The sequence below is a fragment of the Pleurodeles waltl genome, chromosome 12 (assembly GCF_031143425.1).
Source record: "Pleurodeles waltl isolate 20211129_DDA chromosome 12, aPleWal1.hap1.20221129, whole genome shotgun sequence".
NCBI lineage: Eukaryota > Metazoa > Chordata > Amphibia > Caudata > Salamandridae > Pleurodeles > Pleurodeles waltl.
Genome location: NC_090451.1, coordinates 644,428,501 through 644,716,858, shown reverse-complemented (window position 1 = coordinate 644,716,858; position 288,358 = coordinate 644,428,501). Strand labels below are relative to the sequence as shown.

At 46.5% G+C, this 288,358-nt stretch overlaps 1 protein-coding gene across 5 annotated transcripts; it reads left to right on the top strand.

Moving 5' to 3' along the window:
• The first annotated feature begins 46,221 nt into the window (after positions 1-46,221).
• On the top strand, positions 46,222-286,417 carry ADAR (adenosine deaminase RNA specific). 5 transcript variants are annotated; one of them, XM_069218214.1, is made up of 15 exons: positions 46,222-46,391; positions 71,773-73,295; positions 74,819-74,999; positions 81,290-81,420; positions 101,260-101,398; positions 101,693-101,922; positions 149,010-149,163; positions 197,157-197,328; positions 214,076-214,169; positions 226,304-226,420; positions 231,772-231,905; positions 232,591-232,773; positions 273,448-273,560; positions 283,070-283,197; positions 283,383-286,417. In XM_069218214.1, the coding sequence occupies exons 2-15, from the start codon at positions 72,628-72,630 to the stop codon at positions 283,615-283,617; spliced, it is 2,679 nt and encodes an 892-aa protein (XP_069074315.1). In that variant the 5' UTR covers positions 46,222-46,391; positions 71,773-72,627; the 3' UTR covers positions 283,618-286,417. The 5 variants fall into 5 exon arrangements, with proteins under 5 accessions (XP_069074315.1, XP_069074313.1, XP_069074310.1 ...); XM_069218212.1 differs by having other exon boundaries at positions 197,154-197,328; XM_069218209.1 differs by lacking the exon at positions 46,222-46,391 and adding an exon at positions 55,510-56,884 and having other exon boundaries at positions 197,154-197,328.
• The last annotated feature ends 1,941 nt before the right edge of the window (positions 286,418-288,358 follow it).

Sequence of the window (288,358 nt, the reverse complement as noted above, 5' to 3'; positions counted from 1 at the left end):
ATGTTAAATTAGATCCAAGATTATTTTGTCCACTCTTAAGGGATGAGGAGAGTAAGGGGATCAGCTGCTCCAAGTTACTTAATATAGCAACCAGCGAAGAACATATTACTGAGCTAGAACAAGGACTAGATGTGTTGTGAGAAACAACATCTCAATGCTTAAACTTAGAAATATTCTTTTTTTAAATACAAAACAAGGAAACAAGATGTAAACCTGCCACAGCAAACCCCTTCTAAGATTACCTACATGTTTATTGTCATAAGTCTCAAAGGGAATTCACCATTGAGGCAGGAAACAGATGGACCTGCTGCAAACAAGAAGACGACTTCCAGTCTTACCTTCTGGGAACTTTGTATGAGACTAATAGGCTTAAAAGGGTTTAGTGACATTTTTTGTTTAAAAAATGACTGTTTGTAGTAGCCAGTTGGCTGGCTTGAAAGGGAGAGTGAACAATGTCCAAGTGTGCATATTCATTAAGTTTGTCTAACTTTTTCCCATTGTCTGTCACTACATTTCCACCCTATTATGTTGTGTTTTTATTAATTTATCTACGTTTTCTCTTTTGTTTCATTTTGACTTTTTTTTGCAAATTTGTTTTCATTGACTGTTTTCTTCTGTAATGTTGCAATTTCCTACAGGAGCCGCTTTTGTAGTTTTCGTCTCTCATGCAAGCCTGCCTGGTGGGGATATGCATTCCCTATTGCATCACGGTAAAACTCTCATGTTCCGCCCTGTTGATGGCAGGAAACACACGTTTGATTATTGCGCTAGGATCTACATTTACCATTCCCAAAGACTGAACTCCATGTGGCTGCTGACCTCATCAAGGGATATAGAACATTTTACCAAGTAACCCCATTTTCTCTTCATTTGTTGTACTCTCAGTTGGCATCATTTTAAAACATACTATATAACAAGAAAAGAACAAAACGAAGACATAATGAGCAGGAAAGAAAAAATTAAGTACGAATGAATGTGGGAAGGAAGGAAATAAAGACAAAATTCTTGATAAGTACTGGAAGAACACAGACCCCCGGAACTGTTACAGCACAAATGAAAAACACTAATGACTACTGATTTTTTCCAGTTAAAAGATCACTGGAAAAAACTTACCAGAATTCAAACAAATCACAACTGAAAACAGAAAAGCCTGCACTTTATCAACACTACTAAATAGTATGCAATAAATACTTAACATCTGGTATCGAGGCATACGTAGGGCCACATTTACTAAAAAGTGGCGCAGCACCAAAATTTGCAGTGCTGTGCTGCGTCACTTTAGAGATGCAGAGATGCGCCATATTTACTAAAATACAGCGTAGCCCCATTTCACCATGCGCCGGCGCTAAATTTATCTGCCAGCGCCAACTTCTGCATCCTTGCTCCATAGTGAAGGGTGTTTGTGTTGAGGGTATTGACTGTTCATGTCCTGGAAGGTTCCCTTCCTGCACATAAACAATCTACAATGGCAATTTCGCACTTCTATATGCGCTGCAGAATTCAGCACACATAGAAGTAACAAATTGTCATTTTTTGAATGATTGTTTATGTGCAGGAAGGAAGCACATAAACAATCATTCATGGCTTTTTGCTCTTTTTATTTGTGCTGCAGATGGAAAAATCAAAAACGAGGAGGAATAAAAGTATTCCTCCTTGTTGTGCCATGCTAACTACTCCCTTGGGGTGGCATTAGTTTTTGGCGCCGCCACCGATTTCAGGCTTGTTGTAAATCTGGGGCAGCGGCAAAAGCGATGGGTGCTGCGGTGGAACGCCCACAGCAACACCCATTGCACACCCTCTGATGCTGAAAACTATGTTGGAGGGATCCATATTTACAAGATGGCGTTAAGCCACAAAAAGTGGCTTGGCGCCACCTCGTAAATGTGGCGCACTGCACAGCGCCACCAGAGCATCACAAAAAGGGACACTCTGGTGAAGCAAATGCCTTGTGGGTCTGTCCCTGTAGTCCTCAGATTCCAAAGGAAGCTCTGCAGATATTGACACTATTTATCACCTTTACTCGATCTCGCGTTTACCGGACAGCTCACCACTACGCTACTACTCGGTCATTTTATAGGCTTATCAGGGCCTTCTCATATCTTCGATTTCATGCAAGCCTTTTACACACGCACCTGCAGCTGCCTGGCGCAGCCATACCTATTTCAGTTCTTTACCATTTACTCAGCCTTGATAAAGTCACTTGTGTGACGAAACACGTGTTGGCTGTATCTCCATGATGACTTAATGCTTTCTAAGCACCTACGAATAAAGACACCATCTGCAAACAGGATTTGAGACTCGTTTCAACTTTATACTTCCCTCAACTCTCGGAACCACACCAGGAATATCTTTTTCTGCCTTACTGTTGGACATTACTCTCTGTGTGCTGTGGCCAATGTTTTCCCACTATTTATCACCTATTGCTCTTCAATAGTCTGAGGCAGGGTTCTGCAAAGTCGGTCCTGGAGAGCTGGGTCCATGCCAGGTTTTTAGCATATCCACATTTAGAGAAATGTAGATTTCTGAAACATCTTTTTTCTAAATGTGGATATGCTAAAAACCTGGCATGGACCCGGCTCTCCAGGACCGACTTTGCAGAACCTTGGTCTGAGGCATTCAGTGGGTATCCATATAAAATGGCTATTTTTGTTTTCCTGCTCCTTACAAATCCATACCCATCAGATCAAACTGAGTTTACTCTTTTCTAGATGTACCTAGATCACATATGTAGTCTCAAGTTTCTGCATTATCACCAACACTGTTCAACATCTGCTTGATCCCACTAATCAAGCTCCAAGGTTACTACAAAATAGAATACTGCATGTTATCAGATGTTACATGGCTCCATCTTAAGTTTCAAGGCAACACTGGCAATCATAGAAAGTATCACACTGTCTATCCCAATCTCCCAGCTGGAAGCAGAAAACCCTACTTCTAAAGGTGTTCAATCCTGTTTACCTGCCTTTTTCCTTCCAGATCCGTGCCCCATCATCAGTTGTAAAAGTAGGTAACTTGGGTGTGATGTTCAATAGTGTTCATTCTTTCAGTCCCCTGAAAAAACAGTGTCTGCAAATTCACTTGCAACCATTTGTCATTGCTAAGATCTGTCGTTCCACTACTTACCCACTCGCAGAAAATTTTAAAAATCCATGCAGTGATGTTCTTTCGCTGTGATTACTGCAACACCCTTGATATTGGCTTCCACAACAAATCGATCTCCAAACTCCCAAGATCCAAGAATCATGCCGCTCATCTTCTGCTTGGCCTTAATGGTTTTCTTGTCATGTCTGTTCTGAAGACCCTTCACTGACTCCCAGCTAAGAAAAGAGCCAACTTCCAATACTTCTGTCTCATCTTTAAAGAGGTGCAACTTATTGTCCATTCTGCCATTTAGCTACAAGCAATGAGGAGTAAGGACCTTATAATTGAAAGGATCTGATTCACTGATTCCTTGCAGTGCATCTTAGAACTTAAACTGACCCTCTCTAATTCAAAAGATTGCTAAAACCCTATCTGTTCAAGCAGTTTTTTGGTGAACCATTCCGGGATGCTTCTCAACTCCTGCTCCTATAATTCAAGCCTACTGTTTAGGCGCTTAAAACATGCCTCTGGGCAAACACAATATCCAGCTCAGGGAAGATATTCCAGTTGAGAATCTCCAAACTCCTACACAGACTCCAGACCATCCACAATACTGCTGCAAAACTCACCCTGCAGCCCTGGCAAACGCCACGCATCTTGAGTTAAAATAACGCATATCCAACCATTTTCCTGCATTATGGCAATGCCTGAGATTGTCATGCAAAAGAACCATGTCCTAAAGTGAGGTAAAACCTTCTTGTTCCAGTTTCTCACTTTGCTGGGTAATCTCAGAGTAGTGCTTATCAAAAGCCACAAGGTGGTACTGGTGTACAAGGGAGGTATAGGATTCTCGCTATATTATGATATTTCTGTGGTTCCCTTGTCTTCCTCGCTTGATTTTGCTTGCGAGAAAGTGTCACTCATAATTACACTGAAATTATGAAAGTGTCACACATAGCAATCTGAACCCTTGGCAGCTATGACCCCGGACCTCCCAGCCGCACCCACCTCATACCGCACCTCAGAAACCTTTACTGACTCCCCAGCCACAACCGCAACCAATTCAAACTTCTCACTTATTTAAAAGAGTCAGAACAGATGGACAAACCCAAAACGGCTGATGTTCTTGGTGCCTAATCAAAGTCTGAAAACATTCTGCACTTGAAATTAATGCACGTTAAACACTTGCCTGTGCTCTGCTATTTATTTAGAATGTATTTATTTAGCAGGCGGCAAAAGTACTGGACGTTAACGCTTCCGAACTTTTTCTGGGACTTTCTGTGTTCCTTTACTGTCTCAGGGGCTGGTGACTATTTTAAATAGGCAAACACAAGTTTGTGTATAACAGATTAGCTTTAAGGCAGTGGTTCCCAATCTGTGCGCCGTGGCACCCAGGTGCGCCATCTAAAGTAGCCAGGGGCGCCATGCACCAAGCACACAGTTTGGGAACGAAATGAGGAATAGCTATAAATATCTGCTGTCACTACTTGCCCTGGCCTCCTGCTAACTGCAGTGTTAATGGATGACACTGAAACATAAAACCATCTCTCAACTCAGAGTTATTTAACAGGTCTTGACCCTGAGCTAAACAGTTCAGAAGTGTTGCTGGAGTGAATTTTAGAAATCCCTTCATGCAATTTAACAAAACCTTTTGTGCAGTATAATTAAAACATACATGCTAATTCTTATAACCTCGACCTAGGTAAGGAGACAAGGAAGACTGCTTATAAAGGTCATTAAGGGTGAATGCGAATAACATTAATTTAATACACAAGCTCCAAAAATAAAATAAACGGTAAAGAAATATGCAGTAAAGCACTGTAAAGGGCAATTCTTCTGCTCAGCAAATAATGCATACTCAGGCCTTCATGGAAGACCTGCTGTCACATACAACTAACTCTGTCCCTTCAAGGATAGGTCACAGACACTTTACTCAGAATAAGCCACCCTAAGACAAACACTTTTGAAAAATGTGTGCAGTACAGATGCATTGTCTTTATGTAGGTACCTTTATTGTCTTGTGCACTTTGATTTTCTTGTCAGCAGGGCCCTACAGATAGGCAGTTTATTACACAGCTAACATTTGTCTATAAGACGAAGATCATAGGATACTCAGCCTAGCGACTGCAGTCAGACCTTGGCTGGATGCCTGCTAATGCACCACAGCCCACCTTCCACTGCACTCTTCTTCCATACAAGGTATGTTACAGAGACAGGTATAGCTGTAAACTATTGTACAGATAGACATTGTACCTTAGTGAGCCAGTGAAACAGCAATAATGTGCTTATAAATGCCAGGTAGTGCATATCAGCAGTGTCTGATCACCTTAAAACGTGTAAATATTACCTATTTCAGCTGCGTGCATGTGATATTTAACCAACTGAAGCAAGCTGCAATAGTGCTTCATTGAAGTCCCTTACTTCAATGTGATCTGTGCATGAAACGGAAAGCACATCCAGCTTTACTAGCACAGATTCTTTGATAAGAGTAAATGAAAGGATTTGTTCTCTTATCATCTTTATCTCATTCTGTCATTCTTACTTTCATCACTTTACTAGCAACAAAGCTTCTGCTTACTCCAAATAATATTCCTTCTTACTCTTGCAGCTATTCGCTGTCTGTTACTCTGCTAAATATTCCTACTCTTAACTCTACTTCCTCCTTCTTACTCTGAATACTCCTATTCTTACTCCTACTGAGTCCCTCCCACCTGCAGCAGCAGTTCCTGCTCTAACCTGCATTTCAGCAAAGAGAGAGATGGGTGCCTCAACTGCTACAGTTTTGCATGTGTGAGAAATGCAATGATGAGCGCAGGGTTTGGATAGCCATCTTAAAGGGTGCTCAGAGGTTCGTGCTGCCCTTCTTTTCCTTTAAGGAAACCAGTGACCTGCCTGCTGCTGGAGGAAGGTTGGCTTCCTCAGCATCAGGTTCATGTCTGAGGGTATATCACCTTCTTAGTGTACTGGCACTGAGATAGTTTGAATAGGAAGTTACTCCCATTGCATTTCAGTTACAGCTCAGCTATATATGGCATTCGGATGCCATCTGCAACAGACTTTTCTATTGAAGGTCCTTCTGCAAATGTAGCCAACACTGCCCTTTTCAGATTGCTGATGTTAATGCCAGAATTCCCAAGAAAATAAATGTTTACATTGGCTGCTAAGTGGTTGTGTCATATTTGTTGCTAAGGATTGTCAGAGATATGTATTCTATTTAGTTCTGTGACATGCAGAATATGATGCAAGCTGCTGCCACTGAAGAAGATGCTTTCATGGCAGGAACGTGTGGTTTAAGGCTTCAAGGCCTGGAGTAAAAAGGAGAGGTGGTAAAGTGAGTATTTGTTGCTGATAAAGTGCTTTATTACAGCATCAGTTCAGTGACAAAGTAGATCACAACTACGATTATAATACCTTCACAGCAATTAATTTTAGGGAGGAAAATGGAAGTACCCCCGATGCCGGGCTTACATCCTCCCACCTGCCAAAAAAAGTAACGTAATGGCAAGCCACGGCCAACTGCCAATAGGTCAAGGGAGCCGTGGGTCGAAAAAGTTTGGGAACCACTGCCTTTAAGGGGATAGATTTGATGGTCTGGTTAAGAAAGGAGTATGTGACAGGAGTGTAAAAGACTTTTAATCCTTGTGTATTTTTTTATGTCCTTGCAAAGATTGCCACCGTTTGGTGCAAGCTAGTACTGCGACTTTATACATTTCCGAGGATAATCCATGTATCACTGTCTCGCTCCAGAATCAAGATTCGTGATGCTTTGGAAGTTTAGATATTTCGCTGGAAAATACACGTTGGTTTGCTTTATTAGTTCGAAGTAACATTTAATTCGTATCACTAGCTTAGGAAGGATGCCATGGTTCCTGGTGCGAGCAAAGAAAATGCCCTCTTTGACTGCTGTTGAGTTGGTAAAATACAGCAATTATCAGGGTTCAATTGGCCCTTCAAGCCGTGGGCCCCAGTGCCACTGCTCCTGCTGCACCAATCGCCCGTGATTTACACGGACAGTCTGTAATGTCGGACTCCTGGCTGGAGTCCATAATGCCTTCTTCCACGGACGCAGTCTGTCCTTCATTTTTGTACAATGGAGAACAGCCAACGCTGTGATTGGATTTCACCTCCGAGGACTGTGGCTACAGCACGTGACATTACCTGGATCGGCCAATCCTAGGACTCTTAAACCCCCACCATCGGACTATCTTCATTGCCCATGTTGCTATGGCCTGGGGTTACTTTAGAGTGTGCAGAGCACACCTCTGCTCCTTAGCTTCCCCAGTTCGTGCAGGTGAGTGGGCCTGTTGTTGTCGTGCTGGAGTTTGCGACCTCCCAGCACGCAGTTCACACGGTGTATAAAGCGACTCGAAGGCTACTGTTGGCGTTCGGGTGTAGCGCCTAACTGCCTGCGCATTTGCGCCATACTCCTTTTATTTAGACATGCCCAGCATGCGTAAGACAAACCATTCTCCTGACATCTGCGGGGGTGTTTAAACACCCCTCATCCGTCACATGGATGAACAACATTACATTCCTCCTCAACTTTAATTAAAATAGTACGTATGCACAAATTACAATACAGCAAGATTGCAAAACATTTTCTTAGGGTGGCATTAAGCCCAGCCAGGGTTTTCATACCAGATAGTTCTTCAAATGGGCGGATGGTGCTGGATTACTTCGCAGACAGTACCCCGTGTCGTACATCGACCTTCGGAATCCTGGGGAGATGAGACCCTAACCTGGCTGCACTCCGGAGCTCTGCACCGCGTGCCTGGGTTGGGCCTGCCAGGCTGGGGGCGTCAGGGTTCTCAGCCAGGGCTGGTGCGGAGGAGATGAGAGTCAGGGGCAGTTGGATGTAGGGCGAGAGCATCCATCACTACAGTCCTGCCCACTTCAAAAATGAGATGTTGCTCGTGATTCCCTCCTCCTGCCTTCTGGCTGTAATCACAGTGCCCCTTCATTGGGTCACCACCCAGGCATGGCGCTAAAAAAGGCAGTCTAAATTTACTTCCAGGATGCCTATATCTCATGAGCACTAAATCACCAGGGCGAACGCTGGGCTGACGTGCTCTCCTATCAATACTTGTATGAGGATTGTGCTCTTCCTTCTCTGAAATGTTCTGGCGTTACCAGTGGGGTCTGCCGTCCATTCTGGGCGATGTGGCACTGTGTCGGTGACAACCCCACCAAGCAGGCATGTCCTATGGCTTGCCCTGTGGTGCAACGGGGAGTCAGTCTATACTTGCTGAAGAACTCATGGATGGCTTGTTGCATAGATTAGTGGTTCGCGTAGGCAATGCATATTACTTTGTACAGGGAGTGCATAACATGCCCCACCTCTCCATTGACTTGGGCCAGCGGGGAGTTATTGCAGTAGTGGATGCCCCAAGATTAGAAGTAGTCTGCAAACTCTTGGCTTTGAACTAGTGGCCTATTGTCAGTTCTGATCTCTTTAATTATATGATGTGTGGCTATCATCTTCTCTAATCTCTGGTTTAACCTCATTGGCCAGTTGAGACCCCCCAACTCTACCTCCAGGTACCTGGTATAGTCATCTATTGAAACTAGGGTGTACCTACCATCAGGGACACACCCTAGATCCAAACTAGCACACTACCAAAGCTGCTGGTAGCTGGCTCTGTAAGCACAGGTACTGGCACATCTGGAGGGCCTGCCACTTGGCACCATTGACATCACCTCACAGTAGCTTCCAGCATTTTGTCCATCTCCAGGAACCAGACTTTCATCCTGAGCCTGTTCTTGGTTTTCACTATCCCTTGTTGACCATGGTGTGTCAGATGTACAACTTGATCCATCAGGCTCATTAGGATTACCAGACAGAGCCCTCTTAGCAACAGTCGCTGCTGGCAACTAGGAAAAAGTGGCGGGCGGTGGCAAGGAGGAATAAAACAACAAAAATAAATTGAATAAACTTACCTGAACCTCGCTGCCACCGCACCGCCTCTCTCCGCCGCACTCCAGGCTCCCAGCCTGCCCTGCTGCCAATCATGACACTGTTCAAAGCAGTGTTATAATTGGCAGGAGTGCCCTGGCTGGGTACTCCAACGCAGACTGGGAGCCTGGGCTTGCTCTCTCTAACCCGGCAACACAGTGCCAGGATGGAGAGAGTCCTTGTGCGCATGTGTGTTTGGCTGGCCCGAGACGGCTGACCAAACATACATGCACACTGAGGGGAGTGTTCTCTGCACTCCCCTCACTGCTTGTCACCCCCATGGCCACACCACTTTAGAAATAAAACGATTATAAACATAGTTTAATATTGTTTGATTTTTAAAGGAATTGCAGCTCCTGCTGCTGGCAGTGGGTGAGGAGGGGAGGGTGATTCTCCTTCGCCATAGCGGAGGTGCCACCCCTGCTTAGCAAGCATACATGGCATCTGTCAGGAGCTCGTGACATAAATTGAATAGTGAGCCTAGAATTGTCTTCACTTCTGGGGTTTTGTGAGATAGGTGTTCTTGGGTGAGTGGCACTTCTTTGATTGGTTTGCCAAAATGGCTAGTTGCAAACACTTGTCTGTTTCAGTGGCACTCCAAATGGCATAGAGAGAGAGGAAGTGGCCTGGATCTTTCCATGACATATCAGACATATTCTTCCATTTCTTCTGTGTCCTTCGTCTCCCGTCGGGTGGCTGCATGAGAGTGCCGGGACAGATAATCCACTGGATTGTTGACACCCAGTCTATACTCGTATTGACAGTCAAACTCCTGCAATTGGAGCATCCACTTTTCCACGTGCGGTGGGGGGTTTGGATGCTGAGCCTTGGAAAAAGGGTATGAGGTGTTTGTGGTCCATGAAGACTAGAAATGGGTGACCATAAATGTAGAGATAAAAGTGCCGGCAGGCCCAGTGCCTGGCAACGACCTCCCTTTCTATCTGCGAGTACCTGTGTTCCATGGCAGTGAGTGACCTTCTGACATACGGTGCTGGGGTCCAGGCTCCTTGAGGTTGTTGTTGGGTGAGAACTGAGTCCAGGCCTTTTGTGCTGGCATCAACGAATATGGTGGCCAGTTTTGCTGGGTCAAAGTTTGGCAGAGTGGTGTCTGTCGATAGGGCTCCCTTTATCTATTGGGAAGCTTCTTCCTTCGCTGCACCTCATGTCCATGGTGTTGTGGCCTTAGCGAGCTCTCGGAGGGACTAGGTGAGGCCAGTGAGGTCTGTTATTAACCACCCACAGTTCCCCAAATGCTAGAACACTGTGTATGAAGTTCAGATTTGGCATCTTGTCCCTGTTTTCCTTTACAAGCAATTGGGATAGGTTATGCTCTGTGTTCCCAAATTGTCAATTTTGCTTGACTATTGCAGAATCTGAAGATCACTTCCTGTTTGTTCAACCTATGTTATTCCTAGGAGGAGCTGGATTATTCTTCCATGTAGGTCATTAGGCTTAATTTGTTTAGAGGCAGCAGGGAGAATTTTAAAATATGAAACTAGTGAATATGTTGTTAATGCTGTCTGCAGGTATCTTGAGTGTACATTGAGGATTTGGAAAAATAAGCTGGCAGGGTAAGGAGACGTTGAGTGACAGTTCTTTTATCTGGACAGTTGTATTGTTTTGGGTAATTATAGTATATCTATTTCTTTTATTTATTTAATGTTTTTATTGATTACGTAAATATGGCTTTTATGGTTTCGGAAAACTGAAATAAAGTATTAATTATAACCGCCCACAGTAGTTCACCTTCCCCAGAAAGCTCCTTACTTCCGATACACTGGTTGGAGCAGGGGCCTCTTGGACATTGCACACCTTCTTTGGATCAGGAGCCACTCCATCTGCCTAGAAAGTGTAGGCAAAGAACGTAATCTGGTGTGTTAGGAATTCACACTTCTGTTTGTGAAGCGTGAGTCCAGAGACACAGGTTCTCTGAAGAACTCCTCGCAAGGAGACATGGTGCTCTCTCAGGGACTTGGCAAATGTCAGGATATCTTCGCTGATGTTGATGACTCCTGGCAAGCCATAGAGCATTTCTCGGATGGTATTTTGAAATACTTCAGCAGTGCTCGATATTCCAAAATTGAGTCTGTAGTATCGACGGAGGGCCCCAATGCTATGGAATATGCTTTTAAATTATGCCAGTATGTTTGATAGCTCTTCAACCTGCATGCCAAATGCAAAGGAGATTTTCCTAACTCTTGGAGTATGGCCTCTCTTAAGTTGGATGACGCACAGCCTTGAATTATGTGGCCTTTGATTTTTTCTTGTTCATCATGGAAGCTGTATGAACTCACTAATTTGTTGAGTCTGCCATGAAATGCATCGAGTGTTTCTTCTGGTTCTTGGTGGGGTTGTCTGAACACAAACCTTTCCTAATCTCGGTTCGCCATTGGTTCAAAATGCACATTAAGGGCTGCAACCAGTGTGGCATATGTCTTGGACGTTGCCTTCATGAGCATTTTGTATATTTTGTGGATTTCTTTGCCTCCTATGTGTAACAGGAGGGTGTGGCATCGGTCCGCCGCTATGTCAGCACCTTCAAAGTAGAACTGGAGGCATTCTACCCATCTCTGCATTTGGGTGCTTGTGACGAGGGCGTGCCGTCAATGATGGATGGTTCTATAGCAGGGACAGTGGGCATGTTTCAGTGGCGTCAGATGCATGCCGCTGTGTGGGTGGCATTTGTGGGCCTTCTTTCAGGATATTGAGACCTCTCGCAGCACAAGCACTGTTCAGGCTGGGATGTGACAAAACAGAAGCCTGGCCAAGAGATGACGTGTGATATATGTCGCTCCCCCAGGTTTCACCTGTGTCTTGGGTTGGTGAGGCACCCTCTTTCAGTAATAAATGGGACCCCTCCCGGGACGTGTGTAATAGGGCCGCACTGCCACCTGCTGTGGTGAGAGGCCAATGCTTGTGAGGCGCTCTTTTGCTGAGCTCAGTGCTCAGTGATGGCTTCTCCTGCTTCCTTCTGCTGGGCTAGGCTATTTTTGGTGATGGATCCCCCCCACCTCCCCCACTTCCGCCACAGGGGAAACGATGCTGCTTGTAAAGCATCATGACTAGGACTGAGCGGGATGGGGCCACCAGGCTGGGTTGTCCCACCAACTTCCTTGCTTCAGCAAAGGGTGCGGGCTGACCTGGGTACTGCGGTTGTGTCATTATGGCGCGCAGCGGGAGGGGCAAGATTCACCGAGGGCTTTCGGCAAGCTCCGGCCTCGCTGCAACGTCACGCTGGAGTTTGCGACCTCTTAGCACGCAGGTCACACAGTGTGTAAAAATACTCGGAGGGTCCTGTTGGCGTGTGGCTGTAGTGCGTAACTTCCTGCATAGCTGCGTCATACCCCTTTAATTGATATACGCTCTTTGCGCGTAAGACAAACAATTATGCTTACATTGGCAGGGGTGTTGTTTAAACACCACCCATCTCACACACGGATTAACATTACAGTTGTATCCTGCTTTGCGCATTGATGTATGGAACATTATTTGTCCGGGCCAAGTTCGTTTTCATATCTTTTCATGGTTTCTATCTCTCCTGTCTCCCTGTTGCATTCTATCGTTCTCTTTTCTTCTCCTTCTTTCTGGATCACTCTAACTAGCTTTCTTGAATCCTACTCTCATAGCCCTCCTCTCCTTCTCAGTGTGCCTTGAGGCACTCACTGTCCCCGCTGGAATAATGTTTGGCCTTACTTCATGTCAAGTGACGAATTTACAAACACAGCTGCACAATCAGAGGTGGGAGCAGTACTGAAATCACAAGCCGGATATTACTTGACCAAATTGTGTGAAGTCAGGCAAATATTTTCATAGAAAGAGCCTCCTTCATCAGTGTGGTATTTTAGCAGCGGGAAAGCCAACAAATTAGAGACAGCAGAGCCAGGGGTCTGGCTTGGGTCTAAGACCCATGCACTAGCTGAGCACTGAAAATGTTTAGCATGTAAGCAACAAACATCACATCATATGTGATAAAGTCTCTTCAAAATTAAAACATGTGTATTTCCTTAACATGCAGAAGCTTTGACCTCAATACATCACATTCTGTCACTCCACTGAAAGGTACTTATTAAAAGTTTTTAACATGAACTTGGGAGCATTTCTGGCTGCGTCTGCGCCCTGGAGACAATGGCATTAGTAACCGAAGAGACAAATCTGTTTTTGTGTGCACCCTGTTAGAATAGAAAGGGCCATCAAATCAACACAATAGGTTTTTTGTACAGCTCATATTCTGAACTCACATATTTGAAGGTTAAGCAGGAAGCTGGGATTAATCTCCGGTTTTCTGGATTCACTTTGTGCAAATCAGTCACTTAATGGGTATCTATGTACTTCTTCTTACATCAAATGATACTGCTTCGATTTTAACTTTTTGTCTGTAGGGGTAGAGTGTGGGCGGCAGGCAGAAACCGTTTGAAAGCGCGGCTTGTTTTGGGGTTGAGGTTATACAAGGTCCTCTAGCTGAGCCAGAGCCAGGCATCTGGCTTGAGCCTAGACTAGCCCACTTCATGGTACATGAGAGCACCTAACGCATGTGGATTTCTGTATTTGCTAAGATGAAGTCCTACTTTTCCAGAAAGTGCCTACCGGATACAACATTTATAATCCTGGTATTGTAGAGCTTCCTGAAAAAAACACTTTATACTTAAGAGACTTAAAGTATATCACAAAAAAGTTGGCAAAGGAAGATGTGCATTGGGAATGCAAGTTTTAGTTACCTTTATATTAGGAAAGGATCATGAGGTGAAGGGATGGAAGATGCCAAGGAGGGCTTACAATCTACAGTGCCCCCCAGATGAGGTGCAACTTAGCTTTCTAAGACTGTTAAAGGTATTCTTTGGTTTGAGAATTAATATTTGATTTATGACTAGCTGTAATGTTTAGTCTAAGAAAATAATTGTATTTTTTGTTTGTGCTTCCAGAGGAGGAACCCAGCTATCACCTATCATCAAAGTGCTGTCACTCACATATAACGCAACTCTCAGCTTCCAAAATTCCTTCAATGGTCCCTACTGCTCTCCAAAACTCAGCAAACCCTTAACTATCAGTTCCATAACTGTTTGGAAAATATCACTGTGTTCCCCGACTGCCTTCCATTCTTCAGGACCCGTAGCGTTGCCTCGAATCCACAGCACTATTGCAGGAAAATGCTCACATCCAAATTTCTCCATCTGTAACCGCAAAAGCAATCAGCCACTTAATGCATGATGCTAGACATCTATTCTACATGATACTTAAAGTCATACAGTACCACCATCCATCTTACTGTCCTGGAGGTGACCCTCCCACACCTATACTAGTAAAAATGTTCATGTTGATGATCAGTTCTCACAGTGAGAGGAAAACCTGAAAGGAAAAATCTGAAATGTTAAATAGTCCGTACACAGGTCAGGGGCTTGCACTCAATTACTCAGTAGCACTTGCAGTAATCAAGGAGTAGTTAGTAGTTTCACTTAGAAAAAGATGATTTCCAGGAGTTCCACCACAAGGCCCTGCAGGCTAAACCGCCACAGCAGGAACATCCTGAAGTTCCACAGAACAGGACATTTCCATTCTGAACCCTGTGATACACATATAACAGAAATGGGAATTACAACACACCTTCCCCCTAAGTATTATTTAGAAAACCAATTAGGTACACATATAAATGAATGATAGGAAAATAGAATATTTTCATGGTAATCAAATATTAATAAGAGTAATGAGCAGCCGCTGATTACTGTTATTTCTATTTGGTTCACACTGGCGGAGTGGACCCCCCCCCCCTTCCCATCTCCCCCGACAAGAAGAGTGTCTGTCAGGCTGAACAAAGGTTAGCCTGCCAGACACTCTTTTTGTTCAGGTTAGGCAGCCAGAAGCTAGACACATGCTAAATGTGCAGGCTGAACTGAACATTGCCACGCTGAGGACTTCACAGCAGTGTGAGCTTGAGTGCCTCGAGGCACTTCACCTTGTGATGAGGGGAAGCGTCACTGAAAGCCTTGGACCTGGGTGGTTCAGTTTTAAGCCCTAGTGTCAATCATTGACACCTTGTTACAGAGTGGGGAGGGGTCAGCAGTCTCACAGATACCATCTCACTCTGTGACGAGTGAGGGACTGCTGCTTTCTCTCATTGGCTGACCTAAGGTGTGCCAATGAGGGAGGGGAGCAGTCCCAACCCTCCTGGGACCTCCGAGGCTTCCCTCCCAGAGAGCTGCACTGAAGGTAAGTTTTATGTTTTTTTATGTTTGGTGCGTGTGTTTAGGAAGATATGTATTTATGTGTATTTGTGAGCGAGTGTAGTGAATGGGTTTGCATGTGCAAGTGTGTCAATGCATGAGTGTGAGTGAGCGTGTATGTGTGTGGCCCCTTACCCTTCTCCCTGCTAAAATTACTGGCTGCCACTGGTAAAGAGATGCAATTGCACAGGGAGGACATTAAACGTTGGGACACAGTAACAGAGTTAAAAACAACATTAAGAAACTAATGACAAGGAATTCAAATCCATTGTGCTTTGCATAAATGGTTTTGGATCCCATTCTTGTTGTCAATGTAATAACCAAACGGTATCCAGTAGCTTCACGGAAAAGAAGATTTGATCCAGGAGGTACACTATCCAAGCTCTGCAGGCTTCTCAGGGTCAACTTCCAAAGCTGGAACATCCTGGAATTCCACAGAACTGGAAGTTCCAATTCTAAACACTTGTGTAGTATGAAAATAACAAGAAAGGCATTTAAAACAGTGCTCCTCCACTCCAATTAAGGAGCACAACAGGAACACTACTGGTCTGGCTTCACGATTCGCAACCTTGAACAACTCTGCTCCTAAACCCTTCAAACTTGCATCAGTGGTGAGAATTGTTTTCCCGTACATATTGTAGTACCCAACGGTGGAAGTCTTGCTTATTTTTTCTTTCACAGTCTGGTATTTCATATCACAATTCACTGACTGCTCAAAACGAACAATTTTCAACAAAAGACTCAATGGTTGAACAGAGCTAGCAAAGGTATTTTTTACTTGCTGACAAAGTTACTCGTAAACTGAGAATAGTATTCTCCTAGCCTCAGGAATTACATAATTTGCCTTCCATCCAACACTTTTGTTGTGTACTATAATTAGCTTTTACAACATGGCACAGAAGGCTTGCTTCTGCTTTCAGCCGGTTCTAACGTGGGACTGATTCCATCCCCTGAAATTGTATGTCTCAGAAACACAACGCTATGCCGCCCCCAAGACCTAGCTCTTCTCCCTTTTAAAGAGGAGGCCACGACATTCCAACCTTTCCACATTTCCCTGAAAGACTACTCATTATATTTGCTGTCCTTCCCAAACACAAGGGTATCATCTTGGAAGTACAAACAAAGTGCCACTCCTTCAAGGACTCCTCTTTGGAAGCGTACCACAGTGAATGCAGCTCCCAAGTGTAGACTGACAAACCTCTGTGCCCCATGGGAGTAACGAGCGATGTCAAATGCTTTTAATCCCCATGTAGCAAAATCTGATGGTGCATGGAGAATATGTCCATAATATTGAACACTCTTGCCTATCCCATAATTAGTAAGATCTCAGAGATATTGAATAACAGTTCCCTGTCTGCCCAGAGGTGACGTTTTAGATTAAGGAGGTTGTCACAAATTCTTAACTTCTTCCCATCATCTTCACACCAAAACCTTAGGCCCCTGCCATTCAGTCACTTCTCTTCCTGTACAAGGCATTTCTGCCAAACAGCTCTTATTATTGGGTAAATGGCCAATGTTGGTACACCTAAAACCTCCTTGCAAACCCAACCATCCTAGCATTACCTCTCACTCCCTGAATTCCAGTTAACTCCTCATCACTTCCTCCTTTAGAGGCAGCCAATTCATGTATCACTCATTCACACTCACCAATGCTCGCAGTGTCCCCTTCACCCCATCTGTAGTGTTCTGTATCCCTTCCGCTATTGCTACTGCATCTTTGAGATACATATTTTTTGCTAACAGCTTCCCTTGTTCCCCGGTGTGTTTACTGTACCTTACTAACTGGTCTCTTATCAAAGAACACACAAGCTTACCAAATTCACGAGAGCACACTCCCTTCCCGATACACGCCATATAGTTCTACACCTTTTCAGTTTTTGGTGTTATCCTGTTAAGCAATTACAACTAGATTATGGGATCTGATGAGATAGACCAGAGGGGCAACGTGGAGGAGAGGTGCATTCTAGTGCCAGCCTCTATGATGTAGACACCAACTGACTGTAACATGTTTTCGTAAGGCAGTTTAGGTATTTCTCTTTGAGAGCAATTGCAGTGCTAGCATGGTGTTGCACATTTTACCATGTCTCAGTTTCAGTTTATTTACTATCACTTCTGAAATCCATAACTATTTAATATACTTGTGTATTTTGCCAGCAATACACAAATCCATGACTGTACAAAGTGGTATAATGACTTCTCTAATTATTTTACAAATTAAAAACAATGTGTAGAGGATCAGGTGTCAATTAAATCTTTATCACTAAACTAGGGAATGAAAACGTGAAATCATTTTAGGAGAGTCTTGCCCTACTTCTATATTTGTTTGCAGGACATACAAGAGCCATTTTAAACGGACTAAGGCTGTGGCAAGGAAAATGAATGTAATACTGTTTGTCAACAGCACGGTGCCAATGCTGCTAAATTATGTGAGCTTAAAACTAAAATCTCATCATTTACATACTGTAACTTCGTTGGCTTAAATATATTGATGTCACAGAGGAGCTTCTTTCAGAAATTAAATTAAACAAAGCCAAATTAGAATAAAGTTGGCCAGCAATGTTAGTTAATATATGTTCATGGGCTCCCCAAATATGTGATGTTTATAGAGCCAAGGAATGTGCGAGTGCAGCAACTGGTTGCGTCACAAAGTGCACAGCTAAGTCATAAAGCTTTCTCTAAATGTGCGTATTTGCTGATGTAACAGAAGCACTACTGTAAAGCATTCCGGGTATCCACAGCAACCAGGATGAAAGTTGGCCGAGTAAGTTAGAAAGGAGCAAGGACTGGACCAGCAAAAGAGAAGGAAAAGGACACGTAAAGGCACAAAGAAACCAGGTCAGGAAATTTGGGAGGGGAGTATCACAGGAGAAGGTTTTGCACATTCCACATCTTGGAGTCATGTATTTCAACATCTTTTTGTTTGTGATAATGAAGAAAAAAAGGGAAAGTGGAACAAGACAATCGCCCAGGATCACACAATTTGATCAAGTGTGGAAGCTGGGATTAATTCTGGTTTGAAGCTGTTATGTGTTTCCCTTCCAGTACACTCACTTTCTGGCACCACTCCCTGGAACTTTCTCCTCATGAGTGCCACATTGCTGGCATCAATGCGGCCCTTGTCACATCATAGACAAAAAATGTTGGGCACCGGGAAAATGTTTGTGGGTACCCATGGTCTAGCATATACTTAGTTGATTCTAACATAGTGAATCCAGTCAGATGGAACTGTGCCCCCTATGTTTCATAAGACCGCAGAGATGGTGCTTTTTTAGGGAGTCAGAAGAAAAAACAGACATGTGAAACATAGTCCAATGGCATAATGCTCAAATCCCCAAATACAGGAGACCCTGGTTTAAAAAAACAGTATTACTAAAACTCTATTCTGAAAAAAACATAATCCCATTGTCAGTTTTCCAACTAGTGGTCCCAGACTCAGGTTCATAAGGCAAAGTGCCCGAGAAAGGATATCAGATTTGTTCGTATCCCAGGAATATGTGATCAGTATTCGATGCAATAGCTAAATCAACATAAGGGGGAAGTCTATGAAAAAATTAAAGTCCATTAAGAAGCGTGTAGTTCTGTAGAGAGGACAAATGATAATTAGAACAAGCATTTTCAATGCAACGGGTCTCGCATTTGCTTGAGTTAGAGCTATTAGCGCTGTAAAGAAAAAAAATGCAGCGCAATCTCACTATGTAAAATGCAGCGCGATTGCGTTGCGTGGAAAATAAACAGATAAAGTAGTCCGGACTCCAGGCTGAAAACATCGAGCCTCGTATGTTTTTAGTAGTTTACCGGTGCTGTGTGGGTGGGCTAAACACCGGAAAAGGCATGACGTATGCATGCCTTTCACAAATGAAAGCAAGCAAATTTTAAAACACAAGCCCACGAACCAACCTAAGTGACTGACATGACATAGGCGTGGTTTGAAGCCCAAAAAGAGATTACAGAATGGACGGAGCGCTTAGCGCTCGCCCATATAAAGCATATATCTAATAAAATGTTTAAAAAACATATTAAATAAAGTTCTTCTGCTATAACACTGACTACTTAAAGAAACAGGGATCAACATCATAAGATGTCACTATTTCCTGCATTTTTCCTCTTTTTGAGAAAACCCCTTCTAAATACATCTAATGTATTTCAATTGTGATTCTTTATTCCTCTGATTGAGAATGATAACTAGTACAAACCTGAGAACTTATTTGTAAAGTACCTGGAGTCTAGAACTGAATCGGAGTTCACATTATTTCCTCTCATGTTGAATAATTAATGCATACACAGAATGCTTTCATGCCACCAAATGTACTATAATACTTGAACTAGTCAGGCAAGCAATCAGGGCATATTTGTAGTAAGAACTACTTATGTGAAAAGAGAGATTCTGAATACCTGTGTTGAGAGGCTGGCCGACACACGGAAACAAAAGTGGATTTCCTTGATTTTTGTTATTGCTTAAAATCTATGAGAAGTATCAGATGTGGGCGGGTTGGATGATAGGTAGGACAGTACCCATGGGGAAACATTTCTGTTACAATGTGCATTTACCTGGATTGTGTGTGTAGTATTAACATTACAGGTCAGTATATAGTAATTGCTCTTCCATGTTATCATGTAAGACTCAATTGTTGCATTTAAATACCAATATCAAGATTTGGGGAACAAATCTATGAAAAGTAATGTGTTCTAAAGTATTATGAGAATAAAGCCAATGGTGTTTGTTATTGGGTGTATTCTGGTCCCTATCTTGCTTTCGGAGAAAGGGGATTTGAATTTAGCAATGAACTAAAGAAGAATGGAGCAGATAAAATGAGGAAGAGCAGGTGAGAAAATAAGAAGATGATGTTACAGGTGAGTACCCAAGTTCTGAGGTTATGTCCTCTATATCTCTGAAGGTCTTGACACTTCAAAAGACCACTGTGAGATATATGGCTAGTAAGACAAAACCAGTTTAGAAGTGAATGCACACAATCCCTTGTTCTTAAGCTCACTGCAATTTCTCATCACAAGTTGCTGGTCTTTGATTCTGGGTCGTATCAAAGGCTAATCTGAAAGAGCAAGGACAAAGGCAAAATTGGAACTGAACCCACATGCAAAACAATGCTTTCCAGAGTGAAGGAGATGGAGACAATGTCAGTTTTCTCTCAAGTAAGTGCAAAATGTCTCAGCTTTTGAGTCTGAAAGTTTTAGTTCTAGTAAGGACATAGAGGTGAAGATTATGGTTTATTTTTGTTTGATATACAGCAGCTCATCACCATTAAAAATAAGTAAAACACAAACTACAATGAACTAGAAAATATATGACCAACTTGACCCAATTAGCAGTCTCCCTGTCCATAAGATTCTGCAGCTGCCATCATCCCATCTTTCTTGCTGCGAGGTATTATAAATAATTTCTAATTAATCCTGTTTCAAGCCTTTCCCTAAAAGAATAAAGCAAAAAAGAACCAACTATGAACATCCCAATTATCAATTTTTACAACGATGGGAAGGGGAGAATTTCAAGCAGGACCATGATCATGGCATACAAGTGTAACATGGAATCAATCTAATAAGTACAGTAAATAATAGCAGGTCTATTATTATGACTGGGTAGACATAAGCCTTACCTCTGTGTCCTTAAAAAAGTTAAACATTTGAATCTGAAAGCTAGAATATTTAGCATTCTATGTTAAGATTGTAGGTGAGAATTACTCAAGTTCAAAGCTTAGATGCCCCCTGTAAAGCCTTGGGAAGAGTGGGTGTAAAGTATTACTTCTTAAATGTTGATTTATTTGACCAATCTGCAGCCTACATAGTAACTTCCAGCTGCACACCTGCTGAAATTATCTTGGTACCCATGGTTCCACTGACTAAGTGATCTGAAAATGTTTGTATGCCATGTCCTGTTTGTGACATCACCTATTCAACCCAATGCACCAAAGTAGCCGTTGAAACCAATGCAAAGGGTTTCACAAAGGAACTTAGAAGTTAGGAAGTCGAAAGCTCTCATAGGTGTAATATCTCTCATCACGACTTCATGTTCTTTGAGACATTCAATAGAATATAATTTGGATATGGAAAGGAGTTGCATAGCTGTTTTAATACAAAAAGTTTCAGAAAGAGTATTAAGAGTTGAGGTGCTCTTCTAGGTCTGAAGTTTGTCACCCTCTCTTCCTATTCTCTTCGACATTGGTCAACACGTAATTTGGGGTGGATAAGAAATAGATTATGTAGCTGCTTTAGTGCACCTAGAGATCACAAAGATCACCCCATCAAGATTGAGAGGTCTACTGCCTGGTTCGCCAGCTTTTACATCATATACTCTGTTGTAGAATATAAACAGAGTAGCATAGGCTAATTGGCTGGTAATTAACCATATAGTAGGCTGAGCCAGAACATGCTTGCTCCCAAGGAAATTTATGATTTTGACTATATATCTGTCCTGAAGGGATTGAGATCTTGTTCATAACACAAACTAAACCATTTAGACTATATGGTTTGTCATGTTTCTTGGTGCTACTGGCCCAGGATTGCAAGATGAGCTCAGAAGATTCTCTTGAAAGACTTTTGACTTAACAATTTGATGGAATCTGAATATGCCATAAGATGAAGAATTTGAGTCTTTGGAGGGCTCTGTAGTGTAGTGGTTCCTGGGTAAATCACCTGGATGGGCGACAATAGCTGCCCTAGGATCTTTGCTAGTTGTTTTAGGAAAGGGTGTCCCTGAAGAGAACCAATCTTAATAACTTCTTTATGATGGTAAATGAAGTATCTAATTTCAGGTACTTATCTGAAAACCCAAGAATTCCATCTGCTGGTTGGCAAACTCAAATCTTGTGACTCGATTATCATAAATTATCACATGTTTTCCACGGGTCCTGAGGAGCTAAATCATAGGTCTCATTACCTTGTTATACACCATCATACAGATGACAGGTCAAATCAGGTTTTCCACTTGAATTACAGAAATCTTTGATGAGGAGAAAATAGTCAGATGGTGAAGTGAGAATATTTCAACTCCGGACACATGATACAGTCCACTTCCCTTGGGATATCCTTCAAGAGATTATTGCCCTCCATCTTGTAATAAAGGCTCAGAATAAAGACATTGAGTTCCCTCAAATTTATAACCAGGTGAAATTCTTTCATTTTTTCCTCCATTAGGAGCACATTACTGATAAATCCACTTGGCTGACAGAAGCACGCAGTAAACACCTTTTTCTGCAGTAGCATCTGAATTTCTGCCTTAAACAGAGAACAACTACTGGAAGAGAAAAATGAAAGACTGGGAATGCATGCTCGCACATGGAAAGGTACAACACTACATGAAAAGTTTGTACAGTGCTTAATACCCTTGCAGCTGACAGCCAAGGCCAGTTGTGGAAGAAATGCCTCATGTTCTCTACTACAACTGGCCCATCCAAAAAACCCTAATTAAATATTTTCTTCAGGATTGGGTTTTGTCTACTAGAGGAACATGGTTACAAATCTGATCAGTACCTTGACTAAAGGGTTATGAAATAGCAAGCCTTCCGTCCCTGGCCCTGCATATGTAGGGGCTAAGTCTCTCAGCTTAGGTTCAAGGTAGATCAGCATAGAATGAACCTTTCCCCTGAGATGGTGTAGTTCATGTTCATTCAATAAAATATGGCTCTATGCGCCCAACCAGCCAATATGTCAGTCAATGTCAATCTCTTGTCCTTGGCAGTTAAGGCAAGATCTTGAATCTAGACTGAGTAGATCCAGGAGCTTATCCTGGCACCCTCTCTAATTACTGTCCAGACATGGAAAGGTGACCATATTTGGTTGCACCCCTGGTCTGTGGCAGCATAGTCTACTCATAAGTTGCCACTTGAATCAATGGAGTGCAGTTTTACGAACGTGGGTGCACAATGTAATTTGGAAAAAAGTCATCTATCCTGTGTTCCCAGGAATATGTATATCCTCCTTAGAGTCATCTTGGACCCAGTCTCTATCCCTTTTACCTGAAAGGTAAGGTGAAATGAGCTTAAGCCGCAAATCTTATAAATCTTATGACTCGCCTGACAAAATTATTAACAGAATTATGAAAGTTGTCCTCCCAACACTGAGGCGATTAATCTGGCTCTTCAATTTGTTTGGACTGGAACAGACTAAAGCGTGATTTAGCACTGTACTTGTGGGTTTGTGATAAAAAAAGGCTTCCTTGAGTTTCTCAAATGTATCATTTTGAGACATCCTGTTCATTTTGCCCTTTGTCTTCTTGCAGCCGTCCTCGCTATCCATGACCATGATGTAACCATTTCTCATGGTCTTTAATGTCACCCTCTGGATAGGGACAGAGAGGTTTCGAAGTGGGCACTGAATTGGTTTTAGTGCTTTGCTCAGTGCCTGATCAAGGGCCAGATTTAGAGTTTGGCAGACAAGGTACTAAGTCACAAAAGAGATGCCAATCTCTTTGTTCGCTCACTCAATTAAGAGTTGAGCGGACCATCACTTATCGGACTGGCTTCACCATTACAAAATGTACTCCACTTACTCCAGTGGCCCAATGGAGAAGGGGCTTTCTGATTAAGGGCATCAGACCATTTGCCTAATGGGTGGGTCTGATGTCTTTTTGTCTGTCAGTTTCATCCACTTTGGGAGTTTGTTTCTGAAAAATAAAAATATTTGGTGCAAGGCTGCCTAAATGAAGTAGCGTACCAGCCAAACCTTCAGTGTTGTCACAGGATCTGCTGTGAAGACACACAGATCACTGCCGGGCTGTCAGTGATCTCTTACTTTGCCAGGCAGCGGTCCAGCCAGGTAGCAGAAGAGATAACCTCTGCCAACCCGACAGACGGTGGGACGTCTGCCAGTGTAAATCATGCCTCTACTCTCGCTCCCAATGTGGAATTTATAGTGTGACATGAGTTATCCCCTATTATAAACACAGCCACATGCTCTTCCTCTGGGGAAGGTAACTATTACCTGGCAGCCATGGCACAGCCATGTGTTGGACAAAAGGTCAACCAGCATCACACCCTGCGAAATCTCTTTGCCTTAACCCCTTCGCTGCCAGGCCTTTTCCCCCTCCTGTGCCGAGCCTTTTTTTGGCTATTTGGAGCAGTTCGCGCTTAGGCCCTCATAACTTTTTGTTCACATAAGCTACCCATGCCAAATTTGCGTCCTTTTTTTCCAACATCCTAGGGATTCTAGAGGTACCCAGACTTTGTGGGTTCCCCAGAAGGAGGCCAAGAAATTAGCCAAAAAACAGTGAAAATTTCATTTTTTTAAAAAAATTTGGAAAAATGGGCTGCAGAAGAAGGCTTGTGGTTTTTTCCCTGAAAAGGGCATCAACAAAGGGTTTGCGGTGATAAAATCACCAGCTTCCCAGCTTTCAGGAACAGGCAGACTTGAATCAGAAAACCCAATTTTTCAACCCAATTTTGGCATTTTACTGGGACATACCCCATTTTTACGATTTTTTGTGCTTTCAGCCTCCTTCCAGTCAGTGACAGAAATGGGCATGAAACCAACGCTGGATCCCATAAACCGCAACATTTCTGAAAAGTAGACAAAATTCTGAATTCAGCAAGGGGTAATTTGTGTAGATCCTACAAGGGTTTCCTACAGAAAATAGCAACTGAAAAAGAAAAATATTGAAATTGAGGTGAAAAAAACATCAATTTTTCTCTAAGTTTTACTCTGTAACTTTTTCCTGCAATGTCAGATTTTCGAAAGCAATATACCGTTACGTCTGCTGGACTCTTCTGGTTGCGGGGATATATAGGGCTTGTAGGTTCATCAAGAACTCTAGGTACCCAGAGCCAATAAATGACCTGCACCCTGCAGTGGGTTTTCATTCTATGCCGGGTATACAGCAATTCATTTGCTGAAATATAAAGAGTAAAAAATAGCTATCAAGAAAACCTTTGTATTTCCAAAATGGGCACAAGATAAGGTGTTGAGAAGCAGTGGTTATTTGCACATCTCTGAATTCCGGGGTGCCCATACTAGCATGTGAATTACAGGGCATTTCTCAAATAGACGTCTTTTTTACACACTGTCTTACATTTGGAAGGGAAAAATGTAGAGAAAGACAAGGGGCAATAACACTTGTTTTGCTATTCTATGTTCCCCCAAGTCTCCCGATAAAAATGATACCTCACTTGTGTGGGTAGGCCTAGCGCCCGCGACAGGAAACGCACCAAAGCGCAACGTGGACACATCACAGAAAACAGACCTGTTTTTAGCAAAGTGCCTACCTGTAGATTTTGGCCTCTAGCTCAGCCGCCACCTAGGGAAACCTACCAAACCTGTGCATTTCTGAAAACTAGAGACCTAGGGGAATCCAAGATGGGGTGATTTGTGTGGCTCGGACCAGGTTCTGTTACCCAGAATCCTTTGCAAACCTCAAAATTTGGCTAAAAAAACACATGTTCCTCACATTTCTGTGGCAGAAAGTTCTGGAATCTGAGAGGAGCCACAAACTTCCTTCCACCCAGCGTTCCCCCACGTCTCCCGATAAAAATGATACCTCACTTGTGTGGGTAGGCCTAGCGCCCGCGACAGGAAACACCCCAAAGCGCAATGTGGACACATCACAGAAAACAGACCTGTTTTTAGCAAAGAGCCTACCTGTAGATTTTGGCCTCTAGCTCAGCCGCCACCTAGGGAAACCTACCAAACCTGTGCATTTCTGAAAACTAGAGACCTAGGGGAATCCAAGATGGGGTGATTTGTGTGGCTCGGACCAGGTTCTGTTACCCAGAATCCTTTGCAAAGCTCAAAAATTGGCTAAAAAAACACATGTTCCTCACATTTCTGTGGCAGAAAGTGCTGGAATCTGAGAGGAGCCACAAATGTCCTTCCACCCAGCGTTCCCCCACGTCTCCCGATAAAAATGATACCTCACTTGTGTGGGTAGGCCTAGCGCCCGCGACAGGAAACGCCCCAAAGCGCAACGTGGACACATCACAGAAAACAGACCTGTTTTTAGCAAAGTGCCTACCTGTAGATTTTGGCCTCTAGCTCAGCCGCCACCTAGGGAAACCTACCAAACCTGTGCATTTCTGAAAACTAGAGACCTAGGGGAATCCAAGATGGGGTGATTTGTGTGGCTCGGACCAGGTTCTGTTACCCAGAATCCTTTGCAAACCTCAAAATTTGGCTAAAAAAACACATGTTCCTCACATTTCTGTGGCAGAAAGTTCTGGAATCTGAGAGGAGCCACAAATTTCCTTCCACCCAGCGTTCCCCCACGTCTCCCGATAAAAATGATACCTCACTTGTGTGGGTAGGCCTAGCGCCCGCGACAGGAAACACCCCAAAGCGCAATGTGGACACATCACAGAAAACAGACCTGTTTTTAGCAAAGTGCCTACCTGTAGATTTTGGCCTCTAGCTCAGCCGCCACCTAGGGAAACCTACCAAACCTGTGCATTTCTGAAAACTAGAGACCTAGGGGAATCCAAGATGGGGTGTTTTGTGTGGCTCGGACCAGGTTCTGTTACCCAGAATCCTTTGCAAACCTCAAAATTTGGCTAAAAAAACACATGTTCCTCACATTTCTGTGGCAGAAAGTTCTGGAATCTGAGAGGAGCCACAAATTTCCTTCCACCCAGCGTTCCCCCACGTCTCCCGATAAAAATGATACCTCACTTGTGTGGGTAGGCCTAGCGCCCGCGACAGGAAACACCCCAAAGCGCAATGTGGACACATCACAGAAAACAGACCTGTTTTTAGCAAAGTGCCTACCTGTAGATTTTGGCCTCTAGCTCAGCCGCCACCTAGGGAAACCTACCAAACCTGTGCATTTATGAAAACTAGAGACCTAGGGGAATCCAAGATGGGGTGATTTGTGTGGCTCGGACCAGGTTCTGTTACCCAGAATCCTTTGCAAACCTCAAAATTTGGCTAAAAAAACACATGTGCCTCACATTTCTGTGGCAGAAAGTTCTGGAATCTGAGAGGAGCCACAAATTTCCTTCCACCCAGCGTTCCCCCACGTATCCCGATAAAAATGATACCTCACTTGTGTGGGTAGGCCTAGCGCCCGCGACAGGAAACACCTCAAAGCGCAATGTGGACACATCACAGAAAACAGACCTGTTTTTAGCAAAGTGCCTACCTGTAGATTTTGGCCTCTAGCTCAGCCGCCACCTAGGGAAACCTACCAAACCTGTGCATTTCTGAAAACTAGAGACCTAGGGGAATCCAAGATGGGGTGATTTGTGTGGCTCGGACCAGGTTCTGTTACCCAGAATCCTTTGCAAAGCTCAAAAATTGGCTAAAAAAACACATGTTCGTCACATTTCTGTGGCAGAAAGTTCTGGAATCTGAGAGGAGCCACAAATTTCCTTCCACCCAGCGTTCCCCCACGTCTCCCGATAAAAATGATACCTCACTTGTGTGGGTAGGCCTAGCGCCCGCGACAGGAAACGCCCCAAAGCGCAACGTGGACACCACCAAAATTTTGGAAGAAAACAGAGGTGTTTTTTGCGAAGTGACTACCTGTAGATTTTGGCCTCTAGCTCAGCCGCCACCTAGGGAAACCTACCAAACCTGTACATTTCTGAAAACTAGAGACCTAGGGGAATCCAAGGAGGGGTGACTGGCGGGGCTCGGACCAGGTTCTGTTACCCAGAATCCTTTGCAAAGCTCAAAAATTGGCTAAAAAAACACATGTTCCTCACATTTCTGTGGCAGAAAGTTCTGGAATCTGGGAGGAGCCACAAATTTCCTTCCACCCAGCGTTCCCCCAAGTCTCCCGATAAAAATGATACCTCACTTGCGTGGGTAGGCCTAGCGCCCGCGACAGGAAACGCCCCAAAGCGCAACGTGGACACCACCAAAATTTTGGAAGAAAACAGAGGTGTTTTTTGCGAAGTGACTACCTGTAGATTTTGGCCTCTAGCTCAGCCGGCACCTAGGGAAACCTACCAAACCTGTACATTTCTGAAAACTAGAGACCTAGGGGAATCCAAGGAGGGGTGACTGGCGGGGCTCGGACCAGGTTCTGTTACCCAGAATCCTTTGCAAAGCTCAAAAATTGGCTAAAAAAACACATGTTCCTCACATTTCTGTGGCAGAAAGTTCTGGAATCCGAGAGGAGCCACAAATTTCCTTCCACCCAGCGTTCCCCACGTCTCCCGATAAAAATGATACCTCACTTGTGTGGGTAGGCCTAGCGCCCGCGACAGGAAACGCCCCAAAGCGCAACGTGGACACATCACAGAAAACAGACCTGTTTTTAGCAAAGTGCCTACCTGTAGATTTTGGCCTCTAGCTCAGCCGCCACCTAGGGAAACCTACCAAACCTGTGCATTTCTGAAAACTAGAGACCTAGGGGAATCCAAGGAGGGGTGACTGGCGGGGCTCGGACCAGGTTCTGTTACCCAGAATCCTTTGCAAACCTCATATTTTGGCAAAAAAAACGCATTTTCCTCACATTTGAGTGACAGAAAGTTCTGGAATCTGGGAGGAGCCACAAATTTCCTTCCACCCAGCGTTCCCCCAAGTCTCCCGATAAAAATGATACCTCACTTGCGTGGGTAGGCCTAGCGCCCGCGACAGGAAACGCCCCAAAGCGCAACGTGGACACCACCAAAATTTTGGAAGAAAACAGACCTGTTTTTAGCGAAGTGCCTACCTGTAGATTTTGGCCTGTAGCTCAGCCGCCACCTAGGGAAACCTACCAAACCTGTGCATTTCTGAAAACTAGAGACCTAGGGGAATCCAAGGAGGGGTGACTGGCGGGGCTCGGACCAGGTTCTGTTACCCAGAATCCTTTGCAAAGCTCAAAAATTGGCTAAAAAAACACATGTTCCTCACATTTCTGTGGCAGAAAGTTCTGGAATCTGGGAGGAGCCACAAATTTCCTTCCACCCAGCGTTCCCCCAAGTCTCCCGATAAAAATGATACCTCACTTGCGTGGGTAGGCCTAGCGCCCGCGACAGGAAACGCCCCAAAGCGCAACGTGGACACCACCAAAATTTTGGAAGAAAACAGACCTGTTTTTAGCGAAGTGCCTACCTGTAGATTTTGGCCTGTAGCTCAGCCGCCACCTAGGGAAACCTACCAAACCTGTGCATTTCTGAAAACTAGAGACCTAGGGGAATCCAAGGAGGGGTGACTGGCGGGGCTCGGACCAGGTTCTGTTACCCAGAATCCTTTGCAAAGCTCAAAAATTGGCTAAAAAAACACATGTTCCTCACATTTCTGTGGCAGAAAGTTCTGGAATCTGGGAGGAGCCACAAATTTCCTTCCACCCAGCGTTCCCCCAAGTCTCCCGATAAAAATGATACCTCACTTGCGTGGGTAGGCCTAGCGCCCGCGACAGGAAACGCCCCAAAGCGCAACGTGGACACCACCAAAATTTTGGAAGAAAACAGACCTGTTTTTAGCGAAGTGCCTACCTGTAGATTTTGGCCTGTAGCTCAGCCGCCACCTAGGGAAACCTACCAAACCTGTGCATTTCTGAAAACTAGAGACCTAGGGGAATCCAAGGAGGGGTGACTGGCGGGGCTCGGACCAGGTTCTGTTACCCAGAATCCTTTGCAAAGCTCAAAAATTGGCTAAAAAAACACATGTTCCTCACATTTCTGTGGCAGAAAGTTCTGGAATCTGAGAGGAGCCACAAATTTCCTTCCACCCAGCGTTCCCCCACGTCTCCCGATAAAAATGATACCTCACTTGTGTGGGTAGGCCTAGCGCCCGCGACAGGAAACGCCCCAAAGCGCAACGTGGACACATCACAGAAAACAGACCTGTTTTTAGCAAAGTGCCTACCTGTAGATTTTGGCCTGTAGCTCAGCCGCCACCTAGGGAAACTACCAAACCTGTGTATTTCTGAAAACTAGAGACCTAGGGGAATCCAAGGAGGGGTGACTGGCGGGGCTCGGACCAGGTTCTGTTACCCAGAATCCATTGCAAAGCTCAAAAATTGGCTAACAAAAACACATGTTCCTCACATTTCTGTGGCAGAAAGTTCTGGAATCTGGGAGGAGCCACAAATTTCCTTCCACCCAGCGTTCCCCCAAGTCTCCCGATAAAAATGATACCTCACTTGCGTGGGTAGGCCTAGCGCCCGCGACAGGAAACGCCCCAAAGCGCAACGTGGACACCACCAAAATTTTGGAAGAAAACAGAGGTGTTTTTTGCGAAGTGACTACCTGTAGATTTTGGCCTCTAGCTCAGCCGGCACCTAGGGAAACCTACCAAACCTGTACATTTCTGAAAACTAGAGACCTAGGGGAATCCAAGGAGGGGTGACTGGCGGGGCTCGGACCAGGTTCTGTTACCCAGAATCCTTTGCAAAGCTCAAAAATTGGCTAAAAAAACACATGTTCCTCACATTTCTGTGGCAGAAAGTTCTGGAATCTGAGAGGAGCCACAAATTTCCTTCCACCCAGCGTTCCTCCACGTCTCCCGATAAAAATGATACCTCACTTGTGTGGGTAGGCCTAGCGCCCGCGACAGGAAACGCCCCAAAGCGCAACGTGGACACATCACAGAAAACAGACCTGTTTTTAGCAAAGTGCCTACCTGTAGATTTTGGCCTGTAGCTCAGCCACCACCTAGGGAAACCTACCAAACCTGTGCATTTCTGAAAACTAGAGACCTAGGGGAATCCAAGATGGGGTGATTTGTGTGGCTCGGACCAGGTTCTGTTACCCAGAATCCTTTGCAAACCTCAAAATTTGGCTAAAAAAACACATGTTCCTCACATTTCTGTGGCAGAAAGTTCTGGAATCTGAGAGGGGCCACAAATTTCCTTCCACCCAGCGTTCCCCCACGTCTCCCGATAAAAATGATACCTCACTTGTGTGGGTAGGCCTAGCGCCCGCGACAGGAAACGCCCCAAAGCGCAGCGTGGACACATCACATTTTTTCATTGAAAACAGTGCCTACCTGTAGTTTTTGGCCTGTAGCTCAGCCAGCACCTAGGGAAACCTACCAAACCTGTGCATTTCTGAAAACTAGAGACCTAGGGGAATCCAAGATGGGGTGACTTGAGGGGCTCTGACCAGGTTCTGTTACCCAGAATCCTTTCCAAACCTCAAATATTGGCTAAAAAAACGCATTTTTCACACATTTCGGTGACAGAAAGTTCTGGAATCTGAGTGGAGCCACAAATTTCCTTCCACCCAGCGTTCCCCCAAGTCTCCCGATAAAAATGATACCTCAGTTGTGTGGGTGGGCCAGGTGCCTCCAACAGAATAAGGCCCAAAACTTGTAGAGATACAGGGGATAGTACTGCGAGTTTATAAGGACATATTCTTTTATACATCTTTAGACTGACTCTGCTTTGGGGACCCACATACGTGAGGTGTCATTTTATTTGGGAGACTGAGGGGAACACTGGGGAGTAGGAATTTTGTGCTGGAGTGGTGATCGTACGAAGAAAAGTCAGGAAAATATGCTTTTTTTAAGCACATTTTGAGGTTTACAGAGGAGTCTGGGTAAGAAAATGTTGGGGGATCCACGCAAGCCACTCCTCCCTAGACTCCTTGGGGTGTCTAGTTTTAAAAAATGTCTGGGTTTGGTAGGTTTCCCTAGATGAAGGCCGCACACAGGACCAAAAACATAGGTGCCCTCTCCCCCCCCAAACACAGGTAGTTTTGTAATATATCGTTTTGATGTGCCCACATACGTCCGTGATGTGCCAAACACTAAAATTTTGAAAAGAAACACACTTAGGTTATGTGAAAAAGACCCCTCACCCACCAACCAAGTTGGTGGCATGCTTCATCATCGGGGTCCCACCTGAGGCACCTAGCGTGTCATAGGTGTGCTGCGACGCCTGATTACAGCGGAGCAGGTTTGGTCATTTTTACCACACATACTGGTTGGATTTGGCACGAGGGTGAGTGATGGTTCAGTGGATCAAATTTTACTAACAAGAGCTTTCACAAAAATGAAAAGCACTGTTAGTAACTGAAAGGCAAAAAACTGAACCAATGACTCACAGCTCGTGAGCTGTAAAGCCGCGACAAGGCACCAACCGCTTTACAGTCCATTCACACAACTTTCATACATGACACACACAAGGCCATTCACACCGCCAGCCACGGGCCCAGCACATTACAACACTCACATCGACAGACAGCGCCACTCAAGGGCCCATCACTTACATACGCCCACATGCCTGATACAACAATCACACCAGCTGATGGGAGTGTGTGGACTGGTGTTTGGCTTGCAGTGTGTTGCAGTAGCCAACATCAAGTCAATATGTACAGTCTCAGCCAAGCCCCACTCCACACACAATGGCATCATATTTTTTTTTTTTTTTTAACAGAGGAACCCCTAACTAAGTAGAAAGAATTACAAAACAACAAACACAAAAGCTCTAACTAACAACATGACAGAAATGCTAACCATGAAACTAAACACATGAAAATACAAAACAGACATGAGTTTACACTCATGGTTGTTCCCAGAAATTCTTCTGGGTGTGGTAATTCTTAAAACAAGCACCGACACACAGCCCAGGCTTTGAAGGACAATCTGGGCAGTACATTCGAGTCTCCCTCCGGATACCTCTTCGAAAACACACTCTACATTTCTTAGCTGGAAAGTCTTTTTTGGGTGTGGGAGGAATGTGCTCAGCAAAGTGGCGATCTTTCAATCTAGCCACATCCTCCACCACTGCTTCTCTAGGAACTCTGGCCTGTTCCACCACAATAAGGCTCTCTATCACTGACTCCTGAAATTTCACAAATGTCATCTTTGAGTCTGGAGACCTATCCCTAAACACAATAAAAGCATTGAAGGTTGCTAAGTGGAAGAGGTGAAGTGCTAACTTCTTATACCAAACATAAGACTTACGAATAGCAGTATAAGGTTCCAACCTCTGGTCAACTCTATCTACACCTCCATGTGCTTATTATAATCTAAAATGCACACAGGTTTGCGCACTTCAGCAACCTGGCCCCAAACAGTCACAGGGGAAGTACTCTCATCATGGATGGTACTTAGCATGTAGACATCCCTCTTGTCTGAAAATTTCAAAGCTAGCAGCTCCTCGTTCCGCAAGGCACAGCACTGTCCCCTCTCAAGTTTTTTACAGACAAGCTCCCTTGGATAGCCTTTCCGGTTAGAACGGATTGTGCCACAAGCAACTGTGTCCACTCTAAACAATTCCTTGAACAACTGCACACCAGTGTAGAAGTTATCTACATACAAATGGTGACCTTTGTTGAACAGTCGTCTACCAAGATCCCACACTATTTTCTCAGTAACTCCAAAAGTGGGAGGACAACCAGGGGGGTCAATATTGGAATCCCTACCAGTGTACACACGGAAACTATACACATATCCTGTCCTACTTTCAGACAGCATATACAATTTAATTCCATATCGTGCCCTTTTGCTAGGAATGTACTGCCTAAAAACCAAACGACCCTTGAAGAGGACCAAAGACTCGTCCACACTTATCTCTTTGCCTGGAACATAGACCTCCGAAAACCGATCTACAAAATGATCAAGGACAGGCCTAATCTTAAAAAGACGGTCAGAATCTGGGTGATCTCGTGGCAAGGCTAATGCATTGTCAACAAAATGCAGCATCCTAAGAAGAAGCAAATACCGATTACGACTCATGGTAGCTGGAAATATAGCTGTTGCCATCAAGGGACTAGTAGACCAATAAGAAGCCAGTGACGGCTTCCTTATCAACCCCATCAAAAAAGTCAAACCCAAAAACTTTTTTAGCTCCTCCAAATTTGTGGGAATCCACTGGGCAGCTCTAGAGTGTGGCCTAAGTCTAGCAGCGTTGTCCCTCAAATGCTGCTCCGCATACAAATTAGTCTGCTCAACAATCTCTTCCAAAAACACATCATCCATGAATAACTCAAAGAAATTGATAGGCATAAAGTTCTCTGTATTGGCGTTACACCCCGGGAGACCAGTAAAGGCAGGCAACTCTGGCTGCTCCATGTTTGGGGCAACCCAGACATCAGGTCTTCTAACGGGAAACCTTTCAGCCCCAGGTTGCTGCACTATTGGCACATCAATGTCCTCCTCTAAAACAGAACCTTCATCTGCACTGAGTGTGGCTTCATCATCAGAAGATTCCCCTCCAACAGAAACATCACTGCCAGAATCTCTGACTTCCCCCTCTGCCTCAGATGCAGAGTCCGTCTCATAGTCATGATCAGACTGTGACTCAAAAAGCATACCAACCACCTGCTGAGCGGTCATCCTGCGGCTAGCCATGATCTCTCCTGCTAAAATTAACTGGACAAATTCACCACCAACAACCAGCACTGTGTAAGACAAGTAACAAAGTGTAGCTTTGTTAGTAAGAGTTACAAACTCAAAAACTATACCGCTCACTTGCCTGAAAAAGCTTGATTCACCAGCAACTACACAGCAATCACCAATGATATCCCACTAAAAAGAAAGAAAGAAAGGCAAATTAGAAATAAGACAAAACAAATATCATTGTGCACAAACCTAAGGACAATTTCACACACAATCCTGCATTTAGTACACCCCCTACAAACATGTCATTCATGCATGGCAACAATACTCCTTTGGAGTAAATTGTTTTTACTTACCTAAAACATGCAACTGTGCAAACTGCAGGTCAACCACCGCCAAAACCGCAAGGAGCCACAGCAAATAAAGCAAAAGCTTTGAACTAGAACAAAAAGGAGGAAATTTTTTTTTATCACAAATGCAAAGACTTCTTCAGTTGACAAACACCCAACCATCAAACATTTTAGAAATTGGTGCCTAAGTGGATTCTGTCATAGGGGCAGATGGGCCTACTAAAAAAATAGGCCTGTCTGCCCCAAGGAAGCCAGAAAATACCTTTAGTACTGTGTCCCCATGGAGAGCGACCCTTGCCAAAGGGGACAGCCCTCAAACAAAAAAAAACAAAAAAAACACACACAACACTATCCCTGGTGCCTAAGTGGCTTCTGCCCCCTTGGGGGCAGGTGGGCCTAAGAAAATAGGCCCATCTGCCCCCAGGGGGTGTAGAAATGGCCAACAGGTCAATGCCCCCCTTGGGGGGGCGCCCCGTGACCAAGGGGACGCCCCCCCACAAAAATAAACAAATACAAAAAAATCCCTGGCGTTCTAGTGGTTTCTGCCCCCCTTGGGGGCAGATCAGCCTAAAAATAATAGGCTGATCTGTCTCCAAGGGGTGCAGAAATGGCCTGGGTACATGTGCCCCCAAAGTGGGGGGCGACCCTTGCCCAAGCCCCCCCCCCATCCACTAACACACACACACACTATCCCTGGTGTCTACGTGGCTTCTGCCCCCATTGGGGGCAGGTGGGTCTAGAAAAATAGGCCCATCTGCCCCCAGGGGGGGCAGAAATGGCCAACAGGTCAATGCCCCCCTTGGGGGGGCGCCCCGTGCCCAAGGGGACGCCCCCCCACAAAAATAAACACATAAAAAAAAATCCCTGGCGTTCTAGTGGTTTCTGCCCCCCTTGGGGGCAGATCAGCCTAAAGATAATAGGCTGATCTGTCTCCAAGGGGTGCAGAAATGGCCTGGGTACATGTGCCCCCAAAGTGGGGGGCGACCCTTGCCCAAGCCCCCCCCCATCCACTAACACACACACACACACACTATCCCTGGTGTCTACGTGGCTTCTGCCCCCCTTGGGGGCAGGTGGGTCTAGAAAAATAGGCCCATCTGCCCCCAGGGGGGGCAGAAATGGCCAACAGGTCAATGCCCCCCTTGGGGGGGCGCCCCGTGCCCGAGGGGACGCCCCCCCACAAAAATAAACACATAAAAAAAAATCCCTGGCGTTCTAGTGGTTTCTGCCCCCCTTGGGGGCAGATCAGCCTAAAAATAATAGGCTGATCTGTCTCCAAGGGGTGCAGAAATGGCCTGGGTACATGTGCCCCCAAAGTGGGGGGCGACCCTTGCCCAAGCCCCCCCCATCCACTAACACACACACACACACACACACTATCCCTGGTGTCTACGTGGCTTCTGCCCCCCTTGGGGGCAGGTGGGTCTAGAAAAATAGGCCCATCTGCCCCCAGGGGGGGCAGAAATGGCCAACAGGTCAATGCCCCCCTTGGGGGGGCGCCCCGTGCCCAAGGGGACGCCCCCCCACAAAAATAAACACATAAAAAAAAAACCCTGGCGTTCTAGTGGTTTCTGCCCCCCTTGGGGGCAGATCAGCCTAAAAATAATAGGCTGATCTGTCTCCAAGGGGTGCAGAAATGGCCTGGGTACATGTGCCCCCAAAGTGGGGGGCCACCCTTGCCCAAGCCCCCCCCCCATCCACTAACACACACACACACACACACTATCCCTGGTGTCTACGTGGCTTCTGCCCCCCTTGGGGGCAGGTGGGTCTAGAAAAATAGGCCCATCTGCCCCCAGGGGGGGCAGAAATGGCCAACAGGTCAATGCCCCCCTTGGGGGGGCGCCCCGTGCCCAAGGGGACACCCCCCCCCACAAAAATAAACACATAAAAAAAAATCCCTGGCGTTCTAGTGGTTTCTGCCCCCCTTGGGGGCAGATCAGCCTAAAAATAATAGGCTGATCTGTCTCCAAGGGGTGCAGAAATGGCCTGGGTACATGTGCCCCCAAAGTGGGGGGCGACCCTTGCCCAAGCCCCCCCCCATCCACTAACACACACACACACACACACTATCCCTGGTGTCTACGTGGCTTCTGCCCCCCTTGGGGGCAGGTGGGTCTAGAAAAATAGGCCCATCTGCCCCCAGGGGGGGCAGAAATGGCCAACAGGTCAATGCCCCCCTTGGGGGGGCGCCCCGTGCCCAAGGGGACGCCCCCCCACAAAAATAAACACATAAAAAAACATCCCTGGCGTTCTAGTGGTTTCTGCCCCCCTTGGGGCAGATCAACCTAAAAATAATAGGCTGATCTGCCCTCAAGGGGGGCAGAAATGGCCCTAAAAGACATGCCCCCCAAAGGGGAGCGACCCTTGCCCAAGGGGGCGCCCCCCCATCCACTACACACACAATCCCTGGTGCCTAAGTGGCTTCTGCCCCCCTTGGGGGCAGATGGACCTAAAAAAAATAGGCCGATCTGCCCCCAAGGGGGGCAGAAATGGCCAACAGTTCTCTGCCCCCTTGGGGGGGGCGCCCCTTGCCCAAGGGGGCACCCCCTCCCAACATACCTGCACAGAAAATATAAATCCCTGGTGATCCAGTGGTTTCTGCCCCCCTTGGGGGCAGATCCGCCTAAAAAGTAGGCCAATCTGCCCCCAAGGGGGGCAGAAATGGCCGTAACTAATTGCCCCCACAAGGGGAGCGACCCTTGCCCAAGGGGCCGCTCCCCGCCAGCAAGAAACACGAGCAAACAACAAAAAAAACAAATCCCTGGTGTCTAGTGGGCATTCCTGCTGCCCGATCGCAATGCGATCGGGCAGCAGGAATGCTCAAAGAGACACCGGGGGAAAGGAAAAGCCTTTCCTTTCCCCCGGTGCCTCTTTAGCCCAAACCCCCCACCCACCGGGAAGAGGAACTCACCTCTTTCCTCGTCGCCGCACAGGAAGCAAATGGCTTCCTGTGCGGCGAAATCCCCATAATGAAGTCAGCGCGCGATCGCGCGCTGACGTCATTATGGGGGGGAGGGGGGGTCGGGGGTGGAAGGGGAAGGGCTTCCCCTTCCATCCCTGACTTTGGGGGGGTGGGGGGAAGCACACAGAGGGAGCGAGAGCGCTCCCTCTGGGCTGTGTGCCGAGGACGTAGTGGTTACGTCCTCGGCACAGCAGCACTGTGCCGCGGGACGTAACCACTACGTCCGCGGCACAGAAGGGGTTAAAACTCAACACTGGTTTGGACGGGGCCTCCCAACTAAACCTACACTACCATTGACTATAGTAGATAAGAGGGAAAGGAATGTAACAGGGACCCCTGGTGGAGCGATATTGGTCGGTTTCCAAATGGCATTGCTGTTTCAGTAAATTTTACTACCCTCAGACGTGCTGGCAACACACATGATAAACAATCAAGGTATATGTTCTTGTTAGGATGAGCTGATCTTAGTGCAGCTCCACTGGCAGTAGTCACAAGGCAATACCAGAGAATATGCAGCTCTGTAATAAAGTGCAAGAGGGACCTATCCCTTCCCTGCAGAATTTGTGGCCAGCAGAAGTCAGGCCGGATGTCAAGGACAAGATTAGTCAGGTACTGTTGCACCAGTTCTAATTAGTGCTGAATTAGTACTGAATGAAGAGGATAAAATTACTATTGTGTGCTGCCAAGCAGCAAAAGAATAACGGGAAAATGGCAGCTGCCCTGGAATTTTTTGGACTTGAAGACTGTTGTTTAGAGAAATGCTCTGTAGTTTAATACTGATGGTTGTTTCAGTTTGTATGCTTACTTTCTTAATGGGCTACTATGTAATAAAAGCAATGGAATGTAAAGCATAATTGTGACTTCTGTTCTTGGCATCCAATTACTTAGTTATCTCAGTTTACAATTCTATTTCAGGACCAGAGGCTCCAGAATATGCTTCTCTTTCATTTTACTGCAAACACAGCACTCAATAGCAAAGTGAAAAAGTAAACACTACATTACCCATGATGCATGAACACCCTCTAAATGATCCACCAATCAAAACCCATCAGTTCTTATAAAGTCCACAAATCAGACAGCCCCCACTCTTTCTTTGCTATTTACACAGCCAGATATAAGGGCCATTCCTTCATATTATAGTGATACCTTTTGTTTTATATGTGATTTGCAGGCGGTGGTGTTTATTATGTTCTGTAACATTGCCTATGTTGATTTACTTACATTACTCCATGCCTTCAGGCACCCTTGTTTGGTTCTGTAAGTGTATCTTGCCCTTGCACCCGTTATCGCATGCCGGAAGGCTCAATTACCCCCTCGGGAAGCAGCATGAGCATTGTGGTTTGATTCGGGATTGCACACCCGCTTTGATAATTAACTTATTTACTGATGTGGAGGGGGAGCAGGGCATATATTGAGCATTGCTGAGTGAGGAACAGTCCTCTTTCCCTCTCGGTGATCGCGCATCTGCACGGCCTCCTAATTCCTTTTGGCTGTGTGCGTGCGATCCTTGCTACTAGGAAATGTATTGGCTGGAGGCTTTTGTGCTGCACATCCGGTTTTCCCCTCTTACGCCTAACGAGGCTGAAATAATACTGGAAAGCCTGCTCTAGGGGATTATTGTGGGTGCCGGTTGGAGCAATTTGTGCTCCCTTTTTCACCTGGGGTTCCCTCTCACCTTCTCAACACTTTTACCCCTACAGATTTACCTCAGCTCAAGAACTCTGCCTGAGAAATATGGCTCATCAATATCCAGAGGATGATCAATATGGGGAATAATAATCTGAGGGGTCCTATGACCAACAAATGGAAGAGAGCCTAGTGGAAGCCTTAGGCTTCCATGTGCAAGGGTCGGTTAATGGGGCATTGGTAAGAGCTCTTCGCCACTTTGCTCAGCACATTTTCAATTTTGGCATAAGGAAGTTTGACGCAGGCTCTGGGTCTCCAGCCCCTGTAGAGGTTAATACATCAGAGCCTGGCCCATCTCATAGGGATCCCTTTGAGAAAACTATTGAGTCTGTTCTTCTTGATCATGGATACGGATCTTCCATGAACCAGGAAGCTTTTACATCTGATCAAGACCCTCAGAATACTACAGACTATTCAACTTCATCTGACTCTGATGGAGATTAATTACTACACAAGCTAGTGGCAAACAAAAAGTGAAAATCTCACAACACTGGGGTGTCCCCCCTCAGCGTAAGAATTTGCATTTCAACCCTGATAATATTGTGCATTCTATATCTTCAGAATGGACCCCTTGCAAAGAGGTGGCCAACTATGTCCAGACACGACTCCGAAAAGGATTTGAAAAAGAGGCACACAATTCTATGCGATCTGAATGGCCTCAACCTTCACTGCCTGGGAAGGTAGCTGATACCCCAGAACTGGATCCTAGCATGGCCACTTTTCTTTAAAAGTATGCTAGAGACCCAAAAAAGTTATTAGGTCCTCTGACTATAATCCTTGATTTAGCAGTCCAGGAGAAAGAATCTCATGCAGCGATAAATCCTGATGGTCTCCTGGAGTGGTCTCAATGGGCTATATACCTGCTGGGGAATACCAACTGCACCGTTTCCATAGAACTTATTTGGATTGATCCCAAATTGGCCAAACTAGCTTTTCCTAACGGTGGGCAATCTGATAATGGTCTCTTGTTTGGAGACAAATTTGTCAAGGACTTAGCCAAATACGTGGCCACTTTTTCTGCTCTAGTCAAGGCCCGGACATCGATCAAAAAAAGTCTTTAACAGTAGTCTTTTTACCAGGGCCTGATGCTTTAGAGGTCAAGCGTCAGGCCGAGGTATTCTCCAGAACTCTAGGCCCTATTACCTCGGAAGGGGAGTTTCCAACTATTCTGGCTCCACCAGTTTCTACCCCTCTCACAATTAAGGGGACAGGGCTGTGCTTACAGAGGCTTCTCCAGGGAGGACAATGCAGCCAAGACACCTCTTATTTAGATAACAATTATTCCCTCTTTTGTATTGGTTTGGGAGGCAGAGTGGGTTTTTTTCTGCACACAATTAGCATCAAATTATGCAAGACATGTGGGTTGTGGGAACAGTAAGTGGATATCATCTGGAGTTTTACACAACTCCTCTCCAGACCTCTCATTCTCCTCTGCTCATTTTTTCCTGACAAGAGAGTATCTTTATAGCTCAAGAGATAACATATCTTCTTCTAAAGAGGGCGATTGTCTAATCCATGGGTACTCACAAACTTTTTCTCGGGGGCCAAAATTGCAGTATGGTTGGCGGCCGAGGGCCGCACTGAAGTGACAGCGGGGGGCGGGGCTTAGAGGGGGCGGGGCTTAGAGGGGGAACAACCACCCCACCCCCTTTTTCAAAACAATGCCCCTACCCCAGTAACACACACAGCGCGCACACATACAGCGCCATCTGCTCTCACCCCTACCCCAGTAACACACACAGCGCGCACACACACAGCGCCATCTGCTCCCACCCCTACCCCAGTAACACACACAGCGCCATCTGCTCTCACCCCTACCCCAGTAACACACACTGCGCCATCTGCACACAGCGCCATCTGCTCTCACCCCTACCCCAGTAACACACACAGCGCCATCTGCTCTCACCCCTACCCCAGTAACACACACTGCGCCATCTGCACACAGCGCCATCTGCTCCCACCCCTACCCCAGTAACACACACAGTGCCATCTGCTCTTACCCCTACCCCAGTAACACACACTGCGCCATCTGCACACAGCGCCATCTGCTCTCACCCCTACCCCAGTAACACACACTGCGCCATCTGCACACAGCGCCATCTGCTCTCACCCCTACCCCAGTAACACACACAGCGCCATCTGCTCTCACCCCTACCCCAGTAACACACACTGCGCCATCTGCACACAGCGCCATCTGCTCCCACCCCTACCCCAGTAACACACACAGCGCCATCTGCACACAGCGCCATCTGCTCTCACCCCTACCCCAGTAACACACACTGCGCCATCTGCACACAGCGCCATCTGCTCCCACCCCTACCCCTGTAACACACACAGCGCCATCTGCTCTCACCCCTACCCCAATAACACACACTGCGCCATCTGCACACAGCGCCATCTGCTCTCACCCCACCCCGGTAACACACACACACAGCGCACACACACAGCGCCATCTGCTCTCACCCCTACCCCAGTAACACACACAGCGCGCACACACAGCGCCATCTGCTCTCACCCCTACCCCAGTAACACACACAGCGCGCACACATACAGCGCCATCTGCTCTCACCCCTACCCCAGTAACACACACAGCGCGCACACACACAGCGCCATCTGCTCTCACCCCTACCCCAGTAACACACACACACAGCGCAATCTGCTCTCACGCCTACCCCAGTAACACACACAGCGCGCACACACACAGCGCCATCTGCTCTCACCCCTACCCCAGTAACACACACAGCGCGCACACATACAGCGCCATCTGCTCTCACCCCTACCCCAGTAACACACACAGCGCGCACACACACAGCGCCATCTGCTCTCACCCCTACCCCAGTAACACACACACACAGCGCAATCTGCTCTCACGCCTACCCCAGTAACACACACAGCGCGCACACACACAGCGCCATCTGCTCTCACCCCTACCCCAGTAACACACACAGCGCGCACACATACAGCGCCATCTGCTCTCACCCCTACCCCAGTAACACACACAGCGCGCACACACACAGCGCCATCTGCTCTCACCCCTACCCCAGTAACACACACACACAGCGCAATCTGCTCACGCCTACCCCAGTAACACACACTACATTAAAAACAAATAAATAACCAAAGAGCCTTACCTGACTCAAAGCACTGTAAAGATGCCACAAATGTGGAACAGCAGGCAGGCAGGCGGGCAGCAGACGACCAAAGCCCCATAAAAGTTAGCTGCAAGCGCTGACTTTTATGGGGCTTTGGCTTCCAGGATCGTCAGGGCAACGCCATAAACAATGGCCGCCGTATGTAAACATAGAGGAGGGCCGCGGGAGCATGCTCCCGCGGCCCTCTTCTATGTTTACATACTGCTGCCATTATGATGTGGCGTTTGGTGTGCGTCTCGCGGGCCGCCAAGCTAGGTCCGTGGGGCCGCTGGCGGCCCGCGGGCCGTACTTTGAGTACCGTTGGTCTAATCTATACAATATTTCTAGTTCAGAAGAAAGGCGGGGGCTCTTGCCTAGTACTCAATCTGCATCACTTCAATTCTTGGATAGTTTACAGACATTTCAAGATGGAGGGCATTCACCTCGTAAGAGATCTATTGCCAGAAGGAGATTAGATGTTGCATCCAGATCTCAAAGTCGCTTACCTGACAATCCCTATTTTTTCCCCTCGTCGCAGATTCCTTCAATTCTTCTGGCTTGGCCAGTGCTACAAATTTTTCCCTCTGCTGTTCGGTCTATGCTTCACCCCTTGGTTTTTCACCAAGGTTATGCATCCAGTACTCCAATGGCTCAGGGAGAAAGGAGTTCATCTGATTGTTTATCTGGACAGCATACTCATCATGGCCCAACAAAAAAACAGATAGTTCTTCTCCATCTTTCTTGGACAATTCAGCTCCTTCAGCATTAGGATTTGCATAAACAGTGAAAAATCTCATCTGATTCCTATCCAAAACATAGATTTTCATTGCTTTCAGATACATTCTGTTTCAGCTAACTCAACTCCTGTTGACAAAGAGACTAGCCATCTAGAAGGAGTCGAAGAAAGCATTGTCTGTTCCTTCGATTTCATTGAGGGTACTTGCCCATCAGGTAGGCCTCCTAGCTTCTTCCATTCAGGCCATATTTCCGGGCCCCTTACATTATCAGGCCCTACAATGTCTGAAAATTCTTCATCTTCACAGGGGTCTATCTTATTTGGAACAGATTTGTCTGTCTCAGGAGGCCAGAGTGGAAATCTATTGGTGGTTGACTCATATGGATGCTTGGAACGGGAGTGTGATTTTTGCCTCGGTTCCTGAGCTGATCATAGAGTCGCACGCTAGCAGATGTGGCTGGGGTACGAGATGTGGACAGGTGGAGACAGGGTGGCAGATGATCCTCAGAGGAACTAGAATATCATAGCAGTTGCCTGGAACTTCTGGCTGGTTTGTTTACAGTGAAAACACTTTCTCCTCACAGGGTGAAATGCTGATTTCTTTTGAAGATAGACAACATTTCTGCAGTGAGATATATCAAAAAGTTGGGTGGTACCCATTCACGACTTTTGGCAGAGATAGCCAAGGATTTCTGGCTTTTCTGCCTCAGCCTGATTTCCGTACAGCAGAATATGTTCTGGACAAGGAAACTATTGTGGCGGATTGGAACTTGTGATTTCTTCGAGATTCCAGCAACTGGAGAATTCACCCTCGTGTTTTTCAGTTTCTGAATCATCTCTGGGGTCCCTGCTTAATGGACCTCTTTGCATCACGTCTGAACAGTAATCTTCTGCAGTTTTACAGCTGGAGACCAGACCCCCTGGCGGTGAGCTCAGATGCTTTTCTGCAGTCCTGGATGGGAGATCAGAAGTATGCATTGCCCCCATTTTTATTGATTCACAGAGTTATTTCCCAAGTTTGCCAACAGTCAGCAGATATTATCATAGTAACCCCACATTCGAAGGCACAATCATGGTTCCCTGTAGTGATAGCTCTGTGTTGTGCCCCTCCGATTCACATCATATCATCCCCAGACCTTCTGTTAGATCCGATGGGGTTCCCTCATCCACTAATTCAGAAGGGACAGTTGTCCCTCATGGCATGGAGACTCTCAGGGGATTTGAACAAGTCTCGGATCTTTCGGACCACACTAGGCTCCTTCTCTCTCAATCCTTGGCCCCTAGTACGCATAAATGATATGCCTCAGTCTGGAAACGATGGATTGATTGCTGCAATCAATCATGTGTGGATCCCATGAGGAACCACAGTGCAAATAATAACCAATTTTCTATCCCACTTAGCCTCTCAAGGTTTAGCATATAGAACGGTTACTATCTTACGCTCTGCCATATCAGCAGAACATCTTAAGATAAGTGGTAAACCAGTGGGTGAACCCCCCATGATATGTAAACTTTTATGGGGTGTACACATGGTAAGACCTCCTCTTCCCAAATACTCCACCCTTTGGGATGTTAATGTGGTACTAACATTTTTGCAATCTTGGCCTGCTAATGAAGATCTTTCCAGAAAGCAATTACCGGCAAACTGACACTCCTTTGTTTAATTTCTTGTCGAAGGGTGTCTGTTGTAAGGCTCTAGATATTGCAGGTAGAGTATTTACTTCCACTAGAGTCTCTTTCCATCTTCCAAACTTACAAAATCAAATTCAAAATGTATCAGTTAGCTAAATTTGGTTGATAATTCAAAATGTGTGTTGTTAATTGTATTAGAGTTTATGAAGAATTAACTTGTGAGTTTCATAGAAAGCAAGCTGGTCAACTGTTGATTTTGCTGCAAAAGCCTTGTGGTCCTTTTTTTTCTGCTACTTTAGCGCGTTGGGTCATATGGACTTTGGGAGAGCCTGGCATCAATACTTCTGTTTGTAGGGCTCACATCGGGCACTAATTAGGTTGAATCAATCAATCAATCAATGCTTGGTCCCTGCTCCACACAGAGGAACAAAAATGATGCCATGCCTGCCTTGACAAATTAAGAGGTTCTAAATAAGAGTGCCATGCAAACCAACAAATGGTGAGCGACAGGTGGAATCCAAGCCCTTTACTGTACACAAGAGTCCTGCAAGCGATACGCATGCGCTAGCGCATGCACTCGCAGGTTTGACCCTAAAAACACACACCCGTACGCACACAAATGTTTCTCACTTCCGTGGGTGAGAAGCTCATCCTGTCAACAATTTAAATTAGCATTCTGAAATGTAAACGTCTTGTTTATTCAATTATAAATTTAGGAATAAAAGAACTACTCGGTGGATGACCTCGGAAATGTGAGAGCTCTACGTTCGGTGCCCCCTAGGTACAGAAATTGAGACTTTAATATGCAAACTAGAAAGGCCCCGTAGAAACACAATAAACAAACTAGCTACTCCATCCATATTTTGCAGGTGTGCGACTAATCTCAGGGAAGCACGACGATAAATGAATTGAACGATGAAATAATTCCCTATGTAAAATGGCTGCCAAATTAGACTAAGCGGTACAACGTCCATTTGTTTTAAGCAACCATGCCGGCGTGTTTAAAGTCGGACTGCTTACTTGCAACGATAAACTTGGAAATCGTAACTTAAACGTCTCAAATTAGAAAACGTTATTGAATAATACTAGTAAATTAAATAAATTATTTAAATATATTTCAACTTGACGAGCTATAGTAGACTTTTAAAATATATGACATTGATTCATTTATTATATTTAAATAACTATATAAAGGAGCCTAGTTTCGTATAACTTCTGTTAAGCAGAAGGGCAAGGTTTGCATTGTACATGTGTCATATCTTTTAACTGCTAATGTGCAACTCCTACGGTGCGTCTTTTATTTCCATGTCCACTTCCGGCACGGCTAGTGCGTCGCCCGCGCCGCACCGGATCTTTGCTCTGTAGCGTGTGTGAGATTGTCCCTAGCAAAACCTTATTGCCGGCAGTTGAAGCGGGGAAACGGACAAAGAGAAGCCGCCGGTTTCAGCTCGGCCACGGAGAGAGGAGGGAGAAGCGGCGCCGCGAACTGGGTGAGGAGAGAAAGAGGGGGCAGGGGGAGGCGGAATGCGCGTGTGCGAAAAGACCATGGCAGATTGGACTCATCAGTATTCTAAAGAAATGTGTGTAGGTGAATATGGAGCGAAAGCCCCGTGTCGTAATCTCCAATCCCCAGTATTGTTATGGGTCCGCTCCTTCTCGCCCTAGATGTAACCGCTAAACTATGACTCACGAACGCCCTACCCACGACTGTGTTGCTCAGATCGTCACAACCGTCGTATTGTGACAAGCTTAACCACGACCTTTACTTCAAACCGACTTAAAAAGCACATTTAGGTAATCTGGATTGAGTGTATGGTGCTTTAAGAAGATAGTCTGTGGCATCAAATCACTGCATGGATGGGACGAAAAGAGGGTGAGAAGGCAGGACAAGGAGGAGAGGTGAACACTGCAATGGGATCGAGTAAGGAGTTTCGGGAACTGAATTAACCCACCCCCTCCCCCCCACCACCACCAAAATGGCCGCATCGTGCAGGTTGTTGCATTGAGTTCCTTTCCATGAGATGCGACTTGGGCAGCAGAGGTTTTGCACCCATAATAGGTACCATGCTAACTTCAGTTCTGGAATTTTCGGGAGAAATGCACCTTCACCCTTTCGGATGAAGACGTATTTACTATTCTAACCCCAGTCCAGGTGTAGTGTGATAAAATATGTTCACGTGCTTAACTAAAGATTAGTACCACTCCCTGCTCTGTTTCATTTTTAAATTCCCTATGCATCGCCCTATCTGATATCTTTGCCTTAGGGTCAACAAACACAGGGAAGAGTTGTATGGGACTGGACTTTGTTTCATGGTCTCGATTATTTCCCTCTAGGCCCAGGCTTTCTGAATGATACATATGTGAAAGTTTGAGGAAGAAACGTCTTCAAGGGTGCAGATGACCAGTCCTTGGCACTCATCAAGTTTGAGGTTCTCTGGAGGATGTACTTATATATATGATAGATTTCACTGACGAGTAAATAATTCAGACTATCATTCCTTGGGCAAGGTGCTAGGCTGAATTACCTTTTTGCCACTTTCAAATCTGAGAACAAAATATACGACCGAAGAGTTTTAGGACCCATACAGTGAAAGCTGAGAATGTCTGCAGTTTTCAGAACACGTTGGGAGCAGTACTGCTGGCAGTGGTAAGACAAATACATCTGGATTCATGGTCTTAGATGCCGAAAGCTTTTTCTTTCTTTCTTTTGACCAGAGATATCCAAGGTTGGCTTACCTGTCAGCCATACTGGCTCCTTATACCTGTGAATGTTTGATTCAAACCCTGTCGAGCAACCTGCAAATTTTCTGAACAGTGCAGGCATCACCAGGAGGTCCTCAGTGGGTGAACTCAAGGTGGGCCTCGTCCCTGGAGGGCCTGGGAACCATGCTGACACCGTTGACCCACTTCAGTTTGGGCTAGGAGGCACAGGTGCAGCAGTGCTATCTGCTGTTGAGTTCTGGCAGTCTGGGGTCCTCTTGGTTCTTCTTGGGATGCTGCGAGATGCAGGAGAGTAGCTAGCTTCACTGTTCCACTTGAGTTCCTGGTTCTGGGGTGAAGACTGCCTGTCAACCAGGCTTTTGGAGTAAAAAGCGGCTGTAGACAAGGCATTTTAGGCATGATTATCGAACTCAGAAGGCAGGCTTGCAGGATTGGCGCAGAGGCTGGTCTTCAGCTCTCGATTTTGCAGCTCTTCGTTGTTCTTCTTTCAGGTCAACATGATATGATTTTCTGGTGCCAGGTGCTCCAGTAACTACTGAATTTAGGTGTTTTAGGAGAGTGTAGGGTAGTAACCAATAGGTTACTTACCCCAGGGGGGGTCACTACGCCTACATATATGATCACATCCTCTGGGAAGTGGGCATACCCTGCACCAGATTTCCTAGTTGTGCCATCACCATGATGGCATACTTTTACATTTTGTGTCCATATTGGGCAGCTCTCCTTAGGGGTGAAACACCACCTAGGGAGGGACATGCCTGTCTGACTGCTACACATTTTTCCACCTGTCCAGATGCCAAATGGTCCGTGGATCAGGGAATTCAGCATCTCCTTTGAGGGAATCCAGATATGCATAACAAGGGTGGTGGGTTCTTTAAAGCCCCTACCTTGAAATTTAGATGTGCATATCATCCTATTGTGAGGGGTGCGTTAACACCCCTGCCTAAGCAGGCTTGGGGGTTAGAAACGTGTTAGTAGGTGGCAGACTGGTTTAGACTAGTCGGCCAGTACACTGGCAGTTGGTAGGTTTTCAGAGGGGAACCTCTAAGGTGCCCTCTAAGTGCATGTATTAATAAATCAATCACTGAAATCAGCTAGAGTTTATTAATACAAGATGTTTGATACTAAACCATCCCTAGTTTCAATGAAGCCATCATTTAGCTGGGGAGCTCATACTGACCTGTGTCCAGCACGCATACTTAAAATTGCTTTCCTGGTCACTGTATCTAGGAATTGACAGACATAGCCGGGGCACATCTGCTCTTGTAGATATGTCCACACATGCAATATAATGCACCCTGCCTTAGGGATGGAGGGCCTGCTGGGGTGACTTCCATGTATTGCATGGAGTGTTCGGGCGTGGTACACAGGCTCAATGTCACGTTGTGTTTTCACTTTTAGCTGCACCAAGACACACAGTCTGCAATGGCAGTCTGCGCAAGCCAGGTGAGGGGTCCCTGAGGATGGCATAATACATGCTGTAGCCCTGGGGGAACCCTCTTTGGTACTCAGGCCCTAGGTATCTGGAGTATCATTTACTGGAGACTCACAGGGGTGCCCAAGATATTGCCAATTGGGGAGCAATTTTACAGTTTTAGGGAGAGACCTCTAGCACTAGGTACCTTGTTAGCAGGAACCCAGTGCACTTTTTGTCAAAATAGCATTGCATAGCAGGCAAAAAGTAGGGGTGGCCATGTCAAAAAGGGACATTTTACTACATCCATGTATAATGCCATGGGTGATTGTCATATATAAGACTCTTAGGTTTGCCAAGGATTCATGCACAAATTATTTCATCTAGTGCCAAGCTCTCCGTAGGCTAGTTGGCGTTTGGGGCTCTACTACTGTCCTTGGTATATTAGAGGAGGGTCATGTGCTTGGTTTCCACATCATGCCTCATTTTGTATCCCTTGCCCTTTTCCAATTTCTGTGTTTGCTTGTGGCGTTTCATGATAAAGACCGGGCACCTTTTGTGTGTGCACATGCCATAGTACCTCTGAATCTAGACAGTGAAGTTTGCACTCTTTTCCTCTGCGCATTTTGCTGTGATGGCAAATCGCTGAATCAGTACTTCTCCACTTACACTTTACTCCCTTGTCATTTGAAGTACATTGAAAAAGCCGCGCAGTTGATCAAAGCAACCAGCGTTTCAGTATAGAATAAAGGCTGGCAGGTGTGATTTGAGGCTTGAAGTATCAAGCGTTGGTGGTAGGGATATTCAGTATGCTAGATTGTGGGAACGAGAAGATCATCGACAACAACTGACCCGCTTCCTGGAGGATAACAACATGCTGGATATCTCCCAATCCGGATTCTGTAGGAAACAAAGCACCGAGACCGCCCTCATCACCGCAACCAACGACATCAGGACCATGCTCGACAAAGGTGAAACCGCTGCCCTCGTCCTTCTGGACCTCTTGGCTGCCTTCCACACCGTTTGCCACCTCACCCTCCACACTCGCCTCTACGACGCAGAGATCTGCCACAAGGCCCTGGACTGGATCACATCCTTCCTCTCTGGCAGAACTCCGAGAGTCCGCCTCCCTCCCTTCCTGAAGCCACCAAGACCATCTGTGGCGTTCCCCAAGGATCCTCTCTCAGCCCAACCCTTTTTAACATCTACATGGCACCGCTCGCCAACATTGTCTGATCCCACACCCTGACAACACCCAGCTGATCCTCTCACTCACCAAGGACACCGCCACCGCCAAAACTAACCTCCACGACGGACTGCATGCCATCACCAACTGGATGGAGACGAGTCACATTTTGGGAAATCACCCCCCCATCAACTCATGGACACTTGGTGACTAAATATTTATTTATCTGCAGAATAAGTTAACATATGGAATAGACTATTATTATTTATTTATAACGATTTCGAGTCTTTTTTTTTTTTTTTTTTTTTTTTTTTTGCTTAATCGTATAGACATCAATTTGTCTATGCACATTTATACCTTTATCATGTAAAGGTGTGATTATAGTTACAACTTAATTTGTCATGATCCAAAAAATAAATGCATGTAAACAGGTAAGAAAAAAGGTGAATACAGTCTTGCGAACTTCATGACAGGAGTACCTTACTCCTCTACAGTGGATATTTAAAGAGTTTCTTGTGGCCTGCTAGTCGAAGGGTGGAAAAAATGAATTGAAGGTATGTGAAAGAATTAGTTATTTAGGGCCATGGTATTTGATACGTTGTGAACTACATTTGGAGATGGTCTTAGGTGTTCTACATTTTAATTCTTTCATTTTTCAGTGCTTTACTATTTCCTGACTGGTGATAGTGGCAGTCACAATTGACGTGCTCAAAGCAAAACCCTGCACCCAATGAAAGATTTTCCTGAATTCACGTTGCATTCTTAATTACATTACTACACATTCACTGTTAAAACTGCAATAATTTAGCACAGTGAGGAAGTTCTAGATTGGTATGAGCCTTATGTAACTAATAGCCTCTTCTGTTGGTTTTAAAATTGAGACCATGAATATACTTGCAATGTAACACAGGCGTAAATGCATGCTGTTAGGTTGAGCACCATTGGGTGTTATGCTTAAACTCACGTCTTGGTGTACAAAAAGGGTTGCTTAATGTTGTGAAATGCAAATCTGAGTACACAGTTAGTGCAGATGTGAGTCAAAAGTATACAGTTAAATTGTAGGCTCCATGTATAAGCAATCTCAAAGACATCGACTATGCTAAATATGTGTCACCTATGCTGATTAAGCTCCTCTGTAATTGGTGAATGTATACAAACCCAGTACTAGAGGTTGTGGTGGGCATTCTTTGTCTCACCATTTTGTTGCAGAGCTCCCACAACCATGTCTCTGTGGTGATCCTTCGCTTTCTTTTCAAGGCATGGAGACTCATATGAAGCTTGTGGTATGTAGGAGTTAGAACCTGGATAATGCAACCTAGAGTGCAGTACTCGTTTTACAATCCGCGGTCCACTAGCTGTATGCCTCACATTTCTTTGTGGCACTAAGGTACACAGCACATAGCTTCACCATACCAGTTGTGTTGCTGCAAAATTCCTGAGAAAAACATCTTGCAAATGAATGTTCTTTATTTATATGGGGATTTTAAAAAAAATGTGTATTACGTAGCAGCGATCTGCACTAGGTAGTTATAGTTAGGACCATGGTTCTATAGAAAACAATTTTTGACTTGCCTATATCTTTGGCACCGCCTGACGAATTTCCAGAAAATATTCACACAAAAATTGTTCAGGTGATTCTTGTTGTACATGGAAAGTTTCATGGTGATCTGTCAAGCGAGGCCTGAGAAAAGGGGTGAGGGTGAAAAAAAGTTGTGTTCCCCATGTTAATTCCCATAGGACCCTTGAGTCATGTCCACAGCCTGGTCCACCGGGTGGGATTACATCAGATTTGGCAGAAATCTATCTTTCAGTACGCAGATTATACTTTTGGTTATTTGGAGTACACATGTTAAGTAGTTTTTGAGAAATTTAAGGAAATCCAAAATTGTATATCTTTGGTCATGACAACTTTGCGAATAATGACGAGCTTGTGCAGGGAAACTTGCAGCTCTGGTTGGCTGCCAACACTCCAGGAAGTGTTGGCAGCCATCTTGGGACTCCAGAGGAAAACAAATTAAGAAAAGGGGGGGGGGGGGCAGGATATAGACACCCTGGCCACTTAGCTCTGCCCTCCCCCACTAAAAAGCGCTTTTCCCTCATTATAATTTTTTTTTGCCACGATTAGCAGCAGATCCACAAATCAGGGGGGGGGGGGGGGCACAGGATCCTGTGCTCTTTTTTTTTTTTTTTTTTTTTTTTTTACTTTTTTAAAATATAAATAGAGCCCCTGAGTGGGCCAGGTCCCAGGGACATTAATTTATATATGATGGGGGGGTGCCTGCAGCCCCTAGCACCCCCTGTTATTCCCCCCTGGACAACTATTTTCCTGGGGCTTTGAAAACATGAAATGCAGGGGGCTAGTCCTGTGCCTCCCCCTGCAACCCTGCGGACCACCACCTTCCTGTGGAATATAAAAAAAATGGGGTGGGGGTCCGTATCAGACCCCCTGTGGACCACCACCTCCCCGGGGCAGATGTGGAGGGGGAAAAAAGTCAAACACCTCTCCCTTCATCAGAGCGGAGATGTAGGCAGACAGAGGAAACATCTTTTGAGTTACTATATCTCGTGCCCTAAGGACACTGTAACTCATGCCCTCACCATGAACTGCTAATTACCCCAGATATTACAGCACACATGACAACTTCTACAATGTCATTAAAAATATAAAGGAAACATTAACAGTCAGATTATTCAGTAAAAAAAAATAAAGTATGCATGGTGAGGGTGCACGTTATAGTTACTTTAATGATCTCTAACTGTAACTGTAACTGCTGAATTTCGACGTGTTTGTACGAGTACATTCAGAACTTAGCTATAACGTCACTAACTATGGAACTTCACCTGAGAATAGAAGCTTCTAAGTAAGGGTTAAGGGAATAAAAACCCAATTTTGGCAGGGTGCCCCTTTGGTTAGGTTTTCCCAGGAAATATTGCTTATGTTCCCCATTGATGAGTGATGCCTGTTCTCCACCCCCCTTTTTTTTTTTTTAAGCGCTCTCTGATGGTTAGCAGTAGTTTGCCCTCAGTTTGGTCAGAACCTAGACATTAATATTTGCAGGAGGATGCATGCATGATTCTTCATGTCTGTTTTTACAGCCCCAAGGAGACCTGGGTGAAAACCATGAGGTCTCGCTAATTGAATAGAGTAGAAAAATTATGACATCCTATTAACTGTTTTGTGCATTAAAAGTCAAGTGGTAAGTTCCATATTACAGATGTGCAGAAATCCCCCAGTTTTGCGATAATGCAGCATTCAAATATGTTAATGTGTCAGTGACGTTTGCTCTGTAGCAGGGGTGGAAGGCTTCTGTATGGCTATACACTTGATTGTATGCATTTAGCTTTAATTCATGGTCGAAAGGAGGTGGCTGGCAAGGTTTTCCTTTTGTGCCCTATTAGATGCTGTATCAATGTAGGGGCCGCTTTGCTTTGGATCAAAATAGGAATCTATCCTTTTGTTTGATTGATTCAATGGAAAGAGATCAGGCTGGTAATGGCAAGACATTAGCTATGTACGTGGAAGTCTAGCGTGCTGGCGTTGTGCGTGGAACCCATGGGAAGCCGTCACCTCCAAGTACGTTTTGAGGTTATGTTGGGAAAAAAGATCCTATGGTGTGTAATATGAGCATCTCTCTGGAACAAAGAGTGCACTTGTTTTTCACCGCACAAGAAATAGAATAGTTTTAAACCTGTTCAGCGATGGCTGTCTGCATTATTTGAACTTATTTTTTATGTTGAGAAAACAGTTTAAAACCAAAGGAATTGCCCTATTTCACAAGTAGCTGGACATATTGTTAGGTAAGCACAATTGTTTAATCAGCCAAACCAATCAGTTATCCGATTCATACTGTCGAAAAGTTCTGGAAACATCCACTTGGTGTTCTCTGGTCTTTTTTTTCGAATGATGAATCTGCCATTTCGGTTTCCGATCTCTTAGCCATTAATTTACAACGCATATGGATTTCGAATATTTCTCTTTGTACTTCAAGTACGCAGTCTTTTTTCCTTGGCAAAATTAATTGCCAGTGGTGAAATCTTAAAGTGGAAACCTGGGTCTGCTCTATCAGGAATTAATAGAGAAAGAGAGAAAAAATCAAATAACTTTCTGTAGTCACTGTCGAGGGTCAGCAGTCCAGCTTAGTGGAGCCAGGGGGTCATTGGCATTTGGAGTTTGCTATGCAGACAGGGAGCAGTCACTTGAGCCATAAGTCTGTGATTTTAAAGGTAGCTACGTAATGTATTTTTATGTAGTGCTCAACTGCAATTAATAGGGCCTTTACCACGTTTCTTTGCAGTCAAGAGTTTGCCCAGGTATGTTCAACAAGGGGGGCTGTCTGCTGATACCCCCTGCCTAAGTGTGTTGTATTGCAATGGGGTATGAATCATTTGACTCTCGGACTACCTGGTGGCTTTCAATTGTTCCATCCGCGTGGCGTCTCGGTGGACAGGGTGTGATTGTATATAAAATAAACTTTTGTGTTAATTCATTGAAATCATTACAGGTAAACTTAGGAGTGGCCTTAAGGTTACCATACATACAAAGTCTTAGTGTAGTGTCTGTGCGCATGAGCGTCTGAGGTTGATGGCATTCATGTGAGTGTTTACATTCATTCTAAAAACAACAAGCAGTTTGGTTGGTGATCTCTGTAATTAGAATACCGGTTTTAAGTTGTTGGCTAGGTGATCTGTGGCCTTTGTTCAAGGCGGGCCTATCCTGCTCAAGTACCTCCTTACATTTTCACATCTCTCTCAATGCCTGTACCGGTATCTAGTTATCCAGTTATCCTTCTCAGGAACACGTCGGTTTCCTAAAATAAAGGTGAGATTTCGTAAGGCCTTTTGGCAGACAGTCGGTTTTTGTGGGCAAACTCTGGTCTGTGATTGTGTTGTCTTGAAGCTGGATCAGAGAGGTGGGGGGGGGAGTAAAGCACTGGTCAACTATAAGTGAACAAATGGCCTTGTGCTCCTGTCTGCGGGTTACTGTCTTGGTGCAAGTTTGTTCTCAGACCTCTGTCCTGGCTGAACTGCAGGGACTGGACTGCTTTCAGACTCCCGAATGGTGATTTATGTTGCAGGCACAGGGGTATTTGTTGCCTCATCGTACCAGTGAATACATTTTTCTTTGGAATCTCGATTTATATTTTTTAGAGCCTGGACATGTAGGCTGAGTGCCAGCTGCCTATCCCTCTGTGGCGTGGGGGTTCTGGAAAAATATGGATATGGGGGTCTTTAGATACGTGACAATGATAGGCTGGGAAGAGATGAACCCTAGCAGCCATCTTGTCTCACTCGTAGCGTAAGCTTCAAGTGAGTCCAAAGAGACAGGTTTGAGCGCAGCGGCTAAATCTGCATACGTCTCACTGCCTCCACCTATACTCTTCTTATGCTCCCTCTCCCCGCGTTGGTGAATCTTGGCATATGTTCACTACAGAAAAACCCACAGGTTTGTTTTTGGGGCCTGTTCGAATTTTATTTTGGGCCTTACCCTCATTTGTTCGCGAGGAAGCTATTGGGTACAGTTTTTAAATCTTGAGGCTAGCACTTCCCAACATGCTGTTGCCCTCCCTCTCTCTCCGATAAGCGCCAACTTTTCGCTGCTAAGCTGAAGTGAAACATGGGTACTACATCTACTGTTGTATTGGGGCAGCGACTTCGTAGTAAGGCTGTTGTGCTTTCAAGGCTGGTGTGCCGGTACTTATTTTAGGGTGCTGTTCTATTATCGTGGCGGTCGCTGTTCTCGTCCGTAGACTCCTATATTTTTAATCCGAATACCGCCGCTTCTGGGTAGTCTTGTGTGCAGTTTTACACAGCGAGAACTCTGCCCAAGATCGGGTGATTTATTTATTAGGCTCCGTGAGATTGAGTGATTAGTCCAGAATCAAAGGATACGGAGCTGTGGTCGGGACTCGAACCCGGTTCCTCAGGTCCGAAGGCGGCAGAGCTGGTATCGGTTCTTGGGCAGCTCCGGACCCTCTGGAGTAGTTAGCTACCCTGTTTCGGCACTGACGGGCCATGCTCCAGCTGGAGAGGTGTCGGGCGCCCTTTACATGTGTGCATTCACGTCACTCGCAGAACACACAGCCACCTGCACGCGGCATGGATCCGGAGCCCGTCCGTGTGCCTCCCCGCTCTTTCCACATTACGCGGAGCGATGCTCCCCCCTCGGAACCGAGACTGCCGCGTGAAACCCCCACTCAAGATGGCCGCCGCCCGTCACTGTAGCTCCGCCCTGCGCCCGAGTCCCGACGAGGAAACGAGAGCAAAGCTGTGAATGGAAACCGAAAGTGAGCGGGGGCTGAGCGGGTGCCCGGGCCTCTTGCCGTGCCGTACTCCATGCAGCCGGGCAGGCGCCTGCACTTGGCCTAAGACGTCTCCCGGGCCAGGCACCGCCACCCGATGACTCCCACAGCGCGAACATCTGTGCACCGGACCCCCGCCGCCCCACGGAAGCCGTGGCCCAGCACCAGCCTCCCGCCGACCCACCCGGCCAAGGTGCGTGGCTGACATCCGCTCGGGGGAACCGGGGACCGAGCGCAGCTTGGCGTTGGCCAGGACAAGCCCCAACTCAGAAGCAGAGAGGAACACCGGGGCTTAGATTCCAGCGCCCAGAGGCGCCACCCCCGACTCTCATGACGCCGCCCCTCATTGTAAGAACTCAGCAGGTAACAGCCGCGAGGCATTGGGGTGGGCGGGAAGTAAAGTACGAATACAGAAGGTAAAATATGTCTTAATAAAATAACGACAGTAAATATATCCTATATTCAGTGCTTGGTTTTTTGCTGGGTCTTCAGTCCTCACCCCGGGAACCTTCGTTATGCTGGTATCTTAAGTTTAGCTTAACCCTCCATCCCCACATGACCCGCAATATTCATCCCTCAGTCTACAGCCGCGGTTCTTCACCTTTTGACTGCTGTGGGTCCCCACTTGGTCACTATTGGAAGCCCCGGCCTCCAGCCAAAGCATTTTCTTATGATTCAACCTTAAATACTCGAAACCACAAAAACAAGTATATACCAAGCAGATACACAAGTTTTACACTATTTTCTATAATTCACACAAAAAATACAAACATCGAAACTGTAATCGGTTTGTAGGAGCCCATCTTTTTTTTTTTTTTAATGTCAGAAAAACAAATCAATACCTTTTGTCTCCTACTAACCATTTTTATTTTTTTTATTTTATTTTTTTACCTCCTTGTGCAGCCTCACTTTTTGTTGTTATAAATTGTCTAAACAGGCACAGACACTCTGAGATGAAGTCGGGGATCCCTGTGTTCTGCAAATCATGGGTTAAGAACCATCCTGCTGCCACTTCTGCTGGTATTTTAGCTACATTGCAGGCATTTGGCAATCTGAATTGAAAGTATCAGCTTACCCTTCTCGCAGTTTGTGACCCGGGGCATGATACATTTTCTCCTCTTTTCACTCCCTATTTTTTACACACCACTTTGCTGCCTAAATTGGATGCCCATATAAACACATGAATCTAACTTTTAAGGGTTGTATAAAAATACACAAAATAGGAATGAATGCTTTAATGAATATCAGCCTCTAGTAATCACTCGTGCTACATTCCAGACTATTTTTTTCAGTTCACTTTGATACTCTATACTAAGAACCTGCTATATGCAAATCAATTTTGGACCTGCTACAATAGGAACAGTTCAGCCCTGTAGGAAGTTGGCTCTGTATGTACTATTTCAAAGTAAGCAGTGAGAAGCACCTCCATCCAGTACAGGCTTTGTTACTAGCCACAGAGTGACAAAGGCACTTCCCCCATGTAGCCAGCAACATGTCTTGTTTGTGGCAGGCTGGCAAAACTAGTTAGCCCACACTGGAAGTCGGGTATGCTTTCAGGGGGTCTCTAAGATGCCCTCTGGGTGTATTTCACAATAAAGTGTACACTGGCATCAGTGTGCATTTATTGTGCTGAGAAGTTTGATACCAGACTTCCCAGTTTTCAGTGGCTACCCTGCACTTACAATGCCTAAGGTTTTGCTTAGACACTGTAGGGGCATAGTGCTCATGCACCTATGCCCTCACATATGGTATAGTGCACCCTGCCTTAGGGCTGTAAGGCCTGCTAGAGGGGTGACTTATCTATGCCATAGGCAGTGTGAGGTTGGCATGGCACCCTGAGGGGAGTGCCATGTTGACTGTCATTTTCTCCCCACCAGCACACACAAGCTTGCAAGCAGTGTGTGCTGAGTGAGGGGTCCCCAGGGTGGCATAAGACATGCTGCAGCCCTTAGAGACCTTCCCTGGCATCAGGGCCCTTGGTACCAGGGGTACCAGTTACAAAGGAACTTACCTGGATGCCAGAGTGTGCCAATTGTGAAAACAAAGGTACAGTTTTAGGGAAAGAACACTGGTGCTGGGGCCTGGTTAGCAGGCCTTAGCACACTTTCAAATCATAACTTGGCATCAGCAAAGGCAAAAAGTCAGGGGGTAACCATGCCAAGGAGGCATTTCCTTACAAGCCTGAACTGCCAGGGTAGGCCCCCATTAGACAGGGAGACCACCAACCAGAGATGAGTTTCTGGAGTAGGCCGCACCTGGCATTTTGGGGCGTACTGTTCCCATGATGAGCAAAAGTCAGTTCCGATTTGCATAAAGTAGGGGTGCCTCCGTAGTGGCAGAATGGCCGAAAAACTTAGATTTAGGTTACCTAGAATGGTTAGAATATTTGCGAGCATTCCTTCCAACAATGTTAGTGCGTTTAATGTAAAATAACCACAAACATTCTCCGTTATATTGGTTCCTTTCAATTTTTCAAATCTTTACTTTATCACACTAAGCATTGTGGCCTGACCAGATTTACATTCAGCCACATTGATTTTCATATACCACCATGTCTGTCCTATCATCTGGATTGCCTTGGGAAATACCTTTGTTTAATTGTCTTTTGTATGGCGGTTTAACATTTCATCCTAATATAATACACTTTCTTGTATGCCCATATAATACAGTTTATTTGTAAAGCACCAACTCTGGGCAAAAAAAAAAACCTTTTTCAACGCACTGATCAAAAGTGTGTTTTGAGATCAGTTAGTCAGGGTTGTTAATTTTGGTTTATTACATTGCTCTTCAACTTACCATGAGGTGATGGATCAAACATAGTTTTGAAAAGCACTGAAAACAAATTTGTGTGGACCACAAGTGTCTTCATCAGATTGTGTGAGAGGCAAGGGGTTGTATATGTATGTGTCGGGAAAGGAGCACAAACTTTTTTTTTGGTCTGGCTTAACAGGCGAAGCTGTCCCTAGACAGTTATGTGAGCACCACTAGAGAGTAGCTTTGCATCAGCCCACTTGCTGGGAGCAAGGGATATGTTTGGTTGGGCAGAGGTCGTGTGCTTCGTCAAAAAAGTGCTTGCCTTCCACACCGCTGTTATTTTGTTTTATTTATCCATTAGTCTAGCATGAACGTTTAGGGGCATACACATGACATTGGAACGCTAGTAGCATGTCTTGGATAGCTAGATAACTTATGTTGTTCTTCTCAGGCAGCAGCACAGATGGGAGGAGGGTAGCCATTAACCTACATGGATTTTTAGGTCTGGCTTGACGGGGCATTTTTTTACTCAACCTTATAACCTACACCCATTTTATTCTACATTTCTTTGCTTCCACACACATAAATATGCTCTTTACTTGTAATGCTTCACATTACCATACAACATTCCTTCGAAGCCGGTGTTCAGTACCTTGGGTTTGAATTTTGTAGAATAGTTTTTTCCTCCCACCTGTATGTGGTTCTAGAACACGTGGTTGTGAGATCAGAATAATCGAGTGGTCTTCTCTATAAGATAGGACTTTGTTCCACGCAGAAGGAGGTAAAATCAATGTGAATCGCTTTTTAAGAGTGTGGAGGGTACATTCATGAAAGTAATTAAAACCAGCAGTTGCAATAGGTTTCACGTTTTACAGGATTGTTTTAGATTTTAACTGTTTCCTGCCTTACTGCTTTCTTACAAATGTACTTGCTTACAAGTCGCATGCATTGCCCCTCTTACATTGGGGGCATGTTCACTCTCCTGGTCATGGTTGCAGCTCCTTTCGCGCATTACAGCCCGAGAAGAGTAGGAGAAGAACAGGGACTTTAATGTGATATCCCTACAATTGACAAGCCTCAAATTGAGCAGAGATTCCTGGAATGGAATATTGACCCTTAGGAACGAGAAAGAGAACAAAAAAAAAATACAAAACAAGCTTCTAAACACTGTAAGTAAATTCCGTCGTAAAATCACATTATTCCACGTACATCAGTAATGGCATTTGAAACAGAATTTGATTAAAAACCTGAATACTCGATGGGGTGTGTGACACATTTACTTCGTTGGGTCTTCTAAAGATGAAATCCAAAGAAAGAGATACAGTTTAAATCTGTCACACGCTTAATCGCTGCTCAATGGGTTGCTTTGCTATGAGCTCGTTGGAGTGAAAGATGTGTGATTGGTGTCGAAGATGTATCTCCGCTCTAGTGGTTTGCTTTACTATGAGCAAAGGGCCAGGGTGAAACGTTTCTTGCTTTACTTTCTACACTGCTGCAATAAGGTTGGGAATGAGGGGATGCCGCTTGCTCTGTCAGTGTGAAAGAGGCCATGGTGCACTCGAGATGCTTTTTATGTTCGGAACAAAGGCATTTGTCAGTTACTGTTCTCTTTTTTTCTGAAGCACAGGTAAGTCATCAAAATGCCATGACTGACGTTATCACCAAATTGTTTTCCTGTTGGCTAATACTGAATGAGGTTGATCCTCTCTACATAGCTAGTGTGTGAAGAGTGCAGCCACACAGCCCACTGTAAATATGCTATTTGAATGGCATTCCAGCAGAAAAATTAATGAACGAGGCTGACTGAAAACCACCTGCATGTAGTAAAACTGGAATGTGATGTATTTATTTTTGAGATAACATGTGTGGCGACACAGCTAAAGTGGTCTCTACTCCAGGCCTAAAAAGAGCTTCTGAGACACATGGGCAATCTTGTACAGTTTATTTTTATCTGTCTTTTTTTTTTTTCTCATATAGAACCTTGTACCTGGTCAGGTATTTAAGTGCTTTACAGAAAACCAAACCACTTCTGTGAGCACACTGGGATGGAGAAAGAAATGGGGTATATGGAGTGGGGCGGAGATAGTGGAGCTGGAACAAAGGCATCAACAGTAGCAAAACAGCTGAATCGATGTAACATGAATGGGGTTGGAGACGTTCGCTAGATGAGCAAGGCCAGCGAAAATGGGGACTGTTCTATGTGGAATGCTCTGGAGTTTTGTTACTCTTTGTTGATGTCTAGGGGCTTAGTTCAAAAGCTGGATGCTGCTCCTGAGGAGGATTGCTTAGGCAGTAAAGAGGACTGGAGGGGGTTTCTAGTGTTAAGGGCTTGTTTCCTGGGAGATGCTTCCAGATAGTATTAGAAGATAAGTGGGCTTTAAAATTTGTAGTTGGTGCATACTATCTTGAACTTGATCTAGGCTTCCAGTGGGAGCCAGTGGAGGTCTATAGTGACATTATGGCCATTTGTTTCCCCTCTTTGTGGAGTAAAAGATGGCTTCAAGCAGGGCTAATATTGATGTGGGAATGCCTGTTAGAAGGGGGTGCCCTGTGTCTGCTTGAAATGATCAGGCCGTGGACTTCAAATCTTAATTGATTGGAGGATATTGGGTATTTAGTTTTCTTATGTTGGAGGAGGTACAAGTTTCCACATTGTGCCATTTTGTTCAGTGAAAAAGAAGTCCAGAGTAGAGCCAAGGGATTTGACTATTTTGCTCTGTGCTGGGTTGAGCCCCAACATGGTTAGTTCAGTGACTAGGGTTGGACCAGTTTTGGTGTGGGCCTTCTCCCCTCCAGGACCCTGTAGTTTCCCTTCCTACCCCTGCACTGGCAAGGAAACTTCTGTTGGCTCATGCTTGGTGGGAGCATTTTTAGGTCGAGTGCAAGCGCTTTGACCCGTTGTAAGTATTGTGGGCTTTTAACTACACCCATCGCTTTCACTCGTTTGTGGGCTTGCTTTTCAAAAATCCCTTGATGTAATTGGTAATTGCTTTACGTTTGTCCCGCCGTGGGGCAGTTATGTTAACGCCTTGCAGACTGACTCTGTTGCATGGATAATTGCATGATTGCTGATATACTTCAGCGTGGGTGAACTTTTTTTTCTTTTTTTTTTCTTTCGTCTCTCCTCTTGGTGCTTCATGGCAGCCATGGCCCTCACTGCGCGAAAAGTGCAAACTCCATCTGCGGTATTTGAGCGCTAGTCACATTGTTCATCCTGTTACCTAATCAGTAATTTCTTTTGGCTCTCCCCTTCCCGCTCCATATCTTTCACAAAAACACTTATTATTGATAAACGCTTCACTTAAAAACAAAAAAACGAAACGGGCTCTCCCGGCACAGCAGTAGAGCCAATACTACAATATTCACTGCGCTCGAGAAAAGTCTCCCCATAATGCTTTGCAGGGCATTCTTCTCCAAAACATTTCTCAAGTCCTAACTCAGTGTGGTCCTAAGACAATGGGGCCACAACCAAAACAGTCAATATGACACACACTTTCTGTTTAGGTTAGTGGCGACCCCGAAATAATAACCCCTCCTACCATTCAGTCCATTTTTAAGCTCTGTTATGGCTGGAACTTATATTTTACAGCTTGAAGTAGTTTGTTCTCTAAGGGCTGTAGTATTGCAGTACGCCTGCTAGGGCTGAAAATGTATAAGGCATTACGCCCTCTAGGGGCTAAATATGTGGATGCACTACCTTACTTTGTGCCAATCTATTTTTATGTGGTTATGCACTCTAGGGGCTAATTATATAGTTACATGATCATGTTTCTTACAAATGCTATTTTTATTGTGGTGTCCTCTAGGGGCTGCTCTGAGCATTACAGTCCGCATACTACAATATTTGCTTCACTTGGTTGTCCCATAATGCTTTGGAGGGAATTCTTTTACAAAACCTCTTTTCTCATAACTCAGCCTGTGGTGGTCCCAAGCCAGTGGGGCCACCACCAAAATGTTCAGCATGAGACATTCTTTCTGTTGAGGTCATCTTTGGATCCCACACTAGGTTATTGGGGACCCCAAAATAATAACCTCTCCCCATTGTGTCGTTTATTTTTTAATTTTTTTAACCTCTCGTTGCTGGAACTTTTGTTTTACAGCTGAGAGTAGTTTGTGTTTTTAGGGTCTTGTTTGTAATTAATTGCAGTAGGCCTGCTGGCCCTGAAAATGTGCAATACACTACGCCCCCTGAGGCCTAAATATATGGTTATATTGCAGTGCTTTGTCATTTTCTTTTCACATGGTTATGCCCTTTAGTGGCTAACTATATGCTAACATGACCATGTTTCTTACGAATGCTGTTTTCATTGTGGTGTTCTCTAGGGGCTGTTCTGAGCATTATAGTCTAATGCCGTACGTTTATTTGTGAGAAAGGTGTTTATTGGGTTTATAAGATGATTGTATATGTTTTATTAATCTCTCCTAATTGCAGTTATGACCATGATTCAGGCCAAATTATCATCCATATTACACTGTGACTGTTAGAAAACTATTGATATGTTTGGGTGACCCTTGTAGTTTATTTCTCTTTTTACTTCTTCATGGCTGTCTTGTTTTGGGAATTGTGTTAGCTGGCCAGAAACTATGGTGGGGTAGTGAAAGTGGTATTCTGTTGGAATGAGCATGGCAAATTTAAATTAGGATGTTAAACTAACATTTTAATTTTTGGTTGCAGATAGAGGAAGAAAGTAAATGGAAAAGACTTAGTTATATACAGGACCACTGGAGTTATGTGTCAGGAAAAGACCAAATTATGAGGCAGGGTTGACCTATTGATGTGGCAAGAAAAGTCCAGTTACGAATTTACAATGCCAGTAGCTCTAACCCAAGCAAATGGGAGACCCATTGCATTGCAAATGCTTGCTTAATCTCTCCCCAGATGGGACAAAAGGCAATTTCTGCGCCAAGCTGGCGGGAGCTTTAAAAAAAGCAGTGCTGGCTCCCGTAGCATGAGCGGGGGCCCCGGGTAATGGGGTCCCCAGGGTCAAAATAGGACTGTGGTGCGGGGGCCACAGGGCACTCTCCCCTTTAGAGGGGAAAAAAAAAACAGCCCTGGGGAATGTGTCCCCCATGGCCTAATTAGGCTTGGGTGGGGGACGCAGCCCCCCCCCCCCCCCCCTTAAAAAATAAATTTGGCCTTGAGGGATAGGGTCCTCAGGGCCTAATGAGGCTTCGGTAAAAAGGGGCTGTGGGCACCACTGACCCCCTCCCTTTAAACAAAAAAAGCCCAGGGGGTTGGGGTTCCCAAGGCTCAGCAAAGGAGGGGGAAATGAGGCTGAGAGTGGGGGTACACAGCTTCTCACCCCTTTTATTAAAGCAGAAAAAAAGTTCAGGGGGATGTGGTCCCTAAGGTCTTAAGAAACTTGGGGATGGGCACGCAGCCCCTCCCCTTTAAAATAGATATGCCCCTATCGAGATGTGGTTCCCGGGGCCTGAACAGGCTCAGGGAGGGGGCCACAAAGCCCCTCTCCCTCTTTTTAGTGTTGTTGTTGTTATTACTATTATTATTATTATTATTATTACTATTATTATATTTGGCACTGGGGGATGGGATCCATAGGGCCTAATAAGGCTCTGAGATAAGGTATGGCCCCAGGGGATGCGGTCCCCCAGGGCCTATAAAGGCTCAGGGTGGGGACCCGCACACCCACTTCCCTTTCATTTATATTTTGGGCCCAGGGAATGGTTCGGGAGTGGGGGCAACACGTCCCCTTCACTGCTGGGCTGTATTTGGCCCGAGGGAGGGGGCATCCTCACCATCAACAATGATAACAAATAGAATATTACATTGTATTCCCGCATTTATTTATTCCATGTTTCTTTTTTCTTTAAGGTGCATTAGTCATAATCAAAGGCATTTAATGGTTACTAGATCACAGGGCGTTAATTCAGCCCTCACAAACAAAATCAGAAATCTTAGCCGTGTGTGTATAACCCCAGTTGTCTTCTTTTGTAAAGCGATCTAGAATGTAATCTTAGACAATCAGCATTGTTTTCGCAAATTAGTTAAAGCTGCAATGTGATAATATGATTCTTACACTGTAGTAAATGTTTTCATGCCATGGCTCTAAAAATAATGTTGTCCAAAACGCAATGTTTAGAGCACTTGCACCAATAAAAACATTTACACATCTATTACTATAGTGCAATGATCAAATTTGAGTCTATTCCCACAGTGTTGTACGAGAGACATGAGAAAATACTTCTCATTGCCCCTCAAATTGATGTAACAGTTACTTTGCACAGGGAAACAACTCTCCTAGTAGTCGCCTGTCTCTTAAGTGTTATTTTTTTTTATCACTCCTGCACAAGTATAACTCCTTGCATCCTGACTTTGGTAAAATATATTTGTGAGAATAAATATATATTGGAAAATTAAACCATATGTGCAGAAGAGCTGAGTATGATTTTGTCTTTAATATCTTTTTGTTGAGCGAGTGAGGCAAGGGTCATCAAGCCTCATTAGAAGACTGCACCCCTAGTGAATCATGGCTTCCAACAATGGGAAAAAATGGCATTTTACACTCTTCACATCTGCATATATACTATAGTGAGGTAGCTTAGAGTAAAAAAAACACCAGTATTGTGCATAATGTGATACTAATATGGCACAATGTTAGGTAGTCATATGAACATTGATTTTTGCTATAGACCCCAAAAATCTGAGCCCCCCCTCCTTTTAGGCGTGTGATGTCATAGTACAAAATGGCCACTGCAAGAGCCAGTAAATGATCCTAAATGTAATATTACTGTTCACATAATTGTAATGTTTTCTTAGCCAAGGATTTAAAAAAAGTTCCAATTTAATTAGCTCACATTACACTACGATAAGTATGTACGCATAACTTGCTCACCCCTCCTTACCTTTTCAATATCTAAAGATAGAAATTTCAAACAAAAATCATGGTTCATCAAAAAATGTCTAGTTTATGTTAGTATTTTAGGCGCCCTTGGGCCCCTTATACAGGGTGTACCAAAAGTCTGTTAGAAAATTTTAAATGATACCCTGCATAGTTTTGCTATATTTTTTGTTATAATATAGCAGTACATTTTGTAACATTAAAACTTTTTTTTTAATAATTGAAAAAAGAATGAAGATACAAACGGTATTATTAGTGTTTGTAATTATTAGTCAATGTATTTTTTTTTTTTAAGGGTACAATTTGGTCAGTCAACTAAAACGTGTCCTCCCGATTGCATTGTCCATCACAAACACAGACTAGTACATGGAAGAGACAATTGTTTACATTTAGAAGCATATGTACTAATTGTTTTACGTCCACACTTAACAAGTTCCTTTCAGTATTTTGAAGCATCAGGCAGAAGTGACCACAGAGGTTCATAACCAGAATCCTCCATTTGCCATCCCCCCCCCTCAGATGGAACAAGTATAAGAGAGGATACACATTGCACACTGAGTCCGCACATAGCTCACTCTCTTGCCGCTGCTCTCTTTCTGTGCTGTAAAAGAGCAGCTTAGCTTGATTGTACATTGATCTTCATTTTGTAGAAAAGTCGCCTGTGTTTTTTTTTTTTTTTTGGTATCTTTTTTGGTATCTTTGTTAAACCCTTTCCACAATAGCGTAAACCAACACCTCGGCTATTTTTACTTTCTTTTTCAGAGACCCTTCTATGTAATGGTCAAATACTATTCCAACTTGTTTTGATTTGTTAAGTATGTTCATTACATAAGGCTGGAATATATATATATATATATATATATATGTGCTGTAGTCTTAAATAGTGTACATTGTCTGTTTTTAAGAAATGGATTATTGCCAATCCATCCATGATAACACAACTTGCAGTGTCTGGAACATTATTCATGTTATCTACAGCACCATTAAGCTTTTCCAAACAAGAGATGCCAGACTTTGTCCCTTTTCTCAGCAATACTCCCTCAGAAAGTGAAGGGGGATAATCAAGATATTCATGGGCAAAAAAAAATCCTTTAAACTGTCTTCTCTATCTTGGCAAGCACTCATACACTCTAGTGAAAAGTGAGCCGTCCCTTTTTAGGATGGATACTTTGAGGTTCACTGATTTTGGGACTATCTTATGAAATAAACATAGCTTGTTTCTAGGAATAGGTTCAAAAATAGATGTTTCGCAGCATATCGGGCGTTCTCAAACAAACATTCCATATTGAGTTCTTTCCATGTCATCAGCAATGCACACAGATTTATTTGCATTATCACTCATGTTTAAGTTGGATGCAACATTCATAAGATTTTTGCCAATACCACAGACATAATGATTTCGGTTATGCGAAAACATGTGTAAGTTCCTTAACGTCACTTAAAAACAGTTTTGCGAGAGACACTGTCTTCATGGTGAGCACAGTTATTTTCGTTTTCACTGAATCCCATGTCTTCATTGAATTGTCCCAGTTAGTTGGCAACTATAGGTCCAGACACCATCCATTTCATCAATGCACTAGGATTATTAAGAATGCCAACTGCCTCACCATCTGATTTGTATAGCCTTGTTACACTGCTCATGCATCTGTTATGAGATATGCAGGGATACGGTTTACCACTTTTACAAACAATAAAATATCCTTTCGAAAATTCTTCATAAACATCTGCAATTCTTGTTTTTAGCTCGACAAACGTTTTAGTGAACACTGGCATAGAGAGTGTGGTCCATAGCAAACATCCCAGGGCAGGTCATTTGCAGGGTTACAATAAACTTCTCAAAATTTGCTGATTGAATGGTATCCAGAAATAGGAATGCCAGTAATTTGAGCTGAAGTGTAATATACCAATATTTGAAGTGTACAGAATCTGCAACTCTTCGTGTAATCCATTCTTTAGTGGATATTTGACCATCAGTAGATCCATCATAACCCTTCAAAAGTATATACAGTGAAGCAACACTAAGTATATGCAGCGGGATCGTTTTACATGAGACCCTTTTAGACATTGTCCAACTTTACCTTCACTGGTAACATAGGCTTCAACTAAAATATCGGCACAGCCACTACCTTCAAGCCAGTCTCCTAAAACTGCAAAGAATGGCATTTCAATGTGTAATGCTCCAGTCATGACTACCATTTTGTCTTTCCCCATACAATTCATGTAAGTAACCACTGTAATTGTTTAGCTGTTGCATAGACTAGCTGATCACGTCACCACAGGAGTCTAATTAGGATTAATTTGTGGCCAGTGTACGCTTTAGTATATCAAGCAGTGGCGTACCGTAGAAGGAAAATTTGACTCATTAAATAAAGATAGCAATACACTACGGATTTTTGTGACAGAACCACTTCTGTTGGATTGGAGAGCAGCCCAACAGTTGTGGCTTGAATTGGTTACATTATGGAGATCAAGAGTGAATCATCGTCAGCCATTCGCCTGTCTTAGGTTCATTATGAATAGGAGGAGGCTGAAAGACATTGATATTACTTACAGGTACATTTGGCTGTTTTTTTGTTGTTGTACATGGTAACTGCAAATACCACTCTGTTAGGGATGAGGTACATTGGTCCTCTCATTTTCTTTAATTTTTAAGAAAGGTGATATACACTGCAAATGTGATTTCCTCTGTATGAGCGATATGGCTGTTCCGTGGAATAACTGAGTGGATGAAGATGACGAGTAATTGTGTTCAATATTCTCTATTACTACACAAGTGAAAATAGAGAGTTGAAGGCCTGTTGGACACACAACCCTGTCATTGCAGAATTGCTTACTTTGTTTGTTCGTTATTGTTGCTGATACTTCTCAAATACGCTCATATGACCGGCATACGCCCAATTTGTGCAGTTTGTCAACTGATTCCTGTTTTCGAGTTTTAGCATGCACCATCACTCCAATAAAAAGAGGTAGTGGAGTTTCATTATCTTTTTTTCTGGCATATGTTTTCTTTAGTATTTGCCTTACTGGTATGATAAGAACAAGTTGTGAGACTGAAAAAGCTGCACTCCTTCTCATTTACTGTGCTGTCACATAATCATTAGTATTTGATTTAGCTAGCAGTCCCAACTTCTTCTGACTTTTCTTAGCGATTTTGCTCATACTGTCCTCTTAATACATCTACTTCAAGTGGAACCATTCCTTTTCAAATAATAGCAACTGCATTGGCCAAGCAGACCCCATCCTGAAGAGCATTTTGTTTACAGATACTATATATATATTGTCTCCCATAAAGTATTTTGCGCATTAGAAGAAGTTCAGCTATCAGTTCTGATGTGAATGCAGGAATCTTTTCTTTTAATTGGGTACATGTTTCTTACAAATTATATTTTTATTGTTGTGTCCTTTAGGGGCTGGTCTGAGCATCAGTCAGCATACTACAATATGTGCAGCACTCAGTCGTCCCATAATGCTTTGCAGGGCATTCTTTTACCAACATTTTTGCTTAAACTCAGCCTGTGGTGGTTCTAGTGTTAGATAAAGTAAAGACTGGCGATACTTAAGAATTTTTAAGTATGTCTTTGAGAGAGTTTATAATTTCGCCTAATACCATGCCATAGATTGTCAATTTGTTACCTTTGTTTTTTTTCTTTGTTCTGTATTCTCTGCAGCCAGTTATAAAAACTAACCAGACTTTGTGGTGCTTCGGTCACAAAAATATCACCACCTCTTAACTAGGGGAGTACTTTTGAGTCACTTAATGCAACTGCAGCATCTCAAACTCGATTACTCAATTGTGTGTGCACAGTTATAAGCGCTGCATCTGACTGTCACAGAAGAAACACATATCTTTCAATTCACCAACTATAAATGAAGCACATGTACACCTTGAAGTGCTCTTTTGAAAACTGCCTTGAACTAGGTTAGGTTTCTTTGATAACCTTGCAAGTTAGTTTGTCAAACTTATTTCTGCATGTTTTATGGAATTTTCCACAGTTTTCATTTAACTGTTGTTTAACTACATCATGACTTTTTAACAACTTTGTCTTGATTGATAAGAAGTCCTTTTATTTCGTCAAAAGCTAGCAGAGCCTCAAGCAAACGTTTTTACCCACTTTATCAGAACGTTTACTATTAGCTGGACACACTAAAACTTGTGGTAAATATTGTTGCCACAATACACACGGATCCCAATCAATCTCAGGTCTAACATTTTGTGTACTAGATATAAGCTCTTAATATTTACAAATTCACATCTTCTTTTGATAGACCTTTTCACTCATTGACAGTGAGTAATCTTTTCACAATTTCGGAAACCTGAAACAAAAAATAATTTAGTTTACAAAGGCAGTACAACATACTTTTTTATTTACATCCTAAGGTATTTACTTACTCGATCCATTAAAAATTTCTCGTATTTTGCCCGGGGTCAACTAAGATGCAGAATTTGTTCCACTTCTGGGATTCCTGACCAGAAAAACGTGTGAAATGATGTGATGGATGCCTAACATTAGATTCATAATTGCAATACAAATAATAGCGGCGGCCATTTGCTTTTGTGACGTTATGCAGGCAAAGTACACATACAGTTTTGGGGGTTTATACCATCAATTTCTTTTTTTTTTTTTTTTTTTTACCGTATTAAGCCCAGTGCAAAGTTTCATGTTGGTATCACATTTTGCACAATTCTAACACTAAACTACCTCACTACAATGAATCCAAGTTTATTAGTACACTTGTTTTAAATAACATGATTTTTGGGCACCTCTATTTTGACAGACATAGCTGAAATATATACTATTTTTTCAGTCAGAGTTTTAACTAAAGATAACACTCACTACCCACCCTCCTGGCACAATGCGTTTTTTTGGGTGGGGAGGGGATTTTCTGACCTGAACACCCATGTATACTTATTTGTTGGACCTAATGGTGGCCTAGTCACTGTGACTCACTTGGTGTAATTGGTAGCTATTACACCCCTGAGCTTATTACCATACCAGTTAACATTTTTCTTTGAGAAATCTCTGCCTGGTGCAGAATACAGTTCAAAACAAGGCAGTAGAAATAACAATTAAATTCATGTGCACAACCTCCTAGTATTTCACTTCTGTTTTAAACAGGGTTTTGTAAGGGTGGCGGCAGAAGCTGACTGCTCCATCCAGTTGTAGTTTACTCTGAACCACCTATGGGCTTGTCACTTCACTCGAAGCTTCTGTACATATCTTTAATCCACTGTTTTGGACTATGTGTGGGCTGTCATTTCTTAGTGTTAGATGACACGTGACGGTACTTGTGTTGAAAGTGTCTGTAGAGGGCACTGGAGTGTGTAGTACATGCTGTAACTAGACTGAAATGGGCACAGCTTAATAGTGTTGCAAGTAGTTTGATTGTCCTTGTGAAGATGTAACACTTAGAGATTGTGATGGGCAGCTCTTTGCATTCTTCATTATTCTGTAGCCAGCCTCTGCAGCAATGTTGAATTGTGAGCTTGTTACACACACATGTATGGTAACAATTGTATTCTAGCTCATTTATTGTCTGCACTATGAACAAGGATTGTGGTAGAGTCTTGTAGCAGCTGTGCAAAAATGTTTTCCAGCTCGATTTGTAATCCTCAGTTTTCTTTCTCTTGTTCCATAGGGGTTAAATTCTGAAACATTTAAAGCACAACAAAGAGCTTTCCTGACAGGACAAAATATAGGCTTCCCTACTAATCAAGCCGGAGTTTCAAAGCATGTAGCTTTGTGTAACGAGAGAGGTATCAGACACCCAGCGTCAATTAATGTAGGAAGAACTCGGGCCACTGATTCCAGGAGTACTGCAATCTTCAACAACCCTCAGGGCTATTACAGTGGAGCCACATCATATAGGAATCAACCTGCTTTTTACCAGGGTGCAACTTCTTACAGCAGTCCACATACCAGCTTTGGAGACCCAAGAACCTACAACAGGCACTGGCCACAAACTCAATACTCTGTGTGTAGACCACAACGCAACCAGTGGTGTTCTGAAGAAGCATTTGAAAACATTTCACTTGATTTTCAAAACCTTTCTCTAAAGAGCGATCGTGAGAAAGAGATCTTGAACATTTTGCAACGACTTGGCCAAGGTCAATTCCTTTCCGCTCGTGATATTGCACACAAACTTCACATACAGAAGAAGGAAGCTAACCATTATATCTACAAGCTGAAGGAAGAAGGGAAGCTTCAGAAAATAGGTGATTCCCCTCCAGGTTGGTGTATTGCAGTCTCTTCTCCTCGACAGTCACGAGAAATTTATAGCGATATTAGAGGGCAGAACTCAAAGATAAGCACTGAGGCAGGCTCCTCTCAATACAGGGGGAAATCTAAAAAACATTATCCAGAAACCTTAACAACTTTCCATCAGGTGCAGAAGACTACAGAGGTCCGAAACCAAAGTGAATCCACATACGAAGAAAGTTCAACTGACGAAGGAAGTTCTTCTGTAAAATCTGAAGAACTTGATTCTCCCACCATGGTTGTGAACAAAGAACAGATCTGTGAATATCTCTTTGGCGTTGAGCAATCAACTGCTGTGAACATTGCAAAAAATATTGGACTTACAAAAGCCAAAGATGTGAACATCACACTTTATCAACTGGAGAAACAAGGTGACATTTGCAGGGAGGCCACAACTCCACCAAAGTGGTCCCTCACTGAGAAGAAGCGTGACAGGATGCAGCTGAAGAGGAAGGCTCATGAGGTACTGGTAGCTGAGTCAGTGAATGAAGTTGAGGATTTGGATGCATCTTCTGATGCATTTGCAGATGAAGAGAGTGAGAACGTAGGCTCAGCTTTTGGTTCTGACGATATGAATGGAGGAGAAAAAGTGGTTAAAGCAGAAGCATTGAATGACTACGCTCTTGATCTTGATGGATCTTCTGGTGAGCCGCCGAAGAAGCGAATGAAGGATGAGACACTGAATGGCAGTTTTGCCACAGATGATGTCACAGAGTTTGGCGATATGGTGGGAACACCACTGAATTTTGCAGAACCCCCTGTTGAGCGTATGCCACCACTAGAGAAGCTGCTACAGTGTATTGAGAAAAATCCAGTGAGTGGATTGCTTGAGTACACCCAATTTTTGAATCAGAAGTGCGATTTCATCCTCTTGCAGCAGACTGGACCATCACACGACCCAAGGTAAATTGAATTCATGGCAGCCTTCCACTTTGGACTGGATGGGTGAGTTCAGCACTGTCATTTTCTTTTGTTTTGATAAAGCAGACGATGAGGTCAGCATGATGGCACTAGCTTGTATGACTACCTGGGTTTGTATTCTGCTTAGCTTGGCTTTAGGCATTGCTATGAAGGGGGGGAGCATTTTGAAATAGGATACTTAGTGGATGGTACAGTTGGTGGTGATACAATCACATAGCAGTGAAAGTGAAATTGTGTGTCTAACATGGTTTGCTTATACACGGCCAGTCAGTTAAGTGATGATGTTTCATTTTAATCGTATAGATTTGTTTTTCTGTTCACTGCTTGAAAAGTTAACATAACAGAATAATATCAAATACGAAGTTTGACATAGTCACCTGGAATAGGTGTTTGAAGACGGTTTTAGTGTTTAGTATCTGGATTCAAAGGCCTGGCTCTGTTTTTGCCACTTTTGTTTGTGATATATGTTAGACACATGTAAGGCTTCTGTAAGTGTAAACCATGCCTTTTTCTGGTTGCTTGGTTAACTGGCCTGTCTGAACCAAATCAAATGGAATGTGTTGATTTCTTATCCAGTGTTTGAAGTGTTCCGTGAGCGGGTTTTAAAGTTGATGTTCATTCATACTTTTTGTCTCGATGGGTGGAAAATAGGGACTGGGGCACAGTATCATGGACAGAAATGTTTGCATGCCTGTACTCATGGTGCCTAGTATGGTTTGGATGTTGAATGTTTGTATAGATGGCCATAGTGCAATTTGCCTGAAATCTTTTTCCAATTAGGAATGAGAAGCACTAAGTGCTACAACTTACATATATGTTGCTCTTTGCTACTTTCATAGTTATAGTTATTGGATGTCAAAACTGGCAAGATACACTAGCCATTGATGCTAGGTACACTGGTTTCTACCTGTGCAGTACTACATTGGACTTTGAATATTGCCAACCTTTTTAGATCAATGTGTTTTGGTTGTGCTGGATTGTATGACGTTTCTGTCATACAAGTTGTGTTTGCTGTCTCCACATACACTGATTGCTTCTTTGGGTCAGATTGGTGTTTTGTTACTGTTAGATTTGAAATAACAATTTTAATTACAGCTCAAGTTGTGTCTGAGACCTGGCATTGCTCAAGAAGGATAAGAGAATTTGTTTTCTAACTTGGAAAGGGTGAAGCTAAGATATGGTTAATGAAAGACCCGCACTGTTTGGAAAATATTGAATTCTTGTAGACTGATACTTAGTGCCGGGGCACACACAGTGTTGGAGTGTATTTGGGTTGTGGACCATGACCACATAGTTAGGGCTTGGATATTTAGTCATTTGAAACAATTGTAATGGAATATTAATACCTAGGCCTTACTCGAATAATCAGACTTAGCTTTGTTCTGTTCTTGTTAGTGTGGTTTTTAGTGGGAGGATAGTGGGTTTTGTGTGTTTGAATCTGAAGTGCATGCTGCTTTTCATCCCCTTTCTTTGTATTTTTTTTCGATTACTTAAATACTTTGAAGATTTAAAATTCAGGCAGTTATTGATGGCCGCCAGTTTCCAGCGGTTGTAGCTGCTAGCAAAAAGTTAGCAAGGAAAGATGCAGCTGCCTGCACTTTGAAGATCCTGCTGCGGGAGGCGCGAGGCGAAGAGGAAACAAAGGAGAGTCCACCGCCAGAAACTGAGAAAGCGACAGTGAAAACCGTAAGTACAGAAGTTTAATTTCCAAAATATTGTCCCTCTGAAGTTAATTTTTTTTGTAATTCTTCAGTGAGTGACACTCTTCTATTTAACACTTTCTACAATTATTCAATTAATAAAGTAGGAAGCATCTCGCCTGTTTATTTTTAGGCTTTCAGGGTGATGTAGGATTTGATTTACTCGTAGCATTCGTAGCACACTGCACTTTACATTCACATACTGTGCATTCCTATCTTGCTTTTTTTTTCTTCTGTTTTTGAGGCCATCAATGCCTGGTCTCCTATGATCAAAAAACACAGAGGTGGAAACATCTGCCTTTAAGTTTGCGAGGTAACTGGTTATCTTACAACCAGTGTCCATAAAATACTTAAAAAATCTCTTTTTGGGTAGGGGGGCGTGGCCTGGCCTGCTGGCAAGATGGCCATCACCTTGTGAGGCTCTGCTTGGCTTAGGGCATTTCTGGCTGGTTCCTGGCCTCGGCTGCCTGGGGGACGTCGCCAGCTAGATCGGGCCAGAGGAGGAGGCAGCCTGCTTACTGGAGGGGGTGAGGCACTGCCTGGCCTCACTTCAGTGAATGCCGGGGCACCTGGAAAAGGAGGATAGGCGCTCCAGAGCTTGGCCCTGAGCTGGGGTGCCTGAGTTTCAGTCCACAACTGGAGGTGTCCTGGTACTGGACTTCGGAGCTGGCCCCTGCGGTGGCTGCTGGTGGCGGCTGGCGCTTTCTGAATTGGCCTGCAGGGTGTGCCTGAGTGACTGGTTGGAGGCCTGCATCTGCCCAGCCGGGCCTGTGAGGTGAGGCTTCTGAGGTTTGGGGAGAGGCCCCTTGAGGCGAAGATCCCCGGGGCTGGCTGCCTCCTATTTTTTCCTGCTGGCGTTGGCGCTGGTTGGCAACAGTGGTCGTGGATCATGGGCAAGGCGGAACAGCAACAGGCTAAGGTTATCTTTGATGGAGGAAAGAAGAGAGGTGGATCTTCTGCCTCTATATCTGGCTGTGACAGGGTCAAGGAGGGGAAGCACGGATGCCTCAGTGAAGTCCATGTTTCTGGAACTCAAGAGCAGCCTGGCCGGTATTGATGCGAAGCTGGATCATGCGACCGAGCAGTTGGATCGAATAAAGGCTCGGGTGGATGATCATGATTCCAGATTTGAGTTACTGGAGTGTCGTGGGCATCGGAGCTGGAGGATCACCGCAGAGGCGATAGAGAACAACTTCTATAAATGGAGCGAGTCCTGGATGTTATCTGGAATAAGAATGAGGATTTAGTGAGTTTACGGCAAAACAATATTCGCATAATTGGGCTGCTGGAGACTACTGACATTTGTCGTATTGAGGAATTTCTGGAGGGCATGCTGTCTGATCTGTTTGCTGGTGAGCTCTCCCGACTGTTGGTGGTTGAGAGGGCCCATAGATGGGACCTCACCCCCCCCCCCCCCCTCCCCCCAGCCTGGCACTCCTCCGTGTCCCATAATTGCCCGCCTGTTGAACTATTGAACTATTGAGACAGGGATACTATCCTTCGGCTGGCCCAGGGGCGGAGACCGGTGGTGTACAAGAACTCTGAACGTAACTTTTTCCCGGACTATACTCCTGGTGTGCAGGCGGCACAGCGTGCCTTTTTGCCGACCAAGCGCATGTTGAACCAGGCGGGCGTAAGATTTGCTTTGCTGTATCCTGCTAAGCTGAGGGTGCGACATGAGGGAAAGTTGCTGTTTTTTACTGACCCAAAGCTGGCTGCCAAATTCGCCAAAAGGATACCTAAGCGGTTGGAGGTTGCGGGCCCGGGCGGTTCCGGACCTGAGCAGGCTGCCTTGAGTGATAATGACTAATTGGCGAGATGCTCGGACTGGAGCGGCTTACCGGGGCTACTGGAGATCTAAATGTTCTACTTCTATGTCTGGGGTTGCTCTGCTGTTAGATTTGCTGTTTGGCCCTTCTGCCCTTCTCCCGCAGTCCTGAATGGGTGGCGGGATGAATTGCCTGGCTTTCGCCGTCTGGATGAGTCCTGATCTTAGTTCACTTGTTATGAATGGGAGGTGTGGTGCTTTGGGGGGGGCTTCTGCTATGGCCCAATTGGGGGGGGGGGGGTCTGCGTGGGGGGTTTGGGATTGTCTCAGTTCCGCTTTGCCTTTTTTGTCTTCTATACCCTCTTTTCTGTCTGTTTGCTTGTTTTTGGCTGGCTGGGTGGGGCTCTGCGGAGGTGCCTAGTGCTTGTGAGGAGGCTGAGATCGGAGCGAGAAGCATGACAACGGTGTGTTGTCTGACTTGGAATGTGCGTGGGCAGAACGATAGGTGGAAGGCGAGTCTTGTGTCTGCGTATGTTAAACGCCATGAAATTGACATTTGTATGTTGCAGGAGACTCATTTGGTAACTTCTGCGGTGGGCAGGCTGAAGGCCGGCTGGGTTGGTGAATATCACTGCTCGGTGTTTTCGCGTTATGCTCGCGGTGTGGCGATTTTGCTGCGTAAAGGGTTACAGTGGCGTACTCAGAAGATTATTGCTGATCCGAATGGCAGATATGCTATGTTGAGTGGTATGCTGTTGGACGGAGCCTGTCGGCCGGTTTCCGTCTATGGTCCTAACACTAACGACCCTGAGTTTTTTCGGGAGCTGTGGCGCCTGGTGGAGTTGTTAGGAACTGGTGTGGTGATCTGGGGTGGTGACTTCAACGTCATTCTGGATCCGAGGATGGACCGCAAAAGTGTGGCCAGGGTGCAGCATGCTGCAGTGGCGAGAGCTTTGGCGTCGGTGATGAAGGAGGGCGCTTAGGTGGATCTGTGGAGGCTGCAGCATGGCGCCGCTAGAGAGGGTACATGCGTTAACTAAACCCATAGTAGCTGGTCCCGCATCGATCGCTGGTTGGGTACAAGAGATGTGGAGTTATGGATGCGTTCCGTGGATCATCTGCCTCACACGTTGTCGGATCATTCGTCGGTTCAGTTAGTGTTGGAGGTGCCCTGTGGGCTGGAGCGCATATTCTTGTGGCAGCTCCCTCATAGAGTTCCGCGAGGAGGTTCGTGAGGCCATCGTACTGTTCTTTGCTGAAAATTGCGGTTCTGAGTTCGGCCTGCACTTTGTGGGAGGCATTTAAGGTGGTTATTCGGGGTGTGTGCCTCTAGAAGCAGCATGGGATGTTGAAGGCACACTTCCAGAAGGTGGCAGATCTGGAGGGGAGGATTGGGGAGCTGGTGCGGCGTTTGGTGGTGGACTGGTCTCTAGGAGGGAGGTGATGGCGGAACTGCAGAGTGGTGTCCTTGTATGAGGAGGCCTCCCTCTGAGAGTTTTTTTTTTTGTGGAGGACCGCTCTGGCGCGTCGCTATGGTGAGGGGGCGAGGGCCGGACGCACGCTTGCAGGCATGCTGCGTACGCCATGGGCTGGTAATTATGTCACTGAGATTGATGGTGCTGGGGGTGAGCGTGTGGCTGGACGGGTGGAGTTATGCAGAATTTTACCCAAATTTTGGCGAATCTATATACGGATCCGACTGGGGTGGACGCTGATGCGGCGCAGGCTTACTTCTCTGAGATTGTGTTGTTGTGGTTTGACGACGCCCACCGCTCTTACTTTGACGCTCCATTTTCTGTGGAGGAGGTCGCTGTGGTGATTCGTAGCCTGTCTAGCGATAAGTCTCCTGGTATAGATGGGTTGACTCCTGCGTTTTACAAGGAGTACGCGGATATTCTTTCTCCTCCTCTTTTGGAGGTATAAGCGGAGTCCTTGGAGGCCGGGGTTTTTCCTGCCTCACTCCAGGAGGCCCGGATTGTCACGATCCTCAAGCCGGGTAAGGATCCGTGATGTTGTGATTCGTATCGCCCTCTCTCTATGATCAACATTGACAATAACATTTTGGCTAAAGTGATTGCGGCGCGCTTGCAGCCGCTGCTTCCTAAGTTGGTATTGCCGTATCAGTCCGGATTTGTGCCAGGGAGATCCACATCTCACAATTTGCTTAAATTTTTTGCGGTCGCCGTTTCGATGGAGGCTGATAAGAATGCGGCGGCGGTATTTTTAGATGCTACCAAGGCTTTCGATTCTCTGGCATGGGAGTACATGTTTGTGTTACTTGCTTGAGAGGGGGCTGAGTGCTCGATTTGTGAAACTGATCAGATTACTGTATACGCTCCCCACTGCTAGACTGCGTTTGAATGGTAATGTCTTGGCTCCTTTTCCGGTCGTCCGTGGGACTCGTCAGGGATGCCCTTTGTCCCCGTTACTTTTTGCGGTTTGCGATGGAGCCCCTTGCAGTGCGGCTGAGACAGTGGCATAACGATAGGGGTCTGCCGTTTCGACAGCGGCCAATTCTGATTTCTATTTATGCGGATGACATTGCGCTGTATGTACGTGATCCGTGTACGAGTCTAAACATTCTGCTGGATGAGATTGTGCATTTTGGCACTTTTTCCGGGATCGTGATTAATTGGTCTAGGTCAGTGGTGTTGCCTCTGTCTCCAGGTGTGGCGGAGTTTTCTTCCCGGTATCCCATTGAGTGGGCGAACGGCCCGGTTCGTTATCTGGGAGTCTGGTTGAGTTGTGATACAGAGACTCTCTGGATGCCCAATTATGGTACGGTGATCTTGTGGTTGGAGGAGAAGGTTGAGGTATGGCGCTCATTACCGCTTTTGCTGATTGGGCGTATTGCTATTGTGAAGATGGTGGTGCTCCCCAACTTTTTGTATCTATTTGTGAATCTTCCGCTCATACTCCCGAAGAGTTTTTTTGAGGCGTCTTCGCTCTGCACTGATTTGCTTTGTCTGGGCGGGCGGACAACCTCGTATCGCTTGGGAGAAGCTGACGCTGCCTTTCGAGTTGGGTGGCCCTGCCGCCCCTGACCTGGAGCTTTATTATCATTGCGCTTAGGTGCACTTTGCATATTATTGGCTGCGTCCGATTCTTTATCTGCCCCATCTGGCGCCTGAAAGTGATGCGGTTTGGCCAGATGACTTGGCCCGTGTCCTTGAAAATCCATCCCGGCCTCGTTCGCAGGGTGTTGACACACTGGCGTATACTGCAAAGGCCTGGACGGTGCTGTTGCGCTGCTCTGGAGTTAATATACCCTTTGCCCCTCATTACCCGTTCTTGCTGTTGCTGATGTTCGGATGTTCCGCGATGCAGGGTTGTGTGATTTTCTTCAGGATTCTAACTTGCCTGAGTTCGGCGATTGGTTTGTAGATGGTCGTTTGATCCCTCCTAGAGATGCGCTTGGGGATGAATGCGCCACTACGCTACCGCGGATGTATGTGCTGCGTTTATGTGCTATGCTGCATGCTCGGTTCCCTGGCATTCCCAGGACTGACGCTGGATTCTTACATCTTGCGTGGGAATGTGCTGAGGTCTATGCTTTTTGGGTGGAGGTAATGCGTATGATTAATGAGATCACTGGGTCGGAGCTGCCTATATCCCCCAAACTCACGCTGCTTGGGTGTGTGGACGAGGTTCGCCGGACACATAGGAGGCTGGTGGGCCTGCTTCTTTTGATGGCTAAGCGCAGAGTTGCCATGTGCTGGGGCAGGGGGTGGGCTCCTCATGGGTTTGACTGGCAACATGATGCCTCTTTTTGTCAGGAACAGCTGATGATCTTTTGGGGATTGACTCCGGAGGGTTCCCGACCAAAGGATATCTGGGCTCCGCTGCGAGCTTTCTTGGAGGCCTCCGGCGGGGATGTAAGTGCTGTGTGGCTGCTCGCGTCTTAGGTGACTATCTCCCACAGTCGTCCTCTTACGCTGTGCATTGTGTGTTGATGTTTGTGGTTGGGCGCCTCTGTGCACGAACTCTGCCTGCCTTCTTTTTCCTTTCTTTCCATATGTTTCTTCTTTCTGCTGTTAGTCCTTTGCCCTATGGTGTTTGGCGAAAGGCCCCGCGCCTGGACTATGTGCTTGGAACGTACTATTGGCGGAGGCTGGGTGAACTCTGCCGATATTATGGGATTTACATATGATGCACCCACACGGAGTAAAGTTTGTGCCATTCCCTATAGATTGTATCCCGGTGTCAGGATGGGGATGAACTTCACCACAGCCTGTATTCATGCTTCGTGGGCTAGTCTGTGTTGTTCTGTTGTATATGTAATAATAAATACAAAAAAATAAAAAACATCTCTTTTTGGGTAGACAACAGGCAGACAACAGATATAGACTAACTAGAGACCCTTGGGAAGTAGGACACAGGGAGAAGGTGGGTGAGTAGAAGAACTGTTGACTGAAAGTGATGAAAGCCTCTATGGTGGCATGACACTTTTTATTCAGGTTCTTGTTTCAGGCCTACCGATTTAACTAGACTGTATTTTATTCCAACAGCCACCACAAACATTACCATCTTTAGCACCTGGAAAGAATCCAGTCAGTATTTTAATGGAGACTGCTCAAAAGATGGGCGAAACCTGTGTGTTCCAGTTTCTATCCCATGACGGACCAGCGCATGACCCCAGGTTTGTTTTTGCTGTATTTTGTTAATGTGTGCTACCTTAACAGATGTTCAGTTAATTTGCCTTTTATTACCACTATAGTGATACAGAACTAGTCTGTCACGGTGTAAGGAATCTGCTTTGCTGAGGACAGCCTCCTCGAATGGTAAGAGGAGACATTTTCTACAAACGTAGTTTATCGTCCACAAATTGCTGTAGAATGTGATCTTCCCCCAGGTTTGTACTCTTCGGATAATGCCACAGAAACTCGTTAAGAGTATACATCCTTACCAATGTTTAAAAAAAATAACAAACTAAAACCCTTAAAGCGCACACAAGTAAGGTTGGTCTAGACTTCAAATTTCTTTGTTTGATCATTTACGCTTACATTGGCGCAGGGAGTTTGGCATCAAGAAAATCATTGTAGTTTCTGTTTCCCTCCTATCTCAAAGCAGGCCTTAGCATACTATCTAGTGGTTCATGCAGTGATCTATACTTCTTGGAGGATTATTTCAATCTTTTGTCACATGCAATTACTCTGCAGTGCAGTGATGACGATGAGCATTCTAGATGTTCTTACTGTAGGAAAGTGCCCCCTTTGACATGGTCATCCCCACTTTTTGCCCTAGTTTTGAATGCTTTTTGACTGAAAGTGCACTGTCCCTGCTAACCAGGCCCCCAGTGCCAGTGCCCTTTTCCTAAAACGAGGTAATACTCAGTTGTAACCCAGTTGGCAAGGACTTCAGCACCCTTGTAAATCCCTGGTACCCAGAGCATGGGTACTAACGAGGGTTCATCAGGGCTGCAGCATATATTATGTAACCCACAAATTGCACGCAGACTGCCATTTCAGAATGTGGGAAATGATGCAAACCATTTTAAAAACATGACATTGCACACACCATGTGTGCAATGCCCACAACCACTGCATGTAATGTATATAAGTAGCCCCTACAGCAGGCCTTAGAGCTCCAAGGCTGGGTGCATTATGTTACATGTGAGGGCACGTGCATGCGCAGAAGTACCCTTCTGATGTCTAGTTCCATTGCTAGACATTGCAAGTATTCGGGCAGCCCTGTTAAGGACATGTACTGGGCACTGTTACCCAGCTACATGATGGCGGCCTTGAAAATACTGGTGTTTGGTATCAAACACCTCAACTTAAACTAAATAAATCCATACCGATGCCAGTATCAGATTTATTATGATGTGCACCCAGAGGGCCCCTTAGCCATGCCCCCTGCGATCCTACTAGTCCATTGAGTGTGTTAGTTGGCTGGTATCGACCATCCTGCCACTGCAGACTCATTTCTGACCCCACTGTCCAAAATTGGGCAAAACCTTGGGTGAATCCTGCAAAAAGTCTATTTTCTTAACACAACAATGTCCTAGAAGCAATACCCAGCTTAGTGAGCAATTGACGCACTATTAATACTCTACTTGTACCTGAAGCACGCTCTGTTTAATACAGCTCTGTCTTCCACACTAAGTATGATACAAAGGTGTTATCACCTCCTCCAGCAGGCTGACTAGCAATTTAGCATATCTGGACTGGAAGCTTCAAAGCCTTTTCTACCCATTGATGTAGGACCCTGGCTTCCCCCGAACCCTGGGGAAATAACCCCCCCTCCTTTTTTTACCCTGTGGTCCATTTGGCACAAGAGCAGGAGGTGTGTTTCACTTCTAGGCTAGTCACACCCCTAGGGTGGGCTAACTGAAGTGAATACTCGAGGAAGGGTTCCGCCATCGTGATTGAGTGGATCTAGGAATTCTGTCAGGAAAATGCCTATTCTTCCCAGGAAGTGGTAATCTAGGGTGTGTAGTTAAACCAGAAGCAAGTAGCCTATAGTATTTAGGGAGGTCCTCCTGTCACCAGGACTTCAGATTCAACCACTGGGGACCAAAAGATACAAGAAGAGCAGTCACAGCAAAAACGTATGACTTCACCAAAACTTGGTGCCACAGTCTGCTCTGGTGTTCGAACCTCAACAATTGTACTGACCCAGCTCGTCCAAAAGTAGTACATTCTCCTCAACCTGGAAACACTCCAGCTCCATGGACTCAGTTCCCTTAGGGGATAGAACATCTTCCTGGGAAGAGAGGTTCTGTTTCTTTTGCTGTGTAGAAGCTGGTTCCCCAGTCTTCTTTCCTTTTCTCTTTGAATGTTGTCCCATTATTCCAGACTCCAACACTTCTTTTTCACCCTGTGCCCTGCTCTTTGCCCTTGTATTGACAGCGATACCCAGCATGTCTGCATGGATCTTGAGCTCTACCTCAGCCCATGCTGAGGACTCCAGCTCATTCCCTAGTAGACATTTACTGGAATTGCAGAGGAGACTACCACCTGCTTCAGGCCAGTGACCTCTCCCCATTCTAAAGTTACCATTGCCATGAGATGGACTTTAGTTTGATCGTCCGCATTAGTGACTGGATAGGTCTGTCCAGCCAGGTACTGTCCTGGGGAAACCAGTTTGTCTGTCACCATTGTGACACTGGCACCTGTATCCCTCAGGACTTATACTCTAGTCCCATTTACCAAGAGCTGCTGCCTGTATTTTTGCATGTTAGGCGGCCAGGCATCAAGTGTGGCTAAATCCACCCCACCCTCTGAGACAAATGTAGCTTCAGTGTGGACCCTGATTCGCTCTGGGCACACTGTTGATCCCACCTGGAGGCTGGCTATTCCAGAACTAAATGGAGTAGTATTTGTTGTGAGACTTTTCTTTGGACAGGCCTGGTCTCCAGTTTGGTGTCTATGCTGTCTACAGTTTTGACACCAGGCCTTCTTGGGATCAAAGTTTTTATCCTAATACCCATGTGTGGACTGTGAAGAGGCTTGGGGCCCACCCTCCTGAGCATAGTTTGGGGCCCTTTAGAAGACTCTTTTGCCCTTGGATGTCTCACCACCCTTCCATTGGGGAGGCTTTGTGACCCCTTTCTTTTGGTCACCCTAGTATTGACCCAGTGGTCTGCCTTTCCCAATTCTTGGGGAGAAATTGGACCTAGGTCTACCAGATGTTGATGCAGTTTGTCATTGAAGCAATTACTTAATAGATGTTCTTTCATAAACAAGCTATACAGCCCATTGTAATCACTTACACCACTGCCAGTTACCTAACCATCTAGTGTTTTGACTGAGAAGTCAACAAAATCATCCCAGGTCTGGCTCGACGATTTCTGAGCCCCCCCCCCCCCTCCCCCGAACCTAATCCTGTAGCCTTCATAAGGTCATAAGATTATGCATCTTTACCAGAGAGTGTGAGGAGTGTATCCCTAATTTTCCAGTGAACATTTCCCAAAGGATAGCTCTCCAGTGAGATCTGCTTACTTTTCTGGTTGCACAAGCCCTCTCAAAAGCTGTGAAACAATTGGTGATGTCATTACCATCCTCATATTTAATTATAATCCCTTTGGGGATTTTTAGGATTTAGGTATTCTCTTTGACCCTATTTAAGTTGCTGCCACCATTGATGGGACTTAAACCCTTCTCTTTCCCTTTCTATGGCTAGGAGCTGTTTCTCAGAAGCCATTCTCTTGGCCATCCTGGCTAACAGGAGGTCCTCTTCATTGATGCTTTCCTCAATGCTCACAGAGGCACTGGACTCACCTGTGGAAGAACCAGGCGCTCTGACTATGATTTTGAAGTCGGGGTTCTGGGAACCCTATCTAACCTACTTAGGACAGGAGGGGGTAGTTCTTCCTCCTGTTCACTAATTTCCCCATCTGAAGGAGCATCCTCCACATCAGAGGGGTAGTCCCTTGTGAACTCTGCCAAGAGCTTCAGGAGCTTTGCCTTGGTAGGGTTGGACCCAGTCTTTATCGTTTGTCTTACAGAGAGACCTTAACTCTGACATCCCTAGATGCAGATAAGATGAGGTTGAGTTCCATCATGGTCTCATCTGTGTGACTCATTTTCACTCTAAAAGTTGGGATTACATTTTAAGAATCTAAAAACTACTTCTAGAACTTAAATCCAAACTTTTACTGACTTTTAAACTCTAAAAGAAATGGTAACAAGGACTTACACAAGGCCCTAGCAGGACTTAAAAAAATTTAGACATGTCAATTTTTGGAATTTTGTCGTGTGATCCGGTATTGGCTGAGTAGTCCAGCAAATGCAAAGTCTTAGATCTCACCGCTGCCACCAATGTAGGAAGTTGGCTCTGCATATACTATCTCAAAGTGAGAGATGGTGTGCACATAGTCCAAGGGTTCCTCTTAGAGGTTGATAGTGACAAAATCAGATAATACTAATGCTCTATTTTGTGGTAGTGTGGTCAAGCAGTAGGCTTATCAGAGGGTAGCGTAAAGCATTTGTTTTACATACACAGGCAATAAATGAGGAACACACACTCAAAGACTCACTCCAGGCCAATAGGTTTTTGTAAAGAAATGGCTCCCTGTTGCAGTTACCCCCCACTTTTTGCCTAATACTGATGCTGACTTGACTGAGAAGTGTGCTGGGACCCTGCTAACCAGGCCCCAGCACCAGTGTTCTTTCACCTAAAATGTACCATTGTTTCCACAATTGGCACACCCCTGGCACACAGATAAGTCCCTTGTAAAAGGTACCAGTGGTACCAAGGGCCCTGTGTCCAGGGAAGGTCCCTAAGGGCTGCAGCATATGTTGTGCCACCCTAAGGGACCCCTCAACGAACATATGCACACTGCCATTGCAGATTGTGTGTGTTGGTGGGAAGAAAAAAGCAAAGTCGAGAAGGCATACCCCTCAGGATGCCATGCACACACAAATACTGCCTGTGGCCTAGGTAAGTCACCCCTCTAGCAGGCCTTACAGCCCTAAGGCAGGGTGCACTATACCACAGGTGAGGGCATAGCTGCATGAGCAATATGCCCCTACAGTGTCTAAGTCTATTCTTAGACATTGTAAGTACAGTTGTGGCCATATTAAGTATATGGTCTGAGAGTTTGTCAAAAACGAACTCCACAGCTCCTTAATGGCTACACTGAATACTGGGAAGTTTGATATCAAACTTCTCAGAATAATAAACCCACACTGATGCCAGTGTTGGATTTATTAAAAAATGCACACAGAGGGAATCTTAGAGATACCCCCTGTATTTTACCTCAAAAACGAACTCCACAGCTCCTTAATGGCTACACTGAATACTGGGAAGTTTGATATCAAACTTCTCAGAATAATAAACCCACACTGATGCCAGTGTTGGATTTATTAAAAAATGCACACAGAGGGAATCTTAGAGATACCCCCTGTATTTTACCCAATTGTTCAGTGCAGGACTGACTGGTCTGTGCCAGTCTGCTGCTGAGAGACGAGTTTCTGACCCCATGTGGTGAGGGTCTTTGTGCTCTCTGAGGACAGAAACAAAAGCCTGCTTTGGATGGAGGTGCCTCACACCTCCCCCTGCAGGAACTGTAACACCTAGCAGAGAGCCTCAAAGGCTCAGGCTTCGTGTTACAATGCCCCAGGGCACTCCAGCTAGTGGAGATGCCCGCCCCCTGGACACAGCCCCCACTTTTGGCGGCAAGTCCAGGGGAGATAATGAGAATAACAAGGAGGAGTCACCCACCAGTCAGGACAGTCCCTAAGGTGTCCTGAGCTGAGGTGACCCCTGCCTTTAGAAATCCTCCATCTTGATTTTGGAGGATTCCCCCAATAGGATTAGGGATGTGTCCCCCTCTCCACAGGGAGGAGGCACAAAGAGTGTAGCCACCCTCAAGGACAGTAGCTATTGGCTGCTGCCCTCCCAGACCTAAACACACCCCTAAAGTCAGTATTTAGGGGAGACCCTGAACCCAGGAAATCAGATTCCTGCGACCTACAACAATAAGGACTGCTGACCTGAAAGCCTTGCAAAAAACGGCGGAGACACCAACTGACTTGGCCCTAGCCCTACCGGCCTGGTTGTGGCCGGCTGGCAGAAACTGGTCAGCCTAACACTAGGAATTGGACTGGCATTCAGGGGGCATCTCTAAGATGCCCCCTGTGTGCATTTTTAAATAAATACCACATTTATTGTGCAGAGAAGATTTCACTGTAGCCATTATGGAACTGTGGAGTTCGTATTTGACAGACTCCCAGACCATATACTCTTTATGGTTACCCTGCACTTTCAATGGCTTAGACACCGTAGGGGCATAGTGCTCATGCGACTATGCCCTCACCTGTGGTATAGTGCACCCTGTCTTAGGGCTGAAAGGCCTGCTAGTGGGGTGACTAACCTGTGCCACAGGTAGTGGGTTAAGGGCATGGCACTCTGAGGGGAGTGCCATGTCGACTTGGTCATTTTGTCCCCACCAGCACACACAAGCTGGCAAGCAGTGTGCATGTGCTGAGTGAGGGGTCCCCAGGGTGGCATGTGACATGCTGCAGCCCTTAGAGACCTTCCCTGGTATCAGGGCCCTTGGTACCAGGGGTACCAGTTACAAGGGACTTACCTGGATGCCAGGGTGTGCCAATTGTGGAGACAAAGGTACGGGTTAGGGAAAGAATACTGGTGCTGGGGCCTGGTTAGCAGGCCTCAGCACACTTTCAAATCATAACTTGGCATCAGCAAAGGCAATAAGTCAGGGGGTAACCATGCCAAGGAGGCATTTCCTTACAAATACACTAAATATACACACTAGTAATCAAATAGGCATAGAAAAGGTCAGCAAACAGTGCAAATAGCACCCAATGGTAACCTTAGCTGGGAGCACAAACCATATACTAAAAAAATGGAATGTGAAGACTGGACCCCACCTAGGTAAGTGGAATGTGTAAAGGGGAGCTGGGAGTACTAGAAAACCACAGAGGTAAGTAACAGAGTACCTCTCAGCGACCAGGAAAGCAGGAGTAAATCACTGGAAGTTCCACAAACCACCCAAAAGGAGGAAAAAGAAGACCGCCCAACCAGACTGCAAGAAACCAGTGGTGGAGTCCTGAAGAAAGAAGACCTGTGGAGAGAGGGGACCAAGTCCAAGAGTCACAATGGAGTCCAGGAGGAGTAGAGTTACTACCCACCCAGCTGTACTTGCAGGAGTTGGTCGACCATGAGGAAGAACAGGTCAGTACTGCAGCCCTGGAGCTGGAGATTGCAGATGGGTGTTGGTGCAGGAATTCCACCAACAAGCCTTGATCAAGGCAACCTCACGGTTAGTGGAAAAGCAGTGCTGCTGGGTACCAGGAAGGCCCAGGAGGACTCAACCCAGAAGGGGGAGTCACAGGGGACCCTTAGCGTCGCAAGAGTCTACAGGAGCGGAGGCAGCACCCCCCAGGAGTCCCACAGGTTGGGGACAAAGGAGTTGCAGAAAGGACCTACGCAGCACTACAAAAGAGGATCCTATGCCGCCGGAGCCTTGGCAGCTGCAAAAGACCTGGTGCACAGGGGTACTGTCCTGGGTGGGAAGGCAAAGGCTTACTTCCACCAAAGTTAGACAGCTGGCAGAGTGGACCAAGAGGACTACTCCAGACCACCACCTGTGATGCAGGATCCACGCAGCTCAAGGTGAGGGGAGATCTGCACAGCCAGTCATCATTTGCTGTAGGTGCCTGCAGTTGCAGGGGAATTACTCCTTCACTCCAAGAGAGATTCCTCCTTCTTCCTCTTGTGCATGGTGAAGAGTTGCTGTCTTCTGACGATGCACGGCTGGGGAAACGTTGCAAAGCTGGTCGGAGTTGTGGAAACAATGTTGCAGAAGAGGCTTCTTCGTTGATCGCAGCATTGTCGGTTCCTGGAGGGTCAAGTCACAGTTCCAGGGGCCGGAAGTTGAAGTAGAGGTTGCAGAGGAATCCTGTTGGAGTTGTGCAAGCCGAATCTGAGGACCCACCCAAGAGGGAGACCCTCAATAGACCTGAAAGAGGGATTGGTCACCTAGCCAGGTAACCACTTATCAGGAGGGGGCTCTGACGTCACCTGCCTGGTCTGGCCACTCAGATGCTTCCAGAGTTCCCTGCCAGCCTTGGAAACAACATGGCAGAACCCAGGGACCCTCTGCAGTAACTCTGAGCACTACCCCTGGGATGGTGATGGACTAGAGAGTGGTCATTCCTCTTTCCATTGTCCATTTTCGTGCCAGTGCAGGGACAGGAGGTCCCTGAGCCAGTATGGACTGATTTATGCACGGAGGGCACCAAATGTGGCCTTCAAAGCATACCATTGGCTTTGGGATACTACCCCTCCCAAGCCATGTCACACCTATTTCCAAAGGGAGAGGGTGTTACCTCCCTTTCCCAAAGGAAATCCTTTGTTCTGCCTTCCTGGGCTTGATCAGATCAAGCAGCAGGAGAACAGAAACCTGTCTGAGGGGTGGCGGCAACTTGGGCTGCCCGGAAAACCCTGTAAGACAGGTGGTAGCAATGCTGGGGTCCTCTAAGGAGCCCCCAGAGTGCATGGAATCATACTTCCATTACTTGCAACAGTATTGGGGTATGATTCCGACATGTTTGATACCAAACATGCCCAGGTTCGGAGTTATCATTATGTAGCTGGACATGCGTGTCAAGTACACGTGTAAAATGGTGTCCCTGTGCTCATAAAGTTCAAGAAAATGGATCTGGAGTTTGTGGGGTCACTTTTTCTAGTGCATGGGTGCCCTCACACACAGTCACCTGTACCCTGCCCTCTGGGCTGAGAGGGCCTACCATAGGGGTGACTTATAGTGACCTGTGGTGAAAACGGGTGCCTGCACCCGTTTCACGCAGACTGCAATGGCAGGCCTGCAGAACCCTTTGTATGTGCTCCCCTGGTACCCCAGTGCACTGTGTACCTAGGTACCATGTGCTATGGACTTACATGCGGGGACCAGTATGCCAATTGTGGGGAGAAAAAGGTACAGTTACCAATTTAGAAGGGAGAGAACATAGTTACCGGGTCCTGGTTAGCAGGATCCTTGTGAACACAGTCAAACACACTGACAACAGGCAGAAAATGGGGGTAACCATACCAAGAAAGAGGACACTTTCCTGCAATTGGTACACCACATAAAAAGCCGGCTTCCTACACTTAATCTCAAATGTCCAACAAAGAACTTTGAGGTCTGGATCTGTGCCATATTGCTAGGATAAACAGGACAAATGTATTTACATACACCAAAGTTAATTAGAAATATGACTGTTATTTTGAAAAGCTTGGAGTATTTTTTACAGGGAGATTACTACTGAACTTTTCATTCATTGTAGCTCTGCTTCTCCAGCACCAATGTCTCACCTTGATGAAGTAAATTATAAACTGCACATCTTTGAAAATGAGTTCTGCAACTCTGGTGCTTTAATATTAGGTGCAGTCACTCCAGTGTGGCTACAACAGAGTTGGGAAACAAATTGAAATTCGTTAAGACCACTAACCATTTCGGGCAGACACAGGTTTGTTTAGGTTTCGCAGACAAGCACCATCTTCTAATGTGGCTGATAAATGAGGATCATTGACTGGGGCAGATATCCTAAAATGTCTCAATACCCTTTCAGGTTTTGAGTGCTGAATAAATTATTCAGAGCGGGTAGCATGGAACTCTATATAATTCCCAGATTTAGATGTAGAACATCTCCTTTGAATGGAGCACCCTGCAGTACCAGCTGATGATCAGGCACCATCCACACTGAGCTGAAAAATGACATATCTTTTACCATTCCAGGCACCGAATTACAGCTTTGAATTGGTAGCCAGAGTTCCTTTCTTCCTGTTTTGCATAATTTATTCAACATTCTAAGCTTGAAACAATATTGTTTTGACCTATACTGGGTGCTCTCTTGTGTCTGGACAACGCTGTACCTCTCTGATGTGCTCTTACTAGGGCAAAACACATTTTGGAGGGGGGGGGGTTGCTTTTATTCATTGTTTGGCTTGAATGGGATTTTACCAATCCAAAGCTGTAAATACGGTGCTTGGATTGTTAAAAGGCTTTTGTCATTTTTATGGTTGAGCCTGCGAGTGCCTGTGCTAGCGCATGCGTCCCACTTGCGAGATACTGTTGTGCTCATTACAGGGCTTGGTGCCCACCTGTCATTCACCATTTGTTTTTTTGCCTGGCACTCTTCTTTACAGCCTTGTAATTCGTCAAGGCACGCCTGACATCACTTCCGTTTCTTTGTTTGGAGCAGAGGTCAAGCCTTAATTGATGCAACTTAATTAGTGCCCGTCCACTGCTCCTGACATGATTGAGGTACTATTTGTTGTTTTTAACTTCGAATGACCCTCAAACAGAAGGCTTGTGACTGGCAAAAACGTGCCCAGCAGTCACAAAATTGCAAAGTTTAGTATTTTTTAAAGCTAACTTTATTTTGCTTCTTTTCTCAGTTTCTTCTCATATTTTTTGTTTTTGCTTGTGGGGGCGGTTGTCAAAAGATGACAATTTGTTCAAAATATGCGTAAAATAGTGCATTCCATATGTTTGTTCCGCTCGGTGTGGATAGCACTGTGCTAATCCTATGGTTAAAAATGTTGCTGTAATACTGGCAAAAGGCTTTGTCTCTGTCTAGTTGAGCAGAGCGCTTATAGCACTGTGCTAACCCTGTACCTCAAATTGTGCTACAAATTCATTTGAGGTAAACAGATTCAGAGTATTGCTAGTGTTGGAGGGTGCTCCATAAAAGGAGTTACTCTGAACCTAAACTTATTTCCTATAGTTCCTTGCTTTTTTCCTTGCATAAGTTAATAAAATGTTTGTCACTCTAAGCCTGCAAGTTTATGTATGATCTTGAGATATCTTAATACATTGAATGTTTTGCTTTTCTTTTGGGTTGGGGGTGGGGCACCGGGGGACCCTAACCCACCCTTTTTCAATTCCCACCTAACCGTACTTTACCATTTCTCAGTGCTAAACCCTAACACTTCCTTCACCTCCCCTAAACCCTGAAATTACAGTAACTACCCTTGTACACTACCTAGAAATACCCATACCACCTTTTACCACCACCAACCCCTCAATCCTAAAATAATATTTACTAACCCATAACCCTAAAATATGTATATATTACCCAGTGGCAGTTGCCCCATGGTAGTTAGGTTTGCTTATCCATAGACAAGGTGTTTTCTTTGGTTTGCTATTAACTTTTGAGCTGTTCAAATCTTCATCAAAGTTTAAAAAAAAAAAAAGAAGCTAATTCACTTCGTCTTTTTCCTGGAAAGTTTTGGTGTGATCCGTCAAGTGGAGGCCGAGATCATATTTCCCCATGAGTTTTCCATAGACTTTTAGGCAGCGCTACAGAAAAAATCTCCTGAATGGAATTGCACCTAATTTGGCAGGGAGATAGATCTTACCCGCATGTTGTGCTTTTGGTGATTTGGTTTAAATTCGTGCAGTAAATCCTGAGAAATTAGGATTAAAAAATAATTGTATATCTGGACGATTGGGTCCAAAAAAACTTGAGGGTCCCCCAAACAAAATAAAAAAATAAAAAAAAAATATAAATAAAACATTCCAATTGGCCAGTGGAGCGTTTTCCCCCTTAAGCCGATTCACGTCTACGGGAGCGAATGTTTTCAGCATGAGAAAAATGGAGTGTTCCAAATTGTTTTTCTTTGAAGAAGCTTTTTTCGAGACACAGGATCAAGTGACTCCTCCTCTCGATGATAGTGCGCATGGGCATCGACTCTTTTGTTAGATTGTTTTCTTTCTGCTGTCTGGTATGGACGTGTTCCCTCTCGCTCCGGTACTTTCAGTTCGGTACTATCTGAAGTTTTCTACCTTTTATCTTAAAGTCGGTATAGTTGTAGAGCGCAGTTTCTGACCACACTCGATCTGATTGTAACGTCTTGGTCAATTAAACGCCCTTTCGGGCCTACTGTGTCGCAGGCTCCTGGATCGGACTCCAGTCTGATTCTGTCCTCTGTGCCATCTCCACACCTCTGCCTTTCTCCAGACCACCAAGAAGAGACCTGCGAGGCGTGTCAGTCCTTTCCATAGAAGAAGACCGTACGAGATCAAAGAGCAAGGTGGTTGGAGATGGCTTCAGTCCACAGAGCAGACGCATGACGTCTTTGGTGAGGAACAGGCACAGACAGCAGTCTCCATTCGTGACTCTTACTGAGATTCACAGGAGGACAGCCAAGTACTCCCTGCGGCACAGTACGTGAGTACACCAGCCCCTTATCAACAAACACAAAAATCACAGAAGGCCTTGGGTGTTCCACTGCTTGCTAGCCATGGTTCGGCCCGAAAACATCAAATCGTCGACCGACCCTCGGGTTCGCCGCCACAAAAGGCAAAGACTCACTCCCAACAACAGACTGCCACGCCTGTTTCGGTGTTGAGTCGAAAGATGGAGGCTTCCACTTCGGAACCGAGTCTGCTTCATACATCATCGGAGCCGAAACATCCACACTCTTTTTCAGAGCCGAAACATTGAAGCCTATCTTCGGAGCTGAAAACACTTTCCCCTACTGCTCAGTCCACCTTTTCAGCCCGTATGGAGTATAGTGCCACCAAAATTTCGGAGCATTCATTAGGTGGCAGAAAACAGGCTTCATCTTTAGAAGGGAGGGAGATGAGACAGACATTAGACCCCTTCTTGAGGTCATGGAACAAAAACAGAGGAGGATTCAAATCCAGAAAGAGACTGGAAAGATTGCCTCTCCTCCTCCAATTACAAAGTGGAAATTAGCATTCCAGGAGAGTTTGGATGCTGGCCATTCACCGGCGAAAATATTTAAACGTAAAGAAAAGCCAAAGACTATTCAGCTTTCTCCACCACATTCCCCTTATCTTTACTCTTCTCCACTACCTCCAGCTTCACCCACATAATCTCCTGCTTCTTCACATGGGGACTATATGGGTGATAGTATTTATAATATGGATCCATGGGACATGTACCATCCAATGATCCTGATTTGTATCCTACAAGACCATCTCCACCTTAAAGATACCACAGCCTATAATCGGGTCATTTCCAGAGCAGCCGCTTATCAGTGTTCAGATGCACTTAGCCATTAGAAGAAGATTTTCTATTTAATACTCTTTCCTCAACATACAAACAATACCAGTGTTTGCCAATGCTACCTGGTATGCTGAAACGTGCAGATGAGATTTTTAAAGAACCAGTGAAACCAGGGTGTTAACTCCTAGAATAGATAAAAAATATAAAGCGGCACCAACTGATCCAGTTTTAATTTCAATGCAGTTACCACCAGATTCAACTGTAGTCAGTGCAACTAGAAAATTTGCAGATAGCCAGTCCACAGGGGATGCTCCTCCCTAAAGAAAGACGCAAATTCGATGCAGCAGGCAAAAGGGTGGCAACTCAGGCTGCAAATCAGTGGGGCTTTGCTAATTCCCAAGCCCTTTTAGCTAGGTACGACAGGGCACATTGGGATGAGATGCCGAAGTTCCTGCAATACCTCCGAAAGGAATTCCAGAAAAGGGCACAGCAGGTAGTAGAGGAGGGACAAGCCATTGCAAATAATCAGATCAGATCAGCACTGGATGCAGTTGATACCACAGCTAGAGGAATAAACACAAGCATCACAATTAAAAGACATGCTTGGTTGAGGTCCTCAGGCTTTAAGCCTGAAATAGAACAAGCGGTCCTTAATATGCCCTTTAATAAGCAGCAACTCTTTGGACCAGACACAACCATTGATAAATTAAAAAAGGACTCTGAGACAGCAAAGGCCATGGGAGCCCTTTATACAACACCTTCTCAGGGCTCATTTCGCAAACCTCAATTTAGAGGAGGTTTTAAACCACGAATTTCAGAGGTGTCTACTTCACAGCAAAAACAGGGACAGCAATATTATCCTAGGGGTTCTTTCAGGGGCTCTTATAGAGCACAGAATTTCAGATCCAGAGGTAAATCCCCTGCTGCAAGAGGTGCCTCCCCCTCATCAAAGCAGTGACCTCCCTTGCACTCCCAAGCAGCATACATCTCCTGTGGGAGGAAGACTGCAATATTTCCATCTTCACTGGCAGCACATTACAATGGATCAATGAGTGTTCTCAATTATCCGCAATGCTTATTGCCCAGATTTCATCTCCACTCCACCAAACTTCCCACTCCGTTCACACAGGCTTTCTCTTGAAAACATTGCCCTGTTTAAACAAGAGGTAGAATCTCTTCTACTCAAGGATTCAATAGAAATGGTTCCCATCAGTCAGCAAGGCACAGGAGTATATTCTCTATACTTCCTCATACCAAAAAAGGATGGCACTCTCAGATCAATTCTCTATCTCAGACCTCTTAATCAATATATCCTGTCAGAGCATTTCCTCATGGTCACTTTACAGTATGCCATTCCTTTATTACAAAAACAAGATTACAGGACAGCATTAGACATAAGAGATGCTTACTTCTGGATTCCTATACATCCAGCACACAGCAAGTATTTAAGGTTTGTGATGGCAGGCAAGCACTATCAATTCAAGGTACTACCCTTTGGAGTAACAACAGCGCCACGGGTATTCATAAAATGTCTAGCAGTAGTTGCAGCATACCTCAGAAGACAGCACATACATGTCTTCCCTTATCTAGACAACTGGTTAATAAAAGCAGGCACAATTCGAAACTGTCAGCTATACACACAATACGCATTAGATACCCTACACAAATTAGGGTTCACAATAAATTACCAGAAATCTGACCTGCAGCCAGCGCTAATTCAGCCTTATCTGAGGGCAATTCTGAACACTCTGTCAGCATTAGTGTAGGAAGTTGGCTCTGTATACACTATTTCAAAGTAAGGAATAGTATGCACAGAGTCCAAGGGTTCCCCTTAGAGGTAAGATAGTGGCAAAAAGAGATAATACTAATGCTCTGTTTTGTGGTAGTGTGGTCGTGCAGTAGGCTTATCAAAGGAGTAGTGTCAAGCATTTGTTGTACACACACAGGGAATAAATGAGGAACACACACTCTGAGACCATTCCAGGCCAATAGGTTTTTGTATAGAAAAATATATTTTCTTAGTTTATTTTAAGAACCACGGGTTCAAGATTTACATGTAATACTTCAAATGAAAGGTATTGCAGGTAGGTACTTTAGGAACTTTGAATTAGCAAAATAGCATATACACTTTTCACATAAATCACATATAGCTATTTTTAAATTAGCCACCACCTGGGCAAGGGAGAGGGCCTCCTGGGGGTCACTCCTGCACTGGAGTTCGGATCCTTCAGGTCCTGGGGGCTGCGGGTGCAGGGTCTTTTCCAGCCGTCGGGATTTTAGAGTCAGGCAGTCGCGGTCAGGGGGAGCCTCGGGATTCCCTCTGCAGTCGTCGCTGTGGGGGCTCAGGGGGGACAACTTTGGTTACTCACGGTCTCTGAGTCGCCGTAGGGTCCTCCCTGAGGTGTTGGTTCTCCACCAGTCGAGTCGGGGTCGCCGGGTGCAGTGTTGCAAGTCTCACGCTTCTTGCGGGGATTTGCAGGGGTCTTTAAATCTGCTCCTCTGTAACAAAGTTGCAGTCTTTTTGGAGCAGTGCCTCTGTCCTCGGGAGTTTCTTGTCTTTCTTGAAGCAGGGCAGTCCTCTGAGAATTCAGAGGTCGCTGGTCCTTTGGAAAGCGTCGCTGGAGGAGGTTTCTTTAGAAGGCAGGAGACAGGCCGGTAGGTCTGGGGCCAAAGCAGTTGGTGTCTTCTTTTCTTCTTCTGCAGGGGTCTTTCAGCTCAGCAGTCCTCTTCTTGTAGTTGCAGGAATCTAAATTCTTAGGTTCTGGGGAGCCCTTAAATACTAAATTTAAGGGCGTGTTTAGGTCTGGGGGGTTAGTAGCCTATGGCTACTAGCCCTGAGGGTGGGTACACCCTCTTTGTGCCTCCTCCCAAGGGGAGGGGGTCACATCCCTATTCCTATTGGGGGAATCCTCCTTCTACAAGATGGAGGATTTCTAAAAGTGCACATCCCTCCATCTAGTGTTGGGCTCGGAGTGTTACAAGTTGTTTTTCTTCGAAGAAGTCTTTTCGAGTCACGAGATCGAGGGACTCCTCCCCTTTCGGCTCCATTGCGCATGGGCGTCGACTCCATCTTAGATTGTTTTCTTTCCACCATCGGGTTCGGACGTGTTCCTCTTCGCTCCGTGTTTCGGTTTGGAAAGTTAGTTAAATCTCGGAAAATTGGACGGTATTGTTTGCGTTCGGTATCGGGTTAGTTAACGCAGATCGACACCGAATTTTGAAGAGCTCCGGTGGCCATTCAGGGTTTCGATTCCCCGGCGGGGTCTGGTCGGCCCGACCACGTGCGTCTTCAAGGCTAATGGAACGGACCCCATTCCGCTTCGGCCCCGAATGCCACAACAAGTATCCTTACACAGATCAACATCTGGTCTGTAATTTGTGTTTGTCCTCCGAACACAAAGAGGATACCTGCGAGGCCTGTCTGGCGTTTCGATCGAAGAAAACGCTAAGAGACCGGAGAGCAAGAAGACTCCAAATGGCGTCGGCACCGTCAGGACACCAAGACTTGGAGGAAGAAGAAACCTTCTCCATCGCGGATTCGGACTCGAACGAGGTCGAAACCGAACAGACGCCGAAAACCGTGAGTAAGACGCCCCTGCCCAAGACTCACTGAAAATTCACTAAAGCCCAGGGGATGCCACAGCCAACAGGCCATGGCTTAACCTGAAAATTACGTGACCGGCCATCGGCACCGAAAAAGGGCACACATGTGTCGAAGTCATCAGACTCCTGTCGAGATACCGGCACAGAACAGACTCGACACCGGGTCAGAGCAATCTCGACATCGAGAGAGCGGCACCGAAACGAGTTGGCACCGAGATATCTGAACACTGAAAGGCAAAAAAGTGTCTTCGGAGCTGAAAAAAAACGGTCAAAAAGGTTTCGATACCGAAACATCCGGCCTCGGAGCCGAAACCAAGTTCCTACACCGAGGAACAGGGCCTGTCCTCACAGATGCAAGGACACAGATTCGGACAGGAGCTAGAGGCAGGGGAGCCAGATTACACTCAAAGAAGGCTCAACATTCAGAAGGACACAGAAAAAATCAGTACTCTCCCTCCAATCCGAATTAAAACTGGAGGTCCAAGCGTAGTTGCAAAAAGATGCAATAGAACTAGTACCAAATCATCAGAAAGGAACCGGGGTTTACTCTCTGTACTTTCTCATACCCAAAAAAGACAAAACTCTGAAGACCCATTTTAGATCTCAGAACACTAAACCTTTACATCAAATCAGATCACTTTCACATGGTAACACTTCAGGACGTAATCCCCTTGCTCAAACAACAAGACTACATGACAACATTAGTCCTCAAGGATGCGTATTTCCATATACCTATACATCCTACACACAGAAGATACTTAAGGTTTGTAATCCAAGGGGTACATTACCAGTTCAAAGTGTTGCCATTTGGAATAACAACAGCACCAAGAGTCTTTACAAAATGCCTTGCCGTAGTGGCAGCCCATTTCAGAAGACAGCAAATACATGTGTTCCCGTATCTAGACAACTGGTTAATCAAAACCATTACGCAAGAACGGTGCTCACAACACACAAAATACGTTATAGAAACCTTTCAAAAGTTAGGGTTCTCACTCAACTACCAAAAATCACACCTACAGCCGTGTCAAATACAACAGTATCTGGGAGCAACAATCAACACAAAGGGGATTGCCACTCCAAGTCCACAAATGGTACAGGCATTCCAAAACTTAATACAGACCATGCACCCAAACCAAAGGTTTCAGGTAAAATTTGTAATGAAACTGCTAGGCATGATGTCCTCATGCATAGCCATTGTCCCAAACGCAAGATTACACATGCGGCCTTTACAACAGAGCCTAGCATCACAATGGTCACAAGCACAGGGTCAACTTCAAGATCTAGTGTTGATAGACCGCCAAACATACACCTTGCTTCAATGGTGGAATACTATAAATTTAAACCAAGGGCGGCCTTTCCAAGACCCAGTGCTTCAATACGTGATCACAACAGATGCCTCCATGGTAGGGTGGGGAGCACACCTTAACCAATACAGCATCCAGGGACAATGGGACACTCAACAGAGACAACTTCATATCACTTAGAACTACTAGCAGTTTCTAGCGTTGAAAGCATTTCAACCACTAATAACCCACAAACACATTCTTGTCAAAACAGACATGACAACAATGTATTATCTGAACAAACAAGGAGGGACACACTCAACACAATTGTGTCTCTTAGCTCAAAAGATATGGCATTGGGTGATTCACAACCACATTCGCCTAATAGCGCAGTTCATACCAGGAATCCAAAACCAATTAGCCGACAATCTCTCGGGATCACCAACAGATCCACGAATGGGAAATTCATCCCCAGATACTACTAACTTACTTCCAAAGGTGGGGAACACCGCAAATAGACCTATTTGCCACAAAAGAAAACGCAAAATGCCAAAACTTTGCATCCAGGTAGCCACAAGCTTAATCTCAAGGCAATGCGTTATGGATGAGTTGGTCAGGGATATTTGCATACGCTTTTCCCCCTCTCCCACTCCTTCCGTATCTAGTAAACAAATTGAGTCAAAACAAACTCAAACTAATATTGATAGCACCAACTTGGGCCCGACAACCTTAGTACACAACACTACTAGACCTACTAGTAGTACCTCATATCAAACTGCCAAACAGACCAGATCTGTTAATTCAACACAAACAACAGATCAGACACCCGAATCCAGCATCGCTCAATCTAGCAATTTGGCTCCTGAAATCTTAGAATTCTGACATCTAGACCTTACACAAGAATGCATGGAGGTCATAAAACAAGCTAGGAAACCAACCACAAGACATTGCTACGCAAATAAGTGGAAAAGATTTGTTTATTACTGCCATAATAATCACATTCAACCATTACACTCATCTGCAAAAAACATTGTAAGCTATCTACTACACTTACAAAAGTCTAAGTTCGCTTTTTCATCCATAAAAATACATCTGACCGCAATTTCGGCGTATTTGCAAATTACGCATTCAACTTCATTATTCAGAATCCCAGTTATAAAAGCATTTATGGAGGGTCTGAAAAGGATTATTCCACCAAGAACACCACCAGTTCCTTCGTGGAACCTCAACATCGTATTAACACGACTCGTGGGTCCACCATTTGAACCCATGCATTCATGTGAAATACAGTACTTAACATGGAAAGTAGCGTTTCTAATAGCTATCACATCTCTCAGAAGAGTAAGTGAGATACAAGCCTTTACTATACAAGAACCCTTTATACAAATACACAAACATAAAGTAGTTCTACGCATAAATCCTAAATTCTTACCTAAGGTCATATCACCGTTCCACTTAAATCAAACAGTGGAACTCCCAGTGTTCTTTCCAGAACCAGACTCTGTAGCTGAAAGAGCATTACTTACATTAGACATCAAAAGGGCACTAATGTACTACATTGATAGAACCAAACAAATTCACAAAACAATTGAGGCACGTGTCGAGGAAAATCATTGGGATCAGGCTTTGCAGCTAATTGTACATTTATTTTGCAAACGCTAAATCGCTAAAAGATGTCGAACCTCTCTAGTAATGGCCACTGGGGAAACTCCACTTTTTCCGTCTAACTCATCAACGCCCAAGAGTCTCTGTATGTTTCACTTTTCTTAAATAGTTGGATAATTAACTGAGTTAGGGTTTGCAAGTTAAGTCAGGCCATAGAAAATAATGTTATATGAATGGACCTGGTGGCCATTTATGTGAACGTGATTACTGGGATAATTACTCCTCTATTTTCTAGAGAAGAATCTTGTCTAGGTGTATCAGTCTACCAGAAATAATGCCAAAGAGGCTGATGTTCCAATGAATTAACTTTGTCTCCTATGCCCTGATAAACTTTCTAGGTAGCGACTCCATGAATTGTTGTGGTTTAATTCCTACCCTTCTTCAATTTGCTCTGTTATTTTCCTGCTTTTTTGTTTAGCTTTTCTACTACTTTGATGTCTTTCCTTTCTTATATACTTCTCTCTGTACATTTGACAGGTTCACCTTCAGTGTTATATTGGGTGAAAAGACCTTTCCAGCAGTTACAGCTAATAGCAAAAAACTAGCAAAACAGCGTGCGGCTGAAGTTGCTGTAAAGAAACTCTCTGAAGAGGGCAAATTAATAGTTTCAGAAAAGGTATGTCCCATGTCTTTTTTCCTGTGCTGCTATTAGAAGTCATATGATATTCACTGTGTTTTGATGTTTTTTTTTTTTTTTTTTTTTTTTTTTGGTCAGTCTCCTTATTCTCATTGATATCTTACAATTCTTGGCCTGGTTTTCCCACAAGTATACAACAATGCCCACCAACTATTATATGTTAGTAATCTTCTACAATGGCTCTTGAAGCCAGTGGTGGCCTGAACACTAATAGCTTACACTGTAACATGCACATGATGGTGGTGACATAATACTTGTTCACTGTGTCTTTAGATGACGGAGCCAAAGCCGCAGTCGGAGAACAACAGTTCAACAGAGGTAGCATCTGATGTGCCCACACTTACCCCTGAAGAGCTTAATGCTGCTAAGTCAGCTCATGTTGGTGATCTGATCAAATACCTTAATGCGAATCCTATCAGTGGACTGCTTGAGTATTCCCGCGCCAATGGTTTTGCTGCTGAATTCAAACTAGTGGACCAGTCGGGACCACCCCATGATCCAAAGTAAGTCCTAATTGCAAGCAGCGTTATGTAATGTTCTGCAGTGCCACAGGATGGCTGTATGAGGAGGCGGCTGGATTCACATTGACTTGTGCATTTTGAAATGCTATTGTTGTCAGTAGCCTCAAATGGCTTCAGTTCTGATTTTTGTCTAAGTCTAAATCCAAAATCTTTGTTTTTATCATTGTATGCATGTTTTATATGCCTTTCAGACCACATAAACTTAAACAAAGCATTGCCCCTTCTCCTAGCAATAGAGCTGTCCAAAAAAACTAAATCTAAAGGCTGTAAAGTTTTATCGATCCATTTTAAGTAATTTCATTGCAAGAAAGTGATCCCTAGCCACTTGTCAATTTTGTGTTCTAATATCTGTGACCATAACCCGGTAACCATTTGTGTTTCTTTCTCTTTATTGAACCACCTGTCCCTGCCTGCCCTGCAGATTTAAATTGTAGCAAAAACTACGGGATATGCATGAAGTGGAAAAATATGAATCTGGATAAGTTCTTTGCCGATCTTGTAAATGATAGGAGAGAGGATTTGTTGAGAATAAGCCCTCCAACCCTTCTGACTCAGGTTTCCCTAATATGCCTCTTATCAGTGTTATACCTCCCTCCCCAATGACACACACCCCACCCCCCTGACTCTTTTGAGCCTGGTAATAATTCCTTTTCGTCTAGCATTGAGGTGAATAACTTAACCTGTGTGTAAAGAAATGGCTCCCTGTTGCAGTTACCCCCCACTTTTTGCCTGATACTGATGCTGACTTGACTGAGAAGTGTGCTGGGACCCTGCTAACCAGGCCCCAGCACCAGTGTTCTTTCACCTAAAATTTACCATTGTTTCCACAATTGGCACAACCCTGGCACCTAGGTAAGTCCCTTGTAACTGGTACCAAGGGCCCTGATGCCAGGGAAGGTCTCTAAGGGCTGCAGCATGTCTTATGCCACCCTAGGGACCCCTCACTCAGCACAGACACACTGCTTGCCAGCTTGTGTGTGCTGATGGGGAGAAAATGACTAAGTCGACATGGCACTCCCCTCAGGGTGCCATGCCAACCTCCCACTGCCTGTGGCATAGGTAAGTCACCCCTCTAGTAGGCCTTACAGCCCTAAGGCAGGGTGCACTATACCACAGGTGAGGGCATATGTGCATGAGCACTATGCCCCTACAGTGTCTAAGCAAAACCTTAGACATTGTAAGTGCAGGGTAGCCATAAGAGTATATGGGCTGGGAGTCTGTCAAAAACGAACTCCACAGCTCCATAATGGCTACACTGAATACTGGGAAGTTTAGTATCAAACTTCTCAGAATAATAAACCCACACTGATGCCAGTGTTGGATTTATAAAAAAATGCACACAGAGGGCATCTTAGAGATACCCCCTGTATTTTACCCAATTGTTCAGTGCAGGACTGACTGGTCTGTGCCAGCCTGCTGCTGAGAGACGAGTGTCTGACCTCATGCGGTGAGAGCCTTTGTGCTCTCTGAGGACAGAAACAAAGCCTGCTCTGGGTGGAGGTGCTTCACACCTCCCCCCTGCAGGAACTGTAACACCTAGCAGTGAGCTTCAAAGGCTCAAGCTTCGTGTTACAATGCCCCAGGGCACTCCAGCTAGTGGAGATGCCCGCCTCCTGGACCCAGCCCCCACTTTTGGCGGCAAGTCCAGGAGATAATATGAGAAAAACAAGGAGGAGTCACTGGCCAGTCAGGACAGCCCCTAAGGTGTCCTGAGCTGAGGTGACTCTGACTTTTAGAAATCCTCCATCTTGTAGAAGGAGGATTCCCCCAATAGGGATAGGAATGTGACCCCCTCCCCTTGGGAGGAGGCACAAAGAGGGTGTACTCACCCTCAGGGCTAGTAGCCATTGGCTACTAACCCCCCAGACCTAAACACGCCCTTAAATTTAGTATTTAAGGGCTCTCCCTGAACCTAGAAACTAGATTCCTGCAACAACAAGAAGAAGGACTGCCTAGCTGAAAACCCCTGCAGAGGAAGACCAGAAGACAACAACTGCCTTGGCTCCAGAAACTCACCGGCCTGTCTCCTGCCTTCCAAAGAACTCTGCTCCAGCGACGCCTTCCAAAGGGACCAGCGACCTCTGAATCCTCTGAGGACTGCCCTGCTTCGACGACGACAAGAAACTCCCGAGGACAGCGGACCTGCTCCAAAAAGACTGCAACTTTATCCAAAGGAGCAGCTTTAAAGAACCCTGCAATCTCCCCGCAAGAAGCGTGAGACTTGCAACACTGCACCCGGCGACCCCGACTCGGCTGGTGGAGAACCAACACCTCAGGGAGGACCCCCGGACTACTCTACAACTGTGAGTACCAAAACCTGTCCCCCCTGAGCCCCCACAGCGCCGCCTGCAGAGGGAATCCCGAGGCTTCCCCTGACCGCGACTCTCTGAAACCTAAGTCCCGACGCCTGGAAAAGACCCTGCACCCGCAGCCCCCAGGACCTGAAGGACCGGACTTTCACTGCAGAAGTGACCCCCAGGAGTCCCTCTCCCTTGCCCAAGTGGAGGTTTCCCCGAGGAAGCCCCCCCTTGCCTGCCTGCAGCGCTGAAGAGATCCCTTGATCTCTCATTGACTTCCATTGCGAACCCGACGCTTGTTCTAACACTGCACCCGGCCGCCCCCGCGCCGCTGAGGGTGAAATTTCTGTGTGGGCTTGTGTCCCCCCCCCGGTGCCCTACAAAACCCCCCTGGTCTGCCCTCCGAAGACGCGGGTACTTACCTGCTGGCAGACTGGAACCGGGGCACCCCCTTCTCTCCATTGAAGCCTATGCGTTTTGGGCACCACTTTGAACTCTGCACCTGACCGGCCCTGAGCTGCTGGTGTGGTAACTTTGGGGTTGCTCTGAACCCCCAACGGTGGGCTACCTTGGACCAAGAACTGAACCCTGTAAGTGTCTTACTTACCTGGTAAAACTAACAAAAACTTACCTCCCCCAGGAACTGAAAATTGCACTGTCCACTTTTAAAATAGCTATTTGTGAATAACTTGAAAAGTATACATGCAATTGAAATGATTCAAAGTTCCTAATGTACTTACCTGCAATACCTTTCAAACAAGATATTACATGTTAAATTTGAACCTGTGGTTCTTAAAATAAACTAAGAAAATATATGTTCGATGGCATCTGTCGCTGTAGATACGCATGTTCTGCAATAGCTCGCCATCTGGTGTTGGGCCGGAGTGTTACAAGTTGTTTTTCTTCGAAGAAGTCTTTCGAGTCACGGGACCGAGTGACTCCTCCTTTTGTCTCCATTGCGCATGGGCGTCGACTCCATCTTCGATTGTTTTTTTTCCGCCATCGGGTTCGGACGTGTTCCTGTCGCTCCGAGTTTCGGAACAGAAAAAATAGTTAATTTCGGAAGATTTTCGTCGGTATTGTTGCGCTCGGGATCGGCGTACTTACATTCAACACCGCATCGAAGATCGAAGAGCTCCGGTGCCCTTCGGGGTAGTTTTTCGATCCTCCGTCGGGGCCTGGTCGGCCCGACCGCGTGCTGAGGAACGCCGATGGAACGGACCCCTTTCCGTTTCTGCCCCAAATGCCACAATAAATACCCCTACACAGACCAACACTTGGTCTGCAACCTGTGCCTGTCACCTGAGCACAGCGAAGACACCTGCGAGGCCTGTCGTGCGTTCCGGTCCCGAAAAACACTCCGAGACCGTCGAGCCAGAAGACTTCAAATGGCGTCCGCACCGACAGCCCGACGGGAGTTCGAGGAACAGGAAGAGGAAGGTACCTTCTCGATCCAAGACTCAGACTCCGAAGGATTCGACGATACACAAACCGTGAGTAAGACGTCGAAAACCACACAAAGAAACATTTACAAGGCCCAAGGGACGCCACTGCCACCAGGCCATGGCTCAACCCATAAAATCGGTGACCGACCGTCGGCACCGAAAAAGGCCCAAACGGTGCCGAGATCGTCCGACTCCGGTCGAGACACCGGCACGCAGCCTTCTCGGGACCGAGAAAGTGCTGGAGACAAGCCTCGACACCGAGATGCCGGTGTGGACACGGCTCGACGCCGAGACAGCGGCACCGAAACAGATCGACGCCGAGAGGTTTCGGCCCCGAAAAGAAAAAGTCACCTCGGAGCCGAAAAAACACGCAGACAAAGTTTCCACGCCGAAACAAACTGCAAGCGACCCAGCTTCAGGCTCTTATACAGAAGAGCACTCGCTAACCTCCCAAATGCAGAAGCATAGGTTTGAGGAAGAGCTACAAGCAACTGATGCGGACCATACGCAAAAGCGTATCTTCATTCAGCAGGGGACAGGAAAAATAAGCACCCTTCCCCCCATTAGGAGAAAGAGAAGGTTGGAGTTCCAGACGGAACAAGCACCACAACCAAAAGTGGTGAAAAGAGTTACACCACCACCCTCTCCTCCGCCCGTGATTAACGTTTCACCAGCACAAACGCCATCACACTCCCCAGCTCACACCACCATGAGCCAGGGTGACCAAGACCAGGACGCATGGGACCTATACGACGCCCCAGTGTCAGATAACAGCCCAGAGGCATACCCTACAAAACCATCTCCACCAGAAGACAGCACCGCGTACTCTCAGGTGGTGGCTAGAGCAGCACAATTTCACAACGTAAGCCTCCACTCAGAACAGGTCGAGGATGATTTCTTGTTCAACACACTCTCCTCCACCCACAGCTCCTACCAAAGCCTGCCTATGCTCCCTGGTATGCTCCGGCACGCAAAAGACATATTTAAGGACCCGGTCAAAAGTAGGGCAATCACACCAAGGGTGGAAAAAAAGTATAAGCCGCCTCCTACGGACCCGGCTTTCATCACAACACAGCTGCCACCAGACTCTGTTGTTGTAGGAGCAGCTAGGAAAAGGGCCAACTCTCACACATCTGGAGATGCACCACCCCCAGATAAAGAAAGCCGCAAGTTTGATGCAGCTGGTAAACGAGTCGCAGCACAAGCTGCAAACCAGTGGCGCATCGCGAACTCCCAGGCACTACTTGCGCGCTATGACAGAGCCCACTGGGACGAGATGCAACATCTCATTGAACATCTGCCCAAAGACTTCCAAAATAGGGCAAAACAAGTGGTTGAGGAGGGACAGGCCATCTCCAACAACCAGATCCGCTCCTCCATGGACGCTGCAGATACAGCTGCACGGACAATTAATACATCTGTAACTATCAGAAGGCATGCATGGCTCCGAACGTCTGGATTTAAACCAGAGATTCAACAAGCAGTTCTCAATATGCCTTTTAATGAAAAAGAACTGTTCGGTCCAGAAGTGGACACAGCGATTGAGAAACTCAAAAAAGATACGGACACTGCCAAAGCCATGGGCGCACTCTACTCCCCGCAGAGCAGAGGGAATTACAGCTCATTCCGTAAAACGCCCTTTCGAGGGGGGTTTCGGGGTCAAAGCACACAAGCCAGCACCTCACAAGCCACACCGTCCAGTTACCAAGGACAGTATAGAGGAGGTTTTCGGGGACAATATAGAGGAGGGCAATTCCCTAGAAATAGAGGAAGATTCCAAAGCCCCAAAACCCCTACTACTAAACAGTGACTCACATGTCACTCACCCCCTCCACACAACACCAGTGGGGGGACGAATAGGTCATTATTACACAGCATGGGAAAAAATCACTACAGACACTTGGGTTCTAGCAATTATCCAACATGGTTACTGCATAGAATTTCTACAGTTCCCTCCAAACATACCACCAAAAGCACAAAATTTAACAACACATGTAGGAAGTTGGCTCTGTATGTGCTATTTCAAAGTAAGGAATAGCATGCACAGAGTCCAAGGGTTCCCCTTAGAGGTAAAATAGTGGTAAAAAGAGATAATACTAATGCTCTATTTTGTGGTAGTGTGGTCGAGCAGTAGGCTTATCCAAGGAGTAGTGTTAAGCATTTGTTGTACATACACATAGACAATAAATGAGGTACACACACTCAGAGACAAATCCAGCCAATAGGTTTTTATATAGAAAAATATCTTTTCTTAGTTTATTTTAAGAACCACAGGTTCAAATTCTACATGTAATATCTCATTCGAAAGGTATTGCAGGTAAGTACTTTAGGAACTTCAAATCATCAAGATTGCATGTATACTTTTCAAGTTATTCACAAATAGCTGTTTTAAAAGTGGACACTTAGTGCAATTTTCACAGTTCCTGGGGGAGGTAAGTTTTTGTTAGTTTTACCAGGTAAGTAAGACACTTACAGGGTTCAGTTCTTGGTCCAAGGTAGCCCACCGTTGGGGGTTCAGAGCAACCCCAAAGTCACCACACCAGCAGCTCAGGGCCGGTCAGGTGCAGAGTTCAAAGTGGTGCCCAAAACACATAGGCTAGAATGGAGAGAAGGGGGTGCCCCGGTTCCGGTCTGCTTGCAGGTGAGTACCCGCGTCTTCGGAGGGCAGACCAGGGGGGTTTTGTAGGGCACCGGGGGGGACACAAGTCCACACAGAAATTTCACCCTCAGCAGCGCGGGGGCGGCCGGGTGCAGTGTAGAAACAAGCGTCGGGTTTGTAATGGAAGTCAATGGGAGATCTGGGGATCTCTTCAGCGCTGCAGGCAGGCAAGGGGGGGGTTCCTCGGGGAAACCTCCACTTGGGCAAGGGAGAGGGACTCCTGGGGGTCACTCCTCCAGTGAAAGTCCGGTCCTTCAGGTCCTGGGGGCTGCGGGTGCAGGGTCTCTCCCAGGTGTCGGGACTTAGGATTCAAAGAGTCGCGGTCAGGGGAAGCCTCGGGATTCCCTCTGCAGGCGGCGCTGTGGGGGCTCAGGGGGGACAGGTTTTTGTACTCACAGTCTTAGAGTAGTCCTGGGGTCCCTCCTGAGGTGTTGGATCGCCACCAGCCGAGTCGGGGTCGCCGGGTGCAGTGTTGCAAGTCTCACGCCTTTTGCGGGGAGCTTGCAAGGTTCTTTAAAGCTGCTGGAAACAAAGTTGCAGCTTTTCTTTGGAGCAGGTCCGCTGTCCTCGGGAGTTTCTTGTCTTTTCGAAGCAGGGGCAGTCCTCAGAGGATGTCGAGGTCGCTGGCCCCTTTGGAAGGCGTCGCTGGAGCAGGATCTTTGGAAGGCAGGAGACAGGCCGGTGAGTTTCTGGAGCCAAGGCAGTTGTCGTCTTCTGGTCTTCCTCTGCAGGGGTTTTTCAGCTAGGCAGTCCTTCTTCTTGTAGTTGCAGGAATCTAATTTTCTAGGGTTCAGGGTAGCCCTTAAATACTAAATTTAAGGGCGTGTTTAGGTCTGGGGGGTTAGTAGCCAATGGCTACTAGCCCTGAGGGTGGGTACACCCTCTTTGTGCCTCCTCCCAAGGGGAGGGGGTCACAATCCTAACCCTATTGGGGGAATCCTCCATCTGCAAGATGGAGGATTTCTAAAAGTCAGAGTCACCTCAGCTCAGGACACCTTAGGGGCTGTCCTGACTGGCCAGTGACTCCTCCTTGTTGCTTTCTTTGTTCCCTCCAGCCTTGCCGCCAAAAGTGGGGGCCGTGGCCGGAGGGGGCGGGCAACTCCACTAAGCTGGAGTGCCCTGCTGGGCTGTGACAAAGGGGTGAGCCTTTGAGGCTCACCGCCAGGTGTTACAGCTCCTGCCTGGGGGAGGTGTTAGCATCTCCACCCAGTGCAGGCTTTGTTACTGGCCTCAGAGTGACAAAGGCACTCTCCCCATGGGGCCAGCAACATGTCTCTGGTGTGGCAGGCTGCTGGAACTAGTCAGCCTACACAGACAGTCGGTTAAGTTTCAGGGGGCACCTCTAAGGTGCCCTCTGTGGTGTATTTTACAATAAAATGCACACTGGCATCAGTGTGCATTTATTGTGCTGAGAAGTTTGATACCAAACTTCCCAGTTTTCAGTGTAGCCATTATGGTGCTGTGGAGTTCGTGTTTGACAGACTCCCAGACCATATACTCTTATGGCTACCCTGCACTTACAATGTCTAAGGTTTTGTTTAGACACTGTAGGGGTACCATGCTCATGCACTGGTACCCTCACCTATGGTATAGTGCACCCTGCCTTAGGGCTGTAAGGCCTGCTAGAGGGGTGGCTTACCTATACTGCATAGGCAGTGAGAGGCTGGCATGGCACCCTGAGGGGAGTGCCATGTCGACTTACTCGTTTTGTCTTCACTAGCACACACAAGCTGGCAAGCAGTGTGTCTGTGCTGAGTGAGAGGTCTCCAGGGTGGCATAAGACATGCTGCAGCCCTTAGAGACCTTCCTGGGCATCAGGGCCCTTGGTACTAGAAGTACCAGTTACAAGGGACTTATCTGGATGCCAGGGTCTGCCAATTGTGGATACAAAAGTACAGGTTAGGGAAAGAACACTGGTGCTGGGGCTTGGTTAGCAGGCCTCAGCACACTTTCAATTGTAAACATAGCATCAGCAAAGGCAAAAAGTCAGGGGGCAACCATGCCAAGGAGGCATTTCCTTACACAACCCCCCCCCAAACGAAAGAGGATGAGACTAACCTTTCCCAAGAGAGTCTTCATTTTCTAAGTGGAAGAACCTGGAAAGGCCATCTGCATTGGCATGGGCAGTCCCAGGTCTGTGTTCCACTATAAAGTCCATTCCCTGTAGGGAGATGGACCACCTCAACAGTTTAGGATTTTCACCTTTCATTTGCATCAGCCATTTGAGAGGTCTGTGGTCAGTTTGAACTAGGAAGTGAGTCCCAAAGAGGTATGGTCTCAGCTTCTTCAGGGACCAAACCACAGCAAAGGCCTCCCTCTCAATGGCACTCCAACGCTGCTCCCTGGGGAGTAACCTCCTGCTAATGAAAGCAACAGGCTGGTCAAGGCCATCATCATTTGTTTGGGACAAAACTGCCCCTATCCCATGTTCAGAGGCATCAGTCTGCACAATGAACTGCTTAGAATAATCTGGAGCTTTGAGAACTGGTGCTGAGCACATTGCCTGTTTCAGGGTGTCAAAGGCCTGTTGGCATTCCACAGTCCAGTTTACTTTCTTGGGCATTTTCTTGGAGGTGAGTTCAGTGAGGGCTGTCACAATGGATCCATATCCCTTCACAAACCTCCTGTAATACCCAGTCAAGCCAAGGAATGCCCTGACTTGAGTCTGGGTTTTTGGAGCTACCCAGTCCAGAATAGTCTGGATCTTGGGTTGGAGTGGCTGAACTTGGCCTCCACCTACAAGGTGTCCCAAGTAAACCACAGTTCCCTGCCCTATCTGGCATTTGGATGCCTTGATAGAGAGGCCTGCAGATTGCAGAGCCTTCAAAACCTTCCTCAGGTGGACCAGGTGATCCTGCCAGGTGGAGCTAAAGACAGCAATATCATCAAGATAAGCTGTGCTAAAGGACTCCAAGCCAGCAAGGACTTGATTCACCAACCTTTGGAAGGTGGCAGGGGCATTCTTTAAACCAAAGGGCATAACAGTAAACTGATAATGCCCATCAGGTGTGGAGAATGCTGTCTTTTCTTTTGCTCCAGGTGCCATTTTTATTTGCCAGTACCCTGCTGTCAAGTCAAAGGTACTTAGAAATTTGGCAGCACCTAATTTATCAATGAGCTCATCAGCTCTTGGAATTGGATGGGCATCTGTCTTGGTGACAGAATTGAGCCCTCTGTAGTCCACGCAAAACCTCATCTCTTTCTTTCCATCTTTGGTGTGAGGTTTGGGGACTAAGACCACTGGGCTAGCCCAGGGGCTGTCAGAGCGCTCAATTACTCCCAATTCCAGCATCTTGTGGACTTCCACCTTGATGCTTTCCTTAACATGGTCAGACTGTCTGAAGATTTTGTTCTTGACAGGCATGCTGTCTCCTGTGTCCACATCATGGGTACACAGGTGGGTCTGACCAGGGGTTAGGGAGAAAAGCTCAGGAAACTGTTGTAGGACTCTCCTACAATCAGCCTGCTGTTGGCCAGAGAGGGTGTCTGAGTAGATCACTCCATCCACTGTGCCATCTTTTGGGTCTGATGACAGAAGATCAGGGAGAGGTTCACTCTCTGCCTCCTGATCCTCATCTGTTACCATTAACAGATTCACATCAGCCCTGTCATGGAAGAGCTTAAGGCGGTTCACATGGATCACCCTCTTGGGGCTCCTGCTTGTGCCCAGGTCCACCAGGTAGGTGACCTGACTCTTCCTCTCTAGCACTGGGTAAGGGCCACTCCATTTGTCCTGGAGTGCCCTGGGAGCCACAGGCTCCAGAACCCAGACTTTCTGCCCTGGTTGGAACTCAACCAGTGCAGCCTTTTGGTCATACCAAAACTTCTGGAGTTGTTGGCTGGCCTCAAGGTTTTTGGTTGCCTTTTCCATGTACTCTGCCATTCTAGAGCGAAGGCCAAGTACATAGTCCACTATGTCCTGTTTAGGCTCATGGAGAGGTCTCTCCCAGCCTTCTTTAACAAGGGCAAGTGGTCCCCTTACAGGATGACCAAACAGAAGTTCAAAGGGTGAGAACCCTACTCCCTTCTGTGGTACCTCCCTGTAAGCGAAAAGCAGACATGGCAGGAGGACATCCCATCTCCTTTTGAGTTTTTCTGGGAGCCCCATGATCATGCCCTTTAATGTCTTGTTGAATCTCTCAACTAAGCCATTAGTTTGTGGATGGTAAGGGGTAGTGAATTTATAAGTCACTCCACACTCATTCCACATGTGCTTTAGGTATGCTGACATGAAGTTGGTACCTCTGTCAGACACCACCTCCTTAGGGAAACCCACTCTGGTAAAGATACCAATGAGGGCCTTGGCTACTGCAGGGGCAGTAGTCGACCTAAGGGGAATAGCTTCAGGATATCTGGTAGCATGATCCACTACTACCAGGATATACATATTTCCTGAGGCTGTGGGAGGTTCCAGTGGACCAACTATGTCCACACCCACTCTTTCAAAGGGCACCCCCACCACTGGAAGTGGAATGAGGGGGGCCTTTGGATGCCCACCTGTCTTACCACTGGCTTGACAGGTGGGGCAGGAGAGGCAAAACTCCTTAACCATGCTGGACATATTGGGCCAGTAGAAGTGGTTGACTAACCTCTCCCACGTCTTGGTTTGTCCCAAATGTCCAGCAAGGGGAATGTCATGGGCCAATGTTAGGATGAACTCTCTGAACAGCTGAGGCACTACCACTCTCCTAGTGGCACCAGGTTTGGGGTCTCTGGCCTCAGTGTACAGGAGCCCATCTTCCCAATAGACCCTATGTGTTCCATTTTTCTTGCCTTTGGACTCTTCAGCAGCTTGCTGCCTAAGGCCTTCAAGAGAGGGACAGGTTTCTTGTCCCTTACACAGCTCTTCCCTTGAGGGTCCCCCTGGGCCTAAGAGCTCAACCTGATAAGGTTCAAGCTCCAAAGGCTCAGTTCCCTCAGAGGGCAGAACTTCTTCCTGAGAAGAGAGGTTCCCTTTCTTTTGCTGTGTTGCAGTTGGTTTCCCAACTGACTTTCCTGTTCTCTTGGTAGGCTGGGCCATTTTTCCAGACTCCAGCTCTACTTTTTCACCCTGTGCCTTGCATTGTGCTCTTGTTTTCACACACACCAGTTCAGGGATACCCAGCATTGCTGCATGGGTTTTTAGCTCTACCTCAGCCCATGCTGAGGACTCCAGGTCATTTCCAAGCAGACAGTCCACTGGGATATTTGAGGAGACCACCACCTGTTTCAGGCCATTGACCCCTCCCCATTCTAAAGTAACCATTGCCATGGGATGTACTTTTCTCTGATTGTCAGCGTTGGTGACTGTGTAAGTTTTTCCAGTCAGGTATTGGCCAGGGGAAACCAGTTTCTCTGTCACCATGGTGACACTGGCACCTGTATCCCTCAGGCCCTCTATTCTAGTCCCATTAATTAAGAGTTGCTGTCTGTATTTTTGCATGTTAGGCGGCCAGACAGCTAGTGTGGCTAAATCCACCCCACCCTCAGAAACTAGAGTAGCTTCAGTGTGGACCCTGATTTGCTCTGGGCACACTGTTGATCCCACTTGGAGACTAGCCATACCAGTGTTACCTGGATGGGAGTTTGGAGTGGAACCTTTCTTGGGACAGGCCTTGTCTCCAGTTTGGTGTCCATGCTGTTTACAGCTATGACACCAGGCCTTTTTGGGATCAAAGTTTTTACCCTTGTACCCATTGTTTTGTGAAGAGGCTCTGGGCCCACCCTCCTGTGCAGGTTTTTGGGGGCCTGTAGAAGACTCTTTACTATTTTTAGTTTTGGTTGTCTCATCACCCTTCTGCTGGGGAGTCTTTGTGACCCCTTTCTTTTGGTCACCCCCTGTTGAAGTCTTGGACACCCTAGTCTTGACCCAATGGTCCGCCTTCTTTCCCAATTCTTGGGGAGAAATTGGTCCTAGGTCTACCAGATGCTGATGCAGTTTATCATTGAAACAATTACTTAACAGGTGTTCTTTCACAAATAAATTGTACAGCCCATCATAATTACTTACCCCACTGCCTTGAATCCAACCATCTAGTGTTTTCACTGAGTAGTCAACAAAGTCAACCCAGGTCTGGCTCGAGGATTTTTGAGCCCCCCTGAACCTAATCCTGTACTCCTCAGTGGAGAATCCAAAGCCCTCAATCAGGGTACCCTTCATGAGGTCATAAGATTCTGCATCTTGTCCAGAGAGTGTGAGGAGTCTATCCCTACACTTTCCTGTGAACATTTCCCAAAGGAGAGCACCCCAGTGTGATCTGTTCACTTTTCTGGTTACACAAGCCCTCTCAAAAGCTGTGAACCATTTGGTGATGTCATCACCATCTTCATATTTAGTTACAATCCCTTTAGGGATTTTCAACATGTCAGGAGAATCTCTGACCCTATTTATGTTGCTGCCACCATTGATGGGTCCTAGGCCCATCTCTTGTCTTTCCCTCTCTATGGCTAGGATCTGTCTTTCCAAAGCCAATCTTTTGGCCATCCTGGCTAACTGGATGTCCTCTTCACTGGGGCTATCCTCAGTGATTTCAGAGGTGTTGGTCTCTCCTGTGAGGGAACCAGCATCTCTGACTATTATTTTAGGAGTCAGGGTTTGAGGGACCCTGTTCTCCCTAGATAGGACTGGTAGGGGGGAATTGTCCTCCAAGTCACTATCCTCTTCCTCTGAGTTGCCACCCTCAGAGGGGTTGGCCTTTTCAAACTCTGCCAAAAGCTCCTGGAGCTGTATTTTGGTAGGTTTGGGGCCCATTGTTATTTTCTTTATTTTACAGAGTGACCTTAGCTCCCTCATCTTAAGATGGAGGTAAGGTGTGGTGTCGAGTTCCACCACAGTCACATCTGTGCTAGACATTTTGCTTCTAAAAGTTGGAATACTTTTTAAGAATCTACAACTGGTTCTAGAATCTAATTCAAACTTTTAACAAACTTTTAAACTCTAAAAGACAATGCTAAACAGGGACTTAACACACAAGGCCCTAGCAGGACTTTTAAGAATTTAGAAAACTTTTCAAATTGCAAAAATCAATTTCTAATGACAATTTTGGAATTTGTCGTGTGATCAGGTATTGGCTGAGTAGTCCAGCAAATGCAAAGTCTTGTACCCCACCGCTGATCCACCAATGTAGGAAGTTGGCTCTGTATGTGCTATTTCAAAGTAAGGAATAGCATGCACAGAGTCCAAGGGTTCCCCTTAGAGGTAAAATAGTGGTAAAAAGAGATAATACTAATGCTCTATTTTGTGGTAGTGTGGTCGAGCAGTAGGCTTATCCAAGGAGTAGTGTTAAGCATTTGTTGTACATACACATAGACAATAAATGAGGTACACACACTCAGAGACAAATCCAGCCAATAGGTTTTTATATAGAAAAATATCTTTTCTTAGTTTATTTTAAGAACCACAGGTTCAAATTCTACATGTAATATCTCATTCGAAAGGTATTGCAGGTAAGTACTTTAGGAACTTCAAATCATCAAGATTGCATGTATACTTTTCAAGTTATTCACAAATAGCTGTTTTAAAAGTGGACACTTAGTGCAATTTTCACAGTTCCTGGGGGAGGTAAGTTTTTGTTAGTTTTACCAGGTAAGTAAGACACTTACAGGGTTCAGTTCTTGGTCCAAGGTAGCCCACCGTTGGGGGTTCAGAGCAACCCCAAAGTCACCACACCAGCAGCTCAGGGCCGGTCAGGTGCAGAGTTCAAAGTGGTGCCCAAAACACATAGGCTAGAATGGAGAGAAGGGGGTGCCCCGGTTCCGGTCTGCTTGCAGGTGAGTACCCGCGTCTTCGGAGGGCAGACCAGGGGGGTTTTGTAGGGCACCGGGGGGGACACAAGTCCACACAGAAATTTCACCCTCAGCAGCGCGGGGGCGGCCGGGTGCAGTGTAGAAACAAGCGTCGGGTTTGTAATGGAAGTCAATGGGAGATCTGGGGATCTCTTCAGCGCTGCAGGCAGGCAAGGGGGGGGTTCCTCGGGGAAACCTCCACTTGGGCAAGGGAGAGGGACTCCTGGGGGTCACTCCTCCAGTGAAAGTCCGGTCCTTCAGGTCCTGGGGGCTGCGGGTGCAGGGTCTCTCCCAGGTGTCGGGACTTAGGATTCAAAGAGTCGCGGTCAGGGGAAGCCTCGGGATTCCCTCTGCAGGCGGCGCTGTGGGGGCTCAGGGGGGACAGGTTTTTGTACTCACAGTCTTAGAGTAGTCCTGGGGTCCCTCCTGAGGTGTTGGATCGCCACCAGCCGAGTCGGGGTCGCCGGGTGCAGTGTTGCAAGTCTCACGCCTTTTGCGGGGAGCTTGCAAGGTTCTTTAAAGCTGCTGGAAACAAAGTTGCAGCTTTTCTTTGGAGCAGGTCCGCTGTCCTCGGGAGTTTCTTGTCTTTTCGAAGCAGGGGCAGTCCTCAGAGGATGTCGAGGTCGCTGGCCCCTTTGGAAGGCGTCGCTGGAGCAGGATCTTTGGAAGGCAGGAGACAGGCCGGTGAGTTTCTGGAGCCAAGGCAGTTGTCGTCTTCTGGTCTTCCTCTGCAGGGGTTTTTCAGCTAGGCAGTCCTTCTTCTTGTAGTTGCAGGAATCTAATTTTCTAGGGTTCAGGGTAGCCCTTAAATACTAAATTTAAGGGCGTGTTTAGGTCTGGGGGGTTAGTAGCCAATGGCTACTAGCCCTGAGGGTGGGTACACCCTCTTTGTGCCTCCTCCCAAGGGGAGGGGGTCACAATCCTAACCCTATTGGGGGAATCCTCCATCTGCAAGATGGAGGATTTCTAAAAGTCAGAGTCACCTCAGCTCAGGACACCTTAGGGGCTGTCCTGACTGGCCAGTGACTCCTCCTTGTTGCTTTCTTTGTTCCCTCCAGCCTTGCCGCCAAAAGTGGGGGCCGTGGCCGGAGGGGGCGGGCAACTCCACTAAGCTGGAGTGCCCTGCTGGGCTGTGACAAAGGGGTGAGCCTTTGAGGCTCACCGCCAGGTGTTACAGCTCCTGCCTGGGGGAGGTGTTAGCATCTCCACCCAGTGCAGGCTTTGTTACTGGCCTCAGAGTGACAAAGGCACTCTCCCCATGGGGCCAGCAACATGTCTCTGGTGTGGCAGGCTGCTGGAACTAGTCAGCCTACACAGACAGTCGGTTAAGTTTCAGGGGGCACCTCTAAGGTGCCCTCTGTGGTGTATTTTACAATAAAATGCACACTGGCATCAGTGTGCATTTATTGTGCTGAGAAGTTTGATACCAAACTTCCCAGTTTTCAGTGTAGCCATTATGGTGCTGTGGAGTTCGTGTTTGACAGACTCCCAGACCATATACTCTTATGGCTACCCTGCACTTACAATGTCTAAGGTTTTGTTTAGACACTGTAGGGGTACCATGCTCATGCACTGGTACCCTCACCTATGGTATAGTGCACCCTGCCTTAGGGCTGTAAGGCCTGCTAGAGGGGTGGCTTACCTATACTGCATAGGCAGTGAGAGGCTGGCATGGCACCCTGAGGGGAGTGCCATGTCGACTTACTCGTTTTGTCTTCACTAGCACACACAAGCTGGCAAGCAGTGTGTCTGTGCTGAGTGAGAGGTCTCCAGGGTGGCATAAGACATGCTGCAGCCCTTAGAGACCTTCCTGGGCATCAGGGCCCTTGGTACTAGAAGTACCAGTTACAAGGGACTTATCTGGATGCCAGGGTCTGCCAATTGTGGATACAAAAGTACAGGTTAGGGAAAGAACACTGGTGCTGGGGCTTGGTTAGCAGGCCTCAGCACACTTTCAATTGTAAACATAGCATCAGCAAAGGCAAAAAGTCAGGGGGCAACCATGCCAAGGAGGCATTTCCTTACAACACACCATTCCAATCTCCTAGAGATAGAAGTGCAGGCACTATTGCAAAAGAATGCAATCGAATTAGTGCCAAACACACAAATAAACACAGGAGTTTACTCACTGTACTTTCTGATACCAAAGAAGGACAAAACACTGAGACCAATCCTAGACCTCAGAGTAGTCAACACTTTCATCAAATCAGACCACTTCCACATGGTCACACTACAAGAAGTATTGCCATTGTTAAAGCTGCACGACTACATGGCAACTTTAGACCTCAAGGATGCTTATTTCCATATACCAATACACCCATCGCACAGGAAATACCTAAGGTTTGTATTCAAAGGAATACATTACCAATTCAAGGTACTGCCTTTCGGATTAACAACCGCACCAAGAGTCTTTACCAAATGTCTAGCGGTAGTCGCTGCACACATCAGAAGGCAGCAAATACATGTGTTCCCATATCTAGACGACTGGCTAATCAAGGCCCATTCGTTAATAGAGTGCTCAAATCACACAAATCATATCATACAAACCCTCTTCAAACTAGGGTTCACCGTCAATTTCACAAAATCAAAAATTCTGCCACGCAAGGTACAACAATACCTGGGAGCCATAATAGACACATCAAAAGGAGTAGCCACTCCAAGTCCACAAAGAATTCAAAATTTCAACACCATCATACAACGCATGTATCCAACACAAAAAATACAAGCAAAGATGGTATTACAACTCCTAGGCATGATGTCATCATGCATAGCCATTGTCCCAAACGCAAGACTGCACATGAGGCCCTTACAACAATGCCTAGCATCACAGTGGTCTCAAGCACAGGGTCACCTTCTAGATCTGGTGTTAATAGACCGCCAAACTTACCTCTCGCTTCTGTGGTGGAACAACATAAATTTAAACAAGGGGCGGCCTTTCCAAGACCCAGTGCCACAATACGTAATAACAACAGATGCTTCCATGACAGGGTGGGGAGCACACCTCGATCAACACAGCATACAAGGACAATGGAACGTACATCAAACAAAACTGCATATCAATCACCTAGAACTTCTTGCAGTTTTTCAAGCACTAAAAGCTTTCCAACCAATAATAGTTCACAAATACATTCTCGTCAAAACAGACAACATGACAACAATGTATTATCTAAACAAGCAGGGAGGGACGCACTCCACGCAGTTAAGCCTGTTAGCACAAAAAATTTGGCATTGGGCAATTCACAACCAAATTCGCCTAATTGCACAGTTTATACCAGGGATACAAAATCAACTCGCAGACAATCTCTCTCGAGATCACCAACAGGTCCACGAATGGGAAATTCACCCCCAAATACTGAACACTTATTTCAAACTCTGGGGAACACCTCAGATAGACTTGTTTGCGACAAGGGAGAACGCAAAATGCCAAAACTTCGCATCCAGATACCCACACAAACAATCCCAAGGCAATGCCCTATGGATGAACTGGTCAGGGATATTTGCTTACGCTTTTCCTCCTCTCCCTCTCCTTCCTTACCTGGTAAACAAACTCAGTCAAAGCAAACTCAAACTCATATTGATAGCACCAACTTGGGCAAGGCAACCCTGGTACACAACGCTGCTAGACCTATCAGTGGTACCCTGCATCAAATTGCCCAACAGGCCAGATCTGTTGACACAGCACAACCAAAAGATCAGACACCCAGATCCAGCATCGCTGAATCTAGCAATCTGGCTCCTGAAATCCTAGAATTCGGGCACTTACAACTTACCCAAGAATGTATGGAAGTCATAAAACAAGCAAGAAGGCCATCCACCAGGCACTGCTATGCAAGTAAATGGAAGAGGTTTGTTTGCTACTGCCATATTAATCAAATACAACCATTACACACAACTCCAGAACATGTAGTGGGTTACTTGCTTCACTTACAAAAATCTAACCTAGCTTTCTCTTCCATTAAGATTCACCTTGCAGCAATATCTGCATACCTGCAGACTACCTATTCAACTTCCCTATATAAAATACCAGTCATTAAAGCATTCATGGAGGGCCTTAGGAGAATTATACCACCAAGAACACTACCTGTTCCTTCATGGAACCTAAATGTTGTCCTAACTAGACTTATGGGTCCACCATTTGAACCCATGCACTCCTGCGACATACAGTTCCTAACCTGGAAGGTGGCATTTCTCATCGCCATTACTTCCCTGAGAAGAGTAAGCGAGATTCAGGCGTTTACTATACAGGAACCTTTTATACAACTACACAAAAATAAAGTCGTCCTAAGGACCAATCCTAAATTTTTGCCAAAGGTTATTTCACCGTTCCATCTAAATCAAACAGTGGAACTTCCGGTGTTCTTTCCACAGCCAGATACCGTAGCCGAAAGGGCACTACATACATTAGATGTCAAAAGAGCATTAATGTATTACATTGACAGAACAAAGAACATCAGAAAGACTAAACAACTCTTTATTGCATTTCAAAAACCTCATGCAGGAAACCCAATTTCAAAACAAGGTATAGCCAGATGGATAGTTAAATGCATCCAAATCTGCTACCTTAAAGCTAAACGACAGCTGCCCATTACACCAAAGGCACACTCAACCAGAAAGAAAGGTGCTACCATGGCCTTTCTAGGAAACATCCCAATGCAAGAAATATGTAAGGCAGCCACATGGTCTACGCCTCACACATTCACCAAGCACTACTGTGTAGACGTGTTATCCGCACAACAAGCCACAGTAGGTCAAGCTGTATTAAGGACATTATTTCAGACTACTTCCACTCCTACAGGCTGATCCACCGCTTTTGGGGAAATAACTGCTTACTAGTCTATTGCAGAACATGCGTATCTACAGCGACAGATGCCATCGAACTGAAAATGTCACTTACCCAGTGTACATCTGTTCGTGGCATCAGTCGCAGTAGATTCGCATGTGCCCACCCGCCTCCCCGGGAGCCTGTAGCAGTTTGGAAGTTACCTTCAATTATTTATATATGTATCATCTCAACCTTAAATAAGTGCATACTTAGTCACTCCATTGCATGGGCACTATTACTACAATTCAACTCCTACCTCACCCTCTGCGGGGAAAAACAATCGAAGATGGAGTCGACGCCCATGCGCAATGGAGACAAAAGGAGGAGTCACTCGGTCCCGTGACTCGAAAGACTTCTTCGAAGAAAAACAACTTGTAACACTCCGGCCCAACACCAGATGGCGAGCTATTGCAGAACATGCGAATCTACTGCGACTGATGCCACGAACAGATGTACACTGGGTAAGTGACATTTTCATTTTCTATACAAAACCTATTGTCTGGATTTGTCTCTGAGTGTGTGTACCTCATTTATTGTCTATGTGTATGTACAACAAATGCCTAACACTACTCCTTGGATAAGCCTACTGCTCGACCACACTACCACAAAATAGAGCATTAGTATTATCTATTTTTACCACTATTTTACCTCTAAGGGGAACCCTTGGACTCTGTGCATGCTATTCCTTACTTTGAAATAGCACATACAGAGCCAACTTCCTACACTGTGCCAATAGAACGAGTATTCCTGGTAAGACACCCAGCCCAGACTGTGTCCCAATTGATGTTTTCAGGCATAACATATCCTTTTGGGCTTCCCTACTGACAAACATGTTCCGTGCCATGTTTCAAGCAGAAATACCAAGCTCTTGAAGAAATCCACCATCGTCCCAACTGCAAGAAGGATGATATAGGTAACCCAACATATTACCACCTGCTTCTGCTGTTGGACTCCTCTGTCAACATTCTTGGTAGTGTGATTCTTCAGAAACTGGAGGATTGGGCGGAAGGCAAGGGCTTTCTTTCTGAAGTTCAGTTTGGTTTCCGACCAGGCGTGGGCATGGTGTAACAGTCCCTCAACCTGCTCCTGATCATAGGGAAGTTCTTTAAGGCCAAGAGAGGCTGATAACACCTGGCCTTCATTGGCCTTTCCAATGTGCTCGACCTCATGGATAGGAGAGGCTTAAACGTGTACACTGGGGAAACTCTGACCCAGGTGCGGTTTACCCCGGGTTTACTAGAGGGTACGCCCACTTTTAAGGTCCACAAGGGTGGTAGACTGGAGGTGAATATTAGCCCCTTCCTATTACTCACCTATGTTAATTCCCTTGACCAGACTCTGGCACAAAGGAAAGTATTTGCCCAGGATTGGGGATTGGCCAGTACCCATACTCCTGTATGCAGACAATGCTTTGCTATTGTTGCGCACAGCAAACAGGTTGCAGATCTTGCTGGAATCCTTCAATGATTTTATCATGGATTTAAATCTAAGGGTTAATAATAAAAAAAAACATTCATTATGACTTACAACCCTAGAAATACCCGCTCATGCAGGTTTACCATTGATGAGATCTCCATTATGTGTGTTTTAAATCTTCAACTATTTTGGGATCCTATTGGATGCAAATGTTAAATGGGACAAGCTCCTGGCCCAGAGAAAGCTTAACATGGATAAAGCTACTGATGCTATCTTCAGTTTTGGTAAAAAATGTTAAACAAAAACTGATTAAAGATATTATTTCCCTTTATAAAGCTAAATTCCTCTCCTCTGCACTTACAGGATGGGAGTTTGTGAATTGTGGCAGTTTACGAACTGCAGAAACTAAGGCCCATATTTATACTTTTTTGGTGCCACATCTGTGTCATTTTTTGATGCAAAAGCAGTGCAAACTTACAAAATACAATTATTTTGTACGTTTGTGCTGCTTTTGTGTCACGAAATGCCGCAAATGTGGCACCAAAAAAGTATAAATTTTGGCCTAAATTTTTGCCAGACTGCTGGTGTTCCCTAAAAGTACTGCCAACATCATCATCCATATTGAGGTTGGTCTCCTGTGTATTGAGCACATGATTCAACTGACATCTCTTGTTGTGGGTAACAATCTAGAGTTCAAAGTTCATAAATTTCTCACTCCTTGTTCCAATAGATTGAATTAATTTAGATCATGGAACTAATAGTGCTTACTTGGCGTATATTACAAAATTCTTTTTAGGTTTAGCGTAAGCGTTCTACCTGGTGTATACTTATACTGTGGGTTAAAACTATTTCATTTGTTGGTTGCAGTGTCCCTTAAAAATTTGTGCCAGTAAGTGGTCAGTTGTGGCTTTTTCTGTTTCGGAGCAGTAACCATCTATTGTATTGTTCCACTTTGGTTTCTTTATATGTTGCTATGACACTTATTTTTTTTTTGTTTTACATTTCTTTGGTCTTCCCCTTTCATTGTGCATGTTTTAACTGGCAGATGCCTGCGTTTTATTGCAGCATATTCCGTTCCTCCCACCTCTTCCAGTTTCGCTGACATTTGTTTTGGCTTTATTCCAGTGCTGTCCTTGTTTTCTCTGCTCCTAAAATAAGCTTATTTTACTCAAACACCATATGCCCTCGCATGACCAGGGCCCCTCCCTGCCAGTACTCATGACATCGCACACAGGCCTTTGCTTATCTCCTTTATTTGGGCCGTAAATCTTCTCAGGCTCCTCTGCTAACTTCATTAGAGCGTTGTTAAAATGTGAAACAAAAATGTTTGCAAGTCTTTTCATTCTGTTAACATACAAACACTGTCTTTGGCCCGAAGGGTGAAATTCCCTTTCTGTTCACATTTATGTGACAAGAAAAGTCCAGTTTGGAATTTACAATGCTAATAGCTCTAACTCGATCAACGCGAGACCCATTGCATTGCAAATGATTTTAAGATCTTGCTGTCTCACATCTCTTCTAATTACCTAGCAAGATTGATAGCAATATGAAGACTTTAATATGCTTTTTTCCTAACTTATAGCGACATAGAGGTCCAACAAGTCTCAGGTGATGAACACTCTGTGTTATCATATGAAAATCACTTCCCCTGAACGTGTTGAGCCATATTTAGTCTTGATCCCCAACCAGGAGCATAAATTTAACCTTACACGCTTTAGGTTGAGCAGCGTTCACTTCCCTGGTTGCCTTCTCTCAACAGGGCTGCTGGTGAACCTCTTTGCCTTGTTTTCCTTGCGACAACACTAGCCAGCAATCCTGCAAGCACTTTGTTTTTTTTGTAGATTGTATATTACTCCTAGATGCCAATTTTTATGTCCCATCTTGCAGTTCCATAATTGCAGATTGCCCAGACAAAGCCTCACATTTCCGCAGTGTCTGCCAACTCAACCTGTTATTAGCTTTATATGTTACTCTTTTAGGGTTAGGAAAGGCCTTAGGACACAGACAAACTGTTAACAATTGCTTTTATTTTAATAGTTCAGTATCAGGAAAAAACGAAGGACACTGGGAAAACTGTTAACCTTGAGCTATTTATTTTCTATTTTATTTACATTGCTTGATTTTTAAATTGTTTTAAACATTGTGTTCGATGGCATCTGTCGCTGTAGATACTCATGGTATGCATGAGCTCGCCATCTGGTGTTGGGTCGGAGTGTTACAAGTTGTTTTTCTTCGAAGAAGTGTTTTCGAGTCACGGGACCGAGTGACTCCTCCTTCTGTGCTCATTGCGCATGGGCGTCGACTCCATCTTCGATTGTTTTCTTTCCGCCATCGGGTTCGGACGTGTTCCTGTCGCTCCGAGTTTCGGAACGGAAAGATAGCTGAAACCGGAAGATTTTCGACGGTATCGTTGCGATCCGGTTCTAGATAGACACATACGACGACGCGTTGAACATCGAAGCGCTTCGGTGCCCTTCGGGGTAGATTTCGGCACCCCGTCGGGGCCTAGTCGGCCCGACCGCGTGGAGAACAACGCCAATGGAACGGACCCCGTTTCGATTCTGCCCCGAATGCCACAACAAATATCCTTATACGGACCTACACTCGGTCTGTAACCTGTGCCTGTCACCCGAGCACAGCGAAGAATCCTGTGAGGCCTGTCGGGCGTTCCGGTCCCGAAAAACTCTGCGCGACCGTCGAGCGAGAACACTGCAGATGGCGTCCACGCCAAAGGAGCGTCGACAGTTCGAGACAGAAGAGGAACAGGAGGAATCCTTTTCCATCCAGGATTCAGACTCCGACGAGCTAGACTCTACAAAAACTGTGAGTAAGACGTCGAGATCAGAACTTAAAAAAGGAAAGAAGGCCCAGGGGACGCCACTGCCAACCGGCCATGGCTCCACCCAAATTCTCGGTGACCAACAATCGGCACCGAAAAAGGCCCATTCAGTGTCGAGATCGTCCGACTTCGGTCGAGACACCGGCACGCAGCCTCCTCGGGACCGAGAGAGTGCTAAACAGAAGCATCGACACCGAGAGTTCGGTGTCGACACGGATCGACGCCGAGACAGTGGCGCCGAAGACCATAGAGGCCAAGAATTTTCGGCACAGAAAAAGAGGAAGGTTACCTCGGAGCCGAAAAAACAATCAACAGGGTTTTCGGAGCCGAAAAAAGCGACATCCGACCCTGTTTCAGGCTCCTATACTGAAGAGCATTCTATGTCTTCACAAATGAAGAAACATAGATTTGAACAAGAACTGCAATCCACTGACGTGGATCACACGCAAAAGCGTATCTTTATTCAGCAGGGGACTGGGAAGATCAGTACCCTTCCACCTGTCAAACGAAAGAGAACGCTTCAGTTTACTCCTCAGCAACAAACAGCACAAAAGGTAACACCTCCTCCCTCGCCTCCACCTGTAACTCCGGCTTCGCCAACTTACACCCCGTCACATTCGCCAGCTCACACCGCCATGAGCCACGATGACCAAGATCAGGATGCGTGGGACTTGTACGACGCACCAGTGTCTGATAACAGCCCAGACACATACCCAACTAGGCCATCACCACCGGAAGACAGCACAGCCTACTCACAAGTGGTGGCTAGAGCAGCTCTATTCCATAATGTGGAACTACACTCGGAACAAGTAGAGGATGATTTTTTATTTAACACCCTCTCTTCAACCCACAGCTCCTACCAAAGCCTGCCGATGCTCCCAGGCATGCTACGCCATGCAAAGGACATTTTCAAGGAGCCAGTTAAAAGTAGGGCAGTGACGCCTAGGGTGGACAAAAAGTATAAGGTGCCTCCTACGGACCCTGTATTCATCACCTCTCAGCTGCCACCAGATTCTGTGGTGGTAGGGGCTGCCAGAAAACGGGCAAATTCACACACTTCTGGGGATGCACCTCCCCCAGATAAAGAAAGCAGGAAGTTCGATGCAGCCGGGAAGAGGGTTGCTGTCCAAGCAGCAAACCAGTGGCGCATCGCAAATTCACAAGCGCTGCTAGCGCGATACGACAGAGCCCACTGGGATGAGATGCAGCATCTCATTGAACATCTCCCAAAAGATCTGCAAAAAAGAGCAAAACAGGTTGTTGAGGAGGGTCAAAACATTTCCAACAATCAAATACGCTCCTCCATGGATGCAGCAGACACGGCCGCAAGGACCATTAATACGTCGGTTACCATCCGTAGGCACGCATGGCTCAGAACGTCTGGTTTCAAGCCAGAAATTCAGCAGGCAGTGCTTAACATGCCAGTAAACGAAAAACTTCTGTTCGGTCCGGAGGTCGACACAGCCATAGAAAAGCTCAAGAAGGACACTGACACTGCCAAGGCCATGGGCGCACTCTACTCCCCGCAGAGCAGAGGGTCTTATAACACCTTCCGCAAAACACCTTTTAGAGGAGGGTTTCGGGGTCAGGCCACACAAGCTAGCACCTCACAGTCCGCACCGCCCACCTACCAGGGACAGTACAGGGGAGGTTTTCGGGGCCAGTATAGAGGGGGGCAATTCCCTAGGAATAGAGGAAGATTTCAAAGCCCCAAAACCACTACCAACAAGCAGTGACTCACACGTCACTCACCCCTCCCACACAACACCAGTGGGGGGGAGGATACGTCAATATTACGAAGCATGGGACAAAATAACTACAGACACATGGGTCCTAGCAATTATCCAACATGGTTATTGCATAGAATTCATGCAATTCCCTCCAGACATACCACCAAAATCACAAAATTTATCAAAATACCATTCACAGCTTCTAGAGATAGAAGTTCAAGCACTACTGCAAAAAAATGCAATAGAATTAGTACCAAGCACACAAATAAACACAGGAGTTTATTCACTGTACTTCTTGATACCAAAAAAGGACGAAACACTGAGACCAATTCTAGACCTCAGGGTAGTAAACACATTCATCAAATCAGACCACTTTCACATGGTCACACTACAAGAAGTGTTACCATTGCTCAAAAAACACGACTACATGACAACCCTAGACCTCAAGGACGCATATTTCCATATACCAATACATCAATCACACAGGAAATATCTAAGGTTTGTATTCAAAGGAATACATTACCAATTCAAAGTATTGCCTTTTGGTTTAACAACCGCTCCAAGAGTATTCACAAAATGCCTAGCAGTAGTCGCTGCACACATCAGAAGGCAGCAAATACATGTGTTCCCGTATCTAGACGACTGGCTAATCAAAACCAGTTCGCTCACACAATGCTCAAACCACACAAATCAAGTCATACAAACCCTCTACAAACTAGGGTTCACCGTCAACTTTGCAAAATCAAACATTCTGCCAAGCAAAGTACAGCAATATCTAGGAGCCATAATAGACACGACAAAAGGAGTAGCAACGCCAACTCCACAAAGGATCCACAATTTCAACAGGGTCATTCAACACATGTCTCCAAACCAAACAATACAAGCAAGAACAATACTACAGCTCCTAGGCATGATGTCCTCATGCATAGCCATTGTCCCAAACGCAAGACTGCACATGAGGCCCTTACAACAGTGCCTAGCCTCACAGTGGTCTCAAGCACAGGGTCACCTTCTAGATCTGGTGTTGCTAGACCGCCAAACTTACCTCTCGCTTCTATGTTGGAACAGTATAAATTTAAACATAGGGCGGCCTTTCCAAGACCCAGTGCCACAGTACGTAATAACAACAGATGCTTCCATGACAGGGTGGGGAGCACATCTCAATCAACACAACATAAGAGGACAATGGAACATACATCAAACAAAACTGCATATAAATCATCTAGAATTATTAGCAGTTTTTCAAGCACTAAAAGCTTTCCAACCAATCATAACCCACAAATACATCCTTGTCAAAACAGACAACATGACAACGATGTATTATCTAAACAAACAAGGAGGAACACATTCAACGCAGTTAAGCTTGTTAGCTCAAAAAATATGGAAGTGGGCAATCCACCATCAAATTGGTCTAATAGCACAGTTTATTCCGGGGATCCAGAATCAGCTGGCAGACAATCTCTCTCGATCACCAGCAAGTCCACGAATGGGAAATCCACCCACAGATTCTGAACACCTACTTCACACTCTGGGGAACACCACAAATAGACTTATTTGCAACAAAAGAGAACGCAAAATGCCAAAACTTCGCGTCCAGATACCCACACAAGCAATCCCAAGGCAATGCCCTATGGATGAACTGGTCAGGAATATTTGCTTACGCTTTTCCTCCTCTCCCTCTCCTTCCTTACCTAGTAAACAAATTGAGTCAAAACAAACTCAAACTCATTTTAATAGCACCAACGTGGGCAAGACAACCCTGGTACACAACACTGCTAGATCTGTCTGTAGTACCACACATCAAACTGCCCAACAAACCAAATCTGTTAACGCAACACAACCAACAGATCAGACACCCGGACCCAGCATCGCTGAATCTAGCAATCTGGCTCCTGAAATCCTAGAATTCGGACACTTACAACTTAGCCAAGAGTGTATGGAAGTCATAAAGCAGGCCAGAAGGCCATCCACTAGACACTGCTACGCAAGTAAGTGGAAAAGATTTGTTTGGTACTGCCGTCATAATCAGATACAACCACTAGACGCAACTCCAAAACATATAGTAAATTACTTGCTCCATTTACTAAAAGCAAAGCTAGCCTTCTCTTCTATTAAAATACATCTTGCAGCAATATCTGCATACCTGCAAACTACATATTCAACTTCCTTGTATAGGATACCAGTTATCAAAGCATTCATAGAAGGGCTTAAAAGAATTATACCACCAAGAACACCACCTGTTCCTTCATGGAACCTAAACGTGGTTCTAACAAGACTCATGGGCCCACCTTTCGAACCCATGCACTCTTGCGGAATACAATTCCTAACCTGGAAAGTTGCCTTTCTCTTCGCCATTACATCTCTAAGAAGAGTAAGTGAAATTCAAGCGTTCACAACACAAGAGCCTTTTATACAAATACATAAAAATAAGGTCGTCCTACGACCTAATCCAAAATTTTTACCCAAAGTTATTTCACCATTCCATCTAAATCAAACGGTAGAACTACCAGTTTTTTTCCCACAGCCAGATTCTGTGGCTGAAAGAGCACTACATACATTAGATGTCAAAAGAGCATTAATGTACTACATTGACAGAACAAAAAACATCAGAAAAACTAAACAGCTATTTATTGCATTCCAAAAACCTCATGCAGGTAACCCAATATCAAAACAAGGTATAGCCAGATGGATAGTTAAATGCATCCAAATCTGCTACCTTAAAGCAAAAAGACAACTGCCCATTACTCCCAGGGCACATTCAACAAGGAAAAAAGGTGCTTCAATGGCCTTTTTAGGAAACATCCCAATGCAGGAAATATGTAAGGCAGCCACTTGGTCTACGCCTCACACATTCACCAAACACTACTGTATAGATGTGCTATCCGCACAACAAGCTACAGTAGGTCAAGCTGTATTAAGAACTCTATTTCAGACAACTTCTACTCCTACAGGCTAAACCACCGCTTATGGGGAACTAACTGCTTACTAGTCTATGCATACCATGTGTATCTACAGCGACAGATGCCATCGAACTGAAAATGTCACTTACCCAGTGTACATCTGTTCGTGGCATCAGTCGCTGAGATTCACATGGACCCACCCACCTCCCCGGAAGCCTGTAGCAGTTCAGAAGTTACCTTCAATTTTGAACATTTGTATATATATTATTTAATCCTTTAATAGGTACATACTTACATTTTTCATTGCGCGGGCACTATTACTATAGTACAACTCCTACCTCACCCTCTGCGGGGAAAACAATCGAAGATGGAGTCGACGCCCATGCGCAATGAGCACAGAAGGAGGAGTCACTCGGTCCCGTGACTCGAAAACACTTCTTCGAAGAAAAACAACTTGTAACACTCCGACCCAACACCAGATGGCGAGCTCATGCATACCATGTGAATCTCAGCGACTGATGCCACGAACAGATGTACACTGGGTAAGTGACATTTTCATTACTGCTGCTACTTTTTTATGGCCATTTTCGCTAAATAGTTTTATTTTTTGTCTGACCGAATTTCATTGCTCTCCTTATTTGCAGTTGAAATTGATCTGCACTGATTGTCATGTATGGATTCCAAAATAAAAAAGAAAAAAAAGAAATGTAATGAATCTAATGGCTACTAAAATAGTTATTTTGGCTCATACATGTCATTTGTATTAGTAAATAAGAAAAACACCCTATGCAGGGACTTTCTATTAGTACATGCTTCATTGGTGTGGCCTATTCCAGCATTATCACACAGTAAGTATCTTACCACATAGAGTATCCCTGACCTCCACAAAGAAAGTGTTGGCGACGTTTCCGTCACAGCACTATAGTGACAAAATGGAAAAACAACTTAGCTGTTTAGTTTAGTAACCCTCAACCCCTCTAGTAGTGACATGCTTCATCGTCGAGTCGCATCCTGGGCCCTAAAAAGCCAGGATATGCTCAGCCATATCTCAGGGAGAACTTTGTTAGATAATTGTTGTAGGAAGTTGGCTCTGTATGTGCTATTTCAAAGTAAGGAATAGCATGCACAGAGTCCAAGGGTTCCCCTTAGAGGTAAAATAGTGGTAAAAATAGATAATACTAATGCTCTATTTTGTGGTAGTGTGGTCGAGCAGTAGGCTTATCCAAGGAGTAGTGTTAAGCATTTGTTGTACATACACATAGACAATAAATGAGGTACACACACTCAGAGACAAATCCAGCCAATAGGTTTTTATATAGAAAAATATCTTTTCTTAGTTTATTTTAAGAACCACAGGTTCAAATTCTACATGTAATATCTCATTCGAAAGGTATTGCAGGTAAGTACTTTTGGAACTTCAAATCATCAAAATTGCATGTATACTTCAAGTTATTCGCAAATAGCTGTTTTAAAAGTGGACACTTAGTGCAATTTTCACAGTTCCTAGGGGAGGTAAGTATTTGTTAGGTTAACCAGGTAAGTAAGACACTTACAGGGTTCAGTTCTTGGTCCAAGGTAGCCCACCGTTGGGGGTTCAGAGCAACCCCAAAGTCACCACACCAGCAGCTCAGGGCCGGTCAGGTGCAGAGTTCAAAGTGGTGCCCAAAACACATAGGCTAGAATGGAGAGAAAGGGGGTGCCCCGGTTCCGGTCTGCTTGCAGGTAAGTACCCGCGTCTTCGGAGGGCAGACCAGGGGGGTTTTGTAGGGCACCGGGGGGGACACAAGTCCACACAGAAATTTCACCCTCAGCAGCGCGGGGGCGGCCGGGTGCAGTGTAGAAACAAGCGTCGGGTTTGTAATGTTAGTCTATGAGAGATCTCGGGATCTCTTCAGCGCTGCAGGCAGGCAAGGGGGGGATTCCTCGGGGAAACCTCCACTTGGGCAAGGGAGAGGGACTCCTGGGGGTCACTTCTCCAGTGAAAGTCCGGTCCTTCAGGTCCTGGGGGCTGCGGGTGCAGGGTCTCTCCCAGGCGTCGGGACTTTAGGTTCAAAGAGTCGCGGTCAGGGGAAGCCTCGGGATTCCCTCTGCAGGCGGCGCTGTGGGGGCTCAGGGGGGACAGGTTTTGGTACTCACAGTATCAGAGTAGTCCTGGGGTCCCTCCTGAGGTGTTGGATCGCCACCAGCCGAGTCGGGGTCGCCGGGTGCAGTGTTGCAAGTCTCACGCTTCTTGCGGGGAGCTTGCAGGGTTCTTTAAAGCTGCTGGAAACAAAGTTGCAGCTTTTCTTGGAGCAGGTCCGCTGTCCTCGGGAGTTTCTTGTCTTTTCGAAGCAGGGGCAGTCCTCAGAGGATGTCGAGGTCGCTGGTCCCTTTGGAAGGCGTCGCTGGAGCAGGATCTTTGGAAGGCAGGAGACAGGCCGGTGAGTTTCTGGAGCCAAGGCAGTTGTCGTCTTCTGGTCTTCCTCTGCAGGGGTTTTTCAGCTAGGCAGTCCTTCTTCTTGTAGTTGCAGGAATCTACTTTTCTAGGGTTCAGGGTAGCCCTTAAATACTAAATTTAAGGGCGTGTTTAGGTCTGGGGGGTTAGTAGCCAATGGCTACTAGTCCTGAGGGTGGGTACACCCTCTTTGTGCCTCCTCCCAAGGGGAGGGGGTCACAATCCTAACCCTATTGGGGGAATCCTCCATCTGCAAGATGGAGGATTTCTAAAAGTTAGAGTCACTTCAGCTCAGGACACCTTAGGGGCTGTCCTGACTGGCCAGTGACTCCTCCTTGTTTTTCTCATTATTTTCTCCGGCCTTGCCGCCAAAAGTGGGGCCTGGCCGGAGGGGGCGGGCAACTCCACTAGCTGGAGTGTCCTGCTGGGTTGGCACAAAGGAGGTGAGCCTTTGAGACTCACCGCCAGGTGTGACAATTCCTGCCTGGGGGAGGTGTTAGCATCTCCACCCAGTGTAGGCTTTGTTACTGGCCTCAGAGTGACAAAGGCACTCTCCCCATGGGGCCAGCAACATGTCTCGGTTTGTGGCAGGCTGCTAAAACTAGTCAGCCTACACAGATAGTCGGTTAAGTTTCAGGGGGCACCTCTAAGGTGCCCTCTGTGGTGTATTTTACAATAAAATGTACACTGGCATCAGTGTGCATTTATTGTGCTGAGAAGTTTGATACCAAACTTCCCAGTTTTCAGTGTAGCCATTATGGTGCTGTGGAGTTCGTGCTTGACAAACTCCCAGACCATATACTCTTATGGCTACCCTGCACTTACAATGTCTAAGGTTTTGTTTAGACACTGTAGGGGTACCATGCTCATGCACTGGTACCCTCACCTATGGTATAGTGCACCCTGCCTTAGGGATGTAAGGCCTGCTAGAGGGGTGTCTTACCTATACTGCATAGGCAGTGAGAGGCTGGCATGGCACCCTGAGGGGAGTGCCATGTCGACTTACTCGTTTTGTCCTCACTAGCACACACAAGCTGGCAAGCAGGGTGTCTGTGCTGAGTGAGAGGTCTCCAGGGTGGCATAAGACCTGCTGCAGCCCTTAGAGACCTTCCTTGGCATCAGGGCCCTTGGTACTAGAAGTACCAGTTACAAGGGACTTATCTGAATGCCAGGGTGTGCCAATTGTGGATACAATGGTACATTTTAGGTGAAGGAACACTGGTGCTGGGGCCTGGTTAGCAGGGTCCCAGCACACTTCTCAGTCAAGTCAGCATCAGTATCAGGCAAAAAGTGGGGGGGGTAACTGCAACAGGGAGCCATTTCTTTACACAAGCCCCCCCCAGCCCACAGGCCAGGAGACTCAGCCAACGCTGGAAGAGTCTTCCTAGTCTGTCAGGCGAGGAAGAGTAGAGGAAATGGCTGGTTTGTTGCAGGGCCTACTCTGCCTTACATCCTCCTGTTCAGGTCATTCCCTCTGGGGAACTGACCCACTTCCACAGTGATAGGACCTAGTCTGAACTGCCTCTTGTCTGTGCTTTTTATGTCTTCACCCATTCTCTCTATTTTGAGGTCAGAGGTATCCACCTCTGCTAATCTTATCTTAGCCAGGGTCACCCCTAGCTTACCCAAAGAGGTTACCCAGAGCTGGAGTAACCCCACCATGACCAACAGGGTCAGGGGGCCTGTAAGGAAATGCCTCCTTGGCATGGTTGCCCCCTGACTTTTTGCCTTTGCTGATGCTATGTTTACAATTGAAAGTGTGCTGAGGCCTGCTAACCAGGCCCCAGCACCAGTGTTCTTTCCCTAACCTGTACTTTTGTATCCACAATTGGCAGACCCTGGCATCCAGATAAGTCCCTTGTAACTGGTACTTCTAGTACCAAGGGCCCTGGTGCCAAGGAAGGTCTCTAAGGGCTGCAGCATGTCTTATGCCACCCTGGAGACCTCTCACTCAGCACAGACACCCTGCTTGCCAGCTTGTGTGTGCTAGTGAAGACAAAACGAGTAAGTCGACATGGCACTCCCCTCAGGGTGCCATGCCAGCCTCTCACTGCCTATGCAGTATAGGTAAGACACCCCTCTAGCAGGCCTTACAGCCCTAAGGCAGGGTGCACTATACCATAGGTGAGGGTACCAGTGCATGAGCATGGTACCCCTACAGTGTCTAAACAAAACCTTAGACATTGTAAGTGCAGGGTAGCCATAAGAGTATATGGTCTGGGAGTTTGTCAAACACGAACTCCACAGCACCATAATGGCTACACTGAAAACTGTGAAGTTTGGTATCAAACTTCTCAGCACAATAAATGCACACTGATGCCAGTGTACATTTTATTGTAAAATACACCACAGAGGGCACCTTAGAGGTGCCCCCTGAAACTTAACCGACTATCTGTGTAGGCTGACTAGTTTTAGCAGCCTGCCACAAACCGAGACATGTTGCTGGCCCCATGGGGAGAGTGCCTTTGTCACTCTGAGGCCAGTAACAAAGCCTGCACTGGGTGGAGATGCTAACACCTCTCCCAGGCAGGAATTGTCACACCTGGCGGTGAGCCTCAAAGGCTCACCTCCTTTGTGCCAACCCAGCAGGACACTCCAGCTAGTGGAGTTGCCCGCCCCCTCCGGCCAGGCCCCACTTTTGGCGGCAAGGCCGGAGAAAATAATGAGAATAACAAGGAGGAGTCACTGGCCAGTCAGGACAGCCCCTAAGGTGTCCTGAGCTGAGGTGACTCTAACTTTTAGAAATCCTCCATCTTGCAGATGGAGGATTCCCCCAATAGGGTTAGGATTGTGACCCCCTCCCCTTGGGAGGAGGCACAAAGAGGGTGTACCCACCCTCAGGGCTAGTAGCCATTGGCTACTAACCCCCCAGACCTAAACACGCCCTTAAATCTAGTATTTAAGGGCTACCCTGAACCCTAGAAAATTAGATTCCTGCAACTACAAGAAGAAGGATTGCCTAGCTGAAAACCCCTGCAGCGGAAGACCAGAAGACGACAACTGCCTTGGCTCCAGAAACTCACCGGCCTGTCTCCTGCCTTCCAAAGATCCTGCTCCAGCGACGCCTTCCAAAGGGACCAGCGACCTCGACATCCTCTGAGGACTGCCCCTGCTTCGAAAAGACAAGAAACTCCCGAGGACAGCGGACCTGCTCCAAGAAAAGCTGCAACTTTGTTTCCAGCAGCTTTAAAGAACCCTGCAAGCTCCCCGCAAGAAGCGTGAGACTTGCAACACTGCACCCGGCGACCCCGACTCGGCTGGTGGAGATCCGACACCTCAGGAGGGACCCCAGGACTACTCTGATACTGTGAGTACCAAAACCTGTCCCCCCTGAGCCCCCACAGCGCCGCCTGCAGAGGGAATCCCGAGGCTTCCCCTGACCGCGACTCTTTGAACCTAAAGTCCCGACGCCTGGGAGAGATCCTGCACCCGCAGCCCCCAGGACCTGAAGGACCGGACTTTCACTGGAGAAGTGACCCCCAGGAGTCCCTCTCCCTTGCCCAAGTGGAGGTTTCCCCGAGGAACCCCCCCCTTGCCTGCCTGCAGCGCTGAAGAGATCCCGAGATCTCTCATAGACTAACATTGCGAACCCGACGCCTGTTTCGACACTGCACCCGGCCGCCCCCGCGCTGCTGAGGGTGAAATTTCTGTGTGGACTTGTGTCCCCCCCGGTGCCCTACAAAACCCCCCTGGTCTGCCCTCCGAAGACGCGGGTACTTACCTGCAAGCAGACCGGAACCGGGGCACCCCCTTCTCTCCATTCTAGCCTATGTGTTTTGGGCACCACTTTGAACTCTGCACCTGACCGGCCCTGAGCTGCTGGTGTGGTGACTTTGGGGTTGCTCTGAACCCCCAACGGTGGGCTACCTTGGACCAAGAACTAAGCCCTGTAAGTGTCTTACTTACCTGGTTAACCTAACAAATACTTACCTCCCCTAGGAACTGTGAAAATTGCACTAAGTGTCTACTTTTAAAACAGCTATTTGTGAATAACTTGAAAAGTATACATGCAATTTTGATGATTTGAAGTTCCTAAAGTACTTACCTGCAATACCTTTCGAATGAGATATTACATGTAGAATTTGAACCTGTGGTTCTTAAAATAAACTAAGAAAAGATATTTTTCTATAACAAAACCTATTGGCTGGATTTGTCTCTGAGTGTGTGTACCTCATTTATTGTCTATGTGTATGTACAACAAATGCTTAACACTACTCCTTGGATAAGCCTACTGCTCGACCACACTACCACAAAATAGAGCATTAGTATTATCTATTTTTACCACTATTTTACCTCTAAGGGGAACCCTTGGACTCTGTGCATGCTATTCCTTACTTTGAAATAGCACATACAGAGCCAACTTCCTACAGGGCCTAACTTGTTATTTGGCATGGGGTCAGACCACCATGCCAAGGATAGTGCAGCCATAAAGGCTAACACCCAGCAGAGGCCACTGACAGCTGTCAGTGCCCAGAACCACACCTTTAGCTCTTCACCTAAAAGGGAAGGGGCTAAGTTACAGGCTTCTTTGGGTTCAGGTTGCCTGTCTGCTGTATTAGAGTGGGGGGTTACCACATCTTGTAGTAAACACCCTTCTTCCACTCTTTCTTCTGTTAGCTGAGGAGCCACCCACTCAGGTTTAACAGTTGCCTGACTAGCCAGGACTTCTTGTGGGTCAGGTTGGACTTTATCAGGGCCATTTTTGGAGTTCTCCCCTACTGGAGCAGAATCTCCTTGGCTTGCTGTAACCTTGGCTAAAGGTTGTCCACCCTTCCTACTCTGTTTTCTTTTCTTCTTCTTCTGGGGTCTGCTTGCATTTACTGCAGAGGCAGGACTTCCAGAATCCTTGGGAGAGGACTGGCACTGGACCAGTTCCTCTCTTGGGCTCTGACTAACCTCTGGGTAGTCATTTCCAAGGAGACAATCAAGGGGGAGGTCTGTACTGACTACTACCCTTCTCCAGCTAAGAGTGCCACCCACTTCTATGGGCACTAAAGCCACAGGCCTCTTAGTGACCCTGTCTAGGCTAACTCTTACCCTGGCAGTCTCACCTGGGACGTACTGGTTTGAGAGCACCAGCCTGTCATGCACAATAGTGTGACTGGCACAAGTGTCTCTCAGGGCAGTGGTTGGGATTCCATTCACCAGTAGGTGGTGGAAGTGTCTACTTCCCTCTGGAATCTCCAACTCACCTGTTGGGCCCTGTTTCCAGTTGAAGGCTATGAAGACCTCCTCATCTGAGGAGTCATCTCCCATGGCTACACTGGTTACCCCTGGAATCTTGTTCTGGGGTTTGTTTTTGGGACAAGAAGTGTCCTTGGTGTGGTGCCCAGACTGTTTACAGTTGTGGCACCATGCCTTAGTGGCATCCCAGTTCTTACCCTGGTACCCACCTTTGTTTTGGGTTGTGTCTTGGGGCCCACCCACCTGTTCTGGTTTTTGGGGGCCTACAGAGGACTCTTTTTCTTTGTTTCTAGTGTCACCCACTTTCTCCTGGGGAGTTTTTGTAACCCCTTTCTTTTGGTCACCCCCAGTGGAAGTTTTGGTTACCCTAGTCTTGACCCAGTGGTCTGCCTTCTTTCCCAATTCTTGGGGAGAAATTGGACCTAGGTCTACCAGATACTGATGCAACTTTTCATTGAAGCAGTTACTTAAAATGTGTTCTTTCATAAACAAATTATAAAGCCCAACATAGTCACACACTTCATTTCCAGTTAACCAACCATCTAGTGTTTTTACTGAGTAGTCTACAAAATCAACCCAGGTCTGGCTCGAGGATTTTTGAGCCCCCCTGAATCTAATTCTATACTCCTCAGTGGAGAATCCAAAGCCCTCAATCAGGGTACCCTTCATGAGGTCATAAGATTCTGCATCTTTTCCAGAGAGTGTGAGGAGTCTATCCCTACACTTTCCAGTGAACATTTCCCAAAGGAGAGCACCCCAGTGAGATCTGTTTACTTTTCTGGTTACACAAGCCCTCTCAAAAGCTGTGAACCATTTGGTGATGTCATCACCATCTTCATATTTTGTTACAATCCCTTTGGGGATTTTTAGGATATCAGGAGAATCTCTGACCCTATTTAAGTTGCTGCCACCATCGATGGGACCTAGGCCCATCTCTTTTCTTTCCCTTTCTATGGCTAGGAGCTGCTTTTCCAAAGCCAATCTTTTGACCATCCTGGCTAACAGGGGGTCATCTTCACTGGAGTTATCCTCAGTGATTTCAGAGGTGTTGGTCTCTCCTGTGAGGGAACCAGCATCTCTGACTATTATTTTTGGAGTCAGGGTTTGAGGGACCCTGTTCTCCCTAGATAGGACTGGTAGGGGGGAATTTTCCTCCAAGTCACTATCCTCTTCCTCTGAGTTGCCACCCTCAGAGGGGTTGGCCTTTTCAAACTCTGCCAAAAGCTCCTGGAGCTGTATTTTGGTAGGTTTGGGGCCCATTGTTATTTTCTTTATTTTACAGAGTGACCTTAGCTCCCTCATCTTAAGATGGAGGTAAGGTGTGGTGTCGAGTTCCACCACAGTCACATCTGTGCTAGACATTTTGCTTCTAAAAGTTGGAATACTTTTTAAGAATCTACAACTGGTTCTAGAATCTAATTCAAACTTTTACAAACTTTTAAGCTCTAAAAGAAATGCTAAACAGGATCTAACACAAGGCCCTAGCAGGTCTTTTAAGAATTTAGAAAAATTTCAAATTGCAAAAATGAATTTCTAATGACAATTTTGGAATTTGTCGTGTGATCAGGTATTGGCTGAGTAGTCCAGCAAATGCAAAGTCTTGTATCCCACCGCTGCCACCAATGTAGGAAGTTGGCTCTGTATGTGCTATTTCAAAGTAAGGAATAGCATGCACAGAGTCCAAGGGTTCCCCTTAGAGGTAAAATAGTGGTAAAAATAGATAATACTAATGCTCTATTTTGTGGTAGTGTGGTCGAGCAGTAGGCTTATCCAAGGAGTAGTGTTAAGCATTTGTTGTACATACACATAGACAATAAATGAGGTACACACACTCAGAGACAAATCCAGCCAATAGGTTTTTATATAGAAAAATATCTTTTCTTAGTTTATTTTAAGAACCACAGGTTCAAATTCTACATGTAATATCTCATTCGAAAGGTATTGCAGGTAAGTACTTTTGGAACTTCAAATCATCAAAATTGCATGTATACTTTTCAAGTTATTCGCAAATAGCTGTTTTAAAAGTGGACACTTAGTGCAATTTTCACAGTTCCTAGGGGAGGTAAGTATTTGTTAGGTTAACCAGGTAAGTAAGACACTTACAGGGTTCAGTTCTTGGTCCAAGGTAGCCCACCGTTGGGGGTTCAGAGCAACCCCAAAGTCACCACACCAGCAGCTCAGGGCCGGTCAGGTGCAGAGTTCAAAGTGGTGCCCAAAACACATAGGCTAGAATGGAGAGAAAGGGGGTGCCCCGGTTCCGGTCTGCTTGCAGGTAAGTACCCGCGTCTTCGGAGGGCAGACCAGGGGGGTTTTGTAGGGCACCGGGGGGGACACAAGTCCACACAGAAATTTCACCCTCAGCAGCGCGGGGGCGGCCGGGTGCAGTGTAGAAACAAGCGTCGGGTTTGTAATGTTAGTCTATGAGAGATCTCGGGATCTCTTCAGCGCTGCAGGCAGGCAAGGGGGGGATTCCTCGGGGAAACCTCCACTTGGGCAAGGGAGAGGGACTCCTGGGGGTCACTTCTCCAGTGAAAGTCCGGTCCTTCAGGTCCTGGGGGCTGCGGGTGCAGGGTCTCTCCCAGGCGTCGGGACTTTAGGTTCAAAGAGTCGCGGTCAGGGGAAGCCTCGGGATTCCCTCTGCAGGCGGCGCTGTGGGGGCTCAGGGGGGACAGGTTTTGGTACTCACAGTATCAGAGTAGTCCTGGGGTCCCTCCTGAGGTGTTGGATCGCCACCAGCCGAGTCGGGGTCGCCGGGTGCAGTGTTGCAAGTCTCACGCTTCTTGCGGGGAGCTTGCAGGGTTCTTTAAAGCTGCTGGAAACAAAGTTGCAGCTTTTCTTGGAGCAGGTCCGCTGTCCTCGGGAGTTTCTTGTCTGTTCGATGGCATCTGTCGCTGTAGATACACATGGTATGCATGAGCTCGCCATCTGGTGTTGGGTCGGAGTGTTACAAGTTGTTTTTCTTCGAAGAAGTGTTTTCGAGTCACGGGACCGAGTGACTCCACCTTCTGTGCTCATTGCGCATGGGCGTCGACTCCATCTTCGATTGTTTTCTTTCCGCCATCGGGTTCGGACGTGTTCCTGTCGCTCCGAGTTTCGGAACGGAAAGATAGCTGAAGACGGAAGATTTTCGACGGTATCGTTGCGATCCGGTTAGAGATAGACACATACGACGACGCGTTGAACATCGAAGCGCTTCGGTGCCCTTCGGGGTAGATTTCGGCACCCCGTCGGGGCCTAGTCGGCCCGACCGCGTGGAGGACAACGCCGATGGATCGGACCCCGTTTCGATTCTGCCCCGAATGCCACAACAAATATCCTTATACGGACCTACACTCGGTCTGTAATCTGTGCCTGTCACCCGAGCACAGTGAAGAATCCTGCGAGGCCTGTCGGGCGTTCCGGTCCCGAAAAACTCTGCGCGACCGTCGAGCGAGAAGACTGCAGATGGCGTCCACGCCAAAAGAGCGTCGACAGTTCGAGACAGAAGAAGAACAGGAGGAATCCTTTTCCATCCAGGATTCAGACTCCGACGAGCTACACTCTACAAGAACTGTGAGTAAGACGTCGAGATCAAACCTTAAAAAAGGAAAGAAGGCCCAGGGGACGCCACTGCCAACCGGCCATGGCTCCACCCAAATTCTCGGTGACCAACAATCGGCACCGAAAAAGGCCCATTCAGTGTCGAGATCGTCCGACTTCGGTCGAGACACCGGCACGCAGCCTCCTCGGGACCGAGAGAGTGCTAAACAGAAGCATCGACACCGAGAGTTCGGTGTCGACACCGATCGACGCCGAGACAGTGGCGCCGAAGACCATAGAGGCCAAGAATTTTCGGCACAGAAAAAGAGGAAGGTTACCTCGGAGCCGAAAAAACAATCGACAGGGCTTTCGGAGCCGAAAAAAGCGACATCAGACCCTGTTTCTGGCTCCTATACCGAAGAGCATTCTATGTCTTCTCAAATGAAGAAACATAGATTTGAACAAGAACTGCAATCCACTGACGTGGATCACACGCAAAAGCGTATCTTTATTCAGCAGGGGACTGGGAAGATCAGTACCCTTCCACCTGTCAAACGAAAGAGAACGCTTCAGTTTACTCCTCAGCAACAAACAACACAAAAGGTAACACCTCCTCCCTCGCCTCCACCTGTAACTCCGGCTTCGCCAACTTACACCCCGTCACATTCGCCAGCTCACACCGCCATGAGCCACGACGACCAAGATCAGGATGCGTGGGACTTGTACGACGCACCAGTGTCTGATAACAGCCCAGACACATACCCAACTAGGCCATCACCACCGGAAGACAGCACAGCCTACTCACAAGTGGTGGCTAGAGCAGCTCTATTCCATAATGTGGAACTACACTCGGAACAAGTAGAGGATGATTTTTTATTTAACACCCTCTCCTCAACCCACAGCTCCTACCAAAGCCTGCCGATGCTCCCAGGCATGCTACGCCATGCAAAGGACATTTTCAAGGAGCCAGTTAAAAGTAGGGCAGTGACGCCTAGGGTGGACAAAAAGTATAAGGCGCCTCCTACGGACCCTGTCTTCATCACCTCTCAGCTGCCACCAGACTCTGTGGTGGTAGGGGCTGCCAGAAAACGGGCAAACTCACACACTTCTGGGGATGCACCTCCCCCAGATAAAGAAAGTAGGAAGTTCGATGCAGCCGGGAAGAGGGTTGCTGTCCAAGCAGCAAACCAGTGGCGCATCGCAAATTCACAAGCGCTGCTAGCGCGATACGACAGAGCCCACTGGGATGAGATGCAGCATCTCATTGAACATCTCCCAAAAGATCTGCAAAAAAGAGCAAAACAGGTTGTTGAGGAGGGTCAAAACATTTCCAACAATCAAATACGCTCCTCCATGGATGCAGCAGACACGGCCGCAAGAACCATTAATACGTCGGTTACCATCCGTAGGCACGCATGGCTCAGAACGTCTGGATTCAAGCCAGAAATTCAGCAGGCAGTGCTTAACATGCCAGTAAACGAGAAACTTCTGTTCGGTCCGGAGGTCGACACAGCCATAGAAAAGCTCAAGAAGGACACTGACACTGCCAAGGCCATGGGCGCACTCTACTCCCCGCAGAGCAGAGGATCTTATAACACCTTCCGCAAAACACCTTTTAGAGGAGGGTTTCGGGGTCAGGCCACACAAGCTAGCACCTCACAGTCCGCACCGCCCACCTACCAGGGACAGTACAGGGGAGGTTTTCGGGGCCAGTATAGAGGGGGGCAATTTCCTAGGAATAGAGGAAGATTTCAAAGCCCCAAAACCACTACCAACAAGCAGTGACTCACACGTCACTCACCCCTCCCACACAACACCAGTGGGGGGGAGGATACATCAATATTACGAAGCATGGGACAAAATAACTACAGACACATGGGTCCTAGCAATTATCCAACATGGTTATTGCATAGAATTCATGCAATTCCCTCCAGACATACCACCAAAATCACAAAATGTATCAAAATACCATTCACAACTTCTAGAGATAGAAGTTCAAGCACTACTGCAAAAAAATGCAATAGAATTAGTACCAAGCACACAAATAAACACAGGAGTTTATTCACTGTACTTCTTGATACCAAAAAAGGACGAAACACTGAGACCAATTCTAGACCTCAGGGTAGTAAACACATTCATCAAATCAGACCACTTTCACATGGTCACACTACAAGAAGTGTTACCATTGCTCAGAAAACACGACTACATGACAACCCTAGACCTCAAGGACGCATATTTCCATATACCAATCCATCAATCACACAGGAAATATCTAAGGTTTGTATTCAAAGGAATACATTACCAATTCAAAGTATTGCCTTTTGGTTTAACAACCGCTCCAAGAGTATTCACAAAGTGCCTAGCAGTAGTCGCTGCACACATCAGAAGGCAGCAAATACATGTGTTCCCGTATCTAGACGACTGGCTAATCAAAACCAGTTCGCTCACACAATGCTCAAACCACACAAATCAAGTCATACAAACCCTCTACAATCTAGGGTTCACCGTCAACTTTGCAAAATCAAACATTCTGCCAAGCAAAGTACAGCAATATCTAGGAGCCATAATAGACACGACAAAAGGAGTAGCAACGCCAACTCCACAAAGGATCCACAATTTCAACAGGGTCATTCAACACATGTCTCCAAACCAAACAATACAAGCAAGAACAATACTACAGCTCCTAGGCATGATGTCCTCATGCATAGCCATTGTCCCAAACGCAAGACTGCACATGAGGCCCTTACAACAGTGCCTAGCCTCACAGTGGTCTCAAGCACAGGGTCACCTTCTAGATCTGGTGTTGCTAGACCGCCAAACTTACCTATCGCTTCTATGGTGGAACAGTATAAATTTAAACATAGGGCGGCCTTTCCAAGACCCAGTGCCACAGTACGTAATAACAACAGATGCTTCCATGACAGGGTGGGGAGCACATCTCAATCAACACAACATAAGAGGACAATGGAACATACATCAAACAAAACTGCATATAAATCATCTAGAATTATTAGCAGTTTTTCAAGCACTAAAAGCTTTCCAACCAATCATAACCCACAAATACATCCTTGTCAAAACAGACAACATGACAACGATGTATTATCTAAACAAACAAGGAGGAACACATTCAACGCAGTTAAGCTTGTTAGCTCAAAAAATATGGAAGTGGGCAATCCACCATCAAATTGGTCTAATAGCACAGTTTATTCCGGGGATCCAGAATCAGCTGGCAGACAATCTCTCTCGAGATCACCAGCAAGTCCACGAATGGGAAATCCACCCACAAATTCTGAACACCTACTTCACACTCTGGGGAACACCACAAATAGACTTATTTGCAACAAAAGAGAACGCAAAATGCCAAAACTTCGCGTCCAGATACCCACACAAGCAATCCCAAGGCAATGCCCTATGGATGAACTGGTCAGGAATATTTGCTTACGCTTTTCCTCCTCTCCCTCTCCTTCCTTACCTAGTAAACAAATTGAGTCAAAACAAACTCAAACTCATTTTAATAGCACCAACGTGGGCAAGACAACCCTGGTACACAACACTGCTAGATCTGTCTGTAGTACCACACATCAAACTGCCCAACAAACCAGATCTGTTAACGCAACACAACCAACAGATCAGACACCCGGACCCAGCATCGCTGAATCTAGCAATCTGGCTCCTGAAATCCTAGAATTCGGACACTTACAACTTAGCCAAGAGTGTATGGAAGTCATAAAGCAGGCCAGAAGGCCATCCACTAGACACTGCTACGCAAGTAAGTGGAAAAGATTTGTTTGGTACTGCCATCATAATCAGATACAACCACTAGAGGCAACTCCAAAACATATAGTAAATTACTTGCTCCATTTACAAAAAGCAAAGCTAGCCTTCTCTTCTATTAAAATACACCTTGCAGCAATATCTGCATACCTGCAAACTACATATTCAACTTCCTTGTATAGGATACCAGTTATCAAAGCATTCATAGAAGGGCTTAAAAGAATTATACCACCAAGAACACCACCTGTTCCTTCATGGAACCTAAACGTGGTTCTAACAAGACTCATGGGCCCACCCTTCGAACCCATGCACTCTTGCGGAATACAATTCCTCACCTGGAAAGTTGCCTTTCTCATCGCCATTACATCTCTAAGAAGAGTAAGTGAAATTCAAGCGTTCACAACACAAGAGCCTTTTATACAAATACATAAAAATAAGGTCGTCCTACGACCTAATCCAAAATTTTTACCAAAAGTTATTTCTCCATTCCATCTAAATCAAACGGTAGAACTACCAGTATTCTTCCCACAGCCAGATTCTGTGGCTGAAAGAGCACTACATACATTAGATGTCAAAAGAGCATTAATGTACTACATTGACAGAACGAAGAACATCAGAAAAACTAAACAGCTATTTATTGCATTCCAAAAACCTCATGCAGGTAACCCAATATCAAAACAAGGTATAGCCAGATGGATAGTTAAATGCATCCAAATCTGCTACCTTAAAGCAAAAAGACAACTGCCCATTACTCCCAGGGCACATTCAACAAGGAAAAAAGGTGCTTCAATGGCCTTTTTAGGAAACATCCCAATGCAAGAAATATGTAAGGCAGCCACTTGGTCTACGCCTCACACATTCACCAAACACTACTGTATAGATGTGCTATCCGCACAACAAGCTACAGTAGGTCAAGCTGTATTAAGAACTCTATTTCAGACAACTTCTACTCCTACAGGCTAAACCACCGCTTATGGGGAACTAACTGCTTACTAGTCTATGCATACCATGTGTATCTACAGCGACAGATGCCATCGAACTGAAAATGTCACTTACCCAGTGTACATCTGTTCGTGGCATCAGTCGCTGAGATTCACATGGACCCACCCACCTCCCCGGAAGCCTGTAGCAGTTCAGAAGTTACCTTCAATTTTGTACATTTGTATATATATTACTTAATCCTTTAATAGGTACATACTTACATTTTTCATTGCGCGGGCACTATTACTATAGTACAACTCCTACCTCACCCTCTGCGGGGAAAACAATCGAAGATGGAGTCGACGCCCATGCGCAATGAGCACAGAAGGTGGAGTCACTCGGTCCCGTGACTCGAAAACACTTCTTCGAAGAAAAACAACTTGTAACACTCCGACCCAACACCAGATGGCGAGCTCATGCATACCATGTGAATCTCAGCGACTGATGCCACGAACAGATGTACACTGGGTAAGTGACATTTTCATTTCGAAGCAGGGGCAGTCCTCAGAGGATGTCGAGGTCGCTGGTCCCTTTGGAAGGCGTCGCTGGAGCAGGATCTTTGGAAGGCAGGAGACAGGCCGGTGAGTTTCTGGAGCCAAGGCAGTTGTCGTCTTCTGGTCTTCCTCTGCAGGGGTTTTTCAGCTAGGCAGTCCTTCTTCTTGTAGTTGCAGGAATCTACTTTTCTAGGGTTCAGGGTAGCCCTTAAATACTAAATTTAAGGGCGTGTTTAGGTCTGGGGGGTTAGTAGCCAATGGCTACTAGTCCTGAGGGTGGGTACACCCTCTTTGTGCCTCCTCCCAAGGGGAGGGGGTCACAATCCTAACCCTATTGGGGGAATCCTCCATCTGCAAGATGGAGGATTTCTAAAAGTTAGAGTCACTTCAGCTCAGGACACCTTAGGGGCTGTCCTGACTGGCCAGTGACTCCTCCTTGTTTTTCTCATTATTTTCTCCGGCCTTGCCGCCAAAAGTGGGGCCTGGCCGGAGGGGGCGGGCAACTCCACTAGCTGGAGTGTCCTGCTGGGTTGGCACAAAGGAGGTGAGCCTTTGAGGCTCACCGCCAGGTGTGACAATTCCTGCCTGGGGGAGGTGTTAGCATCTCCACCCAGTGCAGGCTTTGTTACTGGCCTCAGAGTGACAAAGGCACTCTCCCCATGGGGCCAGCAACATGTCTCGGTTTGTGGCAGGCTGCTAAAACTAGTCAGCCTACACAGATAGTCGGTTAAGTTTCAGGGGGCACCTCTAAGGTGCCCTCTGTGGTGTATTTTACAATAAAATGTACACTGGCATCAGTGTGCATTTATTGTGCTGAGAAGTTTGATACCAAACTTCCCAGTTTTCAGTGTAGCCATTATGGTGCTGTGGAGTTCGTGCTTGACAAACTCCCAGACCATATACTCTTATGGCTACCCTGCACTTACAATGTCTAAGGTTTTGTTTAGACACTGTAGGGGTACCATGCTCATGCACTGGTACCCTCACCTATGGTATAGTGCACCCTGCCTTAGGGCTGTAAGGCCTGCTAGAGGGGTGTCTTACCTATACTGCATAGGCAGTGAGAGGCTGGCATGGCACCCTGAGGGGAGTGCCATGTCGACTTACTCGTTTTGTCCTCACTAGCACACACAAGCTGGCAAGCAGGGTGTCTGTGCTGAGTGAGAGGTCTCCAGGGTGGCATAAGACCTGCTGCAGCCCTTAGAGACCTTCCTTGGCATCAGGGCCCTTGGTACTAGAAGTACCAGTTACAAGGGACTTATCTGAATGCCAGGGTGTGCCAATTGTGGATACAATGGTACATTTTAGGTGAAGGAACACTGGTGCTGGGGCCTGGTTAGCAGGGTCCCAGCACACTTCTCAGTCAAGTCAGCATCAGTATCAGGCAAAAAGTGGGGGGGTAACTGCAACAGGGAGCCATTTCTTTACAATTGTCTTCTGAGTCTTTTTATAAAAATACCTTTAAACTACCCGGGTTTTCCCTCAGCAAGGGTGTTTCCGGTGTAGACCAAACCACTACTGGGGAGTAAAAAGGGGAGCAATTATGACCCTACACCCCAAACAGAGTCGCCATGTTTGAGCCCTAATTGGTGAGTGGGCAATCCTCGGGACTAATTAGAGCCCCCGAGTTAATGGTAAAGAGAATGTTAGGGGTCTATACACCCTATATTTAAACTGTATTGCCAATGTCCTACTAAAGTCTAGTCAGGGCCTTTAGTAAGGCCAGTGATCCTCTAGGCTGTAAAAATACTTACTGTGTGACACAGGTGAGTTAGGAAGGCTGTATCCTATAACCTTTTTCTTTCCTCACTCCCCTTGGATGGCCCCTGCTGAGTCTTTTGTGTCATTGCATGGATTGGAGAAACTCCAAAGGCAGAAAATCTAAAAGGAAATGTGTGCTGGTTAACTAAATAAGTCCCAGAGAAACATATTTTCTGTTATGACGTAAGACTTGCTTTTTCATTAGAGTAGGACATTCTGGTAACTAATATGCAGCTTCAAAGGGCCTTCACCATTGTATATGACCAGACTAGGGAAGTGAGGGCAATATCAGTGTTTTTACCACAAACTTAATTAACCCTAACAAAATGGGGTCTACCCATTAACTCGCACAAGGGGCTTGAGTAACATACTAAGAAAACACCAAAATGGCCCAAGGGCAAAAATGATTATATACAAAGTAAATTTGTCTCTTGATAATATAATTAGTCATAAATAGAGGTTCTTTTTAAAATTTGTTACCAGAAATATTTCATTTAGGTCTCATATCAAAAAAAGATAAATGGCCTCAATAACGCAAAAACAGGGGGATTAAACATCAAGGTCAAAGGCTATTTCCTCAAACTCCATAAAAGATGAAGCCCCAGAAAGAAATCCTATGTGAAAATCAACCTCTTTTTCAAAATGAGTCGATGTTTTGCTCCGTCAAGATTGTGCCAGGGTCATTTTTTGTTCTAGCAGGTGGTTGGTCAAGCAGTGTCTTTCCTCCGAGAAAATCTCCCTAATGTGCATAAGTCCAAGGAAGAAACCTTCTCTGTATCGAAGTTCGCTCTTGGCCTTTATCAAGAAATAAATGCTGTTCCTAGTCTGTAACAGACAGTTGAATTGCACTGCTCTGAGTGAATGTTTTTAATATTTGGATTCAAGCACTTAATTTTTATTTACACTGGACATATGCACTCAATTTGAAACCACAGGGTACACATGCATTCATTATAATTTCAATGCTTGTCGCCATTCCTCCATACATTGTACTTTTATATGGATGGAGTAGTACCACAGGTATCAACTCAGAATGCTCTTGTTCTTCAGGTTCGTTTTTCAAGCAAAGGTGGGAGGGCGCTGGTTCCCTGCAGTCAGCGCACACAGCAAAAAACAGGCAAAGCAGGAAGCAGCTGATGCCGCACTTCGTGTGCTGATTGGAGATGCAGAAAAAGCAGAGCGAACTGGAGAGCTTCCTCCACAGGTAATAGGCCTGCCTCAGTCTTTTGTTTGTTGGTACTGATGGCATGCTGAACCAGCCATGTGCATGCCATTATATTCTCACCAATGGTTCTTAATCTGCTGGAAATGTACACTAGAAACAATTTTAATTTGTAGAATAAAGGAAGTGATGCAACAGATGTGAAACAGAATTTGGAGCAGAATATGATTTTAGTTTCTCTACTGAATAGCACTAGTGTTGACTACTTATCTAGTATTGTACATATGGGACTCTCGCTCACACACACTCAATCTCACTCTCTCTCATTCTATATAGTCACGACCAACTTTTTCCCGTAGACTAAGGCCCTCATTTTGAGTTTGGCAGGCGGCACAGGCCGGAAAACCGCCACTTGGGTTGCCCTATTATGAGTTTCCTGCTGGACCTGTGTGTGGAAACAGCGTTTACGCCCTCTGGCCCATCGGGAAACAGGCCACAGCATTGATGTCTGCTCATAATCAAACTGGCGGGGAATGCTGAGGTGCATGGGCAGTGCAGGGGCACCCTGTCTCCACCAACCCTTTACATGGGCTTCCAATGGGTGGCAGAATAACTTCTGGGTACCTAGGTACCATATACTAGGGACTTACATGGGTGGACCAGTATACCAATTGTGGGGATGAAAAAGTTACCAGCAACCAAATGTAAAAGAGACCGAGAGCACAGTCACTGGGGTCCTAATTAGTAGGATCCCGATGAACACAGTCAAACACATTGACAAACAGGCCAAAAGTGGGAGTAACCAAGCTAGAAAGAGGCTACTTTCCTACAGTTGGCTACCAGAACTATTAGGATTGTGGTACTCAAAGTATGGCCTGGGGGGGCACCATGTGCCCCTTCTGACCTTCACTCACGGCCCCCAGCTGAATGACTATATTGGGCTGCTGTTAACTTCAGAATGCATTGACTTTAAGAATAATGTTAAATTAACGGGAAAGCGTTTATTTACAGGCTAAATTAAGTTTAAAAAAAGGAGCAAATAAGGTGTCCTGCAAAATTTAACTTTAAGAACACATTCATTTTTCAGTACATCTTGCAACAAATGTGTAAAAAAAAAAAAAAAAAAAAAAAAAAGGATTAAAATCTCTTCAAAACTCAGTGTATTTCAGTAATGTGCAGAAGAGTTACACCTTAGTACATCAGAATAGGTAAGTGCATTCAGAAGTATTTTATTTAAAACTGATAGTTTTCAAAAGTGAGTGAGAAATATTTGTGTCTCGTCTCACCTTAACAATGCCAATAGTGAACTAAGAGGCAAGTCACTTGCCACGTGGAACCCTCTGGGTGGTCAGCGTTTTTATTATACATAGACAACATTATAGTTTTTAGAACAAACTCGAGAGGTTTGTCCAGCATATATACTGAGCTCATGAATTTCAAGTTGCTCTTCTGTGTTGAATTGAAGAAAAGGGAGGCAAAAATCGCCAAGGATTGAACAATTGGGTCAAGTGGGAAGCCAGGATTGATCTTAGGTTTTCTGGTTTTACATTTTGCAATTGTATTTAATTTCAGTTTAATAATCAAGTAACTTCCTTTTTTTACTTGCCTCTTCCAAGGTAATAATAGCAAGCGGAATGGTTTACCCCAAGGTGCTGTAGAGGGATAGCACTTCAGATAAAGAATGACCCAAATCAAATCAAATGCATGATTCTTCAAGAGTCTTAATTTAGAGGGCACTGTGGAAAGAGACTCTCACAATACCACCATGAACCACTGACCACACATCTGTTATTTGCTCCTAAACTCACTTTAACCACCCTCAAAGCCCCACTCCCACGTGCTGGCTTTAATGTAGGCCTCGGGCACTCCTCAGACCATAGTTTCTGGCCCCGGTGGAAATGTTTGCGTACCCATGTATTAGGATGTCCTGGTTTTTTTTTTTTTGGTTTTTTTTTTCAAGCAAATGGCCAGTAGTTCTTTTCAGAAATCTTAGTTTTTTTCATCTGCTTTTGGAGTAGTGCCATTTTGGCACCACTAGGGGCACAGTTATGCAGTTCTGTTTCTGTTTGATACTTCTGACTGCAAATCACTCAACTTTAGGATACCATCAGGTTCCCAATTGCATCTGGAGAAATCTTTTGTTGATGCTTTTACACGTCGGTGGGTGGTGCCGTGGTGACTCAGTGCTGCCCAGAAATGATGAAGTGGAGCCATATATAAACGGTTCCCCTGCACACTGGCATCTGTCTTTTCTTTCAGCACCCTTTGATGTGGATCCAGAACTCTGCTCCTAAATTCATCCAAAAAGATTTCACTTTGTGGGGGTACTGTTGGACTTCTGCTACTGGGTTCACCACTGATGCCTTCTGCTCTGATGGAACCCATTACTGGGCCCTTACCAACTTCTACTTCGGTGCCTAGGTCCACAACTGTTCCTTCCATACCAAGTCTGTTTGCACCTGGTGATGAGCCCAACCTGGCCCGACCCCAGCTGATAGAACATGTTATGAAATCACAAAAGCACAGTGTAGGAAGTTGGCTCTGTATGTGCTATTTCAAAGTAAGTAATAGCATGCACTGAGTCCAAGGGTTCCCCTTAGAGGTAAAATAGTGGTAAAAAGAGATAATACTAATGCTCTATTTTGTGGTAGTGTGGTCGAGCAGTAGGCTTATCCAAGGAGTAGTGTTAAGCATTTGTTGTACATACACATAGGCAATAAATGAGGTACACACACTCAGAGACAAATCCAGCCAATAGGTTTTGTTATAGAAAAATATCTTTTCTTAGTTTATTTTAAGAACCACAGGTTCAAATTTTACATGTAATAGCTCATTTGAAAGGTATTGCAGGTAAGTACTCTAGGAACTTTGAATCATTACTTTAGCATGTATACTTTTCACATAAAACACAATAAGCTGTTTTAAAAGTGGACACAGTGCAATTTTCACAGTTCCTGGGGGAGGTAAGTTATTGTTAGTTTTCACAGGTAAGTAAGTCACTTACAGTTTTCAGTTTTTGGTCCAAGGTAGCCCACCGTTGGGGGTTCAGAGCAACCCCAAAGTTATCACACCAGCAGCTCAGGGCCGGTCAGGTGCAAAGGTCAAGAGGTGCCCAAAACACATAGGCTACATTGGAGAGAAGGGGGTGCCCCGGTTCCAGTCTGCCAGCAGGTAAGTACCCGCGTCTTCGGAGGGCAGACCAGGGTGGTTTTGTAGGGCACCGGGGGGGACACAAGTCAGCACAGAAAGTACACCCTCAGCAGCGCGGGGGCGGCCGGGTGCAGTGTGCAAACACGCGTGGGGTTTTCAATGGAAGTCAATGAGAGATCAAGGGATCTCTTCAGCGTCGCAGGCAGGCAAGGGGGGGCTCCTCGGGGTAGCCACCACCTGGGCAAGGGAGAGGGCCTCCTGGGGGTCACTCCTGCACAGAAGTTCCGTTTCTTTAGGGGCTGGGGGCTGCGGGTGCAGGGTCTTTTCCAGCCGTCGGGAAATGGAGTTCAGGCAGTCGCGGTCAGGGGGAGCCTGGGGATTCCCTCTGCAGGCGTCGCTGTGGGGGCTCAGGGGGGACAACTTTGGTTACTCACAGTCGTAGAGTCGCCGGAGGGTCCTCCCTGAGTTGTTTGTTCTCCACCAGTCGAGTCGGGGTCGCCGGGTGCAGTGTTGCAAGTCTCACGCTTCTTGCGGGGATTTGCAGGGGTCTTTAAATCTGCTCCTTGTAACAAAGTTGCAGTTCTTTTGGAGCAGTGCCGCTGTCCTCGGGAGTTTCTTGTCTTTTTCGAAGCAGGGCAGTCCTCAGAGGATTCAGAGGTCGCTGGTCCCTTGGAAAGCGTCGCTGGAGCAGGTTCTTTGAAAGGCAGGAGACAGGCCGGTAAGTCTGGGGCCAAGGCAGTTGGTGTCTTCTGTTCTTCCTCTGCAGGGGTTTGTCAGCTCGGCAGTCCTTCTTCTTGTAGTTGCAGGAATCTAAAATCTTAGGTTCAGGGAAGCCCTTAAATACTAAATTTAAGGGCGTGTTTAGGTCTGGGGGGTTAGTAGCCAATGGCTACTAGCCCTGAGGGTGGGTACACCCTCTTTGTGCCCCCTCCCAAGGGGAGGGGGTCACATCCCTAATCCTATTGGGGGAATCCTCCATCTGCAAGATGGAGGATTTCTAAAAGTTAGTCACTTCAGCTCAGGACACCTTAGGGGCTGTCCTGACTGGCCAGTGACTCCTCCTTGTTGTTTTCTTTGTTTCCTCCAGCCTTGCCGCCAAAAGTGGGGACGTGGCCGGAGGGGGCGGGCAACTCCACTAAGCTGGAGTGTCCTGCGGTGCTGTGACAAAGGGGTGAGCCTTTGAGGCTCACCGCCAGGTGTTACAGCTCCTGCCTGGGGGAGGTGTTAGCATCTCCACCCAGTGCAGGCTTTGTTACTGGCCTCAGAGTGACAAAGGCACTCTCCCCATGGGGCCAGCAACATGTCTCTAGTGTGGCAGGCTGCTGGAACCAGTCAGCCTACACAGATAGTCGGTTAAGTTTCAGGGGGCACCTCTAAGGTGCCCTCTGGGGTGTATTTTACAATAAAATGTACACTGGCATCAGTGTGCATTTATTGTGCTGAGAAGTTTGATACCAAACTTCCCAGTTTTCAGTGTAGCCATTATGGTGCTGTGGAGTTCGTGTTTGACAGACTCCCAGACCATATACTCTTATGGCTACCCTACACTTACAATGTCTAAGGTTTTGCTTAGACACTGTAGGGGTACAGTGCTCATGCACTGGTACCCTCACCTATGGTATAGTGCACCCTGCCTTAGGGCTGTAAGGCCTGCTAGAGGGGTGTCTTACCTATACTGCATAGGCAGTGAGAGGCTGGCATGGCACCCTGAGGGGAGTGCCATGTCGACTTACTCATTTTGTTCTCACTAGCACACACAAGCTGGTAAGCAGTGTGTCTGTGCTGAGTGAGGGGTCTCCAGGGTGGCATAATACATGCTGCAGCCCTTAGAGACCTTCCCTGGCATCAGGGCCCTTGGTACCAGAGGTACCAGTTACAAGGGACTTATCTGGATGCCAGGGTGTGCCAATTGTGGAATCAAAAGTACAGGTTAGGGAAAGAACACTGGTGCTGGGGCCTGGTTAGCAGGCCTCAGCACACTTTCAATTCAAAACATAGCATCAGCAAAGGCAAAAAGTCAGGGGGTAACCATGCCAAGGAGGCATTTCCTTACACAACACCCCCCCAAACGAAAGAGGATGAGACTAACCTTTCCCAAGAGAGTCTTCATTTTCTAAGTGGAAGAACCTGGAAAGGCCATCTGCATTGGCATGGGCAGTCCCAGGTCTGTGTTCCACTATAAAGTCCATTCCCTGTAGGGAGATGGACCACCTCAACAGTTTTGGAATTTCACCTTTCATTTGCATCAGCCATCTGAGAGGTCTGTGGTCAGTCTGAACTAGGAAGTGAGTACCAAAGAGGTATGGTCTCAACTTCTCCAGGGACCAAACCACAGCAAAGGCCTCCCTCTCAATGGCACTCCCAACGCTGCTCCCTGGGGAGTAACCTCCTGCTAATGAAAGCAACAGGCTGGTCAAGGCCATCATTTGTTTGGGACAAAACTGCCCCTATCCCATGTTCAGAGGCATCTGTTTGCACAATGAATTGCTTGGAGTAATCTGGAGCTTTTAGAACTGGTGCTGTGCACATAGCTTGCTTCAGGGTGTCAAAGGCCTGTTGGCATTCTACAGTCCAGTTTACTTTCTTGGGCATTTTCTTGAAGGTGAGTTCTGTGAGGGCTGTCACAATGGATCCATATCCCTTCACAAACCTCCTATAGTACCCAGTCAAGCCAAGGAATGCCCTGACTTGAGTCTGGGTTTTTGGAGCTGCCCAGTCCAGAATAGTCTGGATCTTAGGCTGGAGTGGCTGAACTTGGCCTCCACCTACAAGGTGTCCCAAGTAAACCACAGTTCCCTGCCCTATCTGGCATTTGGATGCCTTGATAGAGAGGCCTGCAGATTGCAGAGCCTTCAAAACCTTCTTCAGGTGATCCTGCCAGGTGGAGCTGAAGACAGCAATATCATCAAGATAAGCTGCACTAAAGGATTCCAGCCCAGCAAGGACTTGATTCACCAACCTTTGGAAGGTGGCAGGGGCATTCTTTAAACCAAAGGGCATAACAGTGAACTGATAATGCCCATCAGTTGTGGAGAATGCTGTCTTTTCTTTTGCTCCAGGGGCCATTCTGATTTGCCAGTACCCTGCTGTTAAGTCAAAGGTACTTAAGAATTTGGCAGCCCCTAATTTGTCTATGAGCTCATCAGCTCTAGGAATGGGATGGGCATCTGTCTTGGTGACAGAGTTGAGACCTCTGTAGTCCACACAAAACCTCATCTCTCTCTTTCCATCTTTGGTGTGAGGTTTGGGACTAAGACCACTGGGCTAGCCCAGGGGCTGTCGGAGTGCTCTATTACTCCCAATTCCAGCATCTTGTGGACTTCCACCTTGATGCTTTCCTTAACTTGATCAGACTGTCTAAATATTTTGTTTTTGACAGGCATGCTGTCTCCTGTGTCCACATCATGGGTACACAGGTGTGTCTGACCAGGGGTTAGGGAAAAGAGTTCAGCAAACTGTTGCAGGACCTTCCTACAGTCAGCTTGCTGTTGGCCAGAGAGGGTGTCTGAGTAGATCACTCCATCCACTGAGCCATCTTTAGGGTCTGATGAGAGGAGATCAGGGAGAGGCTCACTCTCAGCTTCCTGGTCCTCATCTGTTACCATCAACAGATTTACATCAGCCCTGTCATGGAAGAGCTTAAGGCGGTTTACATGGATCACCCTCTTGGGGCTCCTGCTTGTGCCCAGGTCTACCAGGTAGGCGACCTGACTCTTCCTTTCTAGTACTGGGTAAGGGCCACTCCATTTGTCCTGGTGTGCCCTGGGAGCCACAGGCTCCAGAACCCAGACTTTCTGCCCTGGTTGAAATTCAACCAGTGCAGCCTTTTGGTCATACCACAACTTCTGGAGTTGTTGGCTGGCCTCAAGGTTTTTACTTGCCTTTTCCATGTACTCTGCCATCCTTGAGCGAAGGCCAAGTACATAGTCCACTAAGTCTTGTTTAGGCTCATGAAGAGGTCTCTCCCAGCCTTCTTTAACAAGAGCAAGTGGTCCCCTTACAGGGTGGCCAAACAGAAGTTCAAAGGGTGAGAATCCTACTCCCTTCTGAGGCACCTCTCTGTAAGCGAAAAGCAGACATGGCAGGAGGACATCCCATCTCCTTTTGAGTTTTTCTGGGAGCCCCATGATCATGCCCTTTAATGTCTTGTTGAATCTCTCAACAAGGCCATTAGTTTGTGGATGATCTGGTGTAGTGAATTTATAAGTCACTCCACACTCATTCCACATGTGTTTTAGGTAAGCTGACATGAAGTTGGTACCTCTGTCAGAAACCACCTCCTTGGGAAGCCCACTCTGGTAAAGATACCAATGAGGGCCTTGGCTACTGCAGGGGCAGTAGTCGACCTAAGGGGAATAGCTTCAGGATACCTAGTAGCATGATCCACTACTACTAGGATGTACATATTTCCTGAGGCTGTGGGAGGTTCTAGTGGACTAACTATATCCACACCCACTCTTTCAAAGGGGACCCCCACCACTGGAAGTGGAATGAGGGGGGCCTTTGGATGCCCACCTGTCTTATCACTGGCTTGACAGGTGGGGCAGGAGAGGCAAAACTCCTTAACCTTCTGGGACATATTGGGCCAGTAGAATTGGTTGACTAACCTCTCCCACGTCTTGGTTTGTCCCAAATGCCCAGCAAGGAGAATATCATGGGCTAAGGTCAGAATAAACTCTCTGAAACCCTGAGGCACTACCACTCTCCTAGTGGCACCAGGTTTGGGATCTCTTGCCTCAGTGTACAGGAGTCCATCTTCCCAATAGACCCTATGTGTTCCATTTTTCTTGCCTTTGGACTCTTCAGCAGCTTGCTGCCTAAGGCCTTCAAGAGAGGGACAGGTTTCTTGTCCCTTACACAACTCTTCCCTTGAGGGTCCCCCTGGGCCCAAGAGCTCAACCTGATAAGGTTCCAGCTCCATAGGCTCAGTTCCCTCAGAGGGCAGAACTTCTTCCTGAGAAGAGAGGTTCTCTTTTTGGTGTTGTGTTGCAGCTGGTTTCCCAGCTGACTTTCCTTTTCTCTTGGTAGGCTGGGCCATTTTTCCAGACTCCAGCTCTACTTTTTCACCCTGTGCCCTGCACTGTGCCCTTGTCTTGACACACACCAGTTCAGGGATACCCAGCATGGCTGCATGGGTTTTCAGTTCTACCTCAGCCCATGCTGAGGACTCCAGGTCATTTCCAAGCAAACAGTCTACTGGGATATTTGAGGAGACCACCACCTGTTTCAGGCCATTGACCCCTCCCCACTCTAAAGTTACCATTGCCATGGGATGTACTTTAGTCTGATTGTCAGCATTGGTGACTGGATAGGTTTGTCCAGTCAGGTATTGGCCAGGGGAAACCAGTGTTCGATGGCATATGTTGCTGCAGATACACATGTTTGGCACAGTCCGCTGCCTGGTGTTGGGCTCGGAGTATTACAAGTTGTTTTTCTTCGAAGAAGTCTTTTTGGTCACGGGACCGAAGGACTCCTCCCTCTTTGGCTCCATTGCGCATGGGCGTCGACTCCATCTTAGATTGTTTTTTTCCGCTGTCGGGTTCGGACGTATTCCTTTTCGCTCCGTGTTTCGGTTCGGAAAGTTAGTCAGAATCTCGGAAGAAAGCGTCGGTATTGTTCCGTTCGGTATCGGGATAGTTAGGTACATCGACACCGATCATCGGAAGACTTTGGGGCAGTTTCGATCCCCCATCGGGGCCTGGTCGGCCCGACCGCGTGCGACATCGAAGCCGATGGAACGGACCCCGTTTCGTTTCTGCCCAAAATGTCACAGTAAGTATCCTTATACAGATCAGCACTTGGTCTGTAACTTGTGCTTGTCCCCCGAGCACAAGGAGGATACCTGTGAAGCCTGTCGAGCCTTCCGGTCCAGAAAAACACTCCGGGACCGAAGAGCCAGGCGTCACCAAATGGCGTCCACGTCGACAAAACAACGTTTCGACGACGAAGAGGAAACATTCTCGGTTCCGGAATCAGAATCCGGAGACTCCGACGTCGAACAACAGCAACAAACTGTGAGTAAGACGTCGAAAAGTAAATCCATCGACAAACCGAAAGCCCAGGGGACGCCACTGCCAACAGGCCATGGCTCGACCCATAAATCAGGCGACCCGTCGAAGGGGCCGAAAAAGGGCACGCCCATAGCGAAGACACCCGACTCCGGTCGAGGGACCGCCATGGAGCAACCTCGGAGCCGAGAAAGCGGCTCCGAGAGACAAAAACAAGATACCGGCACCGAAAAACATCGGCACCGAGAATCCATGCCGAAAGGAACAAAAATTCTGTCGGTGCCGAAACCGAAAAAAGATTCTCTCTCGGCGCCGAAAAATACCACACCTTCATCCTACTCAGAGGAACAAGGACTAAGTGGCCAAATGCACAAATTTGGACAAGAGCTCCAAAGTGTAGAATCGGACTACACACAAAAGAGACTGTGCATCCAGCAAGATACAGGGAAGATATCAACCCTTCCCCCAATCATGAGGAAAAGAAGGATCGGACTTCCAAAGGATGACACACAACCACAAGCCAAAGTGGTTAAAAAAGTCACGCCTCCGCCCTCTCCTCCACAGGCATCGCCGGCACAAACACCGCCACAAATGCACTCACCAGCGCAAACTACCATAAGTCATGACGATCAGGATCAAGACGCTTGGGACCTGTATGACACCCCAGTGCCGGACAATGATCCCGAGTCATACCCCACAAAGCCGTCACCGCCAGAGGACAGTACCTCATACTCGCAACTGGTGGCTAGGGCTGCAGACTTCCACAATGTCCAACTGCCTTCCGATCCTATAGAGGATGATTTCTTGTTTAACACCCTCTCGGCTACACATAGCCAATATCAATGTCTCCCAATGCTACCAGGGATGTTACGGCACGCAAAACAAATTTTTGAGGAGCCCGTAAAATCAAGAGCCATCACCCCAAGGGTGGATAAGAAATACAAACCACCACCCACAGACCCAGTGTTTATTACTTCGCAGTTACCACCCGACTCTGTGGTAGTAGGGGCAGCTCGCAAAAGAGCAAATTCACATACATCTGGCGACGCCCCACCTCCGGACAAAGAAAGCCGAAAATTTGACGCGGCAGGGAAAAGAGTGGCGTCACAGGCAGCCAACCAGTGGCGCATCGCAAATTCACAAGCGCTGCTGGCCAGATATGACCGCGCACACTGGGACGAGATGCAACTTCTCGTAGACCATCTTCCCCAGGAATACCAAAAAAGGGCGCAGCAAATAGTGGAAGAGGGACAAACGATCTCAAACAATCAAATCCGCTCTTCACTAGACGCAGCCGATACTGCAGCAAGAACAGTCAACACTGCTGTCACCATAAGGAGACACGCTTGGCTACGCACTTCAGGCTTCAAACCTGAAATCCAGCAGGCTGTCCTTAATATGCCCTTCAACGAGAAACAACTGTTTGGCTCGGAAGTGGATACAGCCATTGAAAAACTTAAAAAGGACATAGACACGGCCAAAGCCATGGGCGCACTCTACTCCCCGCAGAGCAGAGGCTCTTTCAGAAAAACTCCATTTAGAGGGGGGTTTCGTGGCCAACCCACAGACACCACCAGTCAACAATCAAGAACCACACCATATCAGGGTTCCTTCCAAAGGGGAGGTTTCAGGGGATATCGGGGGGGTCAATTCCCAAGGAGTAGGGGAAGATTCCAGACTCCAAAAACACCTCCACCTAAACAGTGACTTTCAAGTCACGCAACCCCTTCACTCAACACCAGTGGGGGGAAGACTAAGCCAATTCTACCAATCTTGGCAACAGATTACAACAGACAATTGGGTATTAGCAATAATCCAACATGGCTATTGCATAGAATTCCACAACTTCCCACCGAACATCCCCCCCAAAACACGCAAAATGTCACAACATCATTTAGAACTTTTAGGACTAGAAGTTCAAGCACTACTGCAAAAGGATGCAATAGAATTAGTACCAGTACAACAAAAAAACACAGGAGTTTACTCCCTGTACTTTCTAATTCCAAAAAGAGACGAAACATTGAGACCAATATTAGATCTCAGGACACTAAATACCTACATCATATCGGACCATTTTCACATGGTCACACTACAAGACATCATTCCACTGCTCAAACAGCAAGATTACATGACCACATTAGACCTAAAGGATGCGTACTTTCATATACCAATACACCCTTCTCACAGAAAGTACCTACGGTTTGTATTCAAAGGAATACATTACCAATTCAAGGTGTTGCCATTCGGAATAACAACTGCACCAAGAGTGTTCACAAAATGTCTAGCTGTAGTAGCAGCACACATCAGGAGACAACAGATACATGTGTTCCCTTACCTAGACGACTGGCTAATCAAAACCAACACAGTAAAAAAATGCGCAAACGACACCACCTTTGTCATACAAACCCTTCACAAACTGGGGTTTTCCATCAACTACACAAAATCACACCTAGAACCGTGTCAAACACAACAATATCTAGGAGCAACCATCAACACATCAAAAGGAATTGCCACTCCAAGTCCACAAAGAGTGCAGGCATTCCACAAGCTAATAAGTGCTATGTTTCCAAACCAAAAGATACAAGCAAAATTTGCGCTCAAACTTCTAGGCATGATGTCATCATGCATAGCCATTGTCCCAAACGCAAGACTACACATGCGACCCTTACAACAGTGTCTAGCATCACAATGGTCACAGGCACAGGGTCAACTTCAAAATCTGGTGTTGGTAGACCGCCAAACATACCTCTCGCTTCTATGGTGGAACAGCAAAAATTTAAACAAAGGGCGGACATTTCAGGACCCAGTGCCTCAATACGTTATAACAACAGATGCTTCCATGACAGGGTGGGGAGCACACCTCAATCACCACAGCATTCAAGGACAATGGGATATACACGAAACAAAATTTCATATCAATTACCTAGAACTGTTGGCAGTATTTCTAGCGTTAAAAGCCTTCCAACCCATAATAACACACAAATACATTCTTGTCAAAACAGACAACATGACAACAATGTATTATCTAAACAAACAAGGAGGAACACACTCAACACAATTGTGCCTCCTAACACAAAAAATTTGGCAGTGGGCGATTCACAACAACATTCGCCTAATAGCACAATTTATTCCAGGAATACAAAACCAACTAGCAGACAACCTTTCGCGAGACCACCAACAAGTCCACGAATGGGAAATTCCCCCCCAAGTTCTGAACAAGTACTTTTAAATTTGGGGAACACCCCAGATAGATTTGTTCGCAACAAGAGAAAACTCAAAATGCCAAAACTTCGCATCCAGGTACCCACACCGCGAATCACAAGGCAATGCTCTATGGATGAATTGGTCAGGGATATTTGCGTACGCTTTTCCCCCTCTCCTTCCATATCTAGTAAACAAGTTAAGTCAAAACCAACTCAAACTCATACTGATAGCACCCACATGGGCAAGACAACCTTGGTATACAACTCTACTAGACCTTTCACTAGTACCGCATGTCAAACTACCCAACAGGCCAGATCTGTTAACACAACACAAACAACAGATCAGACATCCAAACCCAGCATCATTGAATCTGGCAATTTGGCTCCTGAAATCCTAGAATTCGGACACTTGGACCTCACACAAGAATGCATGGAGGTCATAAAACAAGCTAGAAAACCTTCCACTAGACACTGCTATGCATCTAAGTGGAAAAGATTTGTTTACTACTGCCATGCCAATCAAATACAACCAGTACATGCCTCTACTAAAGACATAGTAGGATACTTACTACATTTGCAAAAAGCAAATCTCGCTTTTTCATCTATAAAAATACACCTCGCAGCTATATCTGCTTACCTACAAACTACTCATTCATCCTCTCTATTTAGAATACCAGTTATTAAAGCATTCATGGAAGGGCTAAAAAGAATTATACCACCAAGAACACCACCAGTTCCTTCATGGAATCTTAACATCGTCTTAACAAGACTCATGGGTCCCCCTTTCGAACCCATGCATTCCTGTGAAATGCAATATCTAACCTGGAAGGTCGCATTTCTCATTGCAATCACATCCCTCAGAAGAGTAAGTGAAATACAGGCATTTACCATACAAGAACCATTTATTCAAATACACAACAATAAAATAGTTCTAAGAACAAATCCAAAATTTCTGCCAAAAGTAATCTCACCATTCCATTTAAATCAAACAGTAGAATTGCCAGTGTTCTTCCCACAACCAAATTCTGTAGCTGAAAGGGCACTACATACATTAGACATCAAAAGAGCACTAATGTATTACATTGACAGAACAAAGCTAATCAGGAAAACAAAACAACTGTTCATAGCTTTTCAAAAACCACACATAGGAAATCCAATCTCTAAACAAGGCATTGCTAGATGGATAGTCAGATGCATTCAAACATGCTATCTTAAAGCCAAAAGAGAATTGCCTATTACACCAAAGGCACACTCAACCAGAAAGAAAGGTGCTACAATGGCCTTTCTAGGAAACATTCCTATGAGCGAAATATGTAAGGCTGCAACCTGGTCTACGCCTCATACGTTTACTAAACACTACTGTGTAGACGTACTAAATGCACAACAAGCTACAGTGGGCCAAGCTGTACTAAGAACATTATTCCAAACTACTTCAACTCCTACAGGCTAAACCACCGCTTTTAGGGGAGCTAACTGCTTTATAGTCTATGCCAAACATGTGTATCTGCAGCAACATATGCCATCGAACTGAAAATGTCACTTACCCAGTGTACATCTGTTCGTGGCATTAGTCGCTGCAGATTCACATGTACCCTCCCACCTCCCCGGGAAGCCTGTAGCCGTTTCGAAGTAGATCATAAACCTTAAACATTTGAACATTTGTAAAAAAATTATTAGAAACTCTTATCATACATACATATTCACTCCATTGCATGGGCACTATTTATACCAAACAACTCCATCCTCACCCTCTGCGGGGAAAACAATCTAAGATGGAGTCGACGCCCATGCGCAATGGAGCCAAAGAGGGAGGAGTCCTTCGGTCCCGTGACCAAAAAGACTTCTTCGAAGAAAAACAACTTGTAATACTCCGAGCCCAACACCAGGCAGCGGACTGTGCCAAACATGTGAATCTGCAGCGACTAATGCCACGAACAGATGTACACTGGGTAAGTGACATTTTCATTCTCTGTCACCATGTTGACACTGGCACCTGTATCCCTCAGGCCCTCTACACTTGTCCCATTAATTAAGAGCTGCTGCCTGTATTTTTGCATGTTAGGGGGCCAGGCAGCCAGTGTGGCTAAATCCACCCCACCCTCAGAGACTAATGTAGCTTCAGTGTGACACCTGATTTGCTCTGGGCACACTGTTGATCCCACTTGGAGACTGGCCATTCCAGTTTTAGCTGGATTGGAGTTAGAAGTGGTATCTTTCTTGGGACAGGCCTTGTCTCCAGTTTGGTGTCCAGACTGACTACAGTTACGACACCGGGCCTTTTTGGGATCAAAGTTTTTACCCTTGTACCCAGAATTGTTTTGTGAAGAGGCTCTGGGCCCACCCTCCTGTGCAGGTTTTTGGGGGCCTGTAGAAGACTCTTTACTATTTTTGTTTTTGGCTGTCTCACCACCTTTCCCCAGGGGAGGTTTTGTGACCCCTTTCTTTTGGTCACCCCCTGTGGAAGTTTTGGACACCCTAGTCTTGACCCAATGGTCCGCCTTCTTTCCCAATTCTTGGGGAGAAATTGGTCCTAGGTCCACCAGATGCTGATGCAGTTTATCATTGAAACAATTACTTAATAGGTGTTCTTTCACAAATAAATTGTACAGCCCATCATAATCATTTACACCATTGCCTTGAATCCAACCATCTAGTGTTTTTACTGAGTAGTCTACAAAGTCAACCCAGGTCTGGCTCGAGGATTTTTGAGCCCCCCTGAATCTAATCCTATACTCCTCAGTGGAGAATCCAAAGCCCTCAATCAGGGTACCCTTCATGAGGTCATAAGATTCTGCATCTTTTTTAGAGAGTGTGAGGAGTCTATCCCTACACTTTCCTGTGAACATTTCCCAAAGGAGAGCACCCCAGTGAGATTTGTTCACTTTTCTGGTTACACAAGCCCTCTCAAAAGCTGTGAACCATTTGGTGATGTCATCACCATCTTCATATTTAGTTACAATCCCTTTGGGGATTTTCAACATGTCAGGAGAATCTCTGACCCTATTTATGTTGCTGCCACCATTGATGGGTCCTAGGCCCATCTCTTGTCTTTCCCTTTCTATGGCTAGGATCTGTTTTTCCAAAGCCAACCTTTTGGCCATCCTGGCTAACTGGATGTCCTCTTCACTGGAGTTATCCTCAGTGATTTCAGAGAAGCTGGACCCTCCTGTGAGGGAGCCAGCATCTCTGACTATTATTTTTGGAGTCAGGGCTTGAGAAGCCCTGTTCTCCCTAGATAGGACTGGTGGAGGGGATTCTTCCTCCAGTTCACTATCATCCTCCTCTGTGTTATCCACAGAGGGGTTGGCTCTATCATACTCTGCCAACAGCTCCTGGAGCTGTACTTTGGTAGGTCTGGAGCCCATTGTTATTTTTCTTATGTTACAGAGTGACCTTAGCTCTTTCATCTGGAGATGGAGGTAAGGTGTGGTGTCGAGTTCCACCACATTCATCTCTGTACTAGACATTATTCTTCTAAAAGTTGGAATGCTTTTAAGAATCTAAAACTAGTTCTAGAATCTAATTCAAACTTTTACAAACTTTTAACTCTAAAAGAAATGCTAACAGGGACTAACACAAGGCCCTAGCAGGACTTTAAAGAATTTAGAAAACTTTTCAAATTGCAAAAATCAATTTCTAATGACAATTTTGGAATTTGTCGTGTGATCAGGTATTGGCTGAGTAGTCCAGCAAATGCAAAGTCTTGTACCCCACCGCTGATCCACCAATGTAGGAAGTTGGCTCTGTATGTGCTATTTCAAAGTAAGGAATAGCATGCACAGAGTCCAAGGGTTCCCCTTAGAGGTAAAATAGTGGTAAAAAGAGATAATACTAATGCTCTATTTTGTGGTAGTGTGGTCGAGCAGTAGGCTTATCCAAGGAGTAGTGTTAAGCATTTGTTGCACATACACAAGACAATAAATGAGGTACACACACTCAGAGACAAATCCAGCCAATAGGTTTTGTTATAGAAAAATATATTTTCTTAGTTTATTTTAAGAACCACAGGTTCAAATTTTACATGTAATAGCTCATTTGAAAGGTATTGCAGGTAAGTACTTTAGGAACTATGAATAATCACAGTAGCATGTATACTTTTCACATAAAACACAATAAGCTGTTTTAAAAGTGGACACAGTGCAATTTTCACAGTTCCTGGGGGAGGTAAGTTATTGTTAGTTTTCACAGGTAAGTAAGTCACTTACAGTTTTCAGTTTTTGGTCCAAGGTAGCCCACCGTTGGGGGTTCAGAGCAACCCCAAAGTTATCACACCAGCAGCTCAGGGCCGGTCAGGTGCAAAGGTCAAAGAGGTGCCCAAAACACATAGGCTGCAATGGAGAGAAGTACCCGCGTCTTCGGAGGGCAGACAAGGAGGGGTTTTGTAGGGCACCGGGGGGGACACAAGTCAACACAGAAAGTACAACCTCAGCAGCGCGGGGGAGGCCGGGTGCAGTGTGCAAACACGCGTCGGGTTTTCAATGGAAGTCAATGAGAGATCAAGGGATCTCTTCAGCGTCGCAGGCAGGCAAGGGGGGGGGCTCCTCGGGGTAGCCACCACCTGGGCAAGGGAGAGGGCCTCCTGGGGGTCACTCCTGCACAGAAGTTCCGTTTCTTTAGGGGCTGGGGGCTGCGGGTGCAGGGTCTTTTCCAGCCGTCGGGAAATGGAGTTCAGACAGTCGCGGTCAGGGGGAGCCTGGGGATTCCCTCTGCAGGCGTCGCTGTGGGGGCTCAGGGGGGACAACTTTGGTTACTCACAGTCGTAGAGTCGCCGGAGGGTCCTCCCTGAGTTGTTTGTTCTCCACCAGTCGAGTCGGGGTTGCCGGGTGCAGTGTTGCAAGTCCCACGCTTCTTGCGGGGATTTGCAGGGGTCTTTAAATCTGCTCCTTGTAACAAAGTTGCAGTTCTTTTGGAGCAGTGCCGCTGTCCTCTGGAGTTTCTTGTCTTTTTCGAAGCAGGGCAGTCCTCCGAGGATTCAGAGGTCGCTGGTCCCTTGGAAAGCGTCGCTGGAGCAGGTTCTTTGGAAGGCAGGAGACAGGCCGGTAAGTCTGGGGCCAAGGCAGTTGGTGTCTTCTGTTCTTCCTCTGCAGGGGTTTGTCAGCTCGGCAGTCCTTCTTCTTGTAGTTTCAGGAATCTAAAATCTTAGGTTCAGGGAAGCCCTTAAATACTAAATTTAAGGGCGTGTTTAGGTCTGGGGGGTTAGTAGCCAATGGCTACTAGCCCTGAGGGTGGGTACACCCTCTTTGTGCCCCCTCCCAAGGGGAGGGGGTCACATCCCTAATCCTATTGGGGGAATCCTCCATCTGCAAGATGGAGGATTTCTAAAAGTTAGTCACTTCAGCTCAGGACACCTTAGGGGCTGTCCTGACTGGCCAGTGACTCCTCCTTGTTGTTTTCTTTGTTTCCTCCAGCCTTGCCGCCAAAAGTGGGGGCCGTGGCCGGAGTGGGCGGGCAACTCCACTAAGCTGGAGTGTCCTGCGGTGCTGTGACTTTGAGGCTCACCGCCAGGTGTTACAGCTCCTGCCTGGGGGAGGTGTTAGCATCTCCACCCAGTGCAGGCTTTGTTACTGGCCTCAGAGTGACAAAGGCACTCTCCCCATGGGGCCAGCAACATGTCTCTAGTGTGGCAGGCTGCTGGAACCAGTCAGCCTACACAGATAGTCGGTTAAGTTTCAGGGGGCACCTCTAAGGTGCCCTCTGTGGTGTATTTTACAATAAAATGTACACTGGCATCAGTGTACATGAGGGAACAAAGAAAGCAACAAGGAGGAGTCACTGGCCAGTCAGGACAGCCCCTAAGGTGTCCTGAGGTGACTCTGACTTTTAGAAATCCTCCATCTTGCAGATGGAGGATTCCCCCAATAGGGTTAGGATTGTGACCCCCTCCCCTTGGGAGGAGGCACAAAGAGGGTGTTCCCACCCTCAGGGCTAGTAGCCATTGGCTACTAACCCCCCAGACCTAAACACGCCCTTAAATTTAGTATTTAAGGGCTACCCTGAACCCTAGAAAATTAGAGTTCGATGGCATCTGTCGCTGTAGATACGCATGTTCTGCAATAGCTCGCCATCTGGTGTTGGGCCGGAGTGTTACAAGTTGTTTTTCTTCGAAGAAGTCTTTCGAGTCACGGGACCGAGTGACTCCTCCTTTTGTCTCCATTGCGCATGGGCGTTGACTCCATCTTCAATAGTTTTTTTTCCGCCATCGGGTTCGGACGTGTTCCTGTCGCTCCGAGTTTCGGAACGGAAAAATAGTTAATTTCGGAAGATTTTCGTCGGTATTGTTGCGTTCGGGATCGGCGTACTTAGATTCCACACCGCATCGAAGATCGAAGAGCTCCGGTGCCCTTCGGGGTAGTTTTTCGATCCTCCGTCGGGGGCCTGGTCGGCCCGACCGCGTGCTGAAGAACGCCGATGGAACGGACCCCGTTCCGTTTCTGCCCCAAATGCCACAATAAATACCCCTACACAGACCAACACTTGGTCTGCAACCTGTGCCTGTCACCTGAGCACAGCGAAGACACCTGCGAGGCCTGTCGTGCGTTCCGGTCCCGAAAAACACTCCGAGACCGTCGAGCCAGAAGACTTCAAATGGCGTCCGCACCGACAGCCCAACGGGAGTTCGAGGAACAAGAAGAGGAAGGTACCTTCTCGATCCAAGACTCAGACTCCGAAGGATTCGACGATACACAAACCGTGAGTAAGACGTCGAAAACCACACAAAGAAACATTTACAAGGCCCAGGGGACGCCACTGCCACCAGGCCATGGCTCGACCCATAAATTCGGTGACCGACCGTCGGCACCGAAAAAGGCCCAAACAGTGCCGAGATCGTCCGACTCCGGTCGAGACACCGGCACGCAGCCTTCTCGGGACCGAGAAAGTGCTGGAGACAAGCCTCGACACCGAGATGCCGGTGTGGACACGTCTCGACGCCGAGACAGCGGCACCGAAACAGATCGACGCCGAGAGGTTTCGGGCCCGAAAAGGAAAAAAGTCACCTCGGAGCCGAAAAAACACGCAGACAAAGTTTCGATGCCGAAACAAACTGCAAGCGACCCAGCTTCAGGCTCTTATACAGAAGAGCACTCGCTAACCTCCCAAATGCAAAAGCATAGGTTTGAGGAAGAGCTACAAGCAACTGATGTGGACCATACGCAAAAGCGTATCTTCATTCAGCAGGGAACAGGAAAAATAAGCACCCTTCCCCCCATTAGGAGAAAGAGAAGGTTGGAGTTCCAGACGGAACAAGCACGACAACCAAAAGTGGTGAAAAGAGTTACACCACCACCCTCTCCTCCGCCCGTGATTAACGTTTCACCAGCACAAACGCCATCACACTCCCCAGCTCACACCACCATGAGCCAGGGTGACCAAGATCAGGACGCATGGGACCTATACGACGCCCCAGTGTCAGATAACAGCCCAGAGGCATACCCTACAAAACCATCTCCACCAGAAGACAGCACCGCGTACTCTCAGGTGGTGGCTAGAGCAGCACAATTTCACAACGTAAGCCTCCACTCAGAACAGGTCGAGGATGATTTCTTGTTCAACACACTCTCCTCCACCCACAGCTCCTACCAAAGCCTGCCTATGCTCCCTGGTATGCTCCGGCACGCAAAAGACATATTTAAGGACCCGGTCAAAAGTAGGGCAATCACACCAAGGGTGGAAAAAAAGTATAAGCCGCCTCCTACAGACCCGGTTTTCATCACAACACAGCTGCCACCAGACTCTGTTGTTGTAGGAGCAGCTAGGAAAAGGGCCAACTCTCACACATCTGGAGATGCACCACCCCCAGATAAAGAAAGCCGCAAGTTCGATGCAGCTGGTAAGAGAGTCGCAGCACAAGCTGCAAACCAGTGGCGCATCGCGAACTCCCAGGCACTACTTGCGCGCTATGACAGAGCCCACTGGGACGAGATGCAACATCTCATTGAACATCTGCCCAAAGACTTCCAAAATAGGGCAAAACAAGTGGTTGAGGAGGGACAGACCATCTCCAACAACCAGATACGTTCCTCCATGGACGCTGCAGATACAGCTGCACGGACAATTAATACATCTGTAACTATCAGAAGGCATGCATGGCTCCGAACGTCTGGATTTAAACCAGAGATTCAACAAGCAGTTCTCAATATGCCTTTTAATGAAAAAGAACTGTTCGGTCCAGAAGTGGACACAGCGATTGAGAAACTCAAAAAAGATACAGACACTGCCAAAGCCATGGGCGCACTCTACTCCCCGCAGAGCAGAGGGAATTACAGCACATTCCGTAAAACGCCCTTTCGAGGGGGGTTTGGGGTCAAAGCACACAAGCCAGCACCTCACAAGCAACACCGTCCACTTACCAGGGACAGTATAGAGGAGGTTTTCGGGGACAATATAGAGGAGGGCAATTCCCTAGAAATAGAGGGAGATTTCAAAGCCCCAAAACCCCTACTACTAAACAATGACTCACATGTCACTCACCCCCTCCACACAACACCAGTGGGGGGAAGAATAGGTCATTATTACAAAGCATGGGAGGAAATCACTACAGACACTTGGGTTCTAGCAATTATCCAACATGGTTATTGCATAGAATTTCTACAATTCCCTCCAAACATACCACCAAAAGCACAAAATTTAACAACACACCATTCCAATCTCCTGGAGATAGAAGTGCAGGCACTATTGCAAAAGAATGCAATCGAATTAGTGCCAAACACACACATAAACACAGGAGTTTACTCACTGTACTTTCTGATACCAAAGAAGGACAAAACGCTGAGACCAATCCTAGACCTCACAGTAGTGAACACTTTCATCAAATCAGACCACTTCCACATGGTCACACTACAAGAAGTATTGCCATTGCTAAAACTGCACGACTACATGGCAACTTTAGACCTCAAGGATGCTTATTTCCATATACCAATACACCCATCGCACAGGAAATACCTAAGGTTTGTATTCAAAGGAATACATTACCAATTCAAGGTACTGCCTTTCGGATTAACAACCGCACCAAGAGTCTTTACCAAATGTCTAGCAGTGGTCGCAGCACACATAAGAAGGCAGCAAATACATGTGTTCCCATATCTAGACTGGCTAATCAAGGCCCATTCGTTAATAGAGTGCTCAAATCACACAAATCATATCATACAAACCCTCTTCAAACTAGGGTTCACCGTCAATTTCACAAAATCCAAAATTCTGCCACGCAAGGTACAACAATACCTGGGAGCCATAATAGACACATCAAAAGGAGTAGCCACTCCAAGTCCACAAAGAATTCAAAATTTCAACACCATCATACAACGCATGTATCCAACACAAAAGATACAGGCAAAGATGGTATTACAACTCCTAGGCATGATGTCATCATGCATAGCCATTGTCCCAAACGCAAGACTGCACATGAGGCCCTTACAACAATGCCTAGCATCACAGTGGTCTCAAGCACAGGGTCACCTTCTAGATCTGGTGTTAATAGACCGCCAAACTTACCTCTCGCTTCTGTGGTGGAACAACATAAATTTAAACAAAGGGCGGCCTTTCCAAGACCCAGTGCCACAATACGTAATAACAACAGATGCTTCCATGACAGGGTGGGGAGCACACCTCCATCAACACAGCATACAAGGACAATGGAACGTACATCAAACAAAACTGCATATCAATCACCTAGAACTTCTAGCAGTTTTTCAAGCACTAAAAGCTTTCCAACCAATAATAGTTCACAAATACATTCTCGTCAAAACAGACAACATGACAACAATGTATTATCTAAACAAGCAGGGAGGGACGCACTCCACGCAGTTAAGCCTGCTAGCACAAAAAATTTGGCATTGGGCAATTCACAACCAAATTCGCCTAATTGCACAGTTTATACCAGGGATACAAAATCAACTCGCAGACAATCTCTCTCAAGATCACCAACAGGTCCACGAATGGGAAATTCACCCCCAAATTCTGAACACTTATTTCAAACTCTGGGGAACACCTCAGATAGACTTGTTTGCGACAAGGGAGAACGCAAAATGCCAAAACTTCGCATCCAGATACCCACACAAACAATCCCAAGGCAATGCCCTATGGATGAACTGGTCAGGGATATTTGCTTACGCTTTTCCTCCTCTCCCTCTCCTTCCTTACCTGGTAAACAAACTCAGTCAAAGCAAACTCAAACTCATATTAATAGCACCAACTTGGGCAAGGCAACCCTGGTACACAACGCTGCTAGACCTATCAGTGGTACCCTGCATCAAATTGCCCAACAGGCCAGATCTGTTGACACAGCACAACCAAAAGATCAGACACCCAGATCCAGCATCGCTGAATCTAGCAATCTGGCTCCTGAAATCCTAGAATTCGGGCACTTACAACTTACCCAAGAATGTATGGAAGTCATAAAACAAGTAAAAAGGCCATCCACCAGGCACTGCTATGCAAGTAAATGGAAGAGGTTTGTTTGCTACTGCCATATTAATCAAATACAACCATTACACACAACTCCAGAACATGTAGTGGGTTACTTGCTTCACTTACAAAAATCTAACCTAGCTTTCTCTTCCATTAAGATTCACCTTGCAGCAATATCTGCATACCTGCAGACTACCTATTCAACTTCCCTATATAAAATACCAGTCATTAAAGCATTCATGGAGGGCCTTAGGAGAATTATACCACCAAGAACACTACCTGTTCCTTCATGGAACCTAAATGTTGTCCTAACTAGACTTATGGGTCCACCTTTTGAACCCATGCACTCCTGCGACATACAGTTCCTAACCTGGAAGGTGGCATTTCTCATCGCCATTACTTCCCTGAGAAGAGTAAGCGAGATTCAGGCGTTTACTATACAGGAACCTTTTATACAACTACACAAAAATAAAGTCGTCCTAAGGACCAATCCTAAATTTTTGCCAAAGGTTATTTCACCGTTCCATCTAAATCAAACAGTGGAACTTCCAGTGTTCTTTCCACAGCCAGATACCGTAGCTGAAAGGGCACTACATACATTAGATGTCAAAACAGCATTAATGTATTACATTGACAGAACAAACAACATCAGAAAGACTAAACAACTCTTTATTGCATTTCAAAAACCTCATGCAGGAAACCCAATTTCAAAACAAGGTATAGCCAGATGGATAGTTAAATGCATCCAAATCTGCTACCTTAAAGCTAAACGACAGCTGCCCATTACACCAAGGGCACACTCAACCAGAAAGAAAGGTGCTACCATGGCCTTTCTAGGAAACATCCCAATGCAAGAAATATGTAAGGCAGCCACATGGTCTACGCCTCACACATTCACCAAGCACTACTGTGTAAACGTGTTATCCGCACAACAAGCCACAGTAGGTCAAGCTGTATTAAGGACATTATTTCAGACTACTTCCACTCCTACAGGCTGATCCACCGCTTTTGGGGAAATAACTGCTTACTAGTCTATTGCAGAACATGCGTATCTACAGCGACAGATGCCATCGAACTGAAAATGTCACTTACCCAGTGTACATCTGTTCGTGGCATCAGTCGCAGTAGATTCGCATGTGCCCACCCGCCTCCCCGGGAGCCTGTAGCAGTTTGGAAGTTACCTTCAATTATTTATATATGTATCATCTCAACCTTAAATAGGTGCATACTTAGTCACTCCATTGCATGGGCACTATTACTACAATTCAACTCCTACCTCACCCTCTGCGGGGAAAAACAATCGAAGATGGAGTCAACACCCATGCGCAATGGAGACAAAAGGAGGAGTCACTCGGTCCCGTGACTCGAAAGACTTCTTCGAAGAAAAACAACTTGTAACACTCCGGCCCAACACCAGATGGCGAGCTATTGCAGAACATGCGAATCTACTGCGACTGATGCCACGAACAGATGTACACTGGGTAAGTGACATTTTCATTCCTGCAACTACAAGAAGAAGGACTGCCTAGCTGAAAACCCCTGCAGAGGAAGACCAGAAGACGACAACTGCCTTGGCTCCAGAAACTCACCGGCCTGTCTCCTGCCTTCCAAAGATCCTGCTCCAGCGACGCCTTCCAAAGGGACCAGCGACCTCGACATCCTCTGAGGACTGCCCCTGCTTCGAAAAGACAAGAAACTCCCGAGGACAGCGGACCTGCTCCAAGAAAAGCTGCAACTTTGTTTCCAGCAGCTTTAAAGAACCCTGCAAGCTCCCCGCAAGAAGCGTGAGACTTGCAACACTGCACCCGGCGACCCCGACTCGGCTGGTGGCGATCCAACACCTCAGGAGGGACCCCAGGACTACTCTAAGACTGTGAGTACCAAAACCTGTCCCCCCTGAGCCCCCACAGCGCCGCCTGCAGAGGGAATCCCGAGGCTTCCCCTGACCGCGACTCTTTGAATCCAAAGTCCCGACGCCTGGGAGAGATCCTGCACCCGCAGCCCCCAGGACCTGAAGGACCGGACTTTCACTGGAGGAGTGACCCCCAGGAGTCCCTCTCCCTTGCCCAAGTGGAGGTTTCCCCGAGGAACCCCCCCCCTTGCCTGCCTGCAGCGCTGAAGAGATCCCTAGATCTCCCATTGACTTCCATTACAAACCCGACGCTTGTTTCTACACTGCACCCGGCCGCCCCCGCGCCGCTGAGGGTGAAATTTCTGTGTGGGCTTGTGTCCCCCCCGGTGCCCTACAAAACCCCCCTGGTCTGCCCTCCGAAGACGCGGGTACTTACCTGCAAGCAGACCGGAACCGGGGCACCCCCTTCTCTCCATTCTAGCCTATGTGTTTTGGGCACCACTTTGAACTCTGCACCTGACCGGCCCTGAGCTACTGGTGTGGTGACTTTGGGGTTGCTCTGAACCCCCAACGGTGGGCTACCTTGGACCAAGAACTAAGCCCTGTAAGTGTCTTACTTACCTGGTTAACCTAACAAATACTTACCTCCCCTAGGAACTGTGAAAATTGCACTAAGTGTCCACTTTTAAAACAGCTATTTGTCAATAACTTGAAAAGTATACATGCAATTTTGATGATTTGAAGTTCCTAAAGTACTTACCTGCAATACCTTTCGAATGAGATATTACATGTAGAATTTGAACCTGTGGTTCTTAAAATAAACTAAGAAAATATATTTTTCTATATAAAAACCTATTGGCTGGATTTGTCTCTGAGTGTGTGTACCTCATGTATTGTCTATGTGTATGTACAACAAATGCTTAACACTACTCCTTGGATAAGCCTACTGCTCGACCACACTACCACAAAATAGAGCATTAGTATTATCTCTTTTTGCCACTATCTTACCTCTAAGGGGAACCCTTGGACTCTGTGCATACTATTCCTTACTTTGAAATAGTGCATACAGAGCCAACTTCCTACATTGGTGGATCAGCGGTGGGGTACAAGACTTTGCATTTGCTGGACTACTCAGCCAATACCTGATCACACGACAAATTCCAAAATTGTCATTAGAAATTCATTTTTGCAATTTGAAATTTTTCTAAATTCTTAAAAGTCCTGCTAGGGCCTTGTGTGTTAAGTCCCTGTTTAGCATTGTCTTTTAGAGTTCAAAAGTTTGTTAAAGGTTTGAAATTAGATTCTAGAAACAGTTTTAGATTCTTTAAAAAGTCTTCCAACTTTTAGCAAAATAATGTCTGATACAGAGATGAATGTGGTGGAACTCGACACCACACCTTACCTCCATCTTAAGATGAGGGAGCTAAGGTCTCTCTGTAATATAAAGAAAATAACCATTGGCTCCAGACCTACCAAAATTCAGCTCCAGGAGCTGTTGGCAGAGTTTGAAAAAGCCAACCCCTCTGAGGATGACTTCACAGAGGAAGAAATTAGTGACTTGGAGGGCAATTCCCCCCTTCCAGTCCTAAATAGGGAGACCAGGGCCTCTCAAGCCCTGTCTCCAAAAATGATAGTCAGAAATGTTGCTTCCCTCACAGGAGGGTCCAGCATTTCTGAAATCACTGAGGATGCTCTCAGTGAGGATGACCCCCTGTTAGCCAGGATGGTCAAAAGATTGGCTTTGGAAAAGCAGCTCCTAGCCATAGAAAGGGAAAGAAAAGAGATGGGCCTAGGTCCCATCGATGGTGGCAGCAACTTAAATAGGGTCAGAGATTCTCCTGACATCCTAAAAATCCCCAAAGGGATTGTAACAAAATATGAAGATGGTGATGACATCACCAAATGGTTCACAGCTTTTGAGAGGGCTTGTGTAACCAGAAAAGTAAACAGATCTCACTGGGGTGCTCTCCTTTGGGAAATGTTCACTGGAAAGTGTAGGGATAGACTCCTCACACTCTCTGGAAAAGATGCAGAATCTTATGACCTCATGAAGGGTACCCTGATTGAGGGCTTTGGATTCTCCACTGAGGAGTATAGAATTAGATTCAGGGGGGCTCAAAAATCCTCGAGCCAGACCTGGGTTGACTTTGTAGACTACTCAGTAAAAACACTAGATGGTTGGTTAACTGGAAATGAAGTGTGTGACTATGTTGGGCTTTATAATTTGTTTATGAAAGAACACATTTTAAGTAACTGCTTCAATGAAAAGTTGCATCAGTATCTGGTAGACCTAGGTCCAATTTCTCCCCAAGAATTGGGAAAGAAGGCAGACCACTGGGTCAAGACTAGGGTAACCAAAACTTCCACTGGGGGTGACCAAAAGAAAGGGGTTACAAAAACTCCCCAGGAGAAAGTGGGTAACACTAGAAACAAAGAAAAAGAGTCCTCTGTAGGCCCCCAAAAACCAGAACAGGTGGGTGGGCCCCAAGACACAACCCAAAACAAAGGTGGGTACCAGGGTAAGAACTGGGATGCCACTAAGGCATGGTGCCACAACTGTAAACAGTCTGGGCACCACACCAAGGACACTTCTTGTCCCAAAAACAAACCCCAGAACAAAATTCCAGGGGTAACCAGTGTAGCCATGGGAGATGACTCCTCAGATGAGGAGGTCTTCATAGCCTTCAACTGGAAACAGGGCCCAACAGGTGAGTTGGAGATTCCAGAGGGAAGTAGACACTTCCACCACCTACTGGTGAATGGAATCCCAACCACTGCCCTGAGAGACACTTGTGCCAGTCACACTATTGTGCATGACAGGCTGGTGCTCTCAAACCAGTACATCCCAGGTGAGATGGCCAGAGTAAGAGTTAGCCCAGACAGGGTCACTAATAGGCCTGTGGCTCTTGTGCCCATAGAAGTGGGTGGAACTTTTAGCTGGAGAAGGGTGGTAGTCAGTACAGACCTCCCCCTTGATTGTCTCCTTGGAAATGACTACCCAGAGGTTAGTCAGAGCCTAAGAGAAGAACTGGTCCAGGGCCAGTCCTCTCCCAAGGATTCTGGAGTGCCTGCCTCTGCAGTAAATAAGTAGGCCCCAGAGGAAAAAGAAAAGGAAACAGAGTAGGAAAGGTGGACAACCTTTAGCCAAGGTTCCAGCAAGCCAAGGAGATTCTGCTCCAGTAGGGGAGAACTCCAAAAATGGCTCTGATAAAGTCCAACCTGACCCACAAGAAGTCCTGGCTAGTCAGGCAACTGTTAAGCCTGAGTGGGTGGCTCCTCAGCTAACAGAAGAAAGAGTGGAAGAAGGGTGTTTACTACAAGATGTGGTAAGCCCCCACTCTAATACAGCAGACAGGCACCCTGAACCCAAAGAAGCCTGTAACTTAGCCCCTTCCCTTGTAGGTGAAGAGCTAAAGGTGTGGTTCTGGGCACTGACAGCTGTCAGTGGCCTCTGCTGGGTGTTAGCCTTTATGGCTGCACTATCCTTGGCATGGTGGTCTGACCCCATGCCAAATAACAAGTTAGGCCCCCTGACCCTGTTGGTCATGGTGGGGTTACTCCAGCTCTGGGTAACCTCTTTGGGTAAGCTAGGGGTGACCCTGGCTAAGATAAGATTAGCAGAGGTGGATACCTCTGACCTCAAAATAGAGAGAATGGGTGAAGACATAAAAAGCACAGACAAGAGGCAGTTCAGACTAGGTCCTATCACTGTGGAAGTGGGTCAGTTCCCCAGAGGGAATGACCTGAACAGGAGGATGTAAGGCAGAGTAGGCCCTGCAACAAACCAGCCATTTCCTCTACTCTTCCTCGCCTGACAGACTAGGAAGACTCTTCCAGCGTTGGCTGAGTCTCCTGGCCTGTGGGCTGGGGGGGGGCTTGTGTAAAGAAATGGCTCCCTGTTGCAGTTACCCCCCCACTTTTTGCCTGATACTGATGCTGACTTGACTGAGAAGTGTGCTGGGACCCTGCTAACCAGGCCCCAGCACCAGTGTTCTTTCACCTAAAATGTACCATTGTTTCCACAATTGGCACACCCTGGCATCCAGATAAGTCCCTTGTAACTGGTACCTCTGGTACCAAGGGCCCTGATGCCAGGGAAGGTCTCTAAGGGCTGTAGCATGTATTATGCCACCCTAGAGACCCCTCACTCAGCACAGACACACTGCTTACAAGCCTGTGTGTGCTGGTGAGAACAAAATGAGTAAGTCGACATGGCACTCCCCTCAGGGTGCCAGGCCAGCCTCTCACTGCCTATGCAGTATAGGTAAGACACCCCTCTAGCAGGCCTTACAGCCCTAAGGCAGGGTGCACTATACCATAGGTGAGGGTACCAGTGCATGAGCACTGTGCCCCTACAGTGTCTAAGCAAAACCTTAGACATTGTAAGTGCAGGGTAGCCATAAGAGTATATGGTCTGAGAGTCTGTTTTACACGAACTCCACAGCACCATAATGGCTACACTGAAAACTGGGAAGTTTGGTATCAAACTTCTCAGCACAATAAATGCACACTGATGCCAGTGTACATTTTATTGTAAAATACACCACAGAGGGCACCTTAGAGGTGCCCCCTGAAACTTAACCGACTGTCTGTGTAGGCTGACTAGTTCCAGCAGCCTGCCACACCAGAGACATGTTGCTGGCCCCATGGGGAGAGTGCCTTTGTCACTCTGAGGCCAGTAACAAAGCCTGCACTGGGTGGAGATGCTAACACCTCCCCCAGGCAGGAGCTGTGACACCTGGCGGTGAGCCTCAAAGGCTCACCCCTTTGTCACAGCCCAGCAGGGCACTCCAGCTTAGTTGAGTTGCCCGCCCCCTCCGGCCACGGCCCCCACTTTTGGCGGCAAGGCTGGAGGGAACAAAGAAAGCAACAAGGAGGAGTCACTGGCCAGTCAGGACAGCCCCTAAGGTGTCCTGAGCTGAGGTGACTGACTTTTAGAAATCCTCCATCTTGCAGATGGAGGATTCCCCCAATAGGGTTAGGATTGTGACCCCCTCCCCTTGGGAGGAGGCACAAAGAGGGTGTACCCACCCTCAGGGCTAGTAGCCATTGGCTACTAACCCCCCAGACCTAAACACGCCCTTAAATTTAGTATTTAAGGGCTACCCTGAACCCTAGAAAATTAGATTCCTGCAACTACAAGAAGAAGGACTGCCTAGCTGAAAACCCCTGCAGCGGAAGACCAGAAGACGACAACTGCCTTGGCTCCAGAAACTCACCGGCCTGTCTCCTGCCTTCCAAAGATCCTGCTCCAGCGACGCCTTCCAAAGGGACCAGCGACCTCGACATCCTCTGAGGACTGCCCCTGCTTCGAAAAGACAAGAAACTCCCGAGGACAGCGGACCTGCTCCAAGAAAAGCTGCAACTTTGTTTCCAGCAGCTTTAAAGAACCCTGCAAGCTCCCCGCAAGAAGCGTGAGACTTGCAACACTGCACCCGGCGACCCCGACTCGGCTGGTGGCGATCCAACACCTCAGGAGGGACCCCAGGACTACTCTAAGACTGTGAGTACCAAAACCTGTCCCCCCTCAGCCCCCACAGCGCCGCCTGCAGAGGGAATCCCGAGGCTTCCCCTGACCGCGACTCTTTGAATCCAAAGTCCCGACGCCTGGGAGAGACCCTGCACCCGCAGCCCCCAGGACCTGAAGGACCGGACTTTCACTGGAGGAGTGACCCCCAGGAGTCCCTCTCCCTTGACCAAGTGGAGGTTTCCCCGAGGAACCCCCCCCTTGCCTGCCTGCAGCGCTGAAGAGAACCCTAGATCTCCCATTGACTTCCATTACAAACCCGACGCTTGTTTCTACACTGCACCCGGCCGCCCCCGCGCCGCTGAGGGTGAAATTTCTGTGTGGGCTTGTGTCCCCCCCGGTGCCCTACAAAACCCCCCTGGTCTGCCCTCCGAAGACGCGGGTACTTACCTGCAAGCAGACCGGAACCGGGGCACCCCCTTCTCTCCATTCTAGCCTATGTGTTTTGGGCACCACTTTGAACTCTGCACCTGACCGGCCCTGAGCTACTGGTGTGGTGACTTTGGGGTTGCTCTGAACCCCCAACGGTGGGCTACCTTGGACCAAGAACTAAGCCCTGTAAGTGTCTTACTTACCTGGTGTAGGAAGTTGGCTCTGTATGTGCTATTTCAAAGTAAGGAATAGCATGCACAGAGTCCAAGGGTTCCCCTTAGAGGTAAAATAGTGGTAAAAAGAGATAATACTAATGCTCTATTTTGTGGTAGTGTGGTCGAGCAGTAGGCTTATCCAAGGAGTAGTGTTAAGCATTTGTTGTACCTACACATAGACAATAAATGAGGTACACACACTCAGAGACAAATCCAGCCAATAGGTTTTTATATAGAAAAATATCTTTTCTTAGTTTATTTTAAGAACCACAGGTTCAAATTCTACATGTAATATCTTGTTCGAAAGGTATTGCAGGTAAGTACTTTAGGAACTTCAAATCATAAAAATTGCATGTATACTTTTCAAGTTATTGACAAATAGCTGTTTTAAAAGTGGACACTTAGTGCAATTTTCACAGTTCCTGGGGGAGGTAAGTTTTTGTTAGTTTTACCAGGTAAGTAGGACACTTACAGGGTTCAGTTCTTGGTCCAAGGTAGCCCACCGTTGGGGGTTCAGAGCAACCCCAAAGTCACCACACCAGCAGCTCAGGGCCGGTCAGGTGCAGAGTTCAAAGTGGTGCCCAAAACACATAGGCTAGAATGGAGAGAAGGGGGTGCCCCGGTTCCGGTCTGCTTGCAGGTAAGTACCCGCGTCTTCGGAGGGCAGACCAGAGGGGTTTTGTAGGGCACCGGGGGGGACACAAGTCCACACAGAAATTTCACCCTCAGCAGCGCGGGGGCGGCCGGGTGCAGTGTAGAAACAAGCGTCGGGTTTTCAATGTAAGTCTATGAGAGATCTCGGGATCTCTTCAGCGCTGCAGGCAGGCAAGGGGGGGATTCCTCGGGGAAACCTCCACTTGGGCAAGGGAGAGGGACTCCTGGGGGTCACTTCTCCAGTGAAAGTCCGGTCCTTCAGGTCCTGGGGGCTGCGGGTGCAGGGTCTCTCCCAGGCGTCGGGACTTTAGGTTCAAAGAGTCGCGGTCAGGGGAAGCCTCGGGATTCCCTCTGCAGGCGGCGCTGTGGGGGCTCAGGGGGGACAGGTTTTGGTACTCACAGTATTAGAGTAGTCCTGGGGTCCCTCCTGAGGCGTCGGATCTCCACCAGCCGAGTCGGGGTCGCCGGGTGCAGTGTTGCAAGTCTCACGCTTCTTGCGGGGAGCTTGCAGGGTTCTTTAAAGCTGCTGGAAACAAAGTTGCAGCTTTTCTTGGAGCAGGTCCGCTGTCCTCGGGAGTTTCTTGTCTTTTCGAAGCAGGGGCAGTCCTCAGAGGATGTCGAGGTCGCTGGTCCCTTTGGAAGGCGTCGCTGGAGCAGGATCTTTGGAAGGCAGGAGACAGGCCGATGAGTTTCTGGAGCCAAGGCAGTTGTCGTCTTCTGGTCTTCCGCTGCAGGGGTTTTCAGCTGGGCAGTCCTTCTTCTTGTAGTTGCAGGAATCTAATTTTCTAGGGTTCAGGGTAGCCCTTAAATACTAAATTTAAGGGTGTGTTTAGGTCTGGGGGGTTAGTAGCCAATGGCTACTAGCCCTGAGGGTGGGTACACCCTCTTTGTGCCTCCTCCCAAGGGGAGGGGGTCACAATCCTAACCCTATTGGGGGAATCCTCCATCTGCAAGATGGAGGATTTCTAAAAGTTAGAGTCACCTCAGCTCAGGACACCTTAGGGGCTGTCCTGACTGGCCAGTGACTCCTCCTTGTTGCTTTCTTTGTTCCCTCCAGCCTTGCCGCCAAAAGTGGGGGCCGTGGCCGGAGGGGGCGGGCAACTCCACTAAGCTGGAGTGCCCTGCTGGGCTGTGACAAAGGGGTGAGCCTTTGAGGCTCACCGCCAGGTGTCACAGTTCCTGCCTGGGGGAGGTGTTAGCATCTCCACCCAGTGCAGGCTTTGTTACTGGCCTCAGAGTGACAAAGGCACTCTCCCCATGGGGCCAGCAACATGTCTCTGGTGTGGCAGGCTGCTGGAACTAGTCAGCCTACACAGACAGTCGGTTAAGTTTCAGGGGGCACCTCTAAGGTGCCCTCTGGGGTGTATTTTACAATAAAATGTACACTGGCATCAGTGTGCATTTATTGTGCTGAGAAGTTTGATACCAAACTTCCCAGTTTTCAGTGTAGCCATTATGGTGCTGTGGAGTTCGTGTTTGACAGACTCCCAGACCATATACTCTTATGGCTACCCTGCACTTACAATGTCTAAGGTTTTGTTTAGACACTGTAGGGGTACCATGCTCATGCACTGGTACCCTCACCTATGGTATAGTGCACCCTGCCTTAGGGCTGTAAGGCCTGCTAGAGGGGTGTCTTACCTATACTGCATAGGCAGTGAGAGGCTGGCATGGCACCCTGAGGGGAGTGCCATGTCGACTTACTCATTTTGTTCTCACTAGCACACACAGGCTTGTAAGCAGTGGGTCTGTGCTGAGTGAGGGGTCTCTAGGGTGGCATAAGACATGCTGCAGCCCTTAGAGACCTTCCTTGGCATCAGGGCCCTTGGTACTAGAAGTACCAGTTACAAGGGACTTATCTGAATGCCAGGGTGTGCCAATTGTGGATACAATGGTACATTTTAGGTGAAGGAACACTGGTGCTGGGGCCTGGTTAGCAGGGTCCCAGCACTCTTCTCAGTCAAGTCAGCATCAGTATCAGGCAAAAAGTGGGGGGTAACTGCAACAGGGAGCCATTTCTTTACACAAGCCCCCCCCAGCCCACAGGCCAGGAGACTCAGCCCAAGCTGGGAGAGTCTTCCTAGTCTGTCAGGCGAGGAAGAGTAGGAGAAATAGGCTGGTTAGTTGCAGGGCCTACTCTGCCTTACATCCTTCTGTTCAGGTCATTCCCTTTGGGGAACTGACCTACTTCCACAGTGATAGGACCTAGTCTGAATTGCCTCTTGTCTGCCTCTTCAATGTCTCCACCCATTCTTTCTATTTTGGTCTTAGAGGTATCCACCTCTGCTAACCTTATCTTGGCCAGGGTTACCCCTAGCTTACCCAGAGAGGTTACCCAGAGCTGGAGTAACCCCACCATGACCAATAGGGTCAGGGGGCCTAACTTGCTATTTGGCATGGGGTCAGACCACCATGCTAAGGATAGTGCAGCCATAAAGGCTAACACCCAGCAGAGGCCACTGACAGTTGTCAGTGCCCAGAACCACACCTTTAGCTCTTCACCTAAAAGGGAAGGGGCTAAGTTACAGGCCTCTTTGGGTTCAGGTTGCCTGTCTGCTGTATTAGAGTGGGGGGTTACCACATCTTGTAGTAAACACCCTTCTTCCACTCTTTCTTCTGTTAGCTGAGGAGCCACCCACTCAGGTTTAACAGTTGCCTGACTAGCCAGGACTTCTTGTGGGTCAGGTTGGACTTTATCAGGGCCATTTTTGGAGTTCTCCCCTACTGGAGCAGAATCTCCTTGGCTTGCTGTAACCTTGGCTAAAGGTTGTCCACCCTTCCTACTCTGTTTTCTTTTCTTCTTCTTCTGGGGCCTGCTTGCATTTACTGCAGAGGCAGGACTTCCAGAATCCTTGGGAGAGGACTGGCACTGGACCAGTTCCTCTCTTGGGCTCTGACTAACCTCTGGGTAGTCATTTCCAAGGAGACAATCAAGGGGGAGGTCTGTACTGACTACTACCCTTCTCCAGCTAAGAGTGCCACCCACTTCTATGGGTACTAAAGCCACAGGCCTCTTAGTGACCCTGTCTAGGCTAACTCTTACCCTGGCAGTCTCACCTGGGATGTACTGGTTTGAGAGCACCAGCCTGTCATGCACAATAGTGTGACTGGCACAAGTGTCTCTCAGGGCAGTGGTTGGGATTCCATTCACCAGTAGGTGGTGGAAGTGTCTACTTCCCTCTGGAATCTCCAACTCACCTGTTGGGCCCTGTTTCCAGTTGAAGGCTATGAAGACCTCCTCATCTGAGGAGTCATCTCCCATGGCTACACTGGTTACCCCTGGAATTTTGTTCTGGGGTTTGTTTTTGGGACAAGAAGTGTCCTTGGTGTGGTGCCCAGACTGTTTACAGTTGTGGCACCATGCCTTAGTGGCATCCCAGTTCTTACCCTGGTACCCACCTTTGTTTTGGGTTGTGTCTTGGGGCCCACCCACCTGTTCTGGTTTTTGGGGGCCTACAGAGGACTCTTTTTCTTTGTTTCTAGTGTCACCCACTTTCTCCTGGGGAGTTTTTGTAACCCCTTTCTTTTGGTCACCCCCAGTGGAAGTTTTGGTTACCCTAGTCTTGACCCAGTGGTCTGCCTTCTTTCCCAATTCTTGGGGAGAAATTGGACCTAGGTCTACCAGATACTGATGCAACTTTTCATTGAAGCAGTTACTTAAAATGTGTTCTTTCATAAACAAATTATAAAGCCCAACATAGTCACACACTTCATTTCCAGTTAACCAACCATCTAGTGTTTTTACTGAGTAGTCTACAAAATCAACCCAGGTCTGGCTCGAGGATTTTTGAGCCCCCCTGAATCTAATTCTATACTCCTCAGTGGAGAATCCAAAGCCCTCAATCAGGGTACCCTTCATGAGGTCATAAGATTCTGCATCTTTTCCAGAGAGTGTGAGGAGTCTATCCCTACACTTTCCAGTGAACATTTCCCAAAGGAGAGCACCCCAGTGAGATCTGTTTACTTTTCTGGTTACACAAGCCCTCTCAAAAGCTGTGAACCATTTGGTGATGTCATCACCATCTTCATATTTTGTTACAATCCCTTTGGGGATTTTTAGGATGTCAGGAGAATCTCTGACCCTATTTAAGTTGCTGCCACCATCGATGGGACCTAGGCCCATCTCTTTTCTTTCCCTTTCTATGGCTAGGAGCTGCTTTTCCAAAGCCAATCTTTTGACCATCCTGGCTAACAGGGGGTCATCTTCACTGGAGTTATCCTCAGTGATTTCAGAGGTGTTGGTCTCTCCTGTGAGGGAACCAGCATCTCTGACTATTATTTTTGGAGTCAGGGTTTGAGGGACCCTGTTCTCCCTAGATAGGACTGGTAGGGGGGAATTTTCCTCCAAGTCACTATCCTCTTCCTCTGAGTTGCCACCCTCAGAGGGGTTGGCCTTTTCAAACTCTGCCAAAAGCTCCTGGAGCTGTATTTTGGTAGGTTTGGGGCCCATTGTTATTTTCTTTATTTTACAGAGTGACCTTAGCTCCCTCATCTTAAGATGGAGGTAAGGTGTGGTGTCGAGTTCCACCACAGTCACATCTGTGCTAGACATTTTGTTTCTAAAAGTTGGAATACTTTTTAAGAATCTACAACTGGTTCTAGAATCTAATTCAAACTTTTACAAACTTTTAAACTCTAAAAGACAATGCTAAACAGGGACTTAACACACAAGGCCCTAGCAGGACTTTTAAGAATTTAGAAAAATTTCAAATTGCAAAAATGAATTTCTAATGACAATTTTGGAATTTGTCGTGTGATCAGGTATTGGCTGAGTAGTCCAGCAAATGCAAAGTCTTGTACCCCACCGCTGATCCACCAATGTAGGAAGTTGGCTCTGTATGTGCTATTTCAAAGTAAGGAATAGCATGCACAGAGTCCAAGGGTTCCCCTTAGAGGTAAAATAGTGGTAAAAAGAGATAATACTAATGCTCTATTTTGTGGTAGTGTGGTCGAGCAGTAGGCTTATCCAAGGAGTAGTGTTAAGCATTTGTTGTACCTACACATAGACAATAAATGAGGTACACACACTCAGAGACAAATCCAGCCAATAGGTTTTTATATAGAAAAATATCTTTTCTTAGTTTATTTTAAGAACCACAGGTTCAAATTCTACATGTAATATCTTGTTCGAAAGGTATTGCAGGTAAGTACTTTAGGAACTTCAAATCATAAAAATTGCATGTATACTTTTCAAGTTATTGACAAATAGCTGTTTTAAAAGTGGACACTTAGTGCAATTTTCACAGTTCCTGGGGGAGGTAAGTTTTTGTTAGTTTTACCAGGTAAGTAGGACACTTACAGGGTTCAGTTCTTGGTCCAAGGTAGCCCACCGTTGGGGGTTCAGAGCAACCCCAAAGTCACCACACCAGCAGCTCAGGGCCGGTCAGGTGCAGAGTTCAAAGTGGTGCCCAAAACACATAGGCTAGAATGGAGAGAAGGGGGTGCCCCGGTTCCGGTCTGCTTGCAGGTAAGTACCCGCGTCTTCGGAGGGCAGACCAGAGGGGTTTTGTAGGGCACCGGGGGGGACACAAGTCCACACAGAAATTTCACCCTCAGCAGCGCGGGGGCGGCCGGGTGCAGTGTAGAAACAAGCGTCGGGTTTTCAATGTAAGTCTATGAGAGATCTCGGGATCTCTTCAGCGCTGCAGGCAGGCAAGGGGGGGATTCCTCGGGGAAACCTCCACTTGGGCAAGGGAGAGGGACTCCTGGGGGTCACTTCTCCAGTGAAAGTCCGGTCCTTCAGGTCCTGGGGGCTGCGGGTGCAGGGTCTCTCCCAGGCGTCGGGACTTTAGGTTCAAAGAGTCGCGGTCAGGGGAAGCCTCGGGATTCCCTCTGCAGGCGGCGCTGTGGGGGCTCAGGGGGGACAGGTTTTGGTACTCACAGTATTAGAGTAGTCCTGGGGTCCCTCCTGAGGCGTCGGATCTCCACCAGCCGAGTCGGGGTCGCCGGGTGCAGTGTTGCAAGTCTCACGCTTCTTGCGGGGAGCTTGCAGGGTTCTTTAAAGCTGCTGGAAACAAAGTTGCAGCTTTTCTTGGAGCAGGTCCGCTGTCCTCGGGAGTTTCTTGTCTTTTCGAAGCAGGGGCAGTCCTCAGAGGATGTCGAGGTCGCTGGTCCCTTTGGAAGGCGTCGCTGGAGCAGGATCTTTGGAAGGCAGGAGACAGGCCGATGAGTTTCTGGAGCCAAGGCAGTTGTCGTCTTCTGGTCTTCCGCTGCAGGGGTTTTCAGCTGGGCAGTCCTTCTTCTTGTAGTTGCAGGAATCAAATTTTCTAGGGTTCAGGGTAGCCCTTAAATACTAAATTTAAGGGTGTGTTTAGGTCTGGGGGGTTAGTAGCCAATGGCTACTAGCCCTGAGGGTGGGTACACCCTCTTTGTGCCTCCTCCCAAGGGGAGGGGGTCACAATCCTAACCCTATTGGGGGAATCCTCCATCTGCAAGATGGAGGATTTCTAAAAGTTAGAGTCACCTCAGCTCAGGACACCTTAGGGGCTGTCCTGACTGGCCAGTGACTCCTCCTTGTTGCTTTCTTTGTTCCCTCCAGCCTTGCCGCCAAAAGTGGGGGCCGTGGCCGGAGGGGGCGGGCAACTCCACTAAGCTGGAGTGCCCTGCTGGGCTGTGACAAAGGGGTGAGCCTTTGAGGCTCACCGCCAGGTGTCACAGTTCCTGCCTGGGGGAGGTGTTAGCATCTCCACCCAGTGCAGGCTTTGTTACTGGCCTCAGAGTGACAAAGGCACTCTCCCCATGGGGCCAGCAACATGTCTCTGGTGTGGCAGGCTGCTGGAACTAGTCAGCCTACACAGACAGTCGGTTAAGTTTCAGGGGGCACCTCTAAGGTGCCCTCTGGGGTGTATTTTACAATAAAATGTACACTGGCATCAGTGTGCATTTATTGTGCTGAGAAGTTTGATACCAAACTTCCCAGTTTTCAGTGTAGCCATTATGGTGCTGTGGAGTTCGTGTTTGACAGACTCCCAGACCATATACTCTTATGGCTACCCTGCACTTACAATGTCTAAGGTTTTGTTTAGACACTGTAGGGGTACCATGCTCATGCACTGGTACCCTCACCTATGGTATAGTGCACCCTGCCTTAGGGCTGTAAGGCCTGCTAGAGGGGTGTCTTACCTATACTGCATAGGCAGTGAGAGGCTGGCATGGCACCCTGAGGGGAGTGCCATGTCGACTTACTCATTTTGTTCTCACTAGCACACACAGGCTTGTAAGCAGTGGGTCTGTGCTGAGTGAGGGGTCTCTAGGGTGGCATAAGACATGCTGCAGCCCTTAGAGACCTTCCTTGGCATCAGGGCCCTTGGTACTAGAAGTACCAGTTACAAGGGACTTATCTGAATGCCAGGGTGTGCCAATTGTGGATACAATGGTACATTTTAGGTGAAGGAACACTGGTGCTGGGGCCTGGTTAGCAGGGTCCCAGCACTCTTCTCAGTCAAGTCAGCATCAGTATCAGGCAAAAAGTGGGGGGTAACTGCAACAGGGAGCCATTTCTTTACACCTGGTTAACCTAACAAATACTTACCTCCCCTAGGAACTGTGAAAATTGCACTAAGTGTCCACTTTTAAAACAGCTATTTGTCAATAACTTGAAAAGTATACATGCAATTTTGATGATTTGAAGTTCCTAAAGTACTTACCTGCAATACCTTTCGAATGAGATATTACATGTAGAATTTGAACCTGTGGTTCTTAAAATAAACTAAGAAAAGATATTTTTCTATATAAAAACCTATTGGCTGGATTTGTCTCTGAGTGTGTGTACCTCATGTATTGTCTATGTGTATGTACAACAAATGCTTAACACTACTCCTTGGATAAGCCTACTGCTCGACCACACTACCACAAAATAGAGCATTAGTATTATCTCTTTTTGCCACTATCTTACCTCTAAGGGGAACCCTTGGACTCTGTGCATACTATTCCTTACTTTGAAATACTGCATACAGAGCCAACTTCCTACACCAAACTTCCCAGTTTTCAGTGTAGCCATTATGGTGCTGTGGAGTTCGTGTTTGACAGACTCCCAGACCATATACTCTTATGGCTACCCTGCACTTACAATGTCTAAGGTTTTGCTTAGACACTGTAGGGGTACAGTGCTCATGCACTGGTACCCTCACCTATGGTATAGTGCACCCTGCCTTAGGGCTGTAAGGCCTGCTAGAGGGGTGTCTTACCTATACTGCATAGGCAGTGAGAGGCTGGCATGGCACCCTGAGGGGAGTGCCATGTCGACTTACTCATTTTGTTCTCACTAGCACACACAAGCTGGTAAGCAGTGTGTCTGTGCTGAGTGAGGGGTCTCCAGGGTGGCATAATACATGCTGCAGCCCTTGGAGACCTTCCCTGGCATCAGGGCCCTTGGTACCAGAGGTACCAGTTACAAGGGACTTATCTGGATGCCAGGGTGTGCCAATTGTGGAATCAAAAGTACAGGTTAGGGAAAGAACACTGGTGCTGGGGCCTGGTTAGCAGGCCTCAGCACACTTTCAATTCAAAACATAGCATCAGCAAAGGCAAAAAGTCAGGGGGTAACCATGCCAAGGAGGCATTTCCTTACACACAGCTAGTTGTTAAACAACTCCATTCCAGTACAAAACTTCTGCCTGTACTTCTAATATCTGCACAAGAATAGCTTTATTCTTGGCTCTGATTTGGACTGACTATAAGAGGTAAATAGTTGTGTTTGGGACTTGAGGTTATTTCTTGGGAATTATATTGTTGCTTTTTATTAACTTTACTGTGTGGGGCCCTTTAATGTACAGAATGTTAGTCTTTGTTTTGCTCTCATTTCTTGGTGCGAGCTCAAAACTCATTGAGTTAGAGGGTGTAGTCTGGAGCCGTCACCAAGAGATGTTATGTTCTGTGTCCTGAAAATTATAAAATCCTTCAAAAGACTTTCTCCATGAATTCATCATCATTGCTGACTAAAATAGTCTAACATGGGGACTCGTAAATGGAATATTGCAAAAGCAGGACCAGGCCGGTGGAACCCAACAGTGGATTCTGGAAGAAGAGGACCTGCAAATCAAGGGGACAGAGTCCAATCCACACAGGAGTGTCTAGGTTGGGCAGGGGGCAATACCCACTCTTCTGTGGATGAAGAGCTGGGTTGACGGTGGTGGATGAAGTCCAGCTGCGGAGTCCAGGAGCTGCAGAGGAGTCCCTGAAGTCACCTAGGAGCTCTCCCTCAATGGTCGCCGGAATGCAGACATATATGATCAGGATGAGTAGAACAAGCACAAGCAGATGCATCTGGAGCTGTTCGAGATTTTCAGAGCTGAAGAGGACCAGCAAGGTCCTGGGGACTTGACCCTTGAAGGGGAGTCCGGTCTGAGCCTGAGAAGACAGGAGAGCCAGAAGAAGCAGTGGGAGCCCCCACGACCAACCCACTGGCAGCAGGCACAGTAAGTCGCAGTGAGACCCAGACAGCACACCTGAAGAGTCCAACCTCGCTAGAGTAACAGAGAGGAGACTGCCCTTGCAGAGGTAGAGTGCTGAGGGCTAGGGCTACTTGAACCCTCAAGATCCCTCGGAGCAGGAGTCAACAAACTTTGGTTGCTGCACCAGTCGTGGTGTACAGGGGTTCTGTCTTGGAGGAATAGGTGAGGACTCAGTCTTCCAAGGTGGACAGAAGGCAGAGAAGACACTTCAGAGCCACCACCTGTGTTGGACAATCTTCCCAAGTCCAGAGGACAGCTTTCCCAGGAGCCATATGTTGTTGCCTTAGGTGCCTGCAGATGCAGGGGAGTGACTCCTTCACTCCAAGGGAGATTTCTTCTTGCTTTAGTGTAGCTGAAGTCTTGCCAACCCCAGAGGATGCACAGCCATGGAAATGTTGCAAGTTGCTGACAGGAGCCGCAGAAACAATTTTTGCAACAAGGAGAGGTCGTCTTCATATTGCAGTCTTGTTCAATTCCTGTGAAGTCCAGCAGCGGTTCCGGTGGTCAGGAAAAGAAGAAATTGTTGTAGAGGAGTCCCGGTGGAGTCTTGCGTGCCAACTCTGGGGGCCCACCTGCAAGGGAGACCCTAAATAGCCCAAAAAGAGGCTTGGCCACTCCGCAAGGTGCCCACCTATTAGAGGGGGTTACAGACGTCATCTGCCTAACCTCACCAGTCAGCTGCTTCCAGGGCCTCTGTCCATCTTATCAAGATGGCAGAAACAAATGGCCACCTGGAGTATCTTCCCAGTAGCTCTGGGCTGCTTGCAGACCCTGAAGGGACTGATAGCATTGCTGGGGGGGGGGGTCCTCTATGGAGTCCCCAGAGTGCATGGAATCAAGCCACCAATACTGGCTTTCGTATTGGGGTATGATTCCGACATGTTTTATACCACACATGCCTAAGTTTGGCATTACCATTATGTAGCTGGACCATAGGTAGTGGCCTATTGCCAGTACATAGCTAAAATGTTTTCCCTGTAATTACAAACTCCAGGTAATTGGAACAGGTGTTTGTAGGGTTACCTCTGCTCCTTTAGGGCTGCCCACCCACACACAGTGATCTGCACCCTGTCCTTAGGGCTGAAGGACCTACCATAGGGTTAACTTACACTGACCTGGGGTATTGACCAGCAGTGAAAGGGTGCATGCACCTTTTCATGCAGGCTGCAAATGGCAGGCCTGCAGGCACAGTTTGCATGGGCTTCCACGGGTGGCATAATACTTGCTGCAGCCCATGGGGGACTGCTGGTGTACCGATACCCTGGGTACTTAAGTACCATATACTAGGGACTTACAGGGGTACATCAGTATGCCACTTGTGGGGTGTAAAGAGTACCAAGACAACCACATTTAGAGGAGAGAGCACAACCACTGGGGTCCTGGTAAGCTGGAGCCCAGTGAAAACAGTCTCCGCACAATGACAACACACAAAAAGTTGGGGTAACTATGCCAGAAAGAGGGGCTTTCCTACAGAAATTTAAAGAGACTTGATGCTTTTGAAAGAAAATGTTTTATTCATCAAATCTAGCCTCTAGCTTAATAAATGCTGTTTGTTAGGTAGGTACACTTGTGCTTTACGGATATGGCCACCGACATCTTGATGGTCATTCCATAGGACTTTATGGCCTGATTGCACAAATGATGCGTGATAGTCAGGTTGCAGCCGGTTATGTGCTCCTAGCTGGCCTGGACACTAATCTCTATTGCCAGAGCAATTGGCACCAGCATTGTTGTCAGAATGTACAATTGAATGATAGTAAATTGATTATCTGGACATGTGCCGATATTCATTGCGCATGCACATCATTAGAAAAGACCAGAAGTCCAGCCAATCAGGCAGCAGCACCCTTTAGAACCCTCACCACAGAAGCTCCAGTCTCTTCAGATTTTCTACTGCTTTGCTCAGTTTTCTTCATTCTAGCTTTTAGAAATCTTCAACCAACACTTTGTAATGTCTGATACATCAAAGAAAGGTCTCTTCAGAACCTGCAAGATGTTGGAGGATAGGACTTCGTGTGGATGAGCCACACAGACTGCCTCTACTTCCAAAACAAGGTAAAGAATAGCAAAGGTTTTCTTCCATAACCTTGAAAGACAGAATAGGGAGGCTGATGTCTACAGCCAAGATGCAGAAACCTACATTTTCTGAGGAAAACAGTGACACCTCTGCTACGTCTCACAAGAGAAAAAGGTCCCATGACGAAGTGACCTCTGAGGAAAGCAGGAAGGCCCTTAAAGTTTCCTATCATGGGTCACTCAAAAAGGAGAAGTAGCCTAAATTCTCCTAAAACAATTGTCTCTGAGTCTAGCATGTCATCTACCAGGGCTGGAGATCGCCCTCATAGTTGTTCCTCAGACCTGTGGACGACAAGGCCTGGAAAGCATTTAAGGACACTGATGGCGACTTCAACTTTGACAGCACTCTTGTTGATGACCACTATGACGTCGGTCACCAGTTCTACATATGTATTTACTTTTTTTGCATCAACATGTTTCTCTATACTTTACTTCCTAGCTCTTCTTTCTCACCCGCCTGCGGAAAAACAGTGTAACAGAGGAGTTGATACCCGTACGGTAAATCACTGATAGGAAGTCTCTCGATCCTGTGGCTCGGAACACTTCTTTCAAGAAAAACAACTTACACCACTTTAGACCCAACATTAGATGTCACGACATGCAGAACATGTGAATTTAGAGCAGTACATGCCAGGAACAGATGCTTATAGGATAATTAACGTGATACTTTAGCTGGATTCCTAGTCTAATCACAGACTCCTCTCTACTCTCCCACGTTCTGTGGAGTGGCCCCTTTATCATCTAAAAAGGTCCCAAGTTAGAAATCTGCACATTGATGTATTTTTCTGCACGAGTGAGAAAGACCAGAAACAGACATCAATGTGCAGGGGTGGTGCCTTTATATGGCTCTTGTAGGAAGTTGGCTCTGCATGCACTATTTCAAAGTAAGGAATAGTATGCACAGAGTCCAAGGGTTCCCCTTAGAGGTAAGATAGTGGCAAAAAGAGATAATACTAATGCTCTATTTTGTGGTAGTGTGGTCGAGCAGTAGGCTTATCAAAGGAGTAGTGTTAAGCATTTGTTTTACATACACACAGGCAATAAATGAGGAACACACACTCAGAGACAAATCTGGCCAATAGGTTTTGTGATAGAAAAATATATTTTCTTAGTTTATTTTAAGAACCACAGGTTCAATTTCTACATGTAATATCTCATTTAAAAGGTATTGCAGGTAAGTACTTTAGGAACTTTGAATAATTACAGTAGCATTTATACTTTTCACATAAAACACAAATAACTGTTTTAAAAGTGGACACTTAGTGCAATTTTCACAGTTCCTGGGGGAGGTAAAGTATTGTTATTTTTAGCAGGTAAGTAAGTCACTTACAGGTCTCAGTTTTGGGTCCAAGGTAGCCCACCGTTGGGGGTTCAGAGCAACCCCAAAGTCACCACACCAGCAGCTCAGGGCCGGTCAGGTGCAGAGGTCAAAGAGGTGCCCAAAACACATAGGCTTCAATGGAGAGAAGTGGGTGCTCCGGTTCCAGTCTGCCAGCAGGTAAGTACCCGTGTCTTCAGAGGGCAGACCAGGGGGGTTTTGTAGGGCACCGGGGGGGGGGGGGGGGGGGGGCGGGGGTGGACACAAGTCCACACAGAAAGTACACCCTCAGCAGCGTGGGGGCGGCCGGGTGCAGTGTGCAAACAAGCGTCGGGTTCTCTGTAGGTTTCAATGGGAGACCAAGGGGTCTCTTCAGCGGTGCAGGCAGGCAAGGGGGGGGCTCCTCGGGGTAGCCACCACCTGGGCAAGGGAGAGGGCCTCCTGGGGGTCACTCCTGCACAGAAGTTCCGATCCTTCAGGTGCTGGGGGCTGCGGGTGCAGGGTCTTTTCCAGCCGTCGGGAAATTAGAGTTCAGGCAGTCGCGGTCAGGGGGAGCCTCGGGATTCCCTCTGCAGGCATCGCTGTGGGGGCTCAGGGGGGACAACTTTGGTTACTCACGGTCTCGGGAGTCGCCAGAGGGTCCTCCCTGAGGTGTTGGTTCTCCACCAGTCGAGTCGGGGTCGCCGGGTGCAGTGTTGCAAGTCTCACGCTTCTTGCGGGGAGTTGCAGGGGTCTTTAAATCTGCTCCTTTGAAACAAAGTTGCAGTCTTTTTGGAGCAGTGCCGCTGTCCTCTGGAGTTTCTTGTCTTTCTTGAAGCAGGGCAGTCCTCTGAGGATTCAGAGGTCGCTGGTCCTTTGGAAAGCGTCGCTGGAGCAGGTTTCTTTGGAAGGCAGGAGACAGGCCGGTAGGACTGAGGCCAAAGCAGTTGGTGTCTTCTGTTCTTCTTCTGCGGGGGGGTTTTCAGCTCAGCAGTCCTCTTCTTGTAGTTTCAGGAATCTAAATTCTTAGGTTCAGGGGAGCCCTTAAATACTGAATTTAAGGGCGTGTTTAGGTCTGGGAGGGCAGTAGCCAATGGCTACTGTCCTTGAGGGTGGCTCTTTGTGCCTCCTCCCTGAGGGGAGGGGGGCACATCCCTATTCCTATTGGGGGAATCCTCCATCTGCAAGATGGAGGATTTCTAAAAGTCAGAGTCACCTCAGCTCAGGACACCTTAGGGGCTGTCCTGACTGGCCAGTGACTCCTCCTTGTTTTTATCATTATCTCTCCTGGACTTGCCGCCAAAAGTGGGGGCTGGGTCCAGGGGGCGGGCATCTCCACTAGCTGGAGTGCCCTGGGGCATTGTAACACGAAGCTTGAGCCTTTGAAGCTCACTGCTAGGTGTTACAGTTCCTTCAGGGGGGAGGTGTGAAGCACCTCCACCCAGAGCAGGCTTTGTTTCTGTCCTCCGAGAGCACAAAGGCTCTCGCCACATGGGGTCAGAAACTAGTCTCTCAGCAGCAGGCTGGCACAGACCAGTCAGTCCTGCACTGAACAATTGGGTAAAATACAGGGGGTATCTCTAAGATACCCTCTGTGTGCATGTTTTAATAAATCCAACACTGGCATCAGTGTGGGTTTATTATTCTGAGAAGTTTGATACCAAACTTCCCAGTTTTCAGTGTAGCCATTATGGAGCTGTGGAGTTCGTTTTTGACAGACTCCCAGCCCATATACTCTTATGGCTACCCTGCACTTACAATGTCTAAGGTTTTGCTTAGACACTGTAGGGGCATAGTGCTCATGCACATATGCCCTCACCTGTGGTATAGTGCACCCTGCCTTAGGGCTGTAAGGCCTGCTAGAGGGGTAACTTACCTATGCCACAGGCAGTGTGAGGTTGGCATGGCACCCTGAGGGGAGTGCCATGTCGACTTAGTCATTTTCTCCCCACCAGCACACACAAGCTGGCAAGCAGTGTCTGTGCTGGGTGAGGGGTCCCTAGGGTGGAATAAGACATGCTGCAGCCCTTCGAGACCTTCCCTGGCATCAGGGCCCTTGGTACCAGGGGTACCAGTTACAAGGGACTTACCTAGGTGCCAGGGTTGTGCCAATTGTGGAAACAATGGTACATTTTAGGTGAAAGAACACTGGTGCTGGGGCCTGGTTAGCAGGGTCCCAGCACACTTCTCAGTCAAGTCAGCATCAGTATCAGGCAAAAAGTGGGGGGTAACTGCAACAGGGAGCCATTTCTTTACAGCTCTGCTTTGTCGCTTCCAGGACAAAGTCATAAGGCACCATTTACTAGCACACTGGACCATTGAGTGAATTCAGCTGATCCAGTCTGGTGTCTGGGGATATTCTGAAACTGAGTAATCTAAAGTTGCAAGAAACATAATTTGGATAGCATTTTGGTTTTGCTCCATATCTTCTTTTTTAGGTACAGGGGATTTGTATTATAGTGATTCTATCTGACCTCTTTCAGTCAAGTATGGGGATGGTTTCAGTGAGTCGGCAGCTTGCCACAGGGTGCTTTTTGGGTAGAATTAGTTGAAGCATTTCTACACACTTCTTTGTATGAGTAAAATGTTTTCGGTTGACACTCTTCAACATATTTCCATTAAAGAAGAACATTTTGAGTGTCTCTGCACCCATTTCAGCCCACAGGAGTTTCTTGTGGGTTGCATCTATCAGCACATGATTGAATGGATAAGGTGTGTGGGATTGGGATGTGGTTGAGGAATGACCAATGCGTAAGGAGTCTAGGAGGGGAAGTGGCTGATGAGCAATGCTCAGGAGCTTGATTGGAGAGGTCATACCTAAGGAGAGGCAGGGGCAAATACCTATGCTGTGAAAGAAGCAGGGTACGTTCAAGCAGCATCCATGACATGGAGGCTTAAAGCTGCTTTAGAAGTTTCACACATGCTGTATGGGGGCAAAGACATAACTTGGTTGGAGAGTTGTCTAATGTCATTTCGGTAGTGTAATAGGTTTTGGGGGACTGGTGCTTGTACGAAGGGGAAAATTCCCAAAGCAGTAGGATAGGTGCGGAGCTGTAACATTAGATTCGTTTGGCCATACCAGAAGTCCTGTTCAGACAGCATATCAAATACTGTGTTCCACTGAAGCTTCCTGCATAGACTCCTCAAAATTTGTTATACAAATGTCAGTAATTAAACTTCTTAGAAGTTTATTAAAAAAAAAAAAAAAAAAAGTATAGCTGTTTCAAGGAGGCAAAGCTCAGCTTCCTTTAACTTATTACTGGTATTAGCTGATTTGGTAGATGGGTTACTATTTTATAGCTGAATTTAAAAGTATATATTGAGAGCAATGGCATAATAATAGCCCCGGCGGTGCGGGAGGCCCCTGAGCTCCAGGGTCCCCCCTCAGCACGGTACACTGCGCAGGGCCCATGGTCTTGAGAGCTCCGGGGAGGGGGGGGGCATCCAGGTTTCATTACGCCACTGATTCTGTGTACTGAAGGTGGTGGGGAAAATAGTGCAAAGCATGTGAGGCTGTGATTGTTACAAATTCTGGAATGCGCCGGTTAAGTGTTTCTTGATGTTCTCTCGTACATGGCTGTCATTAAACTATTTGAATTCTAGCGGGATATAAAATGGTGCTCTTACTCGAAGACTGTTTCCTGGGGTTACAAGTTAATTTGAGGTTGACCAGTACCTAGCCACTCGTTGAAGCACTCTCAGCTTGTTGGCTTGAGTGATATGAGAACTAAAAATCACTAGAAAGACTTTCGTTGCAGTTTCTAGTTTGAGTTAGCTTTGGTCACCTACATACAGACTGAGAAGAGTGTTTTTTATTTTCAGCAGCTACCGGTGTCTGGCAGCACTTTCCATGATCACATTGCAATGCTTAGCCACCAGTGCTTCAATTTTCTTACTGCACGCGTCCAGCATAGTCTTCTTGGTCGGAAGATTCTCGCAGCAATCATCATGAGGCACTCGGAAGAGGACACTGGCACAGTCATCAGCATTGGAACTGGTAAGTTTGCATCTATGTATTCAGAAAATGGTCTTTGAAAGATGACTCTGTGGGCCTTGCTGTCCACTTTCATAAAATTGCTTTAAGTTGTGTTTGAATAATTGACTGAGGCTGCAAACTCTCGTGGTCCATGAAATGTCTAAGGAAGCAAGACCTCTTAGCTCTGCTTTCATTGATACCTGCCAATTACTTAGGTGGGAAAAAGGTTCTCTTTTGTTAATCTTGTACGGTGGGCCATTGAGTGAAGTCGTACCTATGTTTGTGAATTTCTGTTCTAGAGGTGTTGTCATTGACGCCCTTTAATATTAAGTTACTTTCAGATTAACTTTTTTGTTTTACATAATATATATTTTTTTTAGGGAATTTTCTTTGTGTTTTTTTTTGTGTTTTTTTTTTTTTTTTAAGGCTCCTGACACCTATGGAATGCAAAATGGTTCTACCAAAGAGTCCAGGTAACTTACTGCTGGCTCAGCACTCTTTGACTATTACGAAGAGTATTACGGGCCAGCAGTTCTGAGTCTTTTTCATCCTTTTATTTTTGGGTGACACTCTTGCCAGAGCTGGCAGATAGTCTGTTGCACTGTTGACAGTTGCAAAAAGGGTAGCCCCCACCTATCCCTGGCCTTGTTGTGGGTAAAGAATGATGACAGCTGACTCCTATGCTTTGTTCCCTATGACAAACAGGCTAATGGATGAGTTACCTGCATCCTAACTGAAGATATGCGCTTGGGCTATTTGTAAAATGTGCTTTCATCTAATTGTGGGTGGGTGATGTACCTGATTTGAGGGTGGGAGGGCATCTGTTGATGATTGAGGTCTGTAGATGGGCATTTGACAGGGTGTCTGGGAGTTTAACCTCTTTGATGCAGCCAGGAGCCGTCCAATGTATTGGTGCTAGTATGCGTCAGACTGCTCCCGGCCATCCGATGTACACAGCTCTGGAAATCCCTGTGGTGCAGGCACCAGAGGGATTTCCTTTAAAGAGAAACAGCCTCAGGAGGTGGAAGAAAGCTTCCCTGGCCTCTGGTTGCTGATTCTTTGCTTTCAGGGAATCGGCACTGATGTAATTTCCCTGAAAACGAAAGTGAAATGAGCGAATTGGCTCATTTCACTTTCTCTGCACTGATGCTCGTGGGGCTATCTCAGCCCCACGAGCACCGATCTAGATGGGAAAGGTATTTGGAAAGGGGGCAAGCTCCTTGGGGAGTTGGGGGGGAGGCGGGAGAAAGCACACTAGGGAATATTTTTATTAATTCTTAATGTGAGGGTGAATGCTGGCCCTGTCAATGCCCCCTCCTCGAAAAAATGGGCAGTCTTTCTGCTCTCCCTTGGGGGCAGTAGTTGGTCTGCTCCCTGAGGGGGCAGAAAGCCCACTAGGCACCAGTGATTTTTATTTTTTATTAGTGTAGGGATAGGGGCTGCCCAGTATTGGTATGGTAATGCCCCACTTTCAAAAGAAATGGGCACAGTCTTTCCGCCCCCTGGAAGGACAAATGGGTGCAATAGCCCCTGATCGGCCCCGGGGGCAGAGAGCCTGCTAGCACCAGGAACTTTTTGAGGTGGGGGATGGCCGTAATGGCCATGGCAATGCCCCCACCCTCCAAAATGGGCACAGTCTTTCTCCCCGCCCAGGGTCCAGGATGATTGGCTTCAAATACCCTCCAAACCATTTTCTCACCGACAGTGCCCTGCAAAACTCCAACTCTGCCTAAAGTCACGCATTTTATCTACATTACTGTGATGAAAACTTAGTGAATCTGCAGGAATCCACTAAATTCCCAACATTGCCCCAACTGTGTTGATGAAAGCTCTGCCCCACTAGTGTTGCTGGGCCTAGTGCCAGCGATGGGAATGGATCTACCCAGATCCAACTGAAGTCAATAGGTTAGGTGTCTCCACGTAGGTGCTCCCTTTGGCCTAGGTTTGATCCGTTACTGTTGCAGCACTAGGCCCAACCACACAGGTAGGGCAGCACTTTTATTGGCACAGGTGGGGCAATGCTGAGTGGTGGAATTTTGTGGATTCCTGCAAGTTCCAGAAGTTTCCATAACAGAAATGTAAGGAAAAACGGGTGATTTCATTAAAAGTTTGTGATATGCAGGGCATTGTGGGTAAGAAAACCTAATGGGATCTACCCAAGTCACACTTTTTTTTTTTTTTTTTTTTTTTTTTTTTTTTTTTAATGTACAGGTTGGCTAGGTTTCCCCTAGGTGCCGGCTGAGGTAGGGTCCAAAATCTAGAGCTACCCACATCTGGAAAAGAAGTTCAGTTTTAAGTGAAAAAATATGCTGCATAAATGTTGTGTTTTGGGCTGCTCCCTGTCGCAGGAGGTAGGTCTACCCACACAAGTAAGGTATAATTTTTTTTGGGGGGAGACTTGGGGGAATGCTGGGTGGAAGTTATTTTGTGGCTCCCCACAGTTTCCAAAACGTTCCATCACAGAAGTGTGAGGAAAATGTGTTTTTTATTCCCTTAAGGTTTGCAAGAAATTCTGGGTAAAAAAAAAAAAAGGCAGGGAGAGCCTCACAAATCAGCCCACCCTGGATCCCACTATATGTCTGGTTTTAAAAAAATGTACAGGTTGGTTAGGTTTCCCTTGGTGCCGGCTGAGCTGGAACCCAATATCTACAGCTAGAAACATTGAAAAAAACAAGTCAGTTTTCAGTGGAAAAATGTGAGTTGTCCACATTGCGTTTTGGGCTGTTTACTGTTGTGGGCACCAGGCCTACCCACACAAGTGAGGTACAGTTTTTTCTGGAGACTTGTGGGAACAAAGTATAACAGAACAAGTGCTATTACCAATTGTCTTTCTCTACGTTTTTGCCTTCCAAATGTAAGACTGTGTAAGAAACAAGTCATTTTTAGATAAAATAAAAACCATTGCAAGGAGCAGCTTTGTTATTAGCTCAAGCAACATAGGGTTCGGCTAATTTCTCGGTCCCCTCCAGGAGAATCCACGAACCCTGGGAACCTTTAGAATCCCCGGGATATTGGGGGGTGGGGTGGGGGAGGGCACCAATATGGAGTGGATAGTTTATGTGGACAAAAATGTTATGGGGGCCTAGGCTCAAACTACCCCAAATAGCCCCCAAAAAAGGATTAGCATAGGAGGGAGGGGGAAGGCTTAGTAGCAAAAGGGTTAATTATGAATTCGGGTGTCATTTTGTCTGGCATGTGATTGGACGTTTGAGGTTTGGGAGCACCTGACGGTGCATATTTAGTCCTTAGGTGTTTGCCTGGAGGTGTATGTGTTTGCCTGTGATATGTTTGGGTTTATCATAGTTTAGAGGGACCTCATCACATGGGTCTGTCGACTTGTGTGTGGGCATATCATGGTGAGTCTGTTCATCAATCAGTCAGGATTTGTACAGCGCAGCTAATCACCTGTATCTGTTGGAATCTTGTGCATCTGGTTTATTTAGTGGGGAGAGTTGGTGTGCATCTGGCGAGTGTGGAAACTTTGTCTCATGCTTTGGTGTATCATTATGTGCATAGGTGTGAAGGTAAGGTCGGTGTTTGACCATGACATTAAATGTGAGTGAGTAGCTGATGTTGGCTTCACATTGGTGTCTGCTGCTTTCTTTGCACAGGTGCCATTTGTGCTGGGTCTGGGTTGACTACCGTTTTTACTGAGCCTGCGGAAGCCGTTTTTTTTTTTTTGTTTGTTTGTTTTTTGCTTTGGTTTGGGGTACAACTCTCACCATCCTTGATCAAATTGGCTGGCAAATGAATGTGTATGAAGAACTTCTCTTCCTTGGGTGAGACTTCCGAGGCCCACCCATTTTTCATAATACAGCACTTACCCTCCCCTGTGCTGCTGCTTTTTTTATTTTATTTTTTATTGAATTACTGATATACAGGTATGTTTGTGTGCAGAGGAGGATTGCTATCCCCTGCACTGCTCACTTGCACAGAACATACTTCTATTTTTTTTTTTTTTTTTTTAACTATTGGAGCAAAATTCATCTTGCCATGAAAAGTCACAGACTGACAAAAAGGCCCTGTCTCATTACCACTTGAAAATAACTTCCATTCAACTGATTCCGATTACTTCCAAAAAACATTTGCTGTGCCAAACGCATTATAAATGTGAAGTCATAGATGTTGCCCCGACACCCCAAAATAACTTATGAATCATTTGATCAGTCTTCATTAAATTTGGAATGCTGATTTCCCCTTAGTTCGATGCAAATTAGTCTCCTCATTAATCCCCTTCTCCTAGTTGTGGTAATTTATTTAATGTGGTGTAATTGTGTATGATACTGGGGGGTCTTATTGATATTACTTATCAACTTATCATGATATTTGCAACCATTCCATGCTCTCATAGTATTTTTTTTTTTTTTTTATTTTTTTTTGCAGTGTGAGGCGGTTTTCTTGGTTATTTTTGGTATATTTTTGTTAGTATTGTTGCTACTAGCTTAAAAATCAGGCACATTATGACTTAGTAGCATGTTGCCTGTTTCCATTTCTGCATTCGTTTGAAAAAACAATTCTGTAGGAAGTTTGGTCTGTACATACTATTTCAAAGTAAGAAATAGTGTGCACAGAGTCCAAGGGTTCCCCTTAGAGGTAAGATAGTGGCAAAAAGAGATAATTCTAATGCTCTATTTTGTGGTAGTGTGGTTGAGCAGTAGGCTTATCAGAGGGTAGTGTTAAACATTTGTTGTACACACACAGGCAATAAATGAGGAACACACACTGAAAGACTTACTTCAGGCCAATAGGTTTTTATAGTTTATTTTAAGAACCACAGGTTCAAGATTTACAAGTAATACTTTAAATGTAAGGTACTTCACTTAGATACTTTAGGAACTTTGAATAAAAGCAATATCAAATACAGTCTTTGTAAAAATGGCAATAAGCTATTTTCAAAGTGGACACAGTGCAGAAACCCTCGGGGTAGCCACCACCTGGGCTATGCAGAGGGTCGCTCCTGCACTGGAGTTCGGTTCCTTCAGGTCCTGGGGGCTGCGGGTGCAGTGTTCCAGTCGTCGGCTCCCTTGTTACAGGCAGTCATGGTTGGGGGAGCCTCTGGATTTCCTCTGCAGGTGTCGCTGTGGGGGCTCAGGAGGGTCGTCTCTGGCTACTCACGGGCTCGCAGTCGCCAGGGAGTCCTCCCTGAAGTGTTGGTTTTCCGCAGGTCGCGCAGGGGGGTTCGGGTGCAGAGTGGAAAGTCTCACGCTTTCCGCGGGAAACGTGAAGTCTTTAAAGTTGTTTCTTTGTTGCAAGAAAGTTGCAGGTTGTTGAACAGAGCCGCTGTTCACAGGAGTTTCTTGGTCCTTGGGTGCAGGGCAGTCCACTGAGGCTTCAGAGGTCGCTGGTCCCTGTTGGATGCGTCGCTGTTGCAGTTTTCTTCGAAGTTGGGAGATAGGCCGGTGGGGCTGGGTCCAAAGCAGTTGTCGTCTCAGTCTTCACTGCAGGGCTTCGGTTCAGCAGTACTACTTCTTGTTAAGGTTGCAGGAATCTGATTTCCTGGGTGCTGGGGTGCCCCTAAATACTGATTTTAGGGGTGTGTTTAGGTCTGGGAGGGCAGTAGCCAATGGCTTCTGTCCTTGAGGGTGGCTACACCCTCCTTGTGCCTCCTCCCTGAGGTGAGGGGGGGCACATCCCTAATCCTATTGGGGGGAATTCTCCAAAATCAAGATGGAGGATTTCTAAAGGCAGGGGTCCCCCCCAGCTCAGGACACCTTAGGGCAGAGGTCTTCAAACTGGGGGGCGGGCCCCCCTTGGGGGGCCTCAAGTGATCCCAGGGGGGGCGCCAAACTCTGGCCAAAAGAAATATTATACAGATAACATGCCTTTGTTTTAAGCAGAAGCATGTTATTGCAGTTTTAGAAAGGTAACAGTACTTAACTGCAATGTTTAAATAGGTTTAGACCTATTTAAACATTGCCATCTTTCTAAAATAATTGTGAAAAATTCTGAGGGGGTGGCCCAAGGATTTTTATTTTTCAACTGGGGGGGCGCTGCATTAAAAAGTTTGAAGACCACTGCCTTTGGGGCTGTCCTGACTGGTGGGTGACTCCTCCGTGTTTTTCTCATTATCTCCCCTGGACTTGCCGCCAAAAGTGGGGGCTGTGTCCCAGGGGCGGGCATCGCCACTAGCTGGAGTGCCCTGGGGCATTCTAACACGAAGCCTGAGCCTTTGAGGCTCACTGCTAGGTGTTACAGTTCCTGCAGGGGGGAGGTGTGAAGCACCTCCACCCAGAGCAGGCTTTTTTTCTGGCCTCAGAGGGCACAAAGGCTCTCACCCCAGGGGGTCAGAAACTCGTCTCTCAGCAGCAGGCTGGCACAGACCAGTCAGTCCTGCACTGAACAATTGGGTAAAATACAGGGGGCATCTCTAAGATGCCCTCTGTGTGCATTTTTTTAATAAATCCAACACTGGCATCAGTGTGGGTTTATTAATCTGAAAAGTTTGATACCAAACTTCCCAGTATTCAGTGTAGCCATTATGGAGCTGTGGAGTTCGTTTTTGACAAACTCCCATACCATAAACTTAATATGGCCACACTGTACTTACAATGTCCAAGAATAGACTTAGACACTGTAGGGGCATATTGCTCATGCAGCTATGCCCTCACCTGTGGTATAGTGCACCCTGACTTAGGGCTGTAAGGCCTGCTAGAGGGGCGACTTACCTATGCCACAGGCAGTATTTTGTGGGGATGGCATCCTGAGGGGGATGCCATGTTGACTTTGCCTTATTCTCCCCACCAACACACACAATCTACAATGGCAGTGTGCATGTGTTAGGTGAGGGGTCCCTTAGGGTGGCACAACATATGGTGCATCCCTTAGGGACCTTCCCTGATCACAGGGCCCTTGGTACCACTGGTACCTTTTACAAGGGACTTATCTGTGTGCCAGGGGTGTGCTAATTGTGGAAACAATGGTACATTTTAGGTGAAAGAACAGTGGTGCTGGGGTCTGGTTAGCAGGATCCCAGCACACTTCTCAGTCAAGTCAGTATCAGGCAAAAGGTGGGGGTAACTGCAACAGGGAGCCATTTCCTTATAAATTCCACCTGTCATTAAAACGATTCCCACTCCAGCCCAAAGTCTGGCCTTCATTTCTCCTTTCACTATTAGAAATCCCCCCCCCCTCCCCCCACACAGTATCATAAATGTTTTAATTCAATGCAGTAGCCTGATTCACATAGTTCATATATTTTGTGCACGTTTTTCAAAGCGCACCTGCATTCATGGATTCCTGTTGCTGCTGACTTGCATTGGTTCATACCCTTGCACCAGGCAAGGAGTTTTGCTACATTGAGGTGCTCCCATTTTCGTGTAGGATTCGGTTGAACACCCATTAAAAACACCGTGAGCAGGACAAATCCACATCTCCTCTTATGCTTAATAATGCTAGCTTTAGGTCATAGTCTACACACTATTCTGTAACGCTGCATAGCTCAGACTATATCCTATTCCACTAGTGACACTTGACTACATCACCTCATGTGTTAACCCACTTATTATTAGAAGAAGAAAAAAAAAATATCGAACTATCCAGTGCTTTAGCAGGTGACTAGTATGTCTAGGAGATCAGGGATTCAACTGTCTTTGCAGAATTGCCTCTTCCATTTTTGAACTCACACCACCACCACATATTTACTTTGGGCATTGCCGTTAAGCAGGTAGTTATATAATTCTTTCCAGATAATATCGTACTCCGTATGAAGTTTATCTGAAGTATTTTAATTCATTCAGATTCAGAAGAGCTCATTTTGAAGTCCCAATCAAATCTAATTTTGAAATTCCCTTATGCTGGCTTAACCCTTTCTGGTTTGTGCTAACCCACTGTGATGATTCTTTTATTGGCTTTTCCTTTCCTTCCTGCTTTGTTGCACAGCGCTGATCATTTAAAATTCTGCTCAGATTCAGTGTAGTTAGTTTTTTGGGGGTTTTAATCTGCCCTTGTCTGGGTAGATAATGGATGTTTAACGATGGTGGTTGAATCTTAGAATTCAAACGTTAGCAATAAACATTCCCAGAGTAGAACTCTGAACCTCTTCTTGCATTGCCTTATTTACTTTCCTGTGCTACCTGTGCCACGTGTGTGGGGAACCTAATTTGCTACTGCATGCAAATCGTTTTGGTGGGTGCGTGGGAAAGGGAGACCAGTTTACCTTATTGCTGTCCATGGCATATGTGTGTACTTTGTATATGATGGAACTTTACTGCAGTTATACTGTGTGTATTTGACAGAGTGAAGGAAGATTGAGCAGTTGTTTTGTGGGACGCAAATGCATACTGCTTCTCCAGTTGCATGTGTCCCTTGTGCCTAAGAAAAGCTTACATCTTACTGCTCCATGGTTTCTTTTTGCTTGAGTGTATAAAAAGCTTCCACTGCCATCTAGCGATATTGTACTTGAGGAGTGTCTGATTGATTCTTGTAGTGTTTTTCTTTATTTGGATGTCCTTATGTGATCTTGCATTGCTGCTGCCAGATGATAGCCATTATTTGTACCTTAGCATAGCTTGAGAGCGCCTTTTCAGAATTGAAAAAGGCCCACTCTTGTTTTGGTCAGTGCTGGTTTTCAGTTATATTGTAGTGCCTTCTCAGGTAGACACATAATGGTGTCTAGTTAGGCCTTCTTCAGTGTGTATTTTAGTGCCAATAGAAAATCCTCGACATTGTAGCCTATCTAACATTAATTAATGGGCTCAGAAATCGAATTTAACATGTGCCTTCACATCATTGTTGGTTTCCATGTAGGAAGCTGGCCTTGTGTGTGGTGGGCACATTTGGTGTTATCACGCTATACAAGGTCCAGGTATCCACTATTAGTGAAGTGTAGGCAGTGTCTAGGAAGCCAGGAGTCTGGGGAGGTAGCTGTGGATGAGCAGCCTATACTTATCTAGGAGACATGTAAAGCTTATGCAATACCACTACAGTCACATAGCCCTTCACACATGAAAGAACAACATGGTGTTACAAAAATAAAGGTAATTTATTGAGTAACACAAATACTGAAATACTGTATATGCAATACCCCAATTGGAGGCAAGTAAACACTATTATGTATACATTAGAAATCAGTTAATAGCATATAAAGCAAGCAATGGGCATTGGTAAAAGCAAAGGCAAATAGTGAGGGCCCTAGTGGTGGACCAAACCATAGACTAAAAGTGGAATGTGAAAGGCAGACCCCCACTGTAGGAAGTTGGCTCTGTATGCACTATTTCAAAGTAAGGAATAGTATGCACAGAGTCCAAGGGTTCTCCTTAGAGGTAAGATAGTGGCAAAAAGAGATAATACTAATGCTCTATTTTGTGGTAGTGTGGTCGAGTTAGCACAGAAAAGTACACCCTCAGCAGCATGGCGGCGGCTGGGTGCAGTGTGCAAACACGCGTCGGGTTTTCAATAGGTTTCAATGGGAGACCAAGGGGTCTCTTCAGCGATGCAGGCAAGGTGGGGGGGCTCCTCGGGGTAGCCACCACCTGGGCAAGGGAGAGGGCCACCTGGGGGTCACTCCTGCACTGGAGTTCGGATCCTTCAGGTCCTGGGGGCTGCGGGTGCAGAGTCTTTACCAGGCGTCGGGATCTGAGGAACAGGCAGTCGCGGTCAGGGGGAGCCTCGGGATTCCCTCTGCAGGCATCGCTGTGGGGGCTCAGGGGGGGGGGGGCAACTGGCTACTCACGGTCTGGTCTCGTAGTCGCCGGGGAGTCCTCCCTGAAGTGATTGTTCTCCACAAGTCAAGCCGGGGGCATCGGGTGCAGAGTGCCAAGTCTCACGCTTCCGGCGGGAAACACAAGTTGTTTTAAAGTTGCTCCTTTGTTACAAAGTTGCAGTCTTTGGTGAACAGAGCCGCTGTCCTCTGGAGTTCTTGGTCCTTCTAGATGCAGGGCAGTCCTATGAGGCTTCAGAGGTCGCTGGTCCCTGGGGAAAGCGTCGCTGGAGCAGTGTCTTTAGAAGTGGGGAGACAGGCCGGTAGAGCTGGGGCCAAAGCAGTTGGTGTCTCCGTCTTCTCTGCAGGGTTTTTCAGCTTAGCAGTCCTCTTCTTCTTAGGTTGCAGGAATCTGAGTTCCTAGGTTCTGGGGAGCCCCTAAATACAGAATTTAGGGGTGTGTTTAGGTCAGGGAGGGCAGTAGCCAATGGCTACTAGCCCTGAGGGTGGCTACACCCTCTTTGTGCCTCCTCCCAAGGGGAGGGGGGTCACATTCCTATCCCTATTGGGGGAATCCTCCATCTGCAAGATGGAGGATTTCTAAAAGTCAGAGTCCCCTCAGCTCAGGTTGCCTTAGGGGCTGTCCTTACTGGCCAGTGACTCCTCCTTGTTTTTCTCATTATCTCCTCCGGCCTTGCCGCCAAAAGTGGGGCCGTGGCCGGAGGGGGCAGGCAACTCCACTAGCTGGAATGCCCTGGGGTGCTGTAACAAAGGGGGTGAGCCTTTGAGGCTCACCGCCAGGTGTTACAGTTCCTGCAAGGGGGAGGTGATAAGCATCTCCACCCAGTACAGGCTTTGTTACCAGCCACAGAGTGACAAAGGCACTCTCCCCATGTGGCCAGCAACATGTCTCGAGTGTGGCAGGCTGCTAAAACCAGTCAGCCTACACGGGTAGTTGGTTAAGGTTTCAGGGGGCACCTCTAAGGTGCCCTCTGGGGTGTATGTTACAATAAAATGTACACTGGCATCAGTGTGCATTTATTGTGCTGAGAAGTTTAATACCAAACTTCCCAGTTTTCAGTGTAGCCATTATGGTGCTGTGGAGTTCGTTTTTGACAGACTCCCAGCCCATATACTCTTATGGCTACCCTGCACTTACAATGTCTAAGGTTTTGCTTAGACACTGTAGGGGCATAGTGCTCATGCACATATGCCCTCACCTGTGGTATAGTGCACCCTGCCTTAGGGCTGTAAGGCCTGCTAGAGGGGTGTAGGAAGTTGGCTCTGTATGTGCTATTTCAAAGTAAGGAATAGCATGCACAGAGTCCAAGGGTTCCCCTTAGAGGTAAAATAGTGGTAAAAATAGATAATACTAATGCTCTATTTTGTGGTAGTGTGGTCGAGCAGTAGGCTTATCCAAGGAGTAGTGTTAAGCATTTGTTGTACATACACATAGACAATAAATGAGGTACACACACTCAGAGACAAATCCAGCCAATAGGTTTTGTTATAGAAAAATATCTTTTCTTAGTTTATTTTAAGAACCACAGGTTCAAATTTAACATGTAATATCTTGTTTGAAAGGTATTGCAGGTAAGTACATTAGGAACTTTGAATCATTTCAATTGCATGTATACTTTTCAAGTTATTGACAAATAGCTATTTCAAAAGTGGACACTTAGTGCAATTTTCACAGTTCCTGGGGGAGGTAAGTTTTGGTTAGTTTTACCAGGTAAGTAAGACACTTACAGGGTTCAGTTCTTGGTCCAAGGTAGCCCACCGTTGGGGGTTCAGAGCAACCCCAAAGTTACCACACCAGCAGCTCAGGGCCGGTCAGGTGCAGAGTTCAAAGTGGTGCCCAAAACACACAGGCTATAATGGAGAGAAGGGGGTGCCCCGGTTCCGGTCTGCTTGCAGGTAAGTACCCGCGTCTTCGGAGGGCAGACCAGGGGGGTTTTGTAGGGCACCGGGGGGGACACAAGCCCACACAGAAATTTCACCCTCAGCAGCGCGGGGGCAGCCGGGTGCAGTGTAGAAACAAGCGTCGGGTTTTCAATGTTAGTCTATGAGAGATCAAGGGATCTCTTTAGCGCTGCAGGCAGGCAAGGGGGGGGGGCTTCCTCGGGGAAACCTCCACTTGGGCAAGGGAGAGGGACTCCTGGGGGTCACTTCTCCAGTGAAAGTCCGGTCCTTCAGGTCCTGGGGGCTGCGGGTGCAGGGTCTCTCCCAGGCGTCGGGACTTAGGATTCAAAGAGTCGCGGTCAGGGGAAGCCTCGGGATTCCCTCTGCAGGCGGCGCTGTGGGGGCTCAGGGGGGACAGGTTTTGGTACTCACAGTATCAGAGTAGTCCTGGGGTCCCTCCTGAGGTGTTGGATCTCCACCAGCCGAGTCGGGGTCGCCGGGTGTAGTGTTGCAAGTCTCACGCTTCTTGCGGGGAGCTTGCAGGGTTCTTTCAAGGCTGCTGGAAACAAAGTTGCAGCCTTTCTTGGAGCAGGTCCGCTGTCCTCGGGAGTTTCTTGTCTTTTCGAAGCAGGGGCAGTCCTCAGAGGATGTCGAGGTCGCTGGTCCCTTTGGAAGGCGTCGCTGGAGCAGGATCTTTGGAAGGCAGGAGACAGGCCGGTGAGTTTCTGGAGCCAAGGCAGTTGTCGTCTTCTGGTCTTCCTCTGCAGGGGTTTTCAGCTAGGCAGTCCTTCTTCTTGTAGTTGCAGGAATCTAATTTTCTAGGGTTCAGGGTAGCCCTTAAATACTAAATTTAAGGGCGTGTTTAGGTCTGGGGGGTTAGTAGCCAATGGCTACTAGCCCTGAGGGTGGGTACACCCTCTTTGTGCCTCCTCCCAAGGGGAGGGGGTCACAATCCTAACCCTATTGGGGGAATCCTCCATCTGCAAGATGGAGGATTTCTAAAAGTCAGAGTCACCTCAGCTCAGGACACCTTAGGGGCTGTCCTGACTGGCCAGTGACTCCTCCTTGTTGCTTTCTTTGTTCCCTCCAGCCTTGCCGCCAAAAGTGGGGGCCGTGGCCGGAGGGGGCGGGCAACTCCACTAAGCTGGAGTGCCCTGCTGGGCTGTGACAAAGGGGTGAGCCTTTGAGGCTCACCGCCAGGTGTCACAGCTCCTGCCTGGGGGAGGTGTTAGCATCTCCACCCAGTGCAGGCTTTGTTACTGGCCTCAGAGTGACAAAGGCACTCTCCCCATGGGGCCAGCAACATGTCTCTGGTGTGGCAGGCTGCTGGAACTAGTCAGCCTACACAGATAGTTGGTTAAGTTTCAGGGGGCACCTCTAAGGTGCCCTCTGTGGTGTATTTTACAATAAAAGGTACACTGGCATCAGTGTGCATTTATTGTGCTGAGAAGTTTGATACCAAACTTCCCAGTTTTCAGTGTAGCCATTATGGTGCTGTGGGGTTCGTGTAAAACAGACTCCCAGACCATATACTCTTATGGCTCCCCTGTACTTACAATGTCTAAGGTTTTGCTTAGACACTGTAGGGGCACAGTGCTCATGCACTGGTACCCTCACCTATGGTATAGTGCACCCTGCCTTAGGGCTGTAAGGCCTGCTAGAGGGGTGTCTTACCTATACTGCATAGGCAGTGAGAGGCTGGCATGGCACCCTGAGGGGAGTGCCATGTCGACTTACTCATTTTGTTCTCACCAGCACACACAGGCTTGTAAGCAGTGTGTCTGTGCTGAGTGAGGGGTCTCTAGGGTGGCATAATACATGCTGCAGCCCTTAGAGACCTTCCCTGGCATCAGGGCCCTTGGTACCAGAGGTACCAGTTACTAGGGACTTATCTGGATGCCAGGGTGTGCCAATTGTGGGATCAATGGTACATTTTAGGTGAAAGAACACTGGTGCTGGGGCCTGGTTAGCAGGGTCCCAGCACACTTCTCAGTCAAGTCAGCATCAGTATCAGGCAAAAAGTGGGGGGTAACTGCAACAGGGAGCCATTTCTTTACAAGGGGTGACTTACCTATACTGCATAGGCAGTGTGAGATTGGCATGGCACCCTGAGGGGAGTGCCATGTCGACTTACTCGTTTTGTCCCCACCAGCACACACAAGCTGGCAAGCAGTGTGTCTGTGCTGAGTGAGGGGTCCCCAGGGTGGCATAAGACATGCTGCATCCCTTAGAGACCTTCCCTGGCATCAGGGCCCTTGGTACCAGAGGTACCAGTTACAAGGGACTTACCTGGATGCCAGGGTGTGCCACTTGTGGAAACAAAAGTACAGGTTAGGGAAAGAACACTGGTGCTGGGGCCTGGTTAGCAGGCCTCAGCACACTTTCAAATCAAAACTTAATCAGCAAAGGCAAAAGGTCAGGGGGTAACCATGCCAAGGAGGCATTTCCTTACACCCACCCAAGGATATGCAATCAGGAAAAGGAAGCTGGAGGAACTAGGAACCTCAAAAGGTTAGTACCAGGGTGCCCCCCTGCGACTAGGAGAGAAGAGTTCAGTACCTAGTTTTCTCCAAACCCAATAGGAGAACTTTGGAAAAGGATTGTGCAAGATCCAACCAAGACTGGAAGAACCCAAAGGTCGATCCTGACAGAAGAGGACCTGCAAAGGAAGGGGACCACGTCCGGTTCGATTTGGAGTGTGGCATGAGCTACTACCCTCCCTTCTGTGGATGCAGGACCAGGGTGACAGTGAACGTAGAAAGTCAGCAGTGCAGCACCGGAGAGGAAGAAGAGTTCCAGGAGTGATGCAAGTGATGTCCCACGTCGGCAGTTGTGATGCAGTCTGTTAGTGGTGCTAGAAAACCACCAACATGCCAAGACAGATGCAGAAGTGTGAGAAGAAAGTTTGCAAGGCTGAAGAGAACCAGCAAGGTCAAGGGGACTCGAGCCAAGGAGGGGACTTTGGGATGACCCTCTGCAGCTGGGAAAGTCACAAGAAGAGGGGTCAGGCACAGGAGTTGCAGTGAGGCCCACTCAGCACACCTGGAGGAGTGTCCAACATCGCTGGAGCAGCAGACAGGAGACTTTGCGCTGCAGGAAGAAGTGCTGGAGGCCGGTGCTACACAGAGCCTGAAGATACCTTGGAGGAGGAGTAAACAAGCCTTAGTAGCTCCAAGAGTTGCAGTGCACAGGGGTACTGTCCTGCAAGGACAGGCAAGGGCTTACCTTCTCCCAAGTTGGACAGCTGGTAGAGAGGACCAAGGGGACCACTCCACACCACCACCTACGTCATTGCAGTGGGTGTCTGCAGATGCAGGGGAGTGACTCCTTCACTTCAAGGGAGATGCCTTCTTGTGCAGACTGAAGACTTGCCAACGTCAGAGGATGCACAGCTGGGCAAATGTTGCAGTTGCTGAAAGGAGCCAAAGAAACAATGTTGCAGAACGAAGTTGTCACTGAAGATGCAGATTGTTGGTTCCTGAAGAGTCCAGTTGCAAAACCAGTGGCAAGAAGATGAAGTAAACGAAGAGGAGTCCTGGTGGAATGTTGCATGTTGAATCTGAGGACCCACCCAAGTGGGAGACCCTAACTAGCCAGAAAAGGGGTTTGATCACCTGGAAGGTGACTACCTATCAGGAGGTCACCTGCTTGACCTTGCCACCCAGATGCTCCCAGGGGGCTCAGCACATCTTGGATTCAAGATGGCAAAATCAAGTGGCCACCTGTAGGAGCTCTGGGCAACCCCCCCTTGGGGTGGTGATTGTCAGGGGAGTGGTCATTCCCTTTTCCCCTGTTCAGATTTGTGCCAGAGCAGGAACCAGGGGTCCCTGGACTAGCCCAAACCGGTTTATGCAAGGAGGGCACCAAATGTGCCCTTCAAAGCATACCAGAGGCTGGGGAGGCTACCCCTCCCAAGCCATGTCGCACCTATTTCCAAGGGGTGTTGCCTCCCTCTCCCACAGGAAATCTTTTGTTCTGCCTTCCCATGCTTGAGCTGCTCAAGCAGCAGGAGGGCAGAAACCTGTCTGGAGGGTCGCAGCAGCATAGGCTGCTTACAAAACCCAAGACTAGTATGAACAAACAGGGGCAGGGGTCCTCTAAGAAGCCTCCAGAGGGCCTGGAATCGTAAAACCAATACTTACAACAGTATTGGGGGTATGATTCAGACATGTTTGATACCTAACATGCCCCAGTTCAGAGTTACCATCATGTACCTGTGCCCAGTACATGGGTAAAATGTCTTCCCCACACTTAAGAAATCCAGTGCAATGGAGTTGAAGTTCGTAGGGGCACCTCAGCTCATGCAGGGGTGCCCTCACACACAGGTACCTGCATCATGCCCTCTGGGCTAGGAGGGCCTACCATAGGGGTGACTTACAGTGACCTGGTGCTGTGACCTGCAGTGAAAGGATGCATGCACCTTTTCACGCAGGCTGCAATGGCAGGCCTGCAGGCACATTTTACACGGGCTCCCATGGGTGGCAAAATTCATGCTGCAGCCCATGGGGAACCCCTGGCACCTCAATGCCCAGGTTATCGTACACTAGGGACTTTTATGGGGGCACCAGTATGCCAGTTATGGGGTGTGACATGTCTTAGACAACCAAATTTAGAGGGAGAGAGCACAGTAACTGGGGTCCTGGTTAGCAGGATCCCAGGGAACACAGTCCAAAGTGCAGGCAAAAAGTGGGGGTAACCATGCCAGAAAGAGGGCTCTTTCCCACTTAAGTGAGACAATTATACGTTATGTTTTTCACATTATTTGCACACACCATCCCCTCCCCTAACGTGGACCACACTCTTCTATTTTGCTTCTTTAAACATTATAGTCTTTTCTTCAGTTTGTCATTCAGGAACCTTTCTAATGTCCCTTTCTTACACTTCCCTTGAAGTGCCCCAAGACATTCTCTATACTGGCTACAGGCATTTCCAATACATCCCATCACCTCTATGCGAGATTGTGCATCTGAGTGTAAGACACTGCAAATTCAGTTCACATAACTAACACTTGCAAAAATATCTTGGGATTCTTCATCTGCCATTAGGAAGTGTCTTTGTAGTATGCGTTAATAAAGTGCCTACTTAATTCTGGGAGCCATGTATTTACAGGCAAATTTGTTTTTGTTACTTTGAGGACAGGATGGTAGATCAAGGCTTGACTTCTTAATATGTTGTATCAATGATCAGATGATCCTGGACTATTTTGTTAAAAAAACAATTTGTTTGCAGGTAATCGCTGTGTGAAAGGTGAAGAGCTCAGTTTGAAGGGTGAGACTGTAAACGATTGCCATGCAGAGGTCATTTCTCGGAGGGGCTTCATCAGGTAGGACCCAAGCTCATCATCTTTTTGAGTTTCACTTTTTGTTCCTTGTCAGAGTACCCAAACTCTTCTCTGATTTTGAAGCCTTTGCATTTCTTTTCACTATACTATGAATCAAACTAATGCAGGTCTAGTTTGCATGCGCGAATGGGTAACTTGCATTGTTGTGTTTATTGATTGAAGTCACTATGTCCACCCCTTTGGCCTGGTTTTTACTTTCATTTTGTGTAGTCCCATGTTTTTAAACCATTTTGAATTGTCAATGTTGATCATGCTGCCGTCTTTGTTCATCCTTTAGTGAACCAGTGTCTTTCTGGTGTCTGAAGACATGTCAGTAACAGAGGAACAGCCTTTCATTGCATGACTTTGTTAAAAAGGAAAGAAGTAATCCAATGTTAATACGTAAATCAAACATATACCTATTGTAGGAAGTTGGCTCTGTATGTGCTATTTCAAAGTAAGGAATAGCATGCACAGAGTCCAAGGGTTCCCCTTAGAGGTAAAATAGTGGTAAAAATAGATAATACTAATGCTCTATTTTGTGGTAGTGTGGTCGAGCAGTAGGCTTATCCAAGGAGTAGTGTTAAGCATTTGTTGTACATACACATAGACAATAAATGAGGTACACACACTCAGAGACAAATCCAGCCAATAGGTTTTTATATAGAAAAAATATCTTTTCTTAGTTTATTTTAAGAACCACAGGTTCAAATTCTACATGTAATAGCTCATTCGAAAGGTATTGCAGGTAAGTACTTTAGGAACTTCAAATCATCAAAATTGCATGTATACTTTTCAAGTTATTGACAAATAGCTGTTTTAAAAGTGGACACTTAGTGCAATTTTCACAGTTCCTAGGGGAGGTAAGTTTTGATTAGTTTTACCCGGTAAGTAAGACGCTTACAGGGTTCAGTTCTTGGTCCAAGGTAGCCCACCGTTGGGGGTTCCGAGCAACCCCAAAGTCACCACACCAGCAGCTCAGGGCCGGTCAGGTGCAGAGTTCAAAGTGGTGCCCAAAACACATAGGCTAGAATGGAGAGAAGGGGGTGCCCCGGTTCCGGTCTGCTTGCAGGTAAGTACCCGCGTCTTCGGAGGGCAGACCAGGGGGGTTTTGTAGGGCACCGGGGGGGACACAAGCCCACACAGAAACTTCACCCTCAGCGGCGCGGGGGCGGCCGGGTGCAGTGTAGAAACAAGCGTCGGGTTTTCAATGTTAGTCTGAGAGATCTCGGGATCTCTTCAGCGCTGCAGGCAGGCAAGGGGGGGATTCCTCGGGGAAACCTCCACTTGGGCGAGGGAGAGGGACTCCTGGGGGTCACTCCTCCAGTGAAAGTCCGGTCCTTCAGGTCCTGGGGGCTGCGGGTGCAGGGTCTCTCCCAGGCGTCGGGACTTTAGGTTCAAAGAGTCGCGGTCAGGGGAAGCCTCGGGATTCCCTCTGCAGGCGGCGCTGTGGGGGCTCAGGGGGGACAGGTTTTGGTACTCACAGTATCAGAGTAGTCCTGGGGTCCCTCCTGAGGTGTTGGATCGCCACCAGCCGAGTCGGGGTCGCCGGGTGCAGTGTTGCAAGTCTCACGCTTCTTGCGGGGAGCTTGCAGGGTTCTTTGGAGCTGCTGGAAACAAAGTTGCAGCTTTTCTTGGAGCAGGTCCGCTGTCCTCGGGAGTTTCTTGTCTTTTCGAAGCAGGGGCAGTCCTCAGAGGATGTCGAGGTCGCTGGTCCCTTTGGAAGGCGTCGCTGGAGCAGGATCTTTGGAAGGCAGGAGACAGGCCGGTGAGTTTCTGGAGCCAAGGCAGTTGTCGTCTTCTGGTCTTCCGCTGCAGGGGTTTTCAGCTAGGCAGTCCTTCTTCTTGTAGTTGCAGGAATCTAATTTTCTAGGGTTCAGGGTAGCCCTTAAATACTAAATTTAAGGGCGTGTTTAGGTCTGGGGGGTTAGTAGCCAATGGCTACTAGCCCTGAGGGTGGGTACACCCTCTTTGTGCCTCCTCCCAAGGGGAGGGGGTCACAATCCTAACCCTATTGGGGGAATCCTCCATCTGCAAGATGGAGGATTTCTAAAAGTTAGAGTCACCTCAGCTCAGGACACCTTAGGGGCTGTCCTGACTGGCCAGAGACTCCTCCTTGTTATTCTCATTATTTTCTCCGGCCTTGCCGCCAAAAGTGGGGCCTGGCCGGAGGGGGCGGGCAACTCCACTAGCTGGAGTGTCCTGCTGGGTTGGCACAAAGGAGGTGAGCCTTTGAGGCTCACCGCCAGGTGTGACAATTCCTGCCTGGGAGAGGTGTTAGCATCTCCACCCAGTGCAGGCTTTGTTACTGGCCTCAGAGTGACAAAGGCACTCTCCCCATGGGGCCAGCAACATGTCTCGGTTTGTGGCAGGCTGCTAAAACTAGTCAGCCTACACAGATAGTCGGTTAAGTTTCAGGGGGCACCTCTAAGGTGCCCTCTGGGGTGTATTTTACAATAAAATGTACACTGGCATCAGTGTGCATTTATTGTGCTGAGAAGTTTGATACCAAACTTCCCAGTTTTCAGTGTAGCCATTATGGTGCTGTGGAGTTCGTGTTTGACAGACTCCCAGACCATATACTCTTATGGCTACCCTGCACTTACAATGTCTAAGGTTTTGTTTAGACACTGTAGGGGTACCATGCTCATGCATTGGTACCCTCACCTATGGTATAGTGCACCCTGCCTTAGGGCTGTAAGGCCTGCTAGAGGGGTGTCTTACCTATACTGCATAGGCAGTGAGAGGCTGGCATGGCACCCTGAGGGGAGTGCCATGTCGACTTACTCGTTTTGTCCTCACTAGCACACACAAGCTGGTAAGCAGTGTGTCTGTGCTGAGTGAGAGGTCTCCAGGGTGGCATAAGACATGCTGCAGCCCTTAGAGACCTTCCTTGGCATCAGGGCCCTTGGTACTAGAAGTACCAGTTACAAGGGACTTATCTGGATGCCAGGGTCTGCCAATTGTGGATACAAAAGTACAGGTTAGGGAAAGAACACTGGTGCTGGGGCCTGGTTAGCAGGCCTCAGCACACTTTCAATTGTAAACATAGCATCAGCAAAGGCAAAAAGTCAGGGGGCAACCATGCCAAGGAGGCATTTCCTTACACAACCCCCCCCCCCAAACGAAAGAGGATGAGACTAACCTTTCCCAAGAGAGTCTTCATTTTCTAAGTGGAAGAACCTGGAAAGGCCATCTGCATTGGCATGGGCAGTCCCAGGTCTGTGTTCCACTATAAAGTCCATTCCCTGTAGGGAGATGGACCACCTCAACAGTTTAGGATTTTCACCTTTCATTTGCATCAGCCATTTGAGAGGTCTGTGGTCAGTTTGAACTAGGAAGTGAGTCCCAAAGAGGTATGGTCTCAGCTTCTTCAGGGACCAAACCACAGCAAAGGCCTCCCTCTCAATGGCACTCCAACGCTGCTCCCTGGGGAGTAACCTCCTGCTAATGAAAGCAACAGGCTGGTCAAGGCCATCATCATTTGTTTGGGACAAAACTGCCCCTATCCCATGTTCAGAGGCATCAGTCTGCACAATGAACTGCTTAGAATAATCTGGAGCTTTGAGAACTGGTGCTGAGCACATTGCTTGTTTCAGGGTGTCAAAGGCCTGTTGGCAGTCCACAGTCCAGTTCACTTTCTTGGGCATTTTCTTGGAGGTGAGTTCAGTGAGGGCTGTCACAATGGATCCATATCCCTTCACAAACCTCCGGTAATACCCAGTCAAGCCAAGGAATGCCCTGACTTGAGTCTGGGTTTTTGGAGCTACCCAGTCCAGAATGGTCTGGATCTTGGGTTGGAGTGGCTGAACTTGGCCTCCACCTACAAGGTGTCCCAAGTAAACCACAGTTCCCTGCCCTATCTGGCATTTGGATGCCTTGATAGAGAGGCCTGCAGATTGCAGAGCCTTCAAAACCTTCCTCAGGTGGACCAGGTGATCCTGCCAGGTGGAGCTAAAGACAGCAATATCATCAAGATAAGCTGTGCTAAAGGACTCCAAGCCAGCAAGGACTTGATTCACCAACCTTTGGAAGGTGGCAGGGGCATTCTTTAAACCAAAGGGCATAACAGTAAACTGATAATGCCCATCAGGTGTGGAGAATGCTGTCTTTTCTTTTGCTCCAGGTGCCATTTTTATTTGCCAGTACCCTGCTGTCAAGTCAAAGGTACTTAGGAATTTGGCAGCACCTAATTTATCAATGAGCTCATCAGCTCTTGGAATTGGATGAGCATCTGTCTTGGTGACAGAATTGAGCCCTCTGTAGTCCACACAAAACCTCATCTCTTTCTTTCCATCTGTGGTGTGAGGTTTGGGGACTAAGACCACTGGGCTAGCCCAGGGGCTGTCAGAGCGCTCAATGACTCCCAATTCCAGCATCTTGTGGACTTCCACCTTGATGCTTTCTTTAACATGGTCAGACTGTCTAAAGATTTTGTTCTTGACAGGCATGCTGTTTCCTGTGTCCACATCATGGGTACACAGGTGTGTCTGACCAGGGGTTAAGGAGAAGAGTTCAGGAAACTGTTGTAGGACTCTCCTACAATCAGCTTGTTGTTGGCCAGAGAGGGTGTCTGAGTAGATCACTCCATCTACTGTACCATCTTTTGGGTCTGATGACAGAAGATCAGGGAGAGGTTCACTCTCTGCCTCCTGATCCTCATCTGTTACCATCAACAGATTGACATCAGCCCTGTCGTGGAAGAGCTTAAGGCGGTTTACATGGATCACCCTTTTGGGGCTCCTGCTTGTGCCCAGGTCCACCAAGTAGGTGACCTGACTCTTCCTCTCTAGTACTGGGTAAGGGCCACTCCATTTGTCCTGGAGTGCCCTGGGAGCCACAGGCTCCAGAACCCAGACTTTCTGCCCTGGTTGGAACTCAACCAGTGCAGCCTTTTGGTCATACCAAAACTTCTGGAGCTGTTGGCTGGCCTCAAGGTTTTTGGTTGCCTTTTCCATGTACTCTGCCATTCTAGAGCGAAGGCCAAGTACATAGTCCACTATGTCCTGTTTAGACTCATGGAGAGGTCTCTCCCAGCCTTCTTTAACAAGGGCAAGTGGTCCCCTTACAGGATGACCAAACAGAAGTTCAAAGGGTGAGAACCCTACTCCCTTCTGTGGTACCTCCCTGTAAGCGAAAAGCAGACATGGCAGGAGGACATCCCATCTCCTTTTGAGTTTTTCTGGGAGCCCCATGATCATGCCTTTTAATGTCTTGTTGAATCTCTCAACTAAGCCATTAGTTTGTGGATGGTAAGGTGTAGTGAATTTATAAGTCACTCCACACTCATTCCACATGTGCTTTAGGTATGCTGACATGAAGTTGGTACCTCTGTCAGACACCACCTCCTTAGGGAAACCCACTCTGGTAAAGATACCAATGAGGGCCTTGGCTACTGCAGGGGCAGTAGTCGACCTAAGGGGAATAGCTTCAGGATACCTGGTAGCATGATCCACTACTACCAGGATATACATATTTCCTGAGGCTGTGGGAGGTTCCAGTGGACCAACTATGTCCACACCCACTCTTTCAAAGGGAACCCCCACCACTGGAAGTGGAATGAGGGGGGCCTTTGGATGCCCACCTGTCTTACCACTGGCTTGACAGGTGGGGCAGGAGAGGCAAAACTCCTTAACCATGTTGGACATATTGGGCCAGTAGAAGTGGTTGACTAACCTCTCCCACGTCTTGGTTTGTCCCAAATGTCCAGCAAGGGGAATGTCATGGGCCAATGTTAGGATGAACTCTCTGAACAGCTGAGGCACTACCACTCTCCTAGTGGCACCAGGTTTGGGGTCTCTGGCCTCAGTGTACAGGAGTCCATCTTCCCAATAGACCCTATGCGTTCCATTTTTCTTGCCTTTGGACTCTTCAGCAGCTTGCTGCCTAAGGCCTTCAAGAGAGGGACAGGTTTCTTGTCCCTTACACAGCTCCTCCCTGGAGGGTCCCCCTGGGCCTAAGAGCTCAACCTGGTAAGGTTCAAGCTCCAAAGGCTCAGTTCCCTCAGAGGGCAGAACTTCTTCCTGAGAAGAGAGGTTCCCTTTCTTTTGCTGTGTTGCAGTTGGTTTCCCAACTGACTTTCCTGTTCTCTTGGTAGGCTGGGCCATTTTTCCAGACTCCAGCTCTACTTTTTCACCCTGTGCCTTGCATTGTGCTCTTGTTTTCACACACACCAGTTCAGGGATACCCAGCATTGCTGCATGGGTTTTTAGTTCTACCTCAGCCCATGCTGAGGACTCCAGGTCATTTCCAAGCAGACAGTCCACTGGGATATTTGAGGAGACCACCACCTGTTTCAGGCCATTGACCCCTCCCCATTCTAAAGTAACCATTGCCATGGGATGTACTTTTCTCTGATTGTCAGCGTTGGTGACTGTGTAAGTTTTTCCAGTCAGGTATTGGCCAGGGGAAACCAGTTTCTCTGTCACCATGGTGACACTGGCACCTGTATCCCTCAGGCCCTCTATTCTAGTCCCATTACTTAAGAGTTGCTGTCTGTATTTTTGCATGTTAGGCGGCCAGACAGCTAGTGTGGCTAAATCCACTCCACCCTCAGAAACTAGAGTAGCTTCAGTGTGGACCCTGATTTGCTCTGGGCACACTGTTGATCCCACTTGGAGACTAGCCATACCAGTGTTACCTGGATGGGAGTTTGGAGTGGAACCTTTCTTGGGACAGGCCTTGTCTCCAGTTTGGTGTCCATGCTGTTTACAGCTATGACACCAGGCCTTTTTGGGATCAAAGTTTTTACCCTTGTACCCATTGTTTTGTGAAGAGGCTCTGGGCCCACCCTCCTGTGCAGGTTTTTGGGGGCCTGTAGAAGACTCTTTACTATTTTTAGTTTTGGTTGTCTCATCACCCTTCTGCTGGGGAGTCTTTGTGACCCCTTTCTTTTGGTCACCCCCTGTTGAAGTCTTGGACACCCTTGTCTTGACCCAATGGTCCGCCTTCTTTCCCAATTCTTGGGGAGAAATTGGTCCTAGGTCTACCAGATGCTGATGCAGTTTATCATTGAAACAATTACTTAACAGGTGTTCTTTCACAAATAAATTGTACAGCCCATCATAATTACTTACACCACTGCCTTGAATCCAACCATCTAGTGTTTTCACTGAGTAGTCAACAAAGTCAACCCAGGTCTGGCTCGAGGATTTTTGAGCCCCCCTGAACCTAATCCTGTACTCCTCAGTGGAGAATCCAAAGCCCTCAATCAGGGTACCCTTCATGAGGTCATAAGATTCTGCATCTTGTCCAGAGAGTGTGAGGAGTCTATCCCTACACTTTCCTGTGAACATTTCCCAAAGGAGAGCACCCCAGTGAGATCTGTTCACTTTTCTGGTTACACAAGCCCTCTCAAAAGCTGTGAACCATTTGGTGATGTCATCACCATCTTCATATTTAGTTACAATCCCTTTGGGGATTTTCAACATGTCAGGAGAATCTCTGACCCTATTTATGTTGCTGCCACCATTGATGGGTCCTAGGCCCATCTCTTGTCTTTCCCTCTCTATGGCTAGGATCTGTCTTTCCAAAGCCAATCTTTTGGCCATCCTGGCTAACTGGATGTCCTCTTCACTGGAGTTATCCTCAGTGATTTCAGAGTTGTTGGTCCCTCCTGTGAGGGAACCAGCATCTCTGACTATTATTTGTGGAGTCAGGGCTTGAGAAGCCCTGCTCTCCCTAAGTAGGACTGGAGGGGGGGAATTTCCCTCCAAGTCACTATCTTCATCCTCTGAGTTGCCATCCTCAGAGGGGTTGGCCTTTTCAAACTCTGCCAAAAGCTCCTGGAGCTGTACTTTGGTAGGTTTGGGGCCCATTGCTATTTTCTTTAGTTTACAGAGTGACCTTAGCTCTCTCATCTGTAGATGGAGGTAAGGTGTGGTGTCGAGTTCCACCACATTCACATCTGTGCTAGACATTATGCTTCTAAAAGTTGGAATACTTTTTAAGAAACTAAAACTGGTTCTAGAATCTAATTCAAACTTTTACAAACTTTTAAACTCTAAAAGAAATGCTAAACAGGATCTAACACAAGGCCCTAGCAGGTCTTTTAAGAATTTAGAAAACTTTTCAAATTGCAAAAATCAATTTCTAATGACAATTTTGGAATTTGTCGTGTGATCAGGTATTGGCTGAGTAGTCCAGCAAATGCAAAGTCTTGTACCCCACCGCTGATCCACCAATGTAGGAAGTTGGCTCTGTATGTGCTATTTCAAAGTAAGGAATAGCATGCACAGAGTCCAAGGGTTCCCCTTAGAGGTAAAATAGTGGTAAAAATAGATAATACTAATGCTCTATTTTGTGGTAGTGTGGTCGAGCAGTAGGCTTATCCAAGGAGTAGTGTTAAGCATTTGTTGTACATACACATAGACAATAAATGAGGTACACACACTCAGAGACAAATCCAGCCAATAGGTTTTTATATAGAAAAAATATCTTTTCTTAGTTTATTTTAAGAACCACAGGTTCAAATTCTACATGTAATAGCTCATTCGAAAGGTATTGCAGGTAAGTACTTTAGGAACTTCAAATCATCAAAATTGCATGTATACTTTTCAAGTTATTGACAAATAGCTGTTTTAAAAGTGGACACTTAGTGCAATTTTCACAGTTCCTAGGGGAGGTAAGTTTTGATTAGTTTTACCCGGTAAGTAAGACGCTTACAGGGTTCAGTTCTTGGTCCAAGGTAGCCCACCGTTGGGGGTTCCGAGCAACCCCAAAGTCACCACACCAGCAGCTCAGGGCCGGTCAGGTGCAGAGTTCAAAGTGGTGCCCAAAACACATAGGCTAGAATGGAGAGAAGGGGGTGCCCCGGTTCCGGTCTGCTTGCAGGTAAGTACCCGCGTCTTCGGAGGGCAGACCAGGGGGGTTTTGTAGGGCACCGGGGGGGACACAAGCCCACACAGAAACTTCACCCTCAGCGGCGCGGGGGCGGCCGGGTGCAGTGTAGAAACAAGCGTCGGGTTTTCAATGTTAGTCTATGAGAGATCTCGGGATCTCTTCAGCGCTGCAGGCAGGCAAGGGGGGGATTCCTCGGGGAAACCTCCACTTGGGCGAGGGAGAGGGACTCCTGGGGGTCACTCCTCCAGTGAAAGTCCGGTCCTTCAGGTCCTGGGGGCTGCGGGTGCAGGGTCTCTCCCAGGCGTCGGGACTTTAGGTTCAAAGAGTCGCGGTCAGGGGAAGCCTCGGGATTCCCTCTGCAGGCGGCGCTGTGGGGGCTCAGGGGGGACAGGTTTTGGTACTCACAGTATCAGAGTAGTCCTGGGGTCCCTCCTGAGGTGTTGGATCGCCACCAGCCGAGTCGGGGTCGCCGGGTGCAGTGTTGCAAGTCTCACGCTTCTTGCGGGGAGCTTGCAGGGTTCTTTGGAGCTGCTGGAAACAAAGTTGCAGCTTTTCTTGGAGCAGGTCCGCTGTCCTCGGGAGTTTCTTGTCTTTTCGAAGCAGGGGCAGTCCTCAGAGGATGTCGAGGTCGCTGGTCCCTTTGGAAGGCGTCGCTGGAGCAGGATCTTTGGAAGGCAGGAGACAGGCCGGTGAGTTTCTGGAGCCAAGGCAGTTGTCGTCTTCTGGTCTTCCGCTGCAGGGGTTTTCAGCTAGGCAGTCCTTCTTCTTGTAGTTGCAGGAATCTAATTTTCTAGGGTTCAGGGTAGCCCTTAAATACTAAATTTAAGGGCGTGTTTAGGTCTGGGGGGTTAGTAGCCAATGGCTACTAGCCCTGAGGGTGGGTACACCCTCTTTGTGCCTCCTCCCAAGGGGAGGGGGTCACAATCCTAACCCTATTGGGGGAATCCTCCATCTGCAAGATGGAGGATTTCTAAAAGTTAGAGTCACCTCAGCTCAGGACACCTTAGGGGCTGTCCTGACTGGCCAGAGACTCCTCCTTGTTATTCTCATTATTTTCTCCGGCCTTGCCGCCAAAAGTGGGGCCTGGCCGGAGGGGGCGGGCAACTCCACTAGCTGGAGTGTCCTGCTGGGTTGGCACAAAGGAGGTGAGCCTTTGAGGCTCACCGCCAGGTGTGACAATTCCTGCCTGGGAGAGGTGTTAGCATCTCCACCCAGTGCAGGCTTTGTTACTGGCCTCAGAGTGACAAAGGCACTCTCCCCATGGGGCCAGCAACATGTCTCGGTTTGTGGCAGGCTGCTAAAACTAGTCAGCCTACACAGATAGTCGGTTAAGTTTCAGGGGGCACCTCTAAGGTGCCCTCTGGGGTGTATTTTACAATAAAATGTACACTGGCATCAGTGTGCATTTATTGTGCTGAGAAGTTTGATACCAAACTTCCCAGTTTTCAGTGTAGCCATTATGGTGCTGTGGAGTTCGTGTTTGACAGACTCCCAGACCATATACTCTTATGGCTACCCTGCACTTACAATGTCTAAGGTTTTGTTTAGACACTGTAGGGGTACCATGCTCATGCATTGGTACCCTCACCTATGGTATAGTGCACCCTGCCTTAGGGCTGTAAGGCCTGCTAGAGGGGTGTCTTACCTATACTGCATAGGCAGTGAGAGGCTGGCATGGCACCCTGAGGGGAGTGCCATGTCGACTTACTCGTTTTGTCCTCACTAGCACACACAAGCTGGTAAGCAGTGTGTCTGTGCTGAGTGAGAGGTCTCCAGGGTGGCATAAGACATGCTGCAGCCCTTAGAGACCTTCCTTGGCATCAGGGCCCTTGGTACTAGAAGTACCAGTTACAAGGGACTTATCTGGATGCCAGGGTCTGCCAATTGTGGATACAAAAGTACAGGTTAGGGAAAGAACACTGGTGCTGGGGCCTGGTTAGCAGGCCTCAGCACACTTTCAATTGTAAACATAGCATCAGCAAAGGCAAAAAGTCAGGGGGCAACCATGCCAAGGAGGCATTTCCTTACACCTATCCATTTCCGGCTGCTTATAATTGTATTTCGCTTTTCCTTATGCAGCATTATCTCAGGGAAATGCAAGGTTCTCATCCGCATCTTAATGTAGCATAGTTCATCACCAGGCTTCCCAGACCCTGGACCCAAACAAGTCCAAGGTGGGATCAACCACAGTGAGCGAGAGCAAGGTTTGAAAAAAAAAAAATCTTATTCATAGAGTTGTCACTCCACATCAACCAGAGATGAATAACGTGAACTGTTAAAACTACCTAGAACTATCCTAACCTTAGTTTACCGCTGTATGTCCAGGTTGGATTAAAAACAGAAAAAAATGCTGCCATGGAACATTAATTACCCTACCGTCCTGTGTTAATGGTCAACTTGTTTTGGCCGTTGTCAAATGTGCCCCAAAGGTCAGGGGCCTTCGTCAGAACGTAAAGTCTCTAGTTTACTCAGTGATACCTCAACATCAGAGGTTTTTTTGTTTGCCCTACTGTCCTATTTGATATAGCCAAGAACCTAATAAAGTCAGAAATCCCTAGATACAAAAGTCATGTGCAATGAAAAAAATTAAACAATGTAAGATATTCAGTCTCACATTATTGTACTCCACAGATCATTGCTTTAGAAGTTGTAGGAACATTGCCTGACCAGAGGAACTCAATTGAGCATCGTCTCCAGCCCCACCCCCACCCCCTTGTGTGATTGGTTATTTTGGGAGGAGGAATGTCTGGATAAATTACCTCTCACCCATCTGTTGTGTAGAGCATTTTAGCTCCACCATCACAAGATTATTTTCCCATATCATAGATTCCACCTGTAATAGGTTAAACTAAACAGAAATATCATGCCTACCCTTCACTACCCAACTTCTCCAAGTCAGGGTTCATAATAAAGGCAATGAAAACGCCCAACTTCTCATTTATGAAAAGACTTAGAATGTGCCTGAAATTAAGCATTAACAACATATTCTTGTATAGTGTTCTAGGATCCTAATCCTAAAAGTGATCTAGTTTTTTTAAAGAATTCTGTGAGGGTTCCCAAGATGGAGAGCCATGGTAACAGTTTACATTTCTTTCTTTGCTGACCTCGGCTCGTTCCTGTACTGAAATCTATGTGCCATTGTGCCAACCTCAGCATTTTGCAGCCAGAAGTGGAAAACTGCCTGTCCTAATATTGCTCTGTTCATTTTTCCCTCAATGTGAAAATGATGGTCATGTGCACTCTGTATAACCGAGATAGTGTCAGGTCATTTTTTTTTTTTTTTTTTTTACTTTCAGGTTCCTGTACAGTGAACTAATGAAGCATGATCCAGAATCTTCGGAAGCCATTTTTGAAGAGGCGGAAGGTGGAAAGCTGAAAATTAAGGACCATATCACCTTTCACCTCTACATCAGGTACTTGATGATTGTCCTTAGGGTACAATTCTAGCAGGTTTTGGATTCCATGTAGTTATTGGAGCTATCTCTCTGCTTTATCCTTCCTGTTCAAGAACATGCATTGGCCTTTCCTCGTCTCTTGTTCAGTGAAGCTAAACCAATGTATCATCATTTGCAAAAATCACACTAATTATAATTTGTTCACATTACATGTGGCAGGCTGTTTTGCCCACCGATTTGAAAAGGGGCAGCTTGAGCTGACCACAAAGTTTAGTGCACTTTGAGACCTGTGACTGTAGTCACAGATTTTGAAGTTAGTGCTTTATGTTAGTTTATGGGCATAGTAGCCAGATTATGTATATATTTTTTTATTTATCGTCTCATGATTTTGTTTCAATTCATGTACTCCTGAGTGAACTAAACAGATGTTGCTTCTTTACACATGGTGGGAAACTTTTGATGCTTAGAATGTAGTCATTTACTGCTTGGTGAAATTTGGACATACAGTAGGCTAGATCAAAAAGCTTCCCTTGTGTATAGAAACGACTACTCTTCAGGATAGTGATAATAGGCCATTTGTTGATAGTGCATGCAGTATTTGTCCTCATTCTGAGAACCGGTCAGTAGTTAACGAAGAACGCAGATGGTTTACAGATAATATAAAAACATAAATCAGCATCATAACATCCTACCTTTGTCAAAGCTCATGCTGACCCAGTATTTGCAGTTGCTACAGATCCCTCACCCCTATTGTTAAGATATATATATATATATATATATATATATATATATATATATATATATATATATATATATATATATATATATATATATATACGTTCGATGGCATGTGGCTTCCGGTTGGCAAGAGCATTATTTTTAAAGTTCTTTGCCTAACCTTTAAAGCGCTGTATGGGGGCGGTGCTGAACACCTGGCTGAGAGGCTCAGGTGGTATCGCCCAGGGCGTGTCCTAAGTTCGAACAATTCCTACTTGATTCAGGTCTGTCGAACTCGCAGAGTCAGGTGGGGAGACAAAGCCTTTACAGTGGCAGCTGCCAGTCATTGGAATGCTCTACCGCTGGGCATTAGGAAAGAACATAATTTCCTGACATTCAGGAAGCGAGTGAAAACGTGGCCGTTTCCACAGTAATGTTGCTTGGCCTTGGCCGTTCCCTCTCTATTTATGTCCTCGAGCGCTTCGATGCTAAGGCCGGAACGCGCTGTATAAATATCCATATACATACATACATACATGTGTAGCTGCAGATACACATGCTATGCATATTGATTCCGACATCTAGTGTTGGGTTTGGAGTGTTACAAGTTGTTTTTCTTCTAAGAAGTCTTTTAGAGTCACAGGATTGAGTGTCTCATCCTCTTCAGTTCCATTGCGCGTGGTCAACAACTCCATTGTTAGATTGTTTTCTTTCCGCCGTCTGGTTTGGACGTGTTTTCTCTCGCTCTGAGATTTCGATTCGGAAATTTCTAAACAAAAACCTTCCTTTTCGTCGGTATTGTATCGAACGCGTTATTCATCTTCCATCGAAACAGCAGTACCGTCGGAAAACAACTTTGTTTGCCCTTCGGAAGGTTTTTTAAAGTTTTCTGAATCAAAATCTCGGATATGCTCCTTTGCCACAGGAGGTGGTCATATAGGAAGTATATTCAGCCCAGGGGAGAGTAGCCCATTGGCTACTACTGTGCACTCCCCTAAACACCCCTAAATTCAGTATTTAGGTGGCCCCCTGACACCAAGAATTCAGAGTCAGTTGACTACAAAGAGAAGAAAGACAAAGAGGTGAAGGCGCAAGAACTTTGGACTGACTGAGGACTTAACCCAAAACAATGCCCTAAAGTTAAAACTTCTGGCCATAGTAAGAGAGAGGGTCTAGCACACATGGATGGTGGCAGCAACAATACAAATAGGGAGAGAGAGAGGAAACTTTTGATCCTAAAATGCCCAAATGAATTGTCCTCAAATATGTTGAGGGTGATGATAGAACTAAGTGGTCCACAACCTTTGAGAGGGCTTGTCGGACGAGAAGGTTACACTAGAGATCTTTTGGGATTATTATTGTAACTCCTGTAAACCAACAAAGGTTGCCTGGACTAGATGCATAAGTGCCCCCTTACATTGGTACACTACTTAGCTAGCCAGCTTCCTACAAGGTTCTTATACTCTTCTTGTCGGATTTGTTCCTCAGACCCCTGGAGGTCAGGTGGCATTACCAGTTCTTGAATACAAGAGGAAAGGAGACAACTCCTCTGCCAGATAAAGACAATAGCTGAGTAGGTCTTTTATCTACTCCCCTGTCCTCTTGTGCTATGAGATGCTGGTGTTCGGAGGCCTTCTTTATAGTGGTTACCAGTGAGTGATTAGTGAGGATTTTTAATTGTTACCTGAAAGTGCTCACTTTCAAAGCAGCTCTTCTTTGTAGCACTTTCTACCAGTTAACTGCAAACCCATCCATGTTAAGTCTTCTCTGTCCTTCAGTAGCACAATGTCTCTGTTGGAGTTCTTCCTGCCATTCCTGGAGCGAGCATAATAAATGAGAATTTGCACATTTCATCCATGTAAAACGTACTCCAAAGATTGGCAGCAGGGCAGCTTCAAAAGCAGATCTGATATCAATGCACCCGTTTTGGGTGATCAGGCTCTCTGGAGTGCTCTAGATGGCTCTTTGTGCTGTAACTGTTCACTCCGCTCATATTACTAGATACCTGCCCAATAATTAACCCCACATTTTACATCTACAGTATAAATGTACACTGAAATACATGTCTCCTGGCCTTTGTTCTAAGTGTCTTTTCTGTGCCTTATTAAGTTGACAATGATCGTATGTATGGAAAGGAGTTTTAGTCTCGAGAGTTAAAAATACCTGTCAATCCGCTTGTAAGAAAAATATGGGGATATCACAAAAATAAAGCAGAAGATCTCAAAGCAGGGAAGCGCTTTAGAAGCTGGAAAGAACCTTCTTAATACTTACCTCTGCATATTACAGTAATTGATCTTCATGTCATTATGTAGCCCTCCATGATGTGTTCAAGACATTCCTGTTCAGTGTATGGGTAAAGTAAACTGGGTGATGGTTGTAGGTAGCTGGCTCTTCATATAGTGGACCAAAATGAAGTACACTACACAGAGAGTCCAGACAAACCCCAGTGGTATCATAGAGGCACAAATGACATCCCAAATGGTCTGTTTTTGGGTAGTGGGGTCGAGCAGTTAGGCACATCAGAGGGTAGTACTAGGCATGTTAAGGCAAACACTCCTTCAGTGAGTGAGCAACAAACTCAAAGACATCCTCCACCAATTTATAAAAATAACACATACTTTTATATAAATTTAGATACCAAGATCACCGGATTCAGGTGAGTACTTTTCGAGTTATGAATTGTTATAGTTGTCAAAAGCTGACAGTGCATTTTTCAGACATGGTACTGTTATCCTATGGAGGAAGAACAAGCACTGCATACAGGTATAGTACAGCGACTTACGGAGCAAAATTCCTGGACTTAGGGTAAGAATGGGGCAAGGGCCTAAACTGCATCAACAGGTCACCTCTGGCAGTCTAGTGCAGTGGTGCAGTTCAGCGTCGGGTAGCCCCTTGTAAGTCTAGGGGGATCGTTCCAGTCACAGGATTGCTGCAGGGATAGCCAGAGTCCAGTCTTGTCGAACTACCATGGGGGTTCAAGTCTTGCGATGCTGGTGGGCATAGGGACAGCATTGGTCCTGTTCTCCTCAGTTAGGGTTCAAAGGTGTTTTGAACGTTCAGGTTTACCGTCACCGGGGGCAGTCACGATGGAGGGAACCCACAGAAACAGGCTGCTGATGTGGACTGGGGATCCATTCTGGCCGAGCCAATACGTGGGCTTGGATCTCACAAGCCTGTGGCGTGTAGGGACACAAGTGGTCCTCTTCACCTCTGTCTGATGTCTGGGTGCAGAGATGCACTGGACGTCTGGTCTCAGTCAACGGAGGTGGTTGCGATGAGCGGGGTTCTGCAGGACAGGCTGCAGACACCACTGGGAAGTCTGCAGTGGGCAAACTAGAGGTGGTCTTTGTCTCTGGAGGGCTTGGGAACCATGTTGATACTGTCGGACCACTTCAGCTAGGCGGCTCAGTGCATTGGTGATGTCCTTCTGCTTTTGGTTATCGCAGTCCTCATAGTTCCTTCTTGGGTTTCCTGCAGAAGCAGGGAAGGAGCTCCTCTGCTCCAAGGGAAGACTTTTGGGTGATTTGCGAAGAATTGGTAGCTTTCCCAGTTTCTTGGAGGCTGCAGCGACAGGACAGGACAGGACAGGTCAGTTGCTTCTGGAGGATTGGATGCAACATGCAGGTTAGCAGTGTTGGTGCCAAGACAGTCATGGTCCTTGGTTCTTGGGCTCAGCACGCTTGTTGTCCATGCCTTCTTTTATTTCCAGCGAAGATCTGAGATCAGGGGCTCCCCAAAATACTCCATTTGGGGGACAATAAGGGGGAGTGAAGAGTATTAGCCAATGGGCTACTTATCCTTGGTGTCACTACACTCCCTAGATGACCACTTCCTTGGAGCGTGGGCATCACCCTGTCCCAGAGTTTCTAATTCCACCACGCATAAGATTGCAGAATTCACAAGGCTGTGTTCATTTCAGGCTGGTCACCATAAGGGCATGTCTAGCCTGGAAATGCAACACATCTCCTGCATATCTTATTTTCCCACCTGTCCTGGTACCAGATAGGCCCTGGGGCAGATCGAACAGCATCTCCCTCTGAGGAAAGCCAGTTCTGCCTACCAAAGGCGTTGGGCTTCTTTGAAGCCTCCTACCTTGGAATGCAGATTTCCAGGTCATCCTGTTGGGAGTGTGGTGTTTAAAATCACTGCCAGATCAGGTTTTTGTTTCTGACCTCCAGAAAGCAAAGGCTCTCACCCTTAGGGGTCAGCATCTCGTTTGTTGGTAGCAGGCTGGCTAGAACTATTCAGTGAGCCCACCAGCAGTTGGTAGATAGGGGGCACCTCTAAGCTCTGCTCTGGGTGCATATATTAATAAAAATGCTGGGGTGAGAGGTACTGCAACCAGAACCCAGCTTCCTACAATGGTCCTTTGGGCAGAGACATAAAGGGAGTCAAGTGTACTTTACCCATGCTGGATTTTGCTCAGAAAATGATTTGGTATGTTATTACAGATTTTGACTGATCAAGACAACACAGTTTAATTGGAAAAACATCACTTTTCCAAGCTGTCCCTCATCTCATCCTTAACATTCCATGATACATGTGCGGTCAGAATGAAAGCAAGCATTGAATGCAGTTCATTGCTAAAAGAAATATAGCAAGATTTATTTATGAGGTTAAGTGAAATGTATTTCATTTGTGTCCTTCTCTAGCACCGCGCCTTGTGGGGATGGTGCACTTTTTGATAAGTCTTGCTCGGATCCTCCGGCTGAAGAAGGAAACACAACTCATCATCCTCTCTTTGAGAATCCCAAGCAGGGGAAACTGCGCACAAAAGTGGAGAATGGTGAGTTCAGGTCTAGCTGACTAAACATCAATTCCCCAGTTGTTTCTTTTACTTGAGGTGGGGGGTTTGGGGTGATATAGTCAATTCTAATGGTAATGCCTGGTGTATTTTAATAACCCTTTGAAATATGATTTGCTACGCCATGTTGGAATAGTGTATAGTATCCTTGTAACCATGCATGCAGACTTGTGGAGAAATAAAGAGGTTGGGGTTAAGACTTCCATAAATCTAAAGAATTGTTTGAGACCCACTTTACATTTTTTTGGCATTGTTCATGATAAAATTCTGGTATTAGGCCTGATTCCCTGGGTCTGGTAGCCTCTGTCAGAAGTGAGGAAAATGGTTGTGGTCCTGGATTGCCTATTTAGTACCCTGTCTAAGAAGAGGAATGCTGTTTAGGACCTTTGATATCCTTAGTTCAATGGACTTTGATGCGACAACTAGACAACGTTTTTTTAAATTACTTGGTACCTGCAGGTAGTTGTGATCCCGGACTCCCTGTATATCTATAAATCTGCTAGAAGGGGTGAGGGAAATGGAAATTGAATTAGTAGGTGGTATTTTGGTGTTTTAGTGGCTGCATGTTTTTAAAGGGTGAGGAGGGTGTCCTGGCTATTTGTGGAGGACTGGGAAAATTGACAATGACTGTGCTGTTTAACACTTGTCTCTTTTACCACTTTAACAGGAGAAGGTACCATACCTGTGGAGTCTAGTGACATAGTGCCAACATGGGATGGTATCCAGCATGGGGAAAGACTGCGCACCATGTCATGCAGTGACAAAATTCTGCGTTGGAATGTGCTTGGCCTACAGGGGGCAATCCTCACTCACTTCATGGAGCCAGTATATCTCAATTCCATCACGCTTGGTACGCTTTCCTTGCAAGCCTAATGAGCCAAAAGTGGGACTGGGGAATGTTTTTGAGAAATAATTGTCACTTCACTGTAGGAAAGTCACTCCTTATGGCATGGTTACGCCCACTTTTTGCCTGTTTATCAGTTTGTTTAGACTGTTTCACTGGGATCCTTCTAACCAGGACCCCACTGATTGTGCTCTCTCCTCTAAATTTGGTTGCTTTGGTACCCTTTACACCCCACAATTGGCACATTGGTGTACCAGGGGTCCCCCATGGACTGCAGCATGGATTATGCCACCCATGGGAGCCCATGCAAACTATATTTGCAGGTCTGCCATTGCAGCCTGTGTGAAAAGGTGCATACACCCTTTCACTGCTGCTCACTGTAATTTACCCCTATGGTAGGCCCTCCTAGCTGAGAGGGCAGGTTTCAGGTTCCTGTGTATGAGGGCACCCCAGCGTGAGCAGAAGTGCCCCCTACAAACTCCAGTTCCAATGTACTGGACTCTGTAAAAGCGGGGAGGCCATTTTACCCATGTACTGGCCACAGGTCACCTGTGCTTCAGATAAATAATTGTACTTCCGAACCTAGGCATGTTTGGTATCAAATATGTCAGAATCATACCCAAGTACTAATGACATATTGGTGGCATGATTCCATGCATTCTGGGGGCTCCTTAGAGGACCTCCAGTTAGCTCTTACAAGCCTTTTGAGGGTTTGTGGATAGCCGCCACTGCTGCAGCCCCTCAGTTTTCTGCCTTCCTGCTGCTTGACCAGCTCAAGCAGGGGAAGGCAGAACAAAGGATTTCCTGTGGGAGAGGAAGGCAACACCCTATCTCTTGAAAATAGGAGGTTCGGTGGCATGTGTAGCTGCAGATACACATGCTGTGCACAGTCCGCCGTCTGGTGTTGGGCCCGGAGTGTTACAAGTTGTTTTTCTTCGAAGAAGTCTTTTCGAGTCACGAGACCGAGGGACTCGTCCCACTTCGGTTCCATTGCGCATGGGCGTCGACTCCATCTTAGATTGTTTTTTTCCGCCATCGGGTTCGGACGTGTTCCTTTTCGCTCCGTGTTTCGGGTCGGAAAGTTAGTCAGAATCACGGAAAAATTCGTCGGTATTGTTTCGTTCGGTATCGGGTTAGTTCGAACAAATCGACACCGAATCTTGAAGAGCTCCGGTAGCCCTTCGGGGTAATTTCGATCATCCGTCGGGGCCTGGTCGGCCCGACCGCATGCAACATCGAGACTGATGGAACGGACCCCGTTCCGATTCTGTCCTAAATGCCATAATAAATATCCTTATACGGATCAACATTTGGTCTATAACTTGTGCCTGTCCCCCGAGCACAAGGAGGATACGTGCGAAGACTATCGTGCGTTTCGGTCGAGAAAAACACTCAGGGACCGAAGAGCCAGGAGGTTGCAGTTGGTGTCCACGCCGACAGGACAACGGTTCGAGGAGGAGGAAGAAGAAACTTTCTCCATCCACGAGTCTGATTCCGAAGAATTCGACGTCGAAGAACAACCAACCGTGAGTAAGACGTCGAAACAAAAATCACACGAAAAGACTGACAAAGCCTAGGGGACGCCACCGCCAACAGGCCATGGCTCAACCCGGAAAGTAGGTGACCGTCCATCGGCACCGAAAAAGGGCGAGCTGCTGTCGAAGTTATCCGACTCCGGTCGAGATACAGGCACTCAGAAAAAATTCGGCACCGGAGTTGGTCGGCACCGAGAGGGCACGACGCCGAAAAGAAAAAAGATCTTGTCGGAGCCGAAAAAAATCCAGAGACACGGTTTCGGTGCCGAAACAGCCGGCAACCGAACCGAAAACTGGTTCCTACTCAGAGGAACAAGGACTGTCTTCTCAACTAAAAAAACACAGATTTGAGGAGGAATTACAAACAATAGAGCCAGATCACACGCAAAAGCGGATCTTTATTCAAAAGGATACAGGGAAGATTAGCACTCTTCCCCCAATCAAAAGGAAAAGGAAACTTGACTTCCAGCAAGGAGACAAGCAACCACAAGCAAAGGTGGTAAAGAAGGTAACTCCACCACCCTCTCCACCACCATCACCTCATGCATCACCGGCACAAACTCCACCATTAACACACTCACCAGCTCATACCACAATGAGCCAGGATGATCAGGATGCATGGGACCTCTACGACGCTCCAGTATCGGACAATAGCCTGGAGTCGTACCCAACTAAACCGTCACCACCTGAGGACAGTACATCATATGCACAGGTGGTAGCTAGGGCAGCCGAATTCCATAATGTATCGCTACATTCGGAGCCTATTGAGGATGACTTCCTCTTTAACACCCTGTCCTCCACCCATAGCCATTATCAAAGCCTTCCCATGCTCCCAGGAATGCTAAGGCGCTCGAAACAGATATTTCAGGAGCCAGTTAAAAGCAGAGCCATAACTCCAAGGGTGGAGAAAAAATACAAGGCACCGCCCACAGACCCTGTTTTTATTACATCACAACTGACACCAGACTGAGTAGTTGTGGGGGCAGCTCGTAAAAGAGCCAACTCGCATACATCAGGCGACGCACCACCTCCGGACAAAGAGAGCCGCAAATTTGATGCAGCGGGAAAAAGGGTTGCAGCACAAGCGGCAAATCAGTGGCGCATCGCCAACTCGCAAGCACTCCTGGCGAGATACGACAGGGCTCATTGGGATGAGATGCAACATTTCATCGAACACCTCCCCAAAGAGTTCCAAAAATGAGCGCAACAGGTGGTGGAAGTGGGACAAAGTATCTCGAACAATCCGATACGGTCTTCCATGGATGCAGCGGATACAGCTGCAAGGACAATAAATACTGCAGTCACGATAAGGAGGCACGCATGGCTGCGCACATCTGGGTTCAAACCTGAAATACAACAGGCTGTGCTCAATATGCCGTTTAATGAACAGCAATTGTTTGGGCCGGAGGTGGACACTGCAATTGAATAATTGAAAAAGGACACCGATACAGCCAAAGCCATGGGCGCACTCTACTCCCCGCAGGGCAGAGGCACATTTGGCACATTTCGTAGAACAACTTTTAGGGGAGGGTTTCGAGGTCAACCCACAGAAACCAGCACCTCACAAACTAGACCACCTACCTTCCAGGGACAATATCAAAGGGGGGGTTTTCGGGGACAATACAGAGGGGGTCAATTCCCAAGAAACCGGGGAAAATTTCAAGGTCCCAAAACCCCTCAAAATAAACAGTGACTCACAAGTCACACAACCCCTTCACACAACACCAGTGGGGGGAAGACTAAGCCACTTCTTCAAATCTTGGGAACAAATAACAACAGACACTTGGGTCTTAGCAATTATCCAACATGGTTATTGCATAGAATTTCTCCAACTCCCTCCAAACGTCCCACCGAAAACACACAATGTCAAAACAGCATATAGACTTTCTAGGACTAGAAGTTCAAGCATTCCTGCAAAAGGACGCAATAGAATTTGTACCAAGTCGACAAAAGAACACAGGAGTTTACTCACTGTACTTTCTAATACCAAAAAAGGACAAAACTCTAAGACCGATACTAGATCTCAGAACACTAAACACCTACATCAAATCAGACCACTTTCACATGGTCACATTACAAGACGTAATCCCACTGCTCAAACAGCAGGACTACATGACAACATTAGATCTAAAAGATGCGTATTTCCATATACCGATACATCCTTCGCACAGGAAATACCTAAGGTTCGTATTCAAGGGAATACATTACCAATTCAAAGTGTTGCCATTCGGAATAACAACTGCGCCAAGAGTCTTTACAAAATGCCTAGTAGTAGTAGCTGCACATATCAGAAGGCAGCAAATACACGTGTTCCCTTACTTAGACGACTGGTTAATCAAGACCAACACGCTAACAAAGTGTTCACATCACACAAATTATGTTATACAAAGCCTTCACAAGCTGGGTTTCTCCATCAACTATGCAAAGTCACACCTTTTGCCGTGTCAAACACAGCAATACTTAGGAGCGACAATCAACACAACAAAAGGGATAGCCACTCCAAGTCCACAAAGGGTTCAAACATTTCACAAGGTAATACAGGCCATGTATCCAACACAAAAGATACAAGCAAAAATAGTATTAAAACTCCTAGGCATGATGTCTTCATGCATAGCCATTGTCCCATACGCAAGGTTGCACATACAGCCCTTACAACAGTGCCTAGCATCACAATGGTCACAGGCACAGGGTCAACTTCTAGATCTGGTGTTGATAGACCGCCAAACATACATCTCGCTTCTATGGTGGAACAGTACAAATTTAAACAAAGGGCGGCCTTTCCAAGACCCAGTGCCAACATACGTTATAACAACGGATGCTTCCATGACAGGGTGGGGAGCACACCTCAATCAACACAGCATCCAAGGACAATGGGACATACATCAAAGAAAGTTTCACATAAATCACTTAGAACTGTTAGCAGTATTTCTAGCGTTGAAAGCATTCCAACCCATAATAACCCACAAATACATTCTTGTCAAAACAGACAACATGACGACAATGTATTATTTAAACAAACAGGGGGGGACACACTCGACACAGTTGTGTCTCCTAACACAAAAAATATGGCATTGGGCAATTCACAACCATATTTGCAACAAAAGAAAACGCAAAATGCCAAAACTTCGCATCCATGTACCCACACCGGCACTCCCAAGGCAATGCTCTATGGATGAATTGGTCAGGGATATTTCCGTACGCTTTTCCCCCCTCTCCTTCCATATCTAGTAAACAGATTGAGTCAAAACAAACTCAAACTCATACTAATAACACCAACATGGGCAAGACAACCTTGGTATACGACACTACTAGACCTGTCAGTAGTACCTCATGTCAAACTACCCAACAGACCAGATCTGTTAACACAACACAACACAACACAAACAACAGATCAGGCATCCAAACCCAGCATCGCTGAATCTAGCAATTTGGCTCCTGAAATCCTAGAATTTGGACACTTAGACCTCACACAAGAATGTATGGAGGTCATAAAACAAGCTAGAAAACCTTCCACTAGACACTGCTATGCAAGTAAATGGAAAAGATTTGTTTATTACTGCCATAATAATCCAATTCAACCATTGCATGCATCTCCAAAAGATGTAGTAGGATATTTACTACATTTGCAAAAATCCAATCTAGCTTTCTCTTCCATAAAGATACATCTCGCCGCAATATCTGCTTACCTGCAGATTACTCATTCAACTTCCCTGTTTAGAATACCTGTCATTAAAGCGTTTATGGAAGGCCTAAAGAGAATTATACCACCAAGGACACCACCTGTTCCTTCATGGAACCTCAACATTGTCTTAACAAGGCTCATGGGTCCACCTTTCGAACCCATGCATTCTTGTGAAATGCAATACTTAACGTGGAAAGTTGCATTTCTCATTGCCATCACATCTCTAAGAAGAGTAAGTGAAATACAGGCGTTTACCATACAAGAACCATTTATTCAAATACACAAGAATAAAGTAGTTCTAAGAACAAATCCAAAATTCTTACCAAAGGTTATCTCACCGTTTCACTTAAATCAAACAGTAGTATTACCAGTGTTCTTCCCACAGCCAGATTCAATAGCTGAAAGAGCACTACATACATTAGACATCAAAAGAGCACTAATGTACTACATTGACAGAACAAAAGTATTTAGGAAGACAAAACAACTATTTATTGCCTTTCAAAAACCTCATACAGGAAATCCAATTTCAAAACAAGGTATTGCCAGATGGATAGTTAGGTGCATCCAAACCTGCTATCTTAAAGCAAAGAGAGAACTGCCTATTACACCAAAGGCACACTCAACCAGAAAGAAAGGTGCTACTATGGCCTTTCTAGGAAATATTCCAATGAACGAAATATGTAAGGCAGCAACATGGTCTACGCCTCATACATTTACTAAACACTACTGTGTAGATGTGTTATCTGCACAACAAGCCACAGTAGGTCAAGCCGTACTAAGAACTTTATTTCAAACTACTTCCACTCCTACAGGCTGAACCACCGCTTTTGGGGAGAACTGCTTACTAGTCTATGCACAGCATGTGTATCTGCAGCTACACATGCCACCGAACGGAAAATGTCACTTACCCAGTGTACATCTGTTCGTGGCATTAGTCGCTGCAGATTCACATGCGCCCACCCGCCTCCCCGGGAGCCTGTAGCCGTTTGGAAGTAGATCTTCAACATTTGTACATTTGTAAATATATTACTTCAACCTTCATTTTGTACATACGTATTCATTCCATCGCATGGGCACTATTACTAGCATACACAACTCCTACCTCACCCTCTGCGGGGAAAACAATCTAAGATGGAGTAGACGCCCATGTGCAATGGAACCGAAGTGGGAGGAGTCCCTCGGTCTCGTGACTCGAAAAGACTTCTTCGAAGAAAAACAATTTGTAACACTCCGAGCCCAACACCAGACTGCGGACTGTGCACAGCATGTGAATCTGCAGCGACTAATGCCACGAACAGATGTACACTGGGTAAGTGACATTTTCCTTACATGGCTAGGAAGGGATAGCCTCACCATGCCACTAGCTTGCTTTTAAGGGCACATTTATGCCCTCCTTGCAAAATCTGGTTTGCACCTGTCCAGGGGCCCTGGTCTCTGCTTTGGCACGAGTCCAGTGTCCAGTGTGCTGCCTCATTCCGTTGCCATTATATTGAACCTTCCCCAGTGTATTTTCCACAGTCACTTAAGAACAACTTTTTGGAAATTGTCCAGGTTAACAAGAGTTGCACTTCTGTGAGAGCGAACAGTTTTTTTCTCCTCTGGTAATTTAGTGAAGGTACCTTAGATGGATGCATGAGATTTTGTACCTGTTGGAGAGTTGGCGCACTTTGACCGTGATCACACTTCTAAAGCCCTAAGAAAGCTAGTTAGGCATTCGGTCAAGTTCCATTTCACAGGTCTTCAAATCTGTTTCCAGTGTTTTGTTTTGTTCCATTTGTGCTAATGCTTCCTGAATCAAGAGGGCATGCACGGCAAACCCCAAAAAGACCCTGAGAGGCACTTACTAGAAATGGAAAGGACATGGTGTCCAAAAAAACAGGGTGTGCCACCTGACTACGTGCTATCTCAGACAAACTGTTGTTCACATGGCTATCAATATAAAGTGCTAAGGGAAAAACTCCTCAATAAGAGGGGTTTCAGTTCTATTACCAAAGGCTAATCCGCCTCTCTTTCTGCCCAAAATACCAGATCAGGCAAGAAATTAATCGATTGCAGTTTTTGTCAGTTACTCTTGACAAATGTATTACTCTAAGGAACTCTAGGTCGCTTCACTTTTACTATGACTTAAGTTTATCTCCCCACTTTGCTGACAGAACCTTAGGAGGGCTCCCAGACAGCTTGTTCTAATACATCAGGAAGAAATTGGAAATATTTCCCTCAGCACCTTCCACCCTAAACACAACATTGCCCTAGGATTAGTATCCTCTAGGTGAGGAAGTAGGGATCCAGCATATTTCCTTAATCAGTTACGTTATATATTAATTTATTTTATAAGATGTTTTATGATGTGCAGTGTATAGCCTTTCATATACTTCAGGGTGATGAAATTGTTAATGAAAATTATAGTTCACAACAGAATTTTGGATGAAGTTGTAGTCTGAATATATTTGTTAACTTATTTGGTGTTTCTTAGTCCCAATTTCTGATCCTGTGTAGTTCAAATGAAAACAAGTGTAAATAGATTAATTTTCAGTAACCTCCTGAACTCCTTGTGATTGAGTTCAGGTCTAGGAGTTGAGAGCTGTCCACATTTTAGGGCCTTTAACTCCTAGGGTATTCTGCCTTATGTTTCACTCTCTTGTGAGAGCTCCACAGGAACTTGTGAGCAGAAGGAAAAACTGCATTGTAGAGGCTTCACTCATAGTCCTAAATGTAGAATTTTCCCATCTGTGCAGGGACCTAGAACACTTTGTATTTATTAAAACAATGTAAAAAAGAACATCATCCATATTTTGCATTGGGGATAAAAACTTTGATTTTCTAAAGTGCAAGGCCAACTTCCATAGAACATACTGGTATGCATTTCTTAACTTTTCTCAGGGGTAATGACCGTTTTTAAACAATGTAAAAAGTGACATTGCAGCATCTATCAGAAATGTTACTGCAGTATTAAATGATACTACAGAAGTTTGCAGATCTTAGGGCAGAGAAAGAAATGTTGCATGTCAGCCATGGAAAGGTTCTTATCTACTGGATCCTTGTGCTCCCTCCAGAAAGGGAGAGGTCTTTGGACACTCTGGTCTTTCCCCAGCCAGCGGTTTACATCATATGTCTAATCAAAGCATTGCTAGCATCTACTGATGGACGAAGTCTTTAACCAGGGTTCCAAGCCTACAGGTGTTGCGGAAAATTATAAGTGATTTTGAAACCCTCACTGTCTGCCTGTCTGTCACAACACGCACATTGAGGCACACCTCACAGCATTCAAAGATCAACATCTAGGTGTTTGCCATCAAGGCTATTGTTACCGACTAGGTTTTCCAGCTCTCCTTCTGATGCTCTTCCATTTGTAATTCACTCTTGTTGTTACCATTGCCATCAGGACTGCTTAGGGTGGTAATAACTGTAGAACAACCGCTCCAGGTACCACTTGCATGCTTGAGTCTTCCGTTGAGGCCAGCGATAATTCCTAGGGACTTGTCACTCATATGGAAGATGCCTCTGGTTTCAGCACACCCATCACCACCAGATGGAGCCCCAAATCGTCTCATCTCTCCTCATGCATCATCTTCTAGAAGGCATACAAGAAAATCATCTCCATCTGCTTAGAGACATTTTGTCAGAATCCTCGTATAGGCCCTACACTTGCAGTTCATCTATCAAGATCATTCAGTTTGCAACATCTGGATGAGCCATCATGTGCTACGGAGTGCAGAGCAGGTGATGGCCCCACTGGCTACTGTTTTAGTCATCATGTAGATGCTGCATCCCCGATCTCCATTAGTGGCCCTCTTGCCTTTGGTCACCAGCTTTGCAGAACCTGCTGATAAAAAGTTCCTTTTCTCAGCCACAATGTCCATCTGAGCTGGGTCTGGTATATTTACATAAAGAACTTAAACCAGACTCGGCCGTAGTCTCAGCAGTCAGCAAGAAAAACGCATGAGCCTCGTAAATCTGTGTGCACCTTGTGACATGGAAAGTGGACTTACTTAATCAGCAGGCCATAAAGTCAGTGTCTGTACATCAACAACATTCAAGACCGCCTACTATGATGGCATGATGTTGCCCTGTGTGAATCCCTGGCCTCTTTCACAGAGGAGATCCTGCGAGAACAGACAAGATTTCATAGATGTTGCACAAGAGGGACTAGTAGGGTCCAGTCAAGTGATCAGTGCTTCCATGGATTTTGTAGAACCGTCGATCACCTTAATTTTGCTGCAGCATCTCCCTCAGGGGTCCTTCATGGCTGAGATTGACAACTTTGAATTCTGACGTACAGCTAAAGATCATAAATCTGCCATTCATGGTTATCAGCCCTTTTCATTCTTTAACTGATGATGAGATGCAGAGTGTGGAAAAAAAGCTGAAAGCTTTGAAGGTAGGTGATAGGCTTAGAGGAGATTCTTTAAATCCACAGTATAGATGCAGAGACTGCCGTTCCGAGCAGAAGGTATACTTGCCAGAGTGGTCCTATCCGCATAATCACAAGGATAAGAGCAAACAACAAACCCCAGGAGACCTTCCAAAGGTAGTGGACAACAAGACCACCAACGGCCTACTCAGAAGCTTCAGGCTCATTTGAGACCAATGCTCTGCATACTTCCTCTCAGCTGTGTACCACTCTTATGGGAGGGAGTATTCCCAGTCACTTCGGAGTGTGGCAGAACGTGGCTACCTAAAATGGGTCCTGTAAAAGAATACAAAATATTTATACTCTTTAGGTCAAATCTTGGCTTCCTTCAATCCCTCTAAAGCCTGCACCAAGACATCAGCTGCATTTATTTGTATGTAACTTATGCAGAAGAGCACATTTCTCGCTTGCAAAAAGGGAAAGGCATTCAAAACTTTTTTTGGTTCCCAAAAAAGGCCCATGCAAGAATTTAGTACCGGTTTTAGACCTGAGTGAAACCAATAAATGGATCAAAAGACAAATTTGGAACGTTGGCTCTGCACCAGATATAGCATAAGCTTATGAAGGGAAACCATTTACAAATTATCTATGGATGATGTTAATCACAGAGTTCTGGAAAGTGTACTATTTGTAGGAAAGTATCTACCATTTATTAAAATGCTACTACCTTCAGCGAACATAATTTCTTAAGGCTTTTCAGAATTTGTCATACCTATGGTCAGTGGTCTCTTATCTTTAAACTCCTTGACATGAGACCCCTTCAACATTACTTAAAAGATCCAAGGACTCAGTGGGAGGCAAGTTGAGATTCTCTCTCCTAATGAAAGAAACTCTCAAGTGGTAGTGCAAGGAAGCCAACCTTGTAATGGGAATCCCCTTTCATCAAGACCTTCAATTGCAAATCGTCATCCAAGATGCATCTCTATGGGCTGGAAAAGCTCACCTGATGGTTGGGTCTCCACAAAATCCAGTCCCTTTCCCTAGATTCCCAAGCAAGTTGCTACTGGCTCCTAGCAAGAAGTCTAGCCATTATCCAGGATCTTAAAAGTTCAAAGGCTGTCCTAATGAACAGATACTTCGTTGAAAACCAGAAATGGACCCTCAACAACATTTTGCAAGATCTCTTATTTGGGGGATGCAGGGTACCTCAGATAGATCTGTTTGCCACACGCTAAGAATCCCAAACCTTGTGCCTCGAGTTTGTGATTCTGGATCTTTGAGCAATATGCTTAACATGCATTGGTCGAACAAATTTCTCTAAGCTTGTCTGTTAAATCTACTGATCCTATCAGCCTTAATAAAGGTGAAGGGCTTCTGTGCGTCATTGATAATCCTTGCTCTGTTGTGGAAGACCGAGGTCGTTTTCGGAACTTCACTTGGCCATGAGACCTCAGCGGAAGCTGCAATGTAAACCAAGCATGTTGTCCAGGATGTCGGGTATTAAAACACCCCAGCAGTTCATTCTTGAATTTGACAGCATAGCTCCTGAGTTCAATACAACTATCTTGAAGGTAACCGAGGAATGCATAAACATTTTATAAGAATCATGTGCCTTCAAAAGAAAAATATTTCTGATTTGGTCACTTCAACATAATTATGGCCCAATAACCTGTCGAGAGGCTGTAGTCTGTGCTTTCTCTCCTCACTTCTTTGCTCTCTGTCCTCACGAGGCAAAGTGAAGCCTTTGCATCAGATATCCATCTTGTAGCAAAGTGGATTAATATGTGGTGTGGTTGTGAGACCTCACCGTATAATAATGTCACAATTTTTATCAGGTCCAGATAGGTTTCTTTAAGAAAACGTTCACCTCAGTCCTAGGTTGCTATGACATAGAGCTGTCGGGCTTAATCAAAGGAGCAAGTGTAAAGCATTTAGGAGTACCAAACAGGTAAGCAAGAATCACGACGCAATAAATATGAAGCACCAATTTATAAAAATAGAGTAGATTTTTAGCTTTAAATAGGCAACAAAACAACAGCAATATATTGAGAGGAACCAGAGATATGATCTTGCAAAGGTAAGTAAAATTGAATTACTTAAATTTAGTATTTAGGTGCAATAAAGAGTTGGAAACTATTGGTAGCCAGTGGGCTAAAATGCCTGTTAACTCTTTAGACTAGCCACAACGGGTTGGGAGCCAATGACTGGGATCTTTTTGATCCAGGTGGACAGTTAGCTCTCTTTCAGCAGTCTTTAGGTCCTCAGGGCACTTTCCTCTTTTTAATGCAGTACAGTCAAGAAGTGGGGATGCAAGAGATGGTGCAGAGATGTGGCGAGTTTTCTTGGGGCTGCCCTGGTATACATAAGTGTCAGGGGTCGTCTCTGGCCTCAGGTCTCTGACAGTGCGGAGCGCGGCAGGTGCAGTAGAATCTTTGGGGCAGCCTCTCTTTTGCTAGGTCTAGGAAGCAGAAGGGCAGTTCTTCTTCTGTCTTCTCTCTAACCCAGTAGTGATCTGTGGACTGAGTCTGGGGGGCCACTTTATGGCATTTTCTTGTTTGGGGGAGGGGAGTATTCACTAGCCAATTAGACAATAGTTCCCACTAGGCAGCCCTTCCCACTTTAAAGAGCTTCCTATGGGTTTGGCCACCAAACAACCCCTGGACTTCCCCCTGTACCCAAAACCAAGATGTGCAAGCCTTTTTCATCCCATGTGAGAAGCCCTGGACCCACCCTTGGGGTGTACCCAGCATAAGGAGTCAATCCTCCTGGGCTATCAGTTCTGTAACTTGATATCCCTTTCTGGAGGAGATGCCAACATGTCTACCTACACAAAGGAGCTGGCAGGCGAAGGTGTGATCACCATTTGCCTCACTGTGGTGTTAGCCTTTTTAAAGCTGGGCCGTCTATGGCCATTGCCCTGTAGTCATCTTTACGGAGGAGGTCACACCTCTAATCAGCAGTTCTTTGTTCCCTGTCCCTGGGAGTGCTCCACACTTTTTAGCTGGGGTGAGCTGCATGTTGTCCCAGATGGCAACTGCTGAAGATAGATAGGAAAGGCTACCAGAGGTTTAGGCAACAAAGTGGTCACTTTCTAAAGTCGCCTTTCTATAAAAAAAATTACCCTTAGTCCGATCTCGGCAATTAATCGGGTTTAATGAAATGATTAATTTGATACCTTGGCGTACTGTCATTGGTGGTCACAAATCAGACTGCACAGGCTGGTGAAACTCCATGTTAGACAATAGTACCACCGGGCCTTGATGCATTGAAAATGTAAATTTCTTGTTTTCATTGTCAGGGCATGTTGAACACAAAAGGAATATGCCCTTCTTTTTCATATTAAGCACCCTGCCTGGTGGGCTACCTAGCCCCTTAAGAGTTACGCATGAAAGGAGAAGATTTTTACCTGGTAATTAGGTGTTCGATGGCATGTGTAGCTGCAGATACACATGTTGTGCATAGCCCGCCATCTGGTGTTGGGTCGGAGAGTTACAAGTTGTTTTTCTTCGAAGAAGTCTTTCGAGTCACGAGACCGAGGGACTCCTCCTCCTTTGCTTCCATTGCGCATGGGCGTCGACTCCATCTTCGATTGTTTTCTTTCCGCCATCGGGTTCGGACGTGTTCCTTTTCGGTCCGGGTTCGGAACGGAAAGATAGTTAGAAATTCGGAAAATTACGTCAGTATTGTTGCGTTCGGGATCGGATTAGATAGAATCGACACCGAATCGAATCGTGAAGAGCTCCGGTAGCCCTTCGGGGTAATTTCGATCCCCCGTCGGGGCCTGGTCGGCCCGACCGCGTGTAACATCGAGGCTCATGGAACGGACCCCGTTCCGATTCTGCCCTAAATGCCACAACAAATACCCATATACAGACCAACATTTGGTCTGTAACCTGTGCCTGTCGCCCGAGCACAAGGAAGAAACTTGTGAGGCCTGTCGCGCGTTTCGATCCCGAAAAACGCTCCGTGACAGGCGAGCCAGAAGATTACAGATGGCGTACACGCCGACAGGACACCGAGAGTTCGAAGGAGAAGAAGAGGAAGCCTTCTCTATCCATGAATCGGACTCGGAGGAATTCGACGTCCACGAAACAGTGAGTAAGACGTCGAAGCCAGCACACAAGAAAACAGACCAGGCCCAGGGGACGCCACTGCCAACAGGCCATGGCTCAGCCCATAAAGTCGGTGACCGCCCATCCCCCTATTAGGAGAAAAAGGAGACTTGAGTTCCAAATACAGGAACAAGCACCACAAACAAAAGTGGTGAAGAAGGTAACTCCGCCACCCTCTCCTCCACCTGTAACTTACATATCACCGGCACAGACTCCGTCGCACTCACTGGCTCACACCACCATGAGCCAAGATGACCAGGACGCTTGGGACCTATACGACGCCCCAGTGTCAGACAACAGTCCGGAGGCGTATCCTACCAAGCCCTCACCACCAGAGGACAGCACAGCGTATTCACAGGTGGTAGCTAGGGCAGCAGAGTTCCATAACGTGTCGCTACACTCGGAACCTGTCGAGGATGACTTCCTTTTCAACACCCTCTCCTCCACCCATAGCACCTACCAGAGCCTGCCTATGCTCCCAGGAATGCTAAGGCACGCAAAGCAAATCTTCAAAGAGCCTGTCAAGAGTAGAGCAATAACACCAAGGGTGGAAAAGAAATACAAAGCACCGCCCACAGACCCTGCTTTCATCACCTCACAACTCCCACCAGATTCGGTTGTAGTAGGGGCAGCTCGCAAGAGAGCCAACTCTCACACGTCAGGCGATGCACCACCTCCGGATAAAGAAAGCCGCAAGTTCTACGCAGCCGGAAAAAGGGTCGCAGTACAAGCTGCAAACCAGTGGCGCATCGCTAACTCTCAAGCGCTCCTAGCGCGATATGATAGAGCCCATTGGGACGAGATGCAGCACCTCATCGAGCATCTACCCAAGGATTTACAAAAAAGGGCGAAACAGGTGGTTGAGGAGGGACAAAACATCTCCAATAACCAAATACGCTCCTGCAAGAACAATTAACACAGCAGTAACCATAAGAAGGCACGTGTGGTTACGAACATCTGGCTTTAAACCGGAGATACAGCAAGCGGTGCTCAATATGCCATTCAATGAGCAACAATTGTTCGGACCTGAAGTGGACACGGCAATTGAGAAGCTAAAAAAGGACACTGACACTGCCAAGGCCATGGGCGCACTCTATTCCCCGCAGGGCAGAGGCACTTTCGGCACCTTCCGCAAAACAACCTTCAGAGGGGGGTTTCGGGGTCAGGCCACACAAGCCAGTACCTCACACTCAACACCGTCTACCTACCAGGGACAGTACCAAAGGGGAGGCTTTCGGGGCCAGTACAGAGGGGGACAATTCCCTAGAAACGGGGGAAAATTTCAAAGCCCCAAAACACCTGCAACCAAACAGTGACTCACAGGTCACTCATCCCCTCCACACAACACCAGTGGGGGGAAGAATAAGTCAGTATTACCAATCTTGGGAGGAAATAACAACAGACACTTGGGTCTTAGCAATTATCCAACATGGTTATTGCATAGAATTTCTCCAAATCCCTCCAAATATACCACCAAAAACACAGAATATATCAAAACAGCATTCAGACCTTCTGGAAATAGAAGTTCAAGCATTACTGCAAAAGAACGCAATAGAACTGGTACCAGGTACACAAATAAACACAGGAGTTTACTCACTGTACTTTCTAATACCAAAAAAGGACAAAACACTGAGACCAATCCTAGATCTCCGAACACTAAACACCTACATCAAATCAGAACACTTTCACATGGTCACGCTACAAGAAGTGTTACCATTGCTAAAGCAACAAGACTACATGACAACCTTAGATCTCAAAGCCGCATATTTCCACATACCGGTACATCCCTCGCACAGGAAATACCTAAGGTTCGTATTCAAAGGAATACATTACCAATTCAAAGTATTGCCGTTCGGTATAACAACCGCACCAAGAGTCTTTACAAAATGCCTAGCAGTAGTAGCTGCACACATCAGAAGGCAGCAAATACACGTATTCCTGTATCTAGACGATTGGCTAATCAAGACCAACTCACTGACAAAGTGTTCACACCACACAGATCAGGTCATACAAACCCTCTACAAACTCGGTTTCTCCGTCAACTATGCGAAATCACGCGTTCTGCCGTGCAAAGTACATCAATACCTAGGAGCAACAATAGACACAACAAGGGGAATAGCCACTCCAAGTCCACAAAGGGTTCAAAATTTCCAAAAAGTTATACAAACCATGTATCCAACACAAAAAATACAGGCAAAGACGGTATTACAACTCCTAGGCATGATGTCCTCATGCATAGCCATTGTCCCGAATGCAAGACTGCACATGAGGCCCTTACAACAGTGCCTAGCATCACAATGGTCACAAGCACAGGGTCACCTTCTAGATCTGGTGTTGATAGACCGCCAAACATACATCTCGCTTCTATGGTGGAACAGTATAAATTTAAACAAAGGGCGGCCTTTCCAAGTCCCAGTGCCACAATACGTGATAACAGATGCTTCCATGACAGGGTGGGGAGCACACCTCAATCAACACAGCATCCAAGGACAATGGGACGTACATCAAACAAAGCTGCATATAAATCACCTCGAACTGCTAGCAGTTTTCCTAGCGTTAAAAGCATTCCAACCCATCATAACCCACAAGTACATTCTTGTCAAAACAGACAACATGACAACAATGTATTATCTAAACAAACAGGGGGGGGGACACAGTCGACACAGCTGTGCCTCCTGGCACAAAAAATATGGCAATGGGCAATTCACAACCACATTCGCCTAATAGCACAGTTTATTCCAGGGATCCAGAATCAACTTGCAGACAATCTCTCTCGAGATCACCAACAGGTCCACGAATGGGAAATTCACCCCCAAATTCTAAACACTTACTTCAAAATTTGGGGAACACCTCAAATAGACTTATTTGCAACAAAGGAGAACGCAAAATGCCAAAACTTCGCATCCAGATACCCACACAGGCAGTCCCAAGGCAATGCCCTATGGATGAACTGGTCAGGGATATTTGCGTACGCTTTTCCCCCTATCCCTCTCCTTCCATATCTAGTAAACAAATTGAGTCAAAACAAACTCAAACTCATACTGATAGCACCAACATGGGCGAGGCAACCATGGTACACAACACTGCTAGACCTATCAGTAGTACCCAACAGGCCAGATCTGTTAACACAACACAAACAACAGATCAGGCATCCAAACCCAGCATCGCTGAATCTGGCAATCTGGCTCCTGAAATCCTAGAATTCGGACACTTAAACCTCACCCAAGAATGTATGGAAGTCATAAAGCAAGCTAGAAGACCATCCACTAGACACTGCTATGCAAGCAAATGGAAGAGGTTTGTTTGCTACTGCCATAATAATCAAATTCAACCATTACACGCATCTCCAAAGGATGTAGTGGGTTACTTACTACACTTACAAAAATCAAACCTGGCCTTCTCTTCCATTAAAATACACCTTGCAGCAATATCTGCATACCTGCAGATTACCCATTTGTAGGAAGTTGGCTCTGTATGTGCTATTTCAAAGTAAGGAATAGCATGCACAGAGTCCAAGGGTTCCCCTTAGAGGTAAAATAGTGGTAAAAATAGATAATACTAATGCTCTATTTTGTGGTAGTGTGGTCGAGCAGTAGGCTTACCCAAGGAGTAGTGTTAAGCATTTGTTGTACATACACATAGACAATAAATGAGGTACACACACTCAGAGACAAATCCAGCCAATAGGTTTTGTTATAGAAAAATATTTTTTCTTAGTTTATTTTAAGAACCACAGGTTCAAATTTAACATGTAATATCTTGTTTGAAAGGTATTGCAGGTAAGTACATTAGGAACTTTGAATCATTTCAATTGCATGTATACTTTTCAAGTTATTGACAAATAGCTATTTCAAAAGTGGACACTGTAGGAAGTTGGCTCTGTATGTGCTATTTCAAAGTAAGGAATAGCATGCACAGAGTCCAAGGGTTCCCCTTAGAGGTAAAATAGTGGTAAAAATAGATAATACTAATGCTCTATTTTGTGGTAGTGTGGTCGAGCAGTAGGCTTATCCAAGGAGTAGTGTTACGCATTTGTTGTACATACACATAGACAATAAATGAGGTACACACACTCAGAGACAAATCCAGCCAATAGGTTTTTATATAGAAAAATATCTTTTCTTAGTTTATTTTAAGAACCACAGGTTCAAATTCTACATGTAATATCTCATTCGAAAGGTATTGCAGGTAAGTACTTTAGGAACTTCAAATCATCAAAATTGCATGTATACTTTTCAAGGTATTGACAAATAGCTGTTTTAAAAGTGGACACTTAGTGCAATTTTCACAGTTCCTGGGGGAGGTAAGTTTTTGTTAGTTTTACCAGGTAAGTAGGACACTTACAGGGTTCAGTTCTTGGTCCAAGGTAGCCCACCGTTGGGGGTTCAGAGCAACCCCAAAGTCACCACACCAGCAGCTCAGGGCCGGTCAGGTGCAGAGTTCAAAGTGGTGCCCAAAACACATAGGCTAGAATGGAGAGAAGGGGGTGCCCCGGTTCCGGTCTGCTTGCAGGTAAGTACCCGCGTCTTCGGAGGGCAGACCAGGGGGGTTTTGTAGGGCACCGGGGGGGACACAAGCCCACACAGAAATTTCACCCTCAGCAGCGCGGGGGCGGCCGGGTGCAGTGTAGAAACAAGCGTCGGGTTTGTAATGGAAGTCAATGGGAGATCTAGGGATCTCTTCAGCGCTGCAGGCAGGCAAGGGGGGGGTTCCTCGGGGAAACCTCCACTTGGTCAAGGGAGAGGGACTCCTGGGGGTCACTCCTCCAGTGAAAGTCCGGTCCTTCCGGTCCTGGGGGCTGCGGGTGCAGGGTCTCTCCCAGGTGTCGGGACTTAGGATTCAAAGAGTCGCGGTCAGGGGAAGCCTCGGGATTCCCTCTGCAGGCGGCGCTGTGGGGGCTCAGGGGGGACAGGTTTTTGTACTCACAGTCTTAGAGTAGTCCTGGGGTCCCTCCTGAGGTGTTGGTTCGCCACCAGCCGAGTCGGGGTCGCCGGGTGCAGTGTTGCAAGTCTCACGCCTTTTGCGGGGAGCTTGCAGGGTTCTTTAAAGCCGCTGGAAACAAAGTTGCAGCTTTTCTTGGAGCAGGTCCGCTGCCCCCGGGAGTTTCTTGTCTTTTCGAAGCAGGGGCAGTCCTCAGAGGATGTCGAGGTCGCTGGTCCCTTTGGAAGGCGTCGCTGGAGCAGGATCTTTGGAAGGCAGGAGACAGGCCGGTGAGTTTCTGGAGCCAAGGCAGTTGTCGTCTTCTGGTCTTCCTCTGCAGGGGTTTTTCAGCTAGGCAGTCCTTCTTCTTGTAGTTGCAGGAATCTAATCTTCTAGGGTTCAGGGTAGCCCTTAAATACTAAATTTAAGGGCGTGTTTAGGTCTGGGGGGTTAGTAGCCAATGGCTACTAGCCCTGAGGGTGGGTACACCCTCTTTCTGCCTCCTCCCAAGGGGAGGGGGTCACAATCCTAACCCTATTGGGGGAATCCTCCATCTGCAAGATGGAGGATTTCTAAAAGTTAGAGTCACCTCAGCTCAGGACACCTTAGGGGCTGTCCTGACTGGCCAGTGACTCCTCCTTGTTATTCTCATTATTTTCTCCGGCCTTGCCGCCAAAAGTGGGGCCTGGCCGGAGGGGGCGGGCAACTCCACTAGCTGGAGTGTCCTGCTGGGTTGGCACAAAGGAGGTGAGCCTTTGAGGCTCACCGCCAGGTGTGACAATTCCTGCCTGGGAGAGGTGTTAGCATCTCCACCCAGTGCAGGCTTTGTTACTGGCCTCAGAGTGACAAAGGCACTCTCCCCATGGGGCCAGCAACATGTCTCGGTTTGTGGCAGGCTGCTACAACTAGTCAGCCTACACAGATAGTCGGTTAAGTTTCAGGGGGCACCTCTAAGGTGCCCTCTGTGGTGTATTTTACAATAAAATGTACACTGGCATCAGTGTGCATTTATTGTGCTGAGAAGTTTGATACCAAACTTCCCAGTTTTCAGTGTAGCCATTATGGTGCTGTGGAGTTCGTGTTTGACAGACTCCCAGACCATATACTCTCATGGCTACCCTGCACTTACAATGTCTAAGGTTTTGTTTAGACACTGTAGGGGTACCATGCTCATGCACTGGTACCCTCACCTATGGTATAGTGCACCCTGCCTTAGGGCTGTAAGGCCTGCTAGAGGGGTGTCTTACCTATACTGCATAGGCAGTGAGAGGCTGGCATGGCACCCTGAGGGGAGTGCCATGTCGACTTACTCGTTTTGTCCTCACTAGCACACACAAACTGGCAAGCAGTGTGTCTGTGCTGAGTGAGAGGTCTCCAGGGTGGCATAAGACATGCTGCAGCCCTTAGAGACCTTCCTTGGCATCAGGGCCCTTGGTACTAGAAGTACCAGTTACAAGGGACTTATCTGGACGCCAGGGTCTGCCAATTGTGGATACAAAAGTACAGGTTAGGGAAAGAACACTGGTGCTGGGGCCTGGTTAGCAGGCCTCAGCACACTTTCAATTGTAAACATAGCATCAGCAAAGGCAAAAAGTCAGGGGGCAACCATGCCAAGGAGGCATTTCCTTACACAACCCCCCCCAAACGAAAGAGGATGAGACTAACCTTTCCCAAGAGAGTCTTCATTTTCTAAGTGGAAGAACCTGGAAAGGCCATCTGCATTGGCATGGGCAGTCCCAGGTCTGTGTTCCACTATAAAGTCCATTCCCTGTAGGGAGATGGACCACCTCAACAGTTTAGGATTTTCACCTTTCATTTGCATCAGCCATTTGAGAGGTCTGTGGTCAGTTTGAACTAGGAAGTGAGTCCCAAAGAGGTATGGTCTCAGCTTCTTCAGGGACCAAACCACAGCAAAGGCCTCCCTCTCAATGGCACTCCAACGCTGCTCCCTGGGGAGTAACCTCCTGCTAATGAAAGCAACAGGCTGGTCAAGGCCATCATCATTTGTTTGGGACAAAACTGCCCCTATCCCATGTTCAGAGGCATCAGTCTGCACAATGAACTGCTTAGAATAATCTGGAGCTTTGAGAACTGGTGCTGAGCACATTGCCTGTTTCAGGGTGTCAAAGGCCTGTTGGCATTCCACAGTCCAGTTTACTTTCTTGGGCATTTTCTTGGAGGTGAGTTCAGTGAGGGCTGTCACAATGGATCCATATCCCTTCACAAACCTCCTGTAATACCCAGTCAAGCCAAGGAATGCCCTGACTTGAGTCTGGGTTTTTGGAGCTACCCAGTCCAGAATAGTCTGGATCTTGGGTTGGAGTGGCTGAACTTGGCCTCCACCTACAAGGTGGCCCAAGTAAACCACAGTTCCCTGCCCTATCTGGCATTTGGATGCCTTGATAGAGAGGCCTGCAGATTGCAGAGCCTTCAAAACCTTCCTCAGGTGGACCAGGTGATCCTGCCAGGTGGAGCTAAAGACAGCAATATCATCAAGATAAGCTGTGCTAAAGGACTCCAAGCCAGCAAGGACTTGATTCACCAACCTTTGGAAGGTGGCAGGGGCATTCTTTAAACCAAAGGGCATAACAGTAAACTGATAATGCCCATCAGGTGTGGAGAATGCTGTCTTTTCTTTTGCTCCAGGTGCCATTTTTATTTGCCAGTACCCTGCTGTCAAGTCAAAGGTACTTAGAAATTTGGCAGCACCTAATTTATCAATGAGCTCATCAGCTCTTGGAATTGGATGGGCATCTGTCTTGGTGACAGAATTGAGCCCTCTGTAGTCCACACAAAACCTCATCTCTTTCTTTCCATCTTTGGTGTGAGGTTTGGGGACTAAGACCACTGGGCTAGCCCAGGGGCTGTCAGAGCGCTCAATGACTCCCAATTCCAGCATCTTGTGGACTTCCACCTTGATGCTTTCTTTAACATGGTCAGATTGTCTAAAGATTTTGTTCTTGACAGGCATGCTGTCTCCTGTGTCCACATCATGGGTACACAGGTGTGTCTGACCAGGGGTTAAGGAGAAGAGTTCAGGAAACTGTTGTAGGACTCTCCTACAATCAGCTTGCTGTTGGCCAGAGAGGGTGTCTGAGTAGATCACTCCATCTACTGTACCATCTTTTGGGTCTGATGACAGAAGATCAGGGAGAGGTTCACTCTCTGCCTCCTGATCCTCATCTGTTACCATCAACAGATTGACATCAGCCCTGTCGTGGAAGAGCTTAAGGCGGTTTACATGGATCACCCTCTTGGGGCTCCTGCTTGTGCCCAGGTCCACCAGGTAGGTGACCTGACTCTTCCTCTCTAGTACTGGGTAAGGGCCACTCCATTTGTCCTGGAGTGCCCTGGGAGCCACAGGCTCCAGAACCCAGACTTTCTGCCCTGGTTGGAACTCAACCAGTGCAGCCTTTTGGTCATACCAAAACTTCTGGAGCTGTTGGCTGGCCTCAAGGTTTTTGGTTGCCTTTTCCATGTACTCTGCCATTCTAGAGCGAAGGCCAAGTACATAGTCCACTATGTCCTGTTTAGGCTCATGGAGAGGTCTCTCCCAGCCTTCTTTAACAAGGGCAAGTGGTCCCCTTACAGGATGACCAAACAGAAGTTCAAAGGGTGAGAACCCTACTCCCTTCTGTGGTACCTCCCTGTAAGCGAAAAGCAGACATGGCAGGAGGACATCCCATCTCCTTTTGAGTTTTTCTGGGAGCCCCATGATCATGCCCTTTAATGTCTTGTTGAATCTCTCAACTAAGCCATTAGTTTGTGGATGGTAAGGTGTAGTGAATTTATAAGTCACTCCACACTCATTCCACATGTGCTTTAGGTATGCTGACATGAAGTTGGTACCTCTGTCAGACACCACCTCCTTAGGGAAACCCACCCTGGTAAAGATACCAATGAGGGCCTTGGCTACTGCAGGGGCAGTAGTCGACCTAAGGGGAATAGCTTCAGGATACCTGGTAGCATGATCCACTACTACCAGGATATACATATTTCCTGAGGCTGTGGGAGGTTCCAGTGGACCCACTATGTCCACACCCACTCTTTCAAAGGGCACCCCCACCACTGGAAGTGGAATGAGGGGGGCCTTTGGATGCCCACCTGTCTTACCACTGGCTTGACAGGTGGGGCAGGAGAGGCAAAACTCCTTAACCATGTTGGACATATTGGGCCAGTAGAAGTGGTTGACTAACCTCTCCCACGTCTTGGTTTGTCCCAAATGTCCAGCAAGGGGAATGTCATGGGCCAATGTTAGGATGAACTCTCTGAACAGCTGAGGCACTACCACTCTCCTAGTGGCACCAGGTTTGGGGTCTCTGGCCTCAGTGTACAGGAGCCCATCTTCCCAATAGACCCTATGTGTTCCATTTTTCTTGCCTTTGGACTCTTCAGCAGCTTGCTGCCTAAGGCCTTCAAGAGAGGGACAGGTTTCTTGTCCCTTACACAGCTCTTCCCTTGAGGGTCCCCCTGGGCCTAAGAGCTCAACCTGATAAGGTTCAAGCTCCAAAGGCTCAGTTCCCTCAGAGGGCAGAACTTCTTCCTGAGAAGAGAGGTTCCCTTTCTTTTGCTGTGTTGCAGTTGGTTTCCCAACTGACTTTCCTGTTCTCTTGGTAGGCTGGGCCATTTTTCCAGACTCCAGCTCTACTTTTTCACCCTGTGCCTTGCACTGTGCTCTTGTTTTCACACACACCAGTTCAGGGATACCCAGCATTGCTGCATGGGTTTTTAGCTCTACCTCAGCCCATGCTGAGGACTCCAGGTCATTTCCAAGCAGACAGTCCACTGGGATATTTGAGGAGACCACCACCTGTTTCAGGCCATTGACCCCTCCCCATTCTAAAGTAACCATTGCCATGGGATGTACTTTTCTCTGATTGTCAGCGTTGGTGACTGTGTAAGTTTTTCCAGTCAGGTATTGGCCAGGGGAAACCAGTTTCTCTGTCACCATGGTGACACTGGCACCTGTATCCCTCAGGCCCTCTATTCTAGTCCCATTAATTAAGAGTTGCTGTCTGTATTTTTGCATGTTAGGCGGCCAGACAGCTAGTGTGGCTAAATCCACCCCACCCTCAGAAACTAGAGTAGCTTCAGTGTGGACCCTGATTTGCTCTGGGCACACTGTTGATCCCACTTGGAGACTAGCCATACCAGTGTTACCTGGATGGGAGTTTGGAGTGGAACCTTTCTTGGGACAGGCCTTGTCTCCAGTTTGGTGTCCATGCTGTTTACAGCTATGACACCAGGCCTTTTTGGGATCAAAGTTTTTACCCTTGTACCCATTGTTTTGTGAAGAGGCTCTGGGCCCACCCTCCTGTGCAGGTTTTTGGGGGCCTGTAGAAGACTCTTTACTATTTTTAGTTTTGGTTGTCTCATCACCCTTCTGCTGGGGAGTCTTTGTGACCCCTTTCTTTTGGTCACCCCCTGTTGAAGTCTTGGACACCCTTGTCTTGACCCAATGGTCCGCCTTCTTTCCCAATTCTTGGGGAGAAATTGGTCCTAGGTCTACCAGATGCTGATGCAGTTTATCATTGAAACAATTACTTAACAGGTGTTCTTTCACAAATAAATTGTACAGCCCATCATAATTACTTACACCACTGCCTTGAATCCAACCATCTAGTGTTTTCACTGAGTAGTCAACAAAGTCAACCCAGGTCTGGCTCGAGGATTTTTGAGCCCCCCTGAACCTAATCCTGTACTCCTCAGTGGAGAATCCAAAGCCCTCAATCAGGGTACCCTTCATGAGGTCATAAGATTCTGCATCTTGTCCAGAGAGTGTGAGGAGTCTATCCCTACACTTTCCTGTGAACATTTCCCAAAGGAGAGCACCCCAGTGAGATCTGTTCACTTTTCTGGTTACACAAGCCCTCTCAAAAGCTGTGAACCATTTGGTGATGTCATCACCATCTTCATATTTAGTTACAATCCCTTTGGGGATTTTCAACATGTCAGGAGAATCTCTGACCCTATTTATGTTGCTGCCACCATTGATGGGTCCTAGGCCCATCTCTTGTCTTTCCCTCTCTATGGCTAGGATCTGTCTTTCCAAAGCCAATCTTTTGGCCATCCTGGCTAACTGGATGTCCTCTTCACTGGAGTTATCCTCAGTGATTTCAGAGTTGTTGGTCCCTCCTGTGAGGGAACCAGCATCTCTGACTATTATTTGTGGAGTCAGGGCTTGAGAAGCCCTGCTCTCCCTAAGTAGGACTGGAGGGGGGGAATTTCCCTCCAAGTCACTATCTTCATCCTCTGAGTTGCCATCCTCAGAGGGGTTGGCCTTTTCAAACTCTGCCAAAAGCTCCTGGAGCTGTACTTTGGTAGGTTTGGGGCCCATTGCTATTTTCTTTAGTTTACAGAGTGACCTTAGCTCTCTCATCTGTAGATGGAGGTAAGGTGTGGTGTCGAGTTCCACCACATTCACATCTGTGCTAGACATTATGCTTCTAAAAGTCGGAATACTTTTTAAGAAACTAAAACTGGTTCTAGAATCTAATTCAAACTTTTAACAAACTTTTAAACTCTAAAAGAAATGCTAAACAGGATCTAACACAAGGCCCTAGCAGGTCTTTTAAGAATTTAGAAAACTTTTCAAATTGCAAAAATGAATTTCTAATGACAATTTTGGAATTTGTCGTGTGATCAGGTATTGGCTGAGTAGTCCAGCAAATGCAAAGTCTTGTACCCCACCGCTGATCCACCAATGTAGGAAGTTGGCTCTGTATGTGCTATTTCAAAGTAAGGAATAGCATGCACAGAGTCCAAGGGTTCCCCTTAGAGGTAAAATAGTGGTAAAAATAGATAATACTAATGCTCTATTTTGTGGTAGTGTGGTCGAGCAGTAGGCTTATCCAAGGAGTAGTGTTACGCATTTGTTGTACATACACATAGACAATAAATGAGGTACACACACTCAGAGACAAATCCAGCCAATAGGTTTTTATATAGAAAAATATCTTTTCTTAGTTTATTTTAAGAACCACAGGTTCAAATTCTACATGTAATATCTCATTCGAAAGGTATTGCAGGTAAGTACTTTAGGAACTTCAAATCATCAAAATTGCATGTATACTTTTCAAGGTATTGACAAATAGCTGTTTTAAAAGTGGACACTTAGTGCAATTTTCACAGTTCCTGGGGGAGGTAAGTTTTTGTTAGTTTTACCAGGTAAGTAGGACACTTACAGGGTTCAGTTCTTGGTCCAAGGTAGCCCACCGTTGGGGGTTCAGAGCAACCCCAAAGTCACCACACCAGCAGCTCAGGGCCGGTCAGGTGCAGAGTTCAAAGTGGTGCCCAAAACACATAGGCTAGAATGGAGAGAAGGGGGTGCCCCGGTTCCGGTCTGCTTGCAGGTAAGTACCCGCGTCTTCGGAGGGCAGACCAGGGGGGTTTTGTAGGGCACCGGGGGGGACACAAGCCCACACAGAAATTTCACCCTCAGCAGCGCGGGGGCGGCCGGGTGCAGTGTAGAAACAAGCGTCGGGTTTGTAATGGAAGTCAATGGGAGATCTAGGGATCTCTTCAGCGCTGCAGGCAGGCAAGGGGGGGGTTCCTCGGGGAAACCTCCACTTGGTCAAGGGAGAGGGACTCCTGGGGGTCACTCCTCCAGTGAAAGTCCGGTCCTTCCGGTCCTGGGGGCTGCGGGTGCAGGGTCTCTCCCAGGTGTCGGGACTTAGGATTCAAAGAGTCGCGGTCAGGGGAAGCCTCGGGATTCCCTCTGCAGGCGGCGCTGTGGGGGCTCAGGGGGGACAGGTTTTTGTACTCACAGTCTTAGAGTAGTCCTGGGGTCCCTCCTGAGGTGTTGGTTCGCCACCAGCCGAGTCGGGGTCGCCGGGTGCAGTGTTGCAAGTCTCACGCCTTTTGCGGGGAGCTTGCAGGGTTCTTTAAAGCCGCTGGAAACAAAGTTGCAGCTTTTCTTGGAGCAGGTCCGCTGCCCCCGGGAGTTTCTTGTCTTTTCGAAGCAGGGGCAGTCCTCAGAGGATGTCGAGGTCGCTGGTCCCTTTGGAAGGCGTCGCTGGAGCAGGATCTTTGGAAGGCAGGAGACAGGCCGGTGAGTTTCTGGAGCCAAGGCAGTTGTCGTCTTCTGGTCTTCCTCTGCAGGGGTTTTTCAGCTAGGCAGTCCTTCTTCTTGTAGTTGCAGGAATCTAATCTTCTAGGGTTCAGGGTAGCCCTTAAATACTAAATTTAAGGGCGTGTTTAGGTCTGGGGGGTTAGTAGCCAATGGCTACTAGCCCTGAGGGTGGGTACACCCTCTTTCTGCCTCCTCCCAAGGGGAGGGGGTCACAATCCTAACCCTATTGGGGGAATCCTCCATCTGCAAGATGGAGGATTTCTAAAAGTTAGAGTCACCTCAGCTCAGGACACCTTAGGGGCTGTCCTGACTGGCCAGTGACTCCTCCTTGTTATTCTCATTATTTTCTCCGGCCTTGCCGCCAAAAGTGGGGCCTGGCCGGAGGGGGCGGGCAACTCCACTAGCTGGAGTGTCCTGCTGGGTTGGCACAAAGGAGGTGAGCCTTTGAGGCTCACCGCCAGGTGTGACAATTCCTGCCTGGGAGAGGTGTTAGCATCTCCACCCAGTGCAGGCTTTGTTACTGGCCTCAGAGTGACAAAGGCACTCTCCCCATGGGGCCAGCAACATGTCTCGGTTTGTGGCAGGCTGCTACAACTAGTCAGCCTACACAGATAGTCGGTTAAGTTTCAGGGGGCACCTCTAAGGTGCCCTCTGTGGTGTATTTTACAATAAAATGTACACTGGCATCAGTGTGCATTTATTGTGCTGAGAAGTTTGATACCAAACTTCCCAGTTTTCAGTGTAGCCATTATGGTGCTGTGGAGTTCGTGTTTGACAGACTCCCAGACCATATACTCTTATGGCTACCCTGCACTTACAATGTCTAAGGTTTTGTTTAGACACTGTAGGGGTACCATGCTCATGCACTGGTACCCTCACCTATGGTATAGTGCACCCTGCCTTAGGGCTGTAAGGCCTGCTAGAGGGGTGTCTTACCTATACTGCATAGGCAGTGAGAGGCTGGCATGGCACCCTGAGGGGAGTGCCATGTCGACTTACTCGTTTTGTCCTCACTAGCACACACAAACTGGCAAGCAGTGTGTCTGTGCTGAGTGAGAGGTCTCCAGGGTGGCATAAGACATGCTGCAGCCCTTAGAGACCTTCCTTGGCATCAGGGCCCTTGGTACTAGAAGTACCAGTTACAAGGGACTTATCTGGACGCCAGGGTCTGCCAATTGTGGATACAAAAGTACAGGTTAGGGAAAGAACACTGGTGCTGGGGCCTGGTTAGCAGGCCTCAGCACACTTTCAATTGTAAACATAGCATCAGCAAAGGCAAAAAGTCAGGGGGCAACCATGCCAAGGAGGCATTTCCTTACAGACACTTAGTGCAATTTTCACAGTTCCTGGGGGAGGTAAGTTTTTGTTAGTTTTACCAGGTAAGTAAGACACTTACAGGGTTCAGTTCTTGGTCCAAGGTAGCCCACCGTTGGGGGTTCAGAGCAACCCCAAAGTCACCACACCAGCAGCTCAGGGCCGGTCAGGTGCAGAGTTCAAAGTGGTGCCCAAAACGCATAGGCTAGAATGGAGAGAAGGGGGTGCCCCGGTTCCGGTCTGCTTGCAGGTAAGTACCCGCGTCTTCGGAGGGCAGACCAGGGGGGTTTTGTAGGGCACCGGGGGGGACACAAGCCCACACAGAAATTTCACCCTCAGCAGCGCGGGGGCGGCCGGGTGCAGTGTAGAAACAAGCGTCGGGTTCGCAATGTTAGTCTATGAGAGATCAACGGATCTCTTCAGCGCTGCAGGCAGGCAAGGGGGGGCTTCCTCGGGGAAACCTCCACTTGGGCAAGGGAGAGGGACTCCTGGGGGTCACTTCTCCAGTGAAAGTCCGGTCCTTCAGGTCCTGGGGGCTGCGGGTGCAGGGTCCTTTCCAGGCGTCGGGACTTAGGTTTCAGAGAGTCGCGGTCAGGGGAAGCCTCGGGATTCCCTCTGCAGGCGGCGGTGTGGGGGCTCAGGGGGGACAGGTTTTGGTACTCACAGTCGGAGAGTAGTCCGGGGGTCCTCCCTGAGGTGTTTGTTCTCCACCAGCCGAGTCGGGGTCGCCGGGTGCAGTGTTGCAAGTCTCACGCTTCTTGCGGGGAGATTGCAGGGTCTTTAAAGCTGCTCCTTGAAACAAAGTTGCAGTCTTTTTGGAGCAGGTCCGCTGTCCTCGGGAGTTTCTTGTCTTTTTCGAAGCAGGGCAGTCCTCAGAGGATTCAGAGGTCGCTGGTCCCTTGGGAGGCGTCGCTGGAGCAGAGTTCTTTGGAAGGCAGGAGACAGGCCGGTGAGTTTCTGGAGCCAAGGCAGTTGTCGTCTTCTGGTCTTCCTCTGCAGGGATTTTCAGCTAGGCAGTCCTTCTTCTTGTAGTTTGCAGGAATCTAATTTTTCTAGGGGTCAGGGTAGCCCTTAAATACTAAATTTAAGGGCGTGTTTAGGTCTGGGGGGTTAGTAGCCAATGGCTACTAGCCCTGAGGGTGGGTACACCCTTTTTGTGCCTCCTCCCAAGGGGAGGGGGTCACAATCCTAACCCTATTGGGGGAATCCTCCATCTGCAAGATGGAGGATTTCTAAAAGTTAGTCACCTCAGCTCAGGACACCTTAGGGGCTGTCCTGACTGGCCAGTGACTCCTCCTTGTTATTCTCATTATTTTCTCCGGCCTTGCCGCCAAAAGTGGGGGCCGGGCCGGAGGGGGCGGGCAACTCCACTAGCTGGAGTGTCCTGCGGTGCTGTGACAAAGGGGTGAGCCTTTGAGGCTCACCGCCAGGTGTTACAGCTCCTGCCTGGGGGAGGTGTTAGCATCTCCACCCAGTGCAGGCTTTGTTACTGGCCTCAGAGTGACAAAGGCACTCTCCCCATGGGGCCAGCAACATGTCTCTAGTGTGGCAGGCTGCTGGAACTAGTCAGCCTACACAGATAGTCGGTTAAGTTTCAGGGGGCACCTCTAAGGTGCCCTCTGGGGTGTATTTTGCAATAAAATGTACACTGGCATCAGTGTGCATTTATTGTGCTGAGAAGTTTGATACCAAACTTCCCAGTTTTCAGTGTAGCCATTATGGTGCTGTGGAGTTCGTGTTTGACAGACTCCCAGACCATATACTCTTATAGCTACCCTGCACTTACAATGTCTAAGGTTTTGTTTAGACACTGTAGGGGTACCATGCTCATGCACTGGTACCCTCACCTATGGTATAGTGCACCCTGCCTTAGGGCTGCAAGGCCTGCTAGAGGGGTGTCTTACCTATACTGCATAGGCAGTGAGAGGCTGGCATGGCACCCTGAGGGGAGTGCCATGTCGACTTACTCGTGTTGTCCTCACTAGCACACACAAGCTGGCAAGCAGTGTGTCTGTGCTGAGTGAGAGGTCTCCAGGGTGGCATAAGACATGCTGCAGCCCTTAGAGACCTTCCTTGGCATCAGGGCCCTTGGTACTAGAAGTACCAGTTACAAGGGACTTATCTGGATGCCAGGGTCTGCCAATTGTGGATACAAAAGTACAGGTTAGGGAAAGAACACTGGTGCTGGGGCCTGGTTAGCAGGCCTCAGCACACTTTCAATTGTAAACATAGCATCAGCAAAGGCAAAAAGTCAGGGGGCAACCATGCCAAGGAGGCATTTCCTTACACAACCCCCCCCCCCAAACGAAAGAGGATGAGACTAACCTTTCCCCAGAGAGTCTTCATTTTCTAAGTGGAAGAACCTGGAAAGGCCATCTGCATTGGCATGGGCAGTCCCAGGTCTGTGTTCCACTATAAAGTCCATTCCCTGTAGGGAGATGGACCACCTCAACAATTTAGGATTTTCACCTTTCATTTGCATCAGCCATTTGAGAGGTCTGTGGTCAGTTTGAACTAGGAAGTGAGTCCCAAAGAGGTATGGTCTCAGCTTCTTCAGGGACCAAACCACAGCAAAGGCCTCCCTCTCAATGGCACTCCAACGCTGCTCCCTGGGGAGTAACCTCCTGCTAATGAAAGCAACAGGCTGGTCAAGGCCATCATCATTGGTTTGGGACAAAACTGCCCCTATCCCATGTTCAGAGGCATCAGTCTGCACAATGAACTGCTTAGAATAATCTGGAGCTTTTAGAACTGGTGCTGAGCACATTGCTTGTTTCAGGGTGTCAAAGGCCTGTTGGCATTCCACAGTCCAGTTCACTTTCTTGGGCATTTTCTTGGAGGTGAGTTCAGTGAGGGCTGTCACAATGGATCCATATCCCTTCACAAACCTCCTGTAATACCCAGTCAAGCCAAGGAATGCCCTGACTTGAGTCTGGGTTTTTGGAGCTACCCAGTCCAAAATAGTCTGGATCTTGGGTTGGAGTGGCTGAACTTGGCCTCCACCTACAAGGTGTCCCAAGTAAACCACAGTTCCCTGCCCTATCTGGCATTTGGATGCCTTGATAGAGAGGCCTGCAGATTGCAGAGCCTTCAAAACCTTCTTCAGGTGGACCAGGTGATCCTGCCAGGTGGAGCTAAAGACAGCAATATCATCAAGATAAGCTGTGCTAAAGGACTCCAAGCCGGCAAGGACTTGATTAAACAACCTTTGGAAGGTGGCAGGGGCATTCTTTAAACCAAAGGGCATAACAGTAAACTGATAATGCCCATCAGGTGTGGAGAATGCTGTTTTCTCTTTTGCTCCAGGTGCCATTTTTATTTGCCAGTACCCTGCTGTCAAGTCAAAGGTACTTAAGAATTTGGCAGCACCTAATTTGTCTATGAGCTCATCAGCTCTTGGAATTGGATGAGCATCTGTCTTGGTGACAGAATTGAGCCCTCTGTAGTCCACACAAAACCTCATCTCTTTCTTTCCATCTTTGGTGTGAGGTTTGGGGACTAAGACCACTGGGCTAGCCCAGGGGCTGTCAGAGCGCTCAATTACTCCCAATTCCAGCATCTTGTGGACTTCCACCTTGATGCTTTCCTTAACATGGTCAGACTGTCTAAAGATTTTGTTTTTGACAGGCATGCTGTCTCCTGTGTCCACATCATGGGTACACAGGTGTGTCTGACCAGGGGTTAAGGAGAAGAGTTCAGGAAACTGTTGTAGGACTCTCCTACAATCAGCTTGCTGTTGGCCAGAGAGGGTGTCCGAGTAGATCACTCCATCTACTGTGCCATCTTTTGGGTCTGATGATAGAAGATCAGGGAGAGGTTCACTCTCTGCCTCCTGATCCTCATCTGTTACCATCAACAGATTCACATCAGCCCTGTCATGGAAGAGTTTAAGGCGGTTCACATGGATGACCCTCTTGGGGCTCCTGCTTGTGCCCAGGTCCACCAGGTAGGTGACCTGACTCTTCCTTTCTAGTACTGGGTAAGGGCCACTCCACTTGTCCTGGAGTGCCCTGGGAGCCACAGGCTCCAGAACCCAGACTTTCTGCCCTGGTTGGAACTCAACCAGTGCAGCCTTTTGGTCATACCAAAACTTCTGGAGCTGTTGGCTGGCCTCAAGGTTTTTGGTTGCCTTTTCCATGTACTCTGCCATTCTAGAGCGAAGGCCAAGTACATAGTCCACTATGTCTTGTTTAGGCTCATGGAGAGGTCTCTCCCAGCCTTCTTTAACAAGAGCAAGTGGTCCCCTTACAGGATGACCAAACAGAAGTTCAAAGGGTGAGAATCCTACTCCCTTCTGTGGCACCTCTCTGTAAGCGAAAAGCAGACATGGCAAGAGGACATCCCATCTCCTTTTGAGTTTTTCTGGGAGCCCCATGATCATGCCTTTTAATGTCTTGTTGAATCTCTCAACCAAGCCATTAGTTTGTGGATGGTATGGTGTAGTGAATTTCTAAGTCACTCCACACTCATTCCACATGTGTTTTAGGTATGCTGACATGAAGTTGGTACCTCTGTCAGACACCACCTCCTTACGGAAACCCACTCTGGTAAAGATACCAATGAGGGCCTTGGCTACTGCAGGGGCAGTAGTCGACCTAAGGGGAATAGCTTCAGGATACCTGGTAGCATGATCCACTACTACCAGGATATACATATTTCCTGAGGCTGTGGGAGGTTCCAGTGGACCAACTATGTCCACACCCACTCTTTCAAAGGGGACCCCCACCACTGGAAGTGGAATGAGGGGGGCCTTTGGGTGCCCACCTGTCTTACCACTGGCTTGACAGGTGGGGCAGGAGAGGCAAAACTCCTTAACCATGTTGGACATATTGGGCCAGTAGAAGTGGTTGACTAGCCTCTCCCACGTCTTGGTTTGTCCCAAATGTCCAGCAAGGGGAATGTCATGGGCCAATGTTAGGATGAACTCTCTGAACAGCTGAGGCACTACCACTCTCCTAGTGGCACCAGGTTTGGGGTCTCTGGCCTCAGTGTACAGGAGTCCATCTTCCCAATAGACCCTATGTGTTCCATTTTTCTTGCCCTTGGACTCTTCAGCAGCTTGCTGCCTAAGGCCTTCAAGAGAGGGACAGGTTTCTTGCCCCTTACACAGCTCCTCCCTTGAGGGTCCCCCTGGGCCTAAGAGCTCAACCTGATAAGGTTCAAGCTCCAAAGGCTCAGTTCCCTCAGAGGGCAGAACTTCTTCCTGAGAAGAGAGGTTCCCTTTCTTTTGCTGTGTTGCAGTTGGTTTCCCAACTGACTTTCCTGTTCTCTTGGTAGGCTGGGCCATTCTTCCAGACTCCAGCTCTACTTGTTCACCCTGTGCCTTGCATTGTGCTCTTGTTTTCACACACACCAGTTCAGGGATACCCAGCATTGCTGCATGGGTTTTTAGTTCTACCTCAGCCCATGCTGAGGACTCCAGGTCATTTCCAAGCAGACAGTCCACTGGGATATTTGAGGAGACCACCACCTGTTTCAGGCCATTGACCCCTCCCCATTCTAAAGTAACCATTGCCATGGGATGTACTTTTCTCTGATTGTCAGCGTTGGTGACTGTGTAAGTTTTTCCAGTCAGGTATTGGCCAGGGGAAACCAGTTTCTCTGTCACCATGGTGACACTGGCACCTGTATCCCTCAGGCCCTCTATCCTAGTCCCATTAATTAAGAGTTGCTGTCTGTATTTTTGCATGTTAGGCGGCCAGACAGCTAGTGTGGCTAAATCCACCCCACCCTCAGAAACTAGAGTAGCTTCAGTGTGGACCCTGATTTGCTCTGGGCACACTGTTGATCCCACTTGGAGACTAGCCATACCAGTGTTACCTGGATGGGAGTTTGGAGTGGAACCTTTCTTGGGACAGGCCTTGTCTCCAGTTTGGTGTCCATGCTGTTTACAGCTATGACACCAGGCCTTTTTGGGATCAAAGTTTTTACCCTTGTACCCATTGTTTTGTGAAGAGGCTCTGGGCCCACCCTCCTGTGCAGGTTTTTGGGGGCCTGTAGAAGACTCTTTACTATTTTTAGTTTTGGTTGTCTCATCACCCTTCCCCTGGGGAGTCTTTGTGACCCCTTTCTTTTGGTCACCCCCTGTTGAAGTCTTGGACACCCTTGTCTTGACCCAATGGTCCGCCTTCTTTCCCAATTCTTGGGGAGAAATTGGTCCTAGGTCTACCAGATGCTGATGCAGTTTATCATTGAAACAATTACTTAATAGGTGTTCTTTCACAAATAAATTGTACAGCCCATCATAATTACTTACACCACTGCCTTGAATCCAACCATCTAGTGTTTTCACTGAGTAGTCTACAAAGTCAACCCAGGTCTGGCTCGAGGATTTTTGAGCCCCCCTGAATCTAATCCTATACTCCTCAGTGGAGAATCCAAAGCCCTCAATCAGGGTACCCTTCATGAGGTCATAAGATTCTGCATCTTGTCCAGAGAGTGTGAGGAGTCTATCCCTACACTTTCCTGTGAACATTTCCCAAAGGAGAGCACCCCAGTGAGATCTGTTCACTTTTCTGGTTACACAAGCCCTCTCAAAAGCTGTGAACCATTTGGTGATGTCATCACCATCTTCATATTTAGTTACAATCCCTTTAGGGATTTTCAACATGTCAGGAGAATCTCTGACCCTATTTATGTTGCTGCCACCATTGATGGGTCCTAGGCCCATCTCTTGTCTTTCCCTCTCTATGCCTAGGATCTGTCTTTCCAAAGCCAATCTTTTGGCCATCCTGGCTAACTGGATGTCCTCTTCACTGGAGTTATCCTCAGTGATTTCAGAGGTGTTGGTCTCTCCTGTGAGGGAACCAGCATCTCTGACTATTATTTTTGGAGTCAGGGTTTGAGGGACCCTGTTCTCCCTAGATAGGACTGGTAGGGGGGAATTTTCCTCCTGGTCACTATCCTCTTCCTCTGAGTTGCCACCCTCAGAGGGGTTGGCCTTTTCAAACTCTGCCAAAAGCTCCTGGAGCTGTATTTTGGTAGGTTTGGGGCCCATTGTTATTTTCTTTATTTTACAGAGTGACCTTAGCTCCCTCATCTTAAGATGGAGGTAAGGTGTGGTGTCGAGTTCCACCACAGTCACATCTGTGCTAGACATTTTGCTTCTAAAAGTTGGAATACTTTTTAAGAATCTACAACTGGTTCTAGAATCTAATTCAAACTTTTACAAACTTTTAAACTCTAAAAGAAATGCTAAACAGGATCTAACACAAGGCCCTAGCAGGTCTTTTAAGAATTTAGAAAACTTTTCAAATTGCAAAAATCAATTTCTAATGACAATTTTGGAATTTGTCGTGTGATCAGGTATTGGCTGAGTAGTCCAGCAAATGCAAAGTCTTGTACCCCACCGCTGATCCACCAATGTAGGAAGTTGGCTCTGTATGTGCTATTTCAAAGTAAGGAATAGCATGCACAGAGTCCAAGGGTTCCCCTTAGAGGTAAAATAGTGGTAAAAAGAGATAATACTAATGCTCTATTTTGTGGTAGTGTGGTCGAGCAGTAGGCTTATCCAAGGAGTAGTGTTAAGCATTTGTTGTACATACACATAGACAATAAATGAGGTACACACACTCAGAGACAAATCCAGCCAATAGGTTTTGTTATAGAAAAATATCTTTTCTTAGTTTATTTTAAGAACCACAGGTTCAAATTTAACATGTAATATCTTGTTTGAAAGGTATTGCAGGTAAGTACATTAGGAACTTTGAATCATTTCAATTGCACGTATACTTTTCAAGTTATTGACAAATAGCTATTTCAAAAGTGGACACAGTGCAATTTTCACAGTTCCTGGGGGAGGTAAGTTTTTGTTAGTTTTACCAGGTAAGTAAGACACTTACAGGGTTCAGTTCTTGGTCCAAGGTAGCCCACCGTTGGGGGTTCAGAGCAACCCCAAAGTCACCACACCAGCAGCTCAGGGCCGGTCAGGTGCAGAGTTCAAAGGGGTGCCCAAAACGCATAGGCTAGAATGGAGAGAAGGGGGTGCCCCGGTTCCGGTCTGCTTGCAGGTAAGTACCCGCGTCTTCGGAGGGCAGACCAGGGGGGTTTTGTAGGGCACCGGGGGGGACACAAGTCCACACAGAAATTTCACCCTCAGCAGCGCGGGGGCGGCCGGGTGCAGTGTAGAAACAGGCGTCGGGTTCGCAATGTTAGTCTATGAGAGATCTCGGGATCTCTTCAGCGCTGCGGCAGGCAAGGGGGGGGATTCCTCGGGGAAACCTCCACTTGGGCAAGGGAGAGGGACTCCTGGGGGTCACTTCTCCAGTGAAAGTCCGGTCCTTCAGGTCCTGGGGGCTGCGGGTGCAGGGTCTCTCCCAGGCGTCGGGACTTTGGATTCAAAGAGTCGCGGTCAGGGGAAGCCTCGGGATTCCCTCTGCAGGCGGCGCTGTGGGGGCTAAGGGGGGACAGGTTTTGGTACTCACAGTATCAGAGTAGTCCTGGAGTCCCTCCTGAGGTGTCGGATCTCCACCAGCCGAGTCGGGGTCGCCGGGTGCAGTGTTGCAAGTCTCACGCTTCTTGCGGGGAGCTTGCAGGGTTCTTTCAAGGCTGCTGGAAACAAAGTTGCAGCCTTTCTTGGAGCAGGTCCGCTGTCCTCGGGAGTTTCTTGTCTTTTCGAAGCAGGGGCAGTCCTCAGAGGATGTCGAGGTCGCTGGTCCCTTTGGAAGGCGTCGCTGGAGCAGAGTTCTTTGGAAGGCAGGAGACAGGCCGGTGAGTTTCTGGAGCCAAGGCAGTCGTTGTCTTCTGGTCTTCCTCTGCAGGGGTTTTCAGCTAGGCAGTCCTTCTTCTTGTAGTTGCAGGAATCTAATTTTCTAGGGTTCAGGGTAGCCCTTAAATACTAAATTTAAGGGCGTGTTTAGGTCTGGGGGATTAGTAGCCAATGGCTACTAGCCCTGAGGGTGGGTACACCCTCTTTGTGCCTCCTCCCAAGGGGAGGGGGTCACAATCCTAACCCTATTGGGGGAATCCTCCATCTGCAAGATGGAGGATTTCTAAAAGTTAGTCACCTCAGCTCAGGACACCTTAGGGGCTGTCCTGACTGGCCAGTGACTCCTCCTTGTTATTCTCATTATTTTCTCCGGCCTTGCCGCCAAAAGTGGGGGCCGGGCCGGAGGGGGCGGGCAACTCCACTAGCTGGAGTGTCCTGCGGTGCTGTGACAAAGGGGTGAGCCTTTGAGGCTCACCGCCAGGTGTTACAGCTCCTGCCTGGGGGAGGTGTTAGCATCTCCACCCAGTGCAGGCTTTGTTACTGGCCTCAGAGTGACAAAGGCACTCTCCCCATGGGGCCAGCAACATGTCTCTAGTGTGGCAGGCTGCTGGAACTAGTCAGCCTACACAGATAGTCGGTTAAGTTTCAGGGGGCACCTCTAAGGTGCCCTCTGGGGTGTATTTTGCAATAAAATGTACACTGGCATCAGTGTGCATTTATTGTGCTGAGAAGTTTGATACCAAACTTCCCAGTTTTCAGTGTAGCCATTATGGTGCTGTGGAGTTCGTGTTTGACAGACTCCCAGACCATATACTCTTATAGCTACCCTGCACTTACAATGTCTAAGGTTTTGTTTAGACACTGTAGGGGTACCATGCTCATGCACTGGTACCCTCACCTATGGTATAGTGCACCCTGCCTTAGGGCTGCAAGGCCTGCTAGAGGGGTGTCTTACCTATACTGCATAGGCAGTGAGAGGCTGGCATGGCACCCTGAGGGGAGTGCCATGTCGACTTACTCGTTTTGTCCTCACTAGCACACACAAGCTGGCAAGCAGTGTGTCTGTGCTGAGTGAGAGGTCTCCAGGGTGGCATAAGACATGCTGCTGCCCTTAGAGACCTTCCTTGGCATCAGGGCCCTTGGTACTAGAAGTACCAGTTACAAGGGACTTATCTGGATGCCAGGGTCTGCCAATTGTGGATACAAAAGTACAGGTTAGGGAAAGAACACTGGTGCTGGGGCCTGGTTAGCAGGCCTCAGCACACTTTCAATTGTAAACATAGCATCAGCAAAGGCAAAAAGTCAGGGGGCAACCATGCCAAGGAGGCATTTCCTTACACCATCGAACTGAAAATGTCACTTACCCAGTGTACATCTGTTCGTGGCATTAGTCGCTGCAGATTCACATGTGCCCACCCGCCTCCCCGGGAGCCTGTAGCCGTTTGGAAGTTATCTTCAACTTTGTACATTTTGTAAATATATTACTTAAACCTTAACTGGTACATACTTATTCACTCCATTGCATGGGCACTATTACTAACACACGCAACTCCTACCTCACCCTCTGCGGTGAAAACAATCGAAGATGGAGTCGACGCCCATGCGCAATGGAAGCAAAGGAGGAGGAGTCCCTCGGTCTCGTGACTCGAAAGACTTCTTCGAAGAAAAACAACATGTAACACTCCGACCCAACACCAGATGGCGGGCTATGCACAACATGTGAATCTGCAGCGACTAATGCCACGAACAGATGTACACTGGGTAAGTGACATTTTCATTATTTTGCCATGTCGGGCTGGCAGGTTGAATGCTGCCCACCTATGTTGCAGTGGCAGGCCTAGAGTTAAGTTTTCACCTTCTCATTGCAGTGGTGGCACAGTAAAGTGCGGCATTCCACTAGTGATGCTTAACTTACTAGGGACTTATAGGTTCAATGAGCCAATCAGGTATTAGCCAATTTTACATGTAATTTGGAGGTCTGAGCACATGCACAGGACCTGGACATTGGGGCCCAATGCACAGCAGTCGAAGAAACAGCAGCATCAGTCAAACTTGGAAGCGATCATGCTCAAACAAAAAGATTCTTTCCTACACTTCAAAATTTCTGTGCTAAAATACTTTTTTCAAGGGTGTAAGAAAATCATTTTCTTCTAGACAGCAGCTCTTGGCCCCCTGTGGGACCTTAATTTGATACTGACAGAGGGGATCCAGGACATAAGGCCTCCCCGCACCACCCTCCTCAACAGTGTTTTTTTTAATTAGATGTGACATCATCCACATAGGATTGCAAGCTTCCAGCTCTTTCTGCAATAGAACCTCTAACAGTATTTCACTCGAACTGTGGTTTTAGGGGCACCTTTGTTTCTTTCTGAATGTTGTATCCAACTTTTACATCAATCAGTGTATTTGTTAGTTTTCATGCGCAATCCCTTTGCTGTGGCCAGAAAGTTCCTTAAGTCTCAATATCAGAAGAATTTTGAGTTTTTATGTGGAAAGGTACAAAGTCTAAACAAAAAATACCAAACTCTGCGCCAGTTATGGTACTTTCTCTACCGGTATAGTGTCCTCCAATCAATCCGTTGCTAGATGGAAAGTCTTTTGTTTTGCCTTTTATTGTCAGTTAGCCAACAAATCCCTTACTGGCAAACTTGGGCCCCTTTGTAAAAAGGGATAACATCCATACCGCTGCCTGGTTCAGGAATGTGTCAGGGGCATAAATATTTAAGGCCACTGGGAAGTCTGTTTACACTCTAAATAAACAACACTGTTTGAATAGAGATTCAACTGCTGGTGCGTTGGTGTACCAAATTGCTTTGACAACCCTATTTGATTAAGGTGCTGATTCGCATTGACCCATACCACACTGTCATTTTTTTGCTGTTTATTATTGTGCACTGTTCTTAGTATAAGCTTGGTATTCTTTTGTACGTTTAAGGAGATATGATGATACGGGAGGAAATGGCACATAAAAGCCTAGTTCTGAATCGTAGGTGTCTTTAATAAAGTTATAAACAACCCATCTTCATTCTAGGTTGTCAGTTATTCAAACACCAAATTAAACTTAGTTCAAAAATGTTATGTAACTCCTTCAATAAGAACTCATGCTGGGAGGCAAACTGCCAGTGCAGTGTATGCTGGGAGATGGAATCGGTTTGCTGTTTAAAGAAGTGCAGTTTTTTTTGGCCTAGTGCACTTTAAATCACAGGTTCGTTTTCCTTCATGTTGCCATCTTTCGTATGCAGCTTTCAAGGTAAAATTGTATACTTACACTCAGTTTCTCCTAAATGCTGCACTGTTATATAAGATGGTTTGTACTTAAGAGACGAGATTACATTAAACCTACTTGCTCTATGTAGGCAGGACCCGCACCTTTGACAATAGCACTTTTACATCCATTTCAAGACCAGGATGAATTTTGTTACTAGAAAAACGTTATTTTCTCTGTCATAAGTGACTTTGATGCCCTGAATCATAATTGTTTTCTGTAACTAGTCATACTTCTCACATCTAAAATTCATTAGACATAGGTTTTCAGGTTCTGAGAAGTCAGTTGCGACTGCATGTAAGGGCCATAGGTCAATTATGCAAGTGGATCACAGGGCATGCACACACTGTCCTCTACAAAATTTCTTTTAGACGATTGACCCTGTTGATAACTTTGTGTAACAGTTTCCATACATTGCTAATGAAAATAGAATTTTGTTTAGAGAACTTATGCATTTATTTTCTAAAATGCGTTTCTTAAGTGGCAATAAATGATGTGATATAGTGGAGTTTATTATTCTCAATGCCATGAAGTACTAAACAAAATGTAGGTTTCATTACTGATGCACATAAGCTAATAATCGGTATCCAATCTCGCTGAGCTCATGTTACGCACTGAAGAGTATTTTGAGCGACATGATTTCTAAAGCTGCCATTTTTTCTTTAATTCGACAGCTGTATCTTTTGGTTCTTTCTCTAATTGGAGTTGATTTTCTTTTCGCAGGTTACTTGTACAGCCAAGGTCACTTGACGCGAGCGGTCTGCTGCCGCTTGTCGAAAAACGGCGATGCTTTCCAGGAAGGACTTACACCTCCATTCACTCTTAACCATCCTATGGTACAGTTACTTTCTTTGGGGCATGCATGCGTGAATTATTGTAACTACATTGCTGGAGTTTAGTCTTAGAAAAATCTTTTTAAAAATCGCTGAGGTGAGCATTGAGGAAGGTGATTGAAAAACCAACCTATGCCTCCCATTCATAATATAGAACGAGGTGTGCAATTAATAGATTTTTCTGTAGAGCAGCAGTGGCTGGAAAAGAAATTACAACTAGGAACCTTTGATATCCATGAGTCTATTATTCCATAACAATGTTGCATTAGCTACAGTTTTTCATTTGTTGTTTCGTAGAAATAGATGATCACCCACTCCTTCACTAAGAGCAATGTTTGAGCCTGAAATACATTGGGGAACATTATATTTGTAGGGAAATGCATCAGTGAGAACTGTTAAAACAAAATGTGCAGTTATATTGACGTGAATTTGAATTGCTTGAACTTATCACAAAATCAGCATATTTGGATATGTGAAGATAGTGACTTTCTTATCCTTTGAAACATGCAAGAGGATTATTGAGCACAGTCTAATAGAATTTATAGTTTACCACCAATGTCTTGTGTGCATGGATACACAAACCAGGACATCGGAGGGCAAGATGCAAAGCAGCATTAAAAAAAAAACCAATCACAAATATTTTAATTTCAGCCTCATCTGTATGTAGGGTGAGATTCAAAATCCTTAACCAATGATACACAATAGAGTAGTAGTGGAAACAAAATCCACAATTACTCTTTAAGGAGCTTTGTAGTTTCCACATTAATCAAACTATTCAACAACATAGTGTTTCTAAAATCCAAGAGTTCCTTGGCAAAGGGTTCTAGACTTTAGAAGAGCAGAAACTTATTGTGTAGAAGTAATACTGTTAAGACATAACCAACAGGTTTTTGTAGCAATCCTCCAACAAGTCATGGGAAATCAAGCTGCAAAGGCAACACTTGTAGAGTAGATTCTTAAGACAACCCAGATGTTTTACTTTCTGGCTCGAAAAAATGAAATTAGATAGAAGGGCATAATCACACAAAATGTGGGCTTAATTAGCATATGTAAGAAATGTAGCCCTAAAATATTTTTCTTCCTATCCCTTAACCAACGCATACATTCACAAGATAGTGTGTGTATTTTCCATCAGTGCAAGAAACTCAGGTGGGGCACACATTTGTATGCCACTACTAACTTCACAGCCTCTGCCCTAAAGGTAGAAAATGCTGCACGGTCGTTGCACAGCGTATGAATCGCGAACAGGTTAGCTTAAAAAAGAAAAAAGGTGTCTTCCCTATAGCAATAGGTTTGCAAAACATGTTGTATATTTCATGCTGTGTACACTTTTACCATCTAGTGTTGGTTAGGAGTACTACAACTGTTTTTTCATCAAGCATGGGCAGAATACTTGCAGCCAAGCTGCCTGGATCCCAGAGTGTATTGTAGAGACCTTACCTCTGATTGTATTTTTGTTGCCTTGGTTTTGGAGCTTGAATCAAATGTTCTGTGAATCTGCGCACAGCAAGCGTAAACAGGATTCCACTGACTCCTAGGCTCCAAGGAAGCACCTTTTCTGCTACGAGAACTTCTCCTGCTCAGTGTTGCTTTGCACTCTGCAGCCATTGGAGACTAGGGACTCGAAGGAAGGTTGATGTGGAAACACACCTTTGACATGTGTGGTTGTAGATACACTTGTTTGGCATAAGTCTGCCTTCTTGTGTTGGGCTATGAGGTCTGCAAGTTGTTTTTATTCAAAGAAGTCTTTCGAGTCACGAGATGTAGTGAGTCGTCCTCTTGCTTGCATTGCGCAGGGTCCTCAACTCCTTTTGGATTGTTTGACATTGTGTTTGGATGTGTGCGATTCTTCTACGCATCAATGCCATTGATCTTGTTTATCAATCATGGTTCTAATGCAGTTTCTTCCGGTCTTCCATCAACATCGAATTTATCTGTGGGGTTCGATTTGAACGCAACCCATCTGGGCCTTCACTCTGCGAGACAAGAACTTTTCTATGACGTACACTCCATTGGACGTCCAATTGGCGATGGCCCAGATGCCTTTTCGATTCTATCCTTCGTGTCACGCCAACTTTCCACACATCGATTTATACCTGGTGTGTAATTTGTGCTTATCTCCAGACCACGAGGAGACAACCTTTTAGGCCTGCGGGTTTTTCGTTCTAAAAAGACACTGAGAGATGGAAGGGATAGGAGACTTGAAATGTTTAGACGGGTCATTGATGATATGCTGGACTGCTTCGGTTCAGAGGATCCAGAACTTGATGGAGGCACAACCATCAGCTGCAGATGAAAGCAACATCTTTCCAGACAGCCCTGGGTTGCACATTGAGGCACAAGACATCACTTCAGGACAACTACCAGTGAGTACTGTGCCCCCTCCACCACAAGTACAGCTGACACGGGCAAAGACTCGGACATCCCATAAAATAAAGACTGTTGTTGGACCACCGCTGCTTTCGAGCCGTGGTTGGCACTGACTGGCTGGCTCAGAAACAACCAGTCATGGCTCAGCCTTGAAAAAACAGCCTCAACAGCAGGTCCTCGATCCAAAGCCTTCAACATCAAATTGATTCGCCCTTCACTTTGGACTTGAGCCGAGCTTCGGCATCAATCTTCGGAGCTAAAACGACACTCCACTACGGCACTGAAAAAATTAGCATTGGATCCAAAACATTTGGCACCAAAAATACATGTGTCTAAATCCACATCGGAACCGAAAAACAATACAACTTCCACACATTCTACAGAGACTGTCTAACCAGTGCTCTAGAAATTACATCAAGGACAGGACTCTTGTCAAACATTTGATGATTCATCTAGAGACAGGATGCATCCCACCCCGGCTGTCGCATCTAGTGGTACAGGCTGCCAAAACACAATTACCATTTGAGGAGACAATTGATGTTCCTGTTCCTACAAAGAGAGAAAAAAGAGAGGATGAAGCCAAAAGACCTGTGCACACTCCTTCACCACAGCTTTCACCAGCTTATGACACTACTTACTCTTCTGGGAGGTTCACTTCATTCTTTCACAAGGGTTTGTGATCTGTTGTCAATACCACCTCAAGATGACTGGGACTCACATTACATAGAGCCACACGATAACAACAATCCGGATCTATACTTGTAGGAAGTTGGCTCTGTATGCACTATTTCAAAGTAAGGAATAGTATGCACAGAGTCCAAGGGTTCCCCTTAGAGGTAAGATAGTGGCAAAAAGAGATAATACTAATGCTCTATTTTGTGGTAGTGTGGTCGAGCAGTAGGCTTATCAAAGGAGTAGTGTTAAGCATTTGTTGTACATACACACAGGCAATAAATGAGTAACACACACTCAGAAACAATTCCAGGCCAATAGGTTTTTGTTATAGAAAAATATAATTTCTTAGTTTATTTTAAGAACCACAGGTTCAAATTCTACATGTAATATCTCATTTGAAAGGTATTGCATGTAAGTACTTTAGGAACTTTGAATAATTACAGTAGCATATATACTTTTTACATAAAACACATTTAGCTGTTTTAAAAGTGGACACTTAGTGCAATTTTCACAGTTCCTGGGGGAGGTAAAGTAATGTTAGCTCTTGCAGGTAAGTAAACCACCTACGGGGTTCAAATTGGGGTCCAAGGTAGCCCACCGTTGGGGGTTCAGAGCAACCCCAAAGTCACCACACCGGCCGGTCAGGTGCAGAGTTCAAAGTGGTGCCCAAAACGCATAGGCTTCAATGGAGAGAAGGGGGTGCCCCGGTTCCAGTCTGCCAGCAGGTAAGTACCCGCGTCTTCGGAGGGCAGACCAGGGGGGTTTTGTAGGGCACCGGGGGGGGACACAAGCTCACACAAAAAGTACACCCTCAGCGGCACTGGGGCGGCCGGGTGCAGTGTGCAAACACTCGTCGGGTTTCCAATGGATTTCAATGAGAGACCAAGGGGTCTCTTCAGCAGTGCAGACAGGCAAGGGGGGGGGGGGGGGGGCTCCTCAGGGTAGCCACCACCTGGGCAAGGGAGAGGGCCTCCTGGGGGTCACTCCTGCACTGAAGTTCCGATCCTTCAGGTGCTGGGGGCTGCGGGTGCAGGGTCTTTTCCGGCCGTCGGGATTTTAGAGTCAGGCAGTCGCGGTCAGGGGGAGCCTCGGGATTCCCTCTGCAGGCGTCGCTGTGGGGGCTCAGGGGGGACAACTTTGGTTACTCACAGTCTCGGAGTCGCCGGAGGGTCCTCCCTGAGGTGTTGGTTCTCCACCAGTCGAGTCGGGGTCGCCGGGTGCAGTGTTGCAAGTCTCACGCTTCTTGCGGGGATTTGCAGGGGTCTTTACATCTGCTCCTCTGAAACAAAGTTGCAGTCTTTTTGGAACAGGGCCGCTGTCCTCAGGAGTTTCTGGTTCCTCTTGAAGCAGGGCAGTCCTCTGAGGATTCAGAGGTCGCTGGTCCTAGGGAAAGCATCGCTGGAGCAGGTTTCTTTAGAAGGCAGGAGACAGGCCGGTAGGACTGGGGCCAAAGCAGTTGGTGTCTTCTTTCTTCTTCTGCAGGGGTTTTTCAGCTCAGCAGTCCTCTTCTTCTGTAAATTGCAGGAATCTAAATTCTTAGGTTCAGGGAAGCCCTTAAATACTAAATTTAAGGGCATGTTTAGGTCTGGGGGGTTAGTAGCCAATGGCTACTAGCCCTGAGGGTGGGTACACCCTCTTTGTGCCTCCTCCCAAGGGGAGGGGGTCACATTCCTATCCCTATTGGGGGAATCCTCCATCTGCAAGATGGAGGATTTCTAAAAGTTAGTCACTTCAGCTCAGGACACCTTAGGGGCTGTCCTGACTGGCCAGTGACTCCTCCTTGTTATTCTCATTATCTCCTCCGGCCTTGCCGCCAAAAGTGGGGCCGTGGCCGGAGGGGGCGGGCAACTCCACTAGCTGGAGTGCCCTGCGGTGCTGGAACAAAGGGGGTAAGCCTTTGAGGCTCACCGCCAGGTGTTACAGCTCCTGCCTGGTGGAGGTGATAGCATCTCCACCCAGTGCATGCTTTGTTACAGGCCACAGAATGACAAAGGCACTCTCCCCACACACCAGACATGTTGCTGGCCACATGGGGAGAGTGCCTTTGTCATTCTGTGGCTAGTAGCAAAGCCTGTACTGGGTGGAGATGCTTATCACCTCCCCCTGCAGGAACTGTAACACCTGGCGGTGAGCCTCACAGGCTCACCCCCTTTGTTACTGCACCCCAGGGCACTCCAGTTAGTGGAGTTGCCCGCCCCTCCCGCCACGCCCCCATTTTTGGCGGCAAGGCCGGAGGAGATAATGAGAAAAACAAGGAGTCGTCACTGGCCAGTCAGGACAGGCCCTAAGGTGTACTGAGCTGAGGTGACTCTGACTTTTAGAAATCCTCCATCTTGCAGATGGAGGATTCCCCCAATAGGATTATTGATGTGCCTCCCTCCCCTCAGGGAGGAGGCACAAAGAGGGTGTACCCACCCTCAGGGCTAGTAGCCATTGGCTACTAACCCCCCAGACCTAAACACGCCCTTAAATTTAGTATTTAAGGGCTCCCCAGAACCTAGGAACTCAGATTCCTGCAACCTAAGAAGAAGAGGACTGCTAAGCTGAAAAACCCTGCAGAGAAGACGGAGACACCAACTGCTTTGGCCCCAGCTCTACCGGCCTGTCTCCCCACTTCTAAAGACACTGCTCCAGTGACTCTTTCCACAGGGACCAGCGACCTCTGAATCCTCAGAGGACTGCCCTGCATCTAGAAGGACCATGAACTCCCGAGGACAGCGGCTCTGTTCACCAAAGACTGCAACTTTGAAACAAAGAAGCAACTTTGCAACAACTTGCGTTTCCGGCCGGAAGCGTGAGACCTGACACTCTGCACCCGACGACCCCGGCTCGACTTGTGGAGCACAAACACTTTAGGGAGGACTCCCTGGCGACTGCGAGACCGTGAGTAGCCAGAGTTGAGCCCCCACAGCGACACCTGCAGAGGGAATCCCGAGGCTCCCCCTGACCGCGACTGCCTGCTTCTAAGATCCAACGCCTGGTAAAGACTCTGCACCCGCAGCCCCCAGGGCCTGAAGGATCCGACCTCCAGTGCAAGAGCGACCCCCAGGTGGCCCTCTCCCTTGCCCAGGTGGCGGCTACCCCGAGGAGCCTCCCCCCCCCCCCCCCCCCCTCCCTTGCCTTCCTGCATCGCTGAAGAGACCCCTTGATCTCCCATTGATTCCTATTGCGAACCCAACGCTTGTTTGTGTGGACTTGTGGTCCCCCCCCCCCCCCCCCCCGGTGCCCTACAAACCCCTCCGAAGACGCAGGTACTTACCTGCTGGCAGACTGGAACCGGGGCACCCCCTTCTCCATTGAAGCCTATGCGTTTTGGGCACCATTTTGACCTATGCACCTGACCGGCCCTGAGCTGCTGGTGTGGTAACTTTGGGGTTGCTCTGAACCCCCAACGGTGGGCTACCTTGGACCCAAACTTGAACCCCGTAGGTGGTTTACTTATCTGCAAAAACTAACAAACTCTTACTCCCCCCAGGAACTGTTGAAAATTGCACAGTCTAGTTTTAAAATAGCTATAAGTGATTTATGTGAAAAGTGTATATGCTAATTTGCTAATTCAAAGTTCCTAAAGTATCTACCTGCAATACCTTTCATTTGAAGTATTACATGTAAATCGTGAACCTGTGGTTCTTAAAATAAACTAAGAAAAGATTTTTCTATACAAAAACCTATTGGCCTGGAATTGTCATTGAGTGTGTGTTCCTCATTTATTGCCTGTGTGTGTACAACAAATGCTTAACACTACTCCTTTGATAAGCCTACTGCTCGACCACACTACCACAAAATAGAGCATTAGTACTATCTCTTTTTGCCACTATACTACCTCTAAGGGGAACCCTTGGACTCTGTGCATACTATTCCTTACTTTGAAATAGTGCATACAGAGCCAACTTCCTACACTGCAACAGCGACGCATCCAACAGGGACCAGCGACCTCTGAAGCCTCAGAGGACTGCCCTGCATCTAAAGGACCAAGAAGTTCCCTAGAACAGCGGCCCTGTTCAACAAACTGCAACTTTCTGCAACAAGGAAGCAACTTTAAAGACCCCACGTTTCCCGCCGGAAGAGTGAGGCTTTTCTCTCTGCACCCTCCCCCAGGAACTGTTGATTTTTGCACTGTCCACTTTTAAAATAGCGTATTGCCATTTTTGTCAAAACTCTACATGCTATTGTGATTATTCAAAGTTCCTAGAATACCTGAGTGAAATACCTTTCATTTGAAGTATTACTTGTAAATCTTGAACCTGTGGTTCTTAAAATAAACTAAGAAAATATATTTTTACTGGCCGGTAGAGCCCGCTACGGCAGGTTCTAAGGCTATATTAGAACATTGGAGTGTAGCGAGCTCCATTGGAGACAATGGTGTGCTCATTGCTTTTACTGGCTGGTAAAAGCCCGGAGCGTCATCATTCCAAAGTTATTTGTTCACAGCAACATCTGTGAACCAAAGGTTTCTGAGGGGATTTCAGACCCCTTGGCCTCCGGAAAGACTTTGTTTTATTTATTAGAACATTCTGCCTTCTAGTGGCAGAATGTTCTAATAGCCTTTTAGCCCTTCGTAGCTGGGCTATACCGGAAATTAAAGTCCCACTCCCTTGTTAAAGGCCCTTGCTTTGGGCCTTTAACAAGGGAGCGAGCCTTGGTATAGCCTGCTACGGCTGGCTCTATGGCTATATTATGTGATTTTTGAGCTTCACAGAATTAGATATTACACGTTCACAATATGCCCTACATCCTGATGGTTGGAAAACATATAATGAAAGATGGAGTCTGTGTATTGCAGCATTGAGAGAATCGGCTGATGTGGCCAAGAATTATTCTTCACATTTTTGGATCTGAAAGCAGAGTGAGAGGAAAAACAAGCTTAAGTTTTCCTAACCCAACTCTAGATGGTAGGAGAGTTAACAGATTGTGACCTATATTACTAAAAGCTTATAACTCTTCTAGAATCGCGTGTGTCCTTCCCTCCTCGGTGAATAGGGACTATTGGGTAACAAAATGACATTTCTGGCTGAAATATATTTTGCATAAGGGATAGAACATAAAGATGGTAGCCTCGTATAGACCTGTGGTTGACGTCATTAGGTTCATACAGACTGTATTTGTGTTTTAATGCAGAAAAGTGAAGCTTCTATTTTCAACAGAAAACGTCTGAAACATCTGACCTAAGCCACTAAATGGTGGATTAACGCACATGATAGTCACCAAGAAGAGTTTCAGACTCACACTATTGTTGCACGTTAAGCAACTCGTTTCTCCAGCCACAGCTGGACCAGGAAACACCTGGACTTAACCCCGCCCCCGGTATTGGTTTTATTGTTTAGAGTAGGCTGCACTGATTCTGTGGATTTTATTTTTTTTTGGTCTGCAGCCACTTATTGAGAGTGCACACATGTTTTTTGAACGGCTCTTACTTGTTTGTAGCTTGAGCGTTACATTTTTTGGGATGCCACTTCGTATTCTGTCCTGTAACTTTTTTATGGTGGTCACCTTTTAACCTTGTGGCACCAGAGATAGGTCCTAGTCACCCTTGCCCAACAACGCAGCACTTTCTCACAATATAGCTTTTCCTAAGAAGTGAAAACCCAGTACTTCAGAAGATCCCCAGCCAAGCTTTTTACTTAACAGTGGAATTGAGGAAAACAGCAATTACATTTTTGTGCTACGGGTCATTAAGATGTTTGGGTTTTATCTCTGCCCTAAAAGGTGCTAATCCTGTGGCCATCCACCGTGTGTACTTTTGACAAGTGCGCCCCTATATTGCCTTTTTCTGGACGGACATATTGCCAAAGGAATGTTGAGGCAATGGCAAATATGTATTAAAAAAGAAAGCGAACTAACTACCTCAACACTTTAGTAGATGCAGTTATCATCTATTAGGTGGCTAGCCAATGGATCTAAAAGGTACCCATAGATCGCAGTCCATGCTCTAAGCCAGAACTATAATCCTTTATCCAGGATATGTTGGTTGATGAGCAAATCCTGTTTTGGTGAAACATAGATGGCACTTTGCACTCTATAAAATTCGACCCAGACACAGCAAGGTCGTCTAGATCCTGTAAAAGAACAGTGTCCAAAAGTCAGAATGCCCATATGCACTACTTTCCTGCGGTTTTTATTTCTTGGTTAAATATTAATGAGCTTTTGGGCAGTTTCACGTTTTTTAATTAGAGCTGATTAAAAAAATATATATATATATATATATTTGTTAGGAGTATTTTGAAAAGTGTAGATTATGTATTGAAAAACAAGTTAAAAAATCTTGCGTTTAAACCATGATATTCTTAAGTTTTTGAATACACAAAAGCTTTCTATTGTGGCAAACTTTTTACAAATTAATAACTTTCCCCTGTGTTTTTTGTGCTAACTTGAGCCTTTCTGTCAGTCCTATAGTGTTGATCTTTGTGAGGCCACAGTGAAACGATAATGTAGGCAATAAATACTTTTTTTCTTTTTTTAAATATCAGGTCGGCCGAGTTAGTGTGTATGACTCTACACGACAAACTGGGAAGACCAAGGAGTCAAGTGTGAATTGGTGCTTGGCCGATGACACTTCTGTGGAAATCCTGGATGGAACAAAGGGCAAAGTAGATGGGTAAGCTTTCTCTAGCAAGCAATATTTATAGAAGAGTGTTTCTGTTAATGTCAGCTCAAACGATCAACTGTGGTGGAGCGTTATTCAGAGTGTTTTTAGGCCATTAACTGTACCTTAAAAGATGGAAAACCTATGACACGAGGAACTTCTTTTGTATTTTTACAATGCTTTTTTTCCTCCTGTAGACCAAAACTTGATGTTTCAAGGGTATCCAAGCAAAATATTTACCAGTTGTACCAGGAGCTCTGCAGAAAGACAAGCCGTGATGACCTACTGTCTTTAGCCTCCTACAGTGATGTCAAAGAAGCCGCTGTGGACTATAATACCAACAAAGAACACTTTGTTCAAACTTTGGCAGAGCTAGGTTATGGCAACTGGATCTGTAAACCACAGGAGGAGAAGAGCTTTACTGTTGAATAATATGTCTTTGTTTCTTGATGTTTTCCTTTTTATAATGAACCTGTATGGTTATGTAGACATGAGAGGGATATTACAGTGCTGGGATTTTAAATAGTTTTTTGCTTGTCCTCCTTGACAAACAAGTGAGATCAGGACTTTGCTACATAACTTCATTTCCGATGTTTCTCAGTTGACGGTCAACCAGTCCTCATCAAATTTGGAGAAATTTGAAACAAGTATGTTTAAAATTGAAAATCGATGTCCTGTTTTCAAAAGTAAACACTGCGTTATGTAGGTTAAAAAAACATTTTAATCAGTTTTAACAAGTTTGTTGCTATTTTTTCTGTTATTTTTTTACGATTGCAGTCATCAATTTTTACTTTCATTTAGCTTTCACATATTGGAAACTGGTGTCCTTTCAATAGCATTTTGAAAGCGTCTTTATATTCATGTTCTCTTGGCAACATTTGTAGGTTAAAATGCCTAGAAGTGATACTTTAATCCAACACAATACAGAGGTTTGAAAAAGAAGACTACAGAAAAGTACTGCATTTGTAGTGTAGCCATGACATTGACTATTTCTTTTGATGCAGACCGTGTTCTGTGAGTAAGTTAATTACGAAGTGCAATCCTTGCCAAGTACCTTGGTTATATCCAGTCTTGGGTGTAAGTCATAATGTAAGTCAGTTGTCATGTTGTAGTATGGTGATCCCTTTCTTTAACTGGCCTGGATAAATGACACTTCCAGAATCTTTGGGTGCATGCTCTCTTTGTGTGCGTTTGTCAGAGAAGGAGATTGGTAATGTAGTGAGTCCGTCATGTCCGGTTTTGCCTGCCTTTTAGTTTATTCTGTTAAAGAGGCTAGCAGTCAAGGAAATTAAATCCGTACTACAGTTAAGATCCAAAACTCTGAAGTGGCGAGTTATGAGGCCCTTGGTAAAGTAATTTTGATCTCTAAGGCAGGTTACGTGTAGCACATAAAGTATAGCCTTGGTTTTTGTTTTTCGATTTTGAAACTTGTGGATCTCTGCTGACCTCTGCATGTACTGTTTCTTCTGCCATCGTCGTGTTTGCATGGGGTTCTACAAACTGCACACTCAAAACGCCAGAGAGTTGCTGCTTCTAATGCTTTAACCAGTGGTTTACTTTAATTATTCTAAGCGGAAATTTGGACTTGATGCATTATCCTAGACCTAGGGTCATAACAGTCAAAAGAATGCAGGGTCGAAGGCTCGGTTGTTGATTGTTTGGTTCAGCCTTATACGAAATCTAAAAGTGAGCAATCCCTTGGGGTTGAATAGACTGGAATGGAGAAAAGCCTTAAAGATGATGTGCCCTTTTGTAAAAAAAAAAAAAAAAAAAAAGAATGTTAGTTCTTACTGTATTTCCTTTTATTGACTTCATAAGCATTTTTTCTTTATCCTCCATGTTAAACTGTTTTAACTTTTAATGCAGGAAATGACATCGGGAGACTAGATGTACAACCTTCATATCGATTATAGTGGCATAGATGGCATTTAAAACCAATATTTTGTGTGTGTATAAGATTTTTCCTGTTTCAAAGGTTGATGTCAGCTGTCAAAATGGAGGGCATGCTTAGTAATTAGGCCTTCCCAAAAAGTTACACTCCATTAATTGGAAGGAGTTTTTCATTAACAAATGTAACAGTAGTGAAAGCATAAATAGTAAGGTACAGCCCATTTGGTTGATGGAAAAAGGTGTATGAACTCTCTAGTTTTATTGCCATTGTAGGACAGCAAAGACTGGAATCCTCATGGTTGGTTGGTTGGTTGGTTGGTTTGGAAAGTCAAGGTTTTTTTTTAAGACTTGTCATTTGATTAGTGCTTCATATGGTGTAGAGATTCAAGACTTTGGAGGAAACGTGGAGGGATCCAAACCAGGATGCATGTGGAAATAATGATTGTAGTGTATTCTTTAAAGCTTAGCAGTGGGGACCCCGAAATATATAAACTTTCTGTTGGTCTGTTCTGCTGCTAAATGGCTTTTTATTTTGAAAATTGACTTGTTTAATTTGCACTAATGTCTAGATCCAAAGTACCACTGAGAAAATTAGACGAGACCTGTAAATCATTTTAAATTTTTGTGAACTGTGGGGTGGACGTCTTTCATTTTTCACCACTTGTAATGTGTGTAAAGTAGAGACATTGACGTAATATTTAGTCAGCTCACTGTCCTTGAAGGGATGGGTTATGTTTTGTGCTTAAATTAATTTCTGTTTGTATACACTGCCTGTGGAAAGCCAGAGGTCCCTTCCTTGGATTGTCAGTTCTTGGTGGTAAGTCAGTTTGCTTGCTGAAAGGGTTTTAATCATAGTCGTTTGCCAGTGAGTCATTGTGAATTGATACAAACTAGGGAAAAGCTGGAGTGCCCATGGTATTTGAGTGCAAGGCAGTGTTTGTTGTCCATTAGGTAACCAGCCACACGATGAGACTTCCAGGTCACCCCTAATCCCCATTATGGCAACAATATAACATTCCTTCGTTGAAATAAACTGTACATGTTTTTCTGTATTTAGTTGTGTGTTCTTTCAGTCGTGGAACTGAAGTCAAACAGTGTAGCTGACTGCGGTATTTTGACAGAAGGAAAGCATAAAAACTGCTTTGTTTATGTTCCTTCATCAATAATGAGGGTTGTTACATCAGATTATACCTTCACAGTTCACTAATATGAGCATTCTAATTATCTTGTCCAAGCAGGATTGCTTAGTGAGGTTTTGTGTTTTTTTTTACTGGTTCCAATGGTTATTTTATTAGTTTCTGTATGATTATGCTGGGCAGCATAAATAAATGTTTTACAAAGATTTCTGGTTTATTTTAACATATTTACATTTGAGCAAAAAGGCTACGATTGAGTTTTCCAAGTGAATGATTCGCTTCATTTTTAGAAGGTCACTGTAGTGTGTTTTTTTCTCTTGACATTAACACTGCATAAATTGCCAAACCATTCAGATTCGGTATCAGTGCAACCTGATAACGATTGATCTGCAAGCAGTATCATAATGTCATTATTATTTGTGATTGGTAGGTAATTTTGCTATTAATCAGTACAAACACTTTGAAATGAGACTATTTGGAGCCTTCTTCTCCACTAGTTGGTATTACAGCAATAAAAGTAGCCCTGTCTTTACTTGAGATAATTCCATTCCCTTGCTGTTAATCGATCAGTCAGCCTCCTCCAAAATCTTCTTAATACCTCCAGTTGGAGCCAACATATATTTAGCTTCCCTGGTGAATTGACCCCAGCATTATTGAGATTCATAGAAGTAGTGATGTTACTGTGAACCTGAACAATTAACTAAAGACTTAACCATGGATTCTCTTATCAAGATTATCAATGATACGTAAATTCCATACATATTTTTATCACGTTTTGGCTAGGCTTAAATTAGTAATTTGTGACTTTTATTACATATAAGCATCTAAGCACTCTCTAGCTTTTATGGGTGTTGTAAAGGTCATCTAGCACAACATTATTGCTCCAATCCTGTGTATTTCTGACTATTGGATTATGAAAACATTAGCCACCCAGAATAAAGGTTTGGCCTTGCTTGACAACAACCTGCCCTTCTCTGCTTACTCAACTTGCCTATGGCCTTAAACGTGGGCAGACGTTCTTCTTGGATGTATCTAGTGGCCATACTGTAGGTATGTGACAATTTGCATGGCTGATTTAAGATTTTCCTCATTGGAAGCTTTTGTGCCTACATCCAATCCCATTCCTTCCAGACTCAGTGGATGTCTTCTACACAGGGCCAAACCTTGTGATAATTCTTACCAAGCATAAACATATTTAAACATTTGAGGGTGTATGTATCCCCAAGCCAGTGCCCTAACCATACCTCTTACACATTCACTCGTTTGACTCCATGAACTGGATGTATTGGAAAATGAGATTAAGTACCTTTGTTTTTAAAAGCTACTCGCTTAAACCGATTGTTTATATGAACTTTCTCCCCAGTCATGTTTCGATAAGTTTCATTCATCACTGATCATAGATACGCATTGTTGGTGCCTGATGTTGGTTGTGGATCTGCACAACTTTCATGGAAGTGGCAATAGTTTTTCTGCTGTTCCAGGTACCTTAAAGGGTTAAGGACACAAAAGGCTTGGTAAAGTATAAATGAATGAATACCAACTTTAATAAACAGCTATAAAATTAATTATCATATCATCAAGATAGGAGTGGTAATCGCAGCTCCATCAAACAAAACATTACCAAAGGTCAGCAATTTTCTTCTTCTAATATATACTTGTTCTTGCAAAGTCCTATGAAGCATCCCTCATTGGAGGAGAGCTATCGGCCACCAGTAATGTATTCAGATCAAGTTGCCCTGAAGTATTGCTTCCAAATTGAGAATGGCCTGCACTTCTGGACAGTAATACATAGCAAAAGAGTGCATAGAGGTGGATAGTTGCCAAATGGACTGATTCAGAAGTTCTTTCGGGAGAGCATGCAAAGCTACCTTTCCCTTGAAGAACTGGCTCTACACCTCTGACCTATATGCTGATAGCACAGTTAGGAGTGGACATTAATTGTCCATTTTGTACATATTTAGTCTGCTCTCGAGCTGTAGAATAGAAAAAAAAAGAAAAAAAACTAGTTCTTAACAATAATTATATAGCTTAGTTAAGTTAAAATGTACATTGTATATTAGTTTGACATACATATTAAAAGCCCATTAACTATTAGGCATCATGAATCCCAAAGATTGTGGCACAGGGAAAGCAAGCATTAAATACAG

Bases quoted from the DNA above. Each gene is read 5' to 3' on its own strand.
- ADAR (XM_069218209.1), top strand. From the start codon at position 56,852: ATGACGCCGCCCCTCATTGTAAGAACTCAGCAG. The intron at 73,296-74,818 runs GTAAATTGAATT...AATACTTTGAAG, and splicing joins GGACCATCACACGACCCAAG to ATTTAAAATTCAGGCAGTTA. The intron at 231,906-232,590 runs GTGAGTTCAGGT...CCACTTTAACAG, and splicing joins GCGCACAAAAGTGGAGAATG to GAGAAGGTACCATACCTGTG.